This window comes from Perca flavescens, chromosome 21 (assembly GCF_004354835.1).
Source record: "Perca flavescens isolate YP-PL-M2 chromosome 21, PFLA_1.0, whole genome shotgun sequence".
Classification (NCBI taxonomy): Eukaryota; Metazoa; Chordata; class Actinopteri; order Perciformes; family Percidae; genus Perca; species Perca flavescens.
Window position 1 is genome coordinate 6091667 of NC_041351.1, and position 232802 is coordinate 6324468.

The window sequence follows — 232802 nt, forward strand, 5'->3', positions numbered from 1 at the left end:
GCGACTCGTCCCAGATAGACGTGTGTCAGTAAAACAGTGGGTGACATGGGAGGACGCCAATGTGGTGGGAGATGTTAAAGCTTTCTGAAAGTCTTAGGAGGAGAAAGTGAGACAGATAGTGAGACTGAAATGTATCAGTTTTAACCCACACCACACACATATACATACATGTGTATATATGTAAATATATGTTTTATGATATGTAAAAAACTAAAAAGTAAGATCAAAGTTATTTCCTTCTAATAAAACCTGATCTGCTCAGCTTACACACGCGAAAAAGGCGTTTTGTGAAGATAACTCTGTCTCGGGTAACGTTGGCTGACATTTCTGGTGTGTAAACCTCTCCAAATCCAATACGGTAACATTAGCCTAAACTCTGAGAGCATCCAGGACCAACTTCCATACATTGGAGATATACTGCGTAGTGGACGTGCTTGTTCCTAAACATAACTTGTGACCCCACAAACTAATGCGCTTACTATACTTAATAATATACATCCTGGCCTCGGGAGTACTGCTTGATTACTATTAGGCAGTAAGCTAGTTAGCTGGACATGCTAACGTTCGCAGCACAATGTTAAAACAATTCCTCACACGTCGGATAAAAGTATACACCACCCTCCAAACTCCAAAATCCAACGTGCTTGCATACCACTTCAATGGTTAAAGAAATCCAAAAAAACTTTGGTTTTAGTGAACGGTCAATTGACTTTTACCAGAAGATAACACAGATCTTTGTTAATAATCACTTGCAAAAATAATCACAAAATAATGTTTTATTTCATGCCTAAATTCTTGAATAGGAATCAAAGAATTTACAAAAGGCTGATTTATTGACAGTATAATTTTCATGTTGTGCACATGTGTTTATCCCTCAAATGTGTGAATAAGTTGTGCTAATTTTGTGTGTGTGTGTGTGTGTGTGTGTGTGTGTGTGTGTGTGTGTGTGTGTGTGTGTGTGTGTGTGTGTGTGTGTGTGTGTGTGTAGGGGGGTTAAGTGATGATGGGGGGGAGGGGTCAGTCAGTCATCACCCAGTTTGTGAGTGAGAGGACCGGGACCACATGCCCCTCTTTTAACTGTGTCAGATCACGGTGGCCTCTTCAAATCATGTCCCTGTCACACACACCAGCGACGCTGCACCGTATACACCTCCAGTTTTATTTTTTTGAAAATATATTTTTTAAAAGGACACTATATCCATTTTTTAGTAGGTTATGTTTTCTACAGCAGTTGCTACATTGTCCTTTTGTTTTTTTGCATTCAATTGTCAGATTTATATTTTCCCCAACTAACCTGAAAGTTGAAGTGCTCTTGCAAAATGTAAAGGGGACAGATAATTAGTTTTTTTCTAATTAATATTCAATTTAGTGCAACTTTGCAGTGTACACGAATGAGTGTGCTCCATAAAAGGTCTTGATAAACAGCTTCCATAGTCTAGCTATATGACAGATCTCGATACAAATGTAAAGACACATGTAAGCTGATGTCAAACATAAAGCAATCAATTAGACCATGGAAAAAGCAGGAGTGCAGGAAAGTGTTGATTGCTGGCTGTAGTTCAACGTGTGTGTGTGTGTGTGTGTGTGTGTGTGTGTGTGGAAAGCATGTGTGTGTGGCAAGCGTGTGTGTGTGGAAAGCATGTGTGTGGGTCAAGCGTGTGTGTGTATGTCCAGTGTAGCCTTGAGGAACTCCTTCAGCTACTCCCCGTGTTTGTCAGCTGGCGAGCATTCTCAATATAAGCACTCTAATTGCTCAGAAAATTACAGCTAACGATGATTGCACTTGACACGGGCTGACATTACGGTGACACCACAACGCCTCGTGCGCCCCAGCCCCCCACTTTCCTCACCTCCCCTCCCGCCCATCCCTGCCCAACACCCTATTGACCGGAGCCTTGCCCCCAGTGACCGCCGCGTGCCCTCCGCTTGTTGAAGCTGTCCAAAGCAGAGATGTCCCAAAGTTCAATCTGCTTTGGCATCGCTTTCTGCCACCCCTCATCTGTCAGCCAAACCGTTTTGTGAACCATAATGTGTTCCTCTGTACTTCATGTGTGATCTGTACTTTAGAGGCACATGTGGGAGAGTCTTTGTGCACAGTTATTTTTTGTAAAGGCTTAGAAATATGGGTGTTTTCCTTTTGTGGTAATGTTTGCATAATACTGTAAATTGTGCTCTTAATGGGTGTGTTAAAAGATTACACTCTGAATCACGGTGACGGCAGCAGTTCTGTTATGTAGAAGAAATGAAGATGTAAATGATAAAGAGTGATGATTAAGACTTCAGACAAATGCATTATGTTTTTGTTTTTTTTAAGTGTGCGTAGTTTTCCTGTTCCAGTCCCTGCAAATATTACTGTAAATGCATGTGTGCACATGTGAATGAGAGTAAATGTCTGCATGTGCATGTGCATGAACGTGTCCATATACCCGGGGCCCTTCAGGCCGGGATGTGTCACCTCTTTGTCTTGTCAGTGTTAATGTGAGCATGGTCAGCCAGGCGTGGAGCTATGACAGATCAGCAGATGAACCCCTGCTTTCCCACCCGCTTCCACATCCTTGACCCTATTTCCTCCTGTAGTCCCCTCCCTCGTCTCCCTGCCCTGAGCACATGGATTAAATATCCTTTACTGTCCAGGCATCACCTCTGGCATATGGAATCTTAATTTAATTTCAGGTCAGAACCTGTCCGTCACTGGTGCTCGGGCTACAAAGCTTCACGGCGCCAGAAGATGCCCAGTGGGCACCGGCGGGGTGGCAGAGAGGATCAGCGGTGGTGTGTACAACAGGCACCTCACAGGCGTCGCACTCATGGCTGAAAGCCATGGTGTCACAGCAGCTCTGCAGCTTTAACCTGTGGCATAAACTCTTACAACAACACACACACACACACACACACACACACACACACACACACACACACACACACACACACACACACACACACGTATATATGTATGTATATGTGTGTATATATATATATATATAGGCAGGTAAGATGTGCTGACACTGTCATGCCGTGTAGTCAGCCCCTCCATTTAGCTGACCTTTACACAGCTGTGTGCAAAGCACCACGTACACAGTAAACATCGTGGCTTTGTGGCTGGGACTCTGTAGTGCTGCTTATGATGCTGAAATGTGGAAATGTTTGAAAGCCAGAGCAGATGCAGACCTCTGATTTTGCCATGATAACAGATTTTTATAGATAAGAGTTTGTACTAATCTAAATATGGCACCATGAGCGTTAGCACTCTTGTAGTGTGAAGGGGGTAAAAGTTTCAAAGCTTCCACTTCTTGTTTTGGCCTCAGACCAGTCGGAGCCTTCACATCACATTAAACATGTTTGATTTGTTTGACTTGAATCTAAATAAAGCCGAATCTGAGCCTGTAGTTTGAGATGATCAATGATGAAAATCTGATGATCACGGTGTGCTGTCTACAGGTGAAATCTGCAAAACTCCCTTAATGATTAATGTTGAGTCTTTTTATAATCGTACATGGTCCAATTTTAAATGTATTCAAGTGTTTTCCTATCTGAAACAAACTGAATTTACACTGGGAAGCATTTTTAATTTAGGAGATGGATATTTAACATGCATTTTGCACGCACAAAACTCAAATTGACATGCAGTAATTGGGACTTCATAATAAAAATAGCTGTATTAAAGTTTAATGTAACGTAAAACTCAAGAATTACAAGCTACCTGAGTTGAAATTTAGATATAGGCTCATTTCCTCTTACTGTAAAGTATCTACTCACCACAAAAACACAGACTGTGGGTGGATCCCACACACACACGGCTGATATGTTTGCTCGTGGTCTGCGATACTCAAACTTAGGCAGTGGAAGCCTCGTGACTCACAGAGTTGACACTATCTCCACCAACTGAGCGGCAGAGACCACTCATCAGATCCAGGCAGCACAGTCATCAACTCTGCCACAGTCTTCTGTATAATAGGCAAGTTGCCACGACTACAGAATGGAAACTATTACATGTGCACATCATTAATATCCTGTCTATTGTTTCCTATGTTTCCAATCTGGCCATGTTTGTATTTGCTTGCAGTTTCTATGTGTAATTCTCCAAATATACTGTTTTTCCATCATCCCACAAACACGCCTCTCTGCTCGTTGTAGGTGTCCACCTCTGCATTGTTTTGCTTATGAATGGTTTCGTCATGTGAGGAGGTGTCTTTGGTTGGATACTGCACTAAGTGAGGTTGTTTTGTCACTGCATTCATTTCTGGGAATCACTGGACAATTCACAGTTGTGGGCGGCGAATCAAATGTCTGGAACCTGCAGGTTAATTGTTGATGTTGTGAAAGCTTTCAGTTTGATTGATATAGAAATGATGACCAAAACGTATACAATTAACTCGCTTTTATATGCATGAATCACACTGTTGTATAGAGGGCGTATATTATTATTAACCACATTAGTGCCAGTCATCATGCCAATTGCTCAGTCTGCCCTGTCTTGACACTATATGGCTGGGTATCATCAGGTTTTTTGTTTTTGTTTTTTACCAAAAATTTGTTTTTCATTCAAAGTTCTGCAGTGTAAACAGTACCAGAACTTTGCCTAGATCAAAATGGTCTAAATTTGTCAAAAGTCTGATTTTAAGTCTAGAATTTAATCTGAAATCTGACTGTAAAACTGATAACAAGTTTGACCATGTGTCAATTCTTGGTGCTGCAGACATATTTTGGTCTGTATAAAAAAAATAAAAAAATAAGGGTTTCAGATATGACACCCAGCCCTACGTGGCACTGTTAGAAAGACTGGACTGAAATGTGTCTTAAGCCTTCAACCTGCAGGTGGTACAGGAAGTTACAGAAGAAGCCTTTGAAGATGCAGCATACAGTCTTATCTACCTATTGAGCTGTATAACTGTGTAAGTGCTCTTGCTGGATTAGTGTCAAATCTACCCACACATTTGTCTTTTGTTTGTCGCTAATTCTATCTACATTTCTTGCTGACTTATAACACAGGTAAATGGTGTTCTTATTGTCTCTTCCTCTTAGATCAGATAAATTGCATAAAAGACATCCATGTCACATAAAAAAACACTTAATAGATACTCCAGTAAAAGCACACTTTAAAACCAGAGTCAGAACTAAAATAAGCAATGACACTACACCAAAACCCTTTCTGGTCTAGGTGTTGCCTAACTTGCAGGGCCATGTAATCCCAACATCCCTGGATTGAACTAACGGAGGCCCCATCTCCCTCTCCCCTAATTCACCTGTCAGCTTTTGAAGGCAAAAATGCCCTAAAAAATATATTTTAAAGACATTACAAATTTAAGTGTGGGTCGGCTTTCCCATAATCGTCAATGTCATCTTTACCAGACTAAGAATTTGAGTCATAAGCATAACAGTTGGGTTTCCAAACCAGCTGGTAAATTAATAGGTTAGTTAAGAACAAGTAAATTTAAGGCGTTGATGCGTATACACGAACATATCTGGCATGTGTGCGCTTTCCTTTGAACCAAACAGTAAATTAGTAATTGAAAAAATGGTCCAATTGAGCTGCTTCCCCTCTTTTTTTTAAAGTTTTTTGTTTTTATTCCACCTAGCGGACCCCTGGCTCTGGCTGTTTGGCGCTTCTGTCACTCATGCAGCCCCAGTGATGGAGGTGTGGTGGAAGAGGAGATGGTGGCGGTGGTTGTTGGGGATGTGTGATGTGTTGTGACAGCGGGAGCCAGGGCTGGCGGGCGGTCACCATGCGGCACCATATTGCCGGGCTCCCCGGGGATGTGGGATGAGCATGCCAGCCTTGCCAAGATGTGCTAATAGGCGCAACACGTCTTGCTTTCACACATTAAGGCAAGCGAAGGGTGACAGATCAGAGCTGTGATACTGCCGCCTGTAAGGGAAAAAAAAAAAAAAGGGTCCACACCACCCGTTTGCCATGCAGCACAGGCTAATGATGAAAACTCCCCGAGATGAGCAATATGCCCACCAATCACTGAGATGATATGTGTGCAGACAGACGTATCTCCATCTCTCTTGTCACAGAGTGAAGACCAGTGCAGATCGCTCTTCACTAGAGTGATGCTCAACTCCATATTGTTACTGACAATAAAACTACAAGTGTTGAAACAGGATCAACACTTCTTCGAAGAAAACATTCTCACCCAAAGCAGCCGAGGTCAAGTGGGCTGCTCCGGGCTACAACACCTTTTGTCACATCTGTTACCAGAACCCTCCGCTTGGATGTAGTGTGCTGAGCTGAATGTTTAACTGTTGAAAGGAAATGAGAGCTTCTGTGCACTCACTCTTGTTACTTCCACCTTTGGGGACATATGGTTGATTTGGCAGATTTTCAAACACCTGCCTCCATTTGTTTGCCTCAAAGATTATTTGGAAGTGTTGGTTTGAGGAGCAGAACGAGTAATCGGAGTCCAGTTTACTGCTCCAAAAAAATTTCCATATTGTTCTTTGAGTTTTTATAATTAATAATCATTAATGACATTACAGATAGCACATCGGCCAGAGATATGTGATCAATATTTCTAGTTTTGGAAGCTTGGCGTTGTGAAGCTAAAGGTTATTTGGAACAAAATGAAACAATCTACCCACTGTATAATTTCAGGCCTTTTAGAGTGACCTAATTAAAGGGATAGTTCCGATTTTCTGAAGTCGGGTTGTATGACGTCCCCCAGTTCGGAGAAGCAGGCAGGAGTACCGACACGGAAGCTAAGCAATGTCCGGCTGTGGACGGGGACAGCAGCTAAATGCATTTTAGACACATACAAAAATCATTTTAAGTGTGCGCTATATTTACAATATTTTTACTTCTTTACCTTGCTGTAAGACAGTCCTTTCAGACAGGGAACTGAAGCGGTTATCTCTGCTTTCTTCAAAGCCACCAAACTCCTTTTGACCTTTTGTCATTTTACTTTGTAGAACACAGGGGTTGCTGGTCTCCCGCTGATTCAATCAGTTATTTTGTTTCTTATTGTGTGATTTACGCAAACTAACCTCCACCCCATTCACCTCCAGTTTGCTTCAAAATCAACTGTCCAGAGCGTCTTCCCAGTAAGATCAAGATCAGGAATGCCACTTCGGATCACATCCATCCAAATCTTAATCACATTCACTCCTCCACCACTCCACCAGTGTCTAGACTCCAGGGCGGGTAGACCCCCTCACATATCACTTCAAATTCTTCAGTCGATACCTTAATTGTTAGGTATTGTGTATCGACATTTGGGTGTAATGTCTGCGTGTCCTCATACTTTTAACTATTTATTGTATAAATCCTGAATATTTTGTAGTGTCCTTCGAAACCTGTTATCAACCTTTTACAATAATGTTCAGCTCTGAAAACATTCTCTTTCAGCCAGCCTGATTTCAGTAGGTATGATCGTAACCCGGTCAGCCTTCAAAAAGGTAATTTCTTCCATGTCACTGGGACAAAGATAAACTCACTGGTTCTGTGTGTCAGGCATCGGAGAGCCATTTCATGTAGGTGGATACCCCGCTGAAGACCCCTGTGATACGTCCGTGGCTGCCTGTTCTTGATCAAATATTAAAGTAGAAGGCAGTCCTGACAGTAGAAACCAGCACCTCCACCCTTCCTCTGACTGTAGTAACCTTCTAACATCCATAATGGATCATGTGTTAAGGATTATAACATATAAATGATTGCAGTTGCACTGCATTGAGACACTGCATGAGGCTACATATTTCATCCAGGATTTTAGAAAGGGTGTGCTTGGCATTACAGTGCGACGTTAATGCAGTATTATACAGTCCTACATGAGAAGTAAATGAATGATTTATGGAGACAGTGGCTCACCTCTGTGTCACCCCTAATGTTAATGTGGAGATATGAGTGTGGAAAAAAATTATTTTTGCTTCCTCCAGTAGCATCCTACAACTGGGGACGCACAGATAAACACACACACACACACACACACACACACACACACACACACACACACACACACACACACACACACAATACAGTATCCAGTATTTCACAAGAAAAAGCTAAAATTAGCAGAGAGAATGTACATAATTTTGTGTAACAGAAATATTGTCCTTCTTTTCTTATCCCTTCTCATCTTGTGACCCTTCCGATTTTATCATGGGAACCCTTTTGTGTGGTCTGTACCCCTAGCTTGGGAACCACTGTTAGTATGCTTCTAACTTTGTGGCAACAGTTTGTTTGTCCCTTTCCACCTCCTTAAAGAAATGTTGTTCCCTTTTTGCTATGCAAGAAGTTGACCTGTCTGCACAGAGCCCTGACCTCAACCCCATCCAACACCTTTGGGATGAACTGTGAGCCAGACCTCGTCACCTAACATCAGTGTTGGACCTCACTAATGCTCTTGTGGCTGAATGGGAGAAAATCCCTGCAGCAGGTTCAACATCTGGAAAAAAGACTGAAACCAGACTGCGGGCCATAGACATAGTGTAGTTAGTTATAGACTTAGTCCAATATATAAATAGAACAAACTACCATGTGTACAAGTGTTGTAATGTAACGGAGTACAAATACTTCACCGCCGTAGAATTTTCACGTATCTGTACTTTATTTATATTTCCGAAAGTTTTAACTTTTACTCCACTACATTTCCCCTAAGTGTCTTAGTTACTTGTTACTACAAAATGAAATCAGAAGAAATTTGTTACACAGGAAAAAAGCAGGTTTGGTGAATCACATGCTCCAATTCAGTTGGCAATGTAATGCCGGTTTGTTGCCAAGCTGTGAGAAAAAAAAAACTGGGCCAAAACTGAAGAAGAAGAGGAGGAAGCATAATAACTGATAGTGTCATGGAAGCACCTGGTGCAGGCTCTGCCGCCATGGTAACGGCGATGACCACCCTGACGACAGACGATGAACACCCTGACGACAGTGGTGAACGGGGTGGTGATGAGGATGACGTTACACACCTTTGGCCTTGTTCTTTTTTTTTTTTTTTTTTTTTTTACTTCTAATAATGAAGTACATTTAATATCAGAAAATTACTTTTGATACTCAAGTACAGTAAATATCAGATACTTTTAAGACTTTTACTCAAGTAATAGTCTAAAAGGTGACTTTCACTTCTACCAAAGTCGTGTTCTGGTAAGCTACTTGTACTTTTACTCAAGTATTGCTTTCAAGTACTTCACACAAGGCTGCTGAAAACTGAATTACGTTCAGTCTCATCTTCTTCTCTAAGGAGAAATAATAGAACAGTGAAGCACAAACCACTGTTACCTCCTCGGCATCTTTCATTAAGCCTATACTGGGCATAAAATCCTGTAAGTTAATGTCTCTCATAACCCTTCTGGCTCTCTGTTATTCCACCAACACCTTGACATATAAATTGGACTGGCAATATTTTTCACTTGCTTTTCAACCCCTCCATCCTCCCTCCTCCCGATCGAAGCAGTCCCTGGGGCCACGCTGTGCTCGCTGAAGCGCTGTGTTGTACGCGGGTGCTCTGCCTGCCGTCAATATGGGTGAGTTACAGAGGTCGCCGGTTCAAACGCAGTTCACGCTTCACGCCGACACTATCTGTGCCTCCACCCGTGCAGATAACGTGTGCTGGGGTGTGACATCACACTGTATGTATTTTTTGGCTTGCGTGTTTACTCATTCAGCCACAGCACGGAGGGTTTCGATTTCTGTGGCCTGGGTCGTCAGTGGGGCAACCGGCACTGATTCCTGGTCGAACAGCAGTTGGCCAATCTGTCTGTGTGTGTGTGTGTGTGTGTGTGATCAGCTGTATCACTGTGTACAGCTCAGTCACTGCAAGGGAAATGTCACGCAACAATCAGTCATTTAGCTTGATCTATCGCTGTATATCTTTCTGCACATCAACGTGACACATTGGGAGCTCCAAGACTACATCCACTAACCTGCTAAATTTGAAAATGTGTTTTTGTAACAGATCTCTATCCACACTGAAATCTGGTAAAGAGTGGGAAAGACAGTCCGATTATACTCTGCAGAGTCTCAGCTGGTTTGACCTCTGCTCTGTTCCTCCCTTCTCTCTGGTATTCCCTACGCTGTGTTTTCATACAGACTCTCACATAGTTTCTTGTTTCTGGTGTTCGTCAACTTAATGAGTATTTGAATGCTGCGCATAAATACTGTTAACCAGGTAAACAGTAACTCCGTCAATCAAAACACTATATTATATGAGCATAATGCTACCTGACAAAATAAGGTTAGTTTAATGACAACAGCTCTGGTTAAATAGAAGCACAGAAAGTTGACCTCTTAAACGTTACTGCTACACAGCCCTCAGCCGTGTTTTCCCTCGTATGCACCAGAAAACGAGGCCAGTGTGTTCAGATTTGCATGTGTTTTTCTGTTTCACCTTGACTTTCAGGACTTCCATACTGGAGATGGTTTCACAAAGCAACATTTTGGGGGCTGTTTAAAATGCTGAAAAAAAAGCATGCTTTTTTAAATTTTTTATTTACTGTAGCCAGCGTAGTGTGGACGTCTAAGAAGTAAGAACTCAACTGTGTAAGTGCAATATACATTATTGCTAAGGGAAGACATCTTTTTTAGAAAGTGAGGACATTTTTAGAAGCCAGGATGCTTTTGCAAAATGAAAGGTGTGTGTGTGTGTGTGTGTGTGTGTGTGTGTGTGTGTGTGTGTGTGTGTGTGTGTGTGTGTGTGTGTGTGTGTGTGTGTGTGTGTGTGTGTGTGTGTGTGTGTGTGTGTGTGTGTGTGTGTGTGTGTGTGCGTGTGTGTGTGTGTGCGTGTGTGTGTGTGCGCGCGTGTGTGTGCGTGCGGAACAGTCCACTGCCTCTCTTTTTCACTTATATGTGAATTCAATGGACTTTTGCTCCAGTCTAAAAGACATTTAGAAGACATTTAATGTGAATGCAAAGAGTAGAGCTTACAATAAATGTGAAGGCAAACAAATGATGATATGACTTGCCAGAGTCTGCTGTGGTTTGAAGTGAACTAGGATAAAGTTCTGTGGTTTATGTGGCCATCTAGTGGGCTCGGCGAAACACTTCCCACATGGAAACTAAACATGGGATTTAAGTTTGGGGTTTGTTTTTTTTAACCTGCAAATGGGCAAAGTGTTTCTTTTGCACAGCTTCTGTACTTCAGGTTCAAGAAGACATATCTTTAATAGGCCTAGATACAGTATATACAGTAATTCACTGTATATCTATCGGGAAAATAGATTTAAGTTAGATGTACTGTGTATGTATCAACTTAGACTACTGCATTATGAATAAGGCTTTGTCAGGTCTGGGCTGAGATCAAATGTGCAAAAAAAGCAGAGCAGCAGAGGGAAACTTCCTTAATGTCTGTCAGCATATTTAACTCTTACAAGACGCCAGTTTTATTTTGCATCTGTTAAACGTTACCCCTTCAGCCCTGAAATCAATGCAGTGCTTTAAGCTTTTTGAACCGTTGATTCTTGAGTGACGTAGAGGAACTCATGATGCCACTACTTACTGTGAGATTAAAGTAGTCCCTGAGAAACTGGTAGTCTAAGTTTGTGTTGCTGATGTCAAAATATGTGACAATCAAGCACTTTTATTTTTTAACTTTCCTGGCCGGGATTGTATTGCACATCTCTGGGGTTCAAAATCCAAACTCGATTCCTTCCCCACCATGCTTATCCATCCAGTACAGTTGCATTAAAAACATGGTTCCTGTTTTAGCTATGGAAATTACCACTGCTTTGAGAACCGAAATAGTTGATATAAAACTGTAGTCAATATGACTGTAGTCAATATGATACGTCAGTTTAAAAGAGAAATAAAGATCTGCGTCGATGGTCCTGTAGTGGTTTACTATAAGTGCAACAGTGTGTAAACATGGATGGACCACAACACAGAAAGATCCACCCATGTTAACCTCCATGTGTGTTTTTGTTCCACATACAAAAAATATCAGTATGACATTTTTGTCTTAGTATGAGCCTCACAAGCTGAGTCATAACGAAAACAAACAACAAAAGAGAGATATATAGAAAGAAAAGCTCACTGAATGCTTTGAGCAGTTTATAATAGTTATTTACTGATCATTTTCTCATATCTTGTAATATTGAGTTATTGCACGTGAGGTGAACAGTATGTTTAAGCTTTTCTTCCTATTACAAAACATTAAATGTTAACCTTATTGCTAGAAGCAACAGGCGACAAGTGATGTGGTGAAAATAATCGGAAATACAGAAATGACAGAAAAACAGTGAATTCTAAGAAGTGTGTGTGTGTTTATGTGTGTGCATGTGTGTGTGCGCATTTAAGATGATACATGCATGGGTTTACAGCTTCTTAGCAACGTGTGTGCGTGTGTGTGTAAGTACAGAGGAGTTGTTGTTTTTGATCAGTGAGCAGTGAGTGCTGCTTTTTATCACTTATTGACTGCGTTTGTGTGGTTTTTCTCTGTTAGTTCTCACTGCGTAGCTGTGTGCTGCCTGTGTAGCTTTCTGTATATAAGTCTACCAGAGTTTGTGGTTTTGTGGCCCGGATGGGTGGGTGCATTTTTCTTTTTCCTGAGGTAGGCAATGCATTGAGGTTAGCAGCGTAGAGCTAAAGATGTAGAAAACTAACTTGGTAAGAAGCTTGGCGGATGATTTGAAGTAAACAAAACAACCTTGACTTCACTCAAAGCGGGGGATTTTATATTTGGTCTGCTCTTTGAGTCCAAAGTTCAGTATTTAAAAAAACAAACAAATACATTTTCTCTGTATTTATGAGAGAAGCAATAATGTTGCCTGACATCATGTATATCATGATAACATATCATGTTATAAAGACTTATACATTTTTTTAAGGGGATTTTCAAAACATTTGAACAAAAGAGCCAACGGTTTCATTTATCAAAGCTATCAAGTTTCAGTTATTAATAAATAGTAGTGGGGCTTTTTTGTGTTAAATAGCCATCAAGCCTTACTGGTATAAATAGTCATTTCATTAAAATAAAACGAGGTTAAGCAGTCCATGAGATGGTTTCCTTCATTATTAAAGTTGTAATCTGTCTAATTCTATTTTTACGATATCAATTGGTGAAACGTGAAAATAAATTTTTATATGATAAATGCACAACAACAAACAACTAAACAAAGCAGACGGAACAGAATCACCATCTTCTTGTACTGTGAACATCTGGGCACAGATTGTGACATAATTAGCTACAAAGACAATCCAAAGTTCACACATCAACCATCTCACTTAACATCAGTGTGAGCTCCCAATCTGGCAAATGTCAACCTCTTTTATTTTATTACCTGCGCAATATCGATGGGTGATATTTTCACAGCGAGTTTGGCTCTCTCTGCATCTGCATTAAGCCCGGCTGACTGACATTAACAATGTAATTACTGCTCCTCAGGACTCTGAACCAGGTGTGTGTGTGTGTGTGTGTGTGTGTGTGTGTATATACACAGGGTACAGTGACAGTTGTCCAGCTGTTGTTTTATATTTATTTTCATACAAAATACTCGCCCACTCTCACCATGAATATGTACCTGTAAATACATATAGCCTAGATATAGAGTGTCCATGAATGTGTAGATGGGTACAGGAGCTACCTACATGAGTATGGGAGAGGGTGAGAGTGGGGAATTGTGTTGATACCAACAGCTTTATATATTAAATTATATTTGTCTAGCAATTTTTTAACACTTACTAGTTTTATAATGAGAAACCATATTTGATGTGGATCCAACATGTCTGATCCATTAAATAATGTCAGTGCACAGGGTCGATACAGATTCAGTACATTGGATTAGTGCATCAATACTTACTACCTGTTTTTCTTTGACGCACAGCCTCTGTGTATGTAAGTGTGTGTGCATTGTGCATATTGAATATTATTGTCAAACCTAATTTAAATGCCTACCTAGTTGTGCATATGTTTTTTAATAACATAATCTCAACATGTCATTCTAAAACGGAGATGTGTGAATCCATTTCAGGCTTGAATTTCAGATGTTTTGTGCACAGTGAAGCTTTTAATGTGATTTCAAAAGAAATTAGTTTATATAGTCTATTCTACTACTAGGTTTTAAAAGCATGTTAACGGGTGCAATACTTCAATAACACACTGTGAAAATATGAAGGATAAAATAAACTTGAGTTTGAAACGTCTGAGCGCCTACTACCCACCCAAACTTCCTTTACCATCTTGTGTCTTCATTTATTTCTGCATCAAGAAGCATCTTTAAGGAAGTGGCACAAAGAATGAACATGCTATATCTTCTGTCTCTTCCAAATGTTTAAGAATACAAACGACTTCTGAAAGTGTTTTTAAAAGCACGCAATTTGAAGAAAACTCCTAGTAGCTATTTTTTTGTGCCACATTTTCACCCTGGTCTGTTCTTTTAAAATTCTCTCCTTAGAAACTGTCTAACTTCATGTGCAACATGATGTTAATATTGATAAAGAAAGAGGATGTAAAATGCAGCAGAGAGAAAATGACCTCATCATTGGTGCATAAAGACGCCAGTTCACACATTATTTCAGTGCATGTTCCAGTTTATTCGTTAGATTATTTACAGAAAGAGAGAGAGAGAAAGAAAAAGTGACTCTTTATATACCTCTGTTGCTGCTTTCGTTCTGTTTATCAGACTCGTAAAAGTCCTTGAATGCCGGCGGTGTTGTTCCACCACACAAATGGTGTGGAGTACACATTACTTCTCATTAGTGTTGCGGAGAGTTCATTAGTGCTGAGGTCTCCATGTGCGCTTAGTGTTACCCAGGAGAACAACCTGACTCACATAGTTACTTATAGAAGAGAGGAACTATTCAAGAAAGAAACCAGGCTTTTTAAAAACTGTTAATCTTTGTTGGATCTAGCCGTTTGCCTCCTGAGTAAATCTGAGGGACGTTTTGAGTGAAATTTCATTATAAACACATTTTTTTTCTGATCTTTCCTCCGCTGGGTTTGTCTCTCTGTTAATCTCCTGAGTAAAACCAAGAAGTCAGGTTGCCGTTAAAATACAAAAAAAGAAGAAAAACATATGAGATCTTGACTGTCGGTGGCCACAAAAAGAAAAATCTTGAATCTGAACTGACGATTCTAATGTTTATGTGATGGACCTCCGCACAGCTTCTGTACGTGCAAATGTGTTGCAGCATAAACATCAGTGTGCATCATATTGTGAGGTTTATACAGGACGTGATCACTCTAAGTTGCTGCTGCTGGCCAACAGTTTGTGGTTTGTGAACATCCCAGCACCATTGACCACAGTGTAGCGTCTACCTACACACTGACAGGAAATAATTAGTTGTCTTTGGCTGTGAGTCAACGTAGGTCCTCTCATCAGGGGGAACAATCGTACATATTGTTTGTGAAATCTTTAACCGCTGCACTTAAACATTACCTGCTGTGAAGAAAAAAAAAAGCTGTGGTCTGACTTCAAATTCAAATTACATTCTTATAATTTAAAGTTTCCAAATGCAGTTTAACTACTTGTGGTTTATGTTACAACATTACATCCTCGTCGGTGAAGACCGATGCACAATTTGATCGTTGTGCTTCTTTCTTTCTTTGCTGCATGATAAATCTAACTAGAAAAACATGCATTGGAGACTTATTTCTTAATAACCGAAACCTCCAGATAAACATTCATTTTTTGATTTTTCTTTAAACCTATAGTGTACTTGTAGCCCATATCATTTGTATCCTATCATGTGACAAAGCCTGAAAGTGCACACTTTAACACATCCCACAGCTGAAAACAAACAGATTTGTATCTGCAGGCTGTAGTTGGATATTAGCTGACTAGAGGACATATCACTATGTAGTGAGTAAAAGAGGAAAAGTGTAGGGTAGTACTTGTGTATATAACTCGCGTATAATTCATAAGTCGCGTGGTGGTGGCTAGGATTATATATATATACTGATTTACAGACACTCCAATTTGAAGTTGTTGAATAATAGAGTACACATTGCATTAGCCTTACACACTTGCAAAATACCTGTCTGTACACAACTTTAAATATTTCTTTTTACACAGACTGATATAAGAACATACATACAGTATAGAATAATTGGGCGTCATTGAAGCCCGCTTCGATGTTATGGTCTCTGTACTACCTTGACGTTTTTATTGTACACCTCAGGATGTAGTTCTCTTAATGAGCATTCCAGTTAATTTCAGTTTGGTTCTGTCAGTTACAATAATCACCAGGTGAATTTGCTTAAATCTCTGAGTTAAAAACAAGTCTGATGGGACAAAAAACACATACCACACACCTTCTTTCTTGTGTAATTCTGAAGAGTTTTCAGGGTTTCCCCAGGACGTGGTTAGTGGAGGTGGTAGGTGCATTTCCCATTTTTTTTTTTTTTTTTTTTTTTTTTTTTTTTTTTAATTTCCAACATTGCAACATGCTTTTTCTTAAAAGTATGATGGATCAATCAATGAATGTTACCTGCTGAGCTGAATCCAACAAATCCTGACACATCTCGTCTTGTGAGGAATTCAGTTACTGGGCTCACTCCTTAAATACCTCTGCTTGTTTTATGTTTCAAAGTACAATCATTTCTTCTGATGTTGGTCTTTATTCCAGGTGAGGCAAAGCGCCTCTACTGTAATACGCTGCAGAAAACACACTTTTTTCTAAGGCCTCTAAAATAACTAATATGAAACTGTGTAAAGGCCTGCTCGCACCAGGGTTTAAAATGAATGATTACAATTCAACCTGGGTGAACTTTGACCCAAACATTTGTACCATTGGCCAACACCAAGCTGTTTTGACAGTGTTGACCTTTTGAGGGAACACAAGGCATGAGATTTCAAAATGGAGAACGCTGTCGTAGCTTATTAGCTGTGTTGCACCATTCACTTTCAGTTAACTAGCCTTGGCGAAGTAAAAACTGCTCTACAAATTCAGATTCTTTTGTACCTTTTAAAATAATGTTTCCAAAATCGTTTCAGTGGTTCATCAACTCGTAACAGGGTCAATGGCACTTCTGCATTCGCTTTGCGGCCCTCTATTGGCTATAACCGCACTATGCAAGTTTGCCACATAGGGTAGCGGATCTGTAGTTCGAATGACTGAGGTAATGGACAATTCCACTTCCAACCTGTAGTGGGGACAGAAGAGGAAAAGTGCTTTGGTGTTGCTTTAAATAAACTGTGTGGACCTATTGTCCTGTTAGTGACTGAGATAAGCTAATTAGCTAACACGTTTGCTAACAGCTGGGAGCGATTTAATTTTCCTCCTCAAAACCTTTTTTATTGGACAAAATGTAAAGCAAAGTACAAATAATTATGTCTGTGCTGTCCCAGATCTCAGCAATCATCATAACCAACAGAACCAGTGTCCAAACCCACTAAAATAAGGTCCAAGTGGTAATACACTAGTTACAGTATCCTTTTATCTGATATGCCTTGACCCCCGTTGGTAAACTCTCTTTACCTTTTTTATAAGAAGTCGTAGCCTGGAGCAGAGCATCCAGAGCTTGTAGGGATTCAATGTATTGCTCAAGAGTACTTGGACATGAAACCTTACATGTCCTACAACATCCTGCTGCCACAATCACTGCCCTGTGTTCTAATCTCATGTCATTTAATCTCCTCAGTAACTTCCAGTTTAAATGCATGGGTGGGTGTGTAGGGACATCCCCTACATTAGAAACTGCACATGGAACTGAAAGCCTCAGATTAGCTGACATCAGTATAACGTTTGTTGTTTTTTTTTTCTTTTCTCTTTTTCAAAAAGAAGTTCAAGTCCCACAAGCAGATTTCAAGTTAAGATTCCACTTGTGATAAAAATGAAACCCATGTATCAAAAGAAGAGTATTGTCATTGTTGAAACCCTGCAGAGATAATTTTGCTGTTTGGAGATGAAGTTTTTTGTCTCAGATCTCTGAGATAGAAATATAGTACAGTTAGAAATTATGCCTTTTTTTTCTCAAAGCAGGTCAGAAGTCTTGATCTCATGAAGCCAGCTGAGTGTCTTCTTTTTTCTTTCTTTTCTTTTTTTTTATTTTTTTTTTGTTGGGTGGTCTGGGCAGTCGTGACATCAAACTGTTTGAAGGTCAGATCTTGAAGGAGACCGAGGAGAATCCCACTTGATAATTTGTACAGAAAAATATCCCATGAGGTGGGATTTTGACCTCCATCTCCTCTAATATACAGCAGTGTGCAAGCACATGGGAGAAACACCAACATGAGACGTGGTGCATTAACATTTGCAAAAATATATCTTGATATTTTTTTGCCTTACAGATCGACAATATAAATAGGAAATTATACATCGAAAATATATATTGGGACTGAAAACGGATACATTGTATAGGCTTTGCCAACTTAAAGTGCTAAGATACTTAGATTTTTGAACAAGCCGCAAGCATAAAGGTATATTGTGACTAAAACTTTCCCTTCACTCGCATCAACACCACCGCCCTGCCCTGCAGGGCATCATTGTAAAACCGCCATCAGGCTGATCCAAACACACTTTCACATTCATATTCTCCAACTTGTTTTGTCAGTAAATGAAATATGAGACTGGAATGTGTTAATACGTTCTTAACTGCCATGATAACCTTGTTTTCGAGAAGTGAAAGTGAACTGGCATCAAACCCTGATGGCCATACAGAATTCCTTCACAGTGTTGTTCTTTCCTCACTTCAGCATCAAAAACTTAAAATCTTCACTCATACAACTGTTCTGTCGGATAATTTTAATAAGCCAGCTTCTACCAGATGGCTGTCCTCTGCTCTTACTCCACAAAATCCCCTGCAACATAGTGTACATAGTGTTTCTGTAGTTTTTGTTTGAGGGATAGAAAATGTCCAAGCGTACAGTATTTAAAGCTAAGTGGTGAGAATGGTCTGTGAGAAAGGACGCCTCAGATCTCCCTGATCTTTTACCGATGCACACTGAAACTAACTTTTTGACATGCAGAGCCCTCTGAACCTGCCAGCGTGCCTCTCGTACCTCGTCTTTGGCTTACTTTGCTATAACTAAATGTACTACACTGTGAAGCGAAAAACACGATACCTGAAACTGTCTGAAACCACACAACAAGACTCACAACAAAACGGCAGCAACCAGAGCCAGGGATTATACAGGCAGAGCTGTCTGAAGGGCGATCGGTAAAGGACTCAGAAGTCCAAGAGAGACCCTGGTTTAAGTACTTCCCAAATATACCAGGCCCCTGCACCCATTTTGCATCCCTATCTGTAGATTATCGCACACAGCTAACTGGTGATTCTACGTTTGACTTTCCGTTTGGCCACTCCTGCCAATCTTGTTACCTAATCTATAAGAGGAGAGCGCAGATGTGTGCGGGCTGGTTTCCATGGCAATTAGATCTTGCTGTTCTCCAGGTGGGAGTCAATGTGCTTGATGAGGGCATCGTCAGGGTAACCGATGGGGAATATCAGCTGGCAGAGAGGGCAGCTCCGCATGTCGCTCTCCTCCGTCTCCATCCAGAGCTGCAGGGCAACACACACACACACACACACACACACACACACACACACACACACACACACACACACACACACACACACACACACTAGACATCAGGATAAAGCACTACATCTTCACTGGATTGTATTAGTCATTCTGTGGGAGGCGACAAAATTATATTACTACTTGGTGAGTGATCACAACTGGGTTTTGCCATGAAATAGACCTTTGTAGTAAATCCAGGTGGAAACTCTCATCCAAGCACTGATTCACTGTGTAATTCAGTTAAATTTAGAGTGAAGAATATTTATCCGAGGAATATCTCAACATTGTGGGAACTATATTTGCTTTCTATCCAAGAAGGAGATGAGAAGATCGACATGGAAGTGCCCTCCAGAACGACACCTAAAAGCGTTTTCTGTTCTACCAGCAGGATGACATCATTGGTCAGTGCCTGTAATGGGCCAGTTCACCAGTACTGAGTACCCGCACTTCTGTTATTAACAGTATTATGAACAGGCTGATATGTAAATTATTTATTTGGAGAAACCAAGCAATTCTATTTGAAATCAGACATTCAGCACCCCCATAGAGCCCGAATGGAATGATCCTTTGTTTCATAACCCCATCTTCAGACACTGCGATTATTCAACTGTGTGATTGGTAGTCGAAGCAGGCTCCTTAGATTGAACAGTCGACTATTCAGGGTCACCTCCACAAGAAAAAAACGTACAAATGTATCCAAGACACATGCGATGATCATGTCATGCAACTGCTAATTTAGGGTACTGGCTAATTCAGGCAATGGTTAGTGCCTTTCAAAACTGTTTAAATCATTTTTACAAAAATGAAGGCATTTTGTAACCTGACAAATGTTAAAGTTAAGGTTAAAAAACAGATGATGTATCTTGTGTGTTTAAGTTAGAGTTGGAGTTATTTCTTGAGTAACCGCAAGTAATCCCTTTGTGCCGTCTCGGTCACTAGCATGGGTTGCCAGATTTGTATGGTGAGCACAGGTTCTTGTTTTGGTCTCTGCACAGGCACGATGGTACCAAACTATGCAACCTTACTTTGAAAAAGCTGTGCACAATATTTGCATTCAGTTGTTGTTGGCCAATAAATAGATCAGACACTCACTGTCTCACTCTAAAACCACAATAGTTGTTTTTTCTGTTCATGTACTGGACAGGTTAAACAAACGAGTTGTGTTATTTAGTCGTGAGGCTCTAAAGATGTTGTTCGGTGTATATTTTCAATTTGGCCAGAGCTGTTTCCCCTTTACGCTAAGCTAGGCTAAACACACTAGATTGATATCAGCCTTCTCTTGTCATGCTCTGAAAGGAAGCAAATAACTGTTTCTGTTTAGTAATTACTTTTTAAGGAACTAGAAAGAGATGTGATAAAGACTGAGGTCTTTAGATGATTGTGACATTGAGTGTGCAAAAGGCTCATTAGTTATTTTCGGTGAAGCAGCTCAGCCCTCCCACAGTAACTACCGTTGTGACAAAGTGACAAACAAAAAAAATGCTTCACTGCTGCAAATTCATAGTTTCAAAATCACTCAAACACATAGCCATACTATCTCTTTTACATCGACGTGGTCGAGTTTTACACTTTGTTTGAACTCACATTGATTGAAGGCCAGGACTGAGCGTGCTCGGCTGACATGTACCCCGGCTGCGGGTGGCAGCTGAGGTTGTTAGACCTCTGAGGGATGGGGAAGACTGAGCAGGATGCTGGGCCTCTCATGACGCCGCTGGGCACTGCCGAAGAGAGCACGCCCAGCGTCCGTGGTGGGCTGATGGGATGCGGGCAGGTCCACTCCTCCTCATCTTCAGAGGACTGTGGGGGCTGTGGGGCCGGTGTGGAAGGAGGAGGGGGCTCAAAATGCAGGTGGGCCACCTCAGACAGAGGGAATGGCATCTCTCTTGAGTGGCGCATGGAGATCTCCCCGAGGCCCCCGTCTCCTCCTGCACCACCCTGATGGGGAGACGGGGAGCCTCTGTGCTGCAGTCCGCTGTGAGGAGAGCCCACATGTTGTTGCTGCTGTTTTGCGTAGCCGTCGATGTAGGGCCGAGGCTTAGGCAGGGTGGCGACAGGGTCCAGGGAGAAGCGGGGTGGGCACTGGTAAGCGGAGGGATCAGCAACCTCGGAGTAACTGCGGCGGCCCTGGAAGCTGGCCCTCAGGTGCTGGCTGGGTGGCCGGCAGGAGTAAGAGGCCGGTCCGCCATTGACGTCCAGCAGGGGTGAGCGGCGGTGCATGTCTGGAGAGAGGCGCGCCGGTGAGCGCCTCTGCTGGATTGGGGAGTGGTGTGGCGGAGGTGGGACCGGAGAGTGGCGCTGGGAGATGGGCGAGTGGCGCTGAGATACTGGAGAGTGGCGCTGGTGGTGGATTGGAGAGTGGCGCTGGACTGAGGGAAGAAAAAAAATAAAATAAAGTGTGAAAAGAAGTTTGGTAACCTGACCAGTATGTGGACACACTTGTGCATTTACTTTTGTGTACTCGTGGTCTGGGGCTGTTTATCATGGTTTGGGGTAGACCCCTTCCTTCTAATTAAAGGACATCTTAATGCTTCTCTATAATACAATTATATTTTAGACAATAGTGTTATTTCAACAGTTTGTGTTTCACCTTTTACTGGTTTGACATGACAATGCCCCTGTGCACAAAGCCAACTCCATAAAGAAATGTTCCAGTCTGTTGTGAAAGAACTTCATGAACTTGACTGGCCTGCACTGAGCCCTTACCTTAACCCAATCCAACACCTTTTGGATGAACTGGAACACCAACAGTGAGCCAGAACTGATCGGCCAACATCAGTGTTGGACCTAATCAATACTTTTATGTCTGAATGGGACAAAATCACAGCAGCAGGTTCAACATCTGGTGGAAAGACTAAAACCAGAATAGTGGCAGATTAATGTTGATGGTTTTGCACATGCACACGTGTGTACTGTTCAGGTGTCCACATACTTTTGCCATGTTGTGTAAGAGGCTTCTACAACACTTTTGTACAAAAACAGTCAATATGCATTTTATCAGAAGACATTCATGGCAGTTTAAAAAAGAAAGGAAACAAAAACTTCCTACAAACGCTGCATCAGGGTATGAATAGAAAATACACATTATGTTCCTCTATATATTCATAAAAAGATAAAGATCTGTACAGTTGTACAGTTTTGTGTAATTACAAGACATGTTGATGAGTCAGGCACCACTTCAGCTCCACTTCCCATATCGAAGAGGAAACATCATTTATGGCCGGTTGGTTGAGGTGTTAAAAGAGAGGGGGTTGTTTGTGCTCTAAGGCACTCAGAGCCTCTGAATGAGATAGAAACCGTCCAGTGGGACTCTTCAGTTCACATTTACTTCTGCAGTATAACACCCAGGAGAGCGTATATGGCTCCACACAAATTCCCACTTCTCTGATTATTTCAGCAATTCACGAAAAATATTTGTTTTGTTGTTAAAGATGGCCAAGAGGCAATTGTGTCAGCCACACGATCCTGTAAGTAATTACGCAGAAGTGACATTTAAGTCACATTTTCTAGATTAATGTGAAACACGACTTTCGGGAAAAGTGAAACACAGTTTGGGGTTTTTGTGTGTTCTCCCCACTGTTGGCTGCTTTAAAATGCACAGTAATTTATTGATTTATGCAACATCCTTTTCCAGTTTGGACTATCTACAGCTAAGTAAAAGCAATGCGTTTGGTGCCATTTGGTTTGTGGTAGGTAGACTATGCACTGTGTGTGACTGTGCGTGCAGGAAGGGAAAGGTGTTGATACTGTTTCGTACTTGTACGTTGCCTTGTATGTTGGTTTCTATCTCAAATCACAACCAGAAGTTCTTTGTTTTACGTCATTAGACAGCACATGCAGAACTGTAGAGACCTACAGTAATGTATTTAAAATATTTTATTTAATTTTAAAACATACTTGCATCTATCGAAAAAGATAGAACTATTTTTGTTAAATTTACAAAATATTAAGTATAAATTGTGTTGAAGTTACCGAAGTACGTATCTCAGTGGTGGAATGTAACTTAACAGTACTTAAGTACAAATTTGAGGTACTTTTACTTGAGTATTTAAATGTCATACTACTCCACACAGATGGATATACTGTATTTTCTATTCCACCACATGTATTAGTCCCCTTGCTTATAGATTTTATATGCAAAACATGATAAGTGGTGTGTGGCGGGAGAGTGAGGACCCAAATGCAGAGAGAGCAGGCAGGCAGGCAAACGTTGATGTGGAGGGTTTAATGAAAACAAAAAGCGGCAGTACACAGACTGGAAAACTCACAAAAACAAAACTGACGGGAAAAACATAGGATGAAGCAAACTGACGCAGGCACAAACACAAGGCACAGGGAGGAAACACAAGGGCATGGCTACAAACTAAACCAGTGCTGACACAAACCAATCTGACACAAGACAAGGGGAACACAGAGGCTAAATACATGAGGTGATGGGTAAATCAGAAACCGGTGAGACAACAGGTGAAGCACATCAGGGCGGGGCAAGACAATCAACAAAGGTGGGAACAGAAAGCAAAGCCAGACATGACAAGACAGAAGACCGGACTATCAAAATAAAACAGGAAGCAGAACATAAACAGGGAAACATGAAATCGACTAAACACAGAAACTTGACACAACACTAAACACAAGGGAGAACAACAACAAAAACAGGAAACATACAGAAAACTACGAAGCAACAGAAACGGCACAAAACACAAGGCAAAATACAGAAACCAAAACAGAATGCAAGGCATAAATGCAGAAACCACAACAATAAGCCTTGATTATCGCTGAAATCGCGCATAAACACACAATAAACATACAGTTAACCTACATAGAAACATAATCATACATTATCTCATCCAATGCTTCAATCTAATACATCTAATACACCTCAAACAATACCCCCCACACCTTTCCTCACAATCACAGAAGAGCAGAAGAGAACCCACAACACATCCTCCCCCTCGTATTGCACTTCATTTTGATATCGATTGCACATTTCCCGTTAACTCATGCCGTGGTCAATAACTTCTGTATTGCAAAATGCTCAATTGCATAATACCATATCAAATATAACATTGCATATTTATATATAAACATATTGCACCAGTACCCTATCAGGCATTGCACATCCTGTAGCCATAATGGTAAGTACCACAAATATTATTTAGTAGTATTAGTCACACATACATCAATGCAGCCAATACACACACACATCTTATGTCTTATTTTCATTAATTTGATTGAAAGCGGCACAAATGAGAATGTATACCTGTTAAGCTTGCAGTCAAGGTGCTTTAAGATAGAGTGTACAGTTGTGATTAAGGCATCGTCAGTACCCCTGCCATTATTATAGGCAAATTGGTAAAGGTCCAAGAGATGCTGTACCTCGCTCCTTAGCAATTGGAGAGTATAATTCAATAATATAAGAGTGGAACACTAACAGCGGGCATGTACTTTTTGATTATTTTGCATACTTTCTTTTTGAATGCAGGACTTACCTATAATTAAGTATTTTTACAGTGTGGTATTTCTACTTTTACTCAAGTAACTAAATACATCCTCCACCACTGAGGGACTGTGGTGATAGTGACCCAGGATTTCCAAATTTTTTATATACAGTATTTTACATGCTAACCTGGACTAGCCTGCTCATGTGACGCTTTCCTCAGGATCTCCGTCTGCTTGGAGCTCAGCGCTTGGAGGCGTCCCAGCTCCTCTGTTAACTCTGTGTAGGCCAGAGCCAAGTTCACCCTGTGGGAAGGAGGAATGGAGGCAATTATGTAATTATCATAATAATTGTCATTACAGAATATCACAATGCTGGTGGAATGTTAATGTCTTAAAACTGTAATCTGTTCAAAGCTGGGGATGGCAGTTTTCTGGAAAAGGAAAAAAAAAAAACCTCGCCAGAATTGAGAAACGCCAGACCCTCCTTTCATACAGTAACCTGTATGAGTTGTAGTCATTCCCCATTGTGACTATGATCCTGATTCCGTTATATGGCAGCAATTCTATGAGAATTCCCATCCTGTTTTCTATGTAAAGCCCTTTGAGATGACAAGCTGTAAGAGGCTCTAAGTCGCTACATAAACATGAACTTGAATTAGCTGAGACTTTGGCTACAGTTAGCAGAAGGCTAAACTAATACAAAACATTTTCTCTCCATCTCTAAAACGCTTCGTCGATACTGACACGCGTTTTATTGCGTTTATTGCCATACCTTTATTATATATAATATAATATTTTATTGTTAGACTCTTTTTAATAAGTCTGTCTTCCTTTTTTTGGGGCACTGCTTTGCAGTGTCTGCAGTTGTTGCCAATGCCGGAATAGCAACTTCTTCTGCAGGATTTAAAGGCATTTAATTAGGTTTTTTACCATCTGACGGGGGGCACATGTGCATCTGCATTTTGTAGAACAGCCAATATGTAAAGTAAGTAAAGTAAAGTTTATTTGTATAGCACCTTTCACAGATAAAAATCACAAAGTGCTTCACAATAAAATGCAATACAACACAAGAAGTCACAATACAAGCAAATTGAAATACAAATAGAAAACATAACAAACAACCATAAAACCCACTCGACTAAGTAAAAGCCTGCTTGAACAGCAGAGTCTTCAGCTGCTTTTTAAAAGATTCGACAGAATCCACACAACGTAGCAAGAGAGGCAAGTCATTCCACAGCCTAGGAGCCACTGCTTGGAATGACCGATCCCCTCTAGTTAGCTGTATCAAATCAGCGATGACATATGACATATACAGTACAGGCCAAAAGTTTGGACACACCTTCTCATTCAATGAGTTTCCTTTTTATTTTCATGACTATTTACATTGTAGATTCTCACTGAAGGCCTCAAAACTATGAATGAACACATATGGAATTATGTACTTAACAAAAAAAGTGTGAAATAACTGAAAACATGTCTTTTATTTTAGATTCTTTAAAGTAGCCACCCTTTGCTTTTTTATTAATAAGGGAAAAAAATCCACTAATTAACCCTGACGAAGCACACCTGTGAAGGTAAAACCATTTCAGGTGACTACCTCATGAAGCTCATTGAGAGAACACCAAGGGTTTGCTGAGTTATCAAAAAAAGCAAAGGATGGCTACTTTGAAGAATCTAAAATATAAGACATGTTTTCAGTTATTTCACACTTTTTAAGTACATAATTCCATATGTGTTCATTCATAGTTTTGATGCCTTCAGTGAGAATCTACAATGTAAATAGTCATGAAAATAAAAAGGAAACGCATTGAATGAGAAGGTGTGTCCAAACTTTTGGCCTGTACTTAATATGTATCATGTATCATATGTATAATATGAACGCCTCTCTGAAATGACCTGTGATGGGCCAAATTCTCCCGTTACGAGCTAGATTTTCTAAAGCCTGAAATCAGAGCCAAGAGGAGCTGCAAACGTCTAGTTCTTGCCCAATGCTACAAAAACTGCCTATAGGTAATCAAAATATATACCATGGATGGAAGTTAATCAAAGTCTTTATTTAATATTGTAAGATTTATGGAAGTGCATCACAAATCCACACGCGTCTCCTCTTCAAACTGAATGAGCTCTGCAGCACTGACACAGCCTCACAAATCCGCCCGGCTAATTGAGAGGCTTACATGCTTTATATTTTTAGAGTGCAAGTCACGGCGCATAATTTGAAGTGCATAAAATCGCACCATTTAATGCAAGATGTGTCATGACTCTCCCAGGGGCCGCACTAACCATGGCAACAAGCTGACTTTGAGTCAAATCATTAGCTCGAAACTGATCTGAGTCCGACAATATAAATTACTGTCAGGCAAGAAATATACAAGTAGATATAAGAAATAATCTCTGTGTGTATGTATTCGATAGCTTAGATGGGATAAATAGTGATCAGTGATCAGTATGTGGTTAATAGCAGAGAGATCTGTAGGTTGAGGAGGAGGATGTTTTTTGCAGATAGAGAAGCAACTATAGTAGTTAGTCACTGCCGACGCCATGCAGCCGCCCTCAAATCTGATAACTCAGACCTTATCTCAAATGTCTAACCAATTTTTATAAACTCCCCAGTCTTGACCTGAAATTCACTCATTTCAGCACTGACAGCGGTAGATTAGAATGTTAATTGCGCGACTGGCGAGACGTGAAAGTCACAAATCTAACTTCAAATCTGTTAAGATGATCAGTTTATCGTGCCAGCCTGAGTCAACTTCTTGTATCTAGACCTTTTCAGAGGTTTGATTGGTTTCATAAGTGCAATAACAAATGTATTCACAGGATATTGGACTTTGACACAGCACTAAACCTTAAATACTCATCAAAAACCATCTTGCCCTTCTATCCTCTATCTTTCCTTTACAAAACGTTTCTGTTTTTTTAATTTGCATTTTAACGTTTTTACGATGTTTTTAACTTTTTTCAATGTTTTTAATGAATTGCCTTTTTGCGTAGGTGCTTTAAAAAAAACAAAAAAAAAACACCTCTTATGAGGGCAACGGTTCAGTCAACTTTAACACATGATGAATGGAACGATTTACCCAAGTGCCAGATCGTTGCCAGGCTCAGATCTGATAACCATGTTTATCCTCTTTGTTGATGAGAATTTGACTCAGCTCATTCCTCCATTAAGATTGTGACAGATAAAAAAACATGTTTGCATATCCTGGGGATTTTTACATAAATAGGAATAGATTTCACTGCAGCACCAGCAAAAAGAAAAGAAAACCCATATGTATCCTGCCTACACAGCAAATAAAACAAACACCCGCGCACTAACTTGAGTCTTCGCACTGCATATTTTTGTACAAGTAACGGTGGATAATTTTTTCCTCTGAACTACAATCTAATTCTTTTTTACATTTCCATATATCTGCAAAGACGTGCACTGAAAAACATGCTTTCTGTGATGCTTCTTCACACATTGTTGAACCCACGACACGCTGCTACACCTTCATCATCCCAAAATCATTTAAAATAAAGTTCCAGACTCCATTTCAAGGAAGCTCACAATTTCAAAAAAAAAAGTGAAATTGAAAAATAAGTCATAACTTCCACTGGTTAGTTGGCTTTTGCGAGTGGCCCACCTAGTTTTCCACCTACTCTGCTATGACTCAAACGGAGTGGGGTACCAAACCCCCTTTAACCCCCCACCTTAGAACAAACAACATCCTTCTTTGTGGTAAAAGTCGGTGGAACCTGCTGCTTTACATTGAAATGATTCACAATCATCTAAAATCTCCTGCAAACGTATACATACATTTTAATGCATCAGTAGGAAAACAAAAACTATTGCGTTACTTACTGGCATGGTGGGTGGAGTATGTAGTTGGCTATAATGTGATAGTTCCCAGAAAAAGTCATTTATCCGCTCTACTCCCGTGACCCTCATCTCCAGCTCTACTTTGACTTCTTTCTTTCAAAACGCAGCTGTATACTGAATTTCTTTCCAGTTAAGATTCATGCCCCTCTTCCTTTTTCACACTTACTACTATCTCACTTTTCAATTTTGCTTGTGTGTTTTGACAATCAGTGTCAGAGGTCCGGGTCAGGTTGCAACACCTGTCACTCCCGGCCCCACTTAGTAAGGCAGACGTGTGAACATCTGCGCACGAGTGCGCACACGTTTAACCGAGTTTCTCAATCATTTTCATTCAGTTCAACTTTAGAAAGTCTTTTGAAAAGAGGTCCCGTGTTTGTTTGTTTTTTCTGCCATGTCTAAAAATAAGTTCAGAAATTTGCCAGCATGCGCCAGTTCTTGTTTCCTCTTTCTTCGCTTTGTATGCGCAAACATACTGCATAATGTACAGTACCGTGCGTAGGAGGGGTGTGATAATGCAGATGCAGCATTGATGAAAGATATGTGCCGCTGAATTGATCAGATAAAACTGTTTTTATATGTGCGTTTGTGGGAGATGAACTGAAGAGAGTGTGGGCAGAAATCGGACCTCTGATCCGACCTTTCAAAGAATGAGCCGCCACTGCAGCTGCCTGCGTGATCTGAGCTCCTCTATGTTAACTACAACTTAAAGTAATAATACATTTTTTTTTGGGGGTTCTTATAGGTAAATACATGGTGGTAAGGGCGATGTGTCGATCCCAAATATTCTTGTTAACTTGTCAGTGTGTAGTTGTGTTTTCTGGAAAAAGAAATGTTCATTGTAGCCTACTTAAAAGGAATGAACAAACTAAATTTGGGTCTTTGCTGCAAGCCTCCTGCCTCATGAAGGGCAGGTGTTAAACGGTGGGGGCTTTTCACACTCGCATGAAGCACTTTCAGCCGAACACAAAGAGGTGTCAAACTGTCCTCACACACAAGTCATAGTGCGCCAAACATTCAGTGTGTTGAGCTTTGCTACCTTTGGGGCTAGATGTGCAATTAAAATGTTCAAAAATGGATTTCCAAAAAGTGCACTTAGTTTTAAAAACCAGGCTCTATTTCTGGCAGAATAAAGTTTTCTAAACTTTTTTTTTTTATTTCCAACAAGAAATGGGAAATCAATTTAAAATCATCGTGTCTGTCGTGATTTATTGGAAACTGCTCATATTTTGTGAAAGCTGAAGAGGGATTAGTCAGTCACTCTACTGAATTAAAGAGGGTGTGGGGGGGGGGGTATTGCCAGGTGGCTGCCAACATCTACAGCCGTGTGGCTTGTGGTTGGTGAGGGCAGCTCATTTACGTATTACTAGTTATGAGTGAAGCACATGAAAATCCACAAATGTAGTCACGAAAACTGTGACAGATTCTAGGATTAGCCAGTTCTTATGAAACAGAAACATTTTCAAAACGAGAACAAACCAGATCAATTTCTTTTTGTTTTTTAAGTGAAACTTTCATGAATCCATCAGTTGAATTGCTGGTATATCAACAGTTTCAGTGTACAGGAGAAGCTTTAAAAGGATCACAATGAAATGAAGTTACTGACAAAACCCTCCATTTTTAAATACCAGCAATTTCCTCCAACAGACTCTCCTAAAGGGCCGATGATTCTTAGGGCAAAGCTGGTGTTAATGTGCTCCACAGCCAGTGGAACAATGTGAAAGTACAGTTACTTCAAGCGTAACTCTCACCAAAATGCAACCTAGGGTCTTTTTGTGAATGTATCCGAGTCAAACATTCGTTTAAAAGCATATTTAGGACGGAAGCGTCACTTTTAAGATTTACTGTATTCTTGTTTTTGGTCAAATGGCTTTTTGAATGGGAGTGATAGTGGCACTTTTAGCCTCAAAATAGCTATTTTTAAAACACTAAGAAGGCTCGACACAACATGAAACTTTGCTCGAAGTATCACCAGGGGCTCTACACCTTAATGAAAGCATTGACAACGTTGTTTGTGTACCCAGAGTTTACTCACCGTAGCTCTTGTTGTTTCCGGCCGCTAACACCTCGGCAGTCAAAACCAGTCGATATCAAAACAAGTAGCCCCAGATTTAGTATATCCCGTGTGCCGGTGTAGTTAAGGTGTAGAGACCCTGGTGATACTTCGAGAAAAGTCTTATGTTGTGTCGAGCTTTCTTAGTGTTTTAAAACTATTTTGAGGCTAGCATAAAAACAAAAATACAGTAAATCTTAAAAGTGGCGCTTCCGTCCTAAATATGCTTTTAAACGAAAGTCTGACTTCGACATTTTGGCGAGAGTTACGCTTTAAGGTTCTTTACTTGAGTATTTCCATTATATGCAACTTTATAGTTCTACTCCATTACATAGCCACTCAGAAGTAAATAGCGTAAACCCATCTGACAGTTTTGGTTACTTTTCAGTTTCAGTTTTTCATCCCCTTCCTGTATAGTGAAAACTGTTGAAAAATGTTGGATGTTTGTGATAAACTGAATGATGAAGTTTCCTTTTATGTGTTGAGACAATTCTACTACTTCTTCTTAAGCTACATAAAGTCTTAAAAAAACCTCTTAGATCAGCTGGAAAATGCATCGACACAAAGCTGAAAACAGGGCTGTTTTTCTGACACCATGAAAAGTTTTAAAACTTTTTGGAGATACCTGGTTCTCACAGGACAGTGACGCTACAAACATATTATGATCTTATAGAATATGATGCATTGCTGTCGATTAAACTACCCAACAGTATATAAAGGAGTTAAACTGAACACAACCATAAACATCTACAGCAGGAAAATTAATCCAGAAACATCATATCATCGATATAATGGAAAAAACTTAAAGGTCCAATGTGTAGGAATTTCTCCTATCTAGCGTTGAGATCATATATCGCAATCAACTCTCTCGCACCACGCAGTTAAAAAGTACGTATTACAGCTACAGTAGCCTTCACGCTTCAAAAAGCCGGTCTCTTGCTCTTTTCAATATTCTTTTTCTGGGCGAAGAAGAACACTCCTGTTCCTCAAATTTGGATTTTGAATATGTGTGGTCCTCCATGTTTCCTTCTTCAAACTTGCCGGGCCGGGAAGCTACGATACCCATTAGCAGCGTTAGCGGCACCTGTGAGTTTATCATGTGACAGTGAAAACGTGAAAGGCGGAGCAGCATGTCCTGTATGTCCCTTACCAGCTAACGTATTTCAAGATGGAGCATGAATATGGAGCGTCTACCCCAGTTCATGCAAACGCAAATGTAACATTTCAAGCCAAAAGGAATACTAGGAATTGATGGTGGTGGTAAATATTAATGAAAAAGGACAAGCTTGTGAACAGGCAACACAGATTTTGATAAAGAACAACTAAACACGTTACACACTGGGGCTTTTTAAAAGTACATTTGCTGATACATAGTTTTACTTACATGTAAGTAAGGTTTTAATTGCAGGACCTTTACTTGTAGTAGTGTGGTAGTATTTTTACTGAAGTAAAGGATCTGAAAAATTTCACTTCCACCACTGTCCACACACAGCACATGAAAAATCTTCCATATTAATCTGTTCAGTTTACACTAAATGAACCCAATTACAAGAAAAAGCACCAGGAAACAGAGTCGAGGCATCACAGGTTTTCAGTAGGAGTAAGTGATATTGTTGAGTAAAACCAAAAGGTGACCGTGGTCTGGAAAAAGCAGTAGGCTTTCACCACACACTCAATACAAACTCAGCCTCTTCGCTGCCGCACCATTTACTTTCAGTTTGTTCCCCATCGAAACACTCTTGGGGTTTCACTGTGTGGGAGTCATCTGCCCAACCTGCTGTGGTTTTTACTTACCTGTAACACCTTGTAAACAGTAAGATGATAAGCTACTTTCTTTCCTCTCAGCACAAGTTTATCTCTTTGGCTGTAAAGTGGCAGAGAAATGAGTGGAAACAGTGCAGCTTGAATGTTCACTATTTCTCTTTTTGTAAATTTCAGGTGTGGAAGCATAAGACAGAGAATGCATAGGTAGACAAAACTGGACTTAATGCCTCAAAGAGATGAGGAAGTGGACAGGAAGGTGTCCTACACTGTGCTCACACTGCCCCCTACTGCTCAGTCTAATCTCTTGCCAAATGAGCAAAAGTGTAATGCAGAAGCAATGGTGTTGCAGTTGAATGCACATATACTTCAGTATTTAGTAAATACAGTTTTTGTGCTCCAAGAATAAGGCTCCTTTAGTAATGCTGCATTTGAACGCAGTTAGCCAGCGATGGCGAGCTCATAGTTTCTAATGAGGCCACTGGAGGTCATCACAGCCGGAGAATATAGATTTAGATGAGGAGCGGCTTTTTAGTGAATACTTTCTCCTTTTGCTCTTTCTTTTCTCTGATGTTGCCATAGATGATGCTCCTTAACCAATATCTGTTCCCCAAAAAAAAAAAGATTGGCTGTGGTCACTTACTGCTCATCTCCCACCTTCTTTATCCACTCCACATCACACTGCTTGCACGGAGAAGTCATTTCCTGCCGAAGTAGAGCGTGAAATTAGATTAGTATGCAGGTGCTGGTAGAATATTAGACAAAATCTGACAGCAAGAGCCCATCAAGGCAACATGTTTGAAGGTAACATCATCAGAAATGAAGTGGACATGGGTGAAAACAGGTCTATTGATAATTATTATTCAAGCTCTGTGTGTGTGTGTGTGTGTGTGTGTGTGTGTGTGTGTCTACATGTATGTGCCACTGTGGACCTTTTTTTATGGCATTATGTGTGTATGTGAAGTCATCCCGAAGCCCTCATATTTAGCAATATTACCAAAACAGAGAGAGATAACTGCATTTGAAAGTTGAGATTGTGTTGTCGTTTTAGTGACTAATGAGATGCTCTGATTTGGCATAAAATGTCAGCAAATCAGCTGTAAGAAGATCACGACACATACAATTTTGGATTTTTTTTTTTTTCCACCCCTACTAACTAAGTACAATATTGATTTCAGCACTAATGGAATAAACTGTAGCATATTCAGTCCTCTGTCACGTCCTGGGTAGAGCTGGACTCTGACACTGATATGTTGGGATTTTAGTCCCTACATAGCTCAATGCCTACAGCTTGACACTACACTGGCAAGGTCAGGGTTTTATGTCCCACTGGAGCCGGGAATACATCCCCCACAGTGCTTTAAAGCTGTTTGAATAACGCTGTTTATCTTGGATATGTTCTGTTATAGGATGACTACCACTGTAAGTATGAGCGGCCCAGAATCCCTAGGAATTCTTTTCATATTGGACGATTCTGCAGCAAGCAATTTACATCAAACGTCAACGTTCAATCGGAACAATGTTGTCTTTTACATGCCGTTCATTGGGCTTTTATCCAAAGCGAATTTACAATAAGTGTAATCAACCATGAAGATACCATTCCAAAATGGGAGAAAAAAAATGATGGGAGAATGATGTCTTTAAATATACCGGTAATCAGTTTTATGTTTTGTTTGTTTTTGCAGAATCGTCCAATATCAATATTCTGGACATAGATGTTGACATTTACATTTCTCTTAACACTTGTTCACAAATCAATCAGGACCTTCACGAGAATCCATCACAAGATATTATTTTGGGGTCAGTTGTTTCTCTGACCGTGTCTTTACATAACTTAAAATGTCCAGGCACAGTACACTCCACTCATGTGGCACCCCAAGCACTCAAAAACAAACTAGCACTGACCCTGTCCCTCTGGCTGTTCTGCAGCATCCTCATCTCCTCCTTCATTCTCTCGCACTCCCCCTTCAGCTCCTCTTCCCTCTGACATGCCCCCTGGGCCTCGTGCCGCGCCCCCTCCAGCTCGGCCTCCAGCCGCTGCAGCTTCAGGTCGGACAGGGCATCCAGGCTGCGGGAGCTCTGAAGGGTTAAAGCTGGACAGTCCAGCACTGCGAGGAAAGAGAGAGAAGATGTAAAAGTGAACAAAACCCTTCATTTCCATTGCTAGAATTTCAACAGCCATGTTCTGTCCGAACTTTCTGCCTGTTAAAAGGAAGTTTGTTTTCCCGCAGCTGTCGCACCAAATGCTTAGCCTCGTGAGACCGTCCTGATCTGGCGAGCTCCAGTTTTCCACTCGCAGATCAGTCTGGCATCTTGAGGCAGAGAAAATTTGGAGCCGGTAGCCAAACGACCGGGCCAATCAGCGTTGGTTTTGAGGTGGGTTAGGTGGTGATAGACAGATGGTTTATCCAATCAGCTAACCAGTATTTTCAGACAGCGGTTGCCCTAATTCTGTTAGCCGCTCGCTAATGCTTTTTTTTCTCTTGGATCCTTCTTTTGGAATATGGACCGGGAACCTGAAATGGTGACTTTTATTGCTGAGCTAACGAGCTATGCTTTGCCTGCAGCAGCAGGGGCGGGCTTGTGGTTGTATTTTCATACGCTTCGTGGATCTGATTGGTTGATTTGGCCCGTCTATCACCAACATAGGTGATAGACAGATGGTTCATCCAATCAGCTAACCAGTATTTCCGCCCCTTCCCAAAAGTTCTCCAACGGAAAGTTCCCAGATGGATATGCCGAGCAAATGCGAAGCAATCCATCTGGCGGAGTCAGGTTACCAAATGCTTGCTCTCGGGGGGGGGAATTGTTGGGTCTCTGTAAATTAGAGTGTGATCTACCTGTAAAGTGTCCGGACATAACTTCTGTCATGATTTGACACCATAAATACAATTGAATTGAATCGCTTTTAGTCCTGACTAATGCAGCATTCTGCTGTCCACGGTTGTTGTACAGTAGATGAGTATGAAAGAGCAGAAGAGCTGACTTCTTCCAAGGGCAGCATCTTTCAGTTGGTACCTGGGTGATGTGATCTGTGTGGGCATGTTAGTGATTCAGCTCCGCTCACACAGACTCAAGTCCTTGAGCCAGAAGACAATGTAACAGTGCATCATCTTTTATATCCCAGCTCCTACTGCCTCCTCACCCGGGTGTGCAGTCCTAAGTGGACACATACTGTACGTGGCTATTTCCTCACATTCACACACACAAACACAGCTACTAATCAACAATACAACCTTTCAAACTCAAACAAATTTAAGGAATAAAAAAAAAGATAATACACCCCTTTTTACATTAAAGACGAGAGCTTGATGCAGAATAATACCTCCTCTTCATCAAGCTATACCATCAGTTAGAGGCATCTGTTGAGGTGGCGGTGACACATTTCTTCCAGGTTTCAGTCAGCCGCCCATGTCGTTGAAGGGAGCAGAGTTTAGCATCTACTGACTCAATAACCGCTAAAGTTGAACACAATCTCTTCTACAACAGCGGTGGACTGCATATTCTATCTTGAATTCTGTGCTGCTGTCTCAAAATGAGGGACTCTGCTGACTTGGTGAGGCTTTATAGTCCAAAATCATATGTGGTTTAAGGTTTTAATCGCATGCTTTTTCTCTCATAAATGCAGTTAAAGCAATGGAGTGACCCGGCTTGTTTGAAGCATTTGATACAGGATTGAATTTGCATCGTAATAAGTTTAAATTATCTCACAGGTTTTCTAGCATTTGGTAATGCAGCCTAATTACAATAGAGATCACTTGGCTGTACAGATGGAAGCGACAGGCTTAATAATACGGAGAAATCCTCAAATTTATAGTACCAGGCACAAACAAATGTTCTGAGTTTCAGTCACTAGCAGCCACATTGATTCGGAGGTCTTTTTTTTTTTTTTTTTTTTTTTTGTGACTGAGGAGTTGGAACAAAATGTTCCAACTGGTTCTCTCCAACAGGCCGAAGATTCACCTGACCTCAACTGAAAATGCTTTTCTGGCCAGATTCTTGGATTTGATTAAAGATACAGAGAAAAGATGAGTGACTAACAGAGATAACGGCTGGTTGATATTAAAATGTATTTTCTTATTCAACTTATTTTTACAGTAACTATCAAAAAAATAAAATAACCAAGCAACCCTCTGAATTTTGTATTGTATTGTATTTATACATATATAAATGAGGGATGTGCCGGTTTTTAAAATCTCATGCTACGATTATTGTGGCGATAATCAGGATAATGATGGTAAAAGAAATTGTTGGCTGTATTGTTGCCATCAGAATTTCTTTACAGTAGAACCAGGACATCTCAACTATAGATCTACATCCTGAGTGAGAGGTGACAGCCACTCACAGTGTTGGTCCGGTCCGGCATGCAGCTGCAGGTACTGCATGTCTTTGCTGTGCAGCTGCATGTTGAGTTTCTGCAGGGAGTTTTCCCTCTGCCTCAGAGCTGACTCCAGGCCCAGGATACGCTCCACATGCTTCTCCACCAGACTGGACTGTAATCACACACATTTTCCATGCTTTATTTAAATCTTCCAACTGCATGATGCATACACAGGATTAACATAGTTACAGAAGTTATATACCAGGGGTGTCAAACTCATTTTCACTAGAGCCACACTGGAAAAAGAGAATCACACCAAGGGCCAGACATGTAGAGTTTTTTTGACGTGCTTTTGTTACTGCATGTCACTTTTTTGTAAACATTTTGATAGCTTTTTTCCTCATTTTTGTTGTTTTTGTTGCTTCCTCAGACATTTGTCACCTTTTTTCTAAAGTTGTTGCTTTTTCCCGACATTTTTGTACACTTTTGGTTGACATGAAGCCCTAAAAAAGTCATCAAAAGAGTTCCTTCTGGGGGAATTTCTGATTCTCAGAGTCAGCAAATCTGCCATATTCTGCTTTGAATGACACTTAATTGCAGTTTAAAAAACACTTTCCTGTGTTTTTGGTTTGGCGCACAACTAGGTGGGCCAATATTTATTGAGAACCCAAATTGATATACGGCCCGGATCTTAATCTACAAGGGGCCAGATTTGGCCCGCGGGCCTTGAGTTTGACACGTGTTATATACAGTACGTTCTTAGGCAAAGCGACCTACAGCCAGGCTACTTTTTCTACTTTGTAACTCACTAAAAGCCAGTTTGTGAGAATGTCCCTTTCTGGTCTATATATCCCTGCCACTGCTGAATTACTTTAATTACTTGTCATTACTAAATGACCCCCCCTTAAAGTGATCAATGCTACTTCAAAAAAAAAAAAAAAAATATAAAAACAATAATATCATATTATCAATAGAAGTATTTTAAACTAAGTAAAGCGCTGTAATGTGAACAGTCTATAGTGCGATAGAACAATAAAATCTGAGTTTATCTGTGTTTTAACAGAAGTAGACACAACCAGCAACTGCAATTTGTAGATTTGTTTAGCCGCCAAAAGGTGACTGCGAGCCGGCTATTAGACACGCCAGATGATGGTCTTTTCAGGGGCCATTCACATCCTGGCACTGATATTATACGACTGATAACCAGGCATCGGTGTTTTATTCTTATCCTAAAAACTTTGAGGTATGTACTTTTATGCTGGACTCGGTAAACTTTGCTTAACTGAACTCTTTGTCTCAGATTGATTGTTGTGTTCTGGTAAACTTAAGTCCGATGTAAGAAGGCGCTGGAATTAATAAATTGGAGTCAGATTTGATAGGCCTTAGCGCCTTATTTTAGACATAATTCCCTCTGCAGTACATGGAATATATATATATATATATATATATATATATTTATTATGTCGATGAGTGAGTGGGATGTTACAGATCAATGTGGCCCAGTAGTTAGCTGGAGCAGTATTAGCCGTTGCCGCCACAGACTTCAGGTGACATTGACACTGTGTCAGTCCTCGGCAGGTGGCAGTTCCAAGATTTTTGGCTCACTTCCTCCCGTAATCACTCTGCCCACTTAAAACTGCTGAGGCTGCTCGACAGGAGGTGCTCAATGGACTTCACTGTCATATGAGAGGGTTTATTATCACAGAGGGGATCTGGGAAGACCAGCCAGCCAAGCTGTTCAGTTGGACGCGTATACCTGGGGCTGGATCGACTTTGATTTGTAACCAGTTACAGAAATGTGCTTATAAAAGGAGATTCTCACAGTATGAAAAATGCAACAAAAGAGGATTAAGCTAAAAACTAATCTTAGTATCTTTTTTTTAAATTAAAGGAAGTTGCAGTTTGTGGAAAAGAAATATTTACAATACTTTACTAAATTAAATCTTTCAAGATTGATGTGGCTTTACAGTCAATCAAGAGTTTGTCTTGTGTCAGAGGAGAAATTTCACTGATTAACTCTAAAAGGACTCTTCTCTCTGAAGGACTGTTGACTCAGTATAAGAAAACTGCTTGCTCAGAGTGCCATTACTTTGAAATGAGCAGTGTACTCTAAAGTGCCCGGTCAAAGTGTCTGTCTGTTTTCTTTATCGTTCTATCAGAGCGACAAAAGGAAAAGTAATGTCAGGAGAGAGGAAACGGACAGTCGTAGTATACATTAGTTTCCATCATTTACACAGGGTAGTGATAATCCAATATCACCCAATGAGGTAATGGGGAGAAAGTTAACGTTTTTGTTTTGAGGTATGCAACAGAAATATAGAAACTACAAGAATGTATCAAGAATTTGATATTGTTTTCAGTCACATTTGTATGAAAAATTCAGGCGACGTGTCCCGTGTGATAGCAAAAGTCAGCGTTGACTTATTGTAACTTAACTATTCCAACGTACTTACGTACTTAACTAACACCACATACGTAAGCTGCAAATACTTTCATGCACGCAATGATCTTTTCACATCTAAGTTATCGTGTAACCTCTCCACAAGCAGCACCTACAATAACAACGCCTCTTATGATCATATACAATCAAGCAATTAAAAATTCGGACAGGAAGCCGATAAGATCTCATCATTGTCATGTTCTCAAGAAATTAAATATGTTACATTTCGATTAATTGTATTAAATTTGCAGATCTTAAACTTGTATATAAGTGCCTACATAGCCAGGCTCCCCAGGTGCTCAGTGACCTAGATGTTCCTCTTAGAGCTTTGGGTTGCTTTAAGATGCTCTTATGTAAATCTTCATTTGGTCAAACAGCCTTCTCTGTTTGAGGGATGAATATGTGAAATGCGTTACCTACTGAACTTAAAAATGATCCTGACTGGGATCATTTTAAACTTCTTCTGAAACAGTTTTTGAAGAGGGTGCAGTCATGTAGTCATGAATGATCTGGTACTCCTGTTGTATGGTGATTTATTGTATTAGTATGTGTTGTGTTGTGTATTGTTTTGTCTGTAGCTTCTTGTGAATTTTTGCATTTCAAAGTGCTCATATTATGCTCATTTTCAGGTTCATAATTGTATTGAGAGGTTGTACCAGAATAGGTTTATGTGGTTTAATTTTCAGAAAACACCATATTTTTGTTGTAGTGCACATTGCTGCAGCTCCTCTTTTCACCCTGTGTGTTCAGGTCTCTGTTTTAGCTGCAGAGTGAGACATCTCACTTCAGTTCCATCTTTGTTGGGAGTCGCACATGCGCAGTAAGTACTGCTAGCTTGTTGCAGAGAAAAAGGGCGTGCCCCGCTAGCAGCTAGGCGAGCATTATAACGTGTTCCGCTGTTTGGAGCAGTTGGTGAACAGTGTTTTCTGTTGGAGATGGTAAGTCCCTTTGCGGTGGTATTTGGACTTTTTCACTTTGTAAACCTATAATGTGCACAAAAAAATATATAACACAATAAAGGAAAGTGGAAAAGCCCAAAATCACAATATGAGCACTTTAAGTTACGTATCTATTGTTGAGTTTGTGTTGTCTACTGTCTTAAAAAGAATTATTTAAAAAAAGAGGGTCCATTTAGGGACGTGCATTGCAAATTAGCTTAGGCTATAAATGCTGTGGTGTGTGGCATAGGTCTATGCTACATACTTGTCGCTATAAAAATAAACAAAAAAACAAACCCAAACCACAATCTTTTCCTGACCTATTAGTTTTTTACCAGGTTCTGCACTGCAGCTTGCGCAGGCGCACTGATTGCTCGAGTTGCCTGGACATGTGTAGGATAACGCACGGAAAATAAGTATATGTTGGCATTGTCACATTGAAACAGGAAAGGGACAAACACGATTGTCTGGAATATTATTGTGTTGTAGCATTAAGATTTCCCCTAAATTGGAACCAAACCTTAAAAACAGCTCTGGACTAAGTTTACATAAATACATTACATGTATGCAGAGAGGTGTCCACGTACTGTTGGCCCCATAGTGCATTTGGTGACTTAAATGTAATCATCTCTTTTATGATTAATGCATGATCATGATGTCAGCCATGCCGACATTTACACTTTATATTCAGCAGAATGTGAAACTGTAAGAATGTATTAATGAGCCATATGGCTTCTGCGTAAAAAAGAATGCACAGTGTAGTGGACTGAATGATGTCTCGGACCATTTTGTCGAGATCCCTCTGGAGGTTGCTCTTCTCCATGTGAATCTTCTCGTAGGCCTGGATCACATCCTCCAACTGCTCCTCTCTCTCCTTCCTCTTCTGGAGCTGAAAGCCAGATACAGAGAAAAAGCCATTGAGACCGAGGAAAAAAAAAAAAAAAAAAAAATATGGGTTGGCATAGATTCACTTAATTTTTTTTTCCTCCCTCTTTGTCAGTTTTCAAACATCCTCCCAAAAAGCAAGACCGAGACGAAAAACGCAACAAAAGCTTTCATAGTGAGAGTCGGCAAATGTGTCACTTAAGAAACTATTGTGTAACCAAGAAAATTTAGGACACCGAAATCCTGACACCAGCATGTACGCCTCCCCCATCCATCTTGACACACCAGGATTTCAACAATCTTTAGCACTATTTAAAAAAAAAAAAAAATGAATGTCTTGCTGTTCTTTCACACTGTGGCATAATAAGGGGGTGAATGTCACTGGATGCCATAATCACATACTCTTTGACAGATCTCAGGGAAGTGACGTACACCAAATTGAGTGAAAGGGAAACATTTTCAAAGCCGGAAGGGAAGTGTGTTTTTGTTGAAGAATATGGTCACTTTAGACAAAACGGAAATTGAGAGTGGGAGCAGCGGCAAGGGAGTGAGATAGCCGGCGAGGACAAAGAGGTTTATCACTGCTGTGTGCCGGAGCGGTGAGGCCTATTCAGCGTGTCTATGGTAACATATGCTTGTATAAATCTGGTACTAAGGATGGCTTGTCAACAGCATCGTGACTGAGGAGAGGGATTACTGGGAGTTGGATTTCTGTGAGGAGATTTTATCATTATCACCTTTTTTCCATTTTCACTTCTGTCTGGATTCTGATTGGTTTGTTGTTTTAAATGGCCTCTTGGGTTCAAAGCTGTCTGTTTTGTTCTAGTTTTCTTGGAGAGTGTTTTTAGTTTAATTAGTTGGTATAAAACTAGTTGGTGTGATTGCAGTGTGGAACTGAGGGCTTTCCTCTGTAAAGGGAGGAATTCAAGGTGCCAGTTTGAACGTTGCTTCAGTTTGAATACATCAGAGAGGATCGCTAAAACTGGCCAATTTAAAGGATAGTTCTTCGTTTTTACAACTAGGATCTTATTTCCTATCTCTATCAGTTATGACAACACTGTATTTATCATACTAAATGCTAAGCTCCAGAACATACTGACAATAGCCAGGTTTCCTTCTAACCCCACTAATTTCCAACATCTGCGGAATGGCTGCGGATCGGCTCTGCTGCGTGTTGGCTCCGTGCTCCGCCGTCCTTCACTACCCACCAGGCCCGGATTTGTTGCGGAGCGGCTGCGGCCATGACTGCCAGCTGAAATCACAAGAGACCCACGAGATCTCATGATTTCCCGTATAATCTCGCGATCTAACAGGATGTAGTTTCTATAAACAGAACCACAAAACCAACACTTCAGGCGTGTCTCCGCCCATTGTGACGTTTTCAAGGTGTAGTGCAATGAAAAATGATCTGCCGGGAGCACTGTGTATTTTATTTTGAAAATTAACCGGATGTTTTATTTTGTTTCTGTGCTCGACTTCCTGTCCCGCACTATCTGCCCTGTGCTGAATTGCTGCGGAGCTCTCCGGCGTCCGTCAAAAATAGAAGCTGTGCGTATCGGCTCCGGAGGGCTGCGGATCGCCAGAGCTGGGACGAAGTCGCAACGCAGCCGTTCTGCAGTCAGTGGAAATACACACACTGACTTTAATGGAAACCTAATGACTCCGCCGCCGTTGCGGAGCAGATCCGCAGATGTTCTGCAGTTGGTGCAAATCAAGGGTAAGTGTAGTGCTATTTTGAACCGGATTTCCAGAGAATCTGCATAAGAAAATGCAAATGAATTGCGCTTCCATTAGGCTGCACAATGTACTTGTTTTTTATTGCCATCGCAAAGTCAACTTGCACCATAAACACATCGCATAAGACTGCAATATTGCACTGAGGTTTTTTTTGGGTGTTGTTTGAAAGAGTATCCGTAGACCCCTGCACTTTAAAATGTAAATAGCGTTCATATTTTTTTCTATTGGTACCTTTTGTGTTCATTTCAATTTGTTCAATAAAAGGATGTTGGAAATAATTGTTTTATTCAACAATTTGTTTTATTTTACCAGAATACGGAAAGCAGCAGGAAGGCAGAACTGTACACTTAATATCTTTATTTATCGCAATTAATATCGTTTTCGCGATATTCAACGTTGCCAGGTATTGCATATTTTCCTCATATCCTGCAGCCTTAGTTTCCATCCACTACTGTTGCATGTGTCCATACACCACTTGTTGAAGTAAAACTGTTGTAATCAAGGCCAGATAAACAGAAATAATGCCCAAATGCACTACTTTTAACCCCTCGTTTCTTCCTTTCTCTCTGCTCAGGGTGTACAGTTTTTCTGTGGAATAATACCTTGTTTACTACCAGATATGTTGTGCAGTAATTTGATTAAGCATTTTAATTTAGGAAAATTATATTCAAACTATAACCCCAAAACTGAAACAGTGAAGGTCTTACAAGTAGATTTTGACACAGGGCCTCACTGTTAAGAAATAAAGCATATACTGTATATATCCTATAATATATTCCCAAAACTAAATGTAGGCCTACAAACAACATGCTCAGTATAGCCTTGGCGGTCTGTTCTTTTTTTGTTGTTGCATTTTATCAGAAAAACAACAATATTTTTTGCTTTCTGCTTTGTGACCTTTATATTTCTCTAATGCCTTCTCTCACCTTTCTCTGCTTCTCCCTTATAACTGCAAGTCACCCCTTTACCGAAAAGAACAGGATGAGGTTTGTATGTGTAGTGGTGGTGGTGGTGGTGGTGGTGGGGGGGTTAGGGGGGGGGGGTTCTGGGACATGCTCAGCGAGCCGTGTTACATTTCATCACTCTGAAAGCCCGGTGTTGGAGCCATGTGACCTTGTGTGTGCCGCGCTAATGACTTCTGCTGCTCCCATAAACCATTTCCTTCCTCTTTCTTGCTCTCAAGCATATTTCTTCTTTTTTTTACCAGTACCAGTTCAACCACTGCCTTCCTGTGTCAGTCGTTTCTCATTTCTATTTCCCCACGCTCTCGTTCACATAGTCACATTCTCCTCTCTCACTCACGACCGTTTTTTGGAAGGGAGTTGCAATCAAGTGTGCGGCAGAAAACTTTGAAGTAGTAAAACCGGTTCGTATTTCTTTTGGAATATGCCCGTGTAACGTGCACACATCTCGTTTTCAATTTTAAATCATGCTGTATATATATTTACTAATTAATTTCAAAATGTGTCATCCCACGTCTACTTTTCTTCTTTCTTAAGGCGCACATATTCAGCAAAAATCTTGGCCAGGTTCGTGCCCAATTATAGCGCGTCTCAAAAATAGAACACCAAAGTGAAAATCCCATGTCACATTGCTCCTTGGACGGTTTCTTAAAAACACCCAATCTCAGTAATTTTTTGCTTGGGCAGCAGCTTTAGTGCTTAATTAGTTTTGGACATCTTTCAGTGTATGTCCACCAGGGTTGGCCTATATTTTCTTTTTGATTCAATTAAATTGCAATGCAGGGAGGGATTTCTGCAGAATTCAAGCCCTGAGAAAACCCTTTTGTGTGATAAGGTTTATTCCAAATGAATATAGTAAGAATGGACTTTACTCTTGTTTCATACATATCCCATCTTGCCTCTGCTTTCTCTCATTTCTTCTCTTCCTCTCCCACCTCTCGTCCCCCATCTTCCCTCGGTCCGTCTCACCCTCTTGTCCTCATCCCTCCTCTTACCTCATGGGTCAGGACGTTGACCCTCTGCTGCAGGTTGCCATTTTCTGAGTGCAGCAGCGCCGTCTCTTTGCTCTCAAAGGAGCAGTAGGAGTTGGTGTCCTCCCCAAACTCGTTAATCATAGGGAACTGCAGGGGAAAAAAAGAAGTTAATTACATCATAGAAACATAGAATTAGATATGTAATAATAAGACTGAGTGTTGAGAACAAGATAGGTTAAAATATATATACTGTAAAAGAACCCTTTTACTTATTTATACTTTTTGTTTGTGTGCTTAAACTTCTTTTCCCTGCTGTTTTCTGCAATTTTTGATGATTTCACACTGAGATCATAAAAGATTCATCTTGTATCAACTGCAACTTCAGTTTGGCCCAGATATTACTCTGGGGATCAGGGTGTTTTAACTTCTTCATGAGCAAATGTTTCTTTCCTCATGAACTAGATTTTATTTTTCACTTCTCCTAAACTATTCTGTGAATTTACAGAGCAAGTTGCTTTAGTCGTACTTTCGGATTTCATCCCACACAATGAAATCTGGGGTGGGTGTGTGACTCAGCTGCTGTTTGTCCACCCATCAGTCACTTTGTCCATCTGTTTACTTTTGACTAAACTCAAAATTACACCCATTGGCCCCGAGAGTGTTTTTTTATTGCCAATCAAGATATCTCAGATGGCAGGGGAGTGTCACAGCTTACCGCACCACTATAGCATTGTTAGTGATTAGGCAAAATGCTAAGACTGGCGACAATTTATATTATTTTATTGACGACAAATCCCATGAAAAGAGTCACGTGTCACCCAGTGCAACAGTGTGGCTCTATGGCACAGAGGAAGATGATATATCAGGCTGTGATACACACACAATACTTGTTACAATAACTGTGCGTTTAGTTTGTTTTCCGCGTTTTTTTGACAGTAAGAAAAATAAAGATAACATATGTATATTATTATATAATTATATTATTATTGCATCTTATTGCCTCACAAGTCATGATTCCTGGGGGAATACATATTTGCTGTTGTATATGACATGAGGTGCAACTATGATGCAAACAGCATTTAAATAATGGAGAAAGAATTGCATTATATGCAGCTGCAATTATGCAGATATGACTGATTATGTAATCATAACTGTAGGAAATAGACTGTACCACATTGACTGTTGTTTTACTTGTGAAGTAAGCAATTTGTCTAGTTATAGTGCTAAACTGTTGTCTGGTAGCAAACTGCTGTGCTAGAAACACACGAGAAGAGTTATATAACTGCATGTGGTTCACCCTAAATGAACACATTTACATTTAGAGTGCCTACCATGAGCAGAGAGGGCTTTTCATTTTCTGTGTGAAGTCATTGCCGCTGATGCGATGTCTATTTGAGGAGCAAACAACCCTTTTCCATTTAGCAGAACACCTCTCTCTGCTTAGTTTAACAGTAAATGTTCGCAACAACGGCAGAACCCCCTTGGGGTCTCAAGAATCCTCATACTGCCGAGCATCGGGAGCTCTGAACTGGAGAACAACATCACTTTAACCCATAGCAAGCACTTACATCTGCATATTTACAACAGCTGTACTCAGGCATCTTAGCAACACTTACCTCTCCTTTTAAAAAAAAAAAAAGGATTAAAATAACAGAAAATAATCCAGATTTTTGCAATTTACATATGCACAGTTGTGATAACTCCAAACAGCCAACACCATGCTCTCCCCAAAATCAACACCTGTCTCTCTGGGAATGGGCCCTGAACAAACTGCCGCTTGCGAGTAAGCCAACAGCGATGTGGCAGCCTTCAGTAACAGCTGCACACTCAAATGATGCATTTTTTTTTTTGCACGGATACATATGTCAGGAGAGGAAAGACAAAGTAAAAGTACATTTCCATCATACTACTCTTAATTCCTCCTATACTGGGGGAAAAAAATCAATCATAAAATACCTTTTCTAAATCCAACAAAAAAACTCGGCAACACAAGCTGAGAAGAAAGCGGGTACGTTACACCATATAATTCCTAGAAAAAGTAGAACACCATACACTCATGTTAATTATAAGAATATCCAGGATTTCTTTTTTCTTTTATCCCCTTTGTTCTTAATTTCAGCAATTTATCTCTCCCTTGCTCTTTGCATCATTATCTCATTTTACTCTCTCATTTCTCTTCCTCTTTCTGTGTCTTACACTGCATCCTTACACCCATTGAGCTCCCTCTTTCCTCTTATTTTTTTCCACTTTTCCTCACTTTCTGTCCTCCCACGCTATTCCTTTACGCTACTACACCCCCCCCCCTCCCCCTCCCTTGTATATATGTCCTTTGGCCAGCTACTACAAGGAGGTGGATTTCTGCTTCACCTGCTTTCTCATCCAACCGAGAAGTAGTCTGCTTTCCACCATCAAGCAAGCAGGTCTGGCTATGCAGAAATGTTTGCAGTGTCACTCACTTGAAGCAGAGAGAAGATACTCTGTTTTTCAGAAAGATCCAGAGTAACATTTTGAATAGTGAAAAATAGTTGTGCTTGAGCTCATTTTTTTTTTTGGGATCAGGCAAGACTCTTTGTCTGTTTTGAATATCTGAGGGATGAGCCCTTCTGAACTCTGTGTGCAGCTCTTTGACGTGACCATTCTTCATATACAGTCACTATTTCCCTGCTGACTCCCAGTCGATTTCACCAATGATCCTAATGTATAATAATTAGGAGCAGTGAGCTATTAATTCAGTTTCAACAAGGGGTGATGTGTGCCAAACTTCTTTTACAGCCCCTCAGTTGCTCCCAGGGCTCCTTGCCGTTGTTACTCAATATTATTTTGTACTTAAACAGGAATTAGAACATCAATAGCCTTCTGCTTAGATATAGTAGAATGATTTATCATGTTTATTTTCCCGCCGGTCAAGGATCAAAGCCCACCAAAGCTTTCTCTCCTTTTGTCGCTGCCTCCATAATGCTAAAGGGTGGACAGCTCACTCCCCTTTCAAAAAGGCTCATAAATCAAAAAACTAACTGGCCTTATCATTGTCAGCACTGGAGGCTTTCTGTCTGATACCAACAAGGACAATAATAATTGGTTTAAAAAAATCTCCTCATCCTTTTGACTTTGTGCTTCGAAGTGAAAACTCTTTACCTTGATCTCATAGATCTTGAGTTTCCTCTTGATACTGGTGTTCTCGCGCTCCAGGCAGGACAGCCTCGTCTTGATGTCCTGATAGGCGGTGATAAGGGCGAAGTGGGAGGCAGAGTAGACATCGTCTGTGGGCAGCTGCGAGGAGTGCCACACCACACTGCCACAGCCATCCTCCTTCAGGCCTCCTGCGTCGCCGCCTCCTCCCAGCAGCCCCAGCTCCCCTCCTCCGAACAGAGACTGCATCACTCAGAGCCTGAGGACAGACAGTTGTGTGCTTATTCATTGTGAAATCACCAGATTGTTTCCATTCAATTAAATGTACCTACCTAAATAAATAAATAAATAAAACACCATTTCATATTCCTGGCAGGGGTCAACAATCAGTGCCACTGCAGCAGTGCTAAAAACATCAAGCAGACAAACAAAAGAAAACAAAGCCACAGTCGTCTGAGAGCAGTCGGATTTCTGGCACACACAATGTAAAATATTCAAAAGCAAAATGGGTACAGAGAGAGATGGGAGGCAGACTGTCGGGACACACTGTTGGTCCATGTGAAATTTAAAGATGACTCAGTATATTTGAACAAAGAGAATCAGGATTCTTCATCTCTGTGTTTTCATGATTCAAAGAGAAGCTGAAGTGAACTTGAGGCAGACGTGATTGCACATCAAGCCGGTGCAAAGATGCAATGCAGTGGACACAAATAGATGGAGAAGTGAAGTGAAGACAAAAATGTGAAAATGTTTCTAGTTCAGCAAAGAATTTGCCCTTAATCAAATACAGAACAACCTAGGAAAGAAGGAAAAGAACTTGGTAAGTTCTGAGATCAGTTAAGAGGCTGAGCTCACACACACACACACACACACACAACACACACACACACACACACACACACACACACACACACACACACACACACACACACACACACACACACACACACACACACACACACACACACACACACACACACTAGCAATAAGGTTCCCAAATATTTTTAAACTACAGCACACCTCCATACGGTCTTTTTTTCGGCGTGGCACTTAGCTTTCAGAGTACACTTTTGTGTCTCTTGAGGGCTGAGATGTATCTTTCTTTGAGACAACTTACATTGGTAAATCTTCCCATCACTTTTATCCGACAATCATTATTTCTTACTGTTGTGTGACTCGAAAACTCTTCGTGTCAACAGTGGCCAAGAATGACCAACGAACCAAAACCGTAAAGTTGCAGCCGGAAAGCTAAACAATGAGCTGAAACTGGCTGTAAAGCTGAGAGGAGCTGCAGATTCAGCAGATAATTCTCTGTAGGTTCATCACTCTGAGCGACCCCTTTCACATTGTCTTCACATTTAAATTTGACACTTTTAAATTAAAAATAAAACATAGGTTATATAAGCTTTAAAGTATATGGCCTCGGCCCTTCCTTCAGGCACCCCGGATGCTGCACCGCCCACTTTGGGGACCACTGGTTAAGTGGTTAAATTTGCACAAGTAATGCGAGATTAGTCTGAACACACATTAAGATTATCCAGGTTTCTAATCATCTACGGTGATGTGGGCCCGTCTTTGACTCCTCCACATCGTGCAAATCATTCTGACAAGGGAGGCAAAGTGAGTATTTACCACTATGTTGGCTTTACCTTCCCCATCTAATTGTCAGCAACGGAAGATGAGAGACTTACCAGAGTCAGCTTTATACTTTCATTTCTGCACGTAGAACATCATTACATCAGCTATCCTCGTATTGTTTGTGTTTTCTAACTTCATGCACCTGCACTATCTTTAATACAGCCTTAAGTATTTCAATGGCTTTCTTTTTTTTTTCTCTCACAATAAATACATATAATTTTTGGTGAGAGCTGCCCTGCAGGTGCATGAGTAACCAATGTGTGTATAGCAGCTGATGTGTTAATCAGACTCTGATTCACACATGAGTCTGGTTCATGCTCTTGTTCAATTTCACAGTACTTAAAGAAATATGAGCTGTGACAGCCTACGCTCCTTGAGTGGCATGATGAATGAGCTGGGTAGTTAGATGACAATGCCACATCGCAGCCAACCAGCCTTGGCCTGCCTCCCCCAGCCATAAAGGCTCTGGGCAATGCTGTCAAAAATGATAAATGGCACCTGTGATGTCCCCACCCTCTTTGTATGCAGCCACGGAGGGGACATGTGCACTTAAGCCATACTAGACACACCGAGAACGATCAGATTTACAGGTACTGAGGGAGTTACGCAACAGCTAGTTGATTTGATGTATATACTGGAATGGATGCCTGGATACCAGCATTGCCTTGTGAGTCAGCGATTGCCTACCGAGCTATTTTCATCTGCTCCCTTCCTCCACAGTTGCTATTTTCCTTGTGTTTTAAGAGAGAGGGGAGAATAAAGCCTCAGCCAATCTACGGCTCTTTTCCTAGCTGGTCTAACAGGATGATCCAAAAGCACTCCCACATGCACACAAACACACGTCTGTGCACATGCTGCCAAAAAAAAAAAAAATGGACAGAGCAGGAGTCACACAAAGAGAAAATGCATGTGTGGAGAAAAATGCCTGTTTGATCAAAGAGATGACACACACACACACACACACACACACACACACACACACACACACACACACACACACACACACACACACACACTCATGCACAGACAGACTGTCACCTGCCAGCTGACTGGAGACTGGTGTTTGCACTGGAAATATATTAAGGTCCTGTGATGTGTACTGTGCTGACATCATGCTGTCGAGTCTGGTGCACTTTTCACACTGTCCCTCTGATATCATAACTGTACTCCGTGTGTATCTTATATGAGCTAAATAGATTTCAGACTGTTATAAAAACAACAGAGGAACAGAAATCTAAGTATGGAAATATGTGATGGAACATAAGCTTTCACCGTGCTGTATGTAGTGACCGCATTTCCATAAAAATCCTACGGAAGGGCATACACCATCCGCCTACGTTCAGACTCGAGGACATAATTATGCGTGGACCAAAAATCGGATTAAATTGCCAAGTGGGTTTTGTGATTTAATTGTGCATGGAATACAATACTTATTCACAGGCTACAGTGGAGACGGTGCACTGATAGATGGCCAAATGTGGCCTGGGACTGGATTAAAAAAAGTACAGGGACACGGGAACATCCATTTCGTCTGTGCTCCTCTCATTGGCAGCACAGAAATGAGGCATTTATCACACACGCTCTCACAGCTCAGACTAAGCTTCCCTTCCCCGATCCCTCTCTTGCTCTCAGCTCCTCTACCCAAAAATATCCCTCATCCAGCTTCATCCCTCCCCTCCCCTCCCCTCCCTCCTCCTTCCCAATCACACACTATCCACTCTATCTCCTGGACCTCTGGGCTCGTTTGCTGAGGCTCTCTGGGCCCCACCGGACTGTAGGAGTGGAAGCATGCGCTTCATTCTCAACCAGCTCCCTGCTTCATTACAGCGATTATCTCAAGAAGTCATACATTACCTTGGCCCTACATGGCATACATTTTCCCACTGAGACTACCTCTTGCTCTGTCCCTTCTCCCTTGTCTCCAGAGATTAAAAGCAGCATCCCTGTGTGTCACTGTATACAGCCCTGAAAGGGGCGAGCACTGCTGCCATCATCAGTGGACCTGCAAAGGCTACAGCCATGAACTGAGTGGCTGACTAGATGCTATTAAAGTCATTACCTACATATAGTGGCAATTTAACATGTAGCTCTCCTTTTCTTCTTAAATGTCACAACAACAATCTGACAAGGTCGACGTTTCCTCCCAACATTGCTTCAGTCTGAATCAAATGCTGTCACATTTGATGTCACGGCTACAGCAACACGAGTTGTTATTCCTCTCTCTCCCGTCCTTTTCCATACATTCCTGTCTCACCCGTACTACCTGTTGTCCTGTCTAATAATGGAATAGGCCTACTTGAAGTAAAGTATGTGATTAAGCAAGCTACAAGAATGAAAACGATTAACTGCTGCTAGGCATTTTCACATACTTCGTTGTAATAGATTCAGTTTCAGATTAGTTTATTGCCATTTAAACATGTTCTGAAATGAAGGAACGAAATTCATACCCAGGTCCAGCAGGGAACACAATAAGAAAAATTTGCAGTGTCCACTATTGTGACTCTGTCTATTTCCTGAAAATACCCACTTAAGAGCCCATGTAAATAGTTTGCTTTAATGTGTCCACATTCTTCTGATAACTGAAAAACATTCTCTTTCAAAAATACAAAATGAAACATGGTAACAACATGTTAAACATGCAAAACACAAGCAAGGTCAAAGATGATGGGCTCTCCAGGCTTCGTAGCTTCATCTAAAGAATCTAACTTGGTCTACATATTTACCAATTAGAAGCAGGAGCTATGTATGAATTATTAGCAATCTGTTTTTACATAATGGCTTTTTTTTCATACCTTACAGTATGTTGAGTTCTCCACACATCGAGCACCACGACAGAACTGTGAGGTTGTGAAATATTAAATATACTTTATATTTAACTTCAAAACAGATATTGTAATATTGCAAACACTTGATATATCCTCAATTTTAAGTGACCTACAGCTAGAGTATTCACCAGGGTATGAATTGAACGATGAGCAGAAAAGAACAAGCCTCATCCATTCACAAACATTCCTAACCCAATCAAATGCCACAGCCGGTGCTGTCTGTAAATACTGCAAATATAATTTTTGGGGATCCTTTGAGGATTGAAGCAACAGATTATTTCTTTTATCTAGTTATCTAATCGTGTATTGCAGTAGACTATAATGGAGCAAATGTTTTTTGTTTGATATTGATGCGTTCTGTTCTGGTTCCAGCTTTGTGGCATGACCCTTTATACCATAACACTAAAGAAAAAAAAGTATCTAATCATATGCAATTCATTTCTTCTCCATAAAGCCAGTGTATAAAGAAGGTCTGTGCATTTCTGCGTCTGTTGTATCCCAGGGCATAAATATATGAGAGCAATAGAAATCACGCCAGCTAGGTCAGGGCTGGGTTTTTCGGTGAGAACAGCACCAGGAACGAAGAGGAAACAGGGAGTGAGTCCCTGTGGACTCTGATTTTAATGTTGGATCTTGTATGAAGGAGATGCAACCACTTTCTTCCCCCTCTTCTTTCCCCCAGCCAGATTTCAAAGTGTTCCTTTCTCTCTTTCACCAAACCCCTCTGTACCTTTTCACTCTTTTCATCCCATCCTTTCTCTGTCCCCTCCTTTATCTTATCCCTCCTCCCTGCCTGGCACTGTAAAACAGTCCAGCTCTTCTCAATGCCACACTGTGATCCCCACAGGCTGAACATTTGGCACCTCAGACTCATACAGTATGCCTGTGAATGGAGAGTCCAGGGCAGAGGGATGGTGTGCCCCCCTCCCCCCCCACTTGCTCTGCTGGACGGTACAACACACACTGACAACCTATTAACATGCCGGCAGGTGGCGTTTGATTGTGTGTGAATGTGTATCGGTGCGGACATGTGAGCCCATGCACCTCAGTGTGTGTGGAAATGAGTCGGTGCAAAGAGAGTGTGTTTTTTGTGTGGCAGTACAAGGACATAGCAGCAGCAGTACAAGCAGGAAAGTGCTGTGTGTGTGTCTGTGTGTGTGTGTGTGTGTTTGTGTGTGTGTGTGTGTGTGTGTGTGTTTTATCTGTGTGACAGAGAAACTATTAAAAACTCAGTGTTATAAATTGCTAGACAAATATAATTTAAAATTAGCCAGTTATAGCTGTTGGTATCAACACAATTCCCCGCGTAGGTAGCTACTGTACCCATCTACACATTCATGGATACACTCTATATCTAGGCTATATGTATTTACAGGTACATATTCATGGTGGGGGCGAGTATTTGGTATGAAAATAAATATAAAACAGCTGGACAACAGATGTACAGTATCTTTTTATCAGACTGTCAGTGTACCCTGTATACACACACACACACACACACACAATTGTAATCTGGTTGTTGCAGTGCTGCACAATTAATATTCTTGATATTAAAGCCTTCCTACAGTGGTTTATACAGGTTTTAGCCCCCTCGCTTAAAACAGAAACCAACCTCCGCAAACATCATTGAGAATTGTCATTCTCACCTGCCTGCATGTGTCGAGAACAGTGTTTGAATTTGTACACAACATTGGCATATTTGATTTCTGCTACTGAATACCTTGGTGGAAGGGTGCAGCGTGGGCCAAGGACGAACCCATACAATTTTGGAGCAGATCCGAATCACAGGGTGAAAACTTTATTTTTTAATTTCATTAACATTGTGATACAAGGACTTGGCGGAGGTCTGTGCACTCAAAGTGCCCTTCTAGTTATTGTAAGTGTTGGGCAAAAGGCCTGTTTCCTGCTCAAAGAATCTGTGACAGGAGGCAAAGATGTGCAGCTGTGTGAGGTACCATATTTGGTCTCGTTAAGTCGGACCAAGCCATTTTTGAGCGTTTTTTTACTCCTGTCACATTATTACTCACTGTGAGCTCATTTGTCACTCTATCTGCAAGTTTTGCATCTCACATCAACAAGCACAACCATGGGCAGAAGTAAGAGTAACTCCCAAATGTCTTTTGAGAAGTATAACAAAGTTATAATGGCATAAACATAACAAAAAGGAAAAACGTAAGTTACATTTATTTGATAATTTATTTTTTTTTTAAATAGAAAAACAATTGAATCAGATAATAACCCATTTCCCTAAGAGAACGCATGTATACACATTACAGGGGAAAATAATTTTGGCTGTAAATCATTCACACAAAGAATTATTTACATTTTTACAAAGGTAACATCAGTGGTGGAATGTAACAGCTTTAGTCACTAGTTTTACATTGAGTACGTACTTACTTTTAATACTTAAACTACATTTTCCTGATGCTACTTATATACTTTTAATGAAATAACATTTTTAATGCAGGACTTGTACTGTAACAACGAGTATTATTGCAGTGTAGTATTAGTACTTTTACTTAAAGGTGCCCTGCCATACAAAACCGTTGCATTTTTTTAAATATGTTAGGTCCATATGTGTTTGGGTTATGTTGTGAATGTGAAAATGAACTGCTACCTCCTCTGTCAGCTGACAAGAAATAAGCAGAGAAATCAGGCCAATTACAAAAGCTGGTCAGTCTGACATCATATTGCCTGAGCTCATTACTATTCATTAGCTCGACCAGTTGGGCTGGGTAAAGGATGCTGATAGCCAGGCTCTCATTGGCTAGCTGTTAGCCAATCAGATTCAAACTGCTTAGCTTGTTGAATATTAATGAGAACTGGCAGAAATCGAGCTGAGTCTTCCTGTAGGCTTTCTATACCACGCTAGAATGGCTTGAAACAAGGTAATCAAAGCATGTTTTCCACAAAAAAATGTTACAGAGTCCATGGTAGAACTTCAGACATTACCACAAAGTAATGAAATACATGTTCTACCACTGTTCACCACTAGGCAGCGCTGTGTTTTGGTGCAGGTCTCAGTCAGTTTGGATGAATTTTCATCACGTGGTTGTGCATGGCTGTAAACAAACATGGCTGCCTACACATAGCTGAGAAGCTGTAGAATGTTTTGCATTTTACAGCTCGTTGATCACGCAAATGTTGGATTTTCTACTATTCTTTGAAATCCGACATGTACTATGTGAGGTTTGTATCCACTTAGTGGTCTTTTTGGCCTAACTTTGGAGCTTTTTTACATAATGGCAGCGCCGTCAAAGAGGCGCATTCAGGGATCACATTTTAAGAATCTGACGAACAATTTGTTTTTTTTAGCTTCTTTCTAGGGTAAGTGTTTTTCCTTTGGCAATCTTTTAAACAAAACATGCTTTTTCTAACCCGCCGGCAGGTTTTGGGGTTGGGATTAATACATTCTAAGAACTGACCAAAATGTGTCTGTAGCATTGAATATTGATAAGTCCAGTATCAAGAGTTTTGATACAGTATTATTTATATATTATATTATATTATAACTGGTGTGCAGTTTGCTACAGTCTATATAAAAGGGTCAAAATATGTCTTCATCCCTTAAAATAAAATATTGTATCTGTTCCAACATCATTACCCATCTCCTTTAATTATTTTATATGTGGCTTACAAGCTTCTTCTTCCTTGCCTTTGCAGGCACAATGCCACATTTCTTGGTCCATCACTGCCACCTTTCAATCCCTGGAATAATGTGAAACCTTTGGCAGGAAAGGAATGTTTCATCACCCCATCACCTGGTCGGCTTTGCATGTACAGATACAAGAAATATTGGGGTAAAAACTCTCTTCCATAGCACTGCAAGTGGTCAAAAATCCCAGAGATATATCTAAACATACAGGAATCAGCCTGTAAAATCTTTTTAGTTCTATAATCTAATAAAGAAAATAAAAAAATATATTGCTAAAACCCCCCAATTCTCAAAAAATAGAGTACATGACTTAAATGTCTTCAATTGTAGCTATCCCCCTGATTTGTATCCTTAAATTAATTATTCATCATAAATTATATAATAATAGGATTCACAACAATCCTGAGTAACAACTCTGTGTCTGTTCTTTGTTTCATAAAGCTGTTGTTGCTGTGAGACGACTTGGTCACCTAGAAGACACTTTGTACTTTTAAAACACATGTATGCTGTACAGTACACACACGCAGCCGGGTGCTGGGCTACATGCCCTATCCACGGTACACACACATACACATACACATACACACACACACACACACACACACACACACACACACACACACACACAAACAATACAAAGCCTGTCAGTACAGGAGAAAAACACCACCTCTAACAAATGCTGCACTGTGCCATGCCATACCTTGCCATGATTCATTACTCCGTGTAGGCAGGCTGTGTGTGTGTGTGTGTGTGTGTGTGTGTGTGTGTGTGTAAGGCTGCTGACATTCAGGAGATTGATGGCAGGGGCAGGATGGAGACAATGAGCTGTGTTGCTGTTGTTGTCTCCCCTTTCTGTTTTCTGTCTGCTCCATCACTCTTTTTTCTCTTCCTCTGTAGCTTCCCTCATCTTTCTTTTCCACCAGAGCTGGATCGAAACCGTCAATTCCTTCCCTGCCATTTTTCTTTCCACCAGCCCCTCCCCCCTTCCTCTCTTGCTCTTTCTCTCTGTCATTCATCTTGATATTCAGCAGCAAAGTTCATCACAGCCCCCTTGAGCGGAGGGGAAAAAAAACAACTCTATCTTGACTTTGAATAAAAACTTTCCCCACAAAAGACATTAATCTCCTCATTATTATTACAACCAATCCAATACTTGGAATCCCTCGCTGTGAGATCTGAGTCAAAGTCGAGCTAAGCTGCTGCCCAGAAGCAAAGAGCAGAGGGAAAAGGACGGAGAGGACAAGATAAGAAGCCCACCGTCCTCCTACCCACTTCGCTTAGCCTTCCTAATTAACCACCGCCAGAGCAGTCATGAACAGATGCGCTGTACATGCTACACACATATATGCTGACAGGGTGAGTGAGTTTGATTACTCACGAGCACTAGTGTGTCTCCCAGTGAAACAAAGCCTGTAATTTGGTCACAGCTGTTAAAAGGAACATTAAAAAAAAGATTGAGATGCTTCCTCACAATGCACAGTTGGTACGCCAGCAGGATGGAGTGAAAGATGGCTGCTCAGGAAAGATGAGATGCACTGTGGTGAAACAAACAGAGAAAGTGAGATGCAGTTCGTTGTACAACTGCACACGGTCCAGCAGCAAACGTCAGACAGCACAGTTACCTGGTGGACATAGTGGAGCATTTAGCAGCTAAAGAGACCGATAATGTGTTGGTAACGATCAAAACTGCTAAGAGGAGAGAGAATATTGGACATGAAAAGAGAAACATGACTCCAGACAAATGATAATATATGTAAAATATGTTAAGTAAGTAACTGTTTGCTAACACGTTAAACATAACAACTTTATAAGGTGATAATATGACAAATATTGTCTTTTCAGAATGTTCTGCTGCCCCCAAGTGGCTACAAAAATTATTTCATGGAGCTTTAAAGTTTCTAAATAAAAATAGTTCTAAATTCACAAATAATTGCAAAAACAACTACTATTGCGTACTGTACGTATGTATAATTGTTAGTTGTAAACAATTGAATTCATAGTGAATTTCTCAGATCTGTAAAAAGTTGACAAAATATAATTTAGCGTAGAAACGATTAGTGAAATAATTTGGCATCAGTTTTCAAATCTGATTAACAGTTTAATGAGAGACTGTAACCTTTGTGGAACAGCAGCCCCTGTGGCCCCAATTAGCAATAATGGACACAAGGGTAAATGCTAAAACATGGGCATGTAGTATAACAGTAGCACGAGTAGAGAAAAGTCATTAAGTCTGTTTATTAATTTAATTTAATTTAAAGTAGCTTACATTAGCCACCATGAGCTACTGATCATACAAGACCAAGTAAAACTGTAGCAGCAGAACTGCTGAGTGTGCGTTGATTAGAGCAGGGGTTTGTTTTTATTGGTTAGGAATTCAACGTTTTCATTCGTAAGAGGAAGAATGGGTTTTTTGTTAAAGCTTTGGTGCGTAACTTTTTGATATTAATGAACGTTCGTTACATTCAAGACATCGCCAAATTAGTTGCTACAAAGCTAATTAAGACTATCAGCTCCATACAACTCTCTCTGGATTTCTCAGTACGACTATGTTCAGAAGATTGTGGCGTCCGGTGACTTTTGCTTGCAGAAACTAGAGTGATAAAGATAATGACCTCTTCTGACGAGTCCATCATGTTTTTTAATCCTCCGTGTCCTCCTTGGCTACTAGCAACTGCAAATTCTCAAGGTACCAGACTCAAATAGTATTTGCTAATATCTCTTGGCTTTTGTTTGAACCAGTCTGGAGTCCCAGATGGTTGGATTGTATCACGTCAGGTTGGAGTTAAGAGTTTTTAGGCTGGTTACCAAAAAGGATAACGCTTCTGAAGAGTCCATCATGTTTTTTTAATCCTCCGTGTTGCTACTAGCAACTGCGTTGAGGAGGGGTGGGGGGTGTCGAGGCGATCACGGAAGGCTTGTATCATGTGGAAGCGCCGACAGTTTTGTTGTCGTTACTTAGAATTCCTCATGGGGGAGACAGAAACTATGCACTATAGCTTTAATAAGAAAGTTATTGGGGCGACCTCTAGCTCACCCAGTAAGAGTGTGCGCCCCATGTAGGCTGAGTCCCTTGCAGTGGCCCAGGTTCGAATCTGACCTGCAGATAAGAAAATAAGCCAAACACTCACTGCTTCCAGCTTTTTAAATGTGAAGATTTTCTTGCTTTGCTTTTTTTAATCTGTTTTATATCTTTGAAGGTAAAAGGACTTTTGGATTGTTGGTTCCACAAAATAATGAGTTTGATGATGGCCCCTCGGGCCCCTTGTCGTTTTTTTTGTCATTTCATTATACACAATTAATCGCTAAATGTTAAAAAAAAATATCCAACAAGTTGATGATGAAAATATTGCAGCCCTAATTTAGAACTGAAGCTTTCTGATAGCATACTGTCCAAGGGAGGGTCTGATCCTCTAAGAGTCTTATGGTTTATTTATCAATGGTTTGTAATTATTATTCTCAGCGCAGTGTGGTTCTGGTTTCGTGGTTTTGTTCAGTGGTGCTGCAGTTGCTGGCTGAGTTTTCTTAACCTGCTGCGAGGGAGGATTAGGTAACGACGACGACGTTGTAATGCAAAGTTGTAATGGTACAGCGTAGTTTGACGATCTCAGCCTTAAAGTGAAAAGCTGTATCAGTCAGATCCCATCACACACACACACACACACACACACACACACACACACACACACACACACACACACACACCTCTGTGAGCTTCCACCTCATGGTAAATTCATACATTAATGCCAGCCAGAGACCTTGACAGATGTAGCAGCTTGAATCATTCCAGCATCAGTGGCCCTGACTCTCACTCTTGTCTTGTTCCCCCTGCATCACTTCCTCCTCCAATGTGTCAGTTCTGCTGTCATGCACTGACTAAAAGACAGACTGATAATCAGACACACAACATTTGGCACACACACGACTATAAATTACTTAAATGAAAAATGATGGTATTCCAAAGATGCATGAAATGAAAAATGCATATAGACTTTTTGAGACACCATATGCATGCAAAATGCCCCAAAAAAGCACATTACATAACAGACATACCCACACAGATGCATCATAAAATGCAAAGCATAATATGGTATTATGCAGAAAAGGGCTTATCCAAAGAGAGCTGAAGCCCATCATTATATATATATATAAAAAAAATCTTTATTCCATTTCCTATTTATATAGCAAATTAAAATCCAATCATGTCCAATGAAATTATCCAAACTGCTGTGCATGGAGCTGCAACAAAACAACAGAGGTTAATTCCAACTCTGACCTCTGTTATTATAAGTAATGAAGATCTATAAGAACCTGCTTAAGACAGAAAAATATAACCAAGTGTTTAATCAGCTCCCAGTGCCGATATGACAGTGATGCCGCTGCTTGTTGGATGAGTCCAGAGACAAGATGATGTGTGAGCACTGGCTTGGATCAGAAAGAATATATGATAAACATGAGCAGTGCATTGTGGGAGCAGAGCGTGTGTGTGCACGTGTGTGACATAATCTATACACAATGGATGTACCTCTGCTTATCCAGGTGTCATTAAAAGATAAACTGTGTGTGTGTGTGTGTGTGTGTGTGTGTATTTGTGTGTGTGTCCTCTGAATGAGTGTGTGTGCTCCAGTGGCACGTGTGCCTCTTTGTCGAGGCGTTAGCACATTACTTTAATGAAAGTCCTTGGCTAAGGACTCGACCGCTCAGCTACTGAAGGCCGCTCCCCGTGTGTGTGTGTGTGTGTGTGTGTGTGTGTGTGTGTGTGTGTGTGTGTGTGTGTGTGTGTGTGTCAGGCACACACAAATGAAACCCTCCCCCTCTGCTGCCCTGTGGTGCTCATCTTCTCAGAGACTGGAGTGTAAAGTAAGGTGTGTGTGTGTGTGTGTGTGTGTGTGTGTGTGTGTGTGTGTGTGTGTGTGTGTGTGTGTGTGTGTGTGTGTGTGTGTGTGGGTGTGTGGGTGTATGTGCGTGTGTGCGTTGGAGCAATCAAAAGACAGTGAAGGGCTGGAGGAAGGACTAAGGGGCATAGTAAATATTGAGCAACTGTTGTGAAGTCTGTGGTTGAAAGGGGGGGGGGGGGTGGGGGAGTCAGACTGGAATAATAGAGCTTTCCATTTCCCTCAGAAATCAGAGCTTGGAGTGACATCACACCCGAGTTGACCACGTTCCATTAAAACAATTTGGGTTTCACTGTGGGGTTAGCTCTATCCAGGTTAGCCATTGTTAGCAATACCAGTTGATAACAACGGGTGTGTGTACAAACAGCGTAGCAACATGTCCACTGATAGAAGTTGGACAGGACTGTGTGTATGACTGATTTAGTGAGACACAAATAAGACAGAAGTCTGTAAACTGTATGTTACTACAGCTTACACTACTGTTGATGCACGGAGCAGCCATGTTGGATTTCAACTAAATACATTACTTGAGTACTTTCATTTCCTGACTTTACACTTCTATTCGACTAAAAGTCATAGGGGAATATTTTACTTTTTACTCAACTACATTCAATTTTATACCTTAAGTTTATTTGCAGATTCAGATTATTAATACAAATATAATCAACAAATAAATGATTATGTATTATTGTGAATAAAGATCAATGACCTTCACAAGCTACCTGGCAGTGTATGGCCCCACCTTTACCAGCTGCAACATTAAAGTGATGTATTATATTAATGCATCAATAATTATAAATCAAAAACGTATTTAACATTATCCTAAAATGGGCCATTCTGAATATTGAGTACTTTTACTTTTGGTATTTTGATGCGACAGTACAACAGTAAGTTAGCACAACTTTAAACATCTACAGCAGTCAAATGCAACATACACTTTATTGCAGCAGGAATATTAATCCAGAAATGTAAATGTTGCTGATACATACATCATTTTGCTTTAAGGTTTTGATTGCAGGACTTTTACTTACAGAGTATTTGACAAAGTGGTGTGTTAGTACTAAGTACTGAAGTAAAGGATCTGAATACTTCCTCCTCCAGCAGTCACCACTTTCTGATTTCTAAGAACATTCATATGCAGCTGCCAGCAGTGAGTCTACATCCACACTACTGTGTTTTGGTCTTTTGCTACGTTCATGCCTAGCATCTCCACTACTCCAGCGTTTCTGAGCCCCTAAAACGGAGACATTTGGAAACACTGCTCCCCCCCTTTAAGTCTGAAAACTCTGGGGTTGCATTGTAGTTTGGACGAGCACAAACCGAGACCTTTGGAAACGATCATGCACTTCAGTCAGTCTTACGGTATCGGTTAAGTAGCTTACAGACCTTTCAGTAACAGTTCCACCTCGTCGTCACTCCAAGCTAATAAATCCCTGCTCTTGCTTTTCACCATTGTTGTTTTTTCTCCAAAGTATTTTCTGTATTTTCAACTTATACATCCATGATTTTCAACCGCAGAGTAATGCCAGACAATGTGTTTCCTGTTAACACCGGCACGCACATTCCCAGTGAATGCCAATGGTCATGTCATATGCGTTGACATGTTCTATAAAAACTCTGTTTTAAAATGAAAGCAGTGTAGATGTAGCCTGAGAGGAAGAAAGAGAAGAATGGCAGAAGAGTGAGAGAGAGCCACGCAACACAAGTTTGCCAACAACTACAGTTGATCACAGCACAGCTGAGAGGACGAACAAAGACAGAAGAGGGAGGGAAGGAAAGGATGAGGGGATGAAAGAGAAGGAGCAGGGATGAATGAGAGGTTTGCAGGCTGTGCTTTCTGTTTATAGTAACATGTACAATGGCTTCTTTTGACAGCCAATTATTACACACAGCCACAACAACAGACTTGTTAGAGCATTGAACCCTTGTTCCAGTTCACCCTCTTTGCACACTTCACACGTATAGACCTGCACTGGAGAGCATGCTGATCATTAACTGAAGAAAGACCACTCATCCACCACACAGAAAAAAGACTAGCAGCTTGTTCTTTGTCTGTGTATAGTAAGCCTCTGCGCACATGTAGCGCCTTTCTATCTTTTATCGCCTGGCGTGAATAAAAGATGCACAGGGAGGTGTTGAAAAAAGGTCTTTGACGGTAACATCAAACCACACAATAAAAGAAGGTGATACATGAGAGCAGGAGAGTTTTTGACATGGTTTGTGGACTCTGTGTACTATTCTTTGTCTTCAGCTCATATAACAACAATAGTGATGGCAGTACAAGTCAGGGATGAGATCTGGAGAGAAAACATTGTTCTTAAGGAGTGTTACATAAGACATTTTGTCCCAATGTGGGAAAATGACGGGAAGAGTATGGAGATAGATCCTCCTGAAATATTGATATCATCGTATTGATTTGCCCTGGGATCCGTGCATTCATTGTGTCCGACCTTTGTGTACAGTTCATCTGGTTATTGGCTTTCAGTACCATGGACAGCAGCCCACGCTAGCAACAACACTGCCAAGGCTTTTCCTGAAGGAAACACACTGACTACGTTTACATGCATATAAAATGTGATAAAAGACAATATTCCGACTAAGCTGTTTACTCGGCTAATGAAAGTAAATATTACACTTATTTTGACGTTTACATGCAGCCTTGCAAAATAGGATGTTATCCACCGGTGGTGGACTTGTTGGACCGTGCGAAAGCAGCGTCTCTCTTTCGTTCCTTCAACCACCTTCTTGAAAACGTTGGCGTCGCGATGTTTGCGCATATCCAAAAACCTGTTGTTATCCAAGTCTTTCATAATGTTTAAAAGCAGCTGTGTGTTTCTCCTTCTGACAAGAAATGTGGATTTTTCTTTTGGGCATGCATCTCTACTCTGCCTCCCTGCCTTTTACTGGAGCATTGCTACATTTCTTGGTGTTGCTGCCACAGATTGTCGATCAGTGGAATGGTTTGAAACCGATCAATCAGCATAGCTTGCGTGCACTACGTGTTTTATTTACTTCCCTCTGCAGTTAGCTGGAATGTGTATCACATCACCCACATGTCCATTCACATGTCCTGTGCGTGCTAGTGGAGGATGCAATACAAACTTAACAGGGACCTGCATGTCATAACATCCCTCCATAGCACCACTAGTGGCCAAATATTTCACAGGGCTCCTTTAAACACTGCTGCAGCTAAAGATAAACCTGATGTGTGTGTGTTTTCCTGACAGGCACTGGCAAGCTAACAAGCCGTTTTCTTTCTGTTTGTCATCTAGCAACAAGCGAGTCCTCTGTGTTTGGCCTACAAAAACACACCATTTATGACTACGAGGGTGTAAAGACAAAGCAGCTGGTCCCCTTTAGTCACTGAAGCAAAGACCTACATAAGACCACCTCTCCTCTGCTCCGCGAAATAAAATGATGCTGCAGACAGAGTACAAACAGAAACTCAGTGCTTCCTCTCAGTCTCAGTCTTGCTCAGTAGCCTACTTGTCACTCTCTCTGATGTCAGCTGCATTTCCGCTACATATTTATTGGAAAATCTATGTGCTGTGACCCCGCCCTGCTGCAAACACAAAGATTATTTCACACATGGAATTATTTTTTGTATCCTCTGAGAAGATTTGACGGCAATTTGTTAATTAGGTCTGAATCCAGACAGCACAGAGTCGTCGTTAGGCCTTCTTTTTTTGTCTTTGTGTATGTATTTCCTTTTCAGAGGAATAATGTCACAGGATTAAAATAGCAAATATTTTCTTACACGACTGGGGCATTCTCAGAGTGTGAGTAGATATTTTTGGGTGGACCAGAGGGAGTTTAGGCAGTCCAGTAACAAGTGACAAGCAAGTGGGTAACCTGGTTTCTCTGAGACGCAAAAAGAATCATGTGAATCCCTAGTGAGCATGAAGACTCCAGGCCCAAAACGGACTTTCTACTTCTTTCTGGAACTAAGATATCTCCAGTGTCACACACCAGGTCCTTTCTATTTCTCTCTCTTTTTACTATAACTCTCTGTAGATTCTTCAGAGCCTCTCTGTCACACAGATAACACACACACACACACACACACACACACACACACACACACACACAGACGTACTGTGCATATGACTCTACAGTGTAGAGTCTACACTATGCCTCCACGGTCGGCACAGTGCCTTGCGTGGGCAGAGAGAGTGAGTGGTCACATTACACTGCAGTTACATCACATTCCTTCAGTCTCCTAAGCAACCAGGTGTCCTCTAACAACAAAATCAACATAACTAGAGCGTAACCCTGTTATGTCATCCTCCAGTTGTCACACAACGTTCAAACAAAAACCTCACAGTGGTGGTGTTTGGTGCAGTCAGTGGAACAATGAAAGCAGTCGGGACAGGGCAGTGGGAGGTGGGAGTTTGTTGCTTCAGAGAGTAGGAAAGCAGAGTTTGGGAAGAGGTGAGGCTTTCTTTCCTGAAAGAATACGGCAAAGTGATTTATCTAAAGCCAAAACTCTGATAGAGAGGAGAGTTTTGATGCAGGTGGGCCGCCCGTGGCTTTTTCAGAAGCTTTTTCAGAAGCAAGTGAAAAGAGAGAATCAGTGGTCACTGCCTTGGCCCACAGATATTACACCACAGTTATGTAAAAATATGGAGAGAAATGAAGGTAGAGAGAGAAGACAAACCAAGTGAAGCCAAAGAGGGGTGATGGTTATAAAGAATGAATTTAGCTCCTCATTCTTTTACCGTGTGTTCAGGCAGAAATTAAAACGTGGCATGATTGCATACAAAGTCAATGCATCATCAATACAGTCTTACCTTAGGGGAGGAAATACAAATAATATTTTTTAAGCTGTTATCCAGCAGTAGTTTGCATCCTTAAAAAGGTATTTTAATATTATAATATATAATAATATTTAACATTTGAACACATAGTATTTCCAGAGCATGTCCACTGCTATAGCTTACAGCTAATGCCTTTACAGTTGGAACATTGGCAGTTTGTGTTGAATCAATACAGACTGCACAAGTTGATTGCAAATTCACTTCTGTCTGAACACACCTTTAAGTTAAAGCGCTTTCTTTCTCAATGCCCACAAATGCATCATTTTCGATCAGGTTTCCCAGAGTCACAAAATTGTATTACTTCTGAGGAACCACATGAATGGAAAATTGTGGTATATTACAACTTGGATCTTATTTTTGTAGTTTTAGCCATCTTTTCTTACAGGCAAGAAACATGAGCAGTCAGACGATCAGTGTCGCCAAGACACTTTATTTTAAAGGTAAAACTGAAAGTGTAGGCAATGTCATCAATAATCCCAGATAATTTTCCAAAAAAAACTGCACACAATTAGGTAATATTTTGTTACTCTTTCTGTTAAATTTGTTTAGTCTGCACACTTGTTCTGATTGTCTGATTTGCCATGTTGGACTTCTTTTTATTGATGTTGTAATGTTCTCAATCTCAGCAGTTATAACTTTGCGAGCATGATGTTATTGCCCACAGAAATGATGACCCGAAGTACAAAAATAAGACCCCTTAAAAATGTTATAAAATCATGTAAACTCAAGCTGCATGATTCACACTGAATGGCAGGAACATCAAAGAGAAGATGACATAATGAAAGCAAAAAATAGAGAAGAGAAGGGTGCATATGAGGTGTGTGTTTGTGCGCCCGCCTCCGGGGTTTTCGACCCTGTTATCTTCTGAAGGTAATGGAGGACGATCCCTCAGAGGCATTGTTTCCTGGAAATATCAATGCTTTGATTTGGCACATAAATGTCCTTCAGGTGTAGCCGGTCTGGCAGCCTTTTGCATTCTGCCATAACCCTGATTAGTAAAATCTGACTCGTGCTGGATGGACATTACCTCCTTGCTCCAGGAAGCTGCCTGTCTGTCACTGTCTAGACTTTGGCTGCGGTTTGCTTTCTCTCTTCTTTTTTTTTGGATCAACAATCAAAGGGGATTGATACTCTGTGTGCTCTGGAACCAAACACTTTTATCAACCATACTTCAAAAAGAGCCTCTCATCTGTTTTTTTATCCTGGCGAGCCTGAGGACATAATGTGGTTAATTGGATTTCAGTGCTTGCTGTATTGAAAAGAATTAACACTTAGTCACCAGGCGTGACTGGTTAGCATCTTTTGGAAATGGTCATTATCTCCTGTTTTCATCCAGAATGATGATTGTATGCAAAATTCTAATTTTGCAGATGTTATACACAAAAACCTGCTGCATTGACAAAACATCTGACACAAATACAATACAATATTTTGACTCATTCAAGAGCCAAACCTTTAGAAAAATCTGATGTACAATAACAGTGCAACATTTCCTCTTTGTTCTCGCTGTCTCCCCCTTCCTTTACTCCATGTGACACATAAAACCATCTATGAATATTCCATCAGCCAGCAGGGCCTCTGCTCTCCCTCTTCATTTAGTGATTCAGTCTGTAAGCAGCTTACATAAAAAGTCCATATTTATGTATATGAACATAATCAAAGCGTAAGTGTGTCGATTTGCAGAGAGAGCAGACCAAGGAGCAGGGAACATTGAAAATGAGTATAAAAAAGTGGCAAGGACATGGAAAGGAAAATGGAATAGGTTTTGCATAAATTAGCAATCTGTGAATTATGTCAGCACTGTTTCTAGGCAGGACACTTCCTCTTTGTGTGTGTGTGTGTGGGGGGAAGGGGATCTAATATATTCTGCCCACCGGTGATGACACTGCAGAGTGAGATAAATGACCTCATATTCTCATGTCTGAGCTGGGCTCTCAGGTCCTCAGTGCAAACTACAGCATCATCTAGCTGTAGTTATTAATGCAACTTCAGAGCAAAAAAAATCCTGTAAATGGTGTTACTCGTGTTGTGATGCTACAATCAAACTTTTATGACTGGAAAATGTAATAACTTTAATCACGAAACAAGCATAACAAGCAGTCTGCTGGTGGGTTAGCCATTACAAATTTGTGCTGTGCAGCCAAAAATTGTTCAGACACACAGAACTTTATTTCTAGTGGAAGATCCTGAAGAGTAGGTAGTGATATTTCTGTGGGGGGCATGAATTTGTATGACAATCCGTCCAATAAGTTGTTAACATGTTTCACTCAAAACCACACATGTCAACCTCATAGTGGTGCAAGTGGAAAAGTCAAGGGGGCCCTAAAGAAAGTAGGATTCATCCTTTGGTGATACTGAATGTGTGTACCAAATTTCATAGTAATATATTCAATATTTGTTGAGATATTTGATTCTAAACCAAAATGGTGGACGCCCAACCGGCATTGCCATACCTAGAGCCACACCACTAGCATGAAATGATACCAAGACATATAGAATATATCCATTTGATTGAATGGTGCAGCCATAAACAACATGGAGAGTTGGGTTTGAATATTTCACGGGATCAGAGAGCTTCAGTGAAGAGTTGGAATAGGCCATTGACTGTAAAGATGAAGTAGACGTAGCCACCGTGATGTCACCCATTGGTTTGTGGACTACCTGGAGTTTTTTTGGAGCCGGAAATTACCATATTTGGACAAGAGAGTGGAGCTGGGGAGGACCATGGGGTCGATCTGACTAGGAACCCGAGAACATAGCTGTGGTAGTGACTTGTCAATCACAAGGTTGCTGCACCCTAAAGCATAGCTTGATTTATCGTCTATTTTCTCTATAATATTAATATAATATAATAATTTTCTCTCTATATTCACCATAATTTACAAAGTGAACACCATGCTGTATTGAAGAAGACTTGTAACTAGCTAAACCAACTGTTTATTGAGGTAATAAATCTAGTTAAATGTAGGGTCATTTTGGGGCACTCCATATACTAAGCGTCAGTCCTTACTGCAGTGCCTTTGGTTCGAGTCCGACCTGCAGCCCTTTGCTGCACGTCCCACACCCTCTCTCTCTCCCCCTTTTAATGTCTTTAGCTATTCTATCAAATAAAGGCCAAAAAATAATCTTAAAAAAGAAGAAGAGAGATAGAAAAGATAGACTTTTATACAATCAAACTTTGAGTCACCCCCTGCTGGCCATTAAAAAGAGTGCTGGTTTAAGACACTTCTGCATTGGCTTCATTTTTCAGGCCCGGTGGTTGCCACTTATAATAGGCAGATAAAGTATAAAACAGAAAGGCCCAGATTGAAAATAAAGTTAATCTTTAAAGTGGCTATTTTTCAGTTTGTTTTGATTCTAGGAGCCCCTTTGGACAAAAGCGGTAGTGTTTTTACCACACCTGCTGTTGTAAAGGTCTTTTCTTTACGGTGCTGTATTGCCCACTGTATATTACTTAGTTAGTGTTACCGGGAGGTCATATAGTTGCGATGAATGTTTTGCTCCGACAGAAATTCATTCATCTACAATAAGAGAATACGTTACAGATGCATCTTGCATTTCAAGTGTTGCATACGGTAACTTAGCCTACTTTGGATGTCTCGTGAACTAAACCGGGTATCACTGTCACTGTGTCACGAGCCAAAGCATTAAGAGATTGCAACCGACGTAATAATAATAACTTTATACACAAGTAGGCACTAAATGGAAGGGGGACATCATTTAATTTAGGCTAATGACTACGTACAACCACGTCTCTCATTGTAAAGTATAAAATAGACATATTACATACCTAAGGGCCAATTCGGGGTCGGATATTTATCATTTACAATTGGCTCCATCTGTTGAAAGCCCAACCGAGATTCGTCGTCTGTCACTCTACCTTTTAGCTTTGAGTTGTTCTTCGTTTAGTTTCCTTCTTTCCTGTAATAGCCCTGCCCCAGTATCAGCCATAACTACAACAGATAACTTCTCAAATTAAAATTAAAATACAATTAGGCCTATATAAAGAAATATCCCACTACATTTCACCTGGGTGGATACACTAACACAGGATTTTCCGGCGTTAAACCAAATTCTGTGACCCGTCAGAATGTGTGCTCTGTAGAGCCGGTCTACCTGCCGTAAATCATTTTGTGACTTTGCGGGAAAAATCGCACCCAGGAAAAAGTATCAATAAAAGTTATTTTCGCTGTAAGTCATTTATGATCATTAGATGAAAAATTACAAAGTTTCAGAAACATTTTAAAAGTTACTTGAAGTGTTTAGTTGGATCATAAATACTTTTTTCATTCTCTCACCAACAGGCCTCTGCCATCCCCCTTTAAATGAAACTTTCATAGTTCAATACTGATTCATCATTCAATACTGATTTATCAGAGGTCTATTCATTTATGCTAAACCTGCGCCCCTGTGACACAGGTGAGACCAGTCATTAACACCACTGATGGATCTGCCAGAACATCTGATCCGGACTGTGGAACCATCATGATCAGGGAAACAGACTGCTTCTCTCCTCTCTGTTTGGGCCTTCCTGATGTCCAGTAAACCCTCAGCAGAGCTAGTATTTCAAATCCAATCCTGCTTTGAAGGCCAGTTTGAAAAACACAACCCTTAAGTCAAGCAGTTCTGAGCTGAAAAGCCGAGGCCAAGGTTTCACAATATAATAGGAATGCACCATATTTGCTTCGCCTGAATCTTTGGTTTGCCTTTTGTTTGATTGATTGGCTTCAATCTTTCTGTGGGTTTTGAAATGTTTCAGTGTATTATTATGTCAAAGCTCCCTCTAAAAGGACCTTTTTAGCGAAAGAACATGATTAAATTATGTTTTGTAAAAAGCGTTTTGTTGTTACATGGCATTGCTCTCAACTAATTGACAGCTCTGATTCTCCGTTTCTGTCAAAGACGATGGTCAGATTCAGGGAAGGCAATAGCAGAAAGAATGCACGTCCAGACAATAAAGAACATTAATCTGATTCATTACAATGTCCTCACAACAGAAATGACAGTATTCGTCGTTTGTTAAAATGCTCAAAACAACATGTATGTATTTAATGACGAGGACCTCTCATGAATTTACATGACCTGTGTAGCCCACTCCTAATCTCAAGGCTACATTAGCAGCTACTAGCAAAACAAGTTGCGTTGTGGGTAATGTAGGCACATAATTTACATATTTTCACATGTAAATCGGTAAACTATGTGTTTATTTCAATCAAAACTAGAGTTGTGATGGTTGGAAAAGTGGAAGGACAACCCAAAACGGCTTTTCATAGTTTAATTTTGTTTCTGTCGACTTTGAATGAAGTGGATTCTACGATGCTCAAATTACTGTTTATTTACATCTACGTCTACATCTACGTCTGGTGGGTTTAGCAAACGCAATTTCGCAAAAAAAAAAAGGATCTTACCCTTTAACAGAAATGTCGACCTCCTTAATCCTTTCCATAATGTTGTCCAACACTTAGAATATTAATCTGAGCCTGTCAGCGGCAAAAGGAGCACTTTTGTGAAGGTAAATACAAGCTGGACAATTGCCCTTTAACTTACATTGTAGCTTGTTTTGCCACTGCCGACTGCAGCGATCTCTCTTAATACTGGACCAATGTCAAAGATTGTTGTTCCCATCAGTTACTTAAACACAAAACCATAGGAAAATAGGGTTGAAAAAAACAGTAGTTACCCTTTAACTATGGTATTGACAGATCAAAAAACAGCTATATAAATGATTTATAATGCTTTTGGAGGTTTTATTAGTATAAGACTCACAGCTGCAGAGAGTCGGTCTTATAGGCTATAATCTGTCCTGAGAGATGACGGGTTGGACTCTAAACTGAAGCATTTATATAATATGCATTTATATATAAAAAGTCAGAAAATGCAATACATTCTTGCATTTGACTTTATTTACTCATCTATGAGATGGAAATACGAAATTAACAAAAACCTGAGCCTTGTAGGAAATTACTGAATGAAATCGTCCACGTGTTTGGGAGAAGAATACTGCTAATGATAATAACTGGAAAACAGAGTTCTATTTAAATGTTTGTCAGAATTGAATCTACAATTTGCAGAAATCAATGCAAAATGTGCCTCTAACTTTTCTTAAATCAACTTAATAATCTGCTCCTTTCTTGACTTTGCAATGCTGAGGCAACACTTTGCAAATGCCTCCTTTTTGTAAAAATGTTAAAAGGTATTTAGTAAGATTACATTGATTTGAATGAGGCCTAATAGTGTGCAATTTTGAGTGCAATTTTGTTCTTTTAAATAAGATCTACATGGTTTAATGTACGGATATGATTTCCTAGATTCAGCAGCATTATCCACAACATGGGACGAGTCATGTTGATAGCAACTGTTTCGGCTGTGATTCCCATTTGCTCCTTCAGTTAATTCATTCAGCAGAAGAAAAAATTAAAACACTTCCTCTGTTCAATCAAAGGTGCCAATGTTCTCGGTCTGAATGCGTCATTAACAACCCCTCCCACCCCAAACACAAACGTATACACACAGAAATGCACCCTCTTTCGGCACTTTGCAGGAGTTACTCCAGAACAACCCTCCGCAAGGTCAGCTGGAACAATGCGAACGCTCTAATTCAGGGGTGTCAAACTCAATTTCCCTAAAGGCCACACTGGAAAAAAAGAGAATCGCACTAAGGGCCAGACATGTATAGTTTGTTGACATGCTTTTATTTAATCGAAAAAGTAAAATATCTTTGACTCAATTATTGCATGTATCATATAGTCTTTTCACTTACAGTTTGGTCCACATAAAGCCCTGAAAAAGTGAGCAAAAAAGTTCCAAAGCCATCCTAGAATTTATCAAATCGATCAAAACAATGATTACATTTTCTAAGTAGGCTACCACCTAGCTGACTCACAACAACCTCTTTCACAGCCTGAATATGCAAACTCTCTGCTTCTGTGGGAATTTCTGTGTCTCTGAGTCTCAAAGTCAGATTTTGCTTTGAGTGTCGCGTAATTGCAAGTTGAAAAACAGTTTCCCATGTTTTTGGTTTGGCGCACAACTAGGCGGGCCAAAATTTATTGTGAACCTAAATTGCTATGCGGGCCGGATCAGAATGTGCGAAGGGCCGGATTTGGCCCGCGGGCCTTGAGTTTGACACATGTACTCTAATTGAATCAAACAAACATTTGACGGGTTTGTCTCTGATTATGAATTATCCACGATGATGTTTTCAACCTGTTGGAGCTGTGACACATTCTCCTGTAAAGTGTCTTGTTGCCGTCAAACAAAGTAAAAAGATATAAGGGAAAGTGTCCTTGGTCATAATCTAATAATTCTCAAAACAAAATCAGCCTGAAAGGCCATTTCCTCGTGAGAATCAAATCACTGGCATACTCTAACCTCACTTAACAGCGAATCATGTTTCAGAAAAACAGCATCAACAGCACTCATCTGCAGATAACAAAGTACATGATACAACAGCTTCAAGCATGGACGAGCTTGCTGGGATCCAATTTAAAAGTGTGGGGCATGATTAACGAGGGAAGAAACACTGAAAAACAAGCCCAGATCCATGACAGTGGATATGTGATTGGTGATTAGTAGGTAGGCTAAAGCCATCATTCAATTCCTTAAATTTGCTTATTTGGACAGGACACCCTGGAAACTGACAAGAAGGGGGGTGCTAAATACTTAAAATGAAGTGGTGGTAATCAAGTGACCAGTAAGATAAGCAGTTTGTGACCTACTGACCTCGCTATTAGGCCACTGCAGAGACTGTGACTGACCGATTTTGGCATGGAGCTAGTTATCATCAGGCCTGTGTGAGCATGTGAAATTATGACCTAAATCAGAGATCTGAATGCCAACAGCATGAGTAAGTCATCAGCATAGGCTTATCCGCCCTCCGTGTTTCTGTCAGCTGGGAGACACCAGTGAGGATAGGCCCGGTTGCATTTCAGCACCACGCCGCTGTCCAATCTTAATCCACTCCAAGCTTTCTTTGAGGACAATAACAAAACCTCATTTCATACCAAAACAAAGCCTGTGTGTTTGTTATAAAGCCAGGACATGAGACTCGCTACTATAATAAACTGAAACATCTTCGTCATGATATTTAATGCAGTTAAATTCAAATGCTCTTCCAATAAAAGGAGAAAGGCGAGCAATGTCTCCAATTTTGGTCTCACCTTGCATTTATCTATCCTTAGTCTCATGTAGAGTGTTTGTTTACCTTGCACAGCAGCTGGATTCTCGCGATATCACAGGATCGCGCGAGAATCGCAGGCTCACATATCACACCAAAATCCATCTTGTCAGGCTTCAAGTAATGTGTTTGTGTCTGAACTACCGGCTTACCGCACCAATCGGCATCCGGTGAGGAGCTACTGGCAGCTACGGGCGTGGTTTAGGTGTGTGAGGCGGACGTGATAGACAGGTGGTTCATTGAATCACCCGCAAGGTATTTTTTTGTGCCTGCACTTTACCAAACAATTTCCAATTAAGGCTTCTCAGGTGGTTCCATCTGGCTCGTCGGGTTAGGTGTTTGTAGCTCCAAGACAGAAATACTGCTCTCATCTTATATTATTATGGTTTGTAGCCATGTTAGTGCTGTGGAGGAGGAATGGCAGTCTTGTCCGTGGTCCATCACTGTGGTGCAGACTGAAATATTGCCATCAAATTCTGCACAGAAATGTCTTGACAACAACTTTTGGATAGACTGCCATGAAATTTGGTACAGATTTCCATGGTCCTTGTGAACCCCTGACTTGATCTAGTGCTACCAGCAGCTCAAATGTTCAAGTCAAATCTCTCAACATCTACTGGATGGTTTTGTTCAGACTTTGGCGAGGTTGAAATTCGACATCACAGCTTTTTATGTAAGTGAGTTTGTAGATTTTTATTTATCAGACTCATACAATTTTTGGTATTATAACATTGAAATTATACTAAACTGTAGGTACTCCACAGAATGGTCAAACAGTTCACAAGCACCTTTCCCTTAAAAAGTCCAGCTTCACTTTCTGTGTTTTAGATTACATTTTGACACAATTTTAGATTAAAAAAAAGCCCCTACTGGCCAAACATTCCTAACTATTCTCACAAGATCTTAAGTTTTAACAATACAGAAATGGATGTTTGTATTTATAGGCTTGCTATTACTTTTGACACATTAACGTTCAGGGAGTGATCTACACTGCCAGTTCAGCTGCGATGTCTTCATAAAAGGCTACCTTGAGAGCTGTTACCTCTACAATAATGTAAAACATCATCATTCAGATATTCAGTACATCTATATTATGCAAGAGTTTTTTTTAATATAAGCAGAAAGGATGAGTGTGTATGCATCGATATTTGGCCTGATGTGCAGTGTTTGTACTTACAAGACAAAATGTTCCAACAGCTTTATGAGCACCCCCTTTTTCCTTTCACTATTAACCTATTGTTTTACAGGAGATATTAGATAACATAGTCCAACCAAGTTTTGTTGAAAAACAAATATATATATATATATATATATATATATATATATATATATATATATATATATATATATATATATATATATATATATATATATATTATTGTTTTTGTACAGTCCAGCTGATACATTTGTACAGGAGTATCCCGAATTTTTTATTTCTTTTTTCCCACTTGGATACTAGCATGCGGTGATAAAACCATGCCAGAGAACAACTAGCCGACAGATGTCGGCTACTTTCGCTGACCGCTTTTCCATCAGCACTGAGCTGAAGTTGATGGTTGCCTGCAGCCATGGCATCGCTCTGTCGGATGCTGATGTTGCCAAAGCGCCGAGCGCCACGCGTCTCCTTTAAGGAGATGTATGCATCAGCTGTGGCCACTGCAAATAAATTGCGCGTACAATAAATAAACACAGCAGATGATGCTTCTTTTTTTTTTTTTTTTTTTTTCTCTTCAATCTTACATTCCCGTGTGTTGGACTCGTTTCAAAACGACGCTGTTGTTGCGATTAATGACAGTCTGACATTCAGTTTGCTCTGTATCTTAAGCACACATTGTATCCATCACATTAAAAAGACATTGCACGGATTGTATAAGGAGGATAACTCACGCGCTCCCGTTGATCGATCCTTAAATGCCATCGCTCGGGAGTGTGGGAGGCGGGTGAAGAGCACCCGAAATAAAGCGCTCGGTTTCACGGTGTGTCCGGTGCTCGGTATTAGCCTGCTGGTCGCTGCTCCGGTCCTCCTCCTGTGCTCCTGTGGCAGGGACAAGCACGCCTCCTGTAGCTGCTACTCTGCAGGAATGAGCATCACATCGCACACCGTGGAGCCCCACTAGTGTAGGATGATGATGTCGCGGGAATAGGAGCGTCAGTCTCTCCTTTTAACGAGAACATCTATGTCTCCTGCATGCTTGAGTCACCCCGCATTTTAGAGGGAGCTCGAGCCAAGGCAACGGATCTCTCAGCAACCTGCAGAAAAGATTCATGTATCTAATATTCTGATTTCGATATTTGTCCCCTCAGATTATGGCCAACCTCAGAAACAGAGTCCTCAACAGGAGAGGCACAAACAGTTCAACAGCTTACATTTAGAGCCACATGGCTCCACCAATGGCCATATCCTCTATACATGAAAACTCTTCACACCTTCTGTTTTTCAGACTGTGAAGAAACAGCGTCTGTATGTGGCGAGAATTGGCAAACTACACAAGGTGTCAGGGACTGGAGAGACGATTTAAAATGGTCTATATTTGACTCCTCAGTCTTTTATGGCCTTGGCCCTAATTTTGGTCAATGCCCCATTTTTGTGGCGCACATAACCTCCTTTGCTAAATAATGAGATACGATCGTTTCGCTGATGTCTCTTTAGTTCATTTAGTTTAAATCCTTGTCTTTCATCCTTTACTTTGTTACTTTGTCTGTAAAAAAAAAAGTTTTTTGTATAAATATCTTTATTTCTGAACATTGAAAATGATCTTGCACATATACTAAGGTGTCCCAGCTGGGTATTTTATTATTGTATATTTTTTATTGTATTTGGTATCTTATAATTAGATGGCATGTACTTAGTGACTGCAAACAATTGTTTTCATTTTTTCTTTTTTTTGTTGTTCTAATATTCAAATATGTTTAATTTATACTCCAAATTATCTTTCCAAAACTTGAAATCCTTTACAGCCACTCATATTGTCTACACTTGACATCTTCCTACATTAACATGAATAATTGCACTGTTAAATTCAGTGTAACCTATGGAAGATTATCTTAACCATGTTTACAGTACATGGCAAAAACAATATGTGAATGTGGAAGCATTTGCACATCCATATGCGATTTAAAAATCCTGGACATTAATCTGCTGCTGTAACAAGATCCACTCTTCTGGCAAGTCTTTCCATCGGATGTTGAACCTGCTGCAAACATGTGTTCCCATTTATTTATTAACAAGAGTGTTATTGAGGTCCAACACTGATATTGGGTGATCAGTTCTGGCTCTCAGTCTGTGTTCCAGTCTGTGCAGGCCAGTCAAGTTTTTCCACACCAAACTGGGAAAATATATTTTTTAAGGAGCTGGCTTTGTGCACAGGGACATTTTCATGTTGAAACAAGAAATGGGCACACAAACACAAACTGTTGCCACAAATCGGAGATTTCCCTTCCGTGCCCAAACATGACAAACAGCCCCAGAAAAGTGCACAAAAGTGTATATGCAGGGGTGTCTCCATAAGTTTGGCCATATAGTGTAGGTAATTATTTACTTATCGTTGTCTCCCCACAGAGCAATTACATTGGATAAATAAATACATACAGTATACAAGTACTCTGACAGTTTACATACAGTCCACTGCAGTCAGGACACATTGTGCGTCATCATACTGCACTACCCCATATAATATGATCTTTATTTTCTCTGCTTGGATGGCAGTAACTATTATTTTAACCAATATGGACTATACCAGAGCCTAATGGAAAGAAAAGGGGTATTTTGGGTGCAGAATATGAGCTTGGTCAGAGTCACTTTTACCAGCATGTTATAAAACATCCTACTCATGCAAGGTGTTGCTCTGCTCCTGTAATCTTCCAGACTGTCTGCTTCAAAGTATTTAGGCTTTTAGCTGCACAGGAAGGTCACCAACCCGGGTCAAAATACTAAAACTTATGATGCTCTTCAGGAATGTGAACTGCCTTGGTAAGAAGTCTTTACTGAGATCAGGAACAAAATATCTCAATGTACACTCCAAGTTTCCTTTAAGGACCGAAGTGAGTGATTGATTCATGATGGATAACTGCAGGCTTTTACCTTTGGACCTTTGGGAGATGGTTGATCTTATCACACCATTTCACTACTCTTCCTTTATACTGATATGGTGCTATTCTTGTGCATTAAGCCCGAGATAGCTGCGTCATCTGAGAATTCGATGACACAATTACCAGCTTCTGCAGCTGTGTATGTAACTCCATACAGGACAGGAGAGCACAACACCAACAACAGACTCTTCTAGATCACGTGCAGGATGTGGATTTATTTTTGAAGACAAGAGAAGAGACCATGCATAGGGTTCAGTTATACATATATTTACTGTGGGAGTAGTAATAATAGAAGTAGTAACATATCTAAGTATTTTGTTTCATGTTGCATTATATAACTCATGTCACTACTATAGTCTCAGGCCAGGATAGGCTACTAGCACTGCATTATGCTTTTATATTATGACATTATATGCCATTTCTCTTCAATTTTGTATTATATACTTCATAGTATTGTATTATTACTGTATACTGCACATATATAATATATGACATGATTTATTTTATATTATTATGTATTTAGTACTTCTTATTCCTACCTATACATTTATGCTTTATATACTGTAAATCTATGACACTTCATAGCTGCCAGAGTTGCACTATTAGACTTCTTTTGCACAAATATTTTCACATTTTACTGATATTAGTATTGTGATGTGTATATATAGTATATAGATTTTTTTAATGGCACGTCTCTGTATCTTTAATCTCTTATTTTAGTCCATTTGAGTCTTTTATGTGTGTTCTTACCTCTTAGTTTGTCTCTGTGCTGCTGGAAGCCAAGATCAATAAAGTCTTATTTTATAACAACGTGCTGACTAATACAATTAACTGATATGCATAAATGCACCCAGGCACCATGCACGTTTATGTTTTATGTATGTAAGTTTATGCGCAATAGGTTATATCAAGGTTTAAACACTATTTCTATTGATCAGTAAAAGTGATTGTTCAGCTAGGAGACTAAAAAAGCAAAAACAGTTCAATCTTATTGATGGAACTGGGCTGTTTGTGGACTAACTAAATACCAATGCTTTTGTAAATGAATGTTACATTCAAGACTTTCTTATCTATATTAAAATATTGTTTTCCTGGAGTTTGTGCTGTTAATTCTTGGATTTGGATTGCATATTAATCTCAGTGGCCATATAAAGTTATGAGGTTTTCTCCATTACAAGTATGCTGTATACTCCAGATACAGATACTTCAGATTTCTTTTTTTTTCAATAGAACACTTTTAGGAAATACTTCCTGTCAGAGCATCAAGCTGTGGAAGTGCACTTCTGAGGATATCCATCCATCCATCCATCTTCGTCCGCTTATCCGGTGTCGGGTCGCGGGGGGAGCAGCTCCAGCAGGGGACCCCAAACTTCCCTTTCCCGAGCAACATTAACCAGCTCCGACTGGGGATCGAGGCGTTCCCAGGCCAGGTTGGAGATATAATCCCTCCACCTAGTCCTGGGTCTTCCCCGAGGCCTCCTCCCAGCTGGACGTGCCTGGAACACCTCCCTAGGGAGGCGCCCAGAGGGCATCCTTACCAGATGCCCAAACCACCTCAACTGGCTCCTTTCGACGCAAAAGAGCAGCGGCTCTACTCCGAGCTCCTCACGGATGACTGAGCTTCTCACCCTATCTCTAAGGGAGACGCCAGCCACCCTCCTGAGGAAACCCATTTCGGCCGCTTGTACCCTGGATCTCGTTCTTTCGGTCATGACCCAGCCTTGAGGGTAGGAACGAAAACTGACCGGTAGATCGAGAGCTTTGCCTTCTGGCTAAGCTCTCTTTTCGTCACAACGGTTCGATAGATTGAATGCAATACCGCACCCACTGCGCCGATTCTCCGACCAATCTCCCGCTCCATTGTCCCCTCACTCGCGAACAAAACCCCAAGGTACTTGAACTCCTTCACTTGGGGTAAGGACTCATTCCCTACCTGGAGAAGGCATTCCATCGGTTTCCTGCTGAGAACCATGGTCGCAGGCCGATGATGCCATCAGGACCACATCATCTGCAAAGAGCAGCGATGAGATCCCCAGCCCACCAAACCCCTCCCCACCCCGACTACGCCTCGATATCCTGTCCATACTGTAAATATTACAAACAGGATTGGTGAAAAAGCGCAGCCCTGGCGGAGGCCAACCCTCACCTGAAACGAGTCCGACTTACTACCGAGAACCCGGACACAGCTCTCACTTTGGTCATACAGAGATTGGATGGCCCTGAGTAGAGACCCCCTCACCCCATACTCCCGCAGCACCTCCCACAGTATCTCCCGGGGGACCCGGTCATACGCCTTCTCCAAATCCACAAAACACATGTAGACCGGTTGGGCATACTCCCAGGCTCCCTCCAGGATCCTTGCGAGTGAAGAGCTGGTCCGTTGTTCCACGACCAGGACGGAATCCGCATTGTTCCTCCTCAACCCGAGGTTCGACTATCGGCCGAACCCTCCTTTCCAGCACCTGGAGTAGACTTTACCAGGGAGGCTGAGAAGTGTGATACCCCTATAATTGGCACACCCTCTGGTCCCCCTTTTAAAAAGGGGAACCACCACCCCAGTCTGCCACTCCTTTGGCACCATCCCAGACTTCCACGCAATGTTGAAGAGGCGTGTCAACCAGGACAGCCCCTCCACACCCAGAGCCTTGAGCATTTCTGGACGGATCTCATCAATCCCGGGCTTTGCCACTGTGTAGTTGTTTGACTACATCAGTGACTTCCGCCTGGGAAATCGACGACAATCCCCCATTATCCTCCAGCTCTGCCTCTAACATAGAGGGCGTATTAGTCGGATTCAGGAGTTCCTCAAAGTGCTCCTTCCACCGCCCTATTACCTCCTCAGTTGAGGTCAACAGTGTCCCATCCTTACTGTACACAGCTTGGATGGTTCCCCCTTCCCCTCCTGAGGTGGCGAACAGTTTTCCAGAAGCACTTTGGTGCCGACCGAAAGTCCTTCTCCATGTCTTCTCCAAACTTCTCCCACACCCGCTGCTTTGCCTCTTTCACGGCGGAGTCCTCCGGGATAACATATCCCGGAAAGACTCCTTCTTCAGTCGGACGGCTTCCCTGACCACCGGTGTCCACCACGGTGTTCGTGGGTTACCGCCCCTTGAGGCACCTAAGACCCTAAGACCACAGCTCCTCGCCGCAGCTTCAGCAATGGAAACTTTGAACATTGTCCACTCTGGTTCAATGCCCCCAGCCTCCACAGGGATACACGAAAAGCTCCGCCGGAGGTGTGAGTTGAAAGTCTGTCGGACAGGGGCCTCCTCCAGACGTTCCCAATTTACCCGCACTACACGTTTGGGCTTACCAGGTCTGTCCAGAGTCTTCCCCCACCCTCTGACCCAACTCACCACCAGATGGTGATCGGTTGACAGCTCTGCCCCTCTCTTCACCCGAGTGTCCAAAACATACGGCCTCAGATCAGATGAAACGATTATGAAATCGATCATTGACCTTCGGCCTAGGGTGCTCTGGTACCAGGTACACTTATGAGCATCCCTATGTTCGAACATGGTGTTCGTTATAGACAATCCATGACTAGCACAGAAGTCCAACAACAAACAACCACTCTGGTTTAGATCAGGGAGGCCGTTCCTCCCAATCACACCTCTCCAGGTGTCTCCATCATTGCCCATGTGTGCGTTGAAGTCCCCCAGCAGAACAATGGAGTCCCCCACTGGAGCCCCATGCAGGACTCCAGTCAAGGTCTCCAAGAAGGCCGAATACTCCGAACTCCTGTTAGGTGCATATGCACAAACAACAGTCAGAGTTTTCCCCCCAACAACCCACAGGCGTAGGGAGGCGACCCTCTCGTCCACCGGGGTAAACTCCAACACACAGCGGCGCTCAGCCGGGGGCTTGTGAGTATCCCCACACCCGCCCGGCGCCTCACACCCTGGGCAACTCCGGAGAAGAAAAGAGTCCAACCCCTATCCAGGAGTATGGTTCCAGAACCAAGACTGTGCGTAGAGGTAAGCCCCACCAGATCTAACCGGTAGCGCTCCACCTCCCGCACCAGTTCCGGCTCCTTCCCCCACAGAGAGGTGACGTTCCACGTCCCCAGAGCCAGCGTCTGCCGCCCGGGTCTGGTCCGTCGAAGCCCCTGACCTTCACTGCCACCCATGTGGCATCGCACCCGACCCCAACGGTTCCTCCCACAGGTGGTGGGCCCATGGGATGGGAGCCACGTAGCTTGTTCGGGCTGTGCCCGGCCGGGCTCCGTGGCAAACCCGGCCACCAGGCGCTCGCCGACGAGCCCGCCGTCTGGGCCTGGCTCCAGACGGGGGCCCCGGGCTTCCTCCGGGCAGGGTCACTCCATCTCTGTCTAGCTTATTCATTGGGGTTTTTGAACCATTCTTTGTCTGGCCCCTCACCTGAGACCACTTTGCCTTGGGAGACCCTACCAGGAGCACAAAGCTCCAGACAACACAGCCCTCAGGTTCACAGAGACACACAAACCTCTCCACCACGATAAGGTGATGGTTCACTTCTGAGGATATGCCCTTGTGAAATGAATTGTTTCTTTTCTCCTTAGACATATTTCAGCAGTAAACCGATGAAATAGAAAGAAACACGGCTTCCAGAGCTTCCAGATCAAAATTTGTTTCACAGAAATGTTCCCGGTTGAATTCGACAGGCCAGAGAGTCCTGGAACCTGAACCTGTTGGACTCCGAGCCTCTGATTACAGGGATATTATAGTGATTTCCTTCATTGGCAGAGCACACAACCATCACCCTGGAGACATATGTCATCAAATAAATCACATACTTGTGGGTGTTCCTTACATAACATACCCTACATATTGTTCTTGATGTGATGAATTTACTGGTTCATTCATTTTCTTCACTGCAGCTTATTCATTCTTTCTCAGGGGACTGAAACCAATCCAGCACACGTGTGGGCAGAAGAGAAATATTTTTGAAACATTGCTCTTGTCCTAAAGTGCAACCAAATGATGTCTACTGTAAAATAAATTTTGCCCAGAAACAAGAACCAGCCCATCATAAATGATTAATAATTACAATGCTACGTATAACTCTAAAAGTGAAAGTGACTGGTATAGCTTCAAGAAAATAAAAAAGAAATTCTATTTAAATGGCAACATTTCACTTGATGTTTAGGTGCAGGGTTCTACAGTGCAATGAGACATTTATAGGATTATCTTAAATTCAAATATATATATTTGTGTATATCAGTGTAAGCTATATTTAGAATATTTTCATCGCTTTACATTGCTGTCAGACAGCCCTTTATGCTGGGAACTGAAGGCGTTATCTCTCTTGAAAGACGCTGGACTCCTTTGACAAAAACAGTCATTTTACCTCACACAACACTGGAGTTGCTGGTCTCCTGCTGCCTCGGTCAATTAGTTTGTGTGCTAGTTTTGTCTTTTCCTAACCCTTTTTAAACCCAAACGTCACACAATAACACTAACCAATCGAGGCAGCGATCGACCAGAAACTCCCTTGTTTCAGTGAGGTAAAATTACTTTTTTTCAAAGGAGTCTGGTGGCTTTGACGGGAGCTTAGATAAGAGCTTTAGTTCCCTGTTGGAAAAGGACAGCAAGGTAAAGTGGTGAAAATATTCTAAATATAGTGAACACTGAAACTACTTTTGTAGGTGTCTAAAACACGTTCAGCTGCCGTCCCTGTTCACAGCAGGACGTTGCTTAGCTTCTGTGTTGGTGCTCCTGTCTGCCTCTCCAAACGGCGACTGCCATCTACGGTAGCTAATACGTTGACTATGGAGAAGTAGCTTATACATCCCCACTTCAAAATATCCAAACCGTCCCTCTAACATCTCTGACAATCAGCGGACAGTCAGTCTGACAGAGACACAATGAATTGAACGCGTATTAATCGCAACACAATGCTACAAGTTAAAAGTAGAGAGATTTTAGACATGTACAGTTCCTAATAGCTTTTTGAATAATCTGCAACTGCTACGTGTACTGATAAAGGTATTTAAAGCAAAAGAGCCAAGTGTTCTTTCAGATGTTCTTTAACCTTTTGATTAAATATTCATCCTGATGTCAAATCCTTCACATCACTTTGTCCACCTCCACCACTCTCCTGTGAAATTCGGACTCTCTCTGTGCAACACTGTCTCCTAGAAATTGAGTTTTTAAAGAATTACGGATGGTGGGCGTACAAAGCGTCGGACGTTGACACCAGAGAGTTGGATTTGCGTCATGAGTCCTGTGTGTTGTTGGGTTTTTGGATAAGCTTAGCTTATTAGTAACAATCATAATTTTGCTTAAATGTTAATGAAGTGAACATGCCCTGTGTGCTGATACAAGTCAGTGTTGACTTTTATTCATATTTAACTAAGACGACCATTCTTACCAGTGTTAAGTGTTTTGAGTGCCTAAACATACTTAGCGCTTCCAGGACTCAAAAAGTTAGCTTGAGGTGCTCTTTGGATGGGATAAACATAATGTAGAAACCAATAAGGAAACTCCAAGGCACTCTCTTTTAGAAAAATACAAAGCCTTTATTTATGGCTTAGTCATCATAAATCTTAAAGCAATCCGACGCGTTTCGGCATACAAGCCTTCGTCAGGGAGTTAAAACCTTAAAACTGTTTAACCCTTGTGTTGTCTTCCCTTCGACCATGAACTTGATTGAAAATTGAAAATGAACTTTTTTTTGGCCCTTTTTACTGATGTTTTTGACACTTTTTCGATGCTTTTGAAGCTTTTTTAAACGTTTTTGTCACCTATTTCAACACTTTTTTTAGCCTAATTTATATTACATTATACTTAACGTTTAAGTGTAAAAAAAGCAGAAATTATAAATTATTTTGACTAATAGTTAAAGTCAGAGGATGTTGAGTGGCTCACAGACTTGTATATGTAAAATACTTTTTTGAAACCATTTAAACAATTACTTTTGGGCAATTATTTTGAAAGAAACCCATATTTCTGATATAATTTTTTTTAGAAATGGGTCAAATTTGACATAAGGAAAACACAAAGGTTAATTATGCTTTAGTTAGCACAAGTGGATACTATATTGTAAAAAAATTAAATTAGTTGTCCGTGATTGTTTTGCAGGAATGATCAGTATCATGTTGACAGCGGTGGAAAGTAACTAATTACATTTACTAAATATCACACAGCACAGCTGTTGCCATTCCGCCTTATTTATGTTTGTTTTTGCCTTCATAAACAAGTGATTTGACAAATATTTGTATGACTGTACGCCTGGTTAAAAGGTAGAATTCATTAGCAGCAATCAAATCACTTTTTGTGTCTGTTTTAGTTTCCTGACAAGAGAATCAGAAGAGTAAAATGTGTAACTAAATCTTGAGTTTGGCTTCATTCAACCAGAGAGCAGGAAGAGACAGAACAGAGGTTCAAACAGCTGAGATTCTTTCATTTAACCCTTTATCTATACTCCATTGAGAGATCATTGAGGGGCAACCCTCATTTACAACGGCATGGAGTCAAATTACAAAAACAAAACAACAACGCAGAAATGAAGCGACGCCATCATAAGAATATAGAAGAAAAAAAACTATTCTTTGATAAATAAATTAGGAAAAAAAGTACAATTTAGTAAAGCAATCACAAGTAGAAGTTTGCAGGTTTAAAACCAGATTTCTAAACTGGCCAAAAGACACACGTTAGTTGATTTTCAGGAAGCGTTTTAAGTCAGTAAAGAGCTGCCAAGATATTGGCTGGGATGCACCATTTTGTTGCCTGCCAACCAACAGAGTGTGAAGAAGAAGAGATTTAGACGTTTTCCTATTGTATTAGCATTTCAGTGTGAGGACTTAATAGGAAGACCTCGTGGCCTACAGAAGCTCCGTCTGATTCAGAAGGCTAAGCAGGGAATAAATCATGAACAAATCTAAAACATTTGTTGAAACACAGTTCTTGGTGTTTTATCCTTTGAAACATTGCTCACTTGAAGTTTTTTTTTTTTTTTCATTTAAACTTTTTCATTGTTGGCTGTCAGCGGCTCCTTTTTCAAATGATAATAATGGCTCTTTAAAAGCTCAATTCATATGCTTGATTAGTGGAATGTCTCTAATCTGCATTCATGTAGCACTGCCATTGTCAGTTGTTTCATGAATAGGAACTAAACACACTGTGAATGTCTAATGATTGCACTTGCCAGACAAATTGTGAAAATGCAATGGGCTTGATTAATTATTACATGTTTTGGTCTTTTGGAAGCAGACTGTAAGCAGGACTGTGTAATGAGTGAGAATAGAGTCCAGTAAGAAGATTTGATTTTCAGTATCAGGGGGATTCTTTTGTTCTCTATCTCTCCGCCGGTACATATTCCATATGTACGGGGATGATCCCCCTGAGTTCAGGTACATGGAAGACACACCGGCTTGCCTACAGCTGGATAGATAGTCCCTTCACTCAGAGAACCAAGGTTACAACGTAACCGAGCGTTATGATGAAGTCACACTCTGTGAAGTGAATCATTGGTATTCAAATGAAATTTCTAGGAACCACTTCTGCCTAATGGGCCATCAACACCTCCCCTTGGCCTGCAGCGAGAGGAAATTTCCACTGGAGTTGTTGTTGTCCAGTTACACACTCTTCAACCAATACGACACTGACAGAATGCCCAAACAGTTAGGCCTGATATACCAGCTGTTTGTTGACAGTGGGGAATAGGAGTGGACTATACTGGCAGGAATGCAGGCTGATGGAGAGCGGAAAAGTACTGGGTGCAGCCAACAACTACCCCCTCTTTCCTCCCCCGCACTTCACCTGTTAAGCACTCTTCACTGGATGTGTCTCCAGGGCCAGTTTTAAACCCCAGCAGCCTGCAGTTTCAGGCATCAACAGAATAAAATTAAACTTATAGAATGAAAAGTGTTCTATTCTGTTGTGGGTTCATAAAAAAAAAATATGTGCTGCTACTCTTTATTGGAGACTGAAAGGCCACAATTAAATCCATAATGATGAGGAAAGCTCCATCCGGTGGTTGTAGTAAAATGTACTTAAAAGTATCAAAAGTGAAAGTAGTCATTATGCAACCCTGAAACAACCCCTGGTATTTATTAGGGATGTACCGATCAGACATTTTCTCTCCCAATACCAATTCCGATAACAAATTCATATTTTAAATGTGGGAAAAAGAAATACTCAGCAGATATCCCCGTGTACCTCACTGCTGCTGGACAAAGTAAGATGAGGCCGGGCCTTGTTGTGGTGCAAAGACCTGAATCAGTGAGATGCCTAATGTTACTTAATGAATGTTACTGATAATGGAAACACTAACTTTTCTAAAGATGCTGATAAAGAAACTATATTTAATTTGGATCAGTCATCTCTGGCTTATACCTGATCTGTGTAATAAGGGCAGTATCAGTGCTGATCATAGACAGCATATAAACTGGACCAACAGATCCCGGTGCTCTGGACGGAGACCAGTGAAGGATATTAGAAGCACTTTTCCGGTGATGGCTGAGCCTTACTGCGCAGCCTCCAACTGAGCTTGAAGACGTAGATGTGACGTGAGCAACTGTAAGTCTTCTGGCAGCTGTGCCAAGAGAAATCTCAATCATTCCCAATCTTACAGAGACGGAGAGCGTAGGTATATGTAAGGAGATAACATAGATACAGGCTAATTATTGCTAACTAAAATGCAAGTTAACATTAGTAATTAAACTTAAACAGTGAATGTAAGTCGAAACTGCCTGCAAGCTTCTCCTGTACTATACAGTAATTCCTCTACTATGCGACAGTAAGTCGCGTGGTTGTCTACTACGGAGCCATCACGTGAGATACAAGGTAATGGAGGAAGGAAATCAACAAAGGAAAAATAGTCTTTAAACCCTTCAGATGTAAATGGATACAATCAGGAAAAGACAGTTACCAAAACCTGAACTTCAAGATAATTAACTCCCAAGAAAAAAGACTAAACAGGTCTGACCAGACTGCTCGATACCCATTAGACATCTGGGAATGGCAGTGCATGCACCTTAGCATTGTGTCACACAAATAAATAGCCAAGACATTTTAAAGTTTACCCCTTTAAGGCTTAGAAAATGCCCTTTCAAATCAAATTAAATGGAGTATCAGGCGATGGGAGAACAAACTTTGGAGAAATTGGACTCCACATACTATATTAGGGCATTGAATAAGGATGATAAGAAACAATCACAAAACCTACTTCCACATGAGTGTGGCGTAAACTGCAGGTAAAAAGAGGGCCACGTCCACACATACCAAAACGAAAAAACCAAAACGACGACATTTTTTCACCCTGGGACCAGGTTTCAAAAAATGGCGTCTTCAGGCAGTGGGTCTACAGGAAAAACGATGCGTTTCCGTGTGGATGGCTCCTAAGCAAATATGAAATGAACTGGCCTAAATAAAGGCCATGTCTTTACTTTACTGCCCTCAATTTCTTGTGACCAAAAACAAATAAATCTCCACCCCAGGTAATAAATCCACTGCTGGCCAAAGCCTGTTCTTTCCCAGCAGGAGCTCCTTCAGCTGATTGACACATCCCCCCCCTCCCCTCCCCCCCATACTCTCTTTCAGAGGACACATCTGCCTAAAGGACGACATGTTTTGCTGTGACAAGTGACATGTTCTGTTGCAGACTCAAAGGTATTTAAATCCAGACTGTACTGCAAGCAAAACAATAAAAAACACCTGGATATAAAAGATGCTGATATCTTGTATCACAGGTGTCCTGCTCAAAATACATTGAGCTGGAAGATTAAGAGCAAGGTTGTAGCTGATATAGTACAACACAAAGCCAAGCAGCTGACATTTGAAAACAATATGACTAATACTTGCTTGGATATTGTCTAGCAGGGATCAGCATATTATCTGCTGTGAGCTGGTAAAGCTGAAATGAGCCGTGATATTTTGTGGGGGCAGATCACTCTGCAATATTAATTTCAGTTTTTTATTGCCCTTCGTGCAAAGTACAAAAGGTGTAAACTAATGTTTTGACGGAGAGGCACGACAGACTGGCTTTATAAGGACAATCCCAACTGTACTGACGCAGCTGCTGCTTATGTAATGGGAGATTTGACCAGGACACTGTGTTCCCTGACTAAGGAATGTATAATCAAAACATAGGTGGCAAGCTTCCAGTGGGTCATTCACAGAGGGTGAACTTCTGCCCATTAACAATTTTAAACCCTTTTTTAAATAGCCAGACTCCCGCCTTTGCCTGAGTCTCTATCTGATCTGTCAGAGGGAGAGCAGGAGTGCAGTTGTGAAGTTTATCGTTGGTAGTCCCCAGAGAAGAAGTTGGTCATTTCATGGCGCAGATTAGAACCCAAATTGAAACGTAAGGTAAAAACTAAAAACGTAACTAAAAATTGCTGAATGTTAGAACATTTTGTCAAATTGGTCGTTATTACTGTCAGGTTTAGTGTTAATAGTGTCAAAAAACGTTAGCTTACGTTGTTGTTCAGTGGCTAGCTCAGAGATTATTGGCTAATGAAATTACTGATTTAGCGGGGGCAACACTTTTGCAAGGCACTGCATCTGTGGCTCAATCGTGTTTTTTGCCTCCAACGGTAGCTTCCAGGCAGCTAACCCTAACCTTAATCCGAAACATAACCACTGCCGCGCTGCCTGGAAGGAGACGTTGGGGGCAAAAAACACCAAAGACCGCATCTGTGTCACATTCTCATAAGGGGCTGAGCCCCCCTAAAGTCTGATCCTAGAATCGCCACTGTGGAAGGAAGTAAACAAGGAGCAGAGGGCATCTGACTGTGTTATCATCTCAATAAGGATGAAGGTGGACGGAATTCCCTTCAGTTTATGAGCAACTCCCCCAAGAACAAGCCCATCGCCAATTTATTGAATTGAATAAAAATCAACAAGAAAACAGAGCTACAGAAGGCCTTTTACTACAAAAACTGCAGCTGCAGCAGCTCTTTTGTTTGACTGATAGCAAATTGGCCCCTTGTATGTGTATTTTAAAACAAGTAAAACCATTAATGTTCACTAATTCAGCCAAACTGAGCCTGTCAGATATGGTCAAAAGTATGTAGACACCGTATTTGCACTTTTGCTCTGGGACTGTTTTTACGGTATGGACCTGGCCGTTTAATTCCAATGAAAATAAATCATAATGATACAGAATACAATACACATTTTAGACAATAAAGTGCATCCAACTTTGCGCTGTGAATCCAAAAAGAAAGAAAATCCTATCTGTTTCTGAGCATATTAAATTACGTGCAAAATGCAACAGTGTCTAGTGCCTTTTTCATGTAAGTAAAGGAAATCTCCAACTTTGTGTCAACAGTTTGTTTGTCCCTATCCTGTTTTAACATGACAATGCCCCGTGCACAAAGCCATGCTCCAAAAATAAATAGTTTTCCCGGTTTGGTGTAGAAAAGGTTGACTGGTCTGCACATAGAGAGCTCAATCAAGTAGGCTGTGTCTTCTTCTTCCATCACCTTTGGATGAACTGGAGCGCTGACTGTGAGCTAGATCTGATCACCAACATCATTGTTGGACCTCAATAATGCTGTTTTGGCTGACTGGGAGAAAATCCCTGCAGCAGGTTCAACATGTGGTGGAAAGCCAGGTATAATAAAAATTATAATTAATTACAACGTTTTCACTGTGTTGTTATTACACACCATACACAGGCCTGAAATATACACACATGCTCAGCACCTATACATGCACTAATGGAGAGATGTCAGAGTGAGGGGGCTGCAGCTGTCAATGGACAGGCACCCCAAGCAGTAAGGGGTTTGGTGCCTTGCCAAGAGGCCGAGGTGAACTGGCACCTCTCCAGCTACCAGTCCACCCCCATACTGTGGTCCGTATGGGGACTTGAACCAGCGACCCTCCGGTTCCCAAACAAACTGCCTACTGCCTCCCCTAAATTAGTAGGCTATCAGTATATTCATATTCCCAGGAACATTATTTTGTAATTTGGGGGTGGGGGGGGTTCTTGTTTGTTTGATGACTGATGAGTTAATCACCTATTTATTTATATAATAAAAGCCTCTCTTATCCAGCACCCACCATTCACTAATCCCGCCCCCTCAGCGCTTCTTATTGGCCAATCTGGAACGTAAATACAAAGAATCCCTCCCTCCTATTGGCTGGAGCTCGCCTCTTGTCCTCGGTATCCTCCCCTATGTTTAGTAACAGGGCAGTTGGAGACTACCATTGGAGACTATTAGCCTAGCTTCCGACGTTTCCTTTCACAAGAACCAGGACCCTCCACAGCGAGAATGAAGTTCGTTAGGTTTATAATGAAAAACGCCGCCTTGGCCAGTGTGCCAAGACACATCGATCATTTCTCCAAGTTTTCTCCTTCACCGCTCTCCATGAAGCAATTTCTTGATTTCGGTGAGTATTGATCCGCGGTAAAAATGGGCTATCAACTAACTAACTAACTAACATAGCTAACTAACACGGAGCTCTGTGGACAGGGACTGTTCGAGAACTCTAAACCTGATCAGAAAAGTATCAGTGACAGATTATTATCCAATGCATCATTTGTCAAACAGACCACCATCCGCTCTGTAGAGGGTTTGCCTGCAGCAGCATCTGCTCATAGTGCACAGTGTTGCATCAGATCTGTAGCCGGCTCACTGGCTGCACTGTTAGGGCCCTGTGAAGGACACATTGAATGGCTCCTGCTAACATATTACTAACAGGTTATATTTTTCTTTAAAAAAAAAAAAAAGTTCTTCTTCAGCAGCTTGCAAGTCAAGCAAATTGCCCAGAGGAATGTGCTTATAAACAAAGCAAATACCCAGTTGTATTAATAGGGATGGAGGGAATGGTTATTTTCATTATCTCTTAACTGTTTTCCCTAATTCAATCAGTCGTTTGGTCGAAATGTTAGATAATACAAAAGTCCCAATATTTCATTGACCAAATTGCCTTTTGTCTTAAAGTAAGTATTGTTCATTAAGTCTATAAAAGTCAGTATATTGTGTAAAATGGCTAACCAACAGTCCGAAACCCAAATATGTTCAATATTATTTAAGTTGAAAGATCTTCAGCTCTGCTGATTATTTTCTCTGTGCTGATTCAGGTTCCACCAACGCCTGTGAGAAGACATCTTTTGTTTTTCTGAGACAGGAGCTCCCTGTAAGACTTTCAAACATTATGAAGGAGATTAACCTGTTGCCTGACAAACTGCTCACCACCCCGTCTGTGCAAACAGTGCAGAGCTGGTAAGTCCAACCAGGGAAATTGATTTATGTGTATTGTTGTGATCCAGGTTGCGTAACGTGTCAACTGTGACATTCTATCCCACAACAAGAGAACAAAACGAGTCTCTCAGCCCTTGTGGCTATTCATTAAAACACATGTTGGATACCAGATTTCATCCCCTGACGAGTGAGACGTGTACAGTCATAGCTGTTGGCTTGTTTATGTCCATGTAGTAGGAATGTTTGCGAATTGAAATCCTTCCAACTCGCTCTGTGCAGGGTGGGGGGAGGCTCTCAGCTGTGAACTTTACCCTAGTTTCACGTCACACCCTTGTTTTCAAGAGCTGCCTGTCTTTCCTTTAGTGAGCAGTGACCTACGGCCAAAATGCCCTTAGAAAGATGGAAAAACAGCCTTTTTAAAACCACAAACTTTCACTTCTACAATTACTGCAGGCTCACTCAACTGTTCGTCATTTTACAACATGTGTTTTTGCATGTGAATCAGAGTGATTATAGATTATATAATTGAAACTTGTATTAGTTTTTAGTCTTTTAGTTTGATTTCAGTGTAGTTTTAGGAGTGCAAGTACTTCTTATTTTATTTTGGCTTTAGGAATTTTAGGAATTGTTTATTGTTTTAATTTATTTTGGTTGTGAGGAAAGCCTTGATTTATCATAGGTGAAAAAGGCAGGATGAAAGAATGCATTACTAAATCAAATAGGAATACGGGGACTTTATAGCAGCTGACATCCACTTTGTTGCATTGCTGCCACTTTCTGCAAGTAGTTACTATTTCATCAACAACAAGTCAAACAAAGGGCAAAGTGGTATACTGTAGCAACCACAGTGCAAGTGGAGCTGATTTTACCTGCAATTCTATTTAGTTTAAGGTTGTGTTGTGTGTTCATTGTAGTTTTAGTTTTGTTTTTTGTTAACGACATCATTTTTTTCAGTCTAAGATTTCTTTAACTGTAATAACCCTGCTGTGAACATCTTTATGATTTTTTTTTTTTTGTCAGGTACATCCAGAGTTTAATGGAGATCCTTGAATTCCTAGACAAGAATCCTGATGACTACAAAGTCCTGGGAGAGTAAGTTCCTAATTTTCCTCAACAATTTCACATTTGTTCTTCAATGAGACCGAGACAGAGAGAGTTTATCACTTTAAACTGCTGGTACATTTTTAGAAAGAACACTCCCTCACTCTTTAGACTGTGTGTTTATTTCACATACTTGGGGTTGGGGGAAGCATGGTGCAACTGCTGATATTTTGATGCTCTTAAGATGCTTATTTCCCACACATTTCTTAATGTAGTCTGTTTTCCCAACCACTCTGTCCCTTTGAAAGGGATATAACAGAACTAATGACATCTGGATATCTTTATGTCCTTCCCAGGTTTGTCGACGCCTTGGTTACCATCAGAAACAGGCACAACGATGTAGTGCCTACTATGGCCGAGGGTATCATAGAATACAAAGAGGTCTTCCCCCAGGACCCAATGACCAACCAGAACATCCAATACTTTCTGGACCGCTTCTACATGAGCCGCATCTCTATTCGCATGCTCATAAACCAGCACAGTGAGTAACGTTCACATTTCCCTGGATTGTTGGCATGCACCCAACGCAGCTAGAGATATCACGTTAGGTTTTTTTTTGTACCTTCACACACATATGAACATGGTATGAAAAACTTCTTCTTCAAGATTTCTGAATTAGATTACACATTAGCCTTAATTTGGTTTGGTCAGAAGTTTGTATTCTTCTTGCATTGTGTCTGCAATGAATATTTTCATTCCAGGCTCTGTTACATTTTTATTTTATTGCCATCCAGGGGGGAAAAAAATAAGTCTCTACCCTGAAATAATCCTTCAAAACATGTCGCCTCACAAACTTTATTGTTTATGGTTTTTCATGTGGGATGTTTTTGTTCGCCTAGGGAGCAGTTTGAGTCGAGTTCATATCATAAACTTTATATTTAAACATGCAACAGGCGGTACAAAATCATTGGGGGTAACATAGGGGTGTTGAAATGAGTCATTGCATTGATGCATCGTGATGCGGACAAGGCTGATTCTGCATCGATGCAGTGACCGATCATAATCGATTATTGCCTACTGATGTTACTTATTGATTTTCCGGTCGCTGTTTTTTGCGTTGTTCAAACTCGGCTACATTCAGGAAGTGTCTTTTGTCTTTTCTTTTCTTTTTTTAGAGCAGATACAATAAAAAGGGGAGTTCATATATATCTGACTGCTTGAATTTGTTGTTGAAAACCATGTGTAGCGATATATAATAATAATATTGATGAAGTGATGCATCGTGATATCGATTTGAACCATTGACAGGATAATCGTTATTGAATCGTGAGACCGGTGAAGATTCACACCCCTAGGGTAAACGGAAGCAAAACTACTGCATTTGTTTTGTTTCTCCTTCTTCCATTAGTCAGCACTAATTTATTTAATTGCATTGATTTCAGTTTTTTTTTGTTTTTTTTTATTACATCATCATAAGACAGATTGGCTGCCTCTGGATGATAACATGCTGTTTAGAGTTGTTTGCTCTTGTTGCTCCTAGAGTTATCATCATCAGTCATGTGTGGAACAAACAGTGTTGATGCGTATCATGTTGTGATAGTGTAATCTTTCAATACTACTGCTGCATGAAGGGAAAACCATTATGTTGTGTGTTAAGTGATTTACAGTAGCAGCTCGTACCCGTCTTACGGCAGGTTTTGGCCTCTATGTTTTTTTGCCTGCACTTTATTTAAGCATTTCTTGTGTTATAACTTCGGTATCAAATTTCTATACTTCTGGGTACCAGCCAGTGACGGAGCTGGCCATCTGGAATTTGGTCATTTATTTTGATCCCAGTCCGTCACTGGTACCAGCCACGTGCCAGTGTTTATTCTAGGGGGGGGGGGGCGGTTAGGGTTAACAGAAGGTTTGCTGATCCCAAATTCAGTGCCCCATAATGCTATTTTCCAAATACTATAGCTGTCATATTTTACGGGACCCGCGGTTTCCATGGCAATGCAGCCGTCAAGGCTTTCTTGGTATCAGTACCAAAACTTGTATCATATATTAGCGACATTTCAAATGATCCCCAGCTCTAATTATTTCTGAACTTGGTATGTTAATGGCCCAATATTTACAGATAACACACTTTGTGCTTTCTGTTCTTCCTAACTTGGTTCTTTTGTTCTCTGCAGCTCTTATTTTTGATGGTACCCTCAACCCTGTCCACCCAAACACCATTGGGAGCATTGACCCTCACTGTCAAGTCGGAGATGTAGTCCAGGGTAAATACTAAATATGCTTTATAGTACTGTTTTTTTTTTTTTTTATATTGTGATCATGTGTTTACAAAATATTTTCTTTTTGCTGTGTATTATAATCATAATTTCTGACATTATTGTCGCTCTTTTTTTCGGTCAGATGCCTTCCACAGTGCCAAGATGCTATGTGAACAGTACTACCTCCGCTCCCCAGATCTGATACTACAGGAGATATGCGGTAAGCTTAACCTGACAGTTCAAACTCAGTTTTACTCTTAATGCCGACAACCCAAATGGCAAAACTCCTTGTTGTTTGTTCAGGAGATTTAAAAAGGAAACAAGTCCTGTGTGTGTACATACAGTATGAGTGTTTGTATGTAGATAGAACGTTCAGCCAGGTGGACCTGAGAGGCCTCTAATTATAGCACTGGAGCTCTGGTAAAGGCTGAATGAGCCCGGGCTGACGGCATCAGACAATATTGACACAGACCCTTTTCTCTCCATCCTCTCAAACCGCAAAATCCGAGCTTTGCAGAATAATTGCCCCCGATTGAAAACGTCCACGAGTGGTGAGGATAATGCATTTGAAATGATTGAAAGAATTTTTGTGTTTTTTTTTTTTTTTTTTTTTTTTTTTTTTTGCAGTCAAGGAGAAGAAGAACTATCCAATAAGCATCGAATATGTGCCCTCTCACCTTTACCACATGCTGTTTGAGCTCTTCAAGGTGCGACACGTCCTGTAGTTTTGAATTATAGACTGACAGATATTACAATGGAAAGTACATTTTAAAAACTATGTTAAGATCACTTTTACTATTTCGTATTATCCTTTTTGTAGAATGCTATGAGGGCCACCATTGAGACCCATGACGACAGCAACAACCTTCCACCCATTCAAGTCATGGTGTCTCTTGGAGATGAGGACATGTCAATCAAGGTGGGTAGCAAGTTACAGTACAGCTTCTTGAAATGGACAAACAAGTGTGTTATTTTGGTAAATACAGAATTTGAAAGAGGGACTTTTTGGTTGCTGTCAAATCTTTACAATCTGTACAACACACAAGAAGTCTTTTTGGTGTGAACTTTGTTTTTGCATCTTCTGTCTGTGCTTGTGCAAGTTTGTCCCAGGAGATTCCTCCCATAATGTTCACATCACTCGCTAACAGCAGGCGGATTAGAGTTTTGGACTTGTCTGTGGGAGGGAATGGGAAAGTGTTTTTATGTTTGTAATCTCCGTTTAATGAAGCTTATAAAGATAATACCCTTTCAAGTTAATCTTTTACACTGTTGGTATCGCACAAGTTCAAATCAGTGTGGTATTAAATTCATTATTCAAACAGCTCTATTGAATACAACATGTGGTGTGCCTTTTCTCTCAAAGCTGAGAATACCACCCATTTCTTTGTCATTGCCCTAGTCTAGCATTGACAGACCTATCTCCAGACTATCATTGTGCCAAAATCTTTCTCTAAACCTCTTATGTGATGACTTCACCCTCAATCCCATTGCAGACCGCGAAGCTACTAAGCTCTGATAAGATTACATGGGGGCCTTCATGAACCTTGTCTTAATACCCAATTTGTTACCAGGACATGTTAATGCTTGTTGTGACTCAACATGCTTGTTGTGATACCTACACGGTCAATGATGTACCACACAAAAACTTAAAGTGCTCATATTATGCTCATTTTCAGGTTCATAATTGTATTTAAAAGTTTGAACCAGAATAGGTTTACATGGTTTAATTTTCAAAAAACACCATATTTTTGTTGTACTGCACATTGCTGCAGCTCCTCTTTTCACCCTGTGTGTTGAGCTCTCTGTTTTAGCTACAGAGTGAGGCATCTCACTTCTGTACCATCTTTGTTGGGAGTCACACATGTACATTAGCTAGGTAAGGACTACTAGCCAGTCAGTTGCAGAGCATGAGGGCGTGCCACGCTAGCAGCTAGGCGAGCATTATAACGCGTGTTACAAAGTGACCACGTTTGTCTCTGAAGTAAAGGCTGGACTACAATAGAGCTGTTTGGAGCAGTTTGTGAACAGTGTTTTCTGTTGGAGATGGTAAATCCCTTTGGGGTGGACTTTGGTCTTTTTCACTTTGTAAACCTATAACATGCACAAAAAGATGTATAACACAGTAAAGGAAAGGGGAAAAGCCAAAAAGCATAATATGAGCACTTTAAGGCTGCACTAAATAATATTTTTATATCAACAATTGATACGATTTCTGCGTGTAATGTGAAAGGTGACAAATCCACAGGTTATCACCGACTCTGCAATTCCCCTTAGCTTAGCCCATTCATGTCTTCAGCTGTCCTGTCAAAATAAAGGCCGAAAATGCTAAAAAAAGAAAAGAAAATAAACTACATGTGTTTTGTGTGCAATAATATTAATTTATAAATTAACTAGTAACTAAAGTTGTCAGATTAATGTAGTGGAGTAAAAAGTACAATATTTCCCTTTGAAATCTAGTGGAGGAGAGGTAGAAAGTGGCATGAAAAATAAGTACAAGTACCTCAAATTTGTACTTAAGTACAGTACTTTGAGGAAAAGACATTCCACCACTGCTAAAGAGACAGATATTTAGTTAGCAGAGCCCAAAACAAAGCTAATAGGAGAGCGAAAATTGGTAATCTTAAGGAATAAAAAGCTATCAATCATATTTCTTTTGACTTCAAAATACTTGCATGTTACCCTTAAATGTCGGGGTCCTCGATGGAGACAAAAAAGGTTTTGGAATGACTCACGATGATGGAATGACTCCCCACGACGATATGTGGAGTAAACAAACAGTAGGGCACTTTGCTTCTACCGTTAAGTAGATGCCATGTGTTCAAGGACCGTAGTCATTTTCTCTCTTTTCTCTGAGCTGTCTCACCAATCGGTATCTGCCTCTGTCTGTACAGGTGAGCGACAAGGGTGGCGGTGTCCCCTTTCGAAGGATCGACAACCTTTTCAGCTACATGTACTCCACTGCTCCCGCTCCACACATAGGAGAGCGCACACGGCCTCCACTGGTAAGTAGAGATGCAGGCGGTGGGATGGCGGGATTTCATTTATTAACTCGATTTCACTCCTACATATATTGAAAACCAAACGAGGCATAAAGTCGTACCATATGCCATTTGGTGTCATTTCTATACTGCCTACAATCATGCGGATGCTTGTAGGCAGCCTTTTATTTAGACTCTCGTTCCTGTTTAAAGATTGAAATCCCGGCCTCGTTATTTTTCTCAAATACTGAGTGACCTACAATCCACAAAGCAAACTTGACAGCCCTGTTTGTTCCGTGGTAGAGTGCCGCTGCTTGCAGTGTAACAAAGAACAAAGCCTTCTGAAACCCTTGATCCCCTCTTTCTCTCTCCACGCAGGCTGGCTTCGGCTACGGTCTGCCCATTTCTCGCCTGTACGCCAAGTACTTCCAGGGAGACCTGCAGCTCTACTCCATGGAGGGCCATGGCACAGACGCCGTCATCTACCTGAAGGTGAGCCAGCATGGTGATCATGCATGAAACTGCGACAAGACGGCAAGGGGCTTGAAGAGTTCGCAGCACAGAGAAAACTGCCTTGTGGCATCATTCTTTTGTTTAACAGAAACACTCTGCAGACCCATGGAGCCAGTGCAGGTATGACAAGAGATTTGTAATTACACCTCTTCGTCTTCTTGACCCTCCAGGCGCTGTCCACAGACTCCATTGAGAGGTTGCCGGTGTACAACAAAACGGCTCTGAAGCACTACAAAGTGAGCCAAGAGGCCGACGACTGGTGTATACCCAGTAAAGAGCCCCTAGATCTGAGCATCTATAAGATGCCCAAGTGAAAATGTGTGCTTCAAGCCTACAGCACATACCATGAAGCCTTCAGTATTTCTGTCTTCATATTCCCATGTCATCATCTGTCGAGGCAGATGTGGGCACCAAACCTTTTTCTACTGAAAGGGTCATCTCCAGACTAAAGCATACAGAGTGCCCTCTTATTGTTTAGTCTGGTTTTAGCATGTTCATGTTGCTCTCGGACCCTGTTGTCCTTTTTGGGTTCTTCGTATGAAAGAAAAAAAAACGCTACTAGCTGAGTACCTCTTACACTTCAGGGATGCAGCTCCAATGTTGCATCACGTGCAGGTCGAGACAGAGGCAGCACCCGGCATGTATCGGTGTGGTGTTGTGACGAAAAAAAGTGGGAATATGCAAAGTAACAGGAGGGTTTAAATAGTCCAGGTTAAGACCCTAAACTTGCAGTAAAGTAATTACAGCAGACGTTTGAGGAGCAACATATAGAGGTATTCAGTTGAACAGGGAGAGACGTGTTGTTGAACAATTGGAAAAGATCCTCCTGTAGGAAATGTTACCCAAGCCTTATTGTAGTAACTTCACCCAAAGGCTCCTTTTTTATTGAAATGCTTGAATCTTAAATATTACTAATATTGAACCTTGTTAAAATTGTAAGTACTGTGTTACAGTTGAGTCTGCAGATTTGAACAAATGCATGACTTTTAAGTTCACTCAACTTAAAAGTCATACATTTGTTGTGCTTTCTGATATTTGATTTTGATGTTTCAGCAGCTAAGGTATTCACGTTGACTGGTAAGATACAGTGTTATCTTAACATCAGTTTTTTTGGACCAGGCTGAATGTAATCCGCTCTCTTCTCTGCATTAAAGGTGCCCTGCCACACGTATTTCATTACTTTGTGGTAATGTCTGAAGTTCTACCATGGACTCTAACATTTTTTGTGGAAAAAATGCCTTGGTTACCTTGTTTCAAGCCATTCTAGCGTGGTAGAGAAAGCATACAGGAAGACTCTGCCAGTTCTCATTAATATTTGAATGTTGAAACTGATTGGCTAACAGCTAGCCAATGAGAGCCTGGCTGTCAAAATCCTTTACCCAGCCCAACTGGGCGAGCTAATGAATAGTAATGAGCTCAGGCAATATGATGTCAGACTGACCAGCTTTTGTAATTGGTCTGATTTCACTGCTTATTTCTTTTCAGTGGCTAGAGCTGACAGAGGAGGTAGCAGTTCATTTTCACATTCACAACATAACACATATGGACCTAAAAAAAATGCAATGGTTTTGTATGACAGGGCACCTTTAATTTGTATTAATGTCAGAGGCAGAGAGTATTACATAGGGCCCGTAGTTTTCTCTGGTATACCAGGTTTCACAGCCACCAGAGGATTTGGAGGTTTGATGCTTTTAGCTGAGTTCAATAGAGGCTTGTGTTATTAAACCCCAGAAGGCAGTGCATGCCATGTTTGAGTTCTATACCAGTCTCAGATTGGTTATTACACTGTGCCATATGAGGAAAGAGTGTCCCATGACCATATGTGTTTTCTTTTGTATCACATTGATATTAACCATGCAGTAAGTTAACAGTTATTTTTATAGCTACGCTTGTTGCGACTGAAATGTTTGTACAAAGTGTGACTACAATATAATTAATAATAATAAAGAACATCTTAAGTACAAAAGCTTCTCTTGTTATTTTATTCTGCATACGGTGTCCTATGACAGTTGAATAGGTGATTATTTCAGTCAGTGGAGGATCCCTGTGGGGTTCAGCTGTGTGGGACAAAAAGGGAGAAACAAAGTGGAGATATATATATCAATCAATCAATCAAGTCAAAATAGTCAAAATATACTTTCAGCACTTTTTAATGCAGTTTGCTCACCTGCTCTTATTTATTTAGGGAATTGTTGTAGTTGATGCTTTTAATGTAATTTTATGAGAGTCTTTCATGGGTGTATGTTTTTTATGTGGTCAGTGAGCCCCTAGTCTACATCCACGACGATCAGATGTCTGCAGGGTAAATCCAGACAGCTAGCTAGACTATCTGTCCTATCTGAGTTTTCTGTTGCACGACTAAAACAACTTTTGAACATACACATTCCTTCCTGAGACTATTTTTCAGAGGCTCCGTAAGTGCTGCCCATGACAATTGTGATTTTAAAGAAATGCCAATAAACCAGAGCACGTTTTTCTGTGTGAATACTGTGTGGACTAGCCAGACCTTTCTCCGTGGCGCTGTGGAGGAAGGTCTGGCAAAGCGAGACTAGTGAGCCCCTAAACTAAGACAATTTTCTATCATTATGTGATAGACCATTAATCTTTTTGAATCTCATGTCATCATCACTGGATCTGTTCTGAAGCTGGTGATGAGTTCAGCAACTCTACCCTGAAGTCATCGGACCCTCAGGCAAAAAAAAAAAAAAAGACTTACCACTGAAAGATTCATGTCTGCAGAAGTTCCCACTCTGCTTGTGTTACGGCACTTTTATGCCAGCAAATGACGAGCTGGATCACACTTCTAAAACTTTCCTCTTTCGGCCCACAGCCCAGTAAGACAGAGGTCACCATGGGGAGACAGACAAGTCACAGTCTTGTGGTTGTTTGCGATTAGGGAAATGTGAGGCTCATGCAGCTAAATGGTGAGAGCCTTTACAGAGTTCTAATAATAGATAATGAGCTTCTGTTGGCTTTTTGTGTCTCATATGTACACCATATGGAGAGAGAAAGATGTTAGTATGTTAGTAATGGCAGTGGTGAAAAGTAACTCAACACATTTACTTTTTAGGTACATTTCCTACACTTCGTACACATACGTACTGTCTAGCACTTTCTGTGTATACTTACTTAGTAGCCCTGTGTGTGTGTGTGTGTGTGTGTGTGTGTGTGTGGGTTCTAATTTATTATTTTTTTATTATTTATTAGTTATTTTGCTAGGCTTTAATGTTTCTTAATTGAAAATTTCTCAAAATTATTTTGTTTAAAAACTATCTCACAGTTGAACTGAGCTACACCTAAACCAGCTACAGTAAAATGCTGCTTGATTAATAATTCATAATATAATAATATGTATTTCTTACCATATGAAAAACATGACATTCTGAAAGGGAGCAGTTTGCATAATGAGTACCTTTTACCTACTTTAAGGGAACGTTTGAGTGAAGAACCTTTTATTTTTCATTGTGTTTTTATTTTATTTATTATTTTTATTTTTTTAATCTATCACTTAAGTAAAGTTTCAGAATACTTCTTCCACCACTAATCAACGACATCATACGCTGATACTCTTAAAGGGAATGTTCAGAAGGATCAACTAAATGCTGCATCTGGCTTGAACTTAACTGGATTTAGACTAACTAAATATAATTTAACTTATCTCTTAAACCCAGCTCCTTTCCCTCTTTAAATTGAATACTGTATTACATAGTTGACTAAGCATACAGATGTTATATTTAATCTAGCACATTGTCTCGGGACTTGGGACACCCCTGTTGTTTTTGTGTTTTTTTAAAGATCCTGCAGATGGCAGATGTCCACTGAGGCTCATTTTACAGTCAGTCTTATGTTTATACCTGGGCTTCATACGAGCCAACAGCAGCTGATCTAAATACAGCCAACGGACCAGGATGTTTACCCCCGGGCCGCCAAAGCTACATCGAGGAGTGGAAAGAATCCAACAGTGCCCTTCTCCTTATCTCAGCTTATACAAACAAAAGGCTGATAATAAACTCTCCATAGCAACAGGACAACTGCAGTACCGTGGCAGGAACATCATGTCCAATACCTGCATGGGAGGTGGTTAAATGGATTAATAGACAGATAGATTTATTTATTTATTAGTATAAGTTTATTTCATTCAACAATTAACTGAATGCAAAATTTCATTTCATCAAAGAGGATTAATTTTATATAATCTGTCCCTCTTTCACAAAACATACATTAACAAAAAAAATGATTTAGATAGATAAAAGTGATTTAAATACAAATGATTTAGACAGATGAAAGTAATTGATAGTATTTAATGGTTAAAATGTTAACTAAAACTAAAGGATACATTAAAAAGATAGCTAAAATTAACTAATAGACATTAGAAATACCTCGCTAAATGGGTAAACAGTTTAAGTAGCTAAAAGCAATGAAGAATTGTTTGAAAAAGAAGCCAGAAGTAGTTTATTTTGAAATGTCCCACTTCTAGGACACCAAGTAGTAGTAGTAGTGCGAATGGAAACCTGAGCAAATGTCTTTGTAACAACATTGATTTTTTGTACAGCCAACATTTGGAACATGACCGGTGGTGTCGATAAACGGTAGCACTTGAGTGTAGCTTTCAAAAACAGTTGGAAACCATTCAAACCACAACAGAGGTTAGATGTACACTGATGTTTGAGGACAAACAACCTGGCTTAGCTAAGTTAAATCCCTCTGTGACCTTTGGCCTGGTGCTCTTACTCATACCGACCATCACAACCTGCCAACATAGTAGCTGCCAACAAAGACCGTGCTGCTGCCCGGCCCACGCCAAATATTTTCACAATGTATGGTCGATTTTTCTCTGGGCGCTTTGTCATTGGAGAGTTGTGAATGCCTTCATGTGCTGCAAGTGTCTGAATTGAAGCATGTGTTGCAGGTTTTCTCCATGCCAATTTATGTCGGTCTTCCTGTCATATAGCCAGGGGCGATTCCAGGATTTTTTAAAGTGTGGGGGCACCGGGGGGCGGGGGTGCAATTATATAAGAAATACTTAATACTTAAGAACATAATGTAATTTTAATAAAATTAAACAAATTGTCTATCAGAATACAATACACATTTTCTATAGGCTCATTTGTACTCGGAACTCGGATTTTACGAGGTCAAAGTCGGAAACATGCCCCCTGACCTCGGATTTCCGAGCTCGGAACTCGGACAACCACGGAGTACCCCGAGCTCAAAATCCAACATGGCTGCTCCATGTATCAACAGTTTGTGTTATTTGTGTCTCATTAAATGAGTCATACACACAGTCCTGTCCAACTTGTATCTGTGGACATGTTGCTATGCTACTGCGTAATGCGTTGTTATAAACTGGCATTGCTAACAATGGCTAACCAGGCTAGAGCTAATGAAAACAATGGAGAGGCAATAATATTACCCCCCACACACACTTCTAGCCACACCCCTGCATATATCCACACGAAAGCTCTGAAGAACTACAGTCTTTTTAAGTAAAGAACTACTGGATCATTATAATGATGGGGTAATGGTGCTCAAGTTGGGTTGGTCTAGTTTGCACATATACGTGTAAGCAGTATAAGTAGTTAACATTTAACTCTCTAATGAGCAGAATTTGCTGTATTTTGTTTGGGTCCATGTCTTCTGTAAAATCACTTTTTTGCCTCTAATTTTAAAGACTGATTTACTCTCCATTTGTTTGTTTAATTTTATTTGGATAATAGATTCTGTTCAGCATGAGCCGCAGCCCTCACATGAATGCTGGTTTGAGAGTTTTTCACACTTCATCCATCTGTGGTCAGTGTGTAGTAACTGTACTGACAAAAGAACAACTCTTACAGTTCTACCACTCCATGCTGACCACACAGACTGACAATCCAGCTGGTCTGTAAAAAGTAACCCCCTAAACTGAGTGTGAAAGATGCTGTACATTCCCCTTTGTTTGTGCTTTTACTGTGTCACCTACTGATGAGTATGTGAGGTCGAATTCGGACAGTGGTTGAGTTTCTCAGCATGCTGATATGAAGAAAAGTAACGATAACACGTTCGGAAGATCTCCAGTATTTGAAAATGCTAGTCAGCCATATTTAATTTGATTTATCATGTTAATGATTTATTATTTTTCCAGCACTTGTATGACCTCTATCCTCTATATGCTCTGGTCCGAACAACAAACTGTTGACTGCATAGTACAAGGTACATTTAGATTTATTGTACTCTCTTAATATCACAGATACTACTGATATTGCCTGCTTCTTATAATTGAAATTCTATGTAAAATGTAGCCTCTTTTTTTCAATTTAATTCTCATCTTATATTGTTGCCTGTGTGTTAAAGACCTCATATTATGCTCATTTTCAGGTTCATAATTGTATTTACAGGTTGTGATGGATGCTATGCAAATTGTCCTTTTGTATTTGACACATCAGGCCTTCACACTCACAACACCTCTGTCCAGGGCGGTAAGCAAAATGTTGGACATAATAAAGTCTAAGAGACCCAACGAATCCAAAGTCTTCCCATTACAACCTCACCCACCAAATAAATGTTTGATAGCCATTTTATCTATTCCTTTAACCTGTAAATTATATTTTCTGTCAAGTTTGTCTCCCAAGTTATGGTCTTAATGTTGATTTAAAGTTTACTCTGCTGGGTATACTAAATCCAAATGTAACTTGTATATTTTAATTTAATCTCTTTAGTTTTTTTTGGCCCTAAAACAGTCCAATTTTAAAATATCTGTCTCCTCCTTATGCCATTAACCTCCCAAATTTCCAGAAATACAAAAGTTCTGCCTCTGTCTGTTCTGGATTTATAAGCTGCAACATCTAATTATTATGATTGTATCTATTAAGTGTTAATCCCCAAATATTATAAATATACAAGAATGTGCTGGCTTTTTAAATGACACTGCAACATTTTCAATCTTTGCTTAAAAAAAAAGAACACTAACGCTGTATTGCAGGAGATGGAGAGTCCTTCAACACTTCAGCAGCAGCAGCAGAATGCTCTGACTCAGGTAGCCTCTATATAATTACCTTACAATATGTTGCTATACTGCCCATCAGCTACTGAACATTTCATTTGAATTTACAGACAGAGAACCATTCTTTACATCAAATAGAATGATTAACATTCACTCTCAATTCTTTATGTGCTGCAACTAGTTGAACTCTGTAGGATAATTCACCTGTTACCTTGAATTCTTAAAGAGGATGTGTTTTATTGCAGGCCTCCACAGTGAATCCAAATACTTGTTGGAGTTTAGAATTGAAGTAATGAGGGGCCGCGTCCATGTGACTTCAATTCAAAAATAAATTGTCTGTTTTTGGATTCATCGTTCACTGTAAAGGTATATATATATATATATATATATATATATATATATATATATATATATATATATATATATATATATATATATATATATATATATATATATATATATATATATATATATAAATTCAAGGCAACACAGGGTGAGTAATTGATTTACCAATGATCAATTTGAGGGTGAAGCATTCCTAATCCTAATTCTGGGTAAAAATCTCTCTTGTCAAGCTGGAACAAACACACTTACTTATGGCTCAAATGATGATGAAGAAGACAGCCTTCTTTCAGGAAAGACTCAAAGAGACAGGGTGACCCCTGCTTCCATCAGGGGCCTCGGACTGGGACTCATGTGAGGAGGGCCCAAAAAGATGCTAGAATGAATAGCTGTGGATGCAGGGAGGGGCCCATAGAAAATGCCTTTCTACAGGGCCCAGAATGTTCTATCTATTTGTCTGTAAATAATATCTATCTATCTATCTATCTATCTATCTATCTATCTATCTATCTATCTATCTATATCTATCTATCTATCTATCTATCTATCTATCTATCTATCTATCTATCTATCTATCTATGTATCTATGTATCTATCTGTAAATATCTATCTATCCATCTATCTATCTATCTATCTATCTATCTATCTATCTATCTATCTATCTATCTATCTATCTATCTATCTATCTGTAAATAATATCTATCTATCTATCTGTAAATATCTATCTATCTATCTATCTATCTATCTATCTGTAAATATCTATTTTTCTATCTATAAATAATATCTATCTATCTATCTATCTGTAAATATCTATGTATCTATGTATCTATCTATCTATCTATCTATCTATCTGTAAATAATATCTATCTATCTATCTATCTATCTATCTATCTATGTATCTATCTATCTATCTGTAAATATCTATCTATCTATCTATCTATCTATCTATCTGTAAATAATATCTATCTATCTATCTATCTGTAAATATATATCTATCTATCTATCTGTAAATATCTATGTATCTATCTATGTATGTATGTATCTATCTATCTATCTATCTGTAAATAATATCTATCTATCTATCTATCTGTAAATATCTATCTATCTATGTATCTATCTATCTATCTATCTGTAAATAATATCTATCTATCTATCTATCTATCTATCTATCTATCTATCTATCTATCTATCTATAAATAAATACATACATCTATAAAAAGCACTAGCCTGTGTTTTACACCAGGTGGGGCACTAACATCAGTGTGAACCTGCTGGGTAACTGGTGGCAGTCTGTTCTTGGTGCTCAGCTTCTTGTACAGGAGCTTTCAAACGGGAGACCTCATTCAGAGTCCACATGGGCGGATCAAAGAACTTGATACATACCTGATAGTTCAATTTACAATAGTTCGAAGTCAGTGGGTTGAAATGACAAGGCTGCAGTTTAAGCCATAACTTTAATTCATCCCCCATTGAGAAAATCCTGATGAGGTCTATTTTTTCCTTTTATGGTAACAGAGGGCATCATTAACGTCAGGGCAAAACATTACGTTTTTTTCTGCGAGTGTTTCAGAACGGTGGCCCCGTCATCTCTGAAATATGTATCAGGAACAGTGGAGCTGTGGTCTTCAGAAATATTTGACCAGTCTGACCAACACCTCTCCACAGGGCGGGGGGCGGGGATAGAGAGAGGAGGCTTCAATCCCATTGGTGGATGGTCGGCCGGGACGACAGGAGACAAACTCCAGGAAAACTGACGGAGCTGGCGCACCGTGTAACGGGAGGGTTACATTTCTGCGTAAAGAGGGAACTTTGTATGGACATGAGGATATTTTGGGACCATTTGCTAGTTCTAACAGAAACGCCGGACCTATAAGGAAAAAAAAAACCCGCATTATTTACTTTCACTAGTCGAAGCTACAGGGGTATTTTTAAACAGTTTATGACCTTAATCAAACATGACTGAAATGACTGTTTGACGAATGAAAATGCGCATCGACCACACCGCCGTCCACTGAGGAGAGTAGGTGCTCAGAAGCCCGCCAATGTTCACCTTTTGTCGGCACTTCAAAGCAGTTTGTTAAAACATTCATCCACGGGCTTCAGTGAGAGAAAAAAGGGTTAGCAGCATGGCAGAGCACGAGAGCCTGGAGTATGGAAAAGCAGATTTTGTGCTTTTGGACAACGTGTCTATGGAAGAGTTCATGACTAACCTAAAACTCAGGTAAGCTAACCGTGCAGCGGCCATTTACCTTCTGTAACTCCACTCATGCTCAAGGGAATAGAGGTTGAGAAAAGGTTGAGAAACACGTCAGGAAAAACTTCTTTAAAAAAAACTATCTTTTTTTTTTAGCCGGAAATGTGTTATTTTTAGCCCGTCAACAGGTGCTAAAAATGTTCTCTTGTGTTGTTCTGCATAGGTCCCTACTTAAAATAGATGAATGAAAACAAGTTGCCAAATAACCCATGCATGTCTGTCACTGCACCTGCAACGATACTCTGTGAATTTGTATTACAATCGTTGGAGTGATGCCCTCTTTCGATCAAACCGGTAATTCCCTTCGAAAAAATGCTGTGTCAAACTCCACCCAAGACACACACACACACACACACACACACACACACACACACACACACACACACACACATACACATTGTCACGCCACACATTCCTATCAGCTGTGTTGTCACTGTCAGCATGGTGTCAAGCATTCTTTGTGAATGTAGAGAGCAGCTGTGTGTTAACATGACGTTTCGTGTGGACTGTGACTTTGAATCCGTTTCACTGTCTCCTTTCCTCACCTGTGCCATCTGTAATTAGTGCAAACTGATCCCTGATTATTATTGAGTTTGGAAGAGCTTTTAGTGCTCATTAGGACGTGGTGTGTGTGGACACAGTCATGGTACAGTAGATGTCAAAAGGACATCATTAGTGTAGCTTGCTACAGTTGGAAACTCCTTTGCAGTGAGAGAAAGTTGCCTTAATAGGTCTTTGACAACACAATGGCAGGTGATAGAACAGTAGTCTCACTGATAACATTAGAACAAGTTATAGTGTAATATTTTACACCGTTAAAAGTAAGCTATTGTCCAAGTTTGATAGAAAAGGGTCTCTGAAAAGATCATGTCAAAACCAAAATCAAGGACTTGTATGCATAGAAAACCAAATATTAGTCCCTGAACCATGTGTCACCTCACTCTTATCTAAGAGCTAATGATCTTTCAGTAAGTGAGCAGTTTTGCTTTGTGGGAATTGAGTATCATTTCTTTTCTCTGTGGTATGTGGTTATTAATGATAGCATGGCTTGACCCCGAAACCCTGACATAGGCTTTTCTCATCTACAGATGATCCCAAATAGGAATGGTTGTTTAATTTTGATATGTTTAAGTTTGCTAACTTTTAGGGGTGGGGGGAAAAAAATTGACACAGACGCCAAGTATGGATCTATTATTATATACGTGTTGGTCAGTTTGTCTGCTTGACAATCCCATTTTGCAGCAATAAAATTCAAGTTAGATGAACGAAACAGAGAAATGTATCTTTTTAGATAAAACAGATGTTGACAAAGTTTCCTTTTGGGGACATCATTTGAAATAGGGTAAAATTTGAAGTTGGAAAAAGGTAATAAATTGAAATATCGCAGAATATTGCATTAATATCGTATCGTGAGGATAATGTATCGTGAGGCCTCTGGTGATTCCCAACCCTACTAACTTTGTCTAAACCCCTGCCTGGAAAAGAAGGCAAGATGGATTATTGAATAAATCATTGCTGAGATTTTCCTAGGTTATGATTATGCTTTATCATGAATCTCTAAGATAAGACTAAATTGATGAGATGATTAGACTGCTTTTATAATGTTGCAACAATACAACATTGGAATACCGAGGCCATATGCATGACATGACTTAAGCATTGTGTAAGAAGATGTGGGCACATACTGTATACAGTATGTGCAGAAGTCTTGTAGTGATATGAATTTTGTTGTAGACATGAAGGTACATGAAGTTTAAAAAAATCAAACCTGTTGTCATTAGCTGGGATAATCTGTAATTTTTCCTCTGTTGTTGATCTGTAATTTTTTATTGTGATGTTTTACTCTGATTTGTTTTATTTAACTTAACTTATAGGGACCATTGACCTGTCAAATTAGCCTTTGGCTATAATCCTGTATATTTACATTCTTCGAAATGTTCATTAAAGGTCCCATGGAATGAAAATTTCACTTTATGAGGTTTCATTAATATGTCATTAATATGAGTTCCCCCAGCCTGCCTATGGTCCCCCAGTGACTAGAAATGGTGATAGGTGTAAACCGAGCCCTGGGTATCCTGCTCTGCCTTTGAGAAAATGAAAGCTCAGATGGGCCGATCTGGAATCTTCTCCTTATGAGGTCAGAAGGAGCAAGGTTACCTCCTCTTACTCTGCTTTTCCCGCCCAGAGATTTTGGCCCACCCATGAGAGAGAGACATCATGGCTTTCAAACGAGCAAAGTGGCAGTTGGTCAAGGCCACACCCCCACACTCCACCACCCCCTCTCTCCTCCTCAATAGCTACAGACACAGAAATGGCACATCCTAAGGAAAGCTCATTGTGGGACTGGCTCTAGTGGCTGTAATTCTGCACCAAGGCTGAATTTCGGGAAAGAGACTTCAGATACAGTATTAGGGGACCACTAAGGCCTATATAAAAGAGACTTCAGATACAGAATTAGGGGACCACTAAGGTCTATATAAAAGAGACTTCAGATACAGTATTAGGGGACCATTAAGGCCTATATAAAAGCATCCAAAGAGCACCATGTGATGGGACCTTTACGCTGTCCCTTTTTTGAAATAAACTTAAACTTAAGGCCGGAGAATCAGATTTTGTAAGTTATTCTTTCTTTCTGGATTCTTTGTATTGGATCTGGTTTATATTATTTTGGTGTGTATTGGTAGCCAATAGCAGGCTGGGTATACTGTAGTTGTTTGCATGACAACACTTCATAAAAACTCCTTCGTCATCATCTCACTTGTTATAATTTTCTCAGTGCTGACTGCACTAGTCGTTATAAAGTGAATTTTCAAGCCAGTATTCTAGACACACTGCCAGCAGTGACTTGTAGAATAAATATTTGGAGGGTTTTAAGGATGCAGGTTTCTGTTGTTGGTTAGGCTGCATGTTTTCCTTTCTATGGCCAATTAGATTGAGATACAGGGCCTACTTATACTTACAAGAAGGAATGTCCTCCATAACAAAAATGTTGTGATTTCATCTCTGCCATCAGGGTGATAAATGAAGATGATATTCATTTGGTTGTTATAAGCAAGTGTAGTGCACCCTGGTGATTTTAAGTCATTTCTTTGCCCTGTGTGTAACTGTTGAGTAAAGATCTAAAATCTAATCCACTGTGGTTCTCCTGCCTTTAGATGGTTTGTGTCAGCATTTCCAAACTTTTCTTACTTTATTCTGCATCAAGTACAGTACAGTCCAACAGTTTGGACACACTTTCTCATTCAATGAGTTTCCTTTTTATTTTCATGACTATTTACATTGTAGATTCTCACTGAAGGCATCAGAACTATGAATGAACACATATGGAATTATGTACTTAACAAAAAAGTGTGAAATAACTGAAAACATGTCTTATATTTTAGATTCTTCAAAGTAGCCACCCTTTGCTTTTTTTATTAATAAGGGAAAAAATTCCACTAATTAACCCTGACAAGGCACACCTGTGAAGTGAAAACCATTTCAGGTGACTACCTCATGAAGCTCATTGAGAGAACACCAAGGGTTGGCAGAGTTATCAAAAAAAGCAAAGGGTGGCTACTTTGAAGAATCTAAAATATAAGACATGTTTTCAGTTATTTCACACTTTTTTGTTAAGTACATAATTCCATATGTGTTCATTCATAGTTTTGATGCCTTGAGTGAGAATCTACAATGTCAATAGTCATGAAAATAAAGAAACACATTGAATGAGAAGGTGTGTCCAAACTTTTGGCCTGTACTGTATGTTTGTCATAGTGTGTTTGCTAACATTCTTGGAAATGTAGAACATTAAGGCAAGGTCTGCCTGCATGGAGATTTTGAAGAGTTATAATATATTGAAATATGTCAGAACAGAAAGGATGGTTGTGTGTGAGAAGTTCTCTATGAGATGTCGTCAGAGCAGAAATTACTTTGATGACAGACTCTAAAGTACAGACAACGATATTATACTGTAAAATCAACTATCAGAAGTTTCAATTCCAAGTTATTCTAATTATTGGTTCTTTATTTGTGATATTTTTGTATTTCGAGATGTATAAAAAGCCCAAAGATGCCAAACATTTGATGTTCCCATCTTCCTAAATGGGAGAATTAGCTGCTTTACTTTGTCTTACAATACAGTACATTGAACATATTTGTGTTTTGGGCTGTTGGTTGGACAAAACAAGACAGCATAGCCATTTGCTAATGCTTTATGGACCAAACAATTAATGGATAATTTAGAAAATAATCAGCAGATGAATCGATAATGCAAATACTTATTAGTTGCAGCCTTAAATTTCAATGTATTGGATACATTTGAAGCTGAAAATGTCTGAGAGAAGAGAGTGGCAGGTGTGCATGTTTTATGGAGGACTAGGCAGTTCTGGTCAACAGTGTCTTTATCGCCATACCTCTTAAATTAGATAAGTTGTTGTGATGGTGTGTACAGAAGCTCTGGCAGCCAGGCAAGAAGGCCTGAGAGCAACCAGACTACATCAGGCAGAAAACGGGATAGATTTGGGAAATGAGGCCTGTTTGTTTTCCCTCCAGCTAGACAGCTCGGTCCGGAGATGGCGTGTGCAGATTGTTATTTGTAGAGGGTGTGACCAGCCAGGAGTGCTTCCTTTTTGCTCCTTTTCCCATAGTCTGAGGGTGCGTGCATGCATGCATGTTTGAGTGTGTTTGCCTGGGTGGATGGATCGTTTAAAAGAGGGATCCGGAAGGCACAAGGCATCTAATGGTCTCCATTTATCCTGGTACAGTTACCCAAAACATGTAGGGCTGGAGCACGTCTGCACATCTCTCCTGGGTGTATTTTACACTACAGTACATGTGGAAACTGCCTCACAGTTAAATGCTTGGCATCATGAAAAAGACTTGTTGCACACCAAAGCTCAGCTCTAGTCTAGACCCACTTAACAAATTAATGTATTTCTTTTTTTTTCATCAGGCTTGCTCATTGAAAATCCCTCAATTTCGTTTTTTGAAGTGGGTCAAAAGCCGAGCTTTGGTGTGCAGCCAGCTGTCATTTAGTGACTCTACCATTGCCTGAGTTTGAGGAGCAACCAACTGAATTGCACTGCGGTGCAGGGGATTTCTACTTGTGCCATTAAGTGCTTGCCACGTTGAGTTGGTAATCAAGTCCCCAAGTGGCTGCATGTGAGGCACTATTTGGAAAAGATTGCTCGTTTCCCCTCGGTGGGGCCAGACATGGTTGTTCTAGTTGACATTTACTTTGTTTGACTTGAGATTGAACTGCGTGGCCTGTTCCAGAGAGCCTCCCCGTCTCTAAATAGAGCCCAGCAGATGCCCGTCTCTCTGTAGAGATGTCTGGTAGGATAAAAGTTCAAGCCAAATTCCTGGTGGGTCTTGGGAATTTGCCTGAATCGACCAGTCAGCAGATAAGATTTCTTGGGCTCAAACTGTGCGGCACAGCCCATTGGACCAATGTGTGTTTATGTAGGAGAATCAACTGATTAAAAATGACTCATGACAGGAAAATACAGCAGGTTACAGACTGAATGGGAATTATAGTATCAAAATACATGTGTTTTTTTTTTGTTTTTTTTACGTAGATTGCTCTCTGGTTCTCTAAATTAATTTTTAACTGATGCCCACAGGGATGCCACAAGTCAGGCATAGTTTGCTACAGAGGAGTTTCCTTAAAAATAACAGGGATTCAGTGTCTTGCTCACAAGCTCACTAGCTCTTCAGCAGGATGGATGAATAGATAGATAAATACAGACAAAATTACAGGAAGTGAGCAAAGCAATCTGCACGCTGTAGGTCTGATGGTCTGTAAGCTTACAGTATTTGTGCCAGGCACATTGTTACTGCAACTAAATGTCTTTATAAGGCAGCATTGTTTTGTCTGTCCCTTTGGAATCCAGGAAAAAACATTCCTGCTGAACTTTCATGTGTTTCCCAAATAATTATGAAAAGAATTCTTCAATTCTTCCAAATGGGTGTCTGATATTCCTGAGTAAAAAAACGCACTACACAACTTTTTGAGCAGATGATTGAAAATTGGTCAAGAAGAACGTGTCTGCGCTTCACAGGAATTTGTTTTTAAATAGTTGGAGTATATGACCGGTGGGGCTTATATCCCATAGCAAAACACAATTGGAGCCCAAATGTGTGCACTATTTTACGTCCGCTTAGCACACAACACAGTTGGATTTGCCCAGATGTGGTATGCGCCCCATATCTGGAGCAAATGTTGTCAACTAGAGGCTAAGAATTCTTAGCTCATGACTGCACCCTTTTTTGTTTTCCCTGTGAGCTAGAGATAATCATTTTCAAGATTTGTATATATAGAATATGTCTGAATAAGTGAAAATATTGTGCTGAAATTCTAAAGGCTCCTGTTTGTTTGACTGAATGAACTGCTCAGAGTGATTTGACCTTTGAACCCATCTATGGGGAGTTAAAGAGGACTTTGAACAGGATGTCTCTAATAATATGGAGCAGGCCAACCAAGCAGGAAAGCTGGCATTTCCCCTTGCCTTTGCTCCTCACATTTCATTGTTTCCTGCAGCTCCTCTTCATAGCTGAGTTGGGATTCCTGTGTGCAGACAGGCACATTATGTTTACGAGATTCAAAATTGTGGGGGATTTAATTCTCAGGTGGCATTGAGACACATCTACATAAGACAATTCAAGCATTGGAAAGTAAAAGTTTGTCAAACGTTGCATTTCTGGTGTTTCCTGGATATCACTATAAAATTACAGGCAAAGTATTCAAATCTGCTATTTTAAGGAACAATGGCTCTCCTGTTTTAACTGGTAGGTAGACTAGAATAATTTGGTGCAGAGAGGGACAACCCAACTTTCTCTCTTCATCCTGCAGAATAATCAGAGGGATCAAAGTACCCATGTGGCTAAGGTAGAGTAGGGCTTGTCAAGGTCTAGGGTCAGACTTTGTACTCCTCCTGTGAGATATGGCTCCGTAAATAAGCCTAATTTAAGTCATAATTTTAAGGGAAAGCCTAGGTCATAGTGAAAACATTTTTGTGCCATACCAGGATCCTTTTTAAAGTTAAAACTATTGGCATTTGGCATCAAAGCATTGTTAGCCCAGCTTTCCTTAGCTCACATATTTGCTTTTTCATGCCTTTTGTTCATTCTTCAGCAATAAAAAAAGTCCATGTGCAGAACACAGTTCTGTCTGACATATTCTTACCGTGCAGCAAAGATGAAAATGGGTAATACTGTGCAGCAAATGCCTCTAAGAATATTTAATCCCAACCCGCTTGTTAAAGTTTTTTTCCTCTTAGCGTTGGTCACCGACTGGAAGAGAAATATTTATAGATGAACGCTAAGATAGACGTGTTCTCCTGTTAGCTTCTGGCTCATTTGCCCAGTAGCTCTTTCCCTTGGGCAAGAACATCAACAAGGGAGTACAATGCCAATCGTCATGTCAATCAATCATAGGCTTAAAGGGACAGGATCTGGCTGATTGTGCTAGTAAAATAAGCATATTTTACTAGTACAATCGGCCAGATCCTGTCCCTTTTAAGGGTGCTAGTAAAATATGCTTATTTTACTAGCAACTTTTTGTAGTCCAAACTTCATCAGAACATTTTACGTAAGTGTTGCTTCAGTTCCTCAGACTGACACTCGCGGGAGATTTTGGTCTAATCATGAAGAAAAAAAAAAAAAAAAAAGTCTTCCCTGAACTGACAGATTCATAGAAGGCTTTTGGAGAAATGCCTCGTGGGCCCGCTCCCCTGCAATCCAGCAGTGAAAAGTCCAGTCTCGCCACAAGAATTTCCATACAACCGCCTGTAATCTGAAACACATTACCATCCTTACATAAACAGGGGCTGTGCTTGGGAAGCTTTATTCCCCTCTAAAATAAGTTCACCAGCTCACAGAGACGTCTCATTTGTGGACTGCCTTAGTTGGCAGGCGGGGTCGTGAGCAGGCCATTTAGCACAAGCTCAAGTTTTTATTCTTTTTTTTTTAATTTATTTTGTTGGTGCCTTTTGTGTTATCTTGCCATTTCATTTGGCCCCTGCCTCTCCCCTTTTTCTCTTATCACTTTATTCCTCTTATACTATGTAATATGTGTGTCATACGTATGTATAATATGTTTCATCACCGATATTTTAGGTTACAGTAAGAAAGACATATGGGGTTTAATAAAACCTCTTATCAAACCTCAATATTTCTTGAGTACTGACCCAAATGTGTCTGTAAGTATCAATTATCAAAAGCATTGTAGTGTCAAGTATAGAAAAGTGACAAGATGATTTCTGATGGAGAGGTCATAGATTTGTAGATTTTCTGAGTACTTCTAGTCCACACTGTAAGAGCTCAGGAACAGCTTCTCAATGGACCTTGTGCTGAGATTGAAACTTTGCTAATTTAAGACTATTATTATTATTTAGGCAAAGGTCTTGTACAGTTGATTTTGTTAAGACGTTATGCATTGTTGCAAGTTTGGCATATTTTGGTAAAGGGGAGGAGTACGGATTTTACCCATCAACATCAGTTTACAGGTGTTGTGGATTACTACTGCATAGCTGAAAAAGTTGTATAAGGCCTTTTAATGGCTCCATATTGATTGTCTCAAGTGAGTCACTTGAGTGAGCGTTGGTTGAGTCTAAACACTAGAAGTTTGAAAATATGAAAATGAAAAAATAACGGTGCTGTGGCGTTGGAAAGAAGTGATCTTACTACACCTCTGAAGCGTACTGCTCGTCTCTGCTGCTGGCCAGCAGCTGTAGGCTACATTACTACTAGCATTACACACCCGAATCTCCGGCCAAATTCTCGACGATCGAGTTTCATTGTGTGTGATGTAAGCGCTATTTTATTTATTTTTTGACAATGAAGAGTGGAATAAAAAAGAAAATATCTCTGGTTCTGCTGCATCTTTTTTGATACTTTTTACCCGTCCATCATGAGTCCAACAGTGTTATAGAAGTGCAATGCCTTGCAAACCTTTTATATGATAATAAAAAAATAGGGTCAGGTTTTTTTCTCCTAAAAACTAAGGTTTTGGTATCCGTACCAAGACTCAGGCATTGCATCGCCACCTGTATTGAAATGATCAACCGATACCAGCCCGAGGGTTTACCTGGGTAGACGGCTGAGAGGATGAAGCCGTCTTGATGACTCCGTTTATCAGTGAGGAAATTTAAGGTTTCAGTCTCCATTAAATACTAATAAAATCCTTGTTGTCTCTTGGATATTGTGTTAATAATGTAGATTTCAAATGATTACCTTAAAATAATAATCTTCACCTTGCCCATAGTTACATACTGTCTCACTAGAGGATTTAATGTTGTTAGGTGTCACATTAAAGCTGTCTGGCTCATGATTTAACAAGCAACTCCTTTGTCTGCAACATTAACCCCAGACACAACCCCCCCCCCCCACACACACACACACACACACACACACACACACACGAACGAGACACTCTTATCCAAGCCTCGTTCACTGAAGCAGTGAGCGCTAACTTTTTGGAGGAATCGGCTTGCTTCAAGTGGCGTCATGTGTGGGAATCCCTAATGATGCATGTGACTCAGATGGCTGTGGATGGGTGGGTGGGTGTGTGTTTTTTTTGTGTATGTTTGTTTGTGTGTGCTCCACAGCTGTGATGTCATTCTCTGCCTATTTCACTGTTGCATTGTTCTCTTGTCCACCTGTTGGAGTTGTGCCCTGAACCGCGGTGGGGGTGGAACAGCTTACTCACTTTCACAGCCAGCGACACACACACACACACACACACACACACACACACACACACACACACACACACACACACACACACACTTTTTACTGAAACTACTCAATGCACTTTGAAATCTTTAAAAAGTGGTTGAAAGTAGCGGAGTACATTTACTCAAGTGCTGAATGAAATACTAAAGAAAACCCCTGACAAAGTTTCAGTTCCACCAAAGTCTGATTCATGAGAACTTAGCTTTTTTCTTCATTCCTCCTTCCAAGTTCAAATTCAAGTTTATTTAATTATCATTCCAACTTTATCCATACAAATACACATGAATGAGATGTCATTCCTCACACGACATGCAAAACACATGACATTTAAAGTGTTGTGTTTTCATTGATCATCTCATAACTCCTCAGATTTATCTTGTGGCCCTTTTTGAAAGGGGGCTCCAACCTCCTATGCATTAATATCAGAGATGGGAAGTAACGAAGTACAAATACTTCGTTACTGTACTTAAGTAGATTTTTCAGATATTTTTACTTTACTTTACTATTAATTTTAGTGGCGACTTTTTACTTTTACTCCTTACATTTTAACACGAATATCGGTACTTTCTACTCCTTACATTTTAGAAAATTGTCTTGTTACTTTAGTTTTGTACAACAGGTCGTCTATCAGGAGTGATTGTGAGTGCATGTCGGAAAATAGCGCTGACACGCGCCTCACACCGCGAGCGGGCCCACACGGAGAAAAAAATGAGAGAAAAGAAAAAGACACAATCTGTCCGGAGTATAATCAGTTAGATCGTGTGTGTGCGTCCTTGAGAACTGTAAGTCGTATAACAGTTATCAGTTAATTTAAGCCTGTTGTTTTATTGGTCTATAGTTCTTGCAAACTTAAAGTAAGTTAGCTAGTGATTTTGTTGTTTGTGTTAACCTGTTAGCTAGGTTGCACGTTGCTTGATCTTATTAAAGCATCAATCTGTTTTAACAGATTCACCTGGGGCGAAGTTGGAAACCAGTCCTAATCTAGTCCTCACTAACAAGTTTCAAATAATTTCACTGGAGTTACCGTTATTATTTTTTGCGTCATCAATACCGAATTCAATCTAATTGATAATATACTTGACGCACCACTACAAGACGTCTCGACAGATTTGGCGGCATTCATTTTCGGCAAATCATTGCAGCATGATGGTGGTAACGTTAGCACTAGTAGTATGGATGGCGACATGAGAGATCCCAGAGATTCAGCAGACAAGCAGCAAGACATTCCCAATCATCCTTGGCCTTATCTGAGAGAGATGTTTAGGCATCAAGAATGACTCCTGGCGAATGTGCTGCGTAGCTCTTAAAGTATGGGGAACTTCTTAATTAATGTCTGTTTAGTAATTAATATTTAATCCTTTATTTTCTTTCCAGAAGCCATATTTGAGCACACACACATACATGTAGATTCCTTTAAATGTTAAGGGGAAGATTAAAAAAGAGAAAATGAATCTGTGAATTCTCACAGAATAACAACTGAATTCATATCTTGCTACTCAGTCAGAATCTTATTAACCTGGAGTCCCAGTCTCTGTCACAATAATCATATATGTGATGTTTTAGGCCTTGGCAGACATCCATTTAGAATGTAGCCAATGGAATATATATATATATATATAAAGAGCCTTTTTTCCATATCCACTGAAGTTTCTCAGCTTGCCCTCTAGTAACATTTGTGTGCTCCAGGTAGCTTTGCATAAAAAATGGTTGTCATTTGCAAGGCTACTTTTACTTTTATACTTTAAGTAAATTTCAAAAGCCTGTACTTTGTTACAGGCTGTAAGTGTTTTACTTGAGTAAAGAAGTTAAATCAGTACTTCCACTTTTACCAGAGTATTTTTTAACACAAGTATCTGTACTTCTACTTGAGTACGAGAAGTAGGTACTTTTGCCATCTCTGATTAATATCAATAAAGTAATATATGATCACAGGGGCCAAGAACTTTTGACACTTTAAGTACATTTTGCTGATAATACTTAAAGGGGCGCTATGCAGTTTTGGCAATTTCTTCGCTGTTTTCTTGCAGGTTTCTCTATAGAGCTCCTCCTACAGCTTCGGGAATAGATATTTGGCAACACTGTGTAAAAACTCGCACAGTCAGTCTGCTGTTTCCTCTTTCGCTGTTCCTCCGACAATTAGGGCTGGGTATCGTTCAGAATCTTTCGATCCGGTGCCAATTTTGATACCTCAGTTCCAATACCGGTTCCTAACGATACTTTTTCCGATACCATATGTTTTAAAATCCATTTCAACATCAACAAAAATACATTAAACACAAAGCTTTTATTTTCCAACTTAATTGTGAATCAAAACAAAATCAAAATGTTAAAATTCTGGTAACACTGTTACTCAGAGTAACATTAATAAAGTTGCCTTGCCTTACAAGCTCAGCCTGTCAGTCAGTCATCAGGGCAGAGAAACCACCGCTGTGCCTGTTTGCCTAAGAGGAAGTGTAATGTCAACAGCACAGCGACCGCTTTCGGCTCGCCATTAATATCGCATCGCAGCAAACGCTGTCTGCGTGACGTTTTGAAAAACTGTAACTACGCTTAAAACCCCTTTATTCGCATCGCTGTGGCTCACTGTGACTTCAACAAAACTACAGAGCCGACGACGTAGTTTAGTGTGTGTGTGTGTGTGTGTCGGAGCTCTGCTCTCTGTCAGTACGCAGAAAGGACAGATTGCTTGCGCTTAAGCGTTCAGACACTTTTGGAACCGAAATTTGGCACCGAAAGATTAATAATTTTTCGATACTCCATAGGATTGTAGAATTTTTTTCCGGTGCCATGAAAGTATCGACGTTCGGTACCCAGCCCTACCGACAATGCTTTCCTAGCTTTCTGCTTCTTTTTGCTGGCTCAGCCATGACGATAGTGTGAAAAACTCTCTCTCCCTTGTTCTTATAGCTAGCCGGTTCCTGTACGTGTGCAGTGCCGTGAAGACATTCGTTAAAAAAGCGAGACCTGATATCGCGCGATACCTCCTGACGCTGAGGCCGCCGAAAGTTGCAGGGGTGGTTTTTCCGCTCACAGGCGCTAGGGGGAAGCAAGACGACCACCATTCAACCCGAAAAAAGTCTGAAACAAACTAAACAGCTTCGGAGTCATTGGAAAGATTATATTTCCAATCCAAAGCTGTTCAGTTAAGGTAAATTAAGCTACAAAAACGGCATTCCTCTTTAAGTAGACTTTTGAATGTGGGACTTTCTCTTGTAATGGAGTATTTTACATTGTCGTATTGGTACTTTTACTTGAGTAAATGTTTTGAGTACTTCTTCCACCACTGTCTTTAAATAGAACAGGCCTTTGCTCTGTATAGTTAATAATCCCATTGTTTCTATCCCTGTTCATTTTCCCCTACTCTGTCTATTCTCATGCTGTTATTCTTTGTCTGTTTTTGTGCTCTTCCCTGCCCTTCTTTTAGCCCTGATAGAAATACTAGTGCCTTCCTAAAATAGCATGTTGACTCATGTCTGGTGGTTTCCTTTCTTCTTTTTCTCCAAATCCATCCAGTCATCACTGTTCAGAGCCAAGCCCCCTGTGATTTTTACATCAGCTGTTCTGGCCAGTGTGTTAAAACCTATGGTGAAAACATAAACAAGTTCTGCATGAGGCTACCAGCCAGGTCCAAAACCACCACCTTGCCGTTCATTTCACCAGAAAGCCCTTTTTATTGAATTTTGGAAATGTAATCAGATTGAAATCGTGTGTGTGTGTGTGTGTGTGTGTGTGTGTGTGTGTGTGTGTGTGTGTGTGTGTGTGTGTGTGTGTGTGTGTGTGTGTGTGTGTGTGTGTGTGTGTGTGTGTGTGTGTGTGTGTGTGTGTGTGTGTGTGTGTGTGTGTGTGTGTGTGTGTGTGTGTGTGTGTGTGTGAAGAGGAGGGGTGTGGTGGAAGGCTGCGATCCCAGCAAAGAAAGGAGGGTTAGCCACCTGATCTTCAGCCAGGCTGTTTACACATGGCTCCCATTTCCCATAAGTATCCAGACCTGCCAGCCTCATGGGAACATCCTGTAGTGTGAATGGAAACAACATATGCTGCTAAGTACTCTTCAAGTGTTATGGCTTTGTCTTTTAGTCGCCGCCGCAACTTGAAGATGATTGTTTTTAAACTCCTTCAGAGGGCAGGCAGCAAAGATGTAACTTTAGCTAAATAATTTCCTGTCACCATTAATGCCTATTAGAAGTCTAAATTCACTTAATGTAAACTGAACATACCCAGGTCTACCTCCTGTGTACTGGACGCAGAGGTGAAATTGATATAGATTCAAACGCTGTTCTTGTGGAGTCTGACCTGAGACTGACTTCTGTAGAACAATGTAAAGCTGGGAAAAGGGAGCCTCTTTATTAAAGCTGGTGAAACGGATGTGGAAATTCTGCCTTGACCTGTCTGTAAAGTGTGTATTTGAAGTTGGTTTATAAACAGGAAAACGTGACAGTCACACTACTCGAAGAATCTTGAATCTATTACTGGGTGATACGGTTTGAATCAATATCACAGTATTGATATCAGTTTTCACTATCGATATATGTAAAAAAATATATAAAAAGAAAATCCCAGATAAAAGGATCATATTGATGTACAATGCAATGAATCATCTTCAACTGTTGCATGTATTGCATCTGACAAAACTCTGAACATGTAAACAACAAACACCTAAAGTTATAATCGTTAACATTTTGTAATAATATTAATGGCTGGTATTATGTCTGTTTTAGCCATTAAATGCACTTAAGCTCATTAGTTGCGTCTCTACGTAGTGGTTCGCATTGTCAGTGGCGGACTCCGCCATTCCTGCGGTGGATACAAATGATTTGCACATGCACAAGGGATTCACAGGGAACCAAACATGCAGACACTGCCTGAAATTCAGAAAACATCACTGTGAGCATGCAACAAGTCTTGTATGACTATGTCTTACACAATCTGTCTCCCAGCTCAAGGCCAGCTGTGTTGTTAGCAGGGAAACTACTTCTTCTGATTTCGGGAGGAGATATACAGTATGTGGGCCTGAGGGAGTGTGGAGGTGTTATGTGTTGATGGGCTGCATCTCCTACAGACAGTCTGGGAGCTGCTGTTTAGCACTAAGCAGGCTTTACAAAGCAGCGGAAAATCCCCTAATGCAGAGCCCAGATGTATGACGGCTGCAGAGCGTGAAGGAGGCCTCTGTCACGCTGTACATGAAGGAGTGGAGTAGAGCAACACTTTTCACTCAATTCTGGTGGGTGCCCAAAATGAAAACTGGAGCAGAGTAGATCTTCGTTGGTCACTAAGGAGCCATAACTGTCATAGAGAGTTGATGGATCGATATTACGCAATGACGAGCCAAGTTGACCCGTTAATCCACAAGACCTCATCTTAATTTCCTCCCTGAGCTGTGTCACAGCGGCTGCAGCTGACCGTCTTGTGCAAATCAGTTATGGATAAACTACAATAACTATCTCCTCGTTAGGTCTGGGCAATCAAAAATCATGATATAAATACCTCAATATCGATACTGTGACAATATTGTAGACTATAATGACTAAGTGGATAAGGGCAATTGATAGAACTGGAAGAACCTTTAAAACCGATTTAAAGACAACACTCATGTCATATTGCCATATCCAAAAACTAAGAAGATATCTAGTCTTAGTAGTAGTCTTAGTTTTTTAGCACTTTGGTGCACCTGTCCCTTTGAACCTGCACATTATCTTTGCCTCGCGTCTCTCCATCTGTGCCGCCTCACAGTTTGAAAACCTCTGATTTACAGGAGAGCAGATAAAACATTGTTCCGATACAATAACAATTATTTTTTTCCCCAAATGGCCTCCTGCCTGCTGTTCTCTGAGAAAACCAGCTTTTGAATGACAAGCTATATCTTAACCAGCCTGCAGCTGTGGGGATAAGCCCTAAAGCATACTGCTGTTGGTCTAAACAAGTGCAGTGATAGTAATGAACTCTGAGATAAAAGTGGAACAGACGCAGATTATCTCCCGACCCTTCATAATTCCTACAATGACCCTGAAGTTCAAACACATAATGTTGACGACATGTGCCGGCTCAATGTGGGCCTTTATACTGAACCAATATAGGACACAATACAGTTTAAATCAGATTACTTCATTACTACAAGTTTGATGGCATACGACGCTCACAGAAAGTGTTTTTAAGTCTCTATAAACGTTCTCTGTAGCCTTGAAATTCTGTTTTGAGTTGAACTTTACGAGCAGAAGCTTACAGGCTGATAAAGTTTTTACGATGCATCATCGATACGGTACAATGAGCGGTGTTTTTCATTTTGGACTCGCTCAGCATATGCCCTTATAACTTAAGTGACACATGTGGGTGTTAAAGGCAGACAATTATGTCATAATTACACCTGTGTGTCCAGCCTCAGGGTAGAGATGTTGAGGGTGGCATTCTCACATCATTTTTTAACTCACATTTACCTCTTAATTATTTTCTGTTGGGAAGAAGGGAGGGATTGTTGGTGAGAAAATGACATAAATCGTTCGCGCTCCTCCCTAAGTTAGCCATAAAAGAGACCCACCCAAACAAGATCGGAGACAGTGGTTGTGCTCGGCTTTGCTCTGTAATTCACATCTGAAGGGAGTGTGTGTGCATATGTGTATGCGTGCTGTAGGTTTGTGCATCAGTGTGAGTGTGTGGCATTAGGGTTCCTCGGTATTTTTGGGGCAGACAAAGTTCTTTGGTAGAATGAAAAACATTGGTTACATTTCCCCTGTGTTTTTGTGTAAGCCTAATCTTTGAAGTTACTTTTTAACATCTGTGCACAGTTGTCTGTTATCGGACTTATTTTGTGAGTGTGTGTCTGATTGGGCAAAGGTGGAGGGAGGGAGTAGAGATGTCAACGATACCGCCAACAATTTCTATTTCTGTCAACATCGTGATTGTAAGGGCTGGGACGATATGAAAACTAATTGTTTTCTAAAAAAGAATGCACATCACAGTCAGTCAGTCAGTCTGAAATTTATTTCATTTGTAAAGAAGTACATATTTCTTTCTGCATTTTCTGGTTTGAGTCAGAAAACGGTGTCCCCGACTAAGGATTTACACATTCGAATCAGAATTGACGAATCTTTCTATAGTCGACTGATAGTCAAATCGTGTGTGTGTGTGTGTGTGTGTGTGTGTGTGTGTGTGTGTGTGTGTGTGTGTGTGTGTGTGTGTGTGTGTGTGGAGGGGCACGACACTAGTCAGCAGGAGGGTAACATGTAAACCGCAGGCGCGTATGGACGCGTATTTCGCATCCGCCGGATGCATAACCGTCTCTATTTTGGGAACTGTGTATCCTGGCTCAAGTGTGCGCATTAATTCTTTAAAACCTTCACCGTCCACAACATTCACTGGCCTCATTGTGAAGCAAAATAAACTCTGCAATTTTGTCCGGGATTTCTCTTTTCCTTTTCTCGGGCAATGTCTCAAATCTAGCTTTCTTTGAGTTAGTTTTGGCGCAGCTCCGGTACTACTACTACTACTACTACTACTACTACTACTACTACTACTACTAGATGAACTGCTGTCGTCAGTCTGATACTGTGGGTGCATCTAGAAAAAGACTAACATATTTTAAGTCCCAACATATGATATTGCTATTCGTAAATTAAAAGCGCCATTATATATGAAAAAGTGAAACGTCTTTATTGGTGATAAACTTACCCGTTTTAAGTGGAAAGCCATGTTTGTTGTTGACGAGTGGTAGGACATGAGCTGTTGGCACAACTTGCATTTTACTTTTTTTGGATCATCTTTTACCATTTGAAAGTGCATCCACACTTTAGATTTTCTTTTTCCAGACATTGTTAAGTAACGTTAATCTCCTCGTGTGATGCTCCTCGTCTGTCGCGGATCAGGGAAAGTGAAACTTAAATCTTTCACAGGGGTGGTTGGATTTACACACACGTAAAAAATATTTATTGAACTTTTCTTTCTTTCTTTTCATGTATTTTTTTTACAGCATTATCATAATTAAAGGCTGTATATAACTTAATATAACCGTACAAAAACAGTAGTTCTGTGTGAAATTAGACATTGAGCACCCCCATATTGCCAAAATGGTATGATCCTCGTTTCATAATAACACCCGTGAAGATCCGACTGTGAGATTGGTGGTCGAATCAGGCTCCGCATATCGATGCATCAAATCTTCGACTATTTGGGGTCACCCCTAAGTCAGCATTACTGAACAGAAAATATATATATGTATCGTGTTATCACGATACATATTATTTTTAATTCCCCATGCATTTTATGTGAGTAACAAAGAAGAAACTCACTGCATCGAGATTACACACATTACACCAGAAATCGAGTTGCAGATTATTTTTTTTCTTCTATTCTGTACTATTAACACCCCGAAGAAAACCGAATATGAATGGGTTCATTCAAAGTCATTTCCAGTCAACTGTCTCAAAAATGTGAACAAACAACCGGCTGTTGTTTTTGGAGTTTTTTTAGTGTGTGTGTGATGTGTTAATTCTTTTGCAGAATCTTAAAAAGCGGCCGATAACAACAAGCACATCCCTCAGTGGGAGTCTGACTCTACACCATTAATTCTCACAATTTATGATTGCTGCTTGCTTGCTTGATTTTTTTTCCTCCCTTTTTCTCTTCACGCCTACTCTACCTCCCCCCTTCTCTCTCTCACTCACTCACTCATTTCCTGGCAGCTCTTGGGAGGGGTCCTTTTGGAAATAGATCACACAGCTGCAGGTCAGACCAGTTCAGACACACTTCCCCTCACAGCTGGACAGACAGAAAGATGAAGGGGGAAACGGAGGATGATGTAGACCTGTAGATGGTAGACCAACCTTTTATCCAACCCGTGGCTTCACATTGCTCAATTCAGTTTAAGAAAACAAACGGATGACCATGTTACCAAATTTAAATTTCATTTCCATGCAATCCTCTATTATGCCTATCATGGCCCATAAGGTTCCCTAATCTCTGTTCGGTTTGTCCATTTAAATCCTCCTAAATGAGAGTGGAACAGATGGATCAGCCAAGCCTGTATCTCAGTTGACACGCTCCAACTGATTGATTTTTTCCTTCTCCCCTCTCCACGGAAAGATAATAGACACAAACATGATTCGTAGATGCTATTTATAAACTCAGAGTTGGGGGAAAACACCAGAGCACCTGTGGGCCTTACACTGATTGAAACTCTGCCTGTGTTGCTCTAAACTGTGCAGCAGCTCCACAAAGAGGCGTGTTGATGTTGGATGGTTAGACTGCGGTTTGTTTGTCCAGTGTGCAATGTTTAGTTATTGGGTGGGAAAATGAAAACTACAATGCCAGACTGACACTCCCGATGATAATATTTATACAAATATCCCCTCGACATATGCTTGAATGCTATTCTTGAAACCGAATCTAGTAATATTGCTAATCTTCCAATAAGTGATATCTCTGTAGTACAGCTGGGGAAATTCAAACTCATTGTTAGGGTAGAAGTAAGTCTCTACCTAGACCTAAATTGAGTTGGACATTGCTGAAGACATTTTAGTTGAACTAACTTGACTAAAGGCCAGGATGTTGCCTTGGTGAGCTCATAGGGCAGCAGGCAATAAACCAATAAAGCATCCTATAAATAAAACCTGTTAAAACACCAACAAAGATCATAAACATAAAGGGTGAGCTAAAAACAAAATGTAATATTGAACTACAAAGATTGCAAAGAAAACAATAGGCTCCAGAGACTGTTTTCTTTATGGTTTATCAACTTTGTCAGACAGCTAATATCGGTAAAGGACAGAAAGCATGCAACAGATGTTACTAATCATTATAAATCATTAATGACAAATATACAAACTAGGCCTGCAAGATATTGGAAAAAAACTGACATTGCGATATTTTTTTTCATGCGATATATATCGCAATATGAAAAAAGATGACATAAATAGCTCTATTTGGAAATAATAAATAATTCTCGACTAAGTGATTTTGTAGGAGAGTGCATCTATATAGAAAATAAAAATGAAAAAGGACTTTTTTGAGCGCTGTGACTACAATTCTGAAGTGATTTTGGAGAGGGGAAATTAGATGGTTAAATACACAGGTTGACTGACATGACACCATTGTATTCATATAATACTATCAATCCAGGCTAAAGTGAATGATAGTAATAATGCATGCATGTAGTTCAGGTTGTAGTCGACTAGCGGGGCCTGCTTGTTTTGTTTGATAAACTGATCAACATTGACTGTGATTGGTGGTTTGCTGTGCATGCAGAGCCTGCATGTCACGCACTAGCAACAAACTGTGTATCCAAGAACACTTAAATCAGTGTAAATGACGTTATATCAGAAACAAACTGCTGCTGTAGATTAGTGTTACGTTTCCAGCATCGCGGCTCCGAACCGTAACGTTAGTTGGGACAGAAGCCTTGTTTCTTTAGGCTAACTATATTAGCTTTAGCCTGGCTGGTAGCAGCTTTCTGCGGTGAAAAATGGCCGTGAACGTCGTGATAACGTTGCGTTAATCAGGTGATTTATTTGGTCTTTGCAGTGAACATAACACACTGACCATCGTAGCTTCACTACCCTTGGAAAAGTATGTGCATCACTGTGTCAGCAGCAGCTGCCGCTTACCGTACTCTTCTACCGACGGAGAGCATCACTTCCCATAACAGCCGCCGTTGGACTAACGTTAAGTCACACACACACGCTGTCCACATGGTCACCTGTCTTAAAGGGGAAGGCTCGCCGGTAACGATCATGTAAAAGGAGAACGGGGAAAGTTTCCTTTTCTATCAAGCAGCAAAAAAGTGTTAGCATCAACATCGCCACGTCCTGCGATGTGACTTTCGCGCATGCACACATCACGATGTAGACGATGAAACAAAATATCGTACAGCCCTAATACGAACCCACATGTGATGAAAACGTCCTATTGAGCGGCAAGAGCACCACAGGAAAATATCTTCACTGATTTGTGTCAGTGCTCAGCTCTCCGCTGGTGGTAAACTTAGGTATATATTTTTGGGTTAGTTAGATATTTTTCATAATAACAACCTTGGTGAAATGGATAGAAGATATGGATTCAATCCTTTTTCATAGTACATGTCATTTAAATATTATAGGTCCCATGACATGGTGCTCTTTGGATGCTTTTATATAGACCTTAATGAACCCCTAATACTGTATCTGAAGTTTCTTTTATATAGACCTTAGTGGTCCCCTAATACTGTATCTGAAGTCTCTTTTATATAGACCTTAGTGGTCCCCTAATACTGTATCTGAAGTCTCTTTTATATAGACCTTAGTGGTCCCCTAATACTGTATCTGAAGTCTCTTTTACATAGACCTTAGTGGTCCCCTAATACTGTATCTGAAGTCTCTTATATAGACCTTAGTGGTCCCCTAATACTGTATCTGAAGTCTCTTTTACATAGACCTTAGTGGTCCCCTAATACTGTATCTGAAGTCTCTTTTACATAGACCTTAGTGGTCCCCTAATACTGTATCTGAAGTCTCTTTTACATAGACCTTAGTGGTCCCCTAATACTGTATCTGAAGTCTCTTTTATATAGACCTTGGTGGTCCCCTAATACTGTATCTGAACTCTCTTTTATATAGACCTTAGTGGTCCCCTAATACTGTATCTGAAGTCTCTTTTATGTAGACCTTAGTGGTCCCCTAATACTGTATCTGAAGTCTCTTTCCTGCAATTCAGCCTTGGTGCAGAATTACAGCCACTAGAGCCAGTCCCACAATGAGCTTTCCTTAGGATGTGCCATTTCTGTGTCTGAGGAGAGGGGGGCCTTGACCAACTGCCACTTTGCTTGTTTGAAAGCCATGATGTCTGTCTCTCATGGGTGGGCCAAATTCTCTGGGCGGGCAAAGCAGAGAAAGGGGAGGTAACCTTGCTCCTTATGACCTCATAAGGAGAAGATTCCAGATTGGTCCATCTGAGCTTTCATTTTCTCAAAGGCAGAGCAGGATACCCAGGGCTCGGTTTACACCTATCGCCATTTCTAGCCACTGGGGGACCATAGGCAGGCTGGGGGAACTCATATTAATGTTAAAAAACCTCATAAAGTGAAATTTTCATGCCATGGGACCTTTTAAAATATACAGATGGGTGACAAACGACTGTAAAAAAACAATAAACAACTTCAATGCTCCTTAGAAGAAGAGTTTTCTGGCTAGCGTTTTATCACATTCATGTAAAGATTCGGTCAGTCTAACATTGCCATAAACCACTGCTGCCCCTTGCTTTATAGCACTGCATGTGAACAGTATCACCAAGTCTTTATGACTCTTCTTTTGTTCCAGTTGGAATCAGCTCAATGTCCAATATGGAAAATACCTGTGTGGATAGCAGACCTCTTCTCTCTATGAATACCCAAGCTGGGACTCCAGATACACCCCTGCCGTCACGTAAACCCATTGTTAACAATCCCCCAGAAGCTATTGTACATGTGCGTTAGGTGGGCATCTCGCTGTGTTGGCCCATGTACGGGGAGACGTCTCAGACAAAGCCCTCCGATTGACATTTGAACAATGGAGCTGGCACACAGCAGTCTCCTGACTGAGGGGAGGGAGGGCACAATGGCTCTTTTTCTGTAGCACCAGGGGAGGAAGAGCCAACAGCATGGTAGCTTAGCTGCTCAGAGAAATTATAGTGGACCTGCTTATTTTATGCAATTGTTAGAATTTGATGTATGCACGTGTAAAACCGATGGTTGTTTTAAGTTTTTGATGTTCTTTATTATGGGTTTGCTTTTATATATTTGATATATAATATATGGGACACACATAATTTGTTAAATAAATGATTTGCTGTGATGATACGTGATATCATTTGTGGTAAATAGGCTTAAACATGCAACATCTTCATGGTATGCAACATTGATGTTTAGATTCTGGCTGTTAGAAAGTAGCATTACATAACACTGAAGCCTTTCTTTATCCCACCATGTCCTGATCGTCCCACCCTGTCCAGGACACATTAGCATCCCATGTCATTGTTAGCCAGTCGTGCCAGTTTGTGCGTGGTCTGACATACAATATGAAAACATGCACACGGATGAGCTAATACGAGCATGTGGTGAGTGCATACAGCTGTGGTAAAGCATTGTTGTTTCCAGATACTGCTGTATGAGTATAGTGCATGTAATCCCGCCTCATAGCGTTGTGTACTCTCCCTCTTTCACTCGTAAATGTACTTCATTTCAATTCAATCATAAGCATTCTATGATGGTATGAAGCCTTATAGAGCTGCAAAGATTAATCGATTTAGTTGTCAACTCTTAAATTAATCGCCAACTCTTTTGATAATCGATTAGTTGGTTTGAGTAATTTCTTAAGACAAAAGTAAAAATTCTTTGATTCCAGCTTGTTAAATGTGAAAGGTTCTAGTTTCTTCTCTCCTCTGTGACACTACACTGAATATCTTTTGAGTTGTGGACAAAACAAGACATTTGAGGACGTCATCTTGGGCTTTTGGGAAACCCTAATCCACGTTTTTCACCATTTTCTGACATTTTATAGACCACTTATAATAATAATCAAGAAAATAATCAACAGATTAATTGACTATAAAAATTAAAAAAAAATTAGTTAGTTGCAGTCCTAAAGCCCTACCTGCTTTTACATTCCCCTTCCTGTTTTGTGTTCCCACTAAAATGCATTAACAAGACACTTGTTTTTGTTTAGAGAAGATGCAATGGATTGAAAAGGCCAAGGCTCATTACCATTTAAAGAATCAAGGTTTAGGAAACCCTGATAAACAAGAAGAGGGCATCCATCAACAGCCTCACCCTTAATGTTTTGGTTGACGCTCAAGGCCCTCTGGAATGACAAATGTTGTGCTCATTGCAGTAACAGCAACACTCTTGCAGTTCTACCAGCAACTCTGAAAGAAGAAATTATATCTCAATATCTGGCAAGCCTTAAGCAAATGTAAGTGCTTGATTGATTTTATCTGGCAAATGCTTCAAACCCACAATCACAAATGCTTTACGTGGGCCTATTAGGACCGTTTTGGAATAATATTTTTTTGGCCTTGTTTGCAAGGCAGCGGCAGACTAGGTTTGGCAGCTGTGAAGAAAGAGGCCATTCTTCTTTTGAAAGAAACTGGGATCAGGGTCCTCCTTTGGAGTGGACGGAAGTCAGGCAGGCAGCCGGGGGCAGAGAGAGAGAGAGAGATCGAAAGATTGTGTGAGTGAGAGAGTAGAGCACAGAAAATAAGATAGAGCTACAGCAGATCACCAAATGTAATGGGCATCAATTAGACCCATATAATAATGAAAATGAAGTTTAATTATATAGCACTCATCAAAACCAGAGATTACAAAGTGCTTTAAAAGGACAAAATGAAAATAGAAACAAAAGAAACACCCAAACCAACCTGCATACTGTTCACATGCAGACAGGTGCGGTTGTTGACCTCATTGTGTGATTTATTAGTAAGGATCGACCGATACTGGTTTTTCAACGCCGATAGAGATTATTAGTAGTTAATGAAACTGATAACAGATATTTGGAACCGATATGCATTTACAGTGAAAATGGAAATCTTTAAGTCAAAATTAAGATTTTGGAATGTTACAAACTCCAACACACATCTTTGTTTAAATGCTTTAAGCGATTATTTAATAAATTAGAAACTTTCAACAGAATACCCAGTAGAAGAGAATCAGATAGTGTTGTGGGCGGGACATTAAGTCAGACTCAGTGGTGAGTGAAACCGAAGCAGAGGGACAGACACAGAGCTGGAGGGGAGCCAAAGTAGACCACTTTTTATTTAATTGACTTTATCAGTTATCAGGCAAATAATCGGTCGATACAGATAATCTGCAAACGCGGGCTGATAATTGATCGATCTGGCGGTCTTTCCACCAGATTTTAGAACCTGCTGCAGGGATTTTTTTTTCCCATCTAGCAACAAGAGAATCAGCGAGCCGAACACCGATGTTGGGTGAGAAAGGTCTAGCATCCTCCCAAAGGTGTTGGATGGGGTTGAGGTCAGGGTATGTGCGGGCCAGTCAAGTTCTTCCACACCAGACTTTGAAAAACATTTCTTTATTGAGCTGGCTTTGTGCGCGTGGACATTTTCACGTTTAAACAGGAAAGAGACAAACGCAAACTGTTGACACAAAGTCAGAAGCACACTATTGTCTATAAAAGCATTGTATACTGCAGCAGTAACACAGTGGATAGAAATGGGGAGAAACCGTGGTGTCCAACATAGTGACTTTCTTATTGACAGTGATAGAGGATGTGAATATAGCTTTTGTGAGATTGTTGTAACATGCAAATTTGTGCCCTCAGACAGATGGGAGACATGACTTCAGTGTTATAATATCTATGGCTCATTTTACTAATGTTCAGCTTGTTATAAAGTCCAGTCAAGTGTTGTGATCACAAAGTAAATAGTAAATAGTTTCGTTACTGAACTACATTTAGTCTTGATTACAAAATAACATTTTATAATGTTTTAAAATTCAATTTCCTGCATGCTGGATGTCCCTGAGTGACCCCAACAAGGGCAGGTCTGCGTCTAGCTAAACTGTTGTAGTTTCTAGGAATTTAATTGGCAGGTGCAACCCAAAACAATGTAACATTGATTTGTATGGGGCTGCTTTTTATATGAATTTCATTTTTAAAATTATTGCAATTCTGTAATATAATAATAATTGCATATTTTCATACTGGACTAGACAGTACCCTAGTACCCTGAAACTAAAGGTTTAAAAGGAGAAGTTTAAAGTTTTTAGAAATGCACTTATTTGCTCTTTAATTTTTGTTTTTTTATTAATCTTTATTGAACAAGAACCATACATAATAACATAAATGCCAAAATGAGGAGAGATTATTTATGCCAAATTTAGCTATTGGCTGTTTTCCATCTGCAGTCCCTGAGCTGCTACACACAGAACATACACCAGACACTAAAACACTCATTTGCATTCAACACCATTACACACACTCTATCATACTAATTATATACAGATAAATCTACGAGCACACATCAACATATAAATGCCAGCACATTCAGTACAGTGTACAATTACAACTATTAAACTATTACAACTCTTTGCCAGAAAGCAAATTAACCTGTTTCCCAAATGTTAAACTATTCTTTTAATGAGAAAGGCAATGCATCTCCAGTTCTTTGTTACTACTTTTAAAAAGCCATTGTTTATTCTTTAAAAGGTGTATTCAATTCAACTATTAAGAGGTCCAGTTCATAAGATTTCCTCCCAGCAAGTCGAAGCCTCATATTGTCTAAATTACGTCTTACCCTACGTCGATCAAATAAAATCAATAACATCCATTTCAATACCATGTCAACAATATTGTCAATTTCCAAAGTAGGATACTTTTATCATACAGACATGTTGAACTTGTATGGAAACCAAATAGCTATCTTTACCATACATACAATTAGTCCTAGGCTAGCACAATGAACAAAAGGAATACTTTTCAAGTCAAGATAATAAGAATCCTCTGAATTAAATAAAATGTGCCTTTTTTTTTCTAGAAAAAGTGCAAACTGTAGCCTATGTTTTACTTTCCTTTTTTTGTTTAGAAATATGGGTTTCTTTCAACCAAATTGCCCAAAAAAAACTTGGATTCATGGATGTGCTTCGCAGGTCAAATTAATGGATAACATCCATTGAATTGTGGGTGTTTATTCAATTTTACAAGCATTAGAATCTTTTTTTTTTTTTTTTTTTTTTTTTTTTTTAAGTGGTTTCAAAACAGCATCCCGACTCAACTTTGACAAAAAACATTCTGTGATACACTCAAAATCCTCTGAACTATCCGTCAAAAAAAATTCATAGTTACTGCTTTTTGTAAACTCAAAAAAAAGCTTTTTATAAAGCATCACAAGCATTAAAAAAAAAAAAAAAAGCGGCCAAAAAAGTTCATTTTAAATTTTGACCCGGAGGACAATAAGTTCATGGTTGACAGGAAGACAACACAAGGGTTAAACATGTTTTTCAACTTCCTGCCCTGGGCCGGTGACTGCCCTGCCAGTACTTTGAATCTTGGCTTGCATGGAGTTAGTGTCACTCTCATGCACACGTGCAGGTGCTCATTGGTGAGCCTGGAACGGTACTTAGTTTTAATAAACTTCCTAGTGGAGAAAACTGACTCACAGCTGTAAGTCGAGCCAAACATGGTCAAGGTGTGTGTAGTGCTATTTTGGCTAGACGCTGGGAAAACGGTCTCAGACACGTGTAAAGCCAGAAAGGAGCAGGTCAGTTGCTCCATGCTGTCATCTCTCTCACACCTCTCTTACGCTGTTGTTCTGTCTGTGTTCAGTAGCGCTGCAAAGGTTAATCGATTGATTGATTACAACTATTAAGTTAATCGGCAACCATTTTGATAATAGATTAAAAAAAAATCTTGCGTTGGAAGATAACATCACCTTGGAAACAAAGGAACAAATCCCGCACCATGCTATTGCTATAGCATCACCTCTTATTTACAAAAAGTACGTTTCGGTCCCTCCGGACCTTCATCAAGAGTATGAACTTTTTTTTTTTTTTTTTTTTTATCTGGGACAACCTCTAGCTCACCTAGTAGAGTGTAAGCCCCATGTAGGCGGAGTCTGTGGCAGCGGCCCGGGTTTGAATCCGACCGCAGCCCTTTGCAGCATGTCGTCCCCTCTCTCCCCTTTCCTGTCTTTAAGCTTCCCTATCCATTAAATGCCATAAAAGCCCCCCAGAAAACCTGATTCCAGCTTCTTAAATGTGAATATTTTCTATTTCCTTTACTCCTTTATGACCGAACACTGAGTAGCTTCGAGTTGTGGACAAAACAAGACATTTCAGGACGTCTTTTTGGGCTTTGGAAACACTGATTGACATTGTTCACAATTCAAACTTAAACTTAAAATTAAACTTATCGATTAATCAAGAAAATCATCAAAAGAGTAATGGACAATGTACTGTGTACTGTCCTCTCCAGTGTACAGTCTGCCATTTGGTGATTCCTGTTTTAAAGTATGAAGTCCAACATATTCCAGGACATTGAATTGCACCTGGGCAGTGTTACGTGTTTATCATCCCACATGTGCGTGCTTACAGTATAAATAAAGAAAGCGACTGTGTTGTTTCAGAACTTTGTGTTTTACCCGCTTGAACACAAAAAGACCCAACAGTTACACACCTTAAAAACGGTATCAATAGATGGATTCAAATCAAATGCAAATAGAAGAATATCTGATATTTGGTTATGTATCTAAATGGCCCTCTGATGTGTCCTCAGGTTTGAGAAGGGCAGGATCTACACCTACATCGGAGAGGTGGTAGTGTCCGTCAATCCCTACCGTGCCATGAACATCTACGGCCGCGACATCGTAGAGCAGTACAAGGGCCGCGAGCTGTATGAGAGGCCGCCCCACCTGTTCGCCATCGCCGATGCTGCTTACAAAGCCATGAAGAGGAGGAACAAAGACACTTGTATTGTTATCTCAGGTAACACGGGACGCCCCCCCCCCCTGCATGAGCCACACAAAGAGCACAAAATGTTTTACTCTCTTTTGTATTCTACAATTGACATGTCACTTTTGGATCATATTTCTTCTGAGCATTTTCATGAGCATTCGGTCCTTTGTCCTTATAATGTACAAAAAAAGTCCTGCTAAATAATCCTCTATTTCCTCTTATACTTAGGTGTTTTTCTTTCCGGAAATATGCTCTGGAGGAAATGCCTTGAAAAATATTGACCTCTGTTGGGTTAATACAAACAATCCACCTTATTTATTCTAAAACAAACATTGTAATGTGGTCACAAGCTGTGTGTCAGGGTGGAGACACCATGGAGAGGATGAAGCACCACTCAGTGGTCAGAGTGGGAACTGAGCCCCCTCTAAACCATGATATCACGTCATGAATCCCCATACCAAGACAGAAATATAGTTTGGGCTAATAATGTCAATAAAAGATAAACATTGGTGTGGTGGACTGAAATATTTTTGTGCAAAATGATAGCCGCCAAAATGTAATTTTTAAATCTTTGTTCTGTGTTTTTTTTTGTCTGCAGGGGAAAGTGGAGCAGGAAAGACAGAAGCCAGCAAGTACATAATGCAATACATAGCTGCTATCACTAATCCAAATCAGAGGGCTGAAGTTGAAAGGTGAGCTGCTGTTATCGACACTGTTGAACCTGAACACACTGCGGAAGCTGTGCACAGGCTTGGTTTGATGACTAAACCGCAACTATTCTCTGGAAATGTTATCACAAAAACCCAGTCATACTTTGCATAGCGATGTGTTTTGCTTATCCAAGTGAGCCCAGATACATGAGATATTTTAATGTGAGGGGAAAACTGTCAAAACGACACCCATAGTTTATAACAAAGATACTCTTCTTCAAATTGGAGTTTCTACCCACAAGAAAAGTTGTTAAAAAGGTGCCCATTCTTGATTCTCTATTGTCTAGGTCACCTTTATTGTCTTATCACAGCCACTGTAGTTAGAAGTAAGCCATTGACATTCCAGGAATTAATACCACTAGTAGTGAAAGTCTCTGAGATCATAGTGAGATATAGTTACAGTTCAACAAGGCTTTGGACAACATCACTGATAACTAACAGCCCACACCCACTATAGCAGAGGAGAATATTATTGCACCAAATTACAGAAGGCTTATATTTTGGTGTGTTGAAATCGACTAGATATATATTAGAAAGAAAGCTAGAGATAAGCGTTTTAAAGAAAATGTAGGTCAGAGAATAAGATAAGGTGTGTGCAAGTAAAAGGGTTTAAGATCAATCCAAATACAATGTGCTGCCGATACATTTGAACATATAGAAAGTATGAGTACAACTGTACACAACTAAATAAACATTAAACACCAGAGAAGACATAATAGTGTAGAATATAATCTTACAAAATGTTGGTCATCTTGATATAATTTGGGTCAAAGGACAGTCAGTCCCCCATGTGACAGGAATATGTGTAGCCTGATGTTTTAACTCTTATACAGCATATTATATAATCGTATATTTCCATATTTCACAGAATTCAGCCCAATGTCAGATTTCACTGTAAAATTCCCTTTTTAAATGTACTTTTTCTTTCTGCTGCCAGCTAACTTTTGGTACCACAATATTAAAACTTTACACACCGAAAAGCTGTAATGTAAGTTCAAGAGATGTGAGATGATAATGTTGTTTGAATGGTATCATTAGCCTTCTAGTTTTCAAACTTGGTGTAATAAAGGTCACGCTTTGTAGGAGCTCAGTCTGTTAGCGTAAGCTACTGAGATGACCTGGCTGCCGCTGCTGCTTTGTGTTCAGTACAGAATCTGCACGCTGTTCTTCAGCTGCAGAATAATGATCTTGTTATCGCTTCCACTGGCATAAATATGAAAGGGTCCATTTTTCCAGTTTCCTTTTTGGTACATCAAACTCTCAAGCTATAGCATGACAAACAACCTTCTAGCGCCACAGTGCTCAAAAACCACTTTGCGCTTCCGGGTCAAACACTTGACAACAGCAGCGACTCTCCTACCTTTATACCTGAGCCCTAGATAGCAGCACAGCGACACCCAATGCACAAATACAGTAAACAACACTTGACATCTAGTATTAGGGCTGGGACGATATGCTTTTGTCCTGATTCGATTCTTTCACGATACATGGGTGCCGATTCAATTTGTATTGTGATGTTCATTCATTGCGATCATTATATTCGATAGTATTTGCTATTGAGATTTTCTTTTTTATCTTTAATAAAAACGAAAGTTGAATAATACACTTCTAGAGACAAAATATCATGAGACATTTCTAAAAACTATTTCTTTTCTAAGAGGAATGCACATCACACGTCAGTCAGTCTGTCAGTCTGACATTTATTTTATTTGTAAAGAAGTACATAACATGTATTTTCTGTTTTAAGTCAGAATACGGATATGATGTAGTCGCTGTCGGCGATTCAAATGTTTAGTTGAATCAGTGGTTAAAAAAAAGTTAATAAAAAAATATTGATTCTAGGGAAAACAATTGATTTTAAACATCATAATACATCCGTGAATGGATTATTCCCCACCCCCAATGCCTGTCAGGTTTTTATTTTTTTTAAGATTATTTTTTCGGGCATTTTAGGCCTTTATTTCCATAGGACAGATGAAGACGTGAAAGGGGAGAGAGGGGGGAATGACATGCAGCAAAGGGCTGCAGGTCGGAGTCGAACCTGCGGCCTCTGCGTCGAGGAGTAAACCTCTACATGATGAATTGACGCTGCAGTGAGAATATAACAGGGTGGACATTGTGTACAATGACGCAGACCACAATCCTTCCAGCTCGGTAATATCCAGTCCTGACTGCTCCCAGCAGATTAGTGTCTGTTATCTATGTGAGTTCTGTATCAGCTAAGATTGCCCCTCTTCCTGTTCTGTTATTAGTGAGTGTCAGGGGAAACAGTTGGCACTGCTTATTAATGGAAACACATATGGAAAAACTCTAGCTGTGTCTGGTCAAATCCTGACCTAAATGGGAGACTGGTCTGGCTGAGTATCACTTATACAAACACTGAGAAGACACGTCTGTATCTGGTCTGGCCAGGATTTGTACACATGGTTCTGTTTGCATAATTCTATGTGCGTTACATTGTATTCAACCTACATTATTTATTCTTTTTGACCACGTGTGCGCAGCACAACAACCTATACACCCAACATTGGCATATCATCATGTTATAAAGTTGATATGGTGAACATGTTAGCAAACCGTTTCCTATTTACTGATCTAAAGTACTAAAATAGAAGGCTGTAGTGGCACATGTGGGTCTACAGACGGAGATACCCTTCACAGTATGAGTCGCTCTTTTAACCTGGTTGTCCTTAGTCAACATCTTTTTTTATTTATGATTTATTTATATGATTTGAAATGCAAAACACAGTGTGTAAGCCCTTACACTTGTGAGGGAAATGAAAATAAATGCTTGCAAAGTGATAAGGGTCTTTGTAGTTACAGTAATGAAACCACAAGATCAAAGAAACGTATGAATACAAAATTTAAATAAATACAAAAATTGCACATTAAAAAACAATAATATACAATATATACATAAAAAAATAACAGCTGTGACAAAGCTGATGAAAATGGTACTAGACGATATATAGACATATTTAAAGAAAACAAATTTTGAAATTAATCAAATAAGTAAATACGGGCAGTCACAAAGTCTCATACTAAACATACTAAGTGTTACTAATTAAACTGACTGACTACTTACTCAACATACTGAGTACTGCTGCAACAAAGTACGCAGGGTTAGACTAGAGGCTTTATGATGTTGACACAGAGTGTCGGGGGTTGCACCGCCCATGGGGAGAATATCTAGCCCCAAGGACCTGCCGTGTTCTAAAAGAGTGCTGTTCTGTGTATGTGGTCCCGACTCTGTAAAGTGTTGATGTAATATATTAGTATACAATGTATTTACTGCATGATTGTGTAACTCGCACTATGTAGTTTTTAAAAAAAAAAAAAAAAAAGGCTTTTTAGAAAGGCTTGACCCAGGGACTGGGGTTGCAAATTAGCCAATTGGCTAGAAACCTTTTATGCAACACATCAACACATATTGTTATGGCTTTGATAACTATGTATGTAATAATGTGCACTGTATTGTCCCTGATAAATAAACTAATAAAAAAATATAATAAAATAAATAAAAGAGGTAGCCAGATTTTACAAAATGTAATAGTGGAGCCACGAAGAAAGGGTTTCATTTTCTCTAATTTCATAAAATAAAGGGCATCTTTTATCCAGTAGGTGTGGGGGAGAGGAATTGGGACTCTACCACTGCAAAAGGATCACACGCCTTGCTAATAGCATAAGAAAAGCAACAAATTCAGCCTGATAGGATGGCAGTGGGTGGTCAGTTGGCAGGACACCAAACAAGCCGATCAAGTGTGACGGGTGCATATTAACGCTTAGTCAACCTCTTTACCTGTATTATCGTCCTGCCTTCCCACAGGGTGAAAAACATGCTGCTCAAATCCAACTGTGTCTTGGAGGCCTTCGGGAACGCCAAGACCAACCGCAACGACAACTCCAGCCGCTTTGGCAAGTACATGGACATCAACTTTGATTTCAAGGGAGATCCCATTGGAGGCCACATCAGCAACTACCTGCTGGAAAAGGTAAAAGCCAACTAGCGAAGGGTAGTCATACCTATTACATGGTGATAGTAAAATCAATGTTTTTCTACAATAAAGACCTTATTGTAAGTGCTGATACTGTTTTTATTTGTTTAACTTTTATATTATAGTTTGTATCTTAAGCATGCTTTGTCATTTCTCTTAACAAAGAAAAAAAGGTTTAATATTGTCTGTTATATTACAAATATATAGTTTTAGCTAAGCATTTGCTCAAAATGTGCTGATAATTCCCAGACAGTACTGTTCTTCCTCTTTGCTCCTCCGCTGCATAGATGAGTGGTTCCCAACCTGGAGCTCGAGGCGCCCCATTTGGTTGCAGTATACTGTAAATCTGAGGGGTTGCGTGATGATAAACAATATACTGCCGAACATTTAAAACCTAATTCTGCTACACAGGTTATGTTCATTTTTTTGGAATTTTCTCTAATCTTGTGAAATACTGGAGAGTTTTCCCCATTTTACTCCTGCGAAAACTATTAAAATGAAACCATTGAATCTTTGGTTGAGCTTCTCACAACTCAACCTATGAGGGGCTGTGAGTAGACATAGCTTCACTTTAAAGGGTCACAAGCCAAAAAACAGTGGGAACCACTGGCCCAAGGTAGTAATCTGGCTTTTACATACAGACAGCAGAATGCTGCAGCAACAAAACCTCCCTCACTTCTTGTTGTTGCTTTAAGACCGCTGTTATGTTACGCATTCCTTTCTCTCCCCAACAGTCCAGGGTCATTTTCCAACAGGAAGGAGAGAGGAGCTTTCATTCATACTACCAGGTAAGTGTGTGTGTGTGCGTGTGTGCGTGTGTAACTATGTTCGTGGAGTCCAAAAACCGGGAGTCCAGTATACTTGTGGGGTCCCGACAGCTTTGTGGGGCCAAAATGCTGGACCCCACAACTTTAAAGGGCTGTTTGAGGGTTAAGACTTGGTTTTAGGATTAGGGATATAATTAGGTTATGGTTAGGGTGAGGGTATGGGTTAAGGTTAGGCACTTAGTTGTGATGGTTAAGGTTAGGGTAAGGGGCTAGGGAATGCACTATGTCATTGACGGGTCCCCCACAAAGATGGTGCCAACGTGTGTGTGTTTGTGCATGCGTGCGTGCGTGCGTGCGTGCGTGCGTGTGTGTGCGCACCTGTGTCTGTGTATGCACACCTGTGTGTTTGCACACACAGAGCATAGTATGTGTGTGTGCATGCAATCATTTATTGTGTTTGTCAAGCATGTGAAAGGCTGTAAATATGAATCCAGTCAGGATGTCATCAAGAGGCCTTTTGTTCCTACATGTAGGAGTTTAGTGAGTTGAAAATGATGCCACAGTTTGTATTGGATGGTTAGTGTGAGAGCAATGTGCACATCATGTATGAGGTAACGTCAGAAAATACAGTTGGTAGTAGTTTGCACTGTAAAATAGCCATTTAATGATGAAAAATGCAACAAAGGGTACTGTATGATGTGCTGTAAGTAAAGTGTGTATGTTTTTGGTCCTTCACCAGCTGCTCAGAGGAGCTCCAGATTCCCTGTTACGCTCTCTTCACATGCAGAAGGATCCGACGGCTTACAACTACATCAAAGTTGGAGGCCAAATTAAGGTGGTTCTTACAATTCAACTCACAGACAAACAAATAGAACTGGGAAGGTATGAAAATCCCGAAAACAGAAGTCTGATAGAGCATACAGAGAATACAGTCAAGCATACAACATACAGATGTGTTTCCTCACTCACACAAACAAACCACACCAATCCTTGGAGTACGAGTGCAAAGTATTGCATGTAGAGAAAGTATTTCAGTAACCATCATCTCTATGTCTCTGCACAGAGGAGTGTTTTTTATTTAGACCCCAGCTGTGTGCCGCCGTCTTTGCATGAGCTTAATGAGTAGGAACAAAACCACTTGACAGCAACAAACAGCCTGATGTCATGGAACACAGTACAACCAAACAGCTGAGGTGGCGGTTTGTACACTGTGTGCCTCAGCAGCTCCTATGTTTATAACAAAACATCACAGTTAAAAACCAGTTTGTAATATAATCAGCTGTGGGAATTTGATATCCCGGCTAGATTAATTGGAAGAGAAAAGAAAAGGCTGTGACTCCGGGACAAAACACTCAGGAAAAATGTAGTTCATCCACTTTTATAATTGCCACAGCAGAAAAATATCAACACATTTTTTTAAAGACGAAATGTTGAACAAATGACAATCTTGCTTTGAAAGCTAACTAAATATTGTCATGATTAATCCATTCAATTTTGATGTAGTTTACTTTCAGTTTTTTTGTTGTCATCCTTCTCTAACATTTTTCCTTTTTGTCTCTAGTCTTCCATCAACGATGGCGCTGATTTCAAAGCTGTAGCTGATGCCATGAAAGTGATCGGTTTCACAGGGGATGAGATTCAGACTGTTTACAAGATCCTGGCCACCATCCTACATCTGGTAATACCCGATAATATCCAAATCCCTGCTAATTCTTTACGCCAGCTGTGTCCCAAAAACAGTGTGTCGTTTTCTGACGAATGAGTGCCATATTGGCCAAGTGGACCGCTATCCACGCCAAGATGCTGAGTGTACACTGTTAATTTCTTGTTTCTTTTTACCACTGGATACTGTGTCCGATGCAAAAGCCGCTTACAATTAATCTTGCAAAAAATGTTTAACGTTTTTTTTTATTTTTTTATTTACACGTCTATAATTATTATTAGTCATTTGTTACTTGTTAAATTGAATGTTTGCCTTGTTGAGAGAAAAAAAATCACATTTTGCAGTTGATCTGCTTTTCACTGTATAAAAGACTCTCTAGGTTACATTAGCAAATTACTTAAATTAATTATTTGGAATTGTATCAATTGAAGACTGTAATTGGTAATGTAATCCTTTTCCAATCCCGTTTGTGTTTATTCTCTTTCTTACCAAGAGTTAGATCAGAAGATCGATACCACCCTTGTGTCTGTACTCGAATGTGATGTGATGTGATTAGCTTAGCTTAGCATAAAGACTGAAAACAGAGGAAACTGCTAGCCTGGCTCTGTCCAAAGTAAAAAAAAAAAAAAGTCTACCTTATTACCTCGTTATATCTTGTTTAATCTGTACACAAACAAAAATGTAAAAGCGACAAATAGTGGTTTTATGGGGAGTAACCTGCTGGAAGTAGCCAGAGCCAGACCAGCCTCATGATTAGTGCATGGACGTGAAAGTGATATCAGTCTTTTCGCTTAAACTCTTGGCAAGAAAGCAAATAATTGCATTTTCTACTAACTATTCCTTTAAACAAACTGTTAAGCACTTAGGAATAATCCTCTCTGGTTTCTCTTCTAGGGAAACCTGACATTTGGGGTGGACGGTGATGTGACCTTGATAGAGAACACAAAGCTGGTGTCTGTGATCAGGGAGCTGCTGTCCACCAAAGAAGAAAATGTGGAGAAGGCCCTGCTCTACCGCACCGTGGCCACCGGTCGAGACGTCATCGAGAAGCAGCATACGGCACAAGAGGCCAGCTACGGACGGGACGCTCTAGCCAAGGTTGTTGTTCGATTAGTGTTAATCCACCACGTTCAACTTCCGGGATTGCTCCGGTGCCACCGTAAATTCCGCCGGATGCAGCTCTTTTTAGCCAATGTCCGTTTCCTTCCGCTTTCTTTGTGTTGGCACAACAGATCTCTGCAGGGTAAATCCAGACAGCTAGCTAGACTATCTGTCCAATCTGAGCTTTCTGTTGCACGACTAAAACAACTTTTGAACGTACACGTTCCACCAAAACAAGTTCCTTCCAGAGGCTATTTTACAGCAGCACTGTGGCTCCATGCGGAGCTTAGCGCTGCCCATGACGATTGTGATTGGTTTAAAGAAATGCCAATAAACCAGAGCACCTATGGTTACACTTTACTTGAAGGTATCTACATAAGAGTGACATGTCACTGTCATGAACGTGTCATAAACATTATGAACAAGTCATAATTGTTATGACATAATGCTTCTGTCTGACAGTGTCATTCGGTTTTTGTCATGACAAGTTAGGGTTAGGTTTGGGTTAAAACACAACGCCCGGGATGGGCGCTGCGAGGGGCACGGGCACAAGGGGACCACTGATGTGTCATGACAGTGTCATGTGTTCATGACACTGTCATTTCAGTCTTCTCTAGATACCTTCAAGTAAAGATACTGGAAGGAGGGCGGGAACATAACTGTTACCGCACATTTTTACTCCCATTCCACAATGTTGTGTGGACTAACCAGACCCTCCTCCGCAGCGCTGTGTGGAGGAACGTCTGGCAATGCAAGACTATTGTTTGATAGTAGGATATAAAATGACATGTTGTTGTTCATCTGTCAGGCAAAGCACTTTCTCTGTAGTGGGCTGCACATAAAAAAGAAAAAGAAACTAACAACACTGACCAGCTGATGCCCGGAGGGTTGTGACATTTAGCTTATTGCTTGGCGGTAATTTCATTGCGATTCACACAACTATGAGTCACGATGTTATGACTCCAGGCAGAGGTTGGAGACCCTGGAGGCAGCGATGTATGTAGGCAGTTTCTAAACCAGCTCTGTGGGCTGTAAGCAGAAGTCTGATATTGTGTCATTTCACTCTCTCTGTGCCAGACTACTCTGTGCCCTTAAGCAAGGCACTTGCTCATAGGGCTACACGATATGAGGAAAATATCTAATTGCGATTATTTTGACTGCAATATCATTCACAATATTGAAGGGAATGATCATGTTAGTATCATTATTGTCATTTTCATTGACCAATATTAAATCTTAAAAAATTAAATGATTATTGTCAGATTTTTGCGAGGATCCGTACCAAAGAAAGATGTTTTCTGTAGTCGTAGTAGGATTTGTAGGCCAGGATGTCTCTGCAGCACCACAATAATTCATTCAGAATAGTTTAACACCTTTAACAAATATTGCGCCCCCCTGCGATTTGGATATTGCACTAGTCCGTATTGCGATTTCGATAAAATTGCGATTAATTGTGCAGCCCTACTTGCTCATCAGCTGGCAACCAATTAGTCTACTACACACTTTAAATATTTTGTCGTCCTTAGGCCATGTACGAGCGCCTGTTCTGCTGGATTGTGGGACGAATCAATGACATCATTGAGGTGAAAAACTACGATGCCAGAGTCCACGGAAAGAACACCGTCATCGGTGTGCTGGACATCTATGGTTTTGAGATTTTCCAGAACAACAGGTTTGGATGAGACAGAATATTGCACACATATATATATATATATATATATATATATATATATATATATATATATATATATATATATATATATATATATATATATATATATATAAAAAACATTTTACATTTGAATGTATTGGTTGCAACACACAGCAATGATTACATCTCTCTTAGGGCTAAACGATTTGGGGGAAAAAATCAAATTGTGATTTTTCTGCTGGATATTACAATTTGATTTGCGATTATAAAAAAAAAAAAAAAAAAAAAAGTTCAATATTCACTTTGTATCAGATAAAACATGCCATGGAGCATTAGAACATGAGATTATTTTGCAAGGGTTAGAACGTTTGCCAGCAATACGTCAAACACGGAACATTTACCACAAAAGCTTAAGTTATGATAATAAAAAACAATTCCAATAAAAGAAAATGCCAGTACTTTCCTGTAAACTGAAATGTCTGATACGCCTCAGTTCAACAGCAGCATCAACATATTGCACCTTCTATGATCATGTTAAAAAAAAGTAATACAAAATAAATGAAAAATCCACTGAAAATAGGACATTTCTGTCAACAATCTGTGATAGGTAACATTATTCCAGCATTTATTTTATGGAAAAAAACAGTAAAGAAAATAATAACAAGAGGAATAAAAAATGATAAACCAAATGTTACACCAAACATTCAACTAAATATTGCACAGTCTGGTCTTCATGATTAGCTAATCGCATGCTTTCAAATTTTGATTTGAAAACGATGAATTGTTCAGCCCTAATCTCTCTGTATAGAATAGGTTATGTATGTAGTGCATCTCTAACATTTAATCTCCTCTGTTTCCATAGCTTTGAACAGTTCTGCATAAACTACTGTAATGAAAAGCTGCAGCAGCTTTTTATCCAGCTGGTGCTGAAGCAGGAACAGGAAGAGTATCAGCGAGAAGGCATCCCCTGGAAACATGTAAGGAGGACTTGTGTTTGTTTTATGTTTGGGGGGGGACTCTTTTCATTTCTAATGCCATCTTTGAGCTTGGACATTGTAGATTCACAAATACTTTAACCCTTGTGTTGTCTTCCTGTCGACCATGCAACTTTTTGTTTTTCTGGGTCAAAATTTATAATAAAAACTTTAGTTTTCAACGTTTTGGTCATCTTTTTCAACACTTGTCGCTTTTCCCAACGTATTTGTCACTTTTTAAATAGTTTTTTGTCACTTTTTACATTGTTTTTGTAACCTTTTTGAAGTTTTTTTAAAAACGTTTTCTGACGTTTTTTAACCTTTTTTCAATATTCTTTTACCAATTTTTTTTTCAAATGCTATAAAATTGAATAAATCATCCAAATTCAATGAAAGCAGTGAACTGATAATTTATTTTACTTGTAACGAGCGTTGCAGGGAACCATCCACGTTTTTTTTTTTTTTTTTTTTCAATTTGGTTGAAAGAAACTCAAATTTCAAATATAGAAACTTTGAAAATGGGTCAAATTTGACCCAAGGACAAATAAAAGTACATAGCCTGCTGTATATTTATGTCTTTTTATCCTCTGTGTCCTCTGTTGTTAGATTGATTACTTCAATAACCAGATCATTGTGGATTTGGTGGAGCAGCAGCATAAGGGCATCTTCTCTGTGCTGGACGAAGCCTGTATGAATGTGGGCAAAGTCACGGATGAGGTTTTCCTTCAAGGACTCAATGGCAAGCTGGCCAAACACGCCCACTACACCAGCCGCAAGGTAGGAAAGACTAAATACAGACTTCTTGTTATTTTAAAATGAACTAATAGAGAGTACAGGACTTCAGCTGCACAGTGTCTGCTTCTTTTGCTGAAGTCAAAGATTCAAATGCTGCCGGTCTGGTCTGTGATCTGTATCACACTTCATGCTCTCCCTCATGTTTCCTACCACAGTCACTGACTACACTTGTGTTAGTTACATGACATTTACAATATTATGTTATACTGCTGAAGACAAAATGTCACAAATGTCAGTGTCTCAATTAGAGCTGCAACAATTTGGCGATTTGTCCGTTGACATCAAATTAATCAGCAACTATTTTGATAATCAGTTAATCATTTCAGTCATTTATCAAGTACCAACAATTAATCTATAATAAAAGCCTAATCTATATATAAAAAAAATCTCAGTGCTGAACATATTGTGACATATTTGATTTGTGTTTTAGAGTTGAAGTGTAGATTTTATTGATTCCTGACGTAATTTGAAAATATAATGAAACAAGCAAAACAATAAAATGAACAATGAAAAAAGGAATATCAAATTCAAACAGTAGATCCGATTGCGGTGTTGCAGGATGTGGCTGTAGTAACCTGAGAACACCAGAGGGCAGTAAGTAACCATTAGCGCCTGAACATGATCCTGTTAGTATTAATAACCAGGCAGGCTTGCTGTCTAATTCACTCTAATGGTCTGGACGGCCAGACAAAACATAAGCCAATTTACTTTGCTACCATTTCCACGGTTTCTGTTTGGGATCCGATGACTCTAGATAAGGTGAAAGTCACTCGTCATCACTGATCTGGGGTCAGCGTATTTCATTTGTTACGCAGATGTCGAACATGTAAAAATGTGTTTGGGACAGCTGATAAGTAGATATTAAAACTCAGGAATGTTTATTTTAAATAACTGTGGTTTCTTGTACGGACACAAGGGGGCATCAGTTGTCAAAGAGAGCGAGAAGGTGTCTGACTCAACACTTTGCACAAGTGATGTCACTGCCAGCCAATGGGAGTGTATGGAGCTTGTGCTTTGCTGTGTTTATAATGGGTGTTAGAGGGAGAAGGAGGCAGGGAGGGAGGAGGTGAAAGGGAATGTATTTACAAATGTACATGAGGAAAACTAAGCAGAGAGCTGGGAAGAAGAGAGATGGTGATGCAGTGAAAATGAATGATGTCAACATACATTTCTGGCCAGTGTACTGTAGATCAAAATACCTAAAGCAACAGGCTACAAAGTGATACTAAGAAAGTCAATTCAGAGGCTTCCTGGAAACTACATGTTCCCATGCGATGCAAAAAAAAAAAAAAAAAAAAAAGAAGTTCAAGGTGACTAAAGCACACCATGACAGGCAAACTGTGAATTAAGCAAGGATGAGTCAAGATGAGGTAAAGATTGTACTGGTGCTGCAGGGTGTATTGATCCGTGAAGCTCCCCTTTACTGCTATCATCCTGGAGTCGATATGCTCCCTGCTGTCGCCCCTCTGCTGCTCTCTGACCTGCTCCTCTACAGGACCTGGGAAACCAAGGGTTGGAACTTGCAGTGATCCAGCTGTTACTTCCTCGAACCAATATTGGTATGAATCAATATTAGCCAGAGATCCTTTTTTTCTGTGCTTTCTGGAGTCCTGTTGCATGGTAACATTAAAATAATGGACTTTTTGTCAGGAACTAGTGTAAATTGTTGGGGGCCTTGGGGTGGATCTGCAGCATTTATTTAGGGAATAGACAGTGTGTGTATTGCCATTTAAATTAACAGTCATGAAAGTTAATTTGGCTAGAGTGCCTTAGAGATGAGGCTTCTACTTTAAAGAAAAATAATATGTAATACTCACAGCTAGTGTTTAAAATAGTTACTGCAGTGCAAATTCAAAATACTGGAGAGAGTCGTCTCCCCCCCGCCCCCTCCCCAGACTCAAAGTTCACGTTGGTTGCCAGGCTGAGACCGCAGCATCCACAACAGCCAGACATTACTCCACAGCCCAGCGGAGTAGCTAACGTTAGATGCTGGCTATATTGTCATAAAAGCCCGTGCTCACACGGAGCTCTGTACCCAACTGACAGACACACTTTTTCGGCTTAGAATTACGGTAGACCCCGCTAAAAACACAACAACCTCGCTAAATATAACACTACCTTGCCGTCCTCTCCACCCAACTGAACACACTTTCTTGGCTTAGAATTACGGCAACAATCGCTAAACACACTGCAAAATCACGGCCCTCCCAATTTACAGCCCCCCTCTCTTGGCTTAAAATAACTCACCGTTGTCGGCTACGGCCGCTGAACCGGCTACACGTTGTAAACAGCCGTGGCCCGCTTGCCTGGTTCTCCGGTAACGTTAGCAGAATGTTGAAATTACATAAAAGGCCCGTCGCTAGTAGCTGTGATAAATTAGCCTGAAGCTAATGCTTACCTGTTCAGGAGGAAATAAGCCAACTTTGCGTCCTTTTGGGCTCTGAGCTGTCTCCATCTTTCAAACACATCTCCAATGTTTACCAGGGGGTTGTTGTGTCTCTGGTCATGCAACTGTTAGAAACATGCAGTTTTTTTTTAGATCTGGTAGAATCTATCTCCGTTGATCCCATTTGTTTGTTTGCTGCTTTCATGGCTGTACTAACGTTAGAGCTGTAGCGCGCTGGGTTTACGTTTTTACAGGTATATCTGGCAACCCGGCCTGGCTGTCAAACTGGGCAGCTGATAACAACACACAGGCCAAAACATAAACAAAAGGAGAAAATACTGGCATTAGCATTGTTGTCAGAAAAGATAATATTTCAACTTGGTATGTTTCCTTAATATCTGATGACGCATTGGGGTCATTTTGGGATTTATTAAAGTAAATATATTACATATTGGACCTTTAAAGTATTTATTAATGCACAATATCTGTCAACAATTCTAACTTCTCCTATGAAGATATGCTTTATATTATTAAACACTATTTTATTTATTCATTATCTGTTCACACACCAGCCTGCACCAATTGGTGCCCACAGGAGTTAGTTGTTGACAAATGCATTAATAATTAGCAAGATGAATGTCATGTCTAATTAGTAATTTTTCTCTCAGCACCACTTAGTGGTCATAGTATTATTTGCAGTCCTTTTCACCCAGCACCCTATGATATTCTTACAGTAATACTGTCTCTGTATATTAGTGTGACCCCAAAATAGATATCCTAACCCACACTCATGATGCAAGTTAGCTCCAGGAAAAGTCCTGGAAATGTTGAGGCTTTGGGGGTACAAAGTGTACATGATCTCTGCAGACTTTAAACACCGACGGTGGCTCTCCAGCCTCGTACAGTAGCTCACATCTGTGTGTGAAGGTTAGGGGAAGAAAGTGCGAGAGAAGGGGAGAGAGGAAAAGCGGTTCACAGGGCAAGACTGAATTAAATATGAGAGGAAGAGAGAGATGTAAATCAAGGGACAGAAAAGGGTTGAGGCATTCGGTAGGGCAGTATAAAAAGGAGGGCTAAACATGTAGTAAATGATTAATGTAGCACTTGTATTAGTTGTATTTTCCAGCATATTTTAAGGCTACACTCCTCAATATTTTCATTTGAACAATAGATCAAATGACTAGGTGGGTAATGTGAGGGGTTGCTTTTAGTGATAGAACCACAGCTCCCCTCGTTCCTTCGTTTTAGACTCTTGTAGCTCATTGTGTTTGCTTTTCCGGTCCACAAACTTCGCTCTCATCAACCTCATTTCCAGCAGCAGCAGGCAGCTGTTTGTCAGTGAAAAAGCTCCAATACATCCACTGTGTAACATCTGCCCAGCAGCAAACAGCAGGCAGACTAGCTGGTGAACACAACAAAGCATTTGGCAGATAAAAAGACACAAACAGCTATAATGTGAATTAATGTTAGACATACATTTATCACGTGGCCAGACACACGACCTCAAATGAAAGCTAATGTTGCTCCGTGTGTAAATGAGCAAATTTGCTAACACAGTCGCCATAACAACTTTAAGATGATAAATTGTCAGATGTATTTACATTTTCACCCAGTTGGCCACAAAACTTTTTTTTAGCTTTCTTTTTAGTGCAGGATTTTTTCAGTTCTTAATCCACGAGTGCCCAACTGATGCAACAGTGTGTAATTATTCATACTAAAGTCTTGGATTTACACATACATTTTGTGAAGATTATCACTGTTGCATTATGTTAGTGACATTAGACTGAAAGATGCTGTACTGCATGGTTGTATCTAAAACAAGACTGGAGAGCTTTGCGCACCCCACACATAGTCCCCATAAATGTCTCATTTTTAACAAATAAAGTATGCCCTGAGAATAGTTTTATTAGTTTAGTTGTTATAATCACATAAATATTCTGCACACAGGGGCTTAATGAGAAAGAAAAGAGCTGTATATGCCTGATTTCGTATGGAAGTAGGATTTTTGGGAGTAAATGTCAGTAAACCGCCTTAGACTTACTCTTATAAAAATGATTTAGCACAAGCTTGTTACTTTATGAAGTACTGTAGTACTATGAAAAAAAAAAAAAAAGATCTCAACACAAAGTCCAACTCAGTTGCCGAGCAACTCAATCCGCTGAGGAAAGACGGGCTAGTTGAAAGCTTCATAAACGAGTACTATGAATCAGACTTTTTGTATAGCTACTGTTTCTGATGTCAATAATGGATGTTGAGTCCTGCTGCCGACACCGGCCTCTAACTGCCTCTGCCACCACAAAACAAACACAACATATATATTGAATATCATGCAATTTGATGAGAGCCTCACTGCCAAGAATTGAGGAGAGATGCATAGGAAGAGAGTGAGTCAGAGATCTATTCTAGGAGAGGTTTCTGTAACACAGTCTGTGCTGTGTGTCTGCACTTATGTTCCCGCCCTCCTTCCAGTACTGAATGATGCTCTGTCTTTACTCGGTACACCTGCTCCTGTCCTGCCTGTTAACCCTGTAACCATTCATTCATTCACTAGATACTGCATGTGCGCGGAACATCACTCACCCATGACATGTGGCTGTCAAAGCGTCCATACACACACATAGAGGCACATGTTGCCACAGTCCTTAAAAAGACCTTAAGATGTGTTTTAAGGTCTTTGTTAAAGAAGCAGAAGAGGACAGAAGTATGTTTAGACCCCTAACTGATGCACTCTCTAGTGGCTTCTAGTCTGAGCTTCCACATCTCAATGTGTCATGTTGTTTTGCAGGCTAATGATGATACATTCTTTTTACTTGGCTTCCAGGCATCTCAGCCTTGTTATGAATTCATCAGATGCTTTTGATGCATTGGAGCTACAGGCTTGTTTTTACAGAGATGTCTTACCTAAAGAGAAACGCTTGAATCTGATGTGCTGCGGACTATTTTTTCTTTTTTTTCTTTTGCTCGTGTGTTGGTGCAGTGAGCTCCAGCTGTTTCCAGTTGTTTTCCATCAGGTTGTTAGAATCTTCACTTTCATCATGCTGAAATTGAACTTGTCTCATAAATGTTTTACTCTTGTTGGCCTGCCAGCCAACTGCACTTGAGTCGCGCAGCGTTTCATTCTATTTTTAGGTCATTGCACCACGACTATATTGGCTGGTTATTTTTCTTCTCTTTGTTTTTGTTGCCTGATTGTAGATTTGTCCTCTCTGGCATAGAGCTCCATTGTTGTCCAAAAAACTATTAAAAACACATTCTTCTGCTCTCACTATGTGTGTAGGTGCACAGATAGTGAAAACTGCAGTTGGGCTTTGCAGTTTTTGTATAGTTTTATTACCTTTTGTTAGAGCAGCGAGTCAGTAAACAGAGTCCTGTGACTCCTGTAACACAGAATTTTGTACCGCCTGAAACGTGAACAAAGTTGCACTTTGCCGCTGCTTGGTGTGTTTTAGGCGCTACTCACCTCCTTCACTCCCTTATCCCAACGCTCCTCTTGTCTCACTGTTTGTTCTTTGATCTTCCCAGATGTCCCTTTTTTATTTTTAACTTTTAATTATTTGCTGACACAGTAGTTTCTATTGGTGCGCCCATCCTGGCTGGATGCTTCATTTCCTGCCTCTCCCTACTTTCTCTTCAGTTTGTTTTCTTTAATGATCCTTCAGTAGCTCTCTGTTTTTCAGTCTTCACTTCCTCATTCAATTTTTTGTTGAATTTTCTCATCTGCCTCCAAATCTACTTTTCATAGTGTCTCAGCAGCATGTGGCGGGTACAGGTGCAGCACACTACTGTAATGGGATATGATGTTACTGTGTGTGTGCATGTGCTGCCACATGTAGGAATGCATGTAGGGGGTCTGCGCTAAGTGGTTAAGCTTTTAGGGGCCATGTGTTGGTGATGCTAATCACCGAAATATTCTGCTCATTAGCTCAAGGGAGGCGCAAGGTCAGCAATAGCAGCAAGGACACATGGGGGAGTATAATTGATCGCTATTAGAGCACAGAGCTGTGGATACATGAATCAGCCAGTAGTTCAGGGAGTTGTACTCTAGGGCGTAATTTCCACTTTTAAAAAATCCAGTTTGTGGCCCCCCTCCCCCACTTTCAAATTAATTTGATATTATTTTATTTGTACGTCTCAGTGATTGGCCCCTATTTTAAACAATAAAAAAAAAAACTATTCTTTCTGTAAGAATTTATCATTGTTATCAAATTATTTATTTCCTGGATTTTGTATCACGATAGTTCCTAAAGTTATGTAGAAATGCAGGAAATGGGATTCAGATATAAAAAGAAAAATGTTTTGGCGGAGGACCCCCTGTTTTGTGTACAATATATTGTTCTGTTTTTTTTAATCGTCATCGCGATATCAGCTGGCGCAACAAGCACATTGCGGAAGGCTGCGACATATCGCGGTGTTAGTTGAAAGATAATCTCAGGAGATAATATCTGGAAATAGTAATGCCATTCTTTTGTAGTGTTGCCTTTTATATTCAAGTCAATGTTCAATTTTTTGTTTTCAATAAAATGTTGGAAATGATTTCTTTTCATTTGTTTTAAATAGATTTTTTTGTTTTTTAGCAGAATACAGAAATGCAGCAGAACCAAGTACACTCTAATATCTGTTTATTTATCGCAAGTAATATCGTTATCGCGATATTCAACAATGTTATCGCATATTTTCCTCATATCGTGCAGCAGTGAGGATTGAGTTCGATACTCAGTGTTTTAATACCCCGACAGCTGCAGCTCAATGCATTGGGCATGAAATGCAAAACCCATCTCCTCATCTGCCGCCTGGATCAGCTCCCATGGTACCTGCTGTGAGTTCCTGACAGGTTTGGAGACAGTCAGACGCTGCTCATCGGGAGGTCTGGCTCGTGCCCTCGTACTGTAGATGAGATGGCTGTTTTGGTCCTGGGGCTAGAGCTGGAGGGCACAGGTGGCAAACAGGATTGTTGGAAAAGGGATTGCAGGAGAGAAGTGGATAGGAGTTGGGCAGAGTCAGATAGAGGTGGTAGTGTCAAAACAATCTACATACAGTGTGTGTGTTATGCCCCTGTAAAAGGGGAAAATGGAATTAACTACACGGACACGATGTTGCTTCACTCAAATCCAATGTTGTAATGTATTTTTTCAGTAACATCATAATAGCAGGTTTACAAGATGTAACAAACCATGTATTTTCTCTGTTTACAACACAATAACGTCCCTTTAAGTAACTCTAACACAGAATATTTGCTTCTGCACATTTAACACTGTAATAGTAATAATTAGAGATGTTCCGATACCGATACCAGTATCTGTATCGGCTTCGATACTGCCTAAAACGCTGGTATCGGGAAGTACTGGAGTTTATGCACCGATCCGATACCACGTAATAAAGCCCTAAAGAAAATCTACATTAAAGTAGTTTATTTATGTTCTTTTTCCGTTATAACTGACTGTCAAACTGGAGAATAAAAGAAAGTTCTGGAGCATTTATTGTTTGTGTTTGTTCATGTTTCTCAAAGAGTTTAACCTGAGTCAGACCGACAACAAAGATAGAAATCATATCACATCCATACAGGGATAGTAATATACAGCTGTTAAAACATAATGAAATATATGACACTCTGGTATCGGATCGGTACTCGGTATCGGCCGATACACAAGTTCAGGTATCGGAATCGGTATCGGGAAGCAAAAAAGTGTTATCGGGCCATCTCTAGTAATAATCAACACTATTATTCTTAAACTGCAGCAATAGCATTCTGATACAAACAATAGCACAACCTTCATTCTTACCTGTAAAAGGGGAAAATAGAATTCAAATCCAATGTTGTAATGGACAAGCAGAAACCACACATTCCCCTACAGTCCAAACAAGGCATTAGTAATCGAACACAAATTAGCAACTCAACTAGTGCTTAAAACAGGAAACAAATAGAAACTTAAGGAGACAAAGAAATACTGCAAAATGTAATTTCAAGTGCATTTTTCCCAAAATCGTATAGGTATCTTACACAGCATTTTAAACACAAATCACCTTTTTATCCTATTTATCTTTTAAGCCTTTTTTAGCTGAAAAGGTCAGAGCAATGGATTTCCGATCTACAGATCATAGTGCATTTTAACTCAAAGAAATGAATGACCATCTTTTTAACCAAGCAGTGCAATGAATTACAGCATTGTAACTTAGCAGTTTTAACTTATACTTGTATGCACATTTTTAAGTATCTTTTAACCTATGGATGTATTTCCATTCAATGTATTCAAAATATCACTGTTACATGTGCACAACAAAAAGTTGATTTGTTCTACCAGAGAGAAGTCTACCAACCAACACGTTTCCTTTTGTCTGTACAGAGGGCTGGCTGAAGTGTCAGAAAGTGTTTGGGGTGTGTTGTAAAGCTGTCCTCGCACGCCTGAGATTACAAACTGACTGGTAGAGAAAACAATTGACTTTTGCCAGGCCTATAGTTCAGGGAGTAATGATGGAGACTTAATCATAAAATGACCACATAGTCAAACATTTACTTTGTATTTTAGGGTAAAATAATTTACACTTGTCACATTGTTGAAAGGATCGAGTTTCGGGGCCAGTTCACCCAAATTACAATAACTTACTTTACACCCAGTAGTAGAAGTATCTAACCATTACTAGTGGGCAATATGAATGCAATCTGTGATTTTAAATGAAGTTAATTTTCTGATTAATTAGACAACATAACCAGATTGAGTTTTCCCTTATTCAATAAATTAATGACCTGACAAATTAGGATATTGTGTCAAATTATTTCAACAATGCTTTCAATTAGGGCTGCACAATTAATCGCATAATCGAAATCGCAATGTGGACTAGTGCTTTATCCAAATCGCATGGGGGTGCAATATTTGTTAAAGGCAAAATATGTGTCAAACCATTTTTGAATTAAGTGACAGATGTCAGCCTACAAATCACGTCCTACAGACAAAATAAAAAAAACCTTTGTTTGGTACAGATCTTTGCAAAAATCTCACTATAATCATTGAATTTTTTGATTTTAATATTTGTTAATGGAAGTGATAATGATGATAATGATACAAAAATTATCATTCCCTTCAAAAAAATTGCAATTGGATATTTTGCTCATGCTGTGCAGCCTTACTTTCAATCAAATACTGCCATTAAACTGCTTATTGATTAAGCCGCACTGGCCTAATTGACAAGATATTAACAAGATAGCTATACCACGGTATAAATACAGTAGTATGGCATATCTCTCATACATTTCTCTCGCTAACCACAAACAAACAATTTCGTAATGGCTAAAATAAAAAGTTTGGCTTTTTTTTGGTGGACTTATGAGGACTATTGTTGACTGCTCTTCAGATCTCTGCAGGGCAAATTGAGACGGCTAGCTACTATCTGTCCAATCTGAGTTTTCTCTCTCACGACTATTTTGCAGCGGCTCTGTGGAGTTTAGCGCCACCCATGACGATTCTGATTGGTTTAAAGAAATGCCATTAAACCACAACACATTTTCCTCCCATCCCCGAATGCTATTGGGGAATAGCCAGTAGCACGCTTTGGAGGAGGGTCTGGCAAAGCGAGACTACACCCAGTTAAACTTAGATTCAGATCACATCAACATTTTAATCTAATCGACTTCATAGTTCTGAATCTGGACTTCAAGTATTTGGAGTAAGTAACTTGTAATGTAATGGGCTACATTAAATAGGCTGCCACTAAACGTGTTTCTGCTTCTCAGCAAACAAAAGGTGGTTAGACATCCTTGAGTTGTGGTTATTTACAAATGTTAAAAAGGTAATGTTAAAAGGTAAATTCTTATTCCTTGAGTGGATTCAGTACATCACTGCTCAGGTCTTTTGTTAAACTTCAAATTTGTTGGTGTGTGGCATTTTTAGGCCTTTATTTGACAGGACAGCTGAAGATATGAAAGGCGAGAGAGAGAGGGGGGGAATGACATGCAGCAAAGGGCTGCGGGTCAGTAAACCTCTATATATGGGCACCCTCTTTACCAACTGAGCTATCTGGGCGCCCCACTGCTACATGTTATGCACAACAAATGAATATGAGGCAGAAAAAAACCTGCCCTGTGCTTCAATTTCTATAGTTACAGTGAAGAGTGGTTGTGGTAATCTGTGTCTTTTTTTCTGCAAACAAAAACCTTAAGACACGTCGGGGTAATGAGAGCCAAAGGTGAACGTGTTTTCCGGTGTTAGAGTCTCTTCCTGTCACTCTAACACTGGGCGCTTTGCTACAGTGTGTACCTGAGACAGTCGGTCCACAGTTTTTCTCATTATTTTGTCTCTCGCCTTCTCACCTGACAGCTTCCTCTGTTCACAGATTTCCTGTTTTTCTCTGTAAGTCATGTTACTGTCTCCCCTCTGTCTGCTCTGTTCTGCCTTTCTCTTTATTATACTTTCTCTTTATTATATTTAATAAAACCCTACCATCCCTTCGCCCCTTTTTGCCTCACTGCATCTCCTGCTCAAGCCAATTCCTTTTCTTCATGTGTTACCTTGCTCCTCTTTCTGTCTTACCTCAGTCTTGTTTCTGTGTCTCACTGTGCCTGAAACCTGTTGGTCTCTCCTTAATTAATCTCTTGATTTGGCTATCTGGCTATCAGTCATTTCTACTCTACAGACAATCCATTTTCAGTTGATAGAAGAGGGTGATTTGATGGCTGTTGAGGACTGAATTATTATTTCACTGTTGCAACTTTTTGAAAAGATGCCTTTGTTTACGTATGTGGTAGAGCTTTGTGTTTGCATGGATAAGTCGAGCGACAGAAGAGTAATCGGCAACTATTTTGATTGATTATTCTTCATTTAAGAAAAATGCTGGTTCCAGCTTCTCAGATGTGAGGATTATCTGTTTTACTCTATCTCATTTAATTGTAACCGTCTTTGGGTTTTGGACTGCTGCGACTTGATGACCACGATCGCCTTTAGGGCTTTTAGGAAATTGTGAACTGCAGCATTCTTCGCTGTGTGCTGACATTTCCATAGGCCAAACAAATTTATCTGAGAAATAATCATGCTACTGGTATTTTATATTATTTTATAGGTTTTGCTGCTCCCTGGGATTGCTTGCTGAATTTGCTCTTATTCAGCACCGTCCCTGCTTTACATTCATGTAGTAGTCCGCCTGAAGCGGCTCAGTGTTTTACTGCCTGAATTAGCATTACTAGCATCTCCACAACTACTGTGGGTTAAGTGTGTTGCTCAAGGGTTATTTTAAAGGGAGGGCCTTCCTGCACTGATTTTAGTTTAGTTCAGCTGCTAGTGTTGGGGGGGTCGACTGGCCACCATTAAGTTTCCGTTCTACCCGTCTAAACTTGATCTGATAATAATACCAATACTAATACTGAACCAATATATTTGCTGTGTAATAAAAAAAGTCTTAAAATAAAAACTCTTAATATAAGTGGGTCTCTCTCTCGCTTGTTTGCTCATCCTTATATCCCCCTCTGACCTTGTTCTGTTTCTATTCATTTGCCCTCCCTACACGCACACGCACACACACACACACACACACACACACACATACACACACACACATACATACGGCCATCTCCATCACCCCTTTAGTATTAACACTAGGCTGAAGCCCAAACACAGTGGTGCTAACAATAAAGCTGCCAAGTTGTGTGCATGTGCGTGTGTGTTGGGGTGTGACTGATTGTGATGGATGAGGGGCAGTGCGACTTCCAGCAGACGCAGGCTGTCTGTCTGACAGTGCATCTGTTTGTCTCTCTTCTCTGTTTGTTTGTGTGCATTCGTGTATTTGTTTCCTGCAAGTGACCGTAGTATTTGTGTGTGGGTGTGGGTGTGTGTGTGTGTGGGTGTGTGGGTTTAACTTCCCGAGTAGATGTATTAATCTTTAGACAGTCAAATCCCCATACAGGCTTGATATTAAGATCCTGAGGATTAAGACCGTATTGAAACAGTGTTTGGAGCTCTAAAGCTCTACATTATAGAAAGTGTTGCTAACTGTGAACATTAAATATTCTTTTTTTAATAACACATTATTGTTGGCAATAAAAAACAGAGAATATTACTGGAAGCACTTCAATGCCTCAGTAGTTTTCTGAAGTGCCAGGTGGTAAATAGTTTTGTGATTTAAATGAGGAATATCACTTGGATTTACTGTGAGGCCCTGTGTGGTTTTGATTCAGGCTTTGGATCTGAATCAAGGCTGACTGAATCATTCAGCACTCTAAAGTAAATCTGTCCGTTTCTCTGAGGCTTTTATTGTGTTTGCAATATTTCATCTCATACGGGATTGTTCCTTCTTTCACTGTCGGTGTCATTGTCTGATAGTATGTGTGTGAGAGCACTCTGATGAGTCATTCAATATTTTCACAAAGACCCAAAGTAATGGAACACACCGTGTTGGCTCGGCTGACAGAAATAGCATCTAGGTGGAAGGCAATGTGGCTGTAAAAGTTTTATTTGTTGGCTGTGTTTGCTCCTTGCATCCCTTCGGTTCCTTCACACAACTGCCCATTTTGACTCTGAGTCAACATCTCTGTGTTTGTCATTTGTCAGTTTTCGTCAGTACGGTTAATAAACGGGTTTTGAACATTTATTACTGTCGTGTTTCTGCTTCTCAGCCAACAAACGGTGGTTAGACATCCTTGAGTTGTGGTTATTTTAGCCTTCAGTTACTTACAATTGTTGAAAGGTAAATTCCGATTCACTAAGTGGATTCAGTACTTCACTGCTGAGTGCTTTTGTTAAACATCATGGCCACATGTGGACTGAATTCACTGCTACATATTTTGCCGCTGACCGACTCAGATTAATATTCTAAGTGTCTGACAACATTATGGAAAGCATCCGGTAACGGTAGTTACCCTTTAAAGTCCCTTCCTTTCACTTTAACACTGCGTGCTGCTACAGTGTGTACCTGAGACAGTCGGCCCACCATCTTCTCATTATTTCCTCTCTTGCCCATTTTTTCTCTCGACCGTCCATGTTCTCGTTACTTTCTGTCTCTGTACCCCCCTCCCTCACCTAATGCTTACCTTAATGCAAAAATATTAAACTGTTCCTTTAAATGGAATTACCGGGTCATCTGTTTTTTTTTTTTTTTTTTATCCGTTTTACCGTTAAGACATCAGTCTTTTTTTCTCCTGCTTGTTATCTGTGGCTTTAATCACGCTGCCTTCTGGACTCTTGGCCCTCTGTTCTCATAACAATAATAATAATAATACATTTTATATATGGGCGCCTTTCATAGCACTAAAGGACACCTTACAGTTAAAACAGGCAAATATACAGTTAAAAAGGCAAATATAATTAAAACATTTAAAAGATATCTACATATCACTTCTCTCTTTCTGTGGGATTGTTTAAGAGCACAGGATACCTCTCCCCACACTCCCCCTAGTCTCTGATGTCAGCATAATACTGTTGGTGAAACACACACACGGACACACACACACACACACACACACACACACACACACACACATAACTTTACTGTACCCTGCACAACACATCACAAATGTACTTGTCACAGGCAGCTTGCAGATGTGGATGAAACAGGAAGCCTGATCATGTTCATCAGAAGCTGTTGCCAGGCTATCACAGACCTTTTTTGCATTTCCATTCATGCTTCTTCCCACCCTGCTCTCCTGCTAACTGGCCTACATACAGGCATCCGTATCTCACACACACACACACACACACACACACACTCTTTTTTTTTTTTTTTTTTTTTTTTCTTGCTTGCACTGTCTCTTCCCATCACGCTCCATTCATCTCTCCTCATCTTCCTCTTCCTCTTCCTTGTCTCATCATCTCTTGCCCCCATTCTTGAATTGTATTCATCACGTTTTCCTTTCTTGCTCTCCCTCTTCCCCTTCTCTTTTCTGTGAGACTTTATCCACCCTGACAGCATTGGTGTTTTCCGCATCACTGCATCTGGTCTGCAGTTTTACAGATCATTTTTAGTGTTTGTTTTAACCTGTGTAGAGAAATGATAAAAAGGCTGCTTCAGAATCCAGACAGTTTGTTTGAAATTCTTTTAGCATAAATTTAGAAGATGGACAATTTACCCAAATTGTCCCGATGTGGGAAAGCCACACATGTACATGTACTTTACTTAAGATTAAAAAAAGATACAGCAACCTTTAGTGAATAAAATTCTTTCCTGACGTTGGTTTCAATTTCATATCTTCTCTTTTCTTTTTAATTGTAATGTTGTTTGGCACACATTTATAAACAGTAGGTCTAATACAGAAGAAAAAATAAATTACAGAATAACATCCATAAGATGATGTGCATATTCATGAAACATAGGAACCTGTGTGCTTTAATAATGCTTTGGGAAAACTTGTGCATTCGTAGAAATTCGTTCTGAAAACTTTGTTATCAAAAAACAAGGGCCTGGTCATGACTGCTGAGACTTGACTTACTGTCAGGTGCCAGGAAGGCCTTGCATAGCCAGACACATTGAATATTCAGTTATTATTAGATCTATGCATTGAAGGTACTTTTTCCATCTAGTGTATCAACATAACTTTATTGGTCAACAATTTGAAGCCAGATGATTACTCTTAAATGCATAATTGATCATGGTTAGAACAAAGAGTGCATCTCACAGGTCTGATAGCAGCTAAACAGCTGTCTCATATGTCCTCTCAAAGGCATTGGTTATTTTAATGGTTGGACGTAATCTATTTGAAACAAAGGGTGGCTATAAAACATGAAGCAAAGGGAGTTTTTTTTTTTTTTTTTTTTTTTTAATATGTTTTTTTGGGCATTTTGGCCTTTTAATGGGTAGGGCAGTTGAAGACAGGATAGTGGGGAGACAGAGAGGGAAGACATGTAGCAAAGAGCCACAGGTTGGACTTGAACCCTGGGCCGCTGCAGTAAGAACTGAGCCTTGGGGGGCACACTCAACCATGTTTTTTAATTTGGTCTGAAGAGGCAGAACAAGATTTGTATTTGTTAAGTACACAGTACAGTATAAACTCCTTTGCACTTTGAATGCATTGATCTGAGATGCCTTTTATTATTGCTCACTCGCTGCTCTCTCTCCATCTGTCTGTCTCTCTCTGCAGCTCTCACCAACTGACAAGAGTTTGGAGTTTGACCGAGACTTTCGCATCAGACACTACGCAGGAGATGTGGTGTAAGTCTCTTCAAGTTTTATTTATTCAGGAAAAGCTTTTACCGATGATTCATGCTCCTTTTCCCACATTTGTACATTTTTACATATTCATGTCTCAGAGCTACCTACTGAAACCACAGTCTTGTACTTCTGGCTGCTTTAAGAGCCGATGGAGTTTGGATTTCTTAAATTAAACCTGATGGTTGTTTGGAGGACGTGGGAGCATCACTCATGCTCACACTTGATATGATGCCATTGATCAATTAATGTGAAATATAACAAACACATTTGTGGGACCACCAATACAACTGTAATGTATTAATGTCTGTCCAGACTCCAGGCTCAAAGAATGTATCTTCATGATCTCTGGGGTTTTCATTTAAATCTACATCTTGGCTTTAACTTAATATCGATTTGTTTTGGCTGTTTGAAAACACAATTGCTTGAGGATTTCACATAGTTCTACCTTAAAGAGTACCTTACCAATCTTGCTTTTGCTGACCTCCAGTGGTTTAACTTGTCTCCAGTAGACCTGTACATCACTGTTGGGTGTAGTTACTGGTGCAAAAAGTAACTGGTCAGATGTGAAACAAACAAGAAACTTTCAACCAGAGAGGACGGTGAAATTACTCTTTAAATTGTTTATTAAGTATTGTATACTGATACATATCAAGTATACTGATACATATCAAGTCACATTCTGGACTCTTAAACACAACTATCTTCAGTCAGACCCAAAACATTTTGGTCAACTTCCCTTCAACATTTACATTGTCTGCATTTTAATCTTGCCAACTAACGCTATAAAAAAATGTCTAGATTAGATTCAACTTTATTGTCATTGTGTACAAGTACAAAGACCGCGAAATGCAGTTGGCGTCCAACAAGAAGTTAAAAAAAAGCAGAAAAGTGCAATGTGCTATACAAGTATAGACAGGTGGTGCATAGGCACTACAAGAAATATATTGCAGTGTTGTAAGAGCAGAATAAATTTGGCTATGTAATATGAACAATGTATGAACAACATCTACAGATATGTGCAATGTAGTAGCAGTGACATTATACTAGTAGTAAGAAGATAGTGTATTAACAGAATATATAATAAGAAAAAAAGAATAAATATGGATGTACTGAATGAACCATATAGACAGATATATACAGTATGTACAGCTATGTGCAGTGTGGTAACATTATAAGAGTAGTAAGAATAAGTGTATGTGCAGGATGAATAGTATGAAGAGCAGTAGAATATGGCTATGTATAGGTGTAATTACAGTATGTACAGTATGTATTTGACAATTTGATGTTTTATGTTCTGCAAAAATGATGCACAACATCAAATAACCCACATGGATTCATCTTGATTATTGTGAATGAGGAATACTTGATCAAAGATTATTTAATGTACATGAACATCCCAAATGAAAACAGTTTTACTCAGCCTGGGTGCTAATTTAAAGCATGTTTTCCCAGTGCACTGACGTGAAGAATTATTGGATCAAAAAGCGTTGCAGTCTGCAATAGTGTAATAAAACTGCAATTGAATTGCAAAAATAACCCTATTTGTGGACCAGCCACCATCTGCCTCTACTTCACATTCAAAACTTAAAAGACTCAAAAACACACACATGCACACTGGTGCATAACACTCGAACATTGAAACGGCATCTTCATTGCATGCCGTCCCCCAAAATGACAGCACCACTTCCCAATCCCCAAAGTACTTGGCCACTATTTAAATGAATAAATCAACCACGCTAAGCCCCTAAAAAGTGCTCTCACCGAAACCAGTTGTGCCCATTTGTGAGGGCTAAGTGTCTGACACCCAGGGGAGGGCTCAGGCAGAGGAGCCTGACTGGCAGACTTGATTGATCCCTGAGCCACTTAGACCAGGCAGGAGGCAGAGTGAACCTCACACCTCACAGCATGGTGTGTAACAGCTCTGCTATTTATGGTAGATTCATCACTTAACAGCACAAATTAACTTAAAGTGTATATTAACATAGGGCTATAAGGGTCAGCTTATATTTACAGTAGATTAACTCAAACCACAGTTTACACTGCCAGTGGCCACTTTATTAGGTACACTTGTACACAGGATTTCCGCGGGGTCTTAAAAAGTCTAAAATTCCCAAATCAAAATTTTTAAGTGATGTCACGTGTTTTTTAGGCTACAACATTTTTTGTCACATACAGCAAACATCTCCTCACTATCCGCAAGCTGCCTGTCCCCTGAACACACTGTAAAAAAAAAACGTGTGCCCAGTCTCCACAAACTGCAACAAAAACAAACTGCACCAACCTGCACCACCAAACATAAGTGTTCCAGCCAATAACCGACAAGAAGGATTTGGGGGTGGGGGTTGGGGGGATTCATGACTGTTTTAGGAAGCACGGAAGGGAAGGAGGGGGGGCAGGATGAGGAGGAGGGAGGGGCGAGCTAGCCTTGTTTTGTTTGACAATACTTCGACGTCAACATGAAGTGACGTCACCGCTCAAGTATTGTGTTCTAGGTCTTAAATCATTTTACACAGTTCTTTAATTTCTTGATGTCCATGCAACGCTACCTCTAATGCTCTTTTTGTTATTATTCTGTGGTGTTGTAGTTCTTTCTTTCGCTAGTCCAAATATAATTTTGCTGTATCACGACTACAAATGAGACCAACATGCAACTTATATTGCAGCCAATCAGCTCTTGTGTCATTGGCGCAAGTCTCTTTCGGATTGTACCACAGACATAAAAGATTTTATTCTTCAGCTTTGGGGAAGTGCAAGTTTAGCGATAATTGGCTTGATTAAAACTGAATTTAGTGTTTAATGTAACAACATGTAGTTTGATGTTGTGATTAAGGTCTTGAATTTCATTCATAATGGTCTTTAAAAAGTCTTAAATTTGACTTGGTGAAACCTGCAGAAACTGCTCATTGATGCTTTATCTAATCAGCCGATCATGTGGCAGCAACTCAATGCATAAGTGTGTAGATGTGGTTAGTTCAGTTGTTTATACTTCAGCTGCAAAGTTTAATCAATTAGTTGTCAACTATTTGATTAATCGCCAACCATTCATCAAAATTCTCTGATTTCAGCTTCTTAAATGTGAATATTTTCTAGTTTCTTCATTCCTCTGTGACAGTTAAACTGAATATCTTTGAGTTGTGGACAAGCAAGACATTTGAGGACGTCATCTTGGGGTTTTGGATAACACTGATTGACATTTTTCACCATTTTCTGACATTTTATAGACTAAAAAACGAATCGATCAATCAAGAAAATGATCGACAGATTAATCGACAATGGAAATAATAGTTAGTTGCAGCCCTAGTTTAGACCAAACATCAGAATGGGGTTTAATGTGATCTAAGTGACTTGTCACTAAGTGACCGTGGATTGATTGGTGGTGTTAAGTATCTCGGAAACTGCTGGTCTACTCAAACCACCCTGCTTCATTAGATTAGCGTGGGTCCATCCTGTCTGTGTCGTGGGTTCATGCTGGTGCTGGTGGTCTAATGGTTTGGGGGATATTTTCAAATTGAGCAATAGTTTAAATGCCACAGCCTTGTTGCTGGCCTTGTGCATCCCTATATGACCACAGCCTACCCATCTTCTAATGGCCATTTCAATGAGGATAACGCACCATGTCACAAAGCACACATCATCTTAAACTGGTTCCCCCCCCAACATGACAGTGACTCCAGGGTTCTCTAACGGGCTCCACAGTCACCAGATCTCAATCTAATAGATCATATTTAGGATGTGGTGGAACGAGAGATTCACAGCATGAATGTGCAGCCGACAAATCGGCAGCAACCGTGTGATGCTATCACGTCAACATGGAGCAGTATCTCTAACAAATGTTTCCAGCACCTTTTCAGATCCAGGCCACATTAGAATTCAGGCTGTTCTGGGACTTGTATTAGAACGATGTGCATCATAAAGTGCCCTGGCTTGTTTCAAGGATGATTCAGATTCATCAGATCAGTAAGATTTAGATAAAGGTCAAGGTAATCATGTAGTTATGACATTACGTGTTAACAGTCCCTTTGACAGTCAGCAGCAAAGTACGAACATATACAATTACAGTATCTGCCTCCCTCTCTCCACAGGTACTCGGTGGTGGGTTTTATTGATAAGAACAAAGACACGCTGTTCCAGGATTTCAAGAGACTGCTGTATAACAGGTGACACACACACACACACACACACACACACACACACACACGCAGAGTGATACACACTGCTTCAATCACCTCTACAGGCTGTACTCACTATATTTCTTGCTGCACTTTACATGACAACCCTCACCAAAGAACAGCACAGGACTAGTACAACTAATCTCCTCTCAGCAGCCTTTTATCCTCGTTCTCTCCTCCAATTCTCTGGAGATTTTTGCTCTGCTGAATATAAATGTGAGGTTGAGTAATCCTTGACCAGTCTAATGTGCATTTTATAATACTCTTTACTCGGGTCAAAAGCACGATTCTGGATAGCGGCCAAAAATGTTTTAACGTGGGTGCTAATGGCCTAATGGAAACAGCTTTTTGGGGTTTGGTGTTGTATCCAGAGTCGACATTACAATAAAAAAAAACTGTACAAGGTAGTAGTCATTCAAATGTTAAAATAAAATAAATCATCTGAGCTCTTGCTGATTATAATATTTGGATATGAACACTTGCAACAATGAATTTGGACTGAATTGGGCTGTGATTATGTGTTTTTAAATCAGTAGCCATTAAGTGTTGTAAACCATTAAGTGTTGTAATCTCTACTTGTGCAATTCTACCTTTCTTGTTTCCAGTTCTAACCCAGTTCTGAAGGCGATGTGGCCTGAGGGCAAACTGAGCATCACTGAGGTCACCAAACGCCCACTAACCGCTGCAACGCTCTTCAAAAACTCCATGATCTTGTTGGTGGAGAACCTGGCCTGCAAGGTGACGAGTCAGGGAAAAAACACATTTGATAAACATTACATCCAGGACTGTAAAGAAATTCTTGCTTACCCATATCAAATTCTGAAATAGTGTTCCCGAAGCCCACACAGTCTAGCATGTTGAATTGAGATTAAATGCATGTTCAGTAGTTGTTAACCCACTGTTGCCCTCTGTAGGAACCCTACTATGTTCGCTGCATCAAGCCCAACGACGTCAAGTCCCCTCTACTCTTCGAGCAGGAGCGCTGCCGCCACCAGGTGGAGTACCTCGGGCTGCTGGAGAACGTCAGAGTGCGGCGTGCCGGCTTCGCCTACAGACAGACATACCCTCGCTTCCTACAGAGGTACCCACAATGTAATAATCACTCTAAGCAGCCACATGTCAAAACTACCATTAAAAGAATCACCAGAGCACATTGTGACATCTTCAAATTCCTTGTTTCATCCAAGACAATAGTTTAAAATCCCACATTTTTCGTTGAGAAATTACCTTGTATTTGCACAACTTGCAGGAAACTGCACTTTTGGAACGTGGCATTAGAACTACAACCGACCAGGTCAATTAAAGATAGTTATTGCTACTGGTCAGTCCTACAGTAGATTATTTTAGTTCAGGCTAACTTGGGTAGTCAACTACCCAAGTTATTGTCCTATTTGATAATGTTAGCGATTTGAGTTGTGATTTGAAGATTAAATGTTTGCTTACGGGACTAGCTTTAAAATCTGGGTAGAAGAAGATATCGTATAACACATCACACACACTCTGGAGAAACATGCTGAACCCCTGAAGGATAATATGACAGTTCCTTACTGTAGGGTAAATATGTGTTGTGTAACCGTAGTCGGCTCACATCTAATCTAATCTTGCAGCTAATCAGTTACATCTCCAGCAGCCATCACAAAATAACCCCCTCATCATCATCTTGTGTTTACTGTACTTTTCAGTTTCCTCCATGCATAGTTTTTGAGCAAGAGTGAAGCATTGTTGTGAAACATTTTAATGTGCTGCAAATATAATTTTAAATTTGTAATGTGGTAAAGTAGCAAACAACTCATCAATGACCTGCGTTAATAACTCATGTGTTATTCATATAGAAGCTCAAACATCTGAAATTACAAGTTCATTTGCTTCCCAATAAACACCAATTTGCTTGCAAGACAGGGACCGATAATAGGACCAAAGTCAATATTTAATGGCGTTCATATTTGACCATTATTGTGACATTTCACAGGCTTAATTGATTAATGAAAATAATCATCAGTTGCAGCCCTAAATATCTCTAATCCTGTCCATATGAAGTCTTGCACACAAGAGTGTTTTTGACTCGGCCGAGGCTGACATCAAAGAGAGACAGAAGAGAAAGGGTCAGGGCTAGACTTAGAGACTAGCAATGGACAGGCGCGGATCCTTGGAGTCGCAAAGGTCACCTCATGTGTCTCCGTGGAGGACGAGTGGGAGTGATGCAACGACCCTGGTGTCACTGCACACACCCAGAGAGCTTCACTCACTCACATGCTGTGCCCATTGTGTAACGGATGAGATCTTAAGGTTTTAATTTGTTTTCTTAATGATGCTTTTGGTTACAAGCCCTTACAGTACCAAATATCTCTCTAGAATTTGATACAAATAGCATAATAAAAATCATTAGATTGTTCGGGAACACTTTACTTGAAGGTATCTACATAAGAGTGACACGGCACTCTCATGAACGCATGACACGTTCATGACACATGAACCCTAACTCTAACCCTAACCATAACTTGTCATGACAAAAACCGAATGAAACTTAATGACAGAAGCGTTATGTCATAAATGTTTATGACTTGTTTATAATGTTTATGAAACGTTCATGACAGTGTCATGTCACTCTTACGTAGATACCTTCAAGTAAAGTGTAAACGATTGTTCTTTCATAATGGTCCAAAAAACACACACACTTGTAGAAACCATGATGGTGGACGGAGGATTAAGCAATGAGTCTTTTGCATAACAAGTCATCCGACTCTGTCACTCCGATCACCCCTCACTGATGTATTTGGACTTGGCCTTACATCACAGCCTTGGCAGTGGGTCAGCTGTGAAATGATGGGATACAGTCTGTTAACAAGCACTGGGGTCTTTGGATCTTAGAGGACATGCTGTCATGAAATAGCCTCATAAACAGGATTATTTCAAGTTTTAGTGTTCTTCTATGGTCTGTAGTTTCCAACATGTAAATTCATTGTAATTTAACTAAGGCTGCAGCTAACGATTATTTTCAATGTCAATTAAACTGTTGATTATTTTCTTTATTAATTGATTAAATGTCAATCAGTGTTTTCCAAAGCCAAGATGACGTCCCCAAATGTCTTGTTTTGTCCACAACTCAAAATAGTCAGTTTACTCTCATAGAGGAGTGAAGAAACTAGATAATATTCACATTTTAAGAAGATGGAATCAAAGAATTTTTACTTAATTAATTAGTTAATCGATATTGATTTGATAGTTGACAACTTATCGATTAATCTCTAAATTTAACACTCACCTTTTGATAATATACACTATTTTGATCCAGTAGCAGTGATGGCCTGTCAAATCCACACACATTGCAAGAACCTTGCTTTGTTAAACGAGTACAGGAAGGAATTTTATTACGTGACAGCAGCACAAGCTGTTTCAGGACAAACTCAGCTCCATTACATCGTGCATAATGTTAGTTTACAATACGCATTCCTAAATTCATCAGTTTATGATTGAATTTAGTCTCAATGTTATGACTCTTTTAACAGGTTTCCACAGGTCTTAAAAAAACATAAGGTAGATGGTTGAGAAAAATAATATAAGGTCTCATATGCCAGTCCAATTATAGCACTGAAAAGACTCCATAGAGCGTAAATTGACCCCTTACCTCCTGCGCTTGGCTGTAGGTGCACTATACAGTAATGAAACCATTTTTTCATGTGCTAAATGATATGATATCCATGGCAGCATGCCAGGGGCAAAGTATCACGCTGTCTTGGTAATTAAGAAGATCTATACAGTACTATACATCCTAGGGCCCACTTTTTTCCTCCTTCAGATATAATATGATCTTTACCTAGCCAAAGGAAGAATTTGCCATTATAAACAAGCACACAGGAAACGCATACATTATTCAATCATAAGAAATGAGTCTGGATTTTTCAAGGTGTACTGTATTAGTATGATTTCTTAAACAATGACAATGTTTGTGTTGTTCATTTTGTATAAACCTGATAAAAAGTAATCATATGTAAGTAACACCAATACTGAGAGTCTGCAGCCATGCTAGCGGCTCTGTAAGGTAAATGCAAACGTACAGCTGAGGCTGATGGGGATGTCATTAGTTTTGCAGGAATTTGGTTGTAAACCAAAATATTGAACAAATATATAAACAATTGTGATGTCTTTTGTTTAGCTGTATACTGTTGCATCCAATCATATGACCACTCTGCTCCGTCCTACAGATACAAGATGATCTCAGAGTTTACGTGGCCAAACCATGACTTGCCATCAGACAAAGATGCAGTGAAGAGGCTCATGCAGGGGTGTGGATTTGACCATGACACGGCCTATGGAAAAACTAAGGTCTTCATCCGCACACCACGTACCCTCTTCAGCCTGGAGGAGCAGCGAGTGGAAATGGTCCAGAGAATTGTCCTCTTCCTCCAAAAGGTGAGAGTCTGACCACCTCATAGCCACTTATGAGCTCAAGATACTGACGCGACAGCTTGGAACTGCACTTACTGATGTAATATTGCTCTGAGCCCATGGGAAATTCAGAATTTGTGAAATGTGTGCTGCATTTTACAAATGTACATGGCAAATCTATTAAGCCACTGCTTTATAAAAAGTCTTCCTTTATTTAATCATGGTTTTCCTCTCCATGATTTTGCCTTAAAGGAACACGGCGACTTATTGGGACTGTAGCTTATTCACCGCAACCCCCAGAGTTAGACAAGTCAATACATAGTCTTGTTATTTGTACACCCTGTGACTATACAAATCACAACATGTAAATACGAACATGTTGCCGTTATTTTGTCACTTTTACGGAGCAGTAGGCTAGTTGGAACCGGTTACCTCCCGGATCTGTGCTAGGCTTAGCAAGCGCTGGGTGCGTCAGAGTTACAACACGCACAGAGATGAGAAGGGTATGTATGGACTTGTCTAACTCTGGGGGTTACTGTGAATAAGCTAAAATCCCAATAAGTCGGCGTGTTCCTTTAAATTTAAACCAGTGAACCAACTTAACATCCTTTTTTCAGTGTTCTCATAGAAATTCACCGGCTCCTTGTTCTGCATATCAATAACCTTGGAGACAAGAAATACTCTACTCATATTTGTATTCTATTTCTACAAGCGCTGAGGTATTTTTGGAGCTGCATTGATGGGCGTTGGAATTGTATATCTCTCAGGGTGAATGTCTCTGCCTCTTCTTCTTCTCTCTCTGTTTGAGTTTTCACCCACACGGCTCTTATAAAGTTGTGAGTGGATGCAGCTTTATAATTTAGGATGTTTCCTAGTTTTAACTGTTTTCAAACATTAAAAGTATCTGGTAGTTATGGTTAGAGAGCTAGATTACCCATGTGGGTGTACAGCAGGATTGTGTTTATGCTGTATTATTTTAGCATAGTTCAGGGTTAGGGTTACCCTAAGTACAGACACTTTTATCCAAAGTGACTTACAATAAGCACATTCAAACTTTTTGTAGGAACAAAAAAAGTGTATTTACTCACCATTTGTTGTAGCTCTCCTCAGGCTCTACAAGGCTTATATGGATTGATTAAAAGATTTGAATAAAATGTATTGTCTGGCTGTCTGTACATTGTTTTGGTTTAGTAGCTCAAACGTCCTGTGTAGCAAAACCGCAAGATTCTGAAAGTATGAATTTTAGCATACTTGGCAGCATGGTGTCCCAATGGTTAGCACTGTGGCCTCACAGCAAGAAGGTTCTGGGTTCGAATCCAGGTCGTTCCAGGCCTTTCTGTGTAGAGTTTGTATGTTCTACCCATGTTTGCGTGGGTTTCCTCTGGGTGCTCCGGTTTCCCCCATCATCAAAAAACATGGACTAGGTTCTCCAGGCAGAGCCCTTGATCAAGGCACTGGCTCAGATCTGGAGTTGGTCCCTGGGTGCTGTAAATGGCTCCCCACTGCTCCCTTGAGGGATGGGTTAAATGCAGAGAATGAATTTCGCTACATGGAAGTGTATGTGACAATAAAGTACCTTTACCTTAGATGCATTCCGGCCACTGAATGAATAATGCAGATCTGAAATGATCTTGACGTTGGCCTTGATTAGCAGAATCTTCTTATGTTACCTTTGTTGCACCCCTCTCTCTCTTTCTGTATTTTCTGTTTGTATCTCTGTGTCTTTCAGATAGATTCCAAAAAGCGTCTTTAAAACAAAGCAAAATCAACACAAAGTGTGTTAGTAAGGTGTCGTTCCATCATAAGCCTCCAGCACTGCTTCAGTGCTCCTTGATTCTTCAAATCTGTTGAACTCTACTACACCATTCTTTCAAAAGATTTTCCCTTGGAGAGCGATTCACATCATTTTATTTAGCCCCTCGTGCCCTGTATGAAAGTATCTGCATTAACTATGTTGCTCCACTCCTATTTATTAAAAAGAGGAATCATTCATAGTGGCACTTTTGTTTGATACTGATATTGCTCTGTGACCAGTGTATCATTGGCTGGACTTGTTTTAAAAGATCTGCTATGTGTATTGATCACTGTTTGTGTGTCTCTGAAATCAGTAGTTAGTTAATAATTTGTCAGTGATACGATGACGCCCTCAGGCGAGAATGTCAGTATCTTGGTGTGATAATGGTGCGGGCGCTGACATGCGTCAGATCGGCGTGCAGCCAGAACATTGTCACGTGGATAGATCGGTTTTTGAACGTGGTGTACTGCTGCCTGGCTGTCACATTTAAGATGCCCCATGCAAAACGTCATCTGGACTGACAGGCACGTTGCTCAAAAAACACCTACACCTGTGCACACTCAGAACCCAGATGATGCATACATCATCTGGGCTCCTGAAGCACTAAATCCTAAACCTGGGAATTATGTGATTGACACTTACACATAACACTGTCATTAGATTAGAATCATGTTTGCAGATTCCTCCACATGGTGTTGCTTTCATTCATACCTTTCTCAGGGAGTATCTCCAAGCTCTCAGACATGAAAGGGTTTTCCAGCCAAATTAACTCCTTTAGTGGATGGATTGGTTCACCTTTGTATTGATCTGAGTGACCCTTTGCGGGCTCTTCCCACAGACATACCAGACGACTTCTCCCTAAGGAGGACCCTATCTAGTATCTCCCAGGATAAACGGGCATCGTTAAAAAAGGGAAAGCCCAGAGGAATATCCACCCAAACAAGCATCACAGAAGTGTTGGAGGAAGCGTATTTAATCTTGCCCTCTGTCAATGTTAAGGCCGGGCATGCAGCAGTATGTGCTTCACACATGCATGCTCACTTATGCCATAATATGCACTCACTGACACACCAAATCAAATAGTGGTATGAGAGCATCATTGACTCCTGTATCTCTCTTGCTGTTACTCAAATAAACATCCAAGCCCGAGTCTGATCTGCTGCGCCAAGCAATCCCCTTATCAGCACCTGGCACACCACACAGCCTTGTGCCAGTCGGGGCCGCAGTGCCAGGACTGTCAGCTTGTGACTGAGGCTCAGACACACTCCTTGCAACTCCATTTGCCTCATGGATTTATAATAATACCACTTAGTTTGCCCCATCAAACGACTGAAAACCACAATTTGGGAATCTGCACACTTCCCTAAAAACAGGTTGAGTGGCCCCTTGTAGTGCCACTGCCTGTCCAAATTGGGAGAACATTGTGTCTCGTTTTACCCCTTTAAATTACCATAACCTCTCCTCCTTTCCTTTGAGGATGGGGGAGTATTTGAAGAAAAGGATTTGGTCTGGAGGAGGGTCCTTCACCGCTCCGTTTGAATCCTGCTGTTCTCTCCATCCTTCAATCCATCTTCATGTGCTCTTACTCCCCTCATCTCTCCACTCTTGTTATGCTACAGCCACTCAACCTGCCTGGCCTGAAATGTATTGCAATCAAGGCCGGGTGCATTACCGGTGATAGCTCTACGTCTTCCTGTATGCAACCCTGCACCGACGACACTGAAATATCTGCCTTGCTTGTACAGACCAATCTAAATCATTGCCACTTTAAGAAATGGCAACTGGAAGAAAGGATCACAATGCAGCATAAATACCGATATTCTACATAGGCCACCCCCCCACCTTCCTTCCTTGTTAAAATGAATATTTCATAGATTTAAGCTCAGCCATCCACATCACAATAACTGTTGGCGCTTGTCAGAGCAGCGACGATGACGAGAAGAGAGACTCTTTCCCCCCCCCCCGCCCTCGTGTGTATTCTGAGCCGCCGCCTTAATTGCTTTCCAAAGCTTTACATATTCTCCGTGTAGAGGTAGGTTTATCAGACGTGGCGAGTGTTGTGTCTTGGGTAGACCGCTTTCACAGCGAGGCCACGAGGGGCTTGTCTGAGCAAGAGCTAAATGAAAATGTCTTCAAAGGATAAAGAACCTTATTTTTGTTTTATTTTATTATTGTTTCCCAGTGGATAACTCCCGTCTTGAGGCAATAAATTGTCCAGTAATGACTAAAAACAATTGTTTTTGGAAAATCTGACTGACAAGGGGAGTAATCTGTGGGTAGCTCTGTGCAGCCCTCTTGTGAATAGCAGGCTTCTTAGTGCAAGAATAGCACTGCGTCCTCTCTGCTTAACTGTCCAGAACTGATCTCTCTCCTGCTAGACCTCAGCAGAAACATGATCTCTAATCCTCTGATCCCCTTCTGAACCTGCACAGTGTTTAAGTTATCATCCAAAGCTATCATCTCCACAAAAACTTTACCGGGTGAGAACACTGCAGCAGATTAAAGGAGGATGCTTTACCTTTTTTGTAACAATCATGCTGCTGGATTTTAAAGAGAGGAAATGCGCTTCCTCTGTTATGTGGAAACTGACTTTTTTTTTCTATCTCCTACTATGTCGTCCCTTTGCTATATTCTTCTTATGATTCTGTACTCTGCTATTCTTCGGTGATCAATATTCAAAGAAAAGCCATTTCAGAATAATTTCGTGATGGCTATAGAATCGACTGAGTCTGTTCTTTCTTTCAACGCTGTAGTCTAAAACAGATCCTGCAGTAAACAACACCAAACTCTAAAAGACTGTAACCATGGTCTTTCTCCATGGCAACTGATGTGGGGCTCACAGCCAAAGTTTACAGATTAATTTTTTTTTCTTCTTAGATTTTGCTTCCACTAATTTAATAATATTCAAAGTTCGTATGTGTTTGTAAATTTGTATGTGACATGCTGATGATGAGGCCACATACAGTAAGGTTTTAAACATTTTAATTAATTAAAGGAGGAAGAAATATATATATATATATATATATATATATATATATATATATATATATATATATATATATATATATATATATAAAAACATATTGACAATTCAAGGGTTGCAACTAACTTCAATTAATCTGCTTATTATTTTCTCAATTTATTGTTTGGTCTGTAAAATGTCAGAAAATAATAAAAACTTGGCATCGCAATTTTCCAATGTTTGTTTAGTCCAGCCAATGGTCAAAATCCCAAATAATAATGTATTATTGATTCAGATAGTTGTTTTACTATCATGGAGGATGAAGAAATCCAAAAAATTACTCCCATTTTAGGAGCTACAAATCTTGAGTTTGTTGCATTTTTGCTCAACAATTATTAAAGTTACCCTGGGGAGATTTTCCTGCACAATTTAAAATATTAAAGAAAATGGACTTTGCAGATATTTTATGAAAAAAATGCATTCAACACATTTGCTGACCTCAAGGATGCAAAGGGCAATCTGGGAATTAATCGACCGTTTCAGCTCTCGTCAGTTTTTACTGTAGATATTTCGGATTCTTAGATTCTTAGTTGAGTAAAGAACACCCGTTGAAGTCCACTGTGTATAGATTGTATTGTACAGCAGTAATGGTAATCTACAAACCAGCTGTGCAGATATTTAGAACGCATACATGAACATAATACTATGTGCAAGACCTTTATTGATGCTGTAATGATTAGCCGTATTTCTTTTACTTCATGGTTTAAGTGGGTGGATCTAGTCTACTGTATACATGCTTTGGTTTCTTCAAACATGTTTGAATTGTGTGTGTGTGTGTTACTTTTAAGCTTGTACTGCTGACCATCGGCAATATTCTTCCAATCTATTTTGTCCAGTACCATCTAATTGATGAATGGGCCATCCGGCGCTATTCCATTTAATTTTCAATACTGTCTCTCCTAATTAGACTGTATTGTTCAAGATCACTTTGAACACATTTGTCATATCGTTAGAGTGTTAGCCCAAAGCTAAGACATCAAACTGATGTAATACTGGGAGTTATGATTAAAGAAATCCGTGTATCATGGTGTTACTGGTCACCAAAGCTCTTTATTGATTTAGGATAATGACTGCTGGCCTGTGCCTTAGCCCAATGTCTCTCTATGACAGGCTGTGGCCAGAGCACGTTGCAGCCTCACTAAAATGTGTCACACGCTCTTGATTCCGCCTCCCTCCACCCACTGTGTGCATCGAGCATGTCACTGGAAAACCAGCTCAATATCCCCAGAGGATGTGGAAACTCGGGCGTTGAGCAGCAGATTGCAGTCAAGTGTGTCAATGGTGCAGACCGGCCTATCGGTCTCTCCATGTCGGAATTTGGTCATGTTATTTTTCTTTCTCCCCCCCTCTAGGGGACAACAAGGAGAAGGGTTGTTTTTGTATTGGACCTTTCAAATTGCCAACACTGCAGTTCAGTTAATGGCCTTTTATAAGAGCTGCACTCCCAATACTTTTAGATTAAAGACATTCAGTCGCCAGTAATGGGTCCTCTATGTGTTCTGCTCTGCTCAACATCCCAACCGAAACCTTCCAGCTCTCACCAGTTGTCCTGGCTCGTGTGATGTGTCAATGCTTTTACTCAGTGTGCATTTCAAACCAGCTCTCTGAAAGCTCTGCCTAATTTACCGTAACACTCTGAATACAGTTTGAATTTAAATGAAAGTAACTCTTAACCTTCACAGAGACAACTAAGTCAGCTGCAGCCGGGGCCGGCAGTAATAATCCATTCATTCCTCCCACCGCTGTCACCCTGAACATGTGGGAGAGTCATCTCAGGGGTCGATTAGTGATGAACATGTACAGAAGTTGCTCTTCTTTTCTCACTCTCATCCATTATGTATTAGAGACAGACAGTGCAGCATGGAGGAAACAGAGGATTAGGTCGTCAAGTGCCATTTTGCCAGAAGAGCACCTTTTGAGACCTAAAATAACACAGGATTAGAGGAGCTATTTTTGTACCTGAATAGATGTTGGTTTGCTTGGCATAGACATAAAGAAATCACAGACAATATACAATGTTTGGATATGAATACAGTCTGTGCTTTCTGTCTTTAAAGATTTAGCAAGGCAAAAGCATAAAGGGTGCTTTAACATGGCATGAGCTAAGAAAAATAGCCCTGTTTTCAGCTGTTAGACAGTATATGTTTTAAGTTAATCAAATGCATTTTTTAATCCTTTATTTAGCTTTAGAAGTGGGTGAATTTCCCCAACCCATAAAGGAATGCTTAATCCTTCAGATTTTGGTTAAATAGAGTTTGGAGATGCATGGTTTTCAACAGATAGATGTGACAGAAAATACACACAGTAAGACACGCTTTCCATTACAAAGACTTGGACAAAGGATAGGGCAAAAGTACAACTGATATGAAGGACTGTGACTTTCTAATCTGCCCTTTTTTCTGTATGTTGTTAGTAGAGCAGTGGCAGTTCAAACCGTGCCTGTTGGAAAAAGGGCTGATTGCTTGGCCTCTGGTATTGCTGCATGCAGCTTTCGTGAGAACCGCTCATCCAAACAACTTCACACTCAACACTGCGCTTCGTTGGGTCCTGAGCAATAAACCTGCCGTGACATAGTTACGTCGCCTAGCAAAGCTATATATGTATATGTAGAATTTGCAAACACCTAGGCTATTTCTAGGAACAAAAACGTCCTTTCCAAACATTACATCGCTACTTTGCTACAATGTAACATCTCTGGCTTCGTTTTCTTCATCTGTTTTTGAATTTTATGGGAAAATTCATGACATTTTAATGACATTTTAAAATAAAATTTCCTAAGGTCTGGAAAAGTCTTGGAAAAAAGGTTGCTGTGTAATTTTCATACTATAATAAATATTTGGAGTATAGTTTACAGTTCTGTTTGTGTTCAAGGTTCTGATGGCCATGGAAATGATATAGGTCCTTGAAAAGTCATGGAAAAGTTTTGAATTTTCTTCCATAAAAATGTGTTTGAACCCTGCAGTAGGCTTTTACTCTGTATCCGTTGACTTCCTGGGCACAGATTTCTTAACTTTTTATTCTGATAGGGCTGACCTCAGATTGCTGGATATCCCACATGATTACATAAACTGTAGAGCTTAAAATAAATCCAAATTAATGCTTCCGTTTCTGAGAAAGACAGTGTGACCAGGCTGGCTTGGTGATTAGCTGACTCACCTTCTTTCATTGATCTCGGTGTGATGCAGCTTCTTCAAAAGGCCGCCCTCTTCCCAGTTCAGAACTAATGCTGTGGTGAATCAGTGCTCGGCAGCAGATCATTCAGTTATGACTTTCCAGTTGTTGCTACGTTCCTTTCGTTAATAAGTGAAATTTAATATTAGGAAAATAAGGCCTGTAGTACAACTTAAACACACATTTGCAGCTGATGTGGTTGCAAAGGTATCATTTTGAAAGGACATGAATTAATCGTCTGCTTCCATATTCCAGAGGTGCATGACTTATTTTCTTCTATGCAAATTATTATACCGCCAGTCTCATCAGGTGGAAACCGTCTCCCCCACAGTTTTATTATGCAAATGCAAGAAATCCTTTTTCTGTGCCGTCGGCCACCCCCACACTTTACAAGATTAAATATTCATGATCTTCATCATTACTTTGCATTACACATTGAAGATATTCAGGAATAAGACTCTCGGGCGGTATTGCCTTAAATTTGTGACTGTTAGATATGTGACACTAAATGCACTCTATCACTGATTATTAAAGATTATTTAGGTACAATGTAGTCAAATAAATGTATAAATAATTGAGGAGTTGTGTGAATGTGTGTCTTAGAAAGAAAGAAAAAGCATACAGTAAGAGGGGAGCATATGGTGGTGATTGTAGTGAGGGCGGATCAGGAGTTATGGTTCCCTGGGGTCCCACTTACATCTATAATTCATGTTTTAGAGGGTCTGATGGCCACTCAAACAATGTGTGGTTACAGGCAGGCTTGGGGGTCCTTATTCTAGTCTTTATCCATGTTATTCAAACACTACAAGCACTGACTTATAACAAATAAATATGTAACCATGTATAATGAATTCTAATGATGAGTAATGAAAAAAAATATTTTTTTGTATAATTAAGAAAATGGCAGTATGATGCATTGGAACACACATTTGTGTATTAGCTTCTACAGCAATATGCAGCTATATTATTGCAACATTCTTTACTTTGATTTAGATTGTTACCTCTTGTATTGTACCTCTTTATGGTCAGCTTTTTACCACCGCTGCATAAGAGCTTAAAATAGCCCGGTTAGGGGAGTATAGTCTACTAAATAAAAGATTAAAATCTAGATACAGCAGTTCTAAACATCCCCTCATCCCTTCCTCCAGTGCTAAAAGGGGAACTCTAACTTCTCTCAGTTATTATTAGCGCCGATGGGTCCTGGGACTTCAGCCTGATTCAGGCTGGGTCCAGATGTCTACCCGGATGTCCCTATTTTTGGCCGGTAAACGTCTGGTACCTTCCGTACACTTGTTGAAGGGATATACATTTACAGAGGCATTTTGTCGGGCTTGAAATTCCCAGCCGTCCGGAATACCACATTGATATCTCATGGGACTTTTACTGTGCTGACTGAGGCTACGTTAGGCAAATCATGGTAATGTTAGTTGAGGGAGGGGGGTATTTTAAAACATCTTTGTGTCCTACATACAGTATGTAAATATGCAGGCCTAAGTTTCATTACACACACACACACACACACACACACATATACATACACATACATACACACGCACACACACCTAACCAATCCAACCAACAAAGGCAACGAGTACTAGTCAATCAGAGGCAGAGTAGGGCGGGATATTCCTTCGCCATCCTAGGAAACGCAAATTTGTGTACAGTAATGTCCCGTTCTAATGTCGTGGGAAATGTAGGATCCAGCGTTTCTAGAGTTCTAAAAGTGATTGGTTTTGGCCAATTCTTTTTTTAAGAGCTATTTTTAAGGACCCGTGCAGCAGTTGTGTTCCAAGTGTTATCTACAGAGACTTCATTAATTACAGTACATTTTCATGATGTTGTCCTGTGTCTCCAGGTGTGGAGGGGCACCATAGCCAGAATGCGATATCGGCGGATGAGAGCGGCCCTCGTCATCCTGCGGGCCTACCGACGCTACAAGGTGAAATCTTACATCCGCGAGGTCAACCGGCGCTTCAAAAATGTCCGATCCATGAAGGACTACGGCAGGCATGTGAAATGGCCAACGCCCCCCAAAGTCCTGCGCAAGTTTGAAGAGGCACTCAGGAGCATCTATAACAGGTACTAACATATTTTAGATAACACTACTTTAACTTTAAACGTAGAATATGTAACTTTCTGCCGCTAAGGGTCTCTCAACCAAAACAATGGACGGTAAAACTGGACTTTTGATGACGTTGTGAAGTTGCGTGGAATTATGGGAGTTTTTAGTGTTAAACCAAGGGGGTAAGCTTCGCTTCAGAACGCAAACCTCCGATGGCGCCATTTTGTCATTGGAAATGATTGAGATTTCTCTTGTCACAGCTACCAGAAGACTTACTACTTTCAGACACGTTGCTCACGTCACATTTACGTTGTCTCTGTCAGTTGGAGGCTGCGCAGTAAAGCAAGAGATCACCGGAAAAGTGCTTCTAATAGCCTTCACTGGTCTCCGTCCAGAGCAACGGGGTCTATTGGTCCATTATATACTGTCTATGATTAGAAGCACTTTTCTGGTGATCTCTTTACTGCGCAGCCTCCAACTGACAGAGACAACGTAAATGTGACGTGAGCAACGTGTCTGAAAGTTGTAAGTCTTCTGGTAGCTGTGCCAAGAGAAATCTCAATCATTTCCAATCTTACAGAGACGGAGAGTGTAGGTATATGTAAGGAGATAACATAGACACAGGCTAATTATTGATCACTAACATGCTAGTTAACATTAGTAATTAAACCTAAACAGCTAATGTAAGTCTAAACTGCCTGCGAGCTTCTCCTGTACTATACGGTAATTCCTCTACTGTCTACAGTAAGTCACTTGGTTATGACACAATCGTTAGCTTATTTTTACAAAAACGTCTGCTACGGAGCCATAACGTGAGGTACAAGTTAATGGAGCCTTTTATACATTGTCGTGTTTCTTTATAAATAAACAATGGACAAATAGAGTCTTTAAACGCTTCAGATGTAAAGTTATTTGCAGTCAAGTGACGTAAAAAAAATATGGCGGTCAGTGTAATGCTAACAAGAGGTGATCGCTTTGTAGCAACAAAATGGCGCCATTGGAGGTTTGCGTTCTGAAGCGAAGCTTACCCCCTTGGTTCTGAAGCGAAGCTTACCCCCTTGGTTCTGAAGCGAAGCTTACCCCCTTGGTTCTGACGGAAGTTAGAGTAACTGGAGGGTGAAAGGTTATATGACGCCACTGACAGGCGACTAAAGGAAACGTGCCGTGTCTGAAAATAAAATAACAGATTTCTCTGGGTTTGACATTTGGTGGAAACATTTAGGATAGTGTAAGAACACGACTCATAAAAATATATAACATAGGTATGGTCATTTTTAGACATTTTAAAGCAGAAATGTTACATATTGTACCTTTAAGGGCCCTATCTTGCACTCAGCGCAATTGCTTTTGTACACAGACGCATGTATCGTTCCTATTTTGCACCCGACGCACAGCGGACTTTACCCTCCACAGACGCACGTCGGTTAATTAGGGAATGTATTTGCGCTGCAGGGGGCGGTTCAGCGAAAAGAGGAGGCGTGTTCCGGCGCAAACGTTCCCCAGTGCTATTTTGCAGTTTCAGAAAACAATTCCGCCACTGACCAGGAAAAACCTGGTCTAAAGTCAGTGGTGCTAGTCTAAAGTCAGTAGCGCGTTATTAAGATGCTATTTTAGGGGCGCATGCTTGGCCATAATGTAGCATACGCACAACGCGCATACACTTCTCTCATCTACACGCAGCAGTTCCCATTTTTGCAAACCATACATAATTACAAGGAGAAATATTACTGAAAATGCGCTTCAGGTGTTTGGATAGATCAGGATCCATTTTACAGTACAGTCATCAAAAAGTCGCAGCATTCTTTGTGGCTTGTTGTGTTTTGATGTTGAACTACGGCGGGATCTGGTCCGGGAGTAATGCGCGATGTGCTCCTGGTGGAGCGGGTGGACGGAGATGGAGTGGGGGGGAGGAGGAAGGGGCACAACAGGAGCAGGTGGTGCGTTTGGAGGCCCACGCTCCATGGCTGCAGCAATCCTCTCCAGACTTGAGGAGATGCGCCCGAGAGGAGCAGCAACATCGCCACCTGGCCAAGACAGCCATTTATTACTTTGCCGCATCCCGGACAGCTCCCGCTGAGTGCGCCAGGCAAATCCGCCGTCATAATAGCAATCCGCCATGGAACAAGCGTGCCTGATCTTAAAGGGAATGTGAGATGACGCTCTGATTGGTTATTTTCATGTTACGCCCAAACCACACCTAGCTACTTCAGACCAACCCATTTTAGATTTGCGTCGGGCACAAGAGTCATTTATCCCGCCGGCATAATAGCAACAGCGCCCGAGATCGCCCACAAAGCTATTTGCGTTTTGCGTTTCATACTTGCGTTTCAGATCGTTAAAATAGGGCCCTAAATGGGACTGCTGTACATCTGTGGCCATTTCAAGATTCACGAGCTGCTATATTTGTGCTAAGTGGGTCCTTTTACAGAGTAGGTTCATGGTTAATTCGCTTCATTTCAAAAATGAAGTCAAACTGAATTTAAATGTAAAAAGAAAAACTACTCTCATTCATGTCATTTAAAACCGAGGCAGAGAATCAACCTATTTAAGATAAAGTGGTTTTAAATTGCTTTATTTTGAAGAAAGTCACTTTCCTGAATTGACTGAACTAAAAGTGGATCTGAACACAGGAGAGAACGCATGGCCTCGAGTGTTTTATTGCATCCAGAAGAGTCCGTTTGAAGGAACTTACACATGTTTCCTTCTGCCTGGGGCTCACACTGTGCATTGATTTTTCTTTCTCCATCAAAGACTCATCACCGCTTTTCATCCCAATGTCTGCTTGTTTGCTTTTTTCTATTTGGCACAGTCGGTATATAGCCTTCCTAGAGAATGATGTTGGCTGTCAGGCCGTGTGAGTGAAAGGCCAATAAGTACAGTACAGCTGGGGTTCTCTGCAGTCCTGCTATACCGCCCCGCTGACCCAGCTATCCAGGCCTTGTGCAGAAATCTCAATGGAGAAAGTCGATTTTCCTCTGATCTTAGTTCTCTCTTTGTGTGTTTGTTTGATGTGTTTACCTCCAGGTGGTGGGCATGGACACTGATCAAAGGTCTCTCTCCAGAAGAGGCCCTGCAGGTGAGGGCCAAGGTAGCCAGCCTGGAGGCCCTGAAGGGCCAAAGGGCCGACTTGGGGCTACAGAGAGCCTGGGAAGGAAACTACCTGGTGAGTATGTGGGGTGGAAGTGTGGGTGCATACTGGGTGTACTGTGTCAGCATTCCTTGAGATAAGTGGAGTGTTCTAAAAGGTTTTCTGTGTTTTTTGTGCTCGACAGAAGCGAGACAGCGCTGATACGGCTGCATCGTTCACACTGGTTTCCAGCGAGCTGCAGCGAAAAGACAAATTCATGAGAGTTTTGTTCTCCTGCAACGTGCGCAAGGTAGTAAGAAGGCTTTAACAGCATTTATCCACTCCTAACCACATGCACACACAGTCACAACATGCATCTGTCTGTGCAAACGAATAAACCCAACTGCTCGTGGTTTGTGCCATCCTTCTGCAGGGTGTTTAGATCTGTGTGTACAGTATGTGTGCTCTTATCCTGTGGGGTGACTAATGAGGAGCTTTGTGTTTCCCAGATCAACCGTTTCCACAAGGCGGAGGACCGGGCTGTGCTCATCACTGACCGCCACCTGTACAAGATGGACCCCCTGAAGCAGTACAAACCCATGAAAAGCATCCCCCTCTACAACGTATGGCACACTCTATTCTTCTCTAACAGCCTCCTTTATGACAAACACAGGGCGGCTCATTAGACGCAGGTGTAATAGCATTTTAGTGCAGATTTCCAAAGCGGTTTCATAAATTGTCCTAATAGAAGGACAGATCTTCGAAATGCAAATCCATAAAACACTTTGACGTGTAACAGATCAGAATGAGAATGGCTTATGTAGAATTGCTTTTGAATTTAATTCAATGTTCCACACTTCAAAATGAAACACCATGAATCACATTACCTCAAGATAATGCTGAAAACAGCACAATAGTCTTGTTTTATTTTATCTAAAGTGTAGCCTGAAATGAATTACAGCTAACCAGCTGTCGGCAGCTACAGTTAGCAGCAGTTAGCGTTAGCACATATTCATGGTACCTCGCACATACGATTATGTATTTTTAAGGCATATTGTCTCTGCCTTCCCTGTTCTACCTGTAAAGCACTTTGGGTCAACTGTTGTTCGTTTAAATGTGCTATACAAATAAAATGACTTGACTTGACTTGACACTAATCACGAATCACTTTAGCAACAAGTAAAGCTTTCGGTCCATCAGGAAACTCCGTAAATCACAGCGTCAAGGCAGTGCTGCCGGAGGACATCGGAGGGTTTATGTTTTCTCCATAAAATATGATACAGTTTTACCAAAATCAGTGGTAGTACCGTAAAGCAGTACGCACTTATCTCAGGAGATCGTACCCGCTTGCCAAAGTTACAAGTGCGAGAACAGGTTTTAAGATTATTTTTTTTTAGCATTTTCAGCTTTTATTTTGACAGGACAGCTAAAGACATGAAAGGGGAGAGAGAGGGGGAACGACATGTAGCAAAGGGCCGCAGGTCGGAGTCGAAGCCGGGCCCGCTGCGTCGAGGAGTAAACCTTTATATATGAGCGCCCGCTCTACCAACTGAGTTATCCGGGCGCCTGAAGCTGTTATTTTAAAGTAAAATAAACTTAGCACAAAAAGTAAGGACATTTGTGTTTGGTATATTATTTCTCTGTGGTAACAATGTTTTTTTGTCAATAAATATTATACCGTTGGAAAGCCTGTTTAGTTCCCTTTTAGTTGGTACCCCATTTGTAAGGAACATGCATTTGTGGGATGAGCAGCAGCGCTGAGTATGTGGGTTGCACCCATGAAAAATTTGCCAAATCTTCTCTGCCATTGCCCTTCACGGTCAAGGCCCATTTGCGCTGGTGTCGGCAACACGTGCACTGGAACCTGAACATGTGATGTTCAGTGATGAGTCCAGATTCTGAACATTTTTCATGGCCGCAACCCTCATACTCAGCACTGCTGCTCATGCCACAAATGCATGTTCCTTATAAATGGGGCACCAACTAAAAGGGAACTAAACAGGCTTTCCAACGGTATAAGATGTATTGCCAAAAAGCATTGTTACCACAGAGAAATAATCTACCAAACACAAACATCCTTACTTTTTGTGCTAAGTTTAGTTACGCAGTGTTGCTTTTAAAGACAAAAACGTACTACACGATAAGCAGCAGTGATTTAAACTCTATTCCAATTAACTATTTAATATGGACTATACTCCTTCCAACCAAGTTTTATTACAGTGGCTGGCTCATTATACAGAGACCATAGTGTATATCAGAAAGAGAGCTCTCTGTCTGCTTCATTACAATAAAATGTATGAATTGCCTAGTTTAATTATTGAAGACCTAGTGCAGTAATAGGATTATGTTGAACATGCTTCTCATTAGCTTAAATTTATATAAATGTACAGTAGAGTACTGTACATGTTGCTCTTAAAATGGACAGACTGGATCGTAAAAACTGTAAAGAAATATTTTAGATTAGAGGTTTCAGGAAAGCTTGTTTGAAAGTGGTTGAACAAATATCAGTTTAAATATGGATGAATGGAATACAGTATATCAGTTTTACAATCATCTTGTTGACAGGGAATCTCATTTCATTTTTTTTATCCTGCAACAAATTAGCAATAATTAGAGATACAAGTTTTCTTAAGACGTGCTGAAACAATTAGACTACAACTATTTAGATAATCAATTGACCATTAAGGTCATTTAACAAGCAAAAATAGTAAATATTTGGTTTCTCAAGCTTCTCAAATGTCAGTATATGCTTATTGGTTGTTTTATGTCAAATTATATCTTTGGACTTCAGACGTACTGTTAGTCAGACAAAACAACTAGACATTTTCTGTCATTTTATCGGCCAAACAATTATTTGATTATGAAATATTCATGAGTTGCAGCCCTATTTGAGACTTTCTATCACAAATGTTAATTTTATAAAGCAGTAAGATATACATGATATGATATTCTTGCACTTCTAGTTGAGTTTTACATTCCTCCTGTATATCCTGCTGTATGTGAGAGCAGCTGCAGCAGAGGTGACAGTATTATCTCTGGTTTTCACATCTCACCAGTTATCCTGTGGCAACATGTCAATATGCAAAATATCTCATTCAGCTCTACAATTGGCTGCTTTTACTTCATATTCACAATGTGATAGGCCCATTAAGGCTGCTTCATGCACACAGCACATGAGGCTGTTTCGTGTGTGTGTGTGTGTGTGTGTGTGTGTGTGTGTGTGTGTGTGTGTGTGTGTGTGTGTGTGTGTGTGTGTGTGTGTGTGTGTTTGTGTTTGTGTTTGTATACCTGCTCAGAAAAAGACAGTTTGACGTTTAGGGGAAATATAATGAATCGCTGTCTTGCCAGGCAACCAGCAAAGACTACATGACATCACCAAGTCTACCCGTCCAATAAATAGTTAAGCAAATAACCCCACTGTAAAACCACAACTTATTGTCTTTACACTTTAGTTTTTGTACAGATTAAACAAATAGGATATAACGTGGTAATGAGTGAGTGGTACTGCAGTCGGATTGTTACCAGGCCAGCTGTTTCCCCCGGTTTCCAGTCTTAATGCTAAGCTAAGCTAACCGTCTCCTGGCTGCAGCGTCACATTTAACAGATATATGTGAGAGTAGTATCGATCCTCTCATCTAACTCAAGATTCAAGAACTTTAAGCGCAACAAAATTGCATCAGCTGCAAATGTTGCATTGTATTAAAGACTTAAAATGAGGCATGAATGAGATTAGAGATCATAACTATCAGCGATAAAATTACAGAATCTAAGTAATAAAAGGACAAAATGCAATATGAGTTAAAATACAATAACGATAAAATAGTGTGCAAAACATCCAGTAAAGTGCAGTATGACAGATATGGAGTTATGTGTAACTCTCAGCAAGCACAAAGATGCTAACGGCCAAGTCTCATACTATGGGTGTGGCCAGCATAAACAAATGGGGTTAAAACATTTTGAGGGTGGTGTAATTTGTCTTAACATTCTTATGTCTTAACACTCAAACGGCCCTTTGAAGAGAAGATGACCAGCCAGTGTGTCTTCACTCTGTACAACAAAGAGTATACACAAATGTATTCATGCCGTCGAAGGTAAACTACTGATCATATTTCTGATTGTAACCAACACTCCTAGTAAGCGATGCCACATATTGCTCACCAGGTTTTTGCACCACTGACCTTGGAGGTGAGGCAGAAATGAGACAGGAAGTTAAGGTGTAATGCATTTATCTCCGAGGCAGATATACCCCCGTCGTCTGGCGAAATGAGTGAGATATGAGGCCGGTGTGCGGTGACAACTGTGACGAGACACCCCAGTGTTTAATCTGACAAAGTGACATGTGGGAATTAGAGAGCTTGGAGATGGACACCCAAAGCCTGTATCGCTGCATCTAGAAGCAAAATGAGGAGATGGAGTTGAGACAGATGGTGGCAGACAGAGAGCAGCATGAGTTTAGGAGATTCTTAGTTATTGTTCATTCAGAGAGAGTGAGTCACACACACACAGCACACACACACACACACACACACACACACACACACACACACACACACACACACACACACACACACACACACACACACACAGCTGATAGATGAGGCTCAGTCCCATACATATAGCATATGGAGAGCCGTCAGCGTTGTTAAAGAACAAGGCGGGCACAAAGTATGGTTTGCAGCTTTCATACATTGGCAGTGACTCAACAAGATTAGTTCAGTACAAACACATTAAAACCAAAAGATATACTGAAGGGTAGAGACATTTACAGTGACCTCGCTTTTAAACCCTGAAACAAAAATGTTTGTGTCTGTTTTTTTAATCTTAAGAATTTGTTGTATTTTTAAAAGGGCTGTACTCGATAATCAGAGCATTAATACAGCAGAAAACTACTGTTTGCCATGTAAAGATATAGTGGAGTAATGACGTCACACCCCCTCTGTGTGTGTTGTAATCTGAGCTTCTCTGTTCTTTATTTTGATAGTTGGCTGCGCGTGCATGTTAGGGCCTTTTGCGTCGGTATCGTACGCCTAAGGGCTGTCACAAAGTGTGTAAGAGCTGTGTGGTGCAATCCCTGACCACTTTCTGTTTGTATTTCGAGTACAGCACCTGTTAAAGTTGGTTATATTCTATATTTCTGTTATTTTAAACAAATCCCTTTTAAACACTATAACCAACAGGGAAGTATTGTGAAGTCTGATATATCTTCTTTCTCTGTGTCCTAGAGCTCCATTGTTGTCCAAAAAACATTAAAAACACATCAATGAGCCACACTGTTGCACTGGGTGACATGTTCCTTCTTTACCATGAACACACACACTGTAGTTTTTTTTTTTTTTTTTTTTTCACTTAATCCCACATACACCTTAAATGTGCTGTAAATACACACTAGAACACCAAATGTGGTTTAATCAACTGCTGAAAATAGTCCCCCACAAGTGCACTATTTCCTCCTGTTTGATTGATAAAAATGACAATGACCAGCTGTTGTAGTAAATTACAGAACCTTTTTTATTTATTTATTTACATCGTCAGTAGGATGTAAATCTTTAAAACACAATAGGTTTCATTTACTAAACAATTTAATAAAAGTGTTTTGGTCTTTTCAAATTTGTTGACGGTGAGATAAATATAGAAAATGGCCAACCTTATCATTTAACAGCAGTCATCCTTTTAGTCCCCATCGTATCACTGAATGTAACCACTGCCCTGCTGTATCTGTAACACCGCGCCTTTTTAAATGTCAAGCTGAGTGGGTGAGTGAAAACGAAGAAGTGCAAAGGCGGGTGAGAAGGAGGTTAGAGAGAAAGAGGGGCGAGGAGGAGGAGATCGAGTTGTAGGCCGAGACCCACGGCAGCATGACGCGGAGCTATCGATCGGCAGAAGGTCACACAGAGGGGGAAAGCAGTTAGCTCATTGTTGAATAGCACTGATAGGCTAACACCACAGCATCCCTCTTGGCTGCCCTGTACTGTGTATTTACATGCAGGGCAGCATGAAGGCTGATAGATGGCTCGTACTACAGAGAGGAGCCTACTACTGTGGATTTACATGCCAATTAATGCCTTTGCAGCAGAAGTGGGATAGTTGCACTGTACGTCTTTTTTGCATAAAACAAATACTGATGAAGAAATGGTGAATTATCCATCATGCATCAGTGACTCATCTCACTGCTTTTCACCATTTTCTTTGCATTTCATTTTCTATTCTTGCCTCCACCCACCCCCATCTCACCTCTCTCCCTAGCTAGTGCTGTCTTTCCCCTCTCTCCTGTCTCTCCTCTCTCTCTGCTGCTGCTGCTGCCGCGTCTCTCTACCCGTTGTTGTCATGCCAACTTCCCGGGAGACAGCGTTGTCATGGATACCGAGCGGCAGGGCAGATCAGCTGATGTCTGGTGTCGGTCAGGCATGTGCACAAATCGGTCTCCTGTACGTGCACTCTTTTCCTTCCCTTTTTCCCCTTGTTTGTGGTCCCCGAGGCTCTCGTTCTCCTCGCTCTCTTCCTTGCTGTGTGTGTTTTAGTTTTTTCACGTTCACCCGTTGATCTCTTCACTTAAGTCTGTTTTTTCCTTCCATCTACCACCACCCACCGCTGCAGGGTGACCATATAGACTTTGTTTGTAAAGATAAATTCTATAAATGTGCAGCCATGTAATGTTATTCTTAGGGCCATGTTTTTTCATGCACTGGTCAATTTTTAGATTTTGGGCTATTTTGCTTCAATAACTTTTTCATAATTCTTAACTAGTGGAAATAAAAAGAAAACAAATACACGTTTAGGTCATTATTTTGCTACAGTGTCTTATTTGCGTCTGTATAATTCTCCAAAGGGTATAGTAGCTAAGGATTTGATTTGAAATAGTGTCTGTAAATAGTGGTTTCCAATAAGAATTTATGGATTTTTAAAATCCATATCTTTTAAAGTTTTTTTTTCTCGTACTCTGAGCCAGAAATCTCCACATGCAAACTTTCTAGTTTCATTCGTATCTATATTCTGAAGGTTTTTACCGAGGGCTTTGTTCATATATCATTCAGAACCTGATTTATATTACGGTAACCCTCAAAACATGGCAGCGTTTGATTTGAACTTTTGTTGAAAGTATTTTCTGATTCAGGGAGTGATAAAAAGAGTTCAAAATTCTCTCCAAAAAACCTTTGACTCTAATACGTCAACAAATTGAAACAAGAATTTTGAACCTGGCTTTATCCAATGTTTAGATTTCTGTTCTGGAAATGTATGCACATTAGCACATATTTAATAAGATAATGCATCATTTGCATATTTAGAATTTTCAGAAAACTTTATTTTTAGAAAAATTATTTCTTAATGTTATTAATCAACTTGGGAAGTTTCATGATGAAATCCATTAGTTAAATATTTGACCCTTCCCCTCACCGTATCTTCTCTTTACCAGCTGGTAGAAAAAAAACTGTGTTGGCTGTCTGTAAGAAGCTCCCAAATTATAAAGAAAAACACTGTGTAGATCAGAACTAGAAGGTGATGAAGCATACATGTGTTAATACATTCATACATTTCAGAGGAAATTTGCAGGGCTATTGCTATTGCTATTCTTTACTGGAAACATCACTGGTTTGCTCACTGGTGCCCTCATAGCCTTACAACATGAATGGCTGCACAGCATAGCTCATTATATTCATTTAATCACAGAGCCCACACCCTTTGCTTCTGCTGCTTTTTTTCCCCTTCTATCTTTCCAGGACTGTTGGGATGTGTTATATAGCCAATAAGTTGTTCCCATAAGAATACACTGAGAGAACCTGCTGTTGTCCTCATGACAACCGCAGAGCAGAGTGGATCAGACCAGAGAGCACTTCACAGAAACCATTGTGGTCCAGCCTGCACATTGTCAACTACACATTGTAAATGTGTTTGCTCACAAGTGCTTTTACCAAAATACACCCACTGGCGTTCCTTTTTGGGAACATAGCATTTCTAAATGCAAATGAGACATTAGCAAACAATTCGGTGCAGTCCTCCTGAGTCAAACAGAAACTATTTGTTTGGACTTTAAATTGTAATGTCCTCCTTGAGCCAGTCAGTGTGATCTAAAAAAGACATAACAGAGCTGTGAGATGCATAATATTCCAGCATTTCTTTCAAACATATTTAGTAGTGAAAAAGAAAAAGGCATCAAGTCAGTTTTGTCAGTATGTGAAAGTCTGTGATCGCTAATCCCTCGTTTGACCCTAGATTGAACTGCAAGTCCTTCAGTTTTAAAGCTTCAGCAACCAAATCATTCTGGCAGTGTCAGAAATTTAGGACCACATGTGATTGCTGCTGTGAACCTCATCTACAAGCCATCCAGAAAACACTGACTGATGCAGCATTTTAAGTGCAAATTTTTAAATATTTCTTTTTTAAACGTGAGCCTAGCAGATGAACAACACAGGTTGATGACCCATCATCTCTGTCAGCATTTCTTTACGATTTGCACCATAACTGGCTGCATCAAACTAACCCACTTTAGTTAGTCGATTAATCATTTTGTCCATAAAATGTCAGAAAATGCCTATCACAATTTTTTTTAAGTCCAAGGTGATGTACTCAAATCCTTATTTTGCCAAATGTATTCAGTTTACTATCACATAGGACAAATCAAAGCAGATGACCATATTGCACAATCTAACAAATTTGATATTGTGTAGTCAGACACAGATTGGGAAAAATATTTTATTAGACCCATCTCACTCAGTGTTGCATACAATAAGCAACTATTATCTCAGTGTAGGAGACTAGTTATCAACACAAATTAACACAAAAAGATTAGACTGCAGTAGTGAAATGTATCCTCATCCTCAAGTTGTCTCAGATTGGTGTGGGTCGGCCACGCCAACACTTGAACAGATGGCTGGGCAAATAAATGCCTTGAACACATTTCTTATGGTAAAACTGATTTCTTGGCAAATGGAGACAAAAAAAAGACAAGGAAACGAATCAGAATGTCTCATTACCCAACTCATTAGAACACTGACTGTCGCTCCAATCAATTAGGCCTTTAATATAAATGTAAATGTAATCGTCTCCATGTAATTAACTGCGGGTGGATTGCTAGACGGAGAGGCATGGCTTTAGGCTTTAATTCATGGTGATTACGTGAAGTGTTTGTTTCCGAAGTCACAGGCGTCATGTTGGAGCTAAATAAGCTAGCTGGTTGTTTAGCCGCCGGAAGCAAACCGTCCTCCCTCCCCTGTGTCTCAGTGTTTCAGTCTGGTGAGTGGATATTAATGTACCTGACTGGCTGCCCTGTGGCTGTTTCCTCAACATGCACTGCCGCATTTCAGCTCAGAAAGACAAATTAAGGGAGAAATAAATGGCTTTCAAGCTAAGTAAAGGAGATGGAGAAAAGCTAGATTTAAAGGCAGCGAGATAATAGTATGTAATAGAAAGGAATGGGGGTTAATGAGCTCATTTTCCTCCTGAGGTTTGTTGAACATATCTGTTTCTTCCTGTTGTGTCTACTTTGAAGACCTGTAAAGCTAAACAACCCAACCGCAAAAGTGGGATTCCCCTTTTAGCCTGGCTGCTCTCCATTGCTATGTCGTTTGGGGGGCTCTGAGTGGAAAAATTCGATTGGACCTTCGGGATGCTAATCAATAAATCTTTATTGCAAGTGCTGATTTAAACCTTGAGTGGGAGAAATCCCATACACCACCATACACCAGATACTGAGAACACCACAACGGTGTTATGTGTTTGCTTTGGCTCCGTTTTTACAAGAATTTCAGTGTGAAAAGCTCTCAACACAAAGTGGTTTACTAAAACTTAATGCAGCATGCCAAAAGACGGTACATCTTAAAGTAGGTAATCCATGAGGCGTCAAGTTATTCACAACATTGTACATGTTTATCATTTTAATGTTGTGCGGTTTCATTTGTTGATAAGGCTATTATACTGATATTATACTATCAGTTTGGGCTTTTGACAATTCCAATAAAGTTTATTTAAACAAGACGACAATAACGTTGCCAAAAGAGAAGCATTGCTTTGTGCAGTTCTACTATAAACAGAATGTCAGAGGAAAGAAATTAAAATTTGGAGCTGCTGGAAGATTCAGACAAAAATAGAGTCCTCAAAACAGCGCGCCCACGTGCCGAGGCTTGGTCCTCGACGTGGCGTCCACTGGTTTGGTTCCGACCTGTGGCCCTTTGCTGCATGTCGTCCCCCCCCCCTCTTTCTCCCCTTTCATGTCTGGTTTGTCCTATCAAAAATAGGGGCCTAAAATGCCAAGAAAAGAAGAAGCCAGAAATCCACAGTAAATGGAATTCGACTTTATTATTTTCACGCGTGCTTTTCCTCCCGTAACATGTCAAAATGTCTTCTGTGAAAAAGGCCTCTTTAGTAAATTTGAGATTTTCTAAATTCTTACTGACGAAACCTTCTAATCGCGCCAAAAGGAAGGCATGGCTGCGGCATGAGCACCAACACTTTAGCCATCAAGCTGCACACAACCATAGTAGAGTTAGATGTCAAACGTTGTAGAGGAAAAAAATAACATAAGCAGTACCTTTTTATTACTGTATCAAGGTGTTTCTTCTCCCACTAAAGGAAAAGATCTGCCGAATACTCCAAATTCCTCAGGTCCTCCCTTCACTTCCAGTGGAAGTTAAACGTGATGAGTTGTAGCCTGGTGCAGCAGCCCCAGTGAATTAATGTTCTCTGGGGGGGGGGGGCAACTCAAATTCCCTGATATGCATGTGTGTATGTGTGCTGTATTTGTGTTTAGCTACAGCACAGATGGGTATGTGATGTTTCTCAACACACATTTCTGCCTTTTCACATGTTTGCGTTTCTCAGCAGACTCTATGTACATGTTTATTTGCGTTTAATTGTGTACCCTCTCTGTCTCTCTCTCTCTCTGTCCCAGGTGACGGGAGTAAGCGTGTCCCCTGGGAAGGACCAGCTGGTTGTGTTCCACACCAAGGACAGCAGGGATCTTGTGGTGTGCCTGCAGGGCATGGTGCCGGCCAATGAGAGCCGCATCGGAGAGCTAGTTGGCACCCTACTTAGCCACTTCAAGAGGTAAGCAATGCGGGAAACAATGCGGGAAACAATGGGCAACAAGCGGTCACTCGTTTATCTACAACTTGACATTTTAAACCGTTGGAATGATGTTCAATGTCCTGAAATGCTTTAAAAACACAGACTGCCAATTTAAATGACCTGTGTTTGACACCAAGGGGAAGGTTGAGAACCCCTCGTGTTTTATTAACTGCGCAGAGAAAATCGCTATAATTATCAGCATATTGTTCCCACTTAAACCCAGTGCACTTCATTTAGTTTAACTTCCAGCAGTATTACAGAACAATATGTCATTTAAAATAACTATACCATTTTTGGAATGGTGAAATAAACTTCTCAATTGAAAAAAAATGTCACATCCAATAGTATTGACCTCTTGCAGGAGGATTATGGGGCAGATAGAGTCCACGGTCACAGCTGTCCTCACTTGAACCCTAATTTTCATTTAATCTGAGCTCAGAGATCTCTCCAGGACAGGCTACTGTGAAGGCTAGCCTTCATGTTGTTTCCAACCTCCTTAAAATAGAAAAAAAGAGAGATAAAGTCCCTGAATCCTGCAGTCGCTTTCTCTTCCCTTCAGATTCACTGAAGGACTGTGCCTTTTCATATTGCTCTTCAGATCAACATCGAAAACCCACTCTATATACTTTATCTTAAAGACATTGAAGAACGGGCCCAGATAACAACCTATTGAATTCATTTACATGCACATTTCAAATACAGATACATCTTGTTAACAGTATTGCATGTATCCTTGTTTTATTTCGTTGAAAGTAAAACTAGTGGATACACTGAGATGTGGATATGAGGAAGTATCTCTTACTTAAGCTCAATTTATTTCATTTTAGCTCAGTTCACATGAGGTTCTTCTTACTGCAGTAAATCTGCTTGTCTTTCCCACTTACCATCAGGAAATCCAAGCACCCACCCACTTGCTTTAACGCCAGGCTTGGTGTCCTCACTTCACTCCTTTTTTCTTTTTCTTTTTTTATGTTTTTATAAGCAGCTTACACATGGTTTAGCTACTCATCAGCGGGACACTCTTGACTCCTTCAACTGATTTGTCTTCAAAGAACCTTAAAGCTTTAGTGCGTAACTTTTTGATATTAACGAACGTCCGTTACATTCAAGCTGTCGCCAAATCAGTTGCTACAAAGCTAATTAATTATCGGCTCCACACATCTCTCTCTGTGTTTCTCAGTATGGCTGTGTTCAGAAGATTGTGGCATCCGGTGACTTTCCTGCACAGAAACTCGAGTGAAGATAATTACCTCTTCTGAAGAGTCCATCATGTTTTTTTAAATCCTCGCGGTCACGGAAGGCTTGTATCATGTGGACGCGCCAACAGTTTTTGTTGTCATTACTTAGAATTCCTCATGGGGGCGGCAGAAACTACACACTATAGCTTTAAAAGAAAAAATCTAAAGTAGCTCATGCTAAAAGTGTATGATTTCATTCATTCCACTTTCATCCTGTGTTTTATTCTCAGAAGGGGAGGTCTCTGTCAACTGCGCTAACATTGACCTGTATACATATACTGTACATAAATGGGGAAAAAGGAAGAAAAAAAATGCTATTGAAATGTTAGAAAATCCTCACAATATTAAACATCAGGAGACACATAGTTTGGCTCAACAGATGTACATTGCTGGGATAAAGCCTGACATCCGGTGCATCTCCCACACGCTGAATGTTCCTCCCATCTCGCGAACTCTGCTATCCATGGTTAGCGCCGCCCTGGACGGTTCTGAATGGTTTAAAGAAATACAAATACTGCATAGAGAAAATGCTCTAGTCGAACCTTTTGTCCCAGTGCTCTTCATTTGACTGATTGGAATCGATTGGACGTTAAATCCAGCTGTTGATGCTCAAAATAATTAGAACCAGATCAAGGAGTCAAAAAACAAGACGTAATTTGTTTGCAGATATTTAGATCACTCTATACTGTGATTGCTGTTTTGATGAAGCATGTTTTTAGATCACTTACTTTGCTCATTTCACTGATTATTGAATTGACTCTTCCATTGATTGTGTGTTCATGTTTGTCTCTCTTTGCGCATGTTCTCTCTTTGCGCATGTGATTGTGTGGGAGAGAGGCAGAGACGCAGACAGGGTTTGTGTCGGAATCTGCTTATCTTGGTGTGTATGCGCGGGCAGCTTTGCCTGTGTGCGTGTTTGCCCCATTCTTGCCATTCTGTGATGGTATCTTGTTTCATTGTGGAGCCCGTTTTCTCTGGAGGTGTCGGGCTGAGAAAGGGCTCCACTGGGCCTCCTGTAATGACCCTTCATGTGCTTCGAATACCGGCTCATCCATCAATCCAACGCTGGCAGAACAAAAGGCGCACCAGCATGTGCAAAAATGTGTGTGGGTTGTTGTGACTGCATTAACGTGCCTGTCTGCATGGGGAGAGATTCTTGAGAGGCAGTCTGCATGCCTGTGTTTGTGCATCCGCACAGTATGATTATTTTTTTTTTAATCATGCAGTGTCCCCACTGCTGCAGCTCCCTGTAGATGTGGCTTTAACCTTTATCTCTCCTTCAACATGCTGCACAGTGCACAATATGCACAATAGCGAGCAGGGAGAGGGGCAGCTTACAGCAGCAACAAAGCAACACTTTATCCTCCTCAAAGTGACAGTGAGGCCAAAGCAGAATGACACTGCCGCTGGGAATAAACCCTCTTCTTGTCATAGCTGTGTCCGGATACTTGAGTTTCCGTGGGGCGTGATTTGTTTTTGACAGTTTCCACATGTGTTTGGTGTTAATCTGCTTTATCGTGTTATTATGAATTTAGAGTGGTTGTGTCAAAGCTGCCACATTTCAGTGTTTCTTTTAAAGCAGAAACTTATCAATACCCCACCAAGTCACCAAGTTGCCTCGAACTGAAGTGATTCAGAGATTTCAGCAGCGCATAACGATGGATAACCCTCTTATCGGCCATGACGCACCAGTCTAGATTCAGAAATACTTAATTCTTATTTTGCATAAAAGGGAAGGAGGGGGGGGGGGATTAGATTCCTAGCCTCCCTCCTCCCTTTCTCCCTCTGTCCTTTTTTTTCCCCTCTCCCTCTTTCATGCCTTATTTCAGCTTCCTATTTTTGACTATCTCCCCTTTGTACTAATCTCAGTCTCATGAAACCCCTACGGCCCCCCCCCTCCATTTCCTCATCTCTCTCTGCCTCTATCTCAGTCTTTCCCTCTACCTCCCCTGGCTCCCCCTACTTAATTTTTGGAGAGGAGGCACTCAAATATTTATGGCTGTGCTGCTGATGAGGCCTATATTTAGATGAGACAGAGCCGTGTGTGTGTGTGTGTGTGTGTGTGTGTGTGTGTGTGTGTGTGTGTGTGTGTGTGTGTGTTTCTTGACATGTGCCCCACACTGCAGCACTCCCACCGTCTGCTGCCAGGATAGCAGGTCAGACACTCTGCATCTGTCTCACACAAACACTGGAAAATGTTCCACCCTCTACTAGTGAGAAACTTTTAGTCTGTATGAAATAGTCTTTATTAGGGACAAGCCTTTATTCCTAATGTTCCCAGGTGTTATGCGTAGATTTATCATGTTCTATTAAGATGTCTCCCTGGCTCGATCTGTTGCCTGATGCATGGCAGCTTCACATAGTATAGTATAGTACATTTCTAGCGGGTTATTTCTCTATCAAACACTTGCTTCACACCTTTCCCACTGTGATCTGAATGTAAAAATAGCTCAGTGTTGAATTATTCATCCACATCCTCAATTCTCACAGGTGGTTCGCTGCAGTTTAAAGATGTTGCTTCATCAAATGCAACAAGACCTGATACACTTACACGCAGAAATGGTCTTGTTACTGAAGACAAATGTGACGTTAGATATGTTTAGATCATGTTAACGTTTTGCAAAATGTGTTTACAGCACACTTTCTCTCTCTACTCCTCTCTCTGTGTGTCAGTTACGACCTCATGACAAAGTTGCCCCATGACCCGACACTTGTAAATCCCTGGTTCACCTAATCTCCTCTGTCTCCCTGTTAGTTTCTCTGTTGTGTAAGCCTAGCAGCTTGAGTTGGTTTCATAGAAAAGCAGTGTGGATTGTTTCTGTAGCAACAGCTTGGTTTAGGCTCCACCGCTGCTGTCAGTGTCCACAGTGACTAATGAAAAACCCTGTGCAGTAGATTGATTGTGTGTGTTGTGCGTGCGTGCTTGACAGGATTTTATTAACCCGTGTGTCCTCTGTCCTCCGTGTGTTTTTGGTGCATCGAGTAAATTGAGAGTTTTAGTGCTGAAATGGTTAATTGATTAATCGATGGACAGGAAATGTATCGACAGCAATTTTGATATTGAAAAAAACAATTATTATTAGTGGCAATACAGTGCCTGACTTCAGTGCGGATACTCAAACTACTTTACCTTACATTGTGAAATATAAACATAAAAAAAAAAAATCTTAATGTTACATTTTGTTCAATCATAAGCAGCTGTACTAAACTTTGCCTCAGTGATAATAATTCTCAGAGGGTAACATGAAAGGGTGAAACACTTAAATCAAGAAATCTTATCAAAGAATAAGTAAACAACATGAGAAATATTAGCCGAGCCAACATGAGAGCTTTTAGTACTTGACTAGTCTATATCCACAACCCTCCACTTTGCCCCGTTGATGTCTTTATTTTCGGACAGATTTCCGTCACCGTCCTCCTTCTTTGTGTTGGAATTTTAAGCTCCGGTGAATTTGATTCAGATCTCTGCAGGGTAAATCCAGACAGCTAGCTAGACTATCTGTCCAATCTGAGTTTTCTGTTGCACGACTAAAACAACTTTTGAACGTGTTCCACCAAAACAAGTTCCTTCCAGAGACTATTTTGCAGCTGCACCGGGGCTCCGTGCAGGGCTTAGCACCACCCATGACGACTGTGATTGGTTTAAAGAAATTCCAATAAAACAGAGCACGTTTTTCTCCCATCCCAGAATGCTGTGTGGACTAGCCAGACCTTTCTCCGCAGCGCTGTGGAGGAAGGTCTGGCAAAGCGAGACTAGTACTTGACAGATAACGGACACATGTTGAGGTTCAATACTCAGCTGTGATTTTGATAAATCATTTGAGTCCTTTATTCAGCAAAAATGGCAAACATTTACTCAGCTTTTCAAAGGGGTGCTTTGAGCTAAATTCTAATGTCAGTATGCTAACATATGCACCGTGACAATGCTATCATACTGATATTTAGCAGATACAATATTTACCATGTTCATTAAAGGTGCTCTGTGTTCAGGGGACAGGCAGTTAGCGGATAGTGACATGTTTGCTGTATGTTACAAAAAATGTTGTAGCCTAAAAAATGTGTCACATCACTTAGAGCACCTTTAAGTGGCATTAGACACAAAGTACAGCTGGGGCTGATGGGAATGTCATTAGTTTTGCAGGTATTTGGTCACAAACCAAAATATTGGATAAATTGATATTTTGGCCATGGATAAAAAGTCAGGGGATTACAGAAGGTTTTGCAATTCATCCTAAAGGGAAGACATGAATGTCTGTACAAAACGTAATGGAAATTTATCTAATAGTTGCCGAGATATTTCAGTTTGGACCAAAGTGGTTGTCCAACTGACTGACTCACTGACAGATATTGCCATTTCTAATCTTGTGTTTCTTATACCAGCAATAATTTTGCGACCCTTTACATTCATCTCTTGGGCCTGTGGAGAGTTCCCAGGTGGGGAACCACTGAATTAAGAGATAATTAAATGAATCAAAGTTTGTTGCAGCCCTTGAGGATTTATTCTTAACTGTAAAATGTCCGAATCTGTCTCTGTGACAGATGTTTATAGATTCAAATTCCTCATATCTGTCTTCAAGCATGGCTACAACCATTCATATATTTTCTCTGTCTTACTCTCCTCTAACCTCCACCACTGCCCTTTGTCCTTCTCTACCTCCCTCCCACTTGCTCTCATTCTTCCTCTCTTTCACCCTCACCTCCTCACCCACCCTACAGTATGAGTCAGCAGTAGCGTGCTGCACATGAAGCACAGCCCTTCATTGATCTGAGATGCGGTCATATTTTGTTTCTGCCATTGCCTCCTGTCCCTCTTTCCCCTAAGACCTGCATGTTTAGCTTCCCTCCCCCACCCCCCATCTGCTCCTGACACTGCAGAAAGATTTTGGGGAAGTGCTAAGCCGGGGACTGCTTCAGGGGAAGAAAAAAGTGGATTGAGAACAGAGGAAACACAGAAAGTGTTAGTGAGAGTGTGTCAGGAACAGTGAGCTAAGAGGGAGGGAGGTGAGATCATGGAAGAGATTGCAAACAATGCAGAATGAATTCTAGAAGGAGAAAGAGATGTAGAATATGTTGAGGATTAAAAGATGTACACTTGTATTGATCTGCCAAGAAACAACAAATCTGATGTCCTTGTGGTTCAGGTAACCCGTCAGGAGTCAGATCAATCTGCAGTAGTAAGAGTGACTGCAGACATGTTGGCGTCATACTAGTGTATTAGATTGGCACATGCCTACCTGGAATTGTGGTAAAAATCCAAATTTCTACAACAACACAAATTTCAACACGGTGGCAAATGGTTAGCTGTGATGTGAAGTACATGGGATAAAGAAAATCGCTGGTATGGCCCTTTTAGTTAAAAGAAGGCCATTTATTCTTTTTTCTTATTTGGAAGAATCTGTTGCTCAGTGTTTTAGCTTCAGAGAGAGTAATAATTATTTAAAAACCAAAAACTGTTGTTAAATAAATGTTTCAAAGTTTATTTTCTGTTATAGCTGGATATGGCACTAACATTATAACCGTAAGATAAAAGGAGCATGAGAGAGAGAGAGAGGTGATAAAAAAACAAAGAGAGAAAGCCTTTGTCTTCCTCACCAAGGTCACCTTTTCTGCTGAATCAAATATTTCCGACTGATAGAAGCAGGCTTCTCCTCTCTCGCTCCATCCCTCCTTCTCTATTTCCTCTTTCTCCATTTATCACCCTCCCCACTGCTGCTCCCTCCCCCTCTTGTTTTTCACTTCACATTCCACTTCTCCTCCTGTCTCTCTCTCTCTCCCTCCCTCCTTTCTGGGGCGCTGCGGATGCAGTTCCCATGGCAACCATTGGATCCATGTTTTGTCGGATACGTATGCGACCCATTAATAACCCTGCTGGCTGGAGATAATAACAGCAACATCTTGTCCCTGACCACAGACAGAGGAGCAGAGACACATGCTAACAAAACAAACAAAAATATTGTAGAACAGGGAAAATGTGAGAGGAATATGAAGATTAGAGAGAAAGAGAGATGGATGGAGGGATGAAATGTGTGCCAGAGAAGATCAGCACAAGCTTGAATTTTAACTTTACTCTGCAAACAATTAGAGCAGGATATCAGTCCTCTATTCATTTTTGTTTGGTGTCCGTAGAAGTTGGAACCAAAATATCTGTAATCTTCTTTACAACTGCTATTTTTAGACATGTAGGGACTTGGCTTCTTCTGTTAATATAAAAAAGGGTTTTGCTTTCTCAAAGTAAGGTTTTAAAAAAAAAAAAAAAAAAAAGAAGTATTGTTTGGTATCAAAAACTAGGTATTTTATTGGCACTAGTACAGACAAAATACGTTTTATTTGTGCAAAACTTGAGCAGCCTTCTGTTTCAGTCACCATAGGGTCTTAATCTATCTGCATCTGTCGTTATATAACTCCCAATTTGCAAAGTCAAATTGCAATGCAAGTTCACAAATTCTCCCAAACACATGAAAGACACTCGTACGCACACTCAGTGTCATTGTTATGTAGGCCACCGGGGAGTCCTGCTCATCTGATTGGCACTGTGCTACAGTCTGGGGGAGGACACTGGCTGGCTGGAGTGATGGATGGCGAGTGGCCAGGCCAGCGCGTGCATGTGTGTGGACTGAAGTGATGTGTTTGTGTGCTGACTGTGTGTATTTACACAGTCAGCACACAAACACATCACTGCAGTATATTAGAGATAATATCCAAAGGTGTGTAAAAGTGCAGCATGTGTCCGAGGTTGCGTATGAATGAAACAGTGTGAATGTGCAGCTCAATCTGACCTAAATTTCCACTTCAGCCAGCCCCAAATCACCGCCAAACAACCTTTCTCTTACACACAAGGACAAACCTACTCAGCAGAGTGTGTCCACCTTGCTAATAGCACCATGTGTTTTATTTATTTTTTCACATATAAGCTCAGACACTGGCGCAAGCTTAAGTAACAAATCAGTGTTTTCCCTAGGTTTGTGGAAGACTTGGGTGCACATATTGGTGGGGGTTTCGGGGTCCTCCCTCAAGAAAATCGCTGCTTGGGTGCTGAACGAAAAACAGATGACTGGGTGGAATATAAAGCTTCATAGTCAACTAGTGCTGAAACAATTACTTTATGACACAACTGTTAATATTATTGATTCATCTTTGCAGTCATTTATCAAGCAAACTTTTGCCTCTCAGATGGATAAATCATTGCAAATTGAACATATATATTAGGATTTGGCAACTTCCAGACATCATCTGGAGCTGTGAGAATGAGAATTTGTCACTATTTTCTAACATTTTATAGACCAAACGACCAGAAAACTGCTGATAGTTGCTGATAGTGCTGTATAATCTTCCACGGCAGTCATCTATGCCGCTGACTGTTGGTCACATCCTCCAGCACTGCAATAATGCATGAAATCTCATCATACATGTGAACAAAATTGCACTTTTGTAATTAGCTCTGACCGTTTGACAGATTTTGCACTCAGGGAGAGAATTATTAATCCTCATTTCAACTGCATTCTAATGGGAAGAGATAAAAGTGTTGCACTCTTTCCGAGGATCAGTTTTGCATGGAAAATTCTCTGCCTCTGAAGTTTAATTGCAGCCTCAGTTATTATTGTCAACATTTAGATTGCCGTTACTTCATTAATGAGCATTTCTATTTCAGGATCATTCTGATTTTATTTTCTGAGCTTGTTGATCGCAGACAAATCCCATCTGTGAACTTTGCCTTTTAGCTTCCCCCTGTAACACAGTCCCAGCCGTTGATCGTCATAATTAGTTTCCGTCTTAGTAAATCAGACACTAATTACAAACAGATTGCGAGTGCAAATTGAATGAAAGGCTTAGCGCAAATTTGCCTCATGCTTTCATGTCATAGATTAGGCCCTTGTCGTTTTTGTAACAATTAGTGTTTTATTTATTTTGCATAAATAGTTAAAAAAAAACAATGTAAGTTGTTATTTAGTCTCTTTAGTTCATCAAAATATTCACAGACTAATAAATAGTGTCTGTGCAGTCAGTACTCTTCAGGTTTGAGGCTGTTAGGAATCAGTTTTGGCCATTTTTCAATTTAGTATAACTCCATTTTTAATGAAATGGAGGTACTGTATTGGTTATTATAAATGTTGACGGTGTCCAACTTAAACAAGCTGCTCAAAAAGTTAAAGATGTTAAAGAAAGTTAAAGATGTGCAGCTGCTGTGTGAAGTACAATATGTGTTCTAATTTGGTAGGAACGCATGTGTCCATAAACAATCTGTGCAGATCCAAGCAGGGATTAGGGGGTTACATTATTTGATCATTTTTTAACACAAATTACTTTTATCCTATTACAAATGACTCATTTGTACCCTTAGATTAATAATTCTCAGGATGAACACCCTAAATGCTGCGTGTGCATGCAGCATTTTACTGTAAGTAAGCCGCTGGTTTAGGCTACTGGCGCCTTTTTATTCCAATTTAACATCTGCAAAGATTATGCCCTGTGTATATACATATATTAATTATTATATGATAGTCAAAACGCAAAGGGATATATATATATATATATATATATATATATATATATATATATATATAGATAGATAGATAGATAGATAGATAGATAGATAGATAGATAGATAGATATGCATCTGATGGTGTGAGCTATATTTAATCCACTACACTCTTAGAGTAGATGCCTCTGCATTCCCATAGGAGCTTTCCTCATACTGAATGTATATATGCAGCATGTATGTGTGCACTCACTGTCTCTTTGGATAAAAGCATCAGATCAGATAAGTGCTGTACAGTTAGGATGATTCAGTAGCAGCTTTAATTTGTTAGAGACTGCATCTCTTTAGTGACCTCTACCGTCCACATGGAAACGTTTTTTTTGTGCAAACGCACGTTTTGCATCGTTTGGGCCGACCGTCCCGACGAATCCTGCAAACGCACTGCCTGAAAACGCACTTTTTTGAAACCAGGTCTCAGGGTGAAAAAATCCGAAAACAGCTCTCGTTTGGCTTCGTATGGATGGTAAATACGGATCCGTATCGATGATGTCATCGCCACACCCCTCTTTTACACCCTCTCCCACGGCCGCTGACGCACACAACTGCGGTGAAGCTAAGCGAGCATGTCCCATCTCCATGGTCAAACCAGCACACTTCATCTAAATACTGTGTCTGCTCCCTGACCCTTCCCTCTGGATTCTAAACAAGATATATTGCTAACGTTATGTAGCCAACGTTAAACATTGCTAAAGTAGCTGACCGCTCCAGCAGCGAAGTAACGTTAACGTTAGCTGCTATGGCTATCTGTTTATAAAGTGGAAGTAGATAACTTATCAACTAGCTAGCTAATCTGTCTGCTTATCAACTCCTTGAACGGATTATAGTAACTTTTACCACGGCTTACCGTAGAAAGGCTACTGCAAGAAAAACGTATAGATTATTAAAAAGACATAATTCATGGATCATTGATGTTTGTTTGACTGCCGATGTTAGAGCTAGCGAATGTTAGCTGCTAGCGCGCTGCAATCATGCAAAATAAAAAGCAATCCAACAGCACATTATACAACGTAAACAAAGACACATTTTTTTGCGCCGGCCTTTATAAAATGAGCAGTGGTGAAAGTTATTATAGTCCACGGATGTATTAAGAGAAAATGATAATCTAGCTAGTCATGTTATGATGGGAAGTGGAAGTGACTGTGCTCTTCTTCTCCGTTTGTTGGTGAATTTCTGTAGCAGAAACAGCGCCGCCTATAGACCTGGCATATGAAGTAGCGTATTGAGTCATTTACAAGTGGATTCGTTTGGACACAACTATTCTTGAAACGAATCCAGGGAAGACGGGTAAAAAAAAAGATCGTTTTGTGGACGGGGCCTTACTGTATAATCCTCCATCCCCTCCCCCTAAACACACATGTTCCACCCAGCAACAGCACCAGACCATCTTCCACTGTCAGGCCAATAATGATTAGCCTCAGCACACTCTCCCCTCGGCCTCCTTCACCTCCTCTATTCCTTTTCTCCCTCCCTCGATCTGGTGTTCTGTCCCTACTACTTCCTTTCTTCATTTTCCACCTGCCATTAATCTACCCCCCCACACCTAACCTCTTTTCATCATGCTTCTTTATTCTACTTCCCACCCTCCCCGTCCCTTCACTTTGTCCTCCCATACTTTAATCTCCTTCACATCACTCATTCATTACACCTCCATCTCTCCCTCTTTCCACCTCACCTTGCTTTCTCCCCCTCTCCTTCCATTCCATCTATTCATTTTTGCTTTTTATCCCACCGTATGTAACGTCCAGCCCTGAGGAAAGTCGACTCTACTGACCTGATTCTTTGACTGTGACTTTAATCAAGCAAATAGTAAAACGTCAATGTCAGATAAAGCACAAAGGAGTTCAGAAGCCATTACAGATTGACTTCAAAGGGACAGTTTAGTTGTTTTTTTTAAAAGCCTAAAGGACTTTAAATTCATTTAGCCATTTTCAGAAGTCTCTAAATTAATATTTTTACAACAGAAAATATATAAATGTCTATGTTTAATTGTTGCACAAAGCTGTCGAATTTTATTCTGGCTATCACCAGACCAAGCTCAATCTTTTAAGATTGAACATTGGTGTGGGGAGTCTTTTCTACTGCACAAGAAGCGTGATCATCGGGCATAGTTCAAATGACTCTGTACGCAATTGGATAGTCCTTCAACCAATCAGACCAACGATCCGGGTGACGTAGCATCGACAGCGGCATCAACCGGTTGCTGCGCTTCGGTAGCCGTCATTTTGAATGTAAACAAAAAGCTGCTTTGTCGCTTCTCTATTGTCATCATGTTAAACCAATAGTGCGCCAGGTAGCCTAGAAATCTAGACGCACCCTAGCGGCAGCAAAATTATTTTGCAGCCAGGGGGGTCTAGGCACTCTCCGTTGACTTGCGAGCTGGAAAAACCAAACTCTGGTCAGGCCAATCACATCATGTATAGAGTCGGTGGGCGGGACTTATGGCTGCTACTGCTGGGAACAGCGGACTTCTGGAAGACTTGGAGTTAAGCTTTTCATTGAGAAAAGAACAAAGAACGGCACAGAAATCATTCTTAAAAAAGGAAGATGTGTTCGGAGTTTTGCCGACTGGATACGGCAAAAGTTTAATCTATCAGCTAGCTTCGCTACCTTCTTCGTTGCTCTGGTTGGTTGTAGCGCTATCTATGTCCTATTGCGTGCAGAGGGAATTTGAAAGACAACCGTTTATCCCGCCCTTCGTATTGAGCCCTGTCAATGGTGAGTTCCCAGACCCAACATCTTGATGTGGGTCTGGCTTGTCAGGCTATGCGCCATGTGGATAAGCCACTTTGTGATTGGTCCCCGGAAATTTGTAACGGAAGCAGCATAGAAAGATGTACAGGTTTCCAGCCTGAGCTGCAGGGCAAAATCAAATCGCCGGCAGATCAGGCTGGGTTTACCCAGTCTAGTCTAATTCACTGTGTACACTGGGTCAAATAATACTCTTTTGAAACTGTAAAACATGGTCAAAAGAGCATCTAGCTCAAGGGACAAAACTCCAGTTGAACACTCAACACAACATATAAAGTTTATAAATAATAGAAACTGAAAAATATATTTACAAGATGTTACATTGGAACCTAAAAACTCTTGCCAAATATTGCGAGATAGGGCATTTGTGCTGCATTCATGTGGTGTCGAAATAATCAGAAAGATTAATGAGAAAAAAAGCCAGAGAAAATTTGTGGAGAAACTCAGTTTTACAGATCTGTGATCAATTAGTCGACAAAAGTGTGTTTGTGCGCTTTCACAGCTATATTTCTGTGCACTTTGGGGGTGAAGTTGCATCATTGTTGCATTTTTCATTTGGTTAAGTTTGCTTTCACACTGCACTTTGTCAAACGCACCAAACACACTGGACAGAATATCCAAAACTCGCCGACACTTCTGGTCTCAGAAATTAATGGAGCAACACCAAAGTTATAACGTCTTGGGTTTTCTGGTTCTTCTTGAGTGTTTCTAATATTTTAGAAGAAGGCGAACAGCGAGCAGCAGACAGACAGCAAGTGAAGGAGAGAGAGAGAGAGAGAGAGAGAGAGAGAGAGAGAGATGTGTGCTCAGAACATCTTATTGATCTGAAACCTATCGTCCCTTAAATCATATATAAAATGGGTAAATTGTGTGCAAGGTTGAAATTGCAGGCTAGTAAATGCTCTGTTTTTGCTTCACTTTCTGTATTTGGGTCGGATTGCGTTCTCACCTGAAGTGAACTGAACTCTAGTTAACTTGGAAGTGAACCGAGACCCCCGTTTTTAAGCGGACCAGAGTTTGTTTGTTTGATCTGCACCAGAGTTCGATGAGCTTTCCCACCAGCCCAAACTAACCGGACTATCCGACCAAACGCTCAAGGGTTCATTTTAAACGCACCAAACGCGGTAGGTGTGAAAGCAACCTTAGTGGACTAAGAATTTCGAGGACAGCCCTAGAAAGTTCACGCTGCATTACCATTGTGATATTGGGCATGCCTTGGCGGTGGTCTGCGCTCTCAGAGTGCCCTCCTAGTTTTGTTGTTGATTGTTATTAGTTTTGAGATAGTTTAAAGATATTAATTATTTTTAAGGTTTCAGTTATAAACTTTATGAAAAATAATGGAAAAGACAAGAATCTAATAATAATAATAATAATAATAACTTGGACTTTTATAGCGCCTTTCATGGTACCCAAGGTCGCTTAACAAATAGGGGGGAGGGGGAGTTAGGGGTCAAAGAAATGTTTTGAGGTGCTTTTTGAACATGGGCAGGGATGGGGCAGAGCGGATGTGGAGTGGTAGACTGTTCCAGAGTGTGGGAGCATTGGCAGAGAAAGTCCTGTCCCCCAAAAGTCTGCAACCTGCGGGGGGGTGTCCATCTATTGTTTATGACGTTAATGTTACTTTTCCTAGTCGTAGTACTAGCAGTGAAAGCTCTACGTAGTGCCAGCGCCCCACACGTGCAGCAGTGAAGGGTAAAACATGAATGAGTCTCATTTTTGTGAAACTGTTTAACACACTTCAAACTAGTCTAGAAACAACACTGAGACCGGCACCACCCAGAAGATGCACGTCCCCGATGGTGATTCATTCTTGACATTCAAACCTTCCTGCCGTGACCTGTCAGTGGAAGAAAATAGATGAACCTTTGAGTGACGTATTGATTGCCTTTAATAAACACAATTGGAGGTGTAGCCACTTGAAAAGTGAGCAGTCTCCCTTCACTAATGAGCAACTAATTGAGGCAGCCTGTCTTTCTTTTCCGTTTTGACTCAGTGGGCTCCGGCTTATTGATTAGATTGACCTAATGTGTTTTAAACTCCATTCAGCCTTGAGACGGTGGAGAGTCCTTCTGAAAGGCCAAACACGCAGCTGATCAGTGATTTAGCTCACTGGTTTCACAGTACAAAGAAAACAACAATGACAGGATCCAGCACACAGTTGACCAAATGCACACACACACACGCACACGCACACACACGCACACACACGCACACACGCACGCTGGTTTAACTCTCCTGCTGTGTGGCTATTATGGCTCTGCAGTGTGAGATAGCCTCCACCATCTGTGGAGCAACTACAGCATCCCCTAGAGACGGAGGCCCTTGCTTTGTACATTTCCGGTTGTGTTTCGTCTCCCACTGATCTCTTAAACAGAAAGACGTAGAGGTAAGAAGTGTGTCCTTTTGTTTAACCAGGACATCTGTGAACACTGGACTTCTTACAACAGCTGGCACGAGTAACTGTTATTGATAGCCATTATTCACCCTCTGTCCTGTGGGAATGGGGAGGGTTTACCTCCAGATGCCATGTGGACAACCTACCAGTGGCCAGCCCAAATGTTGCCATCTACTACATCTTCTGCTCTGCTCAAGGGTATTGCAAGGAATTATGGGCTGTGGCCACAGGATATTGTCTTGGCGGGAACAGCGCTGGGCTGTGGGGCAATTTTTAAAATAGTCGCACTGTATTGTAGAATGTGGGAAAGGAACAGCTTTAAAACTATAAATTGTTTTTTTTCACAAACACCCCAAAATTACTCTTTGTGTTATCAGAGTTATCCACGAGGTCCAATAAAAAGAACCACAGCAGTAAATTATTTTATACCATTTGTGTCTCCACTAAAGAAAATCAGCTGAAAGCCTGAACAACGTTTTTGTCTTATGAGCCCCTTGAGCATCTTAATACATTAATATCCTTTACACTAAATTTAGTCTTTTCGGAAGTCTTTTAAAGCTATATCTTTGTCTTTAAGAAAATAGAAATGTATGATATATGTAAAAACAAGCATTAACATCTGAAATGCAGTACTTGTTCGTTACAGTTTTCATCAGATACCACAGCAGCTGCTAAATCTTTTGTTTGTTTTCAGTTTGAGAGATTTCAACCAAAACCAAAGAACTGGTAAATAAATGTATTCAATATGCATGCTTTTACACTTGAGGATCACAAAAGGCATTTTATTCAAGACACCTCGGAGGACTGTGATATTCAGCAACTGCCGCACCCCAGGTCTTGCTTACTGTGCATGATACTAGCTTAGCATATTAACAAGAAGGGCTTGGGTTTACTGTTCATGTGTGATCCAGCTTCAAATGGAGCCTCATGGGAGTGTTGGGGAGTAAAAATATTGTAAAGTCGAATGTGTCTTATGGGACAATCTCATGTTTGAGAGTGTGATGAACAAGTCGGTTTAGAGTGTCATCCATAGCTGCTGATCTTTCTCTCTTCTCTGTCTGGTGCAGAGGCCTGGAGCAGCGCTGATGCTCAGCTGCTTATAGCCGCCTTTGATGTAAGCCTCGCTTTGGCAGCTCCACCTCTGAACTCCACTTCTCCATGTACACACACTCTTTACTTTCTTTCTCTTTTTTTCTCTTCTACACGCATTTTAATCAATACCATTTTTGCAGTCAGTGCATTTTCACCCCGTTCTTTAAATGACCTACTTAGTAATCTCTCCTGTTGTGAGTACAGCTCTTTTGTCTCTGAAACGAGAAGAAAAGATCAACAACTGAAGAAAGGAGCGGACAATTAGAGGGAAGCAAAAAGGGTATCCATACCCGGATTAACTGAACTTTCACAGCTTAATAAAAATACTTCAAGCTAAGTCTGCCTTATGATATAATTTGATGCACCAAATCTGCTGAAATAACCCAAGAATGTTGCTGCAGAACGATTTCAGTGCTGCATTTGATCTGGTCGTTGGGTTTTTTCTTCTTTTGCACAAACATTTAATTCTCTGCAGTTTGTAGCTGTCTTGTCAAGGTCTACAACACTGAAAAATATGCCTTTCATTAATTTAGAAGTGCAGATAGTACGTTATTTTTAAAGTAATTATGAGAAAGGGAAGAGATGTTAAGTTTTACCTTGAGAGAAGAAGAGTGCAACATTACCTAATGCAGAAATTATCTACAGTCAAGACGTGTTAACCATGACTTTCACTGACATGATGTCTGCACTCTTGAGATATCCCTCCAGTCTTCTTTTAACACTGAGCTAAAGCACCTGTATCATACCGCAATAACTGTATCTCAAATCAACACACCCACCATGCCGTCAAAACTGCTTAAACTCTGCCTCTCCCCTGCATTATCTCTATTATTCATACACCACATCTGCAGTTGCAGTACTAGCAAAACTGTAACTTGGGAACAGGGATGCTAATTAAAGAACTGCACTCAGAAAGCCTCTTAGGCAGTTTTCACACTTTAAACTGGGGCAGATGAGGCCAGAACAGTTTTATCCATCCACCAGACTGGGGAAGCTGCCTCATAGTGTCTGTGATGATCGTCCAGGACAATAACTTTTCCTCCCATTAAAGGACAATTCCGGTGCAAAATGAATCTAGGGGTTAATAACACGTGTACCGCCTACAGTAGCGTTCATGTTTACATGTGGGCGCTATCTTGGAAAACAGTCACGAGCAGTCGAACGATGAACGGCGTGCAACCAGTAACATAGCTCAAACACAGCATTCGTGATTCAACTGCTCATGACTGTTTTCCAAGATGGCGCCCACATGTAAACATGAACGCTACTGTCTTTATAATCTATCTTTTTAATAAACTGTCAGTACACTTACAAAGTTCTCAATGCTTCGGTTTACATGTAGGGACCCTCATTACGCTACCGTTGAAGTGTGGTTCTATTTTGAGCCTTGTTAGTGGTATAAAATAGCGATTTACCATATGCCCCGAAAGCTAGCGTTAGCAGCTAACCACTGGTTTGTGGTAGCTTGTTTAAAGTTAGAGATGCATTCAATTAGCATGAAAACAGATCCCAGAGAACGTTCTACTTGATACACGTGTTATTAACCCCAGGTTCATTTTGCGCCAAAATTGTCCTTTAAAAGCCTGTTCAGTTAGGGGGCGACCTCTAGTTCACCCAGTAAGAGCATGCTATTTCCTGTCTATCCACTGTCACCTTCAAATAAAGGGAAAAAGCCCCAAAACATGATCTTAAAAAAGAAAAATTTAAATAAAAAAGAAGCCTGTTCAGTTAGTTTCAGTGTGATGCCAGTTTGTGTTCTTCTATGCTCTGTGTGCATCTTTCCGTTTCCTCTCTGGTGTGAATGTAGCACACGGGAGCATGTGGGATGTGTGATGCAGCCATGTGAGACACAGAAAGGGTGTGACAGTAAGAGGAAGAGATATGCTGTGTCAGGTCTGGTGTTAAATGCAAATATGTTGTTAAGTGGATGGCTACAAAGGAAGACAGAAATGTAGAAAAAGAGCGATGGGATACAGAAACGTGGACTTAAAACAACTGCATCTTGTACATTGTCAAGTTTTTTCCTTCTGTCTAAAAGTAAGGCTAAAACTTAATTTGCTAACGGCCATCCTCTGACCTGTAATACACCAAACCCATACATAGAAAACCATTTATGACCTTATACCTATACTTAACCATCTCTACTCAAATATCTAAACATACTGTAGTCATTTGTTGCCACGCTAGAGAATCTTCTAAATTAATTGTTTCAAGATTTTGTACAGACGATGAATCTTCCAGACTTTGGTGATCCCCTGATTTTTTTTCTAACATTTGTGGTTAAAGCTCCAGTGTGTAACGTGTTTAGTTGTTCATTATCAAAATCTGTGTTGCCCGTTCACAAACTTGTCCTTTTTCATGAATATTTGCCATTTGCATTTGCATGAACTGGGGTAGACGCTCCATATTCATGCGCCATCTTGAAATACGTTAGCCAGTAAGGGACATACAGGACATACTGCTCCACCGTTTGCGTTTTCGCTCTCACATGATAAACTCACAGCTGCTGCTAATGGGTAACGTAGCTTCCCACACATTGGACCTTTAAGATTGAAATATCTCTGCAACTATTTAATAATGTGTCATGAAATTTGGTTCATAAATTCATGTTAATCTCAGGATGAATTGTAATAACTTTGGTGATGATCTGACTTTTTATCTAGTGCCCCCCTCATGTCAAAATTACATCCCCATCAGTTGCAGTTTGTTTAGTGCCATTTAGCAAATGTTGCAATGCTAACATGTAAAATTGAAATAGTGAACATGATAAATAATCATACTTGCAAACTAGTCGCTTTTTTGCAAAAATCGCTGTTTTGAATTGGAAAATGTCATCCATGTGAATCGTTTAGATCCGAAGAGTTTTTATTTGGGGGCGGGGGTCCGGGACCCGGTGCTAATACGGCACCGGTGCCTTAACGACCATTATCTACCGGACCGAATTGCAACGCGGATTTCAGTGCCACTGAAATGCCTGTGCTTCTCTCTGATACTCTAACCTAAACATCGCTGCATGTCACGCTAATTCACACTACACTCGACAGCAGGTAACGTTAGCCTACCGTTAGCTAGCAGCTGGAGTAAACACTGTTAAATGCTGACAGCTAAACGGTGTAAAAGTTTGTCTGTATTTCACTGGAGAGGAACGTATGAGAGTGTGCAGCTGCTGTTGTCGGAAAAACAACACAGACGTTGCATTCACTTGAAACTCGCCTCGCCAGCCTCATGGTGCATTCAGAGTTATTGTAAAATACCCTTTTCCCTTCCAGTGGTTGTTTTTGTCGTTTAAAGGAATTTACTGGTGAAATAAGTTATTGTTATTAAATGTTTTAATAAATCATTTAATTTTGACCCTGTGGCCTTTAGCAATAAAAAAGCCGGGGGGGAGATTTAAAATGTGTCCCCTTTTTCAGTCCTTCTGAGTTTGCAGTTATGAATAATATACCTGCTAAACATCAGCATGTGAACTAGAAGCGCAGACCTCCACCAAGGCCAAATACTCTATCTCACAATGTTAATTGAAAAATTATTCATATATCCGCCCCATGAAATGGGTTCATCCATGGCCCCTGCTCTGCTTTCCTGCTGATTAAACTCAGCAGGATTAAGAAAATCAGTTCAAAAAGATCCTTTTCTAACCATGAGATAGCCGTGTGATATTTGTAGCCATGTAATCTCACCAAGGGTAGATGCCTCAAAAGCTGCAAGGTTTTCTAAAATGTATACATATAATAATGCTCTCGCTCTCTGGCAGCACACCCATCGTTTAAAGTCTCCATATTGTTTATTATCCACTTTTTTTTCAAAGATTGTGTCTGATCAAATGTGGAGATGTTGCTGTAATGTGCGCAAGGAGTCGGAGAATAGCCTGGCTATCCATCATCCAATCATAAAGGCAGCATGGTGTGTCTGCAGTGTGCACTCCTTCAGTGCTACCCCATGGTGTCTGACCTTCACACACACACACACACATGTGCATGCTTTCTCCACACTCTTTCTTGATCTCAGTGTGGTTCTTACAAGCTGAAATATTGATGTGAGGAGACTGAAGGTTTTTTGTTTGGTTTTTTACAAAGAAAGTGACATCACTTGGTCAGTGCTGTGTGTGGAGACGCTGACTACGTTTACATGCACATAATATTCCAGTTTTTGCCCTTATACATGGCTAATGAAAGTGAACATTCAACTAATATTCCCGTTTACATGTAACGTTGCATTAGCTCTGCAAAATACGATTTACGAACGAAGTTTACCAGTGGTGGCGGACTTGTTGGACCATGCGAACACAGCGTCCCTCTTTCATTCCTTCAACCAGCTTCTTGAAAAGGTCAGCGTAGCGATGTGTGCGCATATCCAAAATCCTGTTGATATCCAAGTCTTTGATAATGTTTTATAGTAGCTGTGTTCCTCCTTCTTATCGGGTCTGCAGCTTTGCAAACTGTTGGCTGGTTGGTTTGTGTACAGCAACCATAGCAACGCACAGAGATGACCATAAACCGTAAACAGGCAAGCGGTCGTAAACTGCGGTTAAAAACCCTGATTGAGACGCATATTCCGAATGCGCTTTGTACATGTCCAAAGAATGCCTCGAACACCCGAATAATACTGGAATATCCCACGTCTTAATTGGAAAATGCTCTGTTTGGAAAAAGGCCTTATTCGGAATATCCAACCGGAATATGCTGTTTACATGACCTGTATCAAATTCAGAATATTGATATAATCTGAATATTGATGGAATATTGGTGTGCATGTTAACGTTCTCACCGAGTCTCTGACAGATCAACAGCATGGGTTCATTTCCTGCAACCATCTGCATCAACCGGCTGGAGTTCAGCTGTCTGTGTGGATGGTTTTTGTATATCCACAGTCCCTTTCTTTCAGATTCGATGGTGTAGCTGTTGTGTCCTTGCGTTCTCTTGGCACAGAATCTGCTCTATCCATACTCACTGGTCTCTAGTTCTGTCTGTCTCTGCTTTTCATGCTTAGTATCTTCCTTTTCCACAGATACAAATATTTGCCTCCTACATTAGTCTCCTTTATAATCGATTAAATAGGATTATGCCAAGAGTAAAAATCATCTAATTAAATGACCCGGTTAGCTCAGTTGGTAGAGCAGGTGCACATATATAGAGGTTTACTCCTCGGCGCAGAGGCCGCGGGTTTGACTCCGACCTGCGGCCCCTGCCGCATGTCATTCTCCCGCTCTCTCCCCATTCATGTCTTCATCTGTCCTGTGGAAAGGCCTAAAAATGTATTACAAAAGAGTTGGACATTGAAGTGCTTTTTATTCTTATGTGATGCACAAAAACAGATAAATACATCATGATGTTACCTGATGCACTCTGATCACATGTAAGTTTAAATCAGGTTATACTCTAGGTTTAGTTTTAAATGTCTTCAAGCTTTAGTAACAGTAGGTTTGTAAGAGCAGGACTGAGTTGGACATTTTTGCTCCTTCAGTAGCTCCTAAAATGGCTCCGTCATCATAGTTAGAAGTACGGAAAGATCGAACTTTGATCACCACCTCAAAGTCCTGAGTCTTCATAGCAAATCAGCTTTGCAAAGTGTTCCTCCCCTTCTCCCCCACATGCAGCGCTCATATATTTTTCAGCAGCAGAGAGTTTGGGGGAGAGCCAGGTACACTATTAGAGGGATGACTCAGAGTGGGACTAGGTGGCTTCACAGGCTGGAGGTAATCCTGGCTCCGCGTCCTGAAAATAGCCCGGCTCCTCCTCTCCCGCTTCTCTTCCACCGTTCTCATTTCTCAGCTTTTTTTTTTTTCACTCTGATACTTTAAGCACCCAGACCTTTTTTTCAATAAATCTCTTTCTTCAGTCCCTCATTATTCCCTTTTCGCCACCCTTTGAAGCAACATTGTGGAACATTGGTATTTTTCTGCTTTTGCACTGTAAATACGGACAGCTGTACACGTGCATTTGTTATGATTACATTACTCATGATCTCAAGCAAGTGCAACAACACAAGACTAACAATCCAGCTAATACTACCTACTAGTCCAACAGCAAGATGGCCAGCTCGACGTCTGTCTTGCAGCTTTTTATTTTGCCAAGTTCTCACCGACGACTAAAAGCCGGTCTGAGATTTACTCATCCTTCGTCGCTCTCTTCTTAGCTTCCTCTATATCGTCGACGGTTTCTTCGCCATTATGTCTGTAGAGGCTGCTGAACCCAGTTCCGTTGCCTGCTCGACTGAACTAACGGCAGCTACAGATAGCAGCACCATTAGCCATATGACTGAGCATGAAGTAAAGCTTTCTGTCCATCAGGAAACTCCGTAAATCAGTGGGAGTCGAGGCAGAGCAGCCGCAATACATTAACGGGAAAACCAGGAAACATTTCCTCCCTAAAAAATAGCCCTGTTTTACCAAAATCGGTTGTAGTGCGTTACATACTTCCACTCCCGGGAGATCGTACCCGCTCACCAAAGTTACATAGTGCGAGAACAGGCGTTCGGGGCTTGCAATGACAGGCACCATTCTCCCTATTACAAGTCAGAGTAGCATCTAAATGATTGTGAAGCTGGTTTTTTAATTAATTAATTTAATTTAATTTCTCTTTCTTGAGCCTCTCTAATTTTGTCCTCAACTTTCATTTTTACTTCTATTTCACTCCCATTTATCTTCACCCTCTTCCTCCTCTTCCTCTTCCCCTCCTCCTCCTATCCTCCATCCTTCCAAGTAAAGAGGAGATACTTTTGGGAACAAGAGTGCCTGGACTCGCATGGCATTAAGGGCAAAGACACACAAAGGGACTGGGGGTAGGGAGAAGGAAAGAATGGACTTTCCACTCGGAGAGGCCATCCAGGGTAAGACTAAGCCTGCCCTCGGGGCTCTGACTGGCTCAGGCCGGAGCCTGATAGGAAAGGCCAGCCAATGACCTTAAGACTCCACTGATCATGTTTTCTATTCAGAGATGAAGCGTTTTATTGGTTTTCATTGGGATGCCAGAGTATTTATTCAGAGGCGAGCTTTGGCCCAGACGGATCAGAAAGTTGTCAAAGACCTGTTTGGTGTATCCGATTGAAGCTTTGTAAGAGTGTGTTACACTTTGTGTGTGTGTGTGTGTGTGTGTGTCTACATGTGTGGGTATATGTCTTTGAATGTGAGCCTAACCCTGTTCGCCCTTCACGAGGAGAACAGCGCAGCATCCCCTCTGGCATTTCAGTGAGATGGAGAAGTAACAGGATGAGAGACGCTCAGAAAAACGTATCACAACACACACACACACACATACACAAACACAGAGTACCATTGGCTGGCTGGCAGCCATGACAGATGGGGGAGTTCAGTTCACAGGGGGTTGCCATGGAAACCAGCATCAGTGCTACCCTGAGCTTCTCCGCTCTGCACAAAGCCGCCATACAGAAAGGCACACACTCTGCAGAGGAGTGCAGCGTGGGCAGCAGGAGCCTTTTGCTCCTTGTTTATGACTTATTGTTGTTGCGCAACAAGTCGGTGTCATCAGGTTCACGACTCATTTCCTAATTTTAGATTTGAGGGAAAGAGATTGGTAGCTATGCGGAATCCATTGCCCTTAATGGATTTGTTTACGAACGGCAAAGGCAGCCACGATCAGCGACTGTCTGTGAGAAAGTGTGTCATGGCGAGCACTTGACTGACCAGAAAGAAACGCATGTTTATTAACACCCCTCCTCTCTGAGAACATTTACGTTACATCTTCCTCCCACTCGCCCTCGACCAGAGGGCTATTATCACGTTCATCATCTCATTCCCCTTCACATTTACATCACATTACGTTTTCCTCTTTCTGAACCACAATTTTTTGCCTTTAACTCCTCACTCGTTGAGTCCCGTCATCGATCCTGTTTAAGAGCAAACGAGGCAAAGCACCCGTCCGTCCAGAAAGGGTCTAACTAGATGTGACAGGCACTAAAAGCCAATCCAGCCCGGCAACGCCATATGGATCATTACTCCAACAGCACTCCTGCTTGATTTCCTCTCCGTTATTCATCTTAATTTAAATTTTCTTAGTGTGCGTGCTGAAACATGCACACAGAGAGGGTTTTAGAACATACGGCAGCATAATCCTGCAGATCTACTATTATTCTCTCCCACACACACATTCCTGTATCATCACAGCATCATACTCTCCTACATACATTCTCATAAAACAAACAACAATGCATATGATGTGTGATGAATGTAAAAGGTGACCCTAAACTTGTCGTGGCTTTATCCTTGTAGATTAAATGTCTCTTGCTGTGCCACTGAGCAGGTACGTGCTTTGTTTTCAACAAAGCTGTAAACCAATCAAGAACTGAACATTCAGGGACCTATTTTAACGGTCTAAGCGCGCGCCGTGAAGCGCACGGCGCAGGTGCGTTTAGGGCGTGTCCAAATCCACTTTTGCTAGTTTGACAGTGGAAAAAACAGTCCGTGCGCATGGTTCAAAAGAGTTGTACTTAGTGTCTTCATTAATTCATAGGTTTGTTTTGGGCGTAACATGCAATAAACCAATCAAGAGTGTCATCTCCCATTTCCTTAAAAAGCCAGGCGCGTTTGTACCTTGGCGCTTTGCTATTATGACTGCGGATTTGCACCGTAATATTTTTATTTGTAATCTTTCACGTTTGTGTACTGCTGTGCTTCCGTGTGTGTGTGTGTGTGTAACAAGCTTAGTGTGCGTGCGCTGTGCACGAGTCTAGGCACATTTTACTAATGCGCTGTTAAAATAAGAATGAAATGCTGCGCTATTGACTTTAGACTAGGTTTTTGTTGGTCAATGGCGCGATCACTTCCCCGCTGCCTCAAGATAGCAATACACCCAGAATGCACCTGGACACACCTCCCTGTAAGACTAGCACACCCATGGGCGCAAAGATGGGCGCAGGTGCATTTTCTATTTAAACGACGTGGGGCGCTGGACGGGAAATTGACAACTGCGTCGGTCTTAAACTAGTTTTGCGCTGCGCCAGGTGCAAGATAGGACCTTTAAACTCCCGCACTTTCCTGTTTGATGAAATGGCTGTCCTTTTTTATAGGAATAGTTGCTCATTTTTAGGAGAGTCCACTTTGCTTTTTTTGCTGAGAGTAGATGAGAAGTTTTGATACCACTCTTATGTCTGTAAGGTAAAATATACAGCAGCTGGTCGAGTCATTCAATTTCAGTCAAATCATTGATTAATATAACTTCATCAACTAAACAGTTCTATTGGAGAATCACTGAGCCAACAAAGAACTATCACACATCTTAATCTAATCCTTATCCTAAACTTTTCCCTCTTATACAATGACATACGTCATTTCTCTCCTTGGCAATTCACAATTGGCGTCTGTTTTACATTATAATCCTATGGAGTAAACCGTGTTTTCAAAAATGTCCTAAATGCTTCTTTTAAACGCCGCCGCCAATGTTTTTTTTTCTGCAGCTCAGAGCACCTTTTTGAAAGAAAAACTTTTTTTTTGACAGCGGAGTAGCGAGACATGTCGTTTCCATAACAACAAGATGAAAATGTTGAAGGTATCAGAGCGAGTTTTATGATGTGACTGGGTGCTCCTTGTTTAGGGAACTCCCTTTGTTATATCTAACGTTAGTAGTGGCACCGCTCCCTCTCTTTGTTCATTCTCTAGATCGCTCGAGCGCTGTTTTATCTAGCACAGCTCCACATAGCACTCTGGGATACTGTAGCAGTAGCTGTTGTTATAGCAAAAAAAAACGCTGCTTTTTGGAACCAAAACGCTTCAAACTTTCTTTCTTTTTTTTTTTAACTACAAAAGCCCCCTAGTCAATTTTTTCTTGTCAAAAAAGTGCTAAGTCTGATCATGGCCTTAGACATATTTTCCATCTCATTTGCAAACAAAGTCATCCTTGCTTATATATAATATCAATCATAGTCTCAGTCTGAAAAAACTGCTGTAAAGGGTATAATAGTATGTGTGTAATAATGTGATAGTATGCATGAGTAAGAATTAATTTGGTTTATTCGAAAGTACAGTACAGTGTTTTTGTGTGTGAACAAGTGTGAATTATGGCCCCAAACAGTGTGTGAGAGAGTATGACTGTGCATATAAAAGTCAATACAGTTTGTGTGTGTGTGTGTGTGTGTGTGTGTGTGTGTGTGTGTGTGTGTGTGTGTGTGTGTGTGTGTGTGTGTGTGTGTGTGTGTGTGTGTGAGAGAGAGAGAGAAAGAGACCACTAATGGATCTACATATTTTGTTCCTGTGCATTAAACTATGACTGAATGTAATGTGAAGCCACTGAGGAAAGCTGCTTATACATTAGGGCTGCAGTAACGAGAGTATACAACCAAACCTTGATTATGTGCATAAATGTTTATTCCCGCAACATGGCATCATGACTTTGCGTAAACATTCACGCAACTTTCCTAAAGCCAAATGGCGTGTCATCTGTACACATTTTGGCTATCCACGTGTATGTCTACACTGTATACAGCGGATGTAAACATACACAGCGCGTGGCATCGCCACGTTGCGTGTTATCATGAGGACGTGACGTACTATCGTGAAAACAACGTCACACGTGTGTGAAAAAAATATATACATGACGGTGACCGACGTCACACGCTTAGGAAAACAATAAACGGTTGGGTTTAGGAAAGAAACATTGGGGAAGGCTTAAAAAAAATAAAAAATAAAAATGGCTGAAAAACGCCACACGTGGGACGCGATCCCGGCTCTCCTGGGTGAAAGTCCTGTGTTTTACCCATCCGCGGACTTACATCTCTTCATACTACTTGCTACGGCGGAAATTCACAGGTAGGTCAATGTTGGCCGAACTGCGTTGATAAACACGCTAAAAAGCCATTATGCGTCTTGATAACGCACCAAAATGGCATACAAATTGGCGTATCATACATACGTCACTTTGTGAGATCAGTCTAATTCCCTGATGATTGCTTTCCAAAATGTGCAATAACCTCTCTTTCTGCCTCTCCATCATTTATTTTCTCCCTGCAGTGAGAAGAGGAAGCTGCAGGTGAACATCGTGAGTCCCATCCAGTGCAGCATGAGCGGGAGGAAGTGCACGGTCATCGTCGAGCCCAAGATCAACCAATCGCAGCCAGACTTCACCAAGAGCCGATCTGGTTACATCCTGGCTGTTCCTGGCAACTAAAATAGGCCAAATGAAAAAGAAATAAAACGGTTACAGCTGATTTCCAAACCAGGGCGTGATGATGACGATGATTCACTTTTTTTTTTTTTTTTTTTTTTTGCCGAGCTGCTGATAATGTGATGATTTAAATAGCAGCTCTGTAGGAGGATTGTGGTAATTGAATCCGTAATGTATGCAAAGCCATGCCAAATTTGACCTGTTTAGTAGATTTCTATGCAATGTTACTCTAAACAGCAAGTGCACAGTGCGCCTACATGCAAGATGCTATTAGCTAAACAGGTTTAATGATATGCACTACAGGATAATCCAAATTACAGATGATTTGCTTTGTGCAATATTTACTTCATTTTAGATGGAATATTGTAGTAGTCAAGGTGAGAGGAGATTGTGCAGCAACTGTTTTCTGAACCACTGATTGCATAATAGGAAAAAAAAAATCCAAAGGCTTTACAGGAATTTATAATCTGTGCAGCTCCGTGTGTAGGAGGCTTAGCACCATCCAAAGTGTAACCCTGAAACAGGAAGTAAGATGATATTTATGTATGATTTTTCAGATACTTGATATGTGTTCTAAGGAATAATAACGTAAACAAATTAAATTAAAGGCTTACCTACCTACATACAGAAATTGCAGCGAACACTTTTTTTTGTTTTTTTTCAATCACGTATGAAAACAGCGACGTGTGATTCAGCGGTTCAGTCAGTGTCTGAGGCACAAACTCCAAATTCACTGTTAGTTTGTTAGTCACAAGATGTTGCCCAGGATGTGTTGAGCATATTCTGAACATCGCAACCTGCTACATTAATTTAAATCCTGCTTTGTATACTCTCTACTGCAATGTGTACTTTTATAATATAGTATAATACTGCTTATATAGTAAAGGTTCGAATATACTTTATGTGACAGCACTATACTGCATTTAGTATGAAAAGAGATGCTATAACTAAAACTGAATAACTCTAGTTTAGCAGCAGAGTTTTGTTGGCCAGTACTGTATAATCCCACGTGAACTCCAGCCCCTGAACATAGTCTCATTTGCTGTCTTTGTGTTGAGTGAATAGCCTAATGAATTGTAGCGTTCCTTTGACAAACATCCCCTTCATCAGAGAGAAAGAGAGTGTGAGAGTACGACTGTGTGTGCTGTATGTGTGTTGATTAGCTCTTTTGAGCTCTCCTCTTGTTTGCTTGGAGACTGAGAGCCTGGCCGCAGGCCACAGTGAAGGAGGGAAGACAGAGGCTCAAAGGGTGGGAAGTCTGGAATCAGACTGCTGTCCTAGGTTACCTCCTTGTCTGATGATGGGAAGGACTTTTTGTGGACTGTTTTGAGACTTTATTTTCATCTGTTCAACCTAAGCTCCCTTTTGCAGTTCTTTTTTTAAAGTCAAATCACACCAATCAAATCATCAGCACTTGATTTGTACTGTTCTCACAAGCTGTCGGCTGCGTTGAACATTTTCACTCTGTTTTCATCCTGTGGTAAGTGTTAGCACATTAGAGTATGTTCTTTTTCCAGCCATTGCAAGGAAATATGTGGCAGTACAGAAGTTCATGAGATGCGGGATGTCTGGCTAATTTTAATATAATAATAGTTCATAAGGCGTAATTATCTGTTCTTGTGTAAGGTGTTTGCTGCTCTTTAACCGACCTAATTATTCAGAGTTTAAAAGTTGATTATTGGCCTTTGAAACAGCAGTTGAGAAAACAATTTCTTCACAAGGTAGCGTGTAGAGCTAACGTCTAACATGCTAGTCAGCCAGGCCCATGCAAACGCTACTCAAATCTATGTTCTGAGTGTCAATATTATTGTATTATTAAAGGTAGGATTGTGAAGATCCAGGAATTAGCCAAAAAATTTGAACATCGACAACTTCTCAGTCCCTCCCCCCTTTCCGCCAGAGGCCAAAACGGTCTCCTAAGCCCTTCCCCCCACAAGGGAGAATGAATGCGTGTGCATGAGCAGTGATTGACACGCAGTTAGACACGCCCCCCCCTGGCCCTGATTGGTGCATCTGAACAGGGAGCTGGGGATTTTTGCAAATGGCACTACAGGCTGTAGGTGGTGCCTGCTCCATGTAGTTCTACTGGAACACAGGGTCAGTTTCAGCAAATATGACAGAAAGTTAGTTTTATAAGGCTTACCTACTGCACCTTTTTAAAGAGACCTTTTAAAGGGCTCTCTTTTCTCAGCAATGTTATTTCCCCTGGTTTCCCTCCTTGTGGTGAGATTGTTTTCTCTGGTGAATAATTAACTTTGAACCTTAGCTTTAAAGCCAACATGGACAAAAAGTCCTTAGTGCTCAGAAAACATTTAATTTTCCCATCAACATTTTCATGCCAAGTGGACAAACTTCAACCACTAATGAAGATGATATGATGTGGCTGAAAGCTCCTGAACAGCAAGTTAATTATTGCCTTTTTGCACAAAACATCCTCATTGGTGAATTTGGAAGGAACGGTTTTGTTCATTTAACGCTGAAATGAACGGCACTATTCCTACTTGAGTTTGCTTGATATTAAGGTCATCATGATAACGTGACAGTAAATTCTTAGGGTGAAGAAAACCAGACTTGTATCATCCCTCTGCCCACAGAGACTTGGCTGTGTTGTCTCGGAGTAAAGACTAAGTAAAGAAGACTGACTGTGGGCTGAGGAACGCCCAGGGTTAGGAATCGGAGCTCCCTCGGTGTCTGGCCTAGTTGAAGAGGCAGAGACACTCTTGTCGATTTAACTTCAACAGGAAGGGAAAAAAAAACTTGTTAGCGATCACTTTAGCCACCCGTAGAACGGTGCTCTAATTTTGCCCGAGTGTTGTACGAGCAAGTCGTTTATCTTAATTACTTGGTGAGTGCCCTGTTTTTTGAAGAAGAAGCAAATTGTACCTCGCTGCTTTGTGGTGGCTGACTTTGTCCCGAAACATTGATGCAGAAAAGAATTGTTTGGGTGCATTCGTAGTGTGGATTAGGGAAGTGACATTGGGAGCATTAATAGATGGCTTTCTAAGCAGGGGTAGCGTGCGTGTGCGCGGACCATTACACTGCAGCTCTCCATATCCTTCAGCATGGTAATCTTCGGAAGGGCTTCTCCTCCTCCTCTGCTCTGTTCTGCACCGCTCATCATTAGGATGGACTCCGTGTCACTTCTCACTTCAGCACTTCTCTCTTTGCTTTCTTAAGGCTAAAAGGGGGTTTGGTGAACAAAGCCTCGCTTGGCCTCGTCTCCTCCACTCCCTCTGCTTTCTTTTCCTCTCTCCACCCCTCCCTCCTTTTTCCATTTTCTTTCCTCTGTCAAATTACTTGGCTCAGTTTGGCTGACTGTACCATCCTGCAGGGCAGTGAACGTTTCCTTTTTTCTTTTTTGGTTTTCTCCTTCTTTCCGTCCTGTGCCCAGGAGGCGTGGAAATAAAAAGGGAAACTACACCAGCAACAAGACATGTCGATCAATAGGAGTATCATGCAGTAACAAAAACAAAAAAGAAGAGACAAAGCTGAGTATATTAACCTGAAATGTAAATACTGTTGACGTAAATCTTAAAAAAAACTGCTCACAAGTACATATTTTTTTGTTTTTTTGTTTTTAAGGCTCAATAGGTTTCTTAAACAGCTGGTCACTGTAGTTTTTAGCAAATGTTACTCAAACAGGAGCTAATATTGTGTTTGTTGGGGACTATTGCGGCGTATTAATCCACATTTGGTGCTCTTGGGAGTATTTGTGATAGCAGCACAGTGTGTGGGGGATTTAGTCAAAATAAACTACAGCGTGTGTGTTTATGGTGATGAAGGAACATGTCACCCAGTGCAACAGTGGGGCTCACTGATGTGTTGTAATAACAATGGAGCTCTACGGCACAGAGGAAGATATATCAGACTTTGATAGACACACAATACTTTATTTTATGTTATTTCACTGTTGGAATATGGCATATCATCAGATTTATCCTTTAATGATTTGTTTTTGGTGTTCAAACTGAATCAGCAAAAGATTACTTTTCCATTATGCTTATTGATGGCAAGTTCAAAAAATCACAAGCTTTTCCTTATTACTCTTTTATGAATGGGCCTAAAAGATTATCAAATATGAATGTTAACACTAGGAGACTTGTGCCATTGTGTTCTCCCCTTTAATGTTTTCCATAGAGGGATCTTTTCCTCTAGCTTTGACAACACAACTCTATTATCAAGCCCGTCCATGTTAGCCAAAGGGCAACAACTTCCATTTTCTTATCCATAATTTATTCCATACTTTGGCTTTGTGCAAAAATGTGTATGTATGCACCATTCATTCCGTATGTGCCTAATTTTGTATTACGTTTATATTTTGCATATCTGTGATTACATAGCATAAATATTCTGTAATATCCAGACCAATTCAAAAGGGAACTTTCCTGTTGTATTGCTATTTTTTGTGCAAACGTATTCTGTATAAATGCATTCCATAATGTTCCACAATGAAACATGTTTAATTAATCATTATATTAATAAATTTATTTGCATCAATAGCTGCTGCTTTATTTTCTAGGTTTGTTCACTGGTGTGTGGGTGATCAGATGGAACAGTCGGAAGTCATTTGTGTGGCCAGGACTGATATTATGTTGACTCAAATGTTTTCTGAGGCCATCCGTACTCTTAACGTGTGACACAGTAATAGTTGTTAATCCACCCACTAAAAGCTGTTTCAGCCGCTGACGTTGAGACGGCTAAAACCCCTAGCTGTTGGCATGACTACGCTGCTTCCCACTGCCAATGTGTCAGCCATCGGCAGATACCTCAGCAGGGCTTTATAATCCACTGGTTGATGAATGACTATCTGCTGCAAAGAGTGGAGTGACTGTTTTTTTCCCCCAAGGGCAGTGACTAAGTATGGCAGCATTGACTGACCCGGTGGTTAAATAAATGGGAGTTAATGTACACAGAGTGATGTGCAAAGAATGAACTGACCCAAACTAATCTGTGTATGTGTGTGTGTGTGCTTTTGACAGAGGTACATAGAAAGGCTGTGGCAAAAGTAGACATTGATTTTTAAAGTTTATCTGCACATTTGTCGACTCGAGTCACCATTTTGACGACTTGCGACTCGACTTGGAATTTAATGACTCAAGACTTAACTTGAGGCATGATGACTTGCATTCGTGCATCATAAGTTTGGATGTTTAAGCTGGTATATGTAATGTAATATAAAATAATATTTATTTGTTGTCACATTTTTGTCTAACTTTCAAGTATGCTATGCAGCGGCTGCAGCGCAAACTGTGAATCATGATTGGACGACTCAAAAAGCTCCCCGGTGTGCGATTGTCATGATTGGATGACTGGCTGTCAGTCAAAGTCCTTATTATGGCAACACGTAACATCAAAGACAAAAAAGTGACTTGATTTGGGACTTGACTTAAAGGAATACGCCACCGTTTGTTGAAATAGGGCTTATCACGGTCTCCCCTGGCTGTAGATAGATGGGCCAATGCATTTTTTGTCTCAGTGCAAGTAATTAGGTTGTTTTTTTGTCTTTTGTTGGGTCACTTTTACTCACAACATGCTAACCAGCAACATAGGATTCCATTCACTACGCTAAGCTAACTAGCAGTGGCGCTGCCGGTGTTGCACCGGACTAAATCAATGCATGCGCAAAACATGTGTTGGCCCACCTATCTACAGCTAGGGGACACCGTGATAAGCCCTATTTCAAGAAACAGTGGCATATCCCTTTAAAGTGCTCATATCATGATTTTTCCCTTTCCTTTATTGTGTTATATATCTTTTTGTGCATGTTATAGGTTTACAAAGTGAAAAAGCCCAAATTCCCCCCCAAAGGGACTTACCATCTCCAACAGAAAACACTGTTCCCAAACTGCTCCAAACAGCTCTATTGTAGTCCAGCCTTTACTTCAGAGACAAACGTGGTCACTTTGTAACACACGTTATAATGCTCGCCTAGCTGCTAGCGTGGCACGCCCTCATACTCTGCAACTGATTAGCTAAGATGGAACAGAAGTGAGATGCCTCACTCTGTAGCTAAAACAGAGAGCTCAACACACAGGGTGAAAAGAGGAGCTGCAGCAATGTGCAGTACAACAAATATATGGTGTTTTTTGAAAATTAAACATAACATAAACCTATTCCAGTACAACCTCTAAATACAATTATGAACATGAAAATGAGCATAATATGAGCACTTTAACTTAGGACTTGACTTGCAAAACCTGTGACTTGACTTGACTTGCCCAAAAAAAAAAAGATTTGCTTGAGCTTTGGACCAAATTACTTACTTACTTGGGACTTGTGCAAAAATGACTTGGTCAGAACACTGTGTATTTGTGCGTTGGAGGAATGTAAACACACATATAGGATTTCAGATTGATTTGAGGCTGATCTTTAGTATATCTATTCTCACAATAAAGCCACGATAAGGCCGACTGCACAGGACCAGCCCCTTCACCAACCGGATTCATTTGTAAGCGATGAGCACCAGCTGCTGTGATTGAGAAGGCATGTGCTAGCAGACAAGTCGAAAAATATATATATATTTTTTTTCAAATAGCAGGAAACAGAGATCTCTAAATATATTCGATGAATGGTTGACACCTTTAGTTTCTACCACTCCAAGTATTAATAGTACAAATGCAAACCAGATCTACTGAAATTGGGAGTTTTTTCTTACACAAATTGAGGCTCTAAGGATAGAGGATGTTGTATACTCTACAGTGATTTGTAGTTTGGGGGTTCTCTAAATAAAACTGACTTGACTTAGTTTGATTGGTCTAATCCCAGTGCCATAGAAAACAATGCATACAGATGTATGTCCCCTTTAATTAAAACAAAGTAAAAACTTTGTCTTTTCCCTTGTCAAATTACAGTTATTAACCTTACAAAGCCACAAATGGATACATTACCTCATCGCTATGCGTCCTGCAAACAGCTGTGTTTAAAAAAGAAAAGGTAGTATTAAAAATAAGTCTTTCTTTCCCTCACTTTCAAAACAAATGCATGCGCTAGCCAGATCAAGATCTTTACGAAACGAGGCGCTGGTACTCATGGAAACACTGGCGCTCTTGTCCACAGGGGCCACCAAAATAAATGCAAAATGAAAGTTCCTCGCAGTCGCTTTAAACGTCACAAAAGGTGTTAGCAACCTTCAGAATTAACCTTCAACGAGTGCTCAATCAGTCCACATCTGGAGGCACAAAAAGACAAGTAGCTGCCTTGAACGATCAGTGCATTTTATTTTTCCATCACAGTACAAAAATAAAATAAAATGAGCAGAAACTAACTGAAAAAAAGTTTCAATTACAGTAACAGCTTTTTTGTCTTTTTCAAAAAAGAACATTTTTATTGAACAGCATCAACACCCCTCCCTCACCCCACCAAAGGGAAAACCAAGTCCTAGTACCAGTGTGGTTGGTGTATGCTTCATGTCCATAAGAAAACAACATGGCACACATTCTTCTGTACAAAGAAATGCTGTCATTTACACACACACACACACACACACACACACACCCATTCGCACACACATGCAGCCATTCGAATGCCTCCCTTTTTTGAAGTTCTTAACCACTGTTTTGTTTTTTTTATCTACAAAGTACGCAACAAGATACAGAAAAGAATTTGACAGAAATCTCTTACCTATCACATGAGTCTTTTTTTCATATTTTATAAGCTTTTGAAAGTATTTTCTCAAACAACTACTCAATGATGCAAAGTGGAAAGAAAATGGCACATTTCAAGTGAGTCGGGGGAAAGTGTGGACATGAGAGAAAAAGATTTGGGGTCTCTTCTTGAGGCCCTTTACCCCAATGCCCTTTTTTTTTCTCTGCCGGAGCAGAAGCCCATCCAAAGTGCGTGTCCCCCTATTGTGCCAGTACAAACACTCTCTAAATGAACTTTCTCTCACTGATCTAACTCCACATGGCAGCCACAATCCCACAGCAGAGGAGGCCACGGGTTGTGACCATCATTTTCTCTGATTCACACTAACACAGCAGCAGAGGAGCCTTCCATTCTCTGGGAACAACTTGAAAACATGACAGAAGCCTTTTGTTGGCACTACCAGATAAATGCTTTTTAGACAGATTTTCAGAACACTGCTATGGAAAAGAAGAGTGCACACTATTTGTCTGTATTTGGATGAGATGTTAAAACCAGTAAAAAAAAAACATTTCTCATACATTTCTGGATGAAAATACGGTAGTTTATCCAGTGATTGCAGCCATAGTGAAGATAGAAACTGTGTAACATAAAAATACAGTTGTTCCGCATGCTTCCTGTTTTGGTTGTCAATGTCGTTGCCGTCGCACACTGCAGCATGTCCTTTTAGTCCGGTGGTTTCTGTGATTGAAAATGTGATTATTCCCGTGGAGGTCGCCTCATCTCCTACAGCACCTAGATAAATGTGATGTCACCTCACAGTCGATTAACACCGAGGTGATGCTGATGGATTATCCTGAAGGTAAGCTGTGCTTTTTCTGCAGTGATGCAGAAAGAGTGTCATTGAAATAATCGATTTCCCTGGAAAAGTGTGTGTGTGTGTGTGTGTGTGTGTGTGTGTGTGTGTGTGTGTGTGTGTGTGTGTGTGTGTGTGTGTGTGTGTGTGTGCTTGTTTAACTATATTCGTGGGGTCCAAAAACCGTGAGTCCAGTATACTTGTGGGGTCCCGACAGCTTTGTGGGGCCAAAATGCTGGACCCCACAAGTTTAAAGGGCTGTTTGAGGGTTAGGTTATGGTTAGGGTGAGGGTAAGGGTTAAGGTTAGGCATTTAGTTGTGATGGTTAAGGTTAGGGTAAGGGGCTAGGGAATGCATTATGTTAATGACGGGTCCCCACAAAGATAGTGCCACAAACCTGTGTGTGTGTGTGTGTGTGTGTGTGTGTGTGTGTGTGTGTGTGTGTGTGTGTGTGGGACAGAAGTTTGGGTTAGCTCCTCATGCAGGCCAGCAGTGCGGGACAAAAAGATGTTTTTGAAGGGCTTTTTCTTAAGTTTAAGGTCAATGATGTGTTGTTCTGTCAAGGTGTCCTTGGTGATGTCCCTTTGGTGACGGGTCAGATTTGACATTGGTTTGTTTAATTAGGTATTCATCAATAAATTCCAGCAACATTCATTTGCATAAACCAGATCAATCTTCATTCCCACCAAAGATAAGCACACCTGCCATACCAGCAAAGCCCACCCCCCACCCCCCCCTCCCCTCACATCA

At 40.5% G+C, this 232802-nt stretch overlaps 3 protein-coding genes across 3 annotated transcripts; 2 read left to right on the forward strand and 1 right to left on the reverse strand.

Moving 5' to 3' along the window:
* Positions 1–17046: 17046 nt before the first annotated feature.
* tbkbp1 (TBK1 binding protein 1) lies at positions 17047–76049 on the reverse strand. Its single transcript, XM_028568029.1, has 10 exons — positions 75778–76049; positions 47894–48146; positions 44780–44905; positions 40985–41089; positions 36847–36994; positions 34407–34609; positions 33145–33206; positions 25016–25131; positions 20977–21758; positions 17047–19370 (listed from the first exon to the last, which is right to left on the reverse strand). Exons 2-10 carry the CDS (start codon positions 48134–48136, stop codon positions 19242–19244), a joined length of 1914 nt encoding a protein of 637 aa, XP_028423830.1. The 5' UTR covers positions 48137–48146; positions 75778–76049; the 3' UTR covers positions 17047–19241.
* Positions 76050–91076: 15027 nt separating this feature from the next.
* On the forward strand, positions 91077–99722 carry pdk2a (pyruvate dehydrogenase kinase 2a). Its single transcript, XM_028567455.1, has 11 exons — positions 91077–91298; positions 91993–92134; positions 93134–93205; positions 93511–93695; positions 95329–95418; positions 95555–95632; positions 96040–96119; positions 96233–96331; positions 98304–98414; positions 98769–98882; positions 99074–99722. Exons 1-11 carry the CDS (start codon positions 91181–91183, stop codon positions 99215–99217), a joined length of 1233 nt encoding a protein of 410 aa, XP_028423256.1. The 5' UTR covers positions 91077–91180; the 3' UTR covers positions 99218–99722.
* Positions 99723–107950: 8228 nt separating this feature from the next.
* Positions 107951–225488, forward strand: myo1d (myosin 1D). The gene is made up of 22 exons (XM_028568238.1): positions 107951–108445; positions 136417–136625; positions 137194–137287; positions 141132–141297; positions 142035–142088; positions 142807–142902; positions 143629–143745; positions 144625–144828; positions 146358–146503; positions 147345–147459; positions 148063–148233; positions 163692–163762; positions 167845–167919; positions 168537–168669; positions 168846–169012; positions 172134–172341; positions 182161–182384; positions 185392–185530; positions 185640–185744; positions 185944–186057; positions 196317–196471; positions 223462–225488. The coding sequence occupies exons 1-22, from the start codon at positions 108351–108353 to the stop codon at positions 223616–223618; spliced, it is 3015 nt and encodes a 1004-aa protein (XP_028424039.1). The 5' UTR covers positions 107951–108350; the 3' UTR covers positions 223619–225488.
* The last annotated feature ends 7314 nt before the right edge of the window (positions 225489–232802 follow it).

Coding starts and splice junctions, on each gene's coding strand:
- tbkbp1 (XM_028568029.1), bottom strand. CDS start 48,136: ATGCAGTCTCTGTTCGGAGGAGGGGAGCTGGGGCTGCTGGGAGGAGGC. Junction 36,995..40,984: donor AGAGGGATCTCGACAAAATG/GTCCGAGACATC, acceptor GTGTGATTACAG/TCCAGTCTGGTGGAGAAGCA. Junction 21,759..25,015: donor ACATGAGCAGGCTAGTCCAG/GTTAGCATGTAA, acceptor TTCTTCCCTCAG/TCCAGCGCCACTCTCCAATC.
- myo1d (XM_028568238.1), top strand. CDS start 108,351: ATGGCAGAGCACGAGAGCCTGGAGTATGGAAAAGCAGATTTTGTGCTT. Junction 163,763..167,844: donor CACTACGCAGGAGATGTGGT/GTAAGTCTCTTC, acceptor CTCTCTCCACAG/GTACTCGGTGGTGGGTTTTA. Junction 186,058..196,316: donor AAAGCATCCCCCTCTACAAC/GTATGGCACACT, acceptor TCTCTGTCCCAG/GTGACGGGAGTAAGCGTGTC.
- pdk2a (XM_028567455.1), top strand. CDS start 91,181: ATGAAGTTCGTTAGGTTTATAATGAAAAACGCCGCCTTGGCCAGTGTG. Junction 98,415..98,768: donor AGCGCACACGGCCTCCACTG/GTAAGTAGAGAT, acceptor CTCTCCACGCAG/GCTGGCTTCGGCTACGGTCT. Junction 98,883..99,073: donor ACGCCGTCATCTACCTGAAG/GTGAGCCAGCAT, acceptor TTGACCCTCCAG/GCGCTGTCCACAGACTCCAT.